General features: G+C 41.5%; 3 protein-coding genes and 1 pseudogene across 3 annotated transcripts in view; 3 read left to right on the forward strand and 1 right to left on the reverse strand.

Moving 5' to 3' along the window:
• Window positions 1-16,693: 16,693 nt before the first annotated feature.
• GFUS (GDP-L-fucose synthase) lies at window positions 16,694-74,222 on the forward strand. The gene is made up of 11 exons (XM_053715439.1): window positions 16,694-16,820; window positions 20,255-20,418; window positions 23,895-24,009; window positions 40,297-40,425; window positions 44,510-44,583; window positions 45,123-45,256; window positions 52,496-52,560; window positions 59,398-59,464; window positions 59,567-59,646; window positions 72,794-72,893; window positions 73,949-74,222. The coding sequence occupies exons 2-11, from the start codon at window positions 20,273-20,275 to the stop codon at window positions 74,002-74,004; spliced, it is 966 nt and encodes a 321-aa protein (XP_053571414.1). The 5' UTR covers window positions 16,694-16,820; window positions 20,255-20,272; the 3' UTR covers window positions 74,005-74,222.
• LOC128661854 (uncharacterized) lies at window positions 70,024-70,230 on the forward strand (annotated as a pseudogene).
• Window positions 74,223-138,584: 64,362 nt separating the features above from the next.
• Window positions 138,585-243,573, reverse strand: LOC128661749 (protein brambleberry-like). Its single transcript, XM_053715968.1, has 12 exons — window positions 243,325-243,573; window positions 242,034-242,162; window positions 231,220-231,405; window positions 225,159-225,381; window positions 223,809-223,925; window positions 208,131-208,310; window positions 207,605-207,811; window positions 199,327-199,471; window positions 179,720-179,784; window positions 177,708-177,877; window positions 176,943-177,043; window positions 138,585-138,723 (listed from the first exon to the last, which is right to left on the reverse strand). The coding sequence occupies exons 1-12, from the start codon at window positions 243,571-243,573 to the stop codon at window positions 138,585-138,587; spliced, it is 1,911 nt and encodes a 636-aa protein (XP_053571943.1).
• A 25,596-nt stretch (window positions 243,574-269,169) lies between these two features.
• The window catches only part of PYCR3 (pyrroline-5-carboxylate reductase 3), an 88,075-nt gene continuing 78,398 nt past the window's right edge, over window positions 269,170-278,846 (forward strand). The window contains exon 1 of the mRNA XM_053715440.1: window positions 269,170-269,528. Coding sequence (XP_053571415.1) covers window positions 269,438-269,528 — 91 coding nt within the window. The 5' untranslated portion in view covers window positions 269,170-269,437. The remainder of the gene's footprint in view (window positions 269,529-278,846) is intronic.

Raw genomic sequence — 278,846 nt, forward strand, 5'->3', positions numbered from 1 at the left:
CAAAATGGAAACCATTCGAACAATTCTTCCTTCCATCCAGGAAGGTCAATTCATGACCACGGTGGATTTAAAGGATGCGTATCTACATATTCCTATCCACAAGGAACATCATCGGTTCCTAAGGTTCGCATTCCTGGACAAGCATTACCAGTTCGTGGCGCTTCCTTTCGGATTAGCCACTGCTCCAAGGATTTTCACAAAGGTACTAGGGTCCCTTCTAGCGGTACTAAGACCAAGGGGCATTGCAGTAGTTCCTTACTTGGACGACATTCTGATTCAAGCGTCGTCCCTTCCTCAAGCAAAGGCTCACACGGACATAGTCCTGGCCTTTCTCAGATCTCACGGATGGAAAGTGAACGTGGAAAAGAGTTCTCTATCTCCGTCGACAAGGGTTCCCTTCTTGGGAACAATAATAGACTCCTTAGAAATGAGGATTTTTCTGACAGAGGCCAGAAAAACAAAACTTCTAAACTCTTGTCAAACACTTCATTCCGTTCCTCTTCCTTCCATAGCGCAGTGCATGGAAGTAATAGGTTTGATGGTAGCGGCAATGGACATAGTTCCTTTTGCGCGCATTCATCTAAGACCATTACAACTGTGCATGCTCAGTCAGTGGAATGGGGACTATACAGACTTGTCTCCGAAGATACAAGTAAATCAGAGGACCAGAGACTCACTCCGTTGGTGGCTGTCCCTGGACAACCTGTCACAAGGGATGACCTTCCGCAGACCAGAGTGGGTCATTGTCACGACCGACGCCAGTCTGATGGGCTGGGGCGCGGTCTGGGGACCCCTGAAAGCTCAGGGTCTTTGGTCTCGGGAAGAATCTCTTCTACCGATAAATATTCTGGAACTGAGAGCGATATTCAATGCTCTCAAGGCTTGGCCTCAGCTAGCAAAGGCCAAGTTCATACGGTTTCAATCAGACAACATGACGACTGTTGCGTACATCAACCATCAGGGGGGAACAAGGAGTTTCCTGGCGATGGAAGAAGTGACCAAAATCATTCAATGGGCGGAGACTCACTCCTGCCACCTATCTGCAATCCACATCCCAGGAGTGGAAAATTGGGAAGCGGATTTTCTGAGTCGTCAGACATTACATCCGGGGGAGTGGGAACTCCATCCGGAAATCTTTGCCCAAATTACTCAACTGTGGGGCATTCCAGACATGGATCTGATGGCCTCTCGTCAGAACTTCAAGGTTCCTTGCTACGGGTCCAGATCCAGGGATCCCAAGGCGACTCTAGTAGATGCACTAGTAGCACCTTGGACCTTCAAACTAGCTTATGTATTCCCGCCGTTTCCTCTCATCCCCAGGCTGGTAGCCAGGATCAATCAAGAGAGGGCGTCGGTGATCTTGATAGCTCCTGCGTGGCCACGCAGGACTTGGTATGCAGATCTGGTGAATATGTCATCGGCTCCACCATGGAAGCTACCTTTGAGACGAGACCTTCTTGTTCAAGGTCCGTTCGAACATCCGAATCTGATCTCACTCCAGCTGACTGCTTGGAGATTGAACGCTTGATCTTATCAAAACGAGGGTTCTCAGATTCTGTTATTGATACTCTTGTTCAGGCCAGAAAGCCTGTAACTAGAAAAATTTACCACAAAATATGGAAAAAATATATCTGTTGGTGTGAATCTAAAGGATTCCCTTGGGACAAGGTAAAGATTCCTAAGATTCTATCCTTTCTTCAAGAAGGATTGGAGAAAGGATTATCTGCAAGTTCCTTGAAGGGACAGATTTCTGCCTTGTCTGTGTTACTTCACAAAAAGCTGGCAGCTGTGCCAGATGTTCAAGCCTTTGTTCAGGCTCTGGTTAGAATCAAGCCTGTTTACAAACCTTTGACTCCTCCTTGGAGTCTCAACTTAGTTCTTTCAGTTCTTCAGGGGGTTCCGTTTGAACCCTTACATTCCGTTGATATTAAGTTATTATCTTGGAAAGTTTTGTTTTTGGTTGCAATTTCTTCTGCTAGAAGAGTTTCAGAATTATCTGCTCTGCAGTGTTCTCCTCCTTATCTGGTGTTCCATGCAGATAAGGTGGTTTTACGTACTAAACCTGGTTTTCTTCCAAAAGTTGTTTCTAACAAAAACATTAACCAGGAGATAGTCGTACCTTCTTTGTGTCCGAAACCAGTTTCGAAGAAGGAACGTTTGTTGCACAATTTGGATGTTGTTCGCGCTCTAAAATTCTATTTAGATGCTACAAAGGATTTTAGACAAACTTCTTCCTTGTTTGTTGTTTATTCTGGTAAAAGGAGAGGTCAAAAAGCAACTTCTACCTCTCTCTCTTTTTGGATTAAAAGCATCATCAGATTGGCTTATGTGACTGCCGGACGGCAGCCTCCTGAAAGAATCACAGCTCATTCCACTAGGGCTGTGGCTTCCACATGGGCCTTCAAGAACGAGGCTTCTGTTGATCAGATATGTAGGGCAGCGACTTGGTCTTCACTGCACACTTTTACCAAATTTTACAAGTTTGATACTTTTGCTTCTTCTGAGGCTATTTTTGGGAGAAAGGTTTTGCAAGCCGTGGTGCCTTCCATTTAGGTGACCTGATTTGCTCCCTCCCTTCATCCGTGTCCTAAAGCTTTGGTATTGGTTCCCACAAGTAAGGATGACGCCGTGGACCGGACACACCTATGTTGGAGAAAACAGAATTTATGTTTACCTGATAAATTACTTTCTCCAACGGTGTGTCCGGTCCACGGCCCGCCCTGGTTTTTTAATCAGGTCTGATAATTTATTTTCTTTAACTACAGTCACCACGGTATCATATGGTTTCTCCTATGCAAATATTCCTCCTTAACGTCGGTCGAATGACTGGGGTAGGCGGAGCCTAGGAGGGATCATGTGACCAGCTTTGCTGGGCTCTTTGCCATTTCCTGTTGGGGAAGAGAATATCCCACAAGTAAGGATGACGCCGTGGACCGGACACACCGTTGGAGAAAGTAATTTATCAGGTAAACATAAATTCTGTTTTTTAATAAAATTTAAGTTTGTTCAGGTTTTTGGAAAATGTATTATTTTATTTAAAATATAAATAATGCTAGATATCTTTATTTTGCAAATTGTAATCAGTTGCAGAATAAGAAGCTGACTTTACCTTATAAATGACAGTCACAGTGGTTACCTTATAAATGACAGTCACAGTGGTTACCTTATAAATGACAGTCACAGTGGTTACCTTATAAATGACAATCACAGTGGTTACTTTATAAATGACAGTCACAGTGGTTACCTTATAAATGACAGTCACAGTGGTTACTTTAGAAATGACAGTCACAGTGGTTACCTTATAAATGACACTCACAGGGGTTACCTCATAAGTGACAGTCACAGTGATTACCTTATAAATGACAGTCACAGTGGTTACTTTATAAATGTCAGTCACAGTGGTTACCATATAAATGACACTCACAGGGGTTACCTTATAAATGACACTCACAGTGGTTACCTTATAAGTGACAGTCACAGTGATTACCTTATAAATGACAGTCACAGTGGTTACTTTATAAATGTCAGTCACAGTGGTTACCATATAAATGACACTCACAGGGGTTACCTTATAAATGACACTCACAGTGGTTACCTTATAAGTGACAGTCACAGTGATTACCTTATAAGTGACAGTCACAGTGGTTACTTTATAAATGTCAGTCACAGTGGTTACCTTATAAGTGACAGTCACAGTGGTTACCTTATAAATGACAGTCACAGTGATTACCTTATAAATGACAGTCACAGTGATTACCTTATATGTGACAGTCACAGTGGTTACTTTATAAATGTCAGTCACAGTGGTTACCTTATAAGTGACAGTCACAGTGGTTACCTTATAAATGACAGTCACAGTGATTACCTTATAAATGACAGTCACAGTGATTACCTTATATGTGACAATCACAGTGGTTACTTTATAAATGACAGTCACACAGTGGTTACCTTACAAATGAAAGTCACAGTGATTACCTTATAAATGACAGTCACAGTGGTTACCTTATAAATGACAATCACAGTGATTACCTTATAAATGACAGTCACAGTGATTACCTTATAAATGACAGTCACAGTGCTTACCTTATAAGTGACAGTCACAGTATTTACCTTATAAATGACAGTCACAGTGGTTACCTTATAAATGACAGTCACAGTGATTACCTTATAAGTGACAGTCATAGTATTTACCTTATAAATGACAGTCACAGTGGTTACCTTATAAATGACAGTCACAGTGATTACCTTATAAGTGACAATCACAGTGGTTACTTTATAAATGACAGTCACAGTGGTTACCTTATAAATTACATTCACAGTGGTTACCTTATAAATGACAGTCACGGTGATTACCTTATAAATGATAGTCACAGTGGTTACCTTATAAATGACAATCACAGTGGTTACTTTATAAATGACAGTCACAGTGGTTACTTTATAAATGACAGTCACAGTGGTTACCTTATAAATGACACTTACAGTGGTTACCTTATAAATGACACTCACAGGGGTTACCTTATAAGTGACAGTCACAGTGATTACCTTATAAATGACAGTCACAGTGGTTACTTTATAAATGTCAGTCACAGTGGGTACCTTATAAATGACAGTCACAGTGGTTACCTTATAAATGACACTCACAGGGGTTACCTTATAAATGACACTCACAGTGGTTACTTTATAAATGACAGTCACAGTGGTAACCTTATAAATGACAGTCACAGTGGTTACTTTATAAATTACAGTCACAGTGATTACCTTATAAGTGGCAGTCTAAGTGAATACCTTATAAGTGACAATCACAGTGGTTACTTTATAAATGACAGTCACAGTGGTTACCTTATAAGTGACAATCACAGTGGTTACCTTATAAATGACAGTCACAGTGATTACCTTATAAATGACAGTCACAGTGGTTACCTTGTAAATGACACTCACAGGGGTTACCTTATAAGTGACAGTCACAGTGGTTACTTTATAAATGTCAGTCACAGTGGGTACCTTATAAATGACACTCACAGGGGTTACCTTATAAATGACACTCACAGTGGTTACTTTATAAATGACAGTCACAGTGGTAACCTTATAAATGACAGTCACAGTGGTTACTTTATAAATGACAGTCACAGTGATTACCTTATAAGTGACAGTCTAAGTGAATACCTTATAAGTGACAATCACAGTGGTTACTTTATAAATGACAGTCACAGTGGTTACCTTATAAATGACAGTCACAGTGATTACCTTATAAATGACAGCCACAGTGCTTACCTTATAAGTGACAGTCACAGTATTTACCTTATAAATGACAGTCACAGTGGTTACCTTATAAATGACAGTCACAGTGATTACCTTATAAGTGACAGTCATAGTATTTACCTTATAAATGACAGTCACAGTGATTACCTTATAAGTGACAATCACAGTGGTTACTTTATAAATGACAGTCACAGTGGTTACCTTATAAATTACATTCACAGTGGTTACCTTATAAATGACAGTCACAGTGATTACCTTATAAATGACAGTCACAGTGGTTACCTTATAAATGACAATCACAGTGGTTACTTTATAAATGACAGTTACAGTGGTTACCTTATAAATCACTCTTACAGTGGTTACCTTATAAATGACACTCACAGGGGTTACCTTATAAGTGACAGTCACAGTGATTACCTTATAAATGACAGTCACAGTGGTTACTTTATAAATGTCAGTCACAGTGGGTACCTTATAAATGACAGTCACAGTGGTTACCTTATAAATGACACTCACAGGGGTTACTTTATAAATGACAGTCACAGTGGTAACCTTATAAATGACAGTCACAGTGGTTACTTTATAAATGACAGTCACAGTGATTACCGTATAAGTGACAGTCTAAGTGAATACCTTATAAGTGACAATCACAGTGGTTACTTTATAAATGACAGTCACAGTGGTTACCTTATAAATGACAGTCACAGTGATTACCTTATAAATGACAGTCACAGTGGTTACCTTATAAATGACAGTCAAAGTGATTACCTTATAAGTGACAATCACAGTGGTTACCTTATAAATGACAATCAAAGTGATTACCTTATAAATGACAGTCACAGCGATTACCTTATAAATGACAGTCACAGTGCTTACCTTATAAGTGACAGTCACAGTATTTACCTTATAAATGACAGTCACAGTGATTACCTTATAAGTGACAGTCATAGTATTTACCTTATAAATGACAGTCACAGTGATTACCTTATAAGTGACAATCACAGTGGTTACTTTATAAATGACAGTCACAGTGGTTACCTTATAAATTACATTCACAGTGGTTACCTTATAAATGACAGTCACAGTGGTTACCTTATAAATGACAATCACAGTGGTTACTTTATAAATGACAGTCACAGTGGTTACCTTATAAAATGACAGTCACAGTGAATACCTTATAAATGACAATCACAGTGGTTACCTTATAAATGACAGTCACAGTGGATACTTTATAAATGACAGTCACAGTGATTACCTTATAAGTGACAGTTATAGTATTTACCTTATAAATGACAGTCACAGTGATTACCTTATAAGTGACAGTCACAGTGATTACTTTATAAGTGACAATCACAGTGATTACCATATAAGTGACAGTCACAGTGATTACCTTATAATTGACAGTCATAGTATTTACCTTATAAATGACAGTCACAGTGGTTACCTTATAAATGACAGTCACAGTGATTACCTTATAAGTGACAGTCACAGTGATTATCTTATAAGTGACAATCACAGTGGTTACCTTATAAGTGACAGTCACAGTGATTACCTTATAAATGACAGTCACAGTGATTATCTTATAAGTGACAATCACAGTGGTTACCTTATAAATGACAGTCACAGTGGTTACCTTATAAATGACAGTCACAGTGATTACCTTAAAAATGACAATCACAGTGGTTACCTTATAAATGACAGTCACAGTGGTTACTTTATAAATGACCGTCACAGTGGTTACCTTATAAATGCTCAGTCACAGTGGTTACCTTATAAATGACAGTCACAGTGGTTACCTTATAAATGACAATCACAGTGGTTACCTTATAAATGACAGTCACAGAGATTACCTTATAAGTGACAGTCACAGTGGTTACCTTATAAATGCTCAGTCACAGTGGTTACCTTATAATTGACAGTCACAGTGGATACTTTATAATTGACAGTCACAGTGGTTACTTTATAAATGACGGTCACAGTGGTTACTTTATAATTGACAGTCACAGTGGTTACTTTATAAATGACAGTCACAGTGGTTACTTTATAAATGACAGTCACAGTGGTTACCTTATAATTGACAGTCACAGTGGTTACTTTATAAATGACAGTCACAGTGGTTACTTTATAAATGACAGTCACAGTGGTTACTTTATAAATGACAGTCACAGTGGTTACCTTATAAATGACAGTCACAGTAGTTACCTTATAAATGACAGTCACAGTGGTTACCTTATAATTGACAGTCACAGTGGTTACTTTATAAATGACGGTCACAGTGGTTACTTTATAAATGACAGTCACAGTGGTTACTTTATAAATGACAGTCACAGTGGTTACTTTATAATTGACAGTCACAGTGGTTACTTTATAAATGACAGTCACAGTGGTTACCTTATAATTGACAGTCACAGTGGTTACTTTATAAATGACAGTCACAGTGGTTACTTTATAATTGACAGTCACAGTGGTTACTTTATAAATGACAGTCACAGTGGTTACCTTATAAATGACAGTCACAGTGGTTACTTTATAAATGACAGTCACAGTAGTTACCTTATAAGTGACAGTCACAGTGGTTACTTTATAAATGACAGTCACAGTGGTTACCTTATAAATGACAGTCACAGTGGTTACTTTATAAATGACAGTCACAGTAGTTACCTTATAAGTGACAGTCACAGTGGTTACCTTATAAATGACAGTCACAGTGGTTACTTTATAAATGACAGTCACAGTAGTTACCTTATAAATGACAGTCACAGTGGTTACCTTATAAATGACAGTCACAGTAGTTACCTTATAAATGACAATCAGCATAAACCACTGCAAATGAACATTAAGAACAAGAAAGCTGCAAAATGTTTCGTTTTCAGAATGATTGTCTATAGGTTGTTATATTAAAGTTGATTAAAAAAAAAAAAGCTTTGAGTGTAGGTCACATGTTTCCTGTCTAGAGAGGAGGTCACATGTTTCCTGTCTAGAGTCAGTGTGGAGGTCACATGATTCCTGTTTAGAGTCAGTGGAGGTCACATGATTCCTGTTTAGAGTCAGTGGAGGTCACATGATTCCTGTCTAGAGTCAGTCGAGGTCACAGATCTTAAACAAGTTTCTCAAGGTTCCATCGTTCAAAATGGAAACCATTCGAACAATTCTTCCTTCCATCCAGGAAGGTCAATTCATGACCACGGTGGATTTAAAGGATGCGTATCTACATATTCCTATCCACAAGGAACATCATCGGTTCCTAAGGTTCGCATTCCTGGACAAGCATTACCAGTTTGTGGCGCTTCCTTTCGGATTAGCCACTGCTCCAAGGATTTTCACAAAGGTACTAGGGTCCCTTCTAGCGGTACTAAGACCAAGGGGCATTGCAGTAGTTCCTTACTTGGACGACATTCTGATTCAAGCGTCGTCCCTTCCTCAAGCAAAGGCTCACACGGACATAGTCCTGGCCTTTCTCAGATCTCACGGATGGAAAGTGAACGTGGAAAAGAGTTCTCTATCTCCGTCGACAAGGGTTCCCTTCTTGGGAACAATAATAGACTCCTTAGAAATGAGGATTTTTCTGACAGAGGCCAGAAAAACAAAACTTCTAAACTCTTGTCAAACACTTCATTCCGTTCCTCTTCCTTCCATAGCGCAGTGCATGGAAGTAATAGGTTTGATGGTAGCGGCAATGGACATAGTTCCTTTTGCGCGCATTCATCTAAGACCATTACAACTGTGCATGCTCAGTCAGTGGAATGGGGACTATACAGACTTGTCTCCGAAGATACAAGTAAATCAGAGGACCAGAGACTCACTCCGTTGGTGGCTGTCCCTGGACAACCTGTCACAAGGGATGACCTTCCGCAGACCAGAGTGGGTCATTGTCACGACCGACGCCAGTCTGATGGGCTGGGGCGCGGTCTGGGGACCCCTGAAAGCTCAGGGTCTTTGGTCTCGGGAAGAATCTCTTCTACCGATAAATATTCTGGAACTGAGAGCGATATTCAATGCTCTCAAGGCTTGGCCTCAGCTAGCAAAGGCCAAGTTCATACGGTTTCAATCAGACAACATGACGACTGTTGCGTACATCAACCATCAGGGGGGAACAAGGAGTTTCCTGGCGATGGAAGAAGTGACCAAAATCATTCAATGGGCGGAGACTCACTCCTGCCACCTATCTGCAATCCACATCCCAGGAGTGGAAAATTGGGAAGCGGATTTTCTGAGTCGTCAGACATTACATCCGGGGGAGTGGGAACTCCATCCGGAAATCTTTGCCCAAATTACTCAACTGTGGGGCATTCCAGACATGGATCTGATGGCCTCTCGTCAGAACTTCAAGGTTCCTTGCTACGGGTCCAGATCCAGGGATCCCAAGGCGACTCTAGTAGATGCACTAGTAGCACCTTGGACCTTCAAACTAGCTTATGTATTCCCGCCGTTTCCTCTCATCCCCAGGCTGGTAGCCAGGATCAATCAAGAGAGGGCGTCGGTGATCTTGATAGCTCCTGCGTGGCCACGCAGGACTTGGTATGCAGATCTGGTGAATATGTCATCGGCTCCACCATGGAAGCTACCTTTGAGACGAGACCTTCTTGTTCAAGGTCCGTTCGAACATCCGAATCTGATCTCACTCCAGCTGACTGCTTGGAGATTGAACGCTTGATCTTATCAAAACGAGGGTTCTCAGATTCTGTTATTGATACTCTTGTTCAGGCCAGAAAGCCTGTAACTAGAAAAATTTACCACAAAATATGGAAAAAATATATCTGTTGGTGTGAATCTAAAGGATTCCCTTGGGACAAGGTAAAGATTCCTAAGATTCTATCCTTTCTTCAAGAAGGATTGGAGAAAGGATTATCTGCAAGTTCCTTGAAGGGACAGATTTCTGCCTTGTCTGTGTTACTTCACAAAAAGCTGGCAGCTGTGCCAGATGTTCAAGCCTTTGTTCAGGCTCTGGTTAGAATCAAGCCTGTTTACAAACCTTTGACTCCTCCTTGGAGTCTCAACTTAGTTCTTTCAGTTCTTCAGGGGGTTCCGTTTGAACCCTTACATTCCGTTGATATTAAGTTATTATCTTGGAAAGTTTTGTTTTTGGTTGCAATTTCTTCTGCTAGAAGAGTTTCAGAATTATCTGCTCTGCAGTGTTCTCCTCCTTATCTGGTGTTCCATGCAGATAAGGTGGTTTTACGTACTAAACCTGGTTTTCTTCCAAAAGTTGTTTCTAACAAAAACATTAACCAGGAGATAGTCGTACCTTCTTTGTGTCCGAAACCAGTTTCGAAGAAGGAACGTTTGTTGCACAATTTGGATGTTGTTCGCGCTCTAAAATTCTATTTAGATGCTACAAAGGATTTTAGACAAACATCTTCCTTGTTTGTTGTTTATTCTGGTAAAAGGAGAGGTCAAAAAGCAACTTCTACCTCTCTCTCTTTTTGGATTAAAAGCATCATCAGATTGGCTTATGTGACTGCCGGACGGCAGCCTCCTGAAAGAATCACAGCTCATTCCACTAGGGCTGTGGCTTCCACATGGGCCTTCAAGAACGAGGCTTCTGTTGATCAGATATGTAGGGCAGCGACTTGGTCTTCACTGCACACTTTTACCAAATTTTACAAGTTTGATACTTTTGCTTCTTCTGAGGCTATTTTTGGGAGAAAGGTTTTGCAAGCCGTGGTGCCTTCCATTTAGGTGACCTGATTTGCTCCCTCCCTTCATCCGTGTCCTAAAGCTTTGGTATTGGTTCCCACAAGTAAGGATGACGCCGTGGACCGGACACACCTATGTTGGAGAAAACAGAATTTATGTTTACCTGATAAATTACTTTCTCCAACGGTGTGTCCGGTCCACGGCCCGCCCTGGTTTTTTAATCAGGTCTGATAATTTATTTTCTTTAACTACAGTCACCACGGTATCATATGGTTTCTCCTATGCAAATATTCCTCCTTAACGTCGGTCGAATGACTGGGGTAGGCGGAGCCTAGGAGGGATCATGTGACCAGCTTTGCTGGGCTCTTTGCCATTTCCTGTTGGGGAAGAGAATATCCCACAAGTAAGGATGACGCCGTGGACCGGACACACCGTTGGAGAAAGTAATTTATCAGGTAAACATAAATTCTGTTTTTTAATAAAATTTAAGTTTGTTCAGGTTTTTGGAAAATGTATTATTTTATTTAAAATATAAATAATGCTAGATATCTTTATTTTGCAAATTGTAATCAGTTGCAGAATAAGAAGCTGACTTTACCTTATAAATGACAGTCACAGTGGTTACCTTATAAATGACAGTCACAGTGGTTACCTTATAAATGACAGTCACAGTGGTTACCTTATAAATGACAATCACAGTGGTTACTTTATAAATGACAGTCACAGTGGTTACCTTATAAATGACAGTCACAGTGGTTACTTTAGAAATGACAGTCACAGTGGTTACCTTATAAATGACACTCACAGGGGTTACCTCATAAGTGACAGTCACAGTGATTACCTTATAAATGACAGTCACAGTGGTTACTTTATAAATGTCAGTCACAGTGGTTACCATATAAATGACACTCACAGGGGTTACCTTATAAATGACACTCACAGTGGTTACCTTATAAGTGACAGTCACAGTGATTACCTTATAAATGACAGTCACAGTGGTTACTTTATAAATGTCAGTCACAGTGGTTACCATATAAATGACACTCACAGGGGTTACCTTATAAATGACACTCACAGTGGTTACCTTATAAGTGACAGTCACAGTGATTACCTTATAAGTGACAGTCACAGTGGTTACTTTATAAATGTCAGTCACAGTGGTTACCTTATAAGTGACAGTCACAGTGGTTACCTTATAAATGACAGTCACAGTGATTACCTTATAAATGACAGTCACAGTGATTACCTTATATGTGACAGTCACAGTGGTTACTTTATAAATGTCAGTCACAGTGGTTACCTTATAAGTGACAGTCACAGTGGTTACCTTATAAATGACAGTCACAGTGATTACCTTATAAATGACAGTCACAGTGATTACCTTATATGTGACAATCACAGTGGTTACTTTATAAATGACAGTCACACAGTGGTTACCTTACAAATGAAAGTCACAGTGATTACCTTATAAATGACAGTCACAGTGGTTACCTTATAAATGACAATCACAGTGATTACCTTATAAATGACAGTCACAGTGATTACCTTATAAATGACAGTCACAGTGCTTACCTTATAAGTGACAGTCACAGTATTTACCTTATAAATGACAGTCACAGTGGTTACCTTATAAATGACAGTCACAGTGATTACCTTATAAGTGACAGTCATAGTATTTACCTTATAAATGACAGTCACAGTGGTTACCTTATAAATGACAGTCACAGTGATTACCTTATAAGTGACAATCACAGTGGTTACTTTATAAATGACAGTCACAGTGGTTACCTTATAAATTACATTCACAGTGGTTACCTTATAAATGACAGTCACGGTGATTACCTTATAAATGATAGTCACAGTGGTTACCTTATAAATGACAATCACAGTGGTTACTTTATAAATGACAGTCACAGTGGTTACCTTATAAATGACACTTACAGTGGTTACCTTATAAATGACACTCACAGGGGTTACCTTATAAGTGACAGTCACAGTGATTACCTTATAAATGACAGTCACAGTGGTTACTTTATAAATGTCAGTCACAGTGGGTACCTTATAAATGACAGTCACAGTGGTTACCTTATAAATGACACTCACAGGGGTTACCTTATAAATGACACTCACAGTGGTTACTTTATAAATGACAGTCACAGTGGTAACCTTATAAATGACAGTCACAGTGGTTACTTTATAAATTACAGTCACAGTGATTACCTTATAAGTGGCAGTCTAAGTGAATACCTTATAAGTGACAATCACAGTGGTTACTTTATAAATGACAGTCACAGTGGTTACCTTATAAGTGACAATCACAGTGGTTACCTTATAAATGACAGTCACAGTGATTACCTTATAAATGACAGTCACAGTGGTTACCTTGTAAATGACACTCACAGGGGTTACCTTATAAGTGACAGTCACAGTGGTTACTTTATAAATGTCAGTCACAGTGGGTACCTTATAAATGACACTCACAGGGGTTACCTTATAAATGACACTCACAGTGGTTACTTTATAAATGACAGTCACAGTGGTAACCTTATAAATGACAGTCACAGTGGTTACTTTATAAATGACAGTCACAGTGATTACCTTATAAGTGACAGTCTAAGTGAATACCTTATAAGTGACAATCACAGTGGTTACTTTATAAATGACAGTCACAGTGGTTACCTTATAAATGACAGTCACAGTGATTACCTTATAAATGACAGCCACAGTGCTTACCTTATAAGTGACAGTCACAGTATTTACCTTATAAATGACAGTCACAGTGGTTACCTTATAAATGACAGTCACAGTGATTACCTTATAAGTGACAGTCATAGTATTTACCTTATAAATGACAGTCACAGTGATTACCTTATAAGTGACAATCACAGTGGTTACTTTATAAATGACAGTCACAGTGGTTACCTTATAAATTACATTCACAGTGGTTACCTTATAAATGACAGTCACAGTGATTACCTTATAAATGACAGTCACAGTGGTTACCTTATAAATGACAATCACAGTGGTTACTTTATAAATGACAGTTACAGTGGTTACCTTATAAATCACTCTTACAGTGGTTACCTTATAAATGACACTCACAGGGGTTACCTTATAAGTGACAGTCACAGTGATTACCTTATAAATGACAGTCACAGTGGTTACTTTATAAATGTCAGTCACAGTGGGTACCTTATAAATGACAGTCACAGTGGTTACCTTATAAATGACACTCACAGGGGTTACTTTATAAATGACAGTCACAGTGGTAACCTTATAAATGACAGTCACAGTGGTTACTTTATAAATGACAGTCACAGTGATTACCGTATAAGTGACAGTCTAAGTGAATACCTTATAAGTGACAATCACAGTGGTTACTTTATAAATGACAGTCACAGTGGTTACCTTATAAATGACAGTCACAGTGATTACCTTATAAATGACAGTCACAGTGGTTACCTTATAAATGACAGTCAAAGTGATTACCTTATAAGTGACAATCACAGTGGTTACCTTATAAATGACAATCAAAGTGATTACCTTATAAATGACAGTCACAGCGATTACCTTATAAATGACAGTCACAGTGCTTACCTTATAAGTGACAGTCACAGTATTTACCTTATAAATGACAGTCACAGTGATTACCTTATAAGTGACAGTCATAGTATTTACCTTATAAATGACAGTCACAGTGATTACCTTATAAGTGACAATCACAGTGGTTACTTTATAAATGACAGTCACAGTGGTTACCTTATAAATTACATTCACAGTGGTTACCTTATAAATGACAGTCACAGTGGTTACCTTATAAATGACAATCACAGTGGTTACTTTATAAATGACAGTCACAGTGGTTACCTTATAAAATGACAGTCACAGTGAATACCTTATAAATGACAATCACAGTGGTTACCTTATAAATGACAGTCACAGTGGATACTTTATAAATGACAGTCACAGTGATTACCTTATAAGTGACAGTTATAGTATTTACCTTATAAATGACAGTCACAGTGATTACCTTATAAGTGACAGTCACAGTGATTACTTTATAAGTGACAATCACAGTGATTACCATATAAGTGACAGTCACAGTGATTACCTTATAATTGACAGTCATAGTATTTACCTTATAAATGACAGTCACAGTGGTTACCTTATAAATGACAGTCACAGTGATTACCTTATAAGTGACAGTCACAGTGATTATCTTATAAGTGACAATCACAGTGGTTACCTTATAAGTGACAGTCACAGTGATTACCTTATAAATGACAGTCACAGTGATTATCTTATAAGTGACAATCACAGTGGTTACCTTATAAATGACAGTCACAGTGGTTACCTTATAAATGACAGTCACAGTGATTACCTTAAAAATGACAATCACAGTGGTTACCTTATAAATGACAGTCACAGTGGTTACTTTATAAATGACCGTCACAGTGGTTACCTTATAAATGCTCAGTCACAGTGGTTACCTTATAAATGACAGTCACAGTGGTTACCTTATAAATGACAATCACAGTGGTTACCTTATAAATGACAGTCACAGAGATTACCTTATAAGTGACAGTCACAGTGGTTACCTTATAAATGTTCAGTCACAGTGGTTACCTTATAATTGACAGTCACAGTGGATACTTTATAATTGACAGTCACAGTGGTTACTTTATAAATGACGGTCACAGTGGTTACTTTATAATTGACAGTCACAGTGGTTACTTTATAAATGACAGTCACAGTGGTTACTTTATAAATGACAGTCACAGTGGTTACCTTATAATTGACAGTCACAGTGGTTACTTTATAAATGACAGTCACAGGGGTTACTTTATAAATGACAGTCACAGTGGTTACTTTATAAATGACAGTCACAGTGGTTACCTTATAAATGACAGTCACAGTAGTTACCTTATAAATGACAGTCACAGTGGTTACCTTATAATTGACAGTCACAGTGGTTACTTTATAAATGACAGTCACAGTGGTTACTTTATAAATGACAGTCACAGTGGTTACTTTATAAATGACAGTCACAGTGGTTACTTTATAATTGACAGTCACAGTGGTTACTTTATAAATGACAGTCACAGTGGTTACCTTATAATTGACAGTCACAGTGGTTACTTTATAAATGACAGTCACAGTGGTTACTTTATAATTGACAGTCACAGTGGTTACTTTATAAATGACAGTCACAGTGGTTACCTTATAAATGACAGTCACAGTGGTTACTTTATAAATGACAGTCACAGTGGTTACCTTATAAGTGACAGTCACAGTGGTTACTTTATAAATGACAGTCACAGTGGTTACCTTATAAATGACAGTCACAGTGGTTACTTTATAAATGACAGTCACAGTAGTTACCTTATAAGTGACAGTCACAGTGGTTACCTTATAAATGACAGTCACAGTGGTTACTTTATAAATGACAGTCACAGTAGTTACCTTATAAATGACAGTCACAGTGGTTACCTTATAAATGACAGTCACAGTAGTTACCTTATAAATGACAATCAGCATAAACCACTGCAAATGAACATTAAGAACAAGAAAGCTGCAAAATGTTTCGTTTTCAGAATGATTGTCTATAGGTTGTTATATTAAAGTTGATTAAAAAAAAAAAAGCTTTGAGTGTAGGTCACATGTTTCCTGTCTAGAGAGGAGGTCACATGTTTCCTGTCTAGAGTCAGTGTGGAGGTCACATGATTCCTGTTTAGAGTCAGTGGAGGTCACATGATTCCTGTTTAGAGTCAGTGGAGGTCACATGATTCCTGTCTAGAGTCAGTCGAGGTCACATGTTTCCTGTCTAGAGTGGAGCTCCAGTCTGCAGCTAGACTACTTTGAAAGAACACGTTGCACCCGGAAGTTGTCTTACAGACAGTGACACCGGTTGAGCAGTGATAGAGGTAAGAAGTGTGTGTGAGTGACTGTTCACCTGAGTGTGCGCTCCCAGCCTCACTCACTTATGCTGACAGATACTGTTGTGCTTGCTAAGTGTCCAGGCTCTCCAGTGGTCACCTAAATGTACTGTGTTTGTTTAAAGCCCCTGAGTGACCTGTGGCTCTGTCTGTAACCAGGGGTCAGACCCTGTGTGTGTGCCAGGTATTACTGAAAGCCAAGGAGAGCTAACTAGTGAACTTCTTTTGTTACTGACTCTCAAAGAGAGGGAAAACCACTGCTCTGTGTCTGGTAAAGGGCTGAAGATAAATCTCTTTCTTGGTGTATTTCTAGCAACTTGAAAGAGTGATATCACATGTTAGTTTGTAACTGGCAACTGAAGGGATACAACCACTGTCCAGTTGTGAAAAACATGGCAGGAGGAGGGGTGTGATTCCAATATCTCAGGTTACCTGCAGGTCATGTGCTTGTTAAAGGGATATGAAACCCAAAACTTTACTTTCATGATTCAGATAGAGAAAACAATTTTAAACAACTTTCCAATTTACTTCTATTATTAAATTTGCTTCCTTCTTTTCTTATCCTTTTGATGAAATATTTATCTAGGTAAGCTTAGGAGCGGCAAAGAACCTAGGTTCTAGCTGCTAATTAGTGGCTGCACATATACTGTGTGTGTGTGTATGTGTGTATATATATACTGATTGTCATTGGCTCACTTGTGTGTTCAGTTAGAAACCATTAGTGCATTGCTGCTCCTTCAACACATGATACCAAGAGAATTAAACACATTAGATAATAGAAGTAAATTAGAAAGTTGTTTAGAATTGTATTCCCTATCTGAATCATGAAAGAGATTTTTTTTGGGGGGTTTAATGTCCCTTTAAGGTCTGCTGACATGCTTATACATACTGCTGATACCGCTGACATGCTTATACATACTGCTGATACCGCTGACATGCTTATACATACTGCTGATACCGCTGACATGCTTATATATACCGCTGACATGCTTATACATACTGCTGATACCGCTGACATGCTTATACATACTGCTGATACCGCTGACATGCTTATACATACTGCTGATACCGCTGACATGCTTATATATACCGCTGACATGCTTATACATACTGCTGATACCGCTGACATGCTTATATATACTGCTGATACCGCTGACATGCTTATATATACCGCTGATACCGCTGACATGCTTATACATACTACTGATACCGCGGACATGCTTATATATACCGCTGATACCGCTGACATGCTTATACATACTACTGATACCGCTGACATGCTTATACATACTGCTGATACCGCTGACAAGCTTATACATACTGCTGATACCGCTGACATGCTTATATATACCGCTGACATGCTTATACATACTGCTGATACCGCTGACATGCTTATACATACTGCTGATACCGCTGACATGCTTATACATACTGCTGATACCGCTGACATGCTTATATATACCGCTGACATGCTTATACATACTGCTGATACCGCTGACATGCTTATATATACCGCTGACATGCTTATACATATTGCTGATACCGCTGACATGCTTATATATACCGCTGACATGCTTATACATACTGCTGATACCGCTGACATGCTTATATATACCGCTGACATGCTTATACATATTGCTGATACCGCTGACAAGCTTATATATACCGCTGACATGCTTATACATACTGCTGATACCGCTGACATGCTTATATATACCGCTGACATGCTTATACATACTGCTGATACCGCTGACAAGCTTATACATATTGCTGATACCGCTGACAAGCTTATATATACCGCTGACAAGCTTATACATACTGCTGATACCGCTGACATGCTTATATATACCGCTGACATGCTTATACATACTGCTGATACCGCTGACATGCTTATATATACCGCTGACATGCTTATACATACTGCTGATACCGCTGACATGCTTATATATACCGCTGACATGCTTATACATACTGCTGATACCGCTGACAAGCTTATACATATTGCTGATACCGCGGACATGCTTATATATACCGCTGACAAGCTTATACATACTGCTGATACCGCTGTCATGCTTATATATACCGCTGACAAGCTTATACATACTGCTGATACCGCTGACAAGCTTATATATACCGCTGACAAGCTTATACATACTGCTGATACCGCTGACATGCTTATATATACCGCTGACAAGCTTATACATACTGCTGATACCGCTGGCATGCTTATATATACCGCTGACAAGCTTATACATACTGCTGATACCGCTGACATGCTTATATATACCGCTGACAAGCTTATACATACTGCTGATACCGCTGGCATGCTTATATATATCGCTGACAAGCTTATACATGCTGCTGATACCGCTGGCATGGTTATATATACCGCTGACAAGCTTATACATACTGCTGATACCGCTGACAAGCTTATACATACCGCTGACAAGCTTATACATACTGCTGATACCGCTGACAAGCTTATACATACTGCTGATACCGCTGACATGCTTATATATACCGCTGATACCGCTGACATGCTTATACATACTACTGATACCGCTGACATGCTTATACATACTGCTGATACCGCTGACATGCTTATACATACTGCTGATACCGCTGACATGCTTATACATACTGCTGATACCGCTGACAAGCTTATATATACCGCTGACAAGCTTATACATACTGCTGATACCGCTGACATGCTTATATATACCGCTGACAAGCTTATACATACTGCTGATACCGCTGGCATGCTTATATATACCGCTTGCAAGCTTATACATACTGCTGATACCGCTGGCATGCTTATATATACCGCTGACAAGCTTATATATACCACTGGCATGCTTATACATACTGCTGATACCGCTGACAAGCTTATATATACCACTGGCATGCTTATACATACTGCTGATACCGCTGACATGCTTATATATACCACTGGCATGCTTATACATACTGCTGATACCGCTGGCATGCTTATATATACCGCTGACAAGCTTATATATACCACTGGCATGCTTATACATACTGCTGATACCGCTGACAAGCTTATATATACCACTGGCATGCTTATACATACTGCTGATACCGCTGACATGCTTATATATACCGCTGACAAGCTTATATATACCACTGGCATGCTTATACATACTGCTGATACCGCTGGCATGCTTATATATACCGCTGGCAAGTGTGTGTATGTATGTATATATATCTCGCTGGCATGCTTATATCTACCGGTGACAAACTTATATACAGCTGGCATGCTTATAAATACCGGTGACATTGTATAGTGCAGGGTTATTGTATTAGCAAAGTCCATGATGGTGTCCCTGATTGGCATATGCAAGTAACTATTAATTTACCCATCTGTTGTATAAACATGTAATGAAATAATCTGTGTGCGTCAGTAATCAGGTCTGGTCGCCATGTTGCCGGAAAAGAAACCAAAACGAATCCTTGTAACGGGAGGCTCTGGACTTGTTGGCAAAGCCATTGAGATGGTGGTGGCAGATGGAGAGGGGCACCAGGATGAGCAATGGATCTTTGTGGCCTCAAAAGATGCTGACCTGACGTGAGTACAAATTTGACATATCGGAATGGAAGCCTTTGTCTGGGCAAAGGACTCAAGTGACTCAGTGTCTAGTGTCAATATCAATGTATTTTGTTTTAATGTGTGACATTTACTCCCCATGTCCTACTTGTCACTGTGCACCTATGAAGAACAGCCCTTTCTGACTGACTCTGGAGTCATTGTACTTAGTGGTGCGAGTGTCGTGTGCAGCCAACACCCCTTACATCCTGATCTGTATCCTTGTATAATCCCAGCAGCCGTGTGTAGTTTCTCTTGCTCGATTACTGTTATTCATGGTAATTAGCATCTGGTTCTTATAATTATCTCACTAAGGCCTAGTTTCCATTTCTGTTGTACACTGACTGCAAATATAGCTATAAATGTAGATAGCCATGATTTATTTTACCACCAGTTTACAAGAGCAATGCAAAGTACTAATAATGAGACAGATCACGTTAGTTCCCTGTATGTCTGTGTATTAGGTGCTGTATACTGTGTCACACTGACAGGTATTATTACTAATAATGAGACAGATCACGTTAGTTCCCTGTATGTCTGTGTATTAGGTGCTGTATATTGTGTCACACTGACAGGTATTATTACTAATAATGAGACAGATCCGTTAGTTCCCTGTATGTCTGTGTATTAGGTGCTGTATACTGTGTCACACTGACAGGTATTATTACTAATAATGAGACAGATCCGTTAGTTCCCTGTATGTCTGTGTATTAGGTGCTGTATACTGTGTCACACTGACAGGTATTATTACTAATAATGAGACAGATCACGTTAGTTCCCTGTATATCTGTGTATTAGGTGCTGTATACTGTGTCACACTGACAGGTATTATTACTAATAATGAGACAGATCACGTTAGTTCCCTGTATGTCTGTGTATTAGGTGCTGTATACTGTGTCACACTGACAGGTATTATTACTAATAATGAGACAGATCACGTTAGTTCCCTGTATGTCTGTGTATTAGGTGCTGTATACTGTGTCACACTGACAGGTATTATTACTAATAATGAGACAGATCACGTTAGTTCCCTGTATGTCTGTGTATTAGGTGCTGTATACTGTGTCACACTGACAGGTATTATTACTAATAATGAGACAGATCACGTTAGTTCCCTGTATGTCTGTGTATTAGGTGCTGTATACTGTGTCACACTGACAGGTATTATTACTAATAATGAGACAGATCCGTTAGTTCCCTGTATGTCTGTGTATTAGGTGCTGTATACTGTGTCACACTGACAGGTATTATTACTAATAATGAGACAGATCCGTTAGTTCCCTGTATGTCTGTGTATTAGGTGCTGTATACTGTGTCACACTGACAGGTATTATTACTAATAATGAGACAGATCCGTTAGTTCCCTGTATGTCTGTGTATTAGGTGCTGTATACTGTGTCACACTGACAGGTATTATTACTAATAATGAGACAGATCACGTTAGTTCCCTGTATGTCTGTGTATTAGGTGCTGTATATTGTGTCACACTGACAGGTATTATTACTAATAATGAGACAGATCCGTTAGTTCCCTGTATGTCTGTGTATTAGGTGCTGTATACTGTGTCACACTGACAGGTATTATTACTAATAATATGAGACAGATCACGTTAGTTCCCTGTATGTCTGTGTATTAGGTGCTGTATACTGTCACACTGACAGGTATTATTACTAATAATGAGACAGATCACGTTAGTTCCCTGTATGTCTGTGTATTAGGTGCTGTATACTGTGTCACACTGACAGGTATTATTACTAATAATGAGACAGATCACGTTAGTTCCCTGTATGTCTGTGTATTAGGTGCTGTATACTGTGTCACACTGACAGGTATTATTACTAATAATGAGACAGATCACGTTAGTTCCCTGTATGTCTGTGTATTAGGTGCTGTATACTGTGTCACACTGACAGGTATTATTACTAATAATGAGACAGATCACGTTAGTTCCCTGTATGTCTGTGTATTAGGTGCTGTATACTGTGTCACACTGACAGGTATTATTACTAATAATGAGACAGATCACGTTAGTTCCCTGTATGTCTGTGTATTAGGTGCTGTATACTGTGTCACACTGACAGGTATTATTACTAATAATGAGACAGATCACGTTAGTTCCCTGTATGTCTGTGTATTAGGTGCTGTATACTGTGTCACACTGACAGGTATTATTACTAATAATGAGACAGATCACGTTAGTTCCCTGTATGTCTGTGTATTAGGTGCTGTATACTGTGTCACACTGACAGGTATTATTACTAATAATGAGACAGATCCGTTAGTTCCCTGTATGTCTGTGTATTAGGTGCTGTATACTGTGTCACACTGACAGCTATTATGAATCTGTTGGCGCATACTGTGTGTGTGTGAATCTGTTGGCGCATACTGTGTGTGTGTGAATCTGTTGGCGAATACTGTGTGTGTGTGTGAATCTGTTGGCGCATACTGTGTGTGTGTGTGAATCTGTTGGCGCATACTGTGTGTGTGTGTGAATCTGTTGGCGCATACTGTGTGTGTGTCTGAATCTGTTGGCGCATACTGTGTGTGTGTGTGTGTGTGAATCTGTTGGCGCATACTGTGTGTGTGAATCTGTTGGCGCCTACTGTGTGTGTGTGTGTGAATCTGTTGGCGCATACTGTGTGTGTGTGTGAATCTGTTGGCGCATACTGTGTGTGTGTGTGAATCTGTTGGCGCATACTGTGTGTGTGTGTGTGTGTGAATCTGTTGGCGCATACTGTGTGTGTGTGAATCTGTTGGCGCATACTGTGTGTGTGTGTGAATCTGTTGGCGCATACTGTGTGTGTGTGTGAATCTGTTGGCGCATACTGTGTGTGTGAGTCTGTTGGCGCATACTGTGTGTGTGAATCTGTTGGCGCATACTGTGTGTGTGAATCTGTTGGCGCATACTGTGTGTGTGTGAATCTGTTGGCGCATACTGTGTGTGTGTGAATCTGTTGGCGCATATGCTGTGTGTGTGAATCTGTTGGCGCATATGCTGTGTGTGTGAATCTGTTGGCGCATATGCTGTGTGTGTGAATCTGTTGGCGCATATGCTGTGTGTGTGAATCTGTTGGCGCATATGCTGTGTGTGTGAATCTGTTGGCACATATGCTATGTGTGAATCTGTTGGCACATATGCTGTGTGTGTGAATCTGTTGGCACATATGCTGTGTGTGTGAATCTGTTGGCACATACTGTGTGTGTGTGTGTGTGAATCTGTTGGCACATACTGTGTGTGTGTGTGTGTGAATCTGTTGGCACATATGCTGTGTGTGAATCTGTTGGCACATATGCTGTGTGTGAATCTGTTGGCACATATGCTGTGTGTGAATCTGTTGGCGCATATGCTGTGTGTGTGAACCTGTTGGCGTATATGCTGTGTAAATTTATTCTTACGTTTTCATGAAGGCAAAGCCTTGTTTCTGTTTGGTTAACCCATTAATTCTTGTCTCCCACAGGAGTGCGGCTGATACTAAAGCGCTGTTTGAGAAGCACAAGCCCACCCATGTCATTCACCTGGCAGCTATGGTGGGCGGACTTTTTCGGAACATGAAATATAATCTGGATTTTCTGGCAAGTTATGGTAGTTTTTTATTTGATTATTTTTTTCAGGCTACAAACCTCTGTAACCCTGAGCCTTTTCTCACCCGTGTAATTGGATCATATCTTTAGGTTTACATATTAATTTCAGTACTACATGTGTGATTTACCCACACAAATCAAGCACTTAAAAACACACAAAACTTTAGTTTGTACAAATACCGAAAAATGACAAAAATCACCACACAAAATTCTATAGTAAATATGGTAAACTGCATTTCCTAAATGTTACAAACACACACTTAAAGGGGCATTAAACTGCTTAGAAGAACTACTGTAACTTGGTTACTTCACACAGATATTTATTTTTCTCTTGAACCTGCAACTCTCTTCAAAGCCATTCTCACAAGTACTGGTTAGTGACGTTCTGCATGTTCACACTGGGTGCCACCATCTTGGAATTTAAGTGTTTTCCCGCCATGCTGTATAATGCGTTTTAGTTTAGCTGCACAATACAGAGGAGTCTCTGTTTCACATAAGGAACACTACATAGCAACATAAACATCTGTGCTTTTAAAGGGCCTCACCGTTCTGACGAGACTGAGTGGGGAGGTTTTGAATAACAGGCCCTTAGAGCAGTAATCTTTGCACATGGGTTTGTGTAGATCTGATCTCTTGTAATGTGTTTTTTTTCTTTCTACGTTCTGTGAATACAACTGCTCTTCATGTATTGTACAGTGAGAGCTTTATAAGAATGTCCGTTTGCTGTGACTCAATATTAAAAAACTGTTTCTATATGGTGTCCAGTCAAATTGTATGCGATCTAAAGAGTTAAAATAAAAACCTAAAGCTATCTCACCACCACTGTCTATATAGCGAATAAACGCATCAGGCTCCGCAGCAGCATACTGCAGTTGTAAGGAAGTGATAGCATTAGTCCTGGAAAGTCTGCTGTGTTTTTGCACCTCGTATCCTATATATGTGTATGTAATGGGCTCTGATCTATTGAAGCGATAAGTTATTACACAAAGCTCAAGTTACTTTAATGAGATGTCAGGCTGCATAGAGTGTTATTAGTTTTAACTTCTGATTTTCCAGCAAAAGTATCTGGGTGTTTAATAACTGCTATTGTATAGAGGTCTGTTACTGGATGTGCATTCTTGATTGTAAGAAGAGAGAAACTCACGCTCACTTAAGAATATTATGAGTTATTAAGAGACAACCAGAGAATTCGATAAGTAGAAAATCGAACAATTAGATAAACGGACAATAGTTATCTTTAGAGACTGTGGATTGTCTTAGGACAGCCAGGAGACCTCAAAGAACATTCCGAACTTAAAGGGACAGTGTATTGTAAAATTTTCCACTTTTGTAATGTAGCCCGATATATTTCCATAGACTTGAGTATAAAATGTATAAGAAAATGCTCCTTTTCTTTCTAATGACACGGTGAGTCCGCAGATCATCTAATTACTATTGGGATATTCACCTCCTGGCCAGCAGGAGGCGGCAAAGAGCACCACAGCAAAGCTGTTACATATCACCTCCCTTCCCTCCAACCCCAGTCATTCTCTTTGCCTACGTTAGAGTAAGGAAGTGGTAAAGTTAGGTGCTGGAAAGATTATTCAATCAGGATTATTTTATTTGCAGTACAAGTATGTGCTGTTTTTACTCCAGGGTGTAGCTGTAGTCCATTTCAGTCTCTTCAGTGGAGCATTGGTGGCTTTTAAGCAAAGGGAACTTGTGGGACATAATTCTCACTGCGCCTCCCTCATATTTAAATAAAAGTTGCTGCCCTTATTATTTTCCACAGGTCAATGTGAGGGAAAGGACCTCTCAAACCTAGTGAGCTGCCTTGCTGCCAGGCAGATTTATTGAGGTAAGTGCTAATTTATTTTCTTAAGCAGCTTTAAGGAAAAAACATGGCACTTTACTATTTCCCTAACAGGGATATTTAATACATTTCTCTTAGTGTTGTAAGGGGATTATGTATGGCAGTTTTGCAGGCACTGGGGACTTGAGAAGAATTTGGCTCATTTTGGTGGTTTTATTAGGGCTTGTGTGAGGTAAAACTTCATCTGTTGCGCACTAATTTTTCTCTCACTTCCTGTATATGGAGGAGAGATATCTGCATCTTAACGTTTTTCAAATCAAACAGTTATTTGCTAGCCTGACATTTCTGAAACGGCTCCATTTTGAATTTAAGAATCAGTTATTTTGTTATCCTGCTAGGATAGGCACCTCAGCAAAGCTATAGCTTAGGTGTAGAGGCTGTTTGAGGTGTTAAGACGTTTTTATTTCACATATCTTGAAAAATAAAGCAGTAACGTTTTTATTAAAAAAATAAAGCAGTTTGAAATTTAAAGAGACAGTAACATTTTTTTCTTTATTAAATTTGTTCATAATTTAATTATTTATATTTATTCTGTTAAGATGGACAATGACTCTGTTGTAGATTACAGATGTCCTTTATGTTTTAAAGCTAATATTGAACTACCAATTCCTTTTTGTTCCTTGTGTTGAGAGAACTTAAAATTTAAAGGATAGACTTTTTGAGCCAATATTGTCTAAGACGGATGCTGTCCTGGAGTCTTCTGACAATGTTCAAAATATGTCGCATTTTTCTCCTCAGGTTTCCCAAATTTTAGTACCCATTAATTCAGTGCCCTGCGCTTCCTCTCAAGCTCCGGCTGGGGTCTCCTTGCAAGACATTGCTTCTCTCATGTCTTCTGCAGTTTCTGATACGTTGTCTGCTTTTCCCATGCTACAGGGAAAGCGCAAGAGGAAGTCTAAAGAATCAGTGCGTAAGGTGTCTGACTCGGTCGTGGCTATTCCGGATATTCCCTCTCATAGATCTGATGGGGAGGATTCTTCAGTAGCATCTGATGGTGAGATCTCGGATTCTGATAGTGTAATTCCTTCCTTCCTCTGATGCTAACGTTGTATCCTTCAGGTTTAAGCTAGAGCACCTCTGTTTACTACTCAAGGAGGTTTTGGCTACTCTGACACTACTGTCGTCGTCAACCATAAAAAATCTAACAAACTTAACAAGTACTATGATGTACCTTTAATGCTGGAATGTTTTCCGTACCAGATCGGGCTACAGAAATTATTGTTAAGGAAGGGAGAAAGGGTTTTTTCTCCTTCTCCTATTTTTAAGAAGATGTTTCTCATTGATGACTCTATTAAGGAGTCTTAGCAAACGGTCCCCAAGGTGGAAGGGGCAATTTCCACTTTAGCTAAGAGAACTACTATTCCCATAAGGATCCTATGGGTAAGAAACTGGAGGGTTTTCTTAAGAAAATGTATGTTCACCAGGGGTTACAATGGCAACCTGCAGTGTGTATTGCTACCGTTTGTAGGGCGGCGGCATACTGGTTTGATGCGTTGTCTGATTCCATTCAAACATACACTCCCCTTGAAGAGATCCAGGACAGGATCAAGGCTCTTAAATTGGCTAATTCTTTTATTTCTGATGCTTCCTTTCAGGTTATCAAATTGGGAGCAAAGATTTCTAGTTTTGCCAATTTGGCTCGCAGAGCTTTATGGTTGAAATCTTGGTTTGCAGATGTGTTGTCTAAGTCTAGGCTTTTGGCTATTCCTTACAAGGGTAAGACCTTGTTTGGCCCAGCCTTGGCTGAGATTATTTCTGACATTACAGGAGGAAAATTACTTTTCTCCAACATAGGTGTGTCCGGTCCACGGCGTCATCCTTACTTGTGGGATATTCTCTTCCCCAACAGGAAATGGCAAAGAGCCCAGCAAAGCTGGTCACATGATCCCTCCTAGGCTCCGCCTACCCCAGTCATTCTCTTTGCCGTTGTACAGGCAACATCTCCACGGAGATGGCTTAGAGTTTTTTAGTGTTTAACTGTAGTTTTTATTATTCAATCAAGAGTTTGTTATTTTAAAATAGTGCTGGTATGTACTATTTACTCTGAAACAGAAAAGAGATGAAGATTTCTGTTTGTAAGAGGAAAATGATTTTAGCAACCGTTACTAAAATCCATGGCTGTTCCACACAGGACTGTTGAGAGGAATTAACTTCAGTTGGGGGAACAGTGAGCAGTCTTTTGCTGCTTGAGGTATGACACATTCTAACAAGACGATGTAATGCTGGAAGCTGTCATTTTCCCTATGGGATCCGGTAAGCCATTTTTATTCAGACAGTAAATAAGGGCTTCACAAGGGCTTATTAAGACTGTAGACATTTTCTGGGCTAAATCGATTCATATATTACACATATTTAGCCTTGAGGAATCATTTAATCTGGGTATTTTGGTAAAATAATATCGGCAGGCACTGTTTTAGACACCTTATTCTTTAGGGGCTTTCCCTAATCATAGACAGAGCCTCATTTTCGCGCCGGTATTGCGCACTTGTTTTTGAGAGGCATGACATGCAGTCGCATGTGTGAGGAGCTCTGATACATAGAAAAGACTTTCTGAAGGCGTCATTTGGTATCGTATTCCCCTTTGGGCTTGGTTGGGTCTCAGCAAAGCAGATACCAGGGACTGTAAAGGGGTTAAAAGTTAAAAACGGCTCCGGTTCCGTTATTTTAAGGGTTAAAGCTTCCAAATTTGGTGTGCAATACTTTTAAGGCTTTAAGACACTGTGGTGAAATTTTGGTGAATTCCTTCATACTTTTTCGCAATTGCAGTAATAAAGTGTGTTCAGTTTAAAATTTAAAGTGACAGTATTTTAAAACGTTTTTTGTACTTTGTTATCAAGTTTATGCCTGTTTAACATGTCTGAACTACCAGATAGACTGTGTTCTGAATGTGGGGAAGCCAGGGTTCCTTCTCATTTAAATAAATGTGATTTATGTGACACTGAAAATGATGCCCAAGATGATTCCTCAAGTGAGGGGAGTAAGCATGGTACTGCATCATTCCCTCCTTCGTCTACACGAGTCTTGCCCACTCAGGAGGCCCCTAGTACATCTAGCGCGCCAATACTCCTTACTATGCAACAATTAACGGCTGTAATGGATAATTCTATCAAAAACATTTTAGCCAAAATGCCAACTTATCAGCGTAAGCGCGACTGCTCTGTTTTAGATACTGAAGAGCATGAGGACGCTGAGGATAATGGTTCTGATATGCCCCTACACCAGTCTGAGGGGGCCAGGGAGGTTTTGTCTGAGGGAGAAATTTCAGATTCAGGGAAAATTTCTCAACAAGCTGAACCCGATGTGATTACATTTAAATTTAAGTTGGAACATCTCCGCGCTCTGCTTAAGGAGGTATTATCCACTCTGGATGATTGTGAGAATTTGATCATCCCAGAGAAACTATGTAAAATGGACAAGTTCCTAGAGGTCCCGGGGCTCCCAGAAGCTTTTCCTATACCCAAGCGGGTGGCGGACATTGTAAATAAAGAATGGGAAAGGCCCGGTATACCTTTCGTCCCTCCCCCCATATTTAAAAAATTGTTTCCTATGGTCGACCCCAGAAAGGACTTATGGCAGACAGTCCCCAAGGTCGAGGGAGCGGTTTCTACTTTAAACAAACGCACCACTATACCCATAGAAGATAGTTGTGCTTTCAAAGATCCTATGGATAAAAAATTAGAAGGTTTGCTTAAAAAGATGTTTGTTCAGCAGGGTTACCTTCTACAACCAATTTCATGCATTGTCCCTGTCACTACAGCCGCGTGTTTCTGGTTCGATGAGCTAGTAAAGGCGATCGATAGTGATTCTCCTCCTTATGAGGAGATTATGGACAGAATCCGTGCTCTCAAATTGGCTAATTCTTTCACCCTAGACGCCACTTTGCAATTGGCTAGGTTAGCGGCAAAGAATTCTGGGTTTGCTATTGTGGCGCGCAGAGCGCTTTGGTTGAAATCTTGGTCAGCTGATGCGTCTTCCAAGAACAAACTCCTTAACATTCCTTTCAAGGGGAAAACGCTGTTTGGCCCTGACTTGAAAGAGATTATCTCTGATATCACTGGGGGTAAGGGCCACGCCCTTCCTCAGGATAGGTCTTTCAAGGCCAAAAATAAACCTAATTTTCGTCCCTTTCGTAGAAACGGACCAGCCCCAAGTGCTACGTCCTCTAAGCAAGAGGGTAATACTTCTCAAGCCAAGCCAGCCTGGAGACCAATGCAAGGCTGGAACAAGGGAAAGCAGGCCAAGAAACCTGCCACTGCTACCAAGACAGCATGAAATGTTGGCCCCCGATCCGGGACCGGATCTGGTGGGGGGCAGACTCTCTCTCTTCGCTCAGGCTTGGGCAAGAGATGTTCTGGATCCTTGGGCACTAGAAATAGTCTCCCAAGGTTATCTTCTGGAATTCAAGGGGCTTCCCCCAAGGGGGAGGTTCCACAGGTCTCAATTGTCCTCAGACCACATAAAAAGACAGGCATTCTTACATTGTGTAGAAGACCTGTTAAAAATGGGAGTGATTCATCCTGTTCCATTAGGAGAACGAGGGATGGGGTTCTACTCCAATCTGTTCATAGTTCCCAAAAAAGAGGGAACGTTCAGACCAATCTTAGATCTCAAGATCTTAAACAAGTTTCTCAAGGTTCCATCGTTCAAGATGGAAACCATTCGAACAATTCTTCCTTCCATCCAGGAAGGTCAATTCATGACCACGGTGGATTTAAAGGATGCGTATCTACATATTCCTATCCACAAGGAACATCATCGGTTCCTAAGGTTCGCATTCCTGGACAAGCATTACCAGTTCGTGGCGCTTCCTTTCGGATTAGCCACTGCTCCAAGGATTTTCACAAAGGTACTAGGGTCCCTTCTAGCGGTGCTAAGACCAAGGGGCATTGCAGTAGTACCTTACTTGGACGACATTCTGATTCAAGCGTCGTCCCTTCCTCAAGCAAAGGCTCACACGGACATAGTCCTGGCCTTTCTCAGATCTCACGGATGGAAAGTGAACGTGGAAAAGAGTTCTCTATCTCCGTCGACAAGGGTTCCCTTCTTGGGAACAATAATAGACTCCTTAGAAATGAGGATTTTTCTGACAGAGGCCAGAAAAACAAAACTTCTAAACTCTTGTCGGACACTTCATTCCGTTCCTCTTCCTTCCATAGCGCAGTGCATGGAAGTAATAGGTTTGATGGTAGCGGCAATGGACATAGTTCCTTTTGCGCGCATTCATCTAAGACCATTACAACTGTGCATGCTCAGTCAGTGGAATGGGGACTATACAGACTTGTCTCCGAAGATACAAGTAAATCAGAGGACCAGAGACTCACTCCGTTGGTGGCTGTCCCTGGACAACCTGTCACAAGGGATGACCTTCCGCAGACCAGAGTGGGTCATTGTCACGACCGACGCCAGTCTGATGGGCTGGGGCGCGGTCTGGGGATCCCTGAAAGCTCAGGGTCTTTGGTCTCGGGAAGAATCTCTTCTACCGATAAATATTCTGGAACTGAGAGCGATATTCAATGCTCTCAAGGCTTGGCCTCAGCTAGCAAAGGCCAAGTTCATACGGTTTCAATCAGACAACATGACGACTGTTGCGTACATCAACCATCAGGGGGGAACAAGGAGTTCCCTGGCGATGGAAGAAGTGACCAAAATCATTCAATGGGCGGAGACTCACTCCTGCCACCTGTCTGCAATCCACATCCCAGGAGTGGAAAATTGGGAAGCGGATTTTCTGAGTCGTCAGACATTACATCCGGGGGAGTGGGAACTCCATCCGGAAATCTTTGCCCAAATTACTCAACTGTGGGGCATTCCAGACATGGATCTGATGGCCTCTCGTCAGAACTTCAAGGTTCCTTGCTACGGGTCCAGATCCAGGGATCCCAAGGCGACTCTAGTAGATGCACTAGTAGCACCTTGGACCTTCAAACTAGCTTATGTATTCCCGCCGTTTCCTCTCATCCCCAGGCTGGTAGCCAGGATCCATCAGGAGAGGGCGTCGGTGATCTTGATAGCTACTGCGTGGCCACGCAGGACTTGGTATGCAGATCTGGTGAATATGTCATCGGCTGCACCATGGAAGCTACCTTTGAGACGAGACCTTCTTGTTCAAGGTCCGTTCGAACATCCGAATCTGGTCTCACTCCAGCTGACTGCTTGGAGATTGAACGCTTGATCTTATCAAAACGAGGGTTCTCAGATTCTGTTATTGATACTCTTGTTCAGGCCAGAAAGCCTGTAACTAGAAAAATTTACCACAAAATATGGAAAAAATATATCTGTTGGTGTGAATCTAAAGGATTCCCTTGGGACAAGGTAAAGATTCCTAAGATTCTATCCTTTCTTCAAGAAGGATTGGAGAAAGGATTATCTGCAAGTTCCTTGAAGGGACAGATTTCTGCCTTGTCTGTGTTACTCCACAAAAAGCTGGCAGCTGTGCCAGATGTTCAAGCCTTTGTTCAGGCTCTGGTTAGAATTAAGCCTGTTTACAAACCTTTGACTACCCCTTGGAGTCTCAACTTAGTTCTTTCAGTTCTTCAGGGGGTTCCGTTTGAACCCTTACATTCCGTTGATATTAAGTTATTATCTTGGAAAGTTTTGTTTTTGGTTGCAATTTCTTCTGCCAGAAGAGTTTCAGAATTATCTGCTCTGCAGTGTTCTCCTCCTTATCTGGTGTTCCATGCAGATAAGGTGGTTTTACGTACTAAACCTGGTTTTCTTCCAAAAGTTGTTTCTAACAAAAACATTAACCAGGAGATAGTCGTGCCTTCTTTGTGTCCGAAACCAGTTTCGAAGAAGGAACGTTTGTTGCACAATTTGGATGTTGTTCGCGCTCTAAAATTCTATTTAGATGCTACAAAGGATTTTAGACAAACATCTTCCTTGTTTGTTGTTTATTCTGGTAAAAGGAGAGGTCAAAAAGCAACTTCTACCTCTCTCTCTTTTTGGATTAAAAGCATCATCAGATTGGCTTACGAGACTGCCGGACGGCAGCCTCCTGAAAGAATCACAGCTCATTCCACTAGGGCTGTGGCTTCCACATGGGCCTTCAAGAACGAGGCTTCTGTTGATCAGATATGTAGGGCAGCGACTTGGTCTTCACTGCACACTTTTACCAAATTTTACAAGTTTGATACTTTTGCTTCTTCTGAGGCTGTTTTTGGGAGAAAGGTTTTGCAAGCCGTGGTGCCTTCCATTTAGGTGACCTGATTTGCTCCCTCCCTTCATCCGTGTCCTAAAGCTTTGGTATTGGTTCCCACAAGTAAGGATGACGCCGTGGACCGGACACACCTATGTTGGAGAAAACAGAATTTATGTTTACCTGATAAATTACTTTCTCCAACGGTGTGTCCGGTCCACGGCCCGCCCTGGTTTTTTAATCAGGTCTGATAATTTATTTTCTTTAACTACAGTCACCACGGTATCATATGGTTTCTCCTATGCAAATATTCCTCCTTAACGTCGGTCGAATGACTGGGGTAGGCGGAGCCTAGGAGGGATCATGTGACCAGCTTTGCTGGGCTCTTTGCCATTTCCTGTTGGGGAAGAGAATATCCCACAAGTAAGGATGACGCCGTGGACCGGACACACCGTTGGAGAAAGTAATTTATCAGGTAAACATAAATTCTGTTTTTCCTTCCTCAGGATAAGAGAGAAATAAGCAGAAGGGACTTCAGAGTAATTTTTGTTCCTTCCGAAACTTCAAGGGTAAACCTTCTTCTCCCTCTACAAAACGGGAACAGTCCAAACCTGCCTGGAGACCCAACCAATCTTGGAATAAGATAAAGCAATCCAAGAAGCCCGCTAATGAATCAAAGACAGCATGAAGGGTCTGCCCCCGATCCAGGACCGGATCTTGTGGGGGGCAGACTTTTTCCTTTTTCGCTCAGGCTTGGGTTCGGGATGTTCAGGATCCTTGGGCGATAGACGTCACATCGTGTCCCAAAGATACAAACTAGAATTCAAGACCTTTCCCCCCAGGGGCAGATTTCTTATCTCAAGATTATCTGTCAACCAGATAAAGAGGCGTTCTTACGTTGTGTTCGGGATCTATCCGTACCTTCATGTTCCCATCCACAGGGATCATCACAAGTTTCTGAGATTTACCTTTCTCCACAAACACTTTCAGTTTGTGGCTCTTCCCTTTGGACTTGCTACAGCTCCCAGAATTTTTTCAAAGGACCTGGGATCTCTGTTGGCAGTGCTCCGGTTACAGGGTATTGCAGTGGCGCCTTATCTGAACGACATTCTGGTTTAGGCCCAGTCCTTTCAACTAGCAATCTCCCACACGGAGATGCTTTTATCCTTCCTGCGTTCTCACGGTTGGAAGGTGAATCTGGAAAAGAGTTCCTTAATTCCATCTACAAGGGTAGTCTTCTATAGATTCAGTTCTAATGAAGATATTTCTGACAGAGGTCAGAAAATCCAAGATTTTTTATTCTTGTCTCTCTTCAGTCCCTCCTCAGCCATCAGTGACTCAATGTATGGAGGTAATAGGTCTGATGGTAGCCTCCATGGATACTATTCTTTTTGCTTGTTTCCATCTCAGAACTCTGCAATTATGCATGCTCAGGCAGTGGAACGGGGATTATGCGCATCTGTCTCTGCGAATTCATATGGATCAGATGACGAGATTCTCTTCCTTGGTGGATGTCTCAGGATCATCTCTCCCAGGGAACCTGTTTTTGCAGACCTACCTGGGTGATAGTGACAACGGACGCCAGCCTGATAGGTTGGGGAGCAGTGCTCATGGGGACATGGACTCAGGAAGAATCTGTTCTCCCCATAAACATTCTAGAGCTAAGAGCAATCTTCAATGCTCTTCTGGCCTGGCCTCAGCTTCTGCCCGGTTTATCAGATTTCAGTCGGACATTTTAACCTCAGTGGCTTACATCAACTTCAGTCTTGCATACCTATTTCCTCTGTTCGCTCTCCTTCCTCGAATCATTGTTCGGATCAAGCAAGAGAGAGCATCAGTGATTCTCATTGCTCCGGCGTGGCCTCGCAGGATTTGGTATGCAGACCTAGTGGAGATGTCATCTCTCCCCCCTTGGAAGCTTCCTCTAAGGAAGCACCTTCTACTTCAAGGGCCCTTCCTTCATCCAAATCTAGTTTCTCTGAAGCTGACTGCTTGGAGATTGAACGCTTAATTTTATCTAAGCGCAGTTTTTCGGATTCGGTCATTGAGACCATGATTCAGGCTCGCAAGCCTGTTGCCAGGAAAATTTACCATAAGATATGGCGAAAATATCTGTATTGGTGTGAATCCAAAGGCTACTCTTGGAGTAGAGTTTGGATTCCTATGATTTTATCTTTTCTCCAAGAAGGTTTGGAGAAGGTTTTTATCGGCAAGTTCCTTTAAGGGTCAGATTTCTGCCTTGTCTATTTTGTTACATAAACATCTGGCAGAGGTTCCAGATGTTCAATTGTTCTGTCAGGCCTTGGTCAGAATCAGGCCTGTGTTCAAACCTGTTACTTCTCCCTGGAGTCTTAATCTTGTGCTTAAGGTTCTTCAGCAGACTCCGTTTGAGCCTATGCATTCCTTCGATATTAGGTTGTTATCTTGGATGGTTTTGTTTCTTGTTGCTATTTCTTCTGCTCATAGAGTCTCTGAGCTCTCCGCTTTACAGTATGAGTCTCCGTACCTTATTTTTCATTTGGATAAAGTTGTTTTACGTACTAAATTAGGTTTTTTTCCTAAAGTAGTTTCAGATCGGAACATTAATCAGGAGATTGTTCCTTCTTTATATCCTAATCCTTCTTCTCATAAGGAACGTCTTCTGCACAACCTAGACGTGGTTCGTGCTCTGAAATTCTATTTACAGGCGACTAAGGATTTTCGGCAGTCTTCTGCTCTGTTTGTAGTTTTCTCTGGGAAATTTAAGGAGCAGAAAGCTATGGCTACTTCTCTTTCTTTGTGGCTGAAGAGTATAATTTGCTTCGCCTATGAAACTGCTGGACAGCAGCCTCCTGAGAAGGTTACTGCTCATTCTACGAGGGCTTTTTCCTCTTCCTGGGCATTCAAAAATGAAGCTTCTGTGGAACAGATTTGCAAGGCTGCAACTTGGTCCTCTCTACACACTTTTTCAAAATTCTATGTTTGATACTTTTGACTCGGCTGAGGCTTCCTTTGGGAGAAAGGTTCTTCAAGCCGTGGTGCCTTCTGTTTAGGTTCCCTGTCTTGTCCCTCCCTTATCATCTGTGTCCTCTAGCTTGTGTATCGATTCCCAATAGTAATTAGATCTGTGGACTCACCGTGTCAAGAAAGAAATACATTTATCAGGTAAGCATAAATTTAATTTTTGTTTGTTTTTGTAGATTAAAGGGACAGTCAACACCAGAATTGTTGTTTTAAAAGATAGATAATCCCTTTATTACCCATTCCCCAGTTTTGCACAATCAACGGTTATATTAATATACTTTTTACGTCTGTGATTGCCTTGTATCTAAGCCTCTGCAGACTGCCCCCTTATTTCAGTTCTTTTGACAGACTTGCATTTTAGCCAATCAGTGCTCATTCCTCGGTAAATTCACAAGGATGAGATCAATGTTATCTATATGGCACACAACCTTTAGTGGTGAAAAATTGTCAAATGCAGAGGCGGCCTTCAAGGTCTAAGAAATTTAGCATATGAACCTCCTAGGTTAAGCTTTCAACTAAGAATACAAAGAGAACAAAGCACAATTGGTGATAAAAGTACATTTAAGTTGTTTAAAATTGCATGCCCTATTTGAATCATTAAAGTTTTTTTTTTGGACTTGACTGTCCCTTTAAATTGCTGGAATTTCTCTTTGAAACAGCAACCCATAAAAATAGGCTAAGCTTGCAGAGAGATCAAATATCCTTTTCTTATTATTTAAATGCTTCCCTTTCTTATCTCTGTCTATACAATACTTAGACTTCTCTTCCCCGTTTTGCTGGCTGTGTTTACATTGCCTGCCAATAGCCTATACTTGAGTATAGACACTTTCAGTATAGATTAGGATTCCACAGGCAAAATCAGCTAATTCAAATGCCAAAATAAGGGTAAAGCAGCTACTTGTTTTGAAATATAGGTGTTAGGGGCATACATACAGACTAAAGTTACCATCTTTCCATATAGTTTGCCTGTGACTGCTAAAAATCTCCCCTTTGTCGTTGTGGGTTGCAATCTCCTGAAAGGGAACATTATTTTTTTTATCAGTATCACTACCCCGTTTGTTTTGGTCAGGTTAGAAGAGTAAAAGCTTTGGCCAAATTTAAGTTATAAAGGGCCGAATATCTCTTCAAGGGGGAATTTAGACCTTTAGCATTAATAGAGATTATCTTGACTTGGTTGATTTGTTTATCTGTCATGAGATAGGGTGGGTATTTGGGGGTATAATATTTTTGTATGCAAAGATGATGTCACTACTTGACATTGCGGTCTGTCAAGTAGTGACAATCATAGAAAAGAGGTTGAGAGAAGAAAAGATTTAACAAGGTGTAAGAAAAAAACCATAAGTAAATTGTAGAGAAAGGGGTTGGGTACCAGAGACTCCCGTTTAAGAAGTCCTTGGGAAACCTTGTATAGGTTTGGGGTGTTGTTAAGATAAGGTCACTTATTGTGGGAATCGAAAACAAAAGTTAAACTATAACAATGATTGAACTGTATAAACCAAATGTCTATGCCTTGATATCTAATGTCCATATCTAATCCATTTTCATGTTAAATTTTAGGCATTCAGTGCATAAGTTACATCTTCAAAATCATAATTATTTTGTCTCAAATTATGTAAAAGGACCTCAGATTTAAGATCTTCCTACACCGCCAACAGCTTTAGGTTATATACAACATCAACCTGAAAGGAAATAACATTTGTGACAAGGTACAACATGAAATATATAAAGTTTACAACTCAACTGGATAAAGGATACAGACTGCCCTGTTGGGAGCAGTAGAACTGTGAACGCCATATTTAGTCTTTCTAAAGCTTCATGTGACGGTTTAGTGGTAGAATCTGTTTGATTCAGGTGTTTGGGGTTTCTTCTCCGGTGTTGCCCTGTGACCCATTCGGGTGTGTCTCTTTTGGCTGAGAAGTTTCCTCTTGTGTAGCCAAAGTGTTGTTTTGGTCAGATGGGATAGGAAAGGTTAGGTTAAGCCCTTTAGAAAAAGAGTCCAAGTCACTCGAGGTTCTGTACATCCAAGTAAGCTCATAAACGGCAAATAACCTAGGTTATATCTGCTGATTGGTGGCTGCATATTATTATATACTGATTGTCATTGGCTTACCCATGTTTTTAGTTAGAAACCAGTAGTGCATTGTTGCTCCTTCAACAAATGATGTCAAGAGAATGATACAAATTAAATATAAGTCAATTAGAAAGTTGTTTTAAAATGTTATTTTCTATCTGAATCATGAAAGAAAAATGTTGGGTTTCATGTTCTTTAAGATTGGGATTGTCCCTGAAATGTTGCCATATATGGTCTTTATCCTTAAAGGGACATAAAACCCATTTTTTTCTTTCTTTCATGATTCAGATAGAACATAACATTTTAAACAACTTTCTAATTTACTTCTATTATCATATTTTCTTCGTTTTGTTGTTATCCTTATTTGAAAAACAGAAATGTAAGCTCATGAGTGTGAACGTGTCTGCAGCACTATTTCCTGTCATGTAGTGCTTCAGCCATGTGCACGCTACCTACCTAGGTATCTCTTTAACAAAGAATAACATGAGAATGAAACATTTTTGATAATAGAAGTAAATTGGAAACTTTTTAAAAATTGTATCCTTTATCTGAATCATGAAAGACATTTTTTGGGTTTAATGTCCCTTTTAAAGTTGAAGAACTTTATGGTAACATCACGAGGAGGGGCTTGACTCAAAGGCTTCGCTCTAAGAGCTCTCTCTAGTGGCAAAGAGTCTGTAGATTCCGATGATCCTGAGAGATGTTGGACGGGTGATTGTAGATAGTTTTCAAGATCTGTGGGGTCGATAGTTTCAGGTATCCCTCTAATTTCTTAAATTATTTCTGCGGCCTCTATTGTCTAGATCTTCTTCAATTTTGTTGTTTAAGTCCTGTATCAGAAGGGATCTTTTATTGTTTATCTTGTGCAGTTTCTAGGCTACAAAAAATTATATTGGTTTATTTATTAAAAAATAAATATAAATAACTGGGTACTGGGAGACGGTTGCCAGTACCTAAGATGGCGGCTAATAGGTAGAGGGGGAGGTTTAGAGAGCTGTTTGGGGTAAGGGGGGGGGATCCTACGCTGCAGAAAATGGAAAAGAATTTTTTTTTTTTTTTTTTTTTAAAAAGCCTTAATTTCATACTGGCAGACATCTTGCCAGTATTTAAGATGGGGGGTGACGATTGGGTCGTGGGGGAGGGAAGAGAGCTGTTTGAAAGGGACAAGGGGGTGGGAAGGGTCAGGTGGGAGGGTAATCTATACACTAAAGCTAAAATTAACCTTACAAGCTACCAAATTAACCCCTTCACTGCTGGGAATAATAAGTGTTGTGCGCAACTGCAATTAGCTGTCTTCTAATTACCAAAGCCATGTGTGCCTGCTATTTCTGAACAAAGGGGATCCCAGAGAAGCTTTTACAACCATTTGTGCTATGATTGCACAAGCTGTTTGTCAATAATTTCAGTGAGAAACCTAAAGTTTGTGAAATTATTTGGTGGCATGAAATATACCAAATTGGGCCTAGATCAATACTTTGGGTTGTCTACTAAAAAGAAAAATATAGTTTTGATAGGTAAATATAAAAAAGGCTCTATTTCTGTTTAAATTGAGTGACAGCAAAAATGCTAAAAATACTCTGACCTTTTGGGGAAGTTTTAGTCTGAAAGTCCCGGTCCCTTTTAAGGGGTTAAGGGAGTAAACATTGGGTATTTCTAAACTCAGGACAAAATTTAGAAACTATTTAGCCTTGGTGTTTTTTGGTGGTTGTAGATGTGTAACAGATTTTGGGGGTCAAGGTTAGAAAAAAAGGTTTTGTGTTTTTTTTTGTTTTTTAAATTTGTTTTTCCATCATATTTAAATTATGAAAATAATGGTATCTTTTGAAAGTCCATTTAACGGCGAGAAAAAAACGTGTATAGTATGTGTGGGTGCAGTAAATGAGTAAGGGGAAAATTATAGCCAAACACAGCAGAAATGTAAAAACAGCCCTGGTCCTTTAAAAATGGTCTGGTCACTAAGGGGTTAAGGAACACAAGAAGTTATTGAGAGTAGAGGAACGTCTGCGAGACAAATGATAGGAATAGAGCGACCCTGATACAAAATCACAAGAGAACTTGCAACCTGTTTTGTGATTATTCATCTCTATTTCTAACCTTTAGAAATATATTCATAACAAATCTTAGACTCTTACAGTAATCTCTTCCTGATGTCCTTGTTGTAACATAAATATGAATTGGTTTAGATCTGAGTGACCTCTCTGTCTTGCCATCTTCTAGAGGAACAACCTTCACATTAATGACAATATCCTGCATTGTGCATATGAAGCCGGGGTGCAGAAGGTTGTGTCATGTCTCTCCACCTGCATCTTCCCAGACAAGACCACCTACCCCATTGATGAGACCATGGTAAGTGCCTATTGACTCCTACAACTTGTCTCCTGGCTACTTACAGCAACGACTTCCTTTCACAGCTGCTAAATATGTATATATAGCTTTTGTTTGTTTGTGTGTGTATGTATTCTATATATAGCTTTTGTTTGTTTGTGTGTGTATGTATATATAGCTTTTGTTTGTGTGTATGTATGTATATATAGCTTTTGTTTGTGTGTATATATATATAGCTTTTGTTTGTGTGTATGTATGTATATATAGCTTTTGTTTGTGTGTATGTATATATAGCTTTTGTTTGTGTGTATGTATGTATATATAGCTTTTGTTTGTGTGTATGTATGTATATATAGCTTTTGTTTGTGTGTATGTATGTATATATAGCTTTTGTTTGTGTGTATGTATTCTATATATAGCTTTTGTTTGTGTGTATGTATGTATATATAGCTTTTGTTTGTGTGTATGTATTCTATATATAGCTTTTGTTTGTGTGTATGTATGTATATATAGCTTTTGTTTGTGTGTATGTATATATAGCTTTTGTTTGTGTGTATGTATGTATATATAGCTTTTGTTTGTGTGTGTGTGTGTGTATGTATGTATATATAGCTTTTGTTTGTGTGTATGTATGTATATATATATAGCTTTTGTGTGTGTGTATGTATGTATATATAGCTTTTGTGTGTGTGTATGTATGTATATATAGCTTTTGTTTGTGTGTATGTATGTATGTATATATAGCTTTTGTTTGTGTGTGTGTGTATGTATATATAGCTTTTGTTTGTGTGTATGTATGTATGTATATATAGCTTTTGTGTGTGTGTATGTATGTATATATAGCTTTTGTGTGTGTGTATGTATGTATATATAGCTTTTGTGTGTATGTATGTATATATAGCTTTTGTTTGTATGTATGTATGTATATATAGCTTTTGTTTGTGTGTGTATGTATGTGTGTGTATGTATGTTTGTGTGTATGTGTATATAGCTTTTGTTTGTGTGTGTATGTATTATATATATATATAGCTTTTGTTTGTGTGTATGTATGTATATATAGCTTTTGTTTGTGTGTATGTATGTATATATAGCTTTTGTTTGTGTGTATGTATGTATATATAGCTTTTGTTTGTGTGTATGTATGTATATATAGCTTTTGTTTGTGTGTATGTATGTATATATAGCTTTTGTTTGTGTGTATGTATGTATATATAGATTTTGTTTGTGTGTATGTATGTATATATAGCTTTTGTTTGTGTGTATGTATGTATATATAGCTTTTGTTTGTGTGTGTATGTATGTGTGTGTGTATGTATGTTTGTGTGTATGTGTATATAGCTTTTGTTTGTGTGTGTATGTATTATATATATATATATATAGCTTTTGTTTGTGTGTATGTATGTATATATAGCTTTTGTTTGTGTGTATGTATGTATATATAGCTTTTGTTTGTGTGTATGTATTGTGTGTATATATAGCTTTTGTTTGTGTGTGTGTATGTATGTATATATAGCTTTTGTTTGTGTGTGTGTATGTATATATAGCTTTTGTTTGTGTGTGTGTGTGTATGTATGTGTGTATGTATGTATGTGTGTGTATATATATATATATATATATATATATATATATATATATATATATATATATTATTGTATAGAAAAATAGCAAATCTAGGCAAGTATTCCGCTTGCCTTTCCCCAGAAGTACTCTGTATAAAAAAAATATCAATGCACCAGGGAACTATGGGTAAGATATGGAAATTAGACCTAATTTATCTCACACATTTTGCTTCCAAGTACTGTTTTAAACACAGCCATTCCCTTTATGGGTTAGATGCAGTAAATAAAAACACAGTCAGAAATAGAATCCAGCTCACACAATTAATGCATTACCTTTGGAGGGCCACTGCAAGTACCCAGGGAAACAATGCGTAATAACTCTATAAAAGGTAAAAACAAACGTGTGACTTTTGTATCTGAATACAATATGTAAAGTAAAGCTATACTGAAAATTGTTAAAAAAAACATTGGGGAGTACTTGCATCTTGTAACCCTAACATTAGTAAATTTCAGTCCCTACCCATGCCAGCGTACAAAAGAGGCCCTAATATAAGGGATCATTTAGTAAAAGCAGATAAACAGGGCTATATCACTACTGAAAACAAAGGTAGTTTTCCTTGCCTAGGATGCTCTTTTTGCAGTAATATGGTTAAAGGGGCGTTTGTTTTTATCACCCAGGTGATACATTAAAGGCTATTATACGTGTCATACTACTTTTGTTATATATATGATTAAATGCCCGTGTGGGCAGGCCTACATCGGAGAAATGACACAGTATCTGTGATAGGATAACCGAGCACAAAAGTAACATCAGAGTGAATAAGGAATCGGCCCCACTAGCTAACCATTTTTGCAATGCTCCTCATAATATTAGTTATGTTTTCATATCATAGACCATGTAATAAAGCCACGTAGAGGAGGTAACAGAGAATTATTACTTAAAGTGATGGTAAATTCACTTCCATAACTTCACATAGTATGAAAACTCTTCTAACTAGCATATTGATATGCTTATTTTGTTCCCATGTCAAATCTACTTTTAATACTGAGCGTTTTTGTCAGGCTCTGTTACCTGATTCAATGCAGCCTCTCTGAATGATTTTCCCTTAGGCTTCTTTGACTGGCAACTCTTTTAGCCAATCAGAGCCTCACCAACGCGCCCCATGTAAGTTAATAACAGCACGCTCCCGTGCTTGGAACTCGGGCTAGAGGTTGAACTGTGCACACGCAACTGCTATGCTATTTGCGCAACATAAACAGTGAGGCTACTTACAGTATGTTATGTTGCGCAAATAGCGTAGCAGTTGCTCAGTATTAAAAGTATATTTGACATTGGAACAAAATAAGCATATCGATATGCTAGTTAGGAGAAGAGTTTTCATACTATGTGAAGTTATGGAAGTGAATTTACCATCACTTTAAACAACTTGAATGCTTTTGGATTTATGAGCTCAATACTTTAGAACCTATTGGTCTCAACAAAGATTGGGATCTATCAGTTTTTTTTTTATAAATGTTATATTCTGGCTTTCCTTCCTCTGTAGAGTATGATGATTTTATTTTTTAATGTACCAGATCTTAGTTTAGAATTTGAAGATTGCCCTGTTAACTATGTATATATTACAATGTATTTAAATGTGACATTTTTAGAAAGTATCATTAGTATTTTCTAATGTAATGGCGCCCTCCTAGTAGAACCAGTGTATATAAGGTGAATTGCATCACTTGTTTCTATGGCATGATTAAGGTAACACTACGGAAACGTTGCTATGTCTTTTGACACATTTATACTGGAATAAAGATTCTGCTGATCCATGCTACCTTCTTTGGACTTTTTACTTTGCAGAATTGTATTGGTAACAGTGTATACAGAGTACTTCTGGGGAAAGTCAAGCGCGGATACTTGCCTAGATTCCCTCATTTTCTATACAATAATTCTGTCTCATAATGTGTGTGTGTGTATAGAGATAGATATAGAGAGAGAGAGAGTAAATCTTATGGAATTCCGCATCCTGCGTTTTTTGGCTTCCTTTTATAAAATTGTCAAATTAACATAACATATTATGCAAACCAAAAAGACAACTGAACATATTTGTGTTCACAGAACATATTGTATACAAAATTAAAAGAAACAATTTAACCTTTAAAAATGTCCCAATAGATCATTTATAATTCAGAAACAGTATGTGACAGTAATATTAGCAAAACCTAACAGAAAAATAAATATGGTCTGAAAAAGCAATGTTTATTATGATTGGACAACTCTTCCGCCTCATAGGTTCAGGGCTGACGGTGGCCTACGTTTGACATACAAGTCCTGTGTTTTTTTATTTATTTAATACTGTTATTTCTTTTTTTGGTGATGTGTTTTATCTGTGCATTTTACAAATCTGTAGGGTTCCTCTTTATATTTCCTGTGTCCTGTTTAATATGTGCCACAGACCCAGACTATTTGCTTTCTGTATAGTAAAGCTTCTGAACCAGTCCTGTTCCTGCATACCTCTTGTATTGTGATGTTCTCAGACCCGGCTTGTTCTTCTTTTCAGATTCACAATGGACCCCCACATACCTCAAATTTTGGGTATTCCTATGCAAAGAGAATGATAGATGTGCAGAACAGGTACTAACCTCTATGGTTAATTTGCTACATATGTAAGTGTTGTCCATATGAGAATAAACAGCTTAGCCCCTTGCCCCGTTTCTCTATTTAGTCACCTGCTCGCTGTGGGCTTCATGTATGTGGCACTTGTAGTAATGTACGGTAACAGCAAACACTGTGTGGTATGCACGTTAACCGCTGCAGTACTATAGGTGCCCTCCTTATTGCTCCTAGGTAAAAGCAAAGTGTTTTTACTTTCTGGGCATCCTTGCTTAGTAGAGGCACTAACTAGGGCCACAACCAATCCTAGGACTTACAACCCAACTGAGACTAGTGCAGAGCACAATACTGCTGCTGTGTATTAGAGGATTACACCAGACAGGTCCGTAACCAGAAGTGCCAGCGCTCCCTCATTGAGGTTTGGTGCTCTAGCGTAGTTAAGAGTTTGTGCAATTTGCATTGACTTGTGCGTAGTTACCGTTTATGCAGGACAAGTCCTAACGTAGCTACTCTTGAGATACCCAACCTTTGTCAGCACTTTACACTTTTCCTTATTCCAGGGCATATTATGAGCAGCACGGCTGTAAATTCACCTCTGTTATACCAACAAATGTCTTTGGCCCACATGACAATTTCAACATAGAAGATGGGCATGTACTGCCAGGGCTGATCCACAAGGTGTTCCTAGCTAAACGTGAGTATTTCCAGTCCTCATAGGCACAGATGGTAACATACGTTTTATTATTACATCATTAAATCTAATACCCATAACTTGATGTTTATATATCATTTTATGGGAATGATCCCGTATCATAGGCAGTCTCTTCCAATGATGTTTGTTTGTTGATTGTAGCATCTTAAGTGTATACTATCAATCACGTAATAGTCGCTAACGGTCACAAATCGTCATAAATTAATCTTTATCCTTGCAGCAGGGTCATGATGTAAATAAGACGATGCATTTGGCTTCTGTCCTTGTAATGTAAGAGATCTAGAATTATTGTATAGAAAATTAGCAAATCTAGGCACGTATCCCTTTTGCTTTCCGCCAGAAGTACTCTGTATAAATTGTTATCAATGCACCAGGGAATTCTGGGTAAGATAAGCAAATTAGATATACGATATCACACGGTTTATGAGTTAGGATGCAGCAAGAGAAACCACTCCAAAAAAACTCAAAACGGCTGTCCAGAAATGGTTTCTCTTGCTGCATCCCAGCCCGTAAAGGGGATTTGTTTGTTTAAAAAAATATTAAAGAGATAAGAAAGTCAAAATGAAACTTGCTCGATTCAAAAAGAGCCGGTCATTTTAAGGCACTTTTAAATGTAATTTTAATTCTATTTCTTTTGCAAGATGTACCGAGTCCACGGTTTCATCCTTACTTGTGGGATATTATCCTTCCTAACAGGAAGTGGAAAAGAGAGCACCACAGTGAGCAGAGCTGTCTATATAGCTCCCCCCTTAACTCCACCCCCCAGTCATTCTCTTTGCCGGCTCTAAGCAGGAAGGGTTAAAGTGAAAGAGGTGATAAACTGTTAGTTTTTATTTTATCTTCAAGCAAGAGTTTTTTATTTTTAAATCGTACCGGTGTGTACCATTTACTCTCAGGCAGGAGATAGATGAAGATTTCTGCCTAGAGGATGATGATCTTAGCATTTGTAACTAAGGTCCACTGCTGTTCCCACAGAAGCTGAGGAGTACAGGAAAACTTCAGTGTGAGGAGCGGTTTCTTGCTATACAGCAATGAGGTATGTTCAGTCATTTTTTCTGCAGAAACTGTGATAACTCAGAAAGGCTGACAGTATCCCCATGAGGGGAAGGGTAAGCAGTAATCCTAGTCTTAGAAGGGGCTTTACTAGCTTGCATAAAGGGCTTAATTTATGGGCACTCAGTTTGAATAATATATAAGGCAAACGTTTGTGTGTTCTGGGAGTACTGTTTATATTTCTTATGGGACAACTGTATTGAGGGATACACTTGGCTTTTTTGGGGTTTTTATAACCCACATGGCTGTAAAAACGCTTGGTAGTTTGTTCTGATGGCCCTAGTAACATCGTGGGCGGGGCCTAATTTTGCGCCTCAGTTGCACAGTTATTTTATATAGACAAGCAGCAAGCTACAATAACTGTCCCATTAACTGATCTGTTTAATCAGTCACTATTAACAGGAGCTGTCCCAGATGATTGGAGAATAGCAAATGTAATACCTCTTCATAAAAAGGGCAGTAGAGAAGAATCTGGCAACTACAGGCCAGTTAGTTTAACTTCAGTAGTAGGGAAATTAATGGAAAGCCTCTTAAAGGAAAGAATTATGACTTACATAAAGACAAACAATTTAGAGGACCAAAATCAGCATGGTTTTACTTCAGGGAGATCATGTCAGACTAATCTAATTGACTTCTTTGATTATGTAACAAAAGTATTAGACAAGGGAGGAGCAGTTGATGTAGCATATCTAGATTTCAGCAAAGCATTTGACACCGTCCCACACAATAAACTTATTCACAAACTATATCTCCTTGGTCTAGATTCAAAAATTGTGAACTGGGTGGAATGCTGGCTTAAGGACAGAAAACAAAGTGTCTTAGTAAATGGAGTTCATTCAGCAGAGGGGGCTGTTACTAGTGGTGTTCCTCAGGGGTCAGTTCTGGGGCCTGTTTTGTTTAACATATTTATCTGCGATATCAGCAAAGGGCTACAGGGGAAAGTATGTCTCTTTGCAGATGATACAAAAATTTGCAACAGAGTGGATGTTCCAGGGGGGGTAGACAAAATGAGAAGTGATATACAACAATTGGAGGATTGGACAAACGACTGGGATCTAAAGTTTAACACAGCAAAGTGTAAAATAATGCATTTAGGGAAGAAAAATCCAAATGTTAATTACAGACTCAATGACACTTTACTGACTGTTACAGACGAGGAACAGGACTTGGGAATTATTATTTCAGATGATTTAAAACTTAGTAAACAATGTAGTAAGGCAGCGAGTAAGGCTAGCAGAATGCTTGGATGTATTGGTAGAGGTATTTGCAGCAGAAATAGTAAGGTTCTTATGCCACTTTATAGATCATTAGTTAGGCCTCATCTTGAGTATTGTGTGCAGTTCTGGAGGCCATATCTTCAGAAGGATATTAACAAACTTGAATCTGTGCAAAGGAGGGCTACCAAAATGGTACATGGTCTAAAAAATAAAACTTACCAGGATAGGCTCAATGACCTAAATATGTATAGCTTAGAGGAGAGAAGGGAAAGAGGTGATATGATAGCAACTTTCAAGTACATTAAAGGGTTTAGTAAAACTGAGGCTGTGGGTATTTTACATAAAATGGAAAATTCAAGAACAAGGGGTCATGAGCTCAAGCTAAAGGGTAGTAGATTCAGGAGTAATTTGAGGAAGCACTTCTTTACAGAAAGAGTGATTGATTTATGGAATAAACTTCCTCAAGAGGTAGTAGCAACAAACACTGTGGGGGACTTTAAAAATGCATGGGACAAGCATAGGGCTATCCTACGAACTAGATAAGTTTATACTGTTAGGTAAGGTGGGGCAGACTTGCTGGGCCTATGGCTCTTATCTGCCGTCAATATCTATGTTTCTATGTTTCTATGTCCTGGTGAACTTCAGGGGCCTAATCGAAGCTTTATCCCCACATTATTGGTCACTAAGGGCAGGTAGGAGCCACAGCAGAGCTGTGGCAAGGTGCTGACAGGGGTTTTTACCGGTTTTTGACACTTTGTCAATCCGGTTTGCATATTTGGGGGTTAATTGCTTGAATACTTGTGGTGCAATCTTAACAAAGTTTAGTGAGGCTACTACAAAAATTTCGGAAAATTTGAGTGAATTTTAAGCAGTTTTTCAGTTTGTGTATGTCTTTTTCTCTTAAAGGCACAGTACCGTTTTTGAAAATTGTTGTTTTTTTCATTAAATAAAGAGTTTTCCAAGCTTGCTTGTCTCATTACTAGCCTGTTCAACAAGTCTGACATTGAGGAAACTCATTGTTCAATTTGTTTAGAAGCCATTGTGGAACCCCCTCTTAGAATGTGTCCCACTTGTACTGATATGTCTATAAATTGCAAACAGCATATTTTGACTTATAAGAGTTTGGCACTGGATGATTCTCAGACAGAAGTAAATCAGGTTTTGCCATCTAGTTCTCCCCAAGTGTCACAACCAGTAACGCCCGCACAAGCGATGCCAAGTACCTCTAGTGAGTCTAATTCTTTCACCTTGCAAGATATGGCCTCAGTTATGAATACTACCCTCACAGAGGTTTTATCTAAACTGCCTGGGTTGCAAGGGAAGCACAGTAGCTCTGGGTTAAGATTGAATGCTGAGCCTTCTGAAGCTTTAGTAGCCATATCCGATATACCCTCACAATGTTCAGCGGTAGGGATGAGGGATTTGCTATCTGAGGGAGAGATTTCAGATTCAGGAAAGATGTTCCCTCAGACAGATTCAGATATGACAGCATTTAAATTTAAGCTAGAACACCTCCGTTTATTGCTCAGGGAGGTTTTAGTGACTCTGGATGATTGTGACCCTATTGTAGTGCCAGAGAAATTGTGTAAAATGGACAAATATTTAGAGGTTCCTGTTTACACTGATGTTTTTCCGGTCCCTAAGAGGATTTCGGACATTGTTACTAAGGAGTGGGATAGACCAGGTATTCCGTTCGCTCTCCCTCCTGTTTTTAAGAAATTGGAGGGTCTCCTAAAGAAAATTTTTGTTCATCAGGGTTTTCTTCTCCAGCCTATAGCGTGCATTGTTCCTGTAACCACTGCAGCTTCCTTTTGGTTTGAGGCTCTGGAAGAGGTTCTTCATGTGGAGACCCCACTAGATGATATTTTGGACAGAATTAGGGCTCTTAAGCTAGCTAATTCTTTCATTACAGACGCCGCTTTCCATCTAGCTAAGTTAGTGGCAAAGAATTCAGGTTTTGCCATTTTAGCGCGTAGAGCGTTATTGCTTAAGTCCTGGTCGGCTGATGTGTCATCAAAATCTAAGCTTTTGACCATCCCTTTCAAAGGTAAGACCCTATTAGGGCCTGAACTGAAGGAGATCATTTCAGACTTCACTGGAGGGAAGGGTCATGCCCTCCCTCAGGATAAGTCAAATAAGATGAGGACCAAACAAAATAATTTTCGTTCCTTTCGAAACTTCAAGGGTGGTCCCGCTTCCTCTTCCCCTGCTGCAAAGCAAGAGGGGAACTTTGCTCAATCCAAGCCAGTCTGGAGACCTAACCAGGCTTGGAACAAGGGTAAACAGGCCAAGAAGCCTGCTGCTGCCACTAAGACAGCATGAAGGGGTAGCCCCCGATCCGGGACCGGATCTAGTAGGGGGCAGACTCTCTCTCTTTGCTGAGGCCTGGGCGAGAGACGTTCAGGACTCCTGGGCCGTAGAAATTGTAACCCAGGGGTATCTTTTCTAGATTTCAAGGATTCTCCTCCAAGAAGACCTTTTTACCATGGGAGTGATCTGCCCAGTTCCAAAAGCAGAACAGGGACAAGGGTTCTACTCCAATCTGTTTGTGGTTCCCAAAAAAGAGGGAACCTTCAGACCAATTCTAGATCTCAAGATCCTAAACCAATTCCTAAAAGTTCCATCCTTCAAGATGGAGACCATTCGGACTATTGTACCAATGATCCAGGAGGGTCAATATATGACCACCGTGGACTTAAAGGATGCGTATCTACACATTCCTATCCACAAAGATCATCACCGGTTCCTCAGGTTTGCTTTTCTGGACAAGCATTACCAGTTTGTGGCTCTTCCCTTCGGATTGGCCACGGCGCCAAGAGTCTTTACAAAGGTGCTAGGGTCCCTTCTGGCGGTCCTAAGGCAGCGGGGCATAGCAGTGCGCCTTATCTAGACGACATCCTAATTCAAGCGTCTACTTTCCAACTAGCCAAGTCTCACACGGACTTAGTGTTGGCCTTTCTAAGATCTCATGGGTGGAAGGTGAACGTAAAAAAAGAGTTCTCTTTTCCCTATCACAAGAGTTTCATTTCTAGGGACTCTGATAGACTCGGTGGATATGAAAATATTTCTGACGGAGGTCAGGAAATCAAAGATTTTGACCACCTGCCAAGCTCTTCATTCCATTCCTCGGCCGTCAGTGGCTCAGTGTATGGAGGTAATCAGTTTAATGGTAGCAGCGATGGACGTAGTTCCATATGCTTGCTTACATCTCAGACCACTGCAACTATGCATGCTCAATCAGTGGAATGGGGATTATGCAAATTTATCTCCTCAGATAAATCTGGATCAAGAGACCAGAGACTCTCTTCTTTGGTGGTCACAGGATCATCTGCCCAAGGGAATGTGTTTCCGCAGGCCAGCGTGGGTCATACTGATGAAGGACGCCAGCCCATTAGGCTGGGGTGCAGTCTGGAATTCCCTGAAAGCACAGGGTTTGTGGACTCGGGAGGAGGCCCTCCTACCGATAAATATTCTGGAATTAAGAGCGATATTCAATGCTCTTCCGGTGTGGCCTCAGCTGGCTTTGGCCGGATTCATCAGATTTCAGTCGGACAACATCACGACTGTAGCTTATATAAATCATCAGGGGGGAACAAGGAGTTCCTTAGCGATGATAGAAGTTTCCAGGATAATCCCATGGGCAGAGACTCACTCTTGCCATCTATCAGCGATCTATATCCCAGGGGTAGAGAACTGGGGGGCAGATTTTCTAAGTTGTCAAACTTTTCATCCGGGGGAGTGGGAGCTCCATCCGGAGGCGTTTGCTCAACTGGTTCAGCTATGGGGCACACCAGAATTGGATCTGATGTCGTCTCGTCAGAACGCCAAACTTCCTCATTACGGATCCAGGTCAAGGGATCCTCAGTCAGTACTGATAGATGCTCTAGCAGTACCCTGGTCGTTCAACCTGGCTTATGTGTTTCCACCTTTCCCTCTCCTTCCACGTCTGATTGCCAGAATCAAACAGGAGAGAGCTTCTGTGATTTTGATAGCACCTGCGTGGCCACGGAGGACTTGGTATGCAGACCTGGTGGACATGTCATCTCTGCCACCATGGACTCTGCCACTAAGACAGGACCTTCTGATTCAAGGTCCGTTCAAGCATCCAAATCTAATTTCTCTGCAACTGACTGCTTGGAGATTGAACGCTTGATTTTATCAAAGCAGGGTTTCTCTGAGTCCGGTCATAGATACCTTGATTCAGGCTCGAAAGCCTGTCACCAGGAAAATCTATCATAAGATATGGCGTAAATATCTTTTTTGGTGCAAATCCAAAGGCTTCTCCTGGAGTAAAATCAGGATTCCTAGGATTTTGTCCTTTCTTCAAGAAGGATTGGAGAAAGGATTGTCATCTAGTTCCTTAAAAGGACAGATATATGCTTTGTCTATTCTATTGCACAAGCGTCTGGCAGATGTCCCAGCTATATAGACAGCTCTGCTGTGGTGCTCTCTTTGCCTCTTCCTGTTAGGAAGGATAATATCCCACAAGTAAGGATGAAACCGTGGACTCGGTACATCGCAAAAGAAAGAAATTTATAAGGTAAGCATAAATTTTGTTTTTCAAATGTGCTTCGCTCTCTTGTTATCCCTTGCTGAAAAATAATACGCACATATGCTACACTAGTGGGAGCTGCTGCTGATTGGTGCCTGCACATATTTGTCTCTTGTGATTGGCTAACTAGATGTGTTCAGCTAACTATGTATGTATATGTATGTGAGTGTGTGTATGTATGTATGTGAGTGTGTGTGTGTGTATGTATGGTGCAAAGCCAAATGACATTGCTTATACAGTGATCACATACTGTTTAGAAATAGAGATAACGTGTCCTTATTTAGGGTCAGGCTGTGTTGTCCGTTATAACGTCTTGGTGCCAAAATGTTTGTTAAATGTTCGCTCAGTGAATGTTTCAAATAAGGATTTATTTGCCATAATATGAATTTGTGTTTGCAGAAAATGGCACACCTCTCACAATCTGGGGCACAGGGAAACCACGGAGACAGTTCATCTATTCTCTGGTAAGTTACCCCAAAACCGCATTTTGTTTCAGAAAACCCCCCAGGGAAAATATCTTGTTTACGGGTCAATATACAATAGTTATTTCCCACTTGGTCCAAATTCAGGGAGGAATTGGTAAAAGCCATAAACCACTAGAATACTGAGGAGTTTTGTTGGATGATAATTGTTCCATACTCTCTGCACTGTCCGACCCTTTCACCAATTCATCTCGGCTAGAACAGTTTAGCTATGAAATGGAGTAGACGGTAAATGATTATCCCTGTCACAGTGACTGCACCTGTATCATTAAGCTGAGTGACACGTACTCTGTGTTCTTTATCTCTCTCCTGCACACGTATTTGATGGTTCTCGTATGTAGGCTATTTAAATGGTTTGAAACTAACAGCATATAAAACGTTATTATCACCATTGTCACACCTATCACTTAATATCATTAATGATAACTGCTATCACCCAACGTCTAAGCTGGAACTGTCCCCTTAGCTTAGACTAAAATAGAGGTTGTTTCTTGTGTATGTGAACATCCTTAATAGGGTTTTTATTTTGTGTCTTTGTCTTTTTAATAAAGCTGTTGTTACAGGGAGATAATTAGTTGCCAGAGCGTATTACGCTGTCTGTCCCATTGTAGTATACGTGATGATATCAGAAAAACACAAAAGGCACATTGTATATCTTTTCCTATCTTTAGTGAATGGACTAGTCATTTTTTCCCCTTGCTAGTAAATTATAGTGATATTTTCTCCAACATAGGTGTGTCCGGTCCACGGCGTCATCCTTACTTGTGGGATATTCTCTTCCCCAACAGGAAATGGCAAAGAGCCCAGCAAAGCTGGTCACATGATCCCTCCTAGGCTCCGCCTACCCCAGTCATTCTCTTTGCCGTTGTACAGGCAACATCTCCACGGAGATGGCTTAGAGTTTTTTAGTGTTTAACTGTAGTTTTTATTATTCAATCAAGAGTTTGTTATTTTAAAATAGTGCTGGTATGTACTATTTACTCAGAAACAGAAAAGAGATGAAGATTTCTGTTTGTATGAGGAAAATGATTTTAGCACCGTAACTAAAATCCATGGCTGTTCCACACAGGACTGTTGAGAGCAATTAACTTCAGTTGGGGGAACAGTGTGCAGTCTCTTGCTGCTTGAGGTATGACACATTCTAACAAGACGATGTAATGCTGGAAGCTGTCATTTTTCCCTATGGGATCCGGTAAGCCATGTTTATTACGATGGTAAATAAGGGCTTCACAAGGGCTTATTAAGATTGTAGACTTTTCTGGGCTAAATCGATTCAGTTTTAAAACATATTTAGCTTTGAGGAATCATTTTATCTGGGTTTATTGATATTATAATATCGGCAGGCACTGTATTAGACACCTTATTTCTCTGGGGCTTTCCCAAAGCATAAGCAGAGTCTCATTTTCGCGCCGGTGTGGCGCACTTGTTTTTGAGAGGCATGGCATGCAGTCGCATGTGAGAGGAGCTCTGATACTTAGAAAAGACTTTCTGAAGGCGTCATTTGGTATCGTATTCCCCTTTGGGCTTGGTTGGGTCTCAGCAAAGCAGATACCAGGGACTGTAAAGGGGTTAAAGTGTTAAAACGGCTCCGGTTCCGTTATTTTAAGGGTTAAAGCTTCCAAATTTGGTGTGCAATACTTTTAAGGCTTTAAGACACTGTGGTGAAAATTTGGTGAATTTTGTACAATTCCTTCATGTTTTTTCGCAATTGCAGTAATAAAGTGTGTTCAGTTTAAAATTTAAAGTGTCAGTAACGGTTTTATTTTAAAACGTTTTTTGTACTTTATTATCAAGTTTATGCCTGTTTAACATGTCTGAACTACCAGATAGACTGTGTTCTGAATGTGGGGAAGCCAGAATTTCTGTTCATTTAAATAAATGTGATTTATGTGATAATGACAATGATGCCCAAGATGATTCCTCAAGTGAGGGGAGTAAGCATGGTACTGCATCATTCCCTCCTTCGTCTACACGAGTCTTGCCCACTCAGGAGGCCCCTAGTACATCTAGCGCGCCAATACTGCTTACTATGCAACAATTAACGGCTGTAATGGATAATTCTGTCAAAAACATTTTAGCCAAAATGAACCCTTGTCAGCGTAAGCGTGGCTGCTCTGTTTTAGTTACTGAAGAGCATGACGACGCTGATATTAATATCTCTGAAGGGCCCCTAACCCAATCTGAGGGGGCCAGGGAGGTTTTGTCTGAGGGAGAAATTACTGATTCAGGGAACATTTCTCAACAGGCTGAACCTGATGTAATTGCATTTAAATTTAAGTTGGAACATCTCCGCATTCTGCTTAAGGAGGTATTATCCACTCTGGATGATTGTGAAAAGTTGGTCATCCCAGAGAAACTATGTAAAATGGACAAGTTCCTAGAGGTGCCGGAGCTCCCAGAAGCTTTTCCTATACCCAAGCGGGTGGCGGACATTGTTAATAAAGAATGGGAAAGGCCCGGTATTCCTTTCGTCCCTCCCCCCATATTTAAAAAATTGTTTCCTATGGTCGACCCCAGAAAGGACTTATGGCAGACAGTCCCCAAGGTCGAGGGAGCGGTTTCTACTTTAAACAAACGCACCACTATACCCATAGAGGATAGTTGTGCTTTCAAAGATCCTATGGATAAAAAATTAGAAGGTTTGCTTAAAAAGATGTTTGTTCAGCAGGGTTACCTTCTACAACCAATTTCATGCATTGTCCCTGTCACTACAGCCGCATGTTTCTGGTTTGATGAACTGATAAAGGCGCTCGATAGTGATTCTCCTCCTTATGAGGAGATTATGGACAGAATCAATGCTCTCAAATTGGCTAATTCTTTCACCCTAGACGCCACTTTGCAATTGGCTAGGTTAGCGGCTAAGAATTCTGGGTTTGCTATTGTGGCGCGCAGAGCGCTTTGGTTGAAATCTTGGTCGGCTGACGCATCTTCCAAGAACAAGCTACTAAACATTCCTTTCAAGGGGAAAACGCTGTTTGGCCCTGACTTGAAAGAGATTATCTCGGATATCACTGGGGGTAAGGGCCACGCCCTTCCTCAGGATCGGCCTTTCAAGGCGAAAAATAGACCCAATTTTCGTCCCTTTCGTAAAAACGGACCAGCCCAAAGTGCTACGTCCTCTAAGCAAGAGGGTAATACTTCTCAAGCCAAGCCAGCTTGGAGACCAATGCAAGGCTGGAACAAGGGAAAGCAGGCCAAGAAGCCTGCCACTGCTACCAAGACAGCATGAAATATTGGCCCCCGATCCGGGACCGGATCTGGTGGGGGGCAGACTCTCTCTCTTCGCTCAGGCTTGGGCAAGAGATGTTCTGGATCCTTGGGCGCTAGAAATAGTCTCCCAGGGTTATCTTCTGGAATTCAAGGGACTTCCCCCAAGGGGGAGGTTCCACAGGTCTCAGTTGTCTTCAGACCACATAAAAAGACAGGCTTTCTTACATTGTGTAGAAGACCTGTTAAAAATGGGAGTGATTCATCCTGTTCCACTAAGAGAACAAGGGATGGGGTTCTACTCCAATCTGTTCATAGTTCCCAAAAAAGAGGGAACGTTCAGACCAATCTTAGATCTCAAGATCTTAAACAAGTTTCTCAAGGTTCCATCTTTCAAGATGGAAACCATTCGAACTATTCTTCCTTCCATCCAGGAGGGTCAATTCATGACCACGGTGGATTTAAAGGATGCGTATCTACATATTCCTATCCACAAGGAACATCATCGGTTCCTAAGGTTTGCATTCCTGGACAAACATTACCAGTTCGTGGCGCTTCCTTTCGGATTAGCCACTGCTCCAAGGATTTTCACAAAGGTACTAGGCTCCCTTCTAGCGGTGCTAAGACCAAGGGGCATTGCAGTAGTACCTTACCTGGACGACATTCTGATTCAAGCGTCGTCCCTTCCTCAAGCAAAGGCTCACACGGACATTGTCCTGGCCTTTCTCAGATCTCACGGCTGGAAAGTGAACGTGGAAAAGAGTTCTCTATCCCCGTCAACAAGGGTTCCCTTCTTGGGAACAATTATAGACTCTTTAGAAATGAGGATCTTTCTAACAGAGGCCAGAAAAACAAAACTTCTAGACTCTTGTCGGATACTTCATTCCGTTCCTCTTCCTTCCATAGCTCAGTGCATGGAAGTGATCGGGTTGATGGTAGCGGCGATGGACATAGTTCCTTTTGCGCGCATTCATCTAAGACCATTACAACTGTGCATGCTCAGTCAGTGGAATGGGGACTATACAGACTTGTCTCCGAAGATACAAGTAAATCAGAGGACCAGAGACTCACTCCGTTGGTGGCTGTCCCTGGACAATCTGTCTCAAGGGATGACGTTCCGCAGACCAGAGTGGGTCATTGTCACGACCGACGCCAGTCTGATGGGCTGGGGCGCGGTCTGGGGATCCCTGAAAGCTCAGGGTCTTTGGTCTCGGGAAGAATCTCTTCTACCGATAAATATTCTGGAACTGAGAGCGATATTCAATGCTCTCAAGGCCTGGCCTCGGCTAGCGAGGACCAAGTTCATACGGTTTCAATCAGACAACATGACAACTGTTGCGTACATCAACCATCAGGGGGGAACAAGGAGTTCCCTAGCGATGGAAGAAGTGACCAAAATCATTCAATGGGCGGAGTCTCACTCCTGCCACCTGTCTGCTATCCACATCCCAGGAGTGGAAAATTGGGAAGCGGATTTTCTGAGTCGTCAGACATTGCATCCGGGGGAGTGGGAACTCCATCCGGAAATCTTTGCCCAAGTCACTCACCTGTGGGGCATTCCAGACATGGATCTGATGGCCTCTCGTCAGAACTTCAAAGTTCCTTGCTACGGGGCCAGATCCAGGGATCCCAAGGCGGCTCTAGTGGATGCACTAGTAGCACCTTGGACCTTCAAACTAGCTTATGTGTTCCCGCCATTTCCTCTCATCCCCAGGCTGGTAGCCAGGATCAATCAGGAGAGGGCGTCGGTGATCTTGATAGCTCCTGCGTGGCCACGCAGGACTTGGTATGCAGATCTGGTGAATATGTCATCGGCTCCACCTTGGAAGCTACCTTTGAGACGAGACCTTCTTGTTCAGGGTCCGTTCGAACATCCGAATCTGGTTTCACTCCAGCTGACTGCTTGGAGATTGAACGCTTGATTTTATCGAAGCGAGGATTCTCAGATTCTGTTATCGATACTCTTGTTCAGGCCAGAAAGCCTGTAACTAGAAAGATTTACCACAAAATTTGGAAAAAATATATCTGTTGGTGTGAATCTAAAGGATTCCCTTGGGACAAGGTTAAGATTCCTAGGATTCTATCCTTCCTTCAAGAAGGATTGGAAAAAGGATTATCTGCTAGTTCCCTGAAGGGACAGATTTCTGCCTTGTCGGTATTACTTCACAAAAAGCTGGCAGCTGTGCCAGATGTTCAAGCCTTTGTTCAGGCTCTGGTTAGAATCAAGCCTGTTTACAAACCTTTGACTCCTCCTTGGAGTCTCAATTTAGTTCTTTCAGTTCTTCAGGGGGTTCCGTTTGAACCCTTACATTCCGTTGATATTAAGTTATTATCTTGGAAAGTTTTGTTTTTAGTTGCGATTTCTTCTGCTAGAAGAGTCTCAGAATTATCTGCTCTGCAGTGTTCTCCTCCTTATCTGGTGTTCCATGCAGATAAGGTGGTTTTACGTACTAAACCTGGTTTTCTTCCAAAAGTTGTTTCTAACAAAAACATTAACCAGGAGATTATCGTACCTTCTCTGTGTCCAAAACCAGTTTCAAAGAAGGAACGTTTGTTGCACAATTTGGATGTTGTTCGCGCTCTAAAATTCTATTTAGATGCTACAAAGGATTTTAGACAAACATCTTCCTTGTTTGTTGTTTATTCAGGTAAAAGGAGAGGTCAAAAAGCAACTTCTACCTCTCTCTCTTTTTGGATTAAAAGCATCATCAGATTGGCTTACGAGACTGCCGGACGGCAGCCTCCCGAAAGAATCACAGCTCATTCCACTAGGGCTGTGGCTTCCACATGGGCCTTCAAGAACGAGGCTTCTGTTGATCAGATATGTAGGGCAGCGACTTGGTCTTCACTGCACACTTTTACCAAATTTTACAAGTTTGATACTTTTGCTTCTTCTGAGGCTATTTTTGGGAGAAAGGTTTTGCAAGCCGTGGTGCCTTCCATTTAGGTGACCTGATTTGCTCCCTCCCTTCATCCGTGTCCTAAAGCTTTGGTATTGGTTCCCACAAGTAAGGATGACGCCGTGGACCGGACACACCTATGTTGGAGAAAGCAGAATTTATGTTTACCTGATAAATTTCTTTCTCCAACGGTGTGTCCGGTCCACGGCCCGCCCTGGTTTTTTAATCAGGTCTGATAATTTATTTTCTTTAACCACAGTCACCACGGTACCATATGGTTTCTCCTATGCAAATATTCCTCCTTAACGTCGGTCGAATGACTGGGGTAGGCGGAGCCTAGGAGGGATCATGTGACCAGCTTTGCTGGGCTCTTTGCCATTTCCTGTTGGGGAAGAGAATATCCCACAAGTAAGGATGACGCCGTGGACCGGACACACCGTTGGAGAAAGAAATTTATCAGGTAAACATAAATTCTGTTTTTCACCCCCAAATTAAATATTAGAATGTTGTTTGTCATTGGTTAATCCAGGATATTCAGACCTCTGCAGATGCTAAGTTTTTCTTCTATAGTAGACATTCGTTAACACCATAGATGCTGCCTTTTATATATAGCGCTGCGGAATCTGTTGGCGCTCTACAAATAACTAATTATAATAATAATATGACATATTTGCACCTGCAGACAGTCATTTAGATGTCGCGTCTCTTGTAGGACTTGGCGAGGCTGTTTATCTGGGTGCTGAGGGAATACAATGAGGTGGATCCCATCATCCTCTCCGGTAAGGACTGATCTCTGCTCAGCTGGTATCTTGCCAGGATGCCCGTGGTTAGAAGCTCTTGTCTACGTATTGCACATGGTCATCTCTGTGTTCACTTTACAGTCGGAGAGGAAGATGAGGTCTCCATTAAAGAAGCAGCTGAATCTGTTGTCGCCGCCATGGATTTTAAAGGAGAAGTTATTGTATCCTTCACTTGATAACTGTTTAACTAATTGTTTGCCAACAAATGATTTCAGCCCTGTGTGGCAGACAGAGTGTTAAATGCTTTAGATCTGCAGTAGCACAGCCAATGAGCACAGTTTTGTCAGAAATGAGTTAGGGGCAGTAAAGTCAAACTCTCAGGATTCAGATAGAGCCGCAAACTTAAACAACTTTCCAATTTACTTCTGTTATCAAATTTGCTTTGTTCTCTTGGTATCTTTTATTGAAAAGTAAAACTAGGTAGGCTCATACGCGCTCAGGAGTGTGCACGTGTATTTAGTACTCTATGAAAGCTGCGTTTTGCAACATTGTATAACAAAGCTACAAATAATGTTGCAAAACGCAGCTTTCATAGAGTACTAAAGACACGTGCCCACTCCTGAGCTCTTATGAGCCTACCTAGTTTTACTTTTCAATAAATGATACCAAGAGAACAAAGCAAATTTGATAACAGAAGTAAATTTGAAAGTTGTTTAAAATTGCTTCTCTATCCGAATCATGAGTTTAATTTTGACTTTACTGTCCCTTTTTTAAATGTGCTTTTCACAACAGGAAACTGCTAGTTCATGTGAGCCATATAAATAACATTGTGCTTACAACTGTGGCTTGTGGCAGACACTGCACTAATTGGCTAAAATGCAAGTCAATAGATAATGAATAAAAAGTCATGTGATCAGGGGGCTGTAAGAAGAGGCTTGGATACAAGGTAATCACAGAGGCAAAACGTATATTAATATAACTGAGATAAGGGGGCAGTCTGCAGAGGCTTAGATACAAGGTAATCACAGAGGTAAAATGTACATTAATATAACTGAGATAAGGAACAGTCTGCAGAGGACAAGGTAATCACAGAGGTAAAAAGTATATTAATGTAACTGAGATAAGGGGCAGTCTGCAGAGGCTTAGATACAAGGTAATCACAGAGGTAAAATGTATATTAATATAACTGAGATAAGGAGCAGTCTGCAGAGGACAAGGTAATCACAGAGGTAAAAAGTATATTAATATAACTGAGATAAGGGGCAGTCTGCAGAGGCTTAGATACAAGGTAATCACAGAGGTAAAAAGTATATTAATATAACTGAGATAAGGAGCAGTCTGCAGAGGACAAGGTAATCACAGAGGTAAAAAGTATATTAATATAACTGAGATAAGGAGCAGTCTGCAGAGGCTGAAATGCAAGGTAATCAGAGGTAAAAAGTATATTAATATAACTGAGATAAGGGGCAGTCTGCAGAGGGTTAGATACAGGGTAATCACAGAGGTAAAAAGTATATTAATATAACTGAGATAAGGAGCAGTCTGCAGAGGCTTAGATACAGGGTAATCACAGAGGTAAAAAGTATATTAATATAGCTGAGATAAGGAGCAGTCTGCAGAGGCTTAGATACAGGGTAAATCTTTTTGAGTTGACTGTCCCTTTAAGTTTAGAATAATATTGGTGCCCTCTAGTGGTGTGGATGTCTATCACGTGAATATGTAACAGTTGGTTTGAAACATTGCATGGTTAAAGAGAAACTGAACTCAAATGTTTTCTTCCATGATTCAGATTAGAACAGGAATTTTAAGCAACTTTCTAATTTACTCCTATTATCCATTTTCTTCATTCTCTTGCTATCTTTATTTATTTGAAAAGCAAGAATGTAAGTTTAGAAGCCGGCCCATTTTTGGTTTCACAACCTGGGTTGTGCTTGCTGATTGGTGGCTAAATGCACCCACCAATAAAATAAAGTGTTGTCCAGGGTTCTAAACCAAAAAGTGTCTGGCTCCTTAGCTTAGATGCCTTTTTCAAAAAAAGATAGCAAGAGAACGAAGAAATTGATAATAGGAGTAAATTAGAAAGTTGCTCAACTTTGCTGCTCTATCTGAAAGAAAAGGAAAATGTGGTTTTAGTGTCCCTTTAAGGGAGCAATCCCAAAACGTTGCAACACTTGGCTAAATAAAATGATGTAGATGCTGCTACAGCTTGGGGGTTAGGACTGTAATGCATTCAACCTGTGGGGTGCCAGACTTTCTTTAAATATTGCATATTCAGACAATTTAATATAAAACCAAATCAATCCTTGCTAAACAGAATAGAGCCGTCCTGACTACTAACTGCAGAATTACAAAGCAATATCAAACGTACAGGACTAGAACCTCTAGACAACACTATTTAAAGGGACAGTCTACAATATCATTTTTATTGTTTTAAATAACTCCTCGGGCGTGAACACAATGTTATCTATATGGCCCACATATTTTCCTGTAGTGAAAAGCAAATAAAAATGCATGTGATAAGAGGCTTAGAAATGGGCAGAAATTTAGAGGTTTAAATGTTATAAAGAATATTAATATAACAATGATGGTTGTGCAAAGCTGGGGAATGGCTAGTAAAGGGGTTATCTATCTTTTTAAACAATAATAATTTTAGTGTAGACTGTCCCTTTAACAAGAGCCAATTGACATTAATTAGCCGCAGGAGAGAAAAACCTCAGCTTGTATGGAAAATCTGAACTGGATTCCTCACCCTCACAAATATATATCAAAAAAGACTTGCACTTGCTGGAATTTTAGTGAACAATTTTACTTGTGACGTTTCGAGGACAATGTATCCCCTTCCTCAGACAACAAGTGCATCAAAAAAACAGTGCATATATACACATTAAGCAAACAAACCCCTCCCCCTAATTAGGACAAAAAAAGCCAAAATAGTTGCTATGGTGACGAATGAGTCACAATGTAAACACCAAAGTGCTAATTCTAATACTCAATATTTAAATGAGCCAACACTACTCTTATAGTGCATATGTGATGATACATGTGATAACGTAAGTGGACTGCGAATACAAAGAATACCGAAGTGGAGCGCATACACACCACTCTGATGAGGAATATTAGCACAATCATATGTATCAAAAGTAAAAGTAGTAACTTACAGAAGGAGCAAGCAATGTATTACGTGATAACCGGTCATCCAGGCACCTACAAAGTAACGCCGCGACTCAGCAACCCGGAAGAATCCAGGCGTGTCACGTGGGAGGCAGTCAGCCTATCACCAGCACTTGTTTACAGTTGCCATGGTGATCGGGCACCGCAATACAAACGAGGAGCACATATCATAGCTATCACCACACGGAGGTAGCCTAGTAACAAACCACCTGTTTTTTCTCAGATATACTGCAATATAAAGCAATTCAGGACGGACCCCATAGAATCAAATACAGTTATGGGACAAGACGCCTAACCCGGAAGTGCGTCACATAGGAGCAAAACTGTATATGGTAGCCATGGGAACCGCTCGATACGTTTTGAAATAGCTCAGGCTCAGATCAAGGCATTAATCCAAAGAACGGCTGTCAAACATAAACCACATCCACATTCATACCAATAAGGGTAACATAGTAATTCAATAAATCCAAGCTGCTATACGTTATACAAACTATGCGCAGTATCACAACAGACATGCATACAAGTCTATCAAACGCCAGTCTAAAGTAGGCGACCATACTATCTGTCTACTGTCTGACAACTACCATGCAGACTAATAAACCCATCCTGATGGTGGCACTAAGCAATCATACCCATTCATCCCCAGACACTCACAGGCACGTCCCGTCAAACAGTACAGGATGGAAATGAACCTGCAAGGAACCACCAGATGGAAGCTAAAAAACATCCCATGTACAGAACACATCACAGCCAACATAGGTACCACATGGTATAGCATAGTACTACAGAAATAGTATAACCACCAATCACAAACCGCTATGTACTATGTAGTCTGTATATACTCAAAATAACCATCTCATTAGTCAAAAAAAATTAAAAACAAGCCACGAAACATACTATCTGCCTGGCGGATGCCATGGTGTTGGAATGGTGGCACAAACACAATCATACACATTCATCACCACACTGGCACATGCACATCCAATCATACGACCCAGTCAACCCAATCATCCAATCAAGCACATTCATCGCCACACTTTCACACGCACATCCAATCATACAGCCCAGTCAACCCAATCAACCTAGGCAACCTAGGGTGCCCACTCAAGTCAAACTGATGGCAAAGATAGAAATTAACAAATAGGAGCAAAAGCATCCCATATATAAACAGCCACACGAGAATAAAAGCAAAGACACCATGCTCACCACCAAATGGGTGAATACCAAGCATCAGAGAAAATACAGGAGTGTATCATAGACTCTCAGATAGAAACATGGACTCTCAGTAAGAAAAATTCAAATACGTCACTGCCAAAAATGTGGCAATGGTTACAAAAAACAATGCCAGTCAAACATGGTATTCAGTCCATGGGGTTGTAGAGTGTTCAGTCGGAAAATCCACTTTGCCTCAATCCGTAGGAGAAGCTTATCCCTGTCCCCTCCTCGTCTAAGAGGGGGAACATGGTCGATCAATGTAAATATCAGATCGTGGACCCCGTGTCTTTTTTCCACAAAATGCCGGGCTACAGGCTGGTCGCTGGATCCTTTTTTGAGGGATATCCTGATGGATGATCTGTGATTGGCTAGACGGGTTCTAGCATCATTGGTGGTCTTGCCTACGTAGAATCGACCACAGCTGCAATTCAATAAATACACCACATGTGTGGTAGTGCAGGTAAGGACATGCCGAATCTTGTAGCGTTGTTTATGGTGGGGGTGTCCGAATGTAGCCCCTGGAATCATAGAGTTGCAAGTGGTGCACCCTAAACACCTGTAACACCCTGGTTTCTTTCTTTGTGAGAGCCACGTATCAGGTGTGTAGCAGTGAATGGGATCGGTCAGCATAAGGAGATCCTTCAAACTTTTGTCACGTTAAAATCCCACTCTTGGATTCTGCAAGGAACTAAAAGGAAGTGTAGGGTCACCTTGTATTATGTGCCAATGTTGTCTTAATGTCTTTCCCAGTGACCGCGTTAATGGACTATACGTAGTTGTAAAGGTCAGTCTTGCTCCACCATCCATTCCAGGGGTACTAGGCACATCAATAGTACTCTCTGCCACAGACCTGCTTTGGTGTATCAGACGAGGATTATAACCTCTCTGTATAAAACGTTGTTGCATTTCACTCAGCTGTTGATCCCTTAGTGCCATATCACTATTATTCCTAATAGCTTGGCATAATTGTGCTGTGGGAATCACCTTCAGTAGTGCTGTAGGGCGATTACTAGTGGCGTGCAGAATCGAGTTTCTATCGGTGGGTTTTCTAAACAGTGATGTTCCAAGTCGGCCATTCCCCATCTTAAAGATGTTAAGATCCAAAAACTCAATGGTAGATGGATCGTGTTTAAGCTTGAATCTGACTGGATTTTCCAAAGAATTGAGGTGAGTGAACCATGTTTCTAATTCTGCTCCTGTGCCTCTCCAGATGATCAAGAGGTCATCTATATATCGTCTATAGAAAAGGATGTATCTGCATCACGGACAGTTCGTAATTTTCCATGTAGATGTTAGCCAGCGAGGGGGCCACATTCGATCCCATGGCGGTACCAGAGATCTGTTGGTAGTACCTACCCTCGAACCTGAAGTAGTTCAGCCGTAAACTCAAGTCCAGAAGTTTTATGAGGAAATCCCTGGGTGGACCCATGTAAGGGTATTTGTCAAGGGCTTCAGATACATGGCATTTCCCTGCTTCATGCGGGATGATAGTCTACAAACTATTAACGTCTGCAGTAGCCAAAATGTAAGGTTCTTCAATCGTAATGGTTTTCAGTTCCTCGATAAGTTGTGTAGAATCCCTCAGATAGGATTGCATGTTCCTGACAAGGGGTTGTAAATAATGGTCAACAATTATTGCTAGCCTTGATGTGATGGAATTCCGAGCGGAGACAATCGGTCTACCGCGAGGTCTCTCCCGATTTTTATGAATTTTGGGAAGCGTATACAGGATTGGACAGACTGGATACTCAATCTTCAGAAACTTGGCTGTTTCGCTGTCAATCCAAGATTCATTTAGTCCCACAGCCAAGTTTCTGAAGATTGAGTATCCAGTCTGTCCAATCCTGTATACGCTTCCCAAAATTCATAAAAATCTGGAGAGACCTCCCGGTAGACCGATTTGTCTCCGCTCGGAATTCCATCACATCAAGGCTAGCAATATTTGTCGACCATTATTTACAACCCCTTGTCAGGAACATGCAATCCTATCAGGGATTCTACACAACTTATCGAGGAACTGAAAACCATTACGATTGAAGAACCTTACATTTTGGCTACTGCAGACGTTAATAGTTTGTACACCATCATCCCGCATGAAGCAGGGAAATGCCATGTATCTGAAGCTCTTGACAAATACCCTTATGTGGGTCCACCCAGGGATTTCCTCATAAAACTTCTGGACTTGCGTTTACGGCTGAACTACTTCAGGTTCGAGGGTAGGTACTACCAAAAGATCTCTGGTACAGCCATGGGATCGAATGTGGCCCCCTCGCTGGCTAACTTCTACATGGAAAATTACGAACTGTCCGTGATGCAGATACATCAAAAACCTGAGGTCCTTTTCTATAGACGATATATAGATGACCTCTTGATCATCTGGAGAGGCACAGGAGCAGAATTAGAAACATGGTTCACTCACCTCAATTCTTTGGAAAATCCAGTCAGATTCAAGCTTAAACACGATCCATCTACCATTGAGTTTTTGGATCTTAACATCTTTAAGATGGGGAATGGCCGACTTGGAACATCACTGTTTAGAAAACCCACCGATAAAAAATCGATTCTGCACGCCACTAGTAATCACCCTACAGCACTACTGAAGGCGATTCCCAAAGCACAATTATGCAGAGCTATTAGGAATAATAGTGATATGGCACTAAGGGATCAACAGCTGAGTGAAATGCAACAACGTTTTATACAGAGAGGTTATAATCCTCGTCTGATACACCAAAGCAGGTCTGCGGCAGAGAGTACTATTGATGTGCCTAGTACCCCTGGAATGGATGGTGGAGCAAGACTGACCTTTACAACTACGTATAGTCCTTTAACGTGGTCACTGGGAAAGACATTAAGACAACATTGGCACATAATACAAGGTGACCCTACACTTCCTTTTAGTTCCTTGCAGAATCCAAGAGTGGGATTTAAACGTGACAAAAGTTTGAAGGATCTCCTTATGCTGACCGATCCTATTCACTGCTACACACCTGATACGTGGCTCTCACAAAGAAAGAAACCAGGGTGTTACAGGTGTTTAGGGTGCACCACTTGCAACTCTATGATTCCAGGGGCCACATTCGGACACCCCCACCGTAAACAACGCTACAAGATTCGGCATGTCACATTTTTGGCAGTGACGTACTTGAATTTTTCTTACTGAGAGTCCATGTTTCTATTTGAGAGTCTATGATGCACTCCTGTATTTTCTCTGATGCTTGGTATCCACCCATTTGGTGGTGAGCATGGTGTGTTTGCTTTTATTCCCGTGTGGATGTTTATATATGGGATGCTTTTGCTCCTATTTGTTAATTTCTATCTTTGCCATCAGTTTGACTTGAGTGGGCGCCCTAGGTTGCCTAGGTTGATTGGGTTGACTGGGCTGTATGATTGGATGTGCGTGTGAAAGTGTGGCGATGAATGTGCTTGATTGGCTGATTGGGTTGACTGGGTCGTATGATTGGATGTGCATGTGCCAGTGTGGTGATGAATCTGTATGATTGTGTTTGTGTCACCATTCCCACACCATGCCATCCGCCAGGCAGATAGTATGTTTGGTGGCTTGTTTTTAATTTTTTCGACTAATGAGATGGTTATTTTGAGAATATACAGACTACATAGTACATAGCGGTTTGTGATTGGTGGTTATACTATTTCTGTAGTACTATGCTCAACCATGTGGTACCTATGTTGGCTGTGATGTGTTCTGTACATGGGATGTTTTTTAGCTTCCATCTGGTGGTTCCTTGCAGGTTCATTTCCATACTGTACCGTTTGACGGGACGTGCCTGTGAGTGTCTGGGGATGAATGGGTATGATTGCTTAGTGCCACCATCAGGATGGGTTTATTAGTCTGCATGGTAGTTGTCAGACAGTAGACAGATAGTATGGTCGCCTACTTTAGACTGGCGTTTGATAGACTTGTATGCATGTCTGTTGTGATACTGCGCATAGTTTGTATAACGTATAGCAGCTTGGATTTATTGAATTATTATGTTACCCTTATTGGTATGAATGTGGATGTGGTTTATGTTTGACAGCCGTTCTTTGGATTAATGCCTTTGTTGATCTGAGCCTGAGCTATTTCAAAACGTATCGAGCGGTTCCCATGGCTACCATATACAGTTTTGGGTGATTGGCTATTGCTCCTATGTGACGCACTAAAGTGTAAAGGGCTAGAAAGGAGCGCCAAATGAGGCAAGATCTATTATGTGTGGAAGTGGTAGTGAAAATATGTGTGGTACTTAGCTTGAGTCTAGTATTGACCCTATGTATTTGCAGTAATCAAAAACCAAAAATAAGCCTAGAATGCTTTAAAACTAACATCAATTATATAAGTTGAATATCACAACAAGATTTAATACAGGTTACATAAATAGACATGGATCCATGATACATAAAAACATAAATAAATTAGATAAAAACAAATGATGAGTATACAAGTGTCAGATACAGTAAATAAGACAAATAAAATATGTATATGATCCTTCCAAGGAAGCGACCCAAAAATAATAACTAATGGATGCTGATAGATAAAAAAATTCAGTTTTTTAAGCATTCCCTCTATTTTTTCATCACTCATATATTTTTTCACTTTTTGTGCCACATTATTTTGTAACGTGATCACAAACATTATGTTTTGGATTTGCACTAGCTTGTGTACACACTAGTTGTTTTCAACCCGATTTTTTATTTGTCACTTTTGGATTGTTTTTATCGCTCCACTTTTGGTTCACACCCACACTAGGGTTTAAAGATTAGGAGGACTGTAAATACACCGGACCACTGATGTAAACGGGATTTAACGTTTACTGAATCACATCAATCCTATTTCACTAATTGACTGCTTTTCATAATTATTATCTATCAGCATCCATTAGTTATTATTTTTGGGTCGCTTCCTTGGAAGGATCATATACATATTTTATTTGTCTTATTTACTGTATCTGACACTTGTATACTCATCATTTGTTTTTATCTAATTTATTTATGTTTTTATGTATCATGGATCCATGTCTATTTATGTAACCTGTATTAAATCTTGTTGGGATATTCAACTTATATAATTGATGTTGGTTTTAAAGCATTCTAGGCTTATTTTTGGTTTTTGATTACTGCAAATACATAGGGTCAATACTAGACTCAAGCTAAGTACCACACATATTTTCACTACCACTTCCACACATAATAAATCTTGCCTCATTTGGCGCTCCTTTCTAGCCCTTTACACTTTAGATTTTTATCCTGTGGGTAGTTGGGGACACACTTTAGATAGGAGCTATAGGTCGCTAATCCTAAGCGCTGTGAGATTTATATATCCCTATGTGACGCACTTCCGGGTTAGGCGTCTTGTCCCATAACTGTATTTGATTCTATGGGGTCCGTCCTGAATTGCTTTATATTGCAGTATATCTGAGAAAAAACAGGTGGTTTGTTACTAGGCTACCTCCGTGTGGTGATAGCTATGATATGTGCTCCTCATTTGTATTACGGTGCCTGATCACCATGGCAACTGTAAACAAGTGCTGGTGATAGGCTGACTGCCTCCCACGTGACACGCCTGGATTCTTCCGGGTTGCTGAGTCGCGGCGTTACTTTGTAGGTGCCTGGATGACCGGGTATCGCGTAATACATTGCTTGCTCCTTCTGTAAGTTACTACTTTTACTTTTGATACATATGATTGTGCTAATATTCCTCATCAGAGTGGTGTGTATGCGCTCCACTTCGGTATTCTTTGTATTCGCAGTCCACTTACGTTATCACATGTATCATCACATATGCACTATAAGAGTAGTGTTGGCTCATTTAAATATTGAGTATTAGAATTAGCACTTTGGTGTTTACATTGTGACTCATTCGTCACCATAGCAACTATTTTGGCATTTTTTTTGTCCTAATTAGGGGGAGGGGTTTGTTTGCTTAATGTGTATATATGCACTGTTTTTTTGATGCACTTGTTATCTGAGGAAGGGGATACATTGTCCTCGAAACGTCACATGTTTCACAAGTAAAATTGTTCACTAAAATTCCAGCGAGTGCAAGTCTTTTTTGATATATGCTTATTGTTCTCTACTAGCACCCTGGCAGCCGTTTATATATATATATATATATATATATATATATATATATATATATATATATATATAATACACAACATACAGAAATTCTGCCACTCTCTTGCAAGCGCACAACTAGATTAAAAGCAAAATGGAAGATCGCTTCTTTGCCTTTTGGCTAAGATGAAGTGTGGCAACTGTTCTGGGGGGACAGAGAAACCTTGTATAAGTGCCTTGAAGGGACAATGAACCCAAATGTTTTCTTTCGTGATTCAGATAGAGCAGCAATTTTAGGCAACTTTCTAATTTACTCCTATTTTTTTTTTTCATTCTCTTGCTATCTTTATTTGAAAAAAAGAAGCATTTATTTATTTATTGGTGGGTGAATTTATCCACCAATCACCATGAACAAACCCAGGTTGTTCACCAAAAATGGCATCTAAACTCACATTCTTGCTTTTCAAATAAAGATACTAAGAGAATGAAGAAAATTTGATAATAGGAGTAAATTAGAAAGTTGCTTAAAATTGCTGCTCTATCTGAATCGTGAAAGAAAAAATGTGGGTTTAGTGTCCCTTTAAGGCCGGGGATAAAGCCCGGGGTCAGAAGTGGGGCTCTTTGTGTCATCAGTGGAGAGTCCCCCTATATGCACTCTACTTCACTCACTCCCTGAAGCACCCGGAACCAGAATGCCCGAACCCCTAAATTGTTATTTTTTCCCTGGCTCCAGGTGGGCCGGAGATCACTTTATGTGCACAAGCACTTAGCACCAAAGAACTGGTGACAGCTGTTCCCTGGTGCCTACCGAACCTCCAGGACTAGTGGCAGTGCTCCTGGTGGGGATAACTCCCTTACACCCTCACTATTCATTTTGGACTAGCACTTATTCATTTTGTCTTTTTAAAAAAAAAAAAAAATTTGGAAAATGTTTTTTGACACTGTGCATGCAACACGATTTGCACTGTATGCACCTCCCACCTGGTGTGAGTCGGGGATGATTTCTGGCCTTCCCAATGGAAAAACGGCCTTGCTGCTTTCAAGGGGCTGGTGGCAGCGGCCCCTAGAAGAGATCAAAGCCCTGGAGGATGGTGGCAGCGTCTCCAGGGGGTAGATTCTAGTTCTGCATCGGGTGCCTTGACCGAAGATGGAGATAAGAAGTTTGTGCCTGCAGGACCTTTTGGCCAAGGCACCAAAAAGAGTGAAGGTGTCCTCAAGCTGTCAAGGCGGGGGGACCCAAAGACTGACAAGGCCCTTGCTCTCCCCAGAGCACCGGCACTCGAAAGCACGACCCAGAGCTTTAAAAAAAAAAAAAAAAAGCAAAATGGAAGAGTTAGTTACAGCATATTTGGTCAAACAATGATAGGTCTAGGACCACGTCAAGGTCTCTTCCTCCCTGGGTCCCTAACCTACAGTCACACAATGCAGCCTTCAACCAAACACTCGGAGGGTGGCACAGGCCCTTTATTATTTTTCCTAGACCCATACAAAACATAAAATGGACTGCAATTTTTAACCAGACTGGGTACACATCCCATGACCCTCCACCCAGGGATATGAGTTTTGCAGGGTCATGGAATGTGTGCCCAATCTGGTTTGAGAGTGTAGGCCATTTCTGTGTTATGTATGTGGAGAAATGAAATTATATATATGTGTGTGTGTGTGTGTATTCTGTGCGAATCAAATTAATTCAATTAGTTCAAAGTGGAAACATCTGTATTGGTCCAAACCAACTTTAAATTATATATACTTCTAAGGTTTGACCTATATTAGCACTTAAAGGGCCACTGTAAGTAAATATTTTCTATGCTTGCTACTAACTAACAACCCCAAATACGCTTTTTATCAATAGCATTTCATTAACATATCTCTACTGTATATCAGAAATCTTGTCTGCAAATTTAATTGTTTTCCAAACCCACTCCGTGGGTATCCTTTGCTCTGTACCAATCCGTTTACAATACCTAGGTTTCAAAATGGCGCTTTAAACACAAAGTTATTGGTTTAAGTATTTTGAACACTCAGTGCTGAAAATAGTGGGCAGGATAACGTGACATCATCGGCGAATAAAAGATATAACTTTTAGAACGTTATGAAACTTCGTTTTGGAGAAAATATAGGTCAGTAGGTTTTAATTAGTGTTTATTAACTTTAATATGTTAGTTGTTTAGCTTAAAAATTATAACAGAAAGTAATCCTTTAATGTAATCCCGATCATCTGGGGAGGATACACATCTCTGGTTAGCTCCAGCTTACTACTGGTTTCCATTTAATCTACTGCTCAAAACTCCTGTGGCTCCTTTACCTTCTCTTTCGGTAAAAAAAGAGATTAGAGTCCAACCCAAAGAAAAGCGCTACATAAGTTGCTATTATTATTATTTGTGCCATCTTCCGACGTTGGCCCACTCTATTGTCACACTCCCAAACATCCTGTGATTGGTTCAGCCATGCCCAGTTGTGAGCCGGTCTTACCGTAGGCGCCTCCCCTGTATAGCCAATGTGCTTACTTGCTCTGGCAACAACAGACTTATAGTATATGAAGAAGTACATCTGACTGGGGATATTATTATTATTATTGATAAAATGATAAACCTTATTGAAGTGTTTCCATGTTAAAAGCATAGACACTGCCCAGTGTAGCTGTTAGCTTCACATCACCTAACCGCAATGTGCACGGTCTATGCTTTTAATGGGGAAATACGCAAATGAAATTTGCGGGATATTTAAATAGAATTGAGAATTTATAACAGAGAAAGGAAAACATTCTCTAGGATGAAATATTCTCACAAACTGTTATTTTTTTGTAGCTTTGATGCGACTTCAGATTTCTGCTAATATGTAAACTTGTTTGATGATGGGTAGAATTACTCTTTGTTAAACTAATTGTCTGCCAGTTTGTCTTTGTTTTCTCTTAACTCCCCAAAACTCCAGTTCGACAGCACAAAGTCTGACGGGCAGTTCAAAAAGACAGCGAGTAACAGCAAACTCCGAAAGTACCTCCCTGATTTTCAGTTCACTCCTTTTAGTCAAGGTAATTTATACATAGCTAAAGCCAAGGACAATCTCGGTGTATCTAGCAGCGTAATGCGCAGAATCTTATTTAGACCTTTTACTGTAATAGAGGACAGAAGCGGAGATTTTGTAAAATGCTTTGAGGGACCTCACCGTACTGACAAGAGAGCTTTAGATCACCGGGCCCAGACATGGGTGTGCGCTCACTTAATGGAATCAGAAGTACTTGGGTAGAGTTATTAAACCTTAATTGTAAAGCCTGGCGCTAATGAGAGATGGTGGAATTCTTCAGTTAAACGACCATTATAGTTAAAAAATGACCTTATCTTCCTCAGGGACAAATTATACAGTTTTTTTGTAACCTGTGTCAGCTGTGAACAAGAAAACATCTGAGCTACAATATGTAATAGAAGGGCTTTGGTTTGCTGCAGCCTATTAAATCCCCCTCTGTCTTGTGTAGAACTATGCACAATGATTATATTGTTAAAGGAGCAGCACATACAGTAGATTTGCATAAACAACTGCAGGATGAAAAGACAATGCAATAGCACTTAGTCTGAACTGAGAAATGAGTAGTATATGTTTTTTTGTGACAAATTTCAGTTATGTCTATTTCTACTCCTTTTGTATCATGTGACATCCATCAGCCAATCACAAATGCATACACGTACCATGTGACAGCCATCAGCCAATCACAAATGCATACACGTACCATGTGACAGCCATCAGCCAATCACAAATGCATATACGTATAGTCTGTGAATTCTTGCACATGCTCAGTAGGAGCTGGTGACTCAAAAAGTGTAATTATAAAAAGACTGTGCACATTTTTGTTAATGGAAGTAAATTAGAAAGTTCTATAAAGTTGCTGCTCTGTATGAGTCATGAAAGTTTTATTTTGACTTGAGTGTGCATTTAAAGGTCTAAAACCTGTATCTAGATTTCCTGTGTGAGATTTGATAGGGAAGAAAAAAACCCATATATTCGGTTTTGTGCATTAAAGTGTTTGTTTGCTCCAGCAAAACCTTTTTGTTAAACTTTGTAATTATTGTGTTTTTTCTTGTGTTCTTTCAGCTGTCCAGGAAACATGCGCTTGGTTTAATGCTAACTACGAGCAGGCGAGAAAATGAGGAGAGTTCTATAGACGTTCTTCATGGTTCTGCCCCGTTAGAGGCTGCTACAAATCGGTGCTTTTAGGATTCTAAATGAGGTGGCGGTAGTGGGATAAACTATTTGCTTCTATGAATGCAAGATTAAGGGCACTAGTTGAGCCTCTTTCCTTCTACAGATCTTGTGACTGAACTGTGACTTTTTTCTGAAATCATTATAAAGAATTTAAGTCAAACTATATGCAATGTTGTCTGTGTTATGTAAAATCAATAAGGACATTGTTAGCTGTAGAGCAATACAGAGTGTCCAGTTATGGCGAATCTTAAGATGTTTTCTTTCCTAAGATATGGTGAGTCCACGATTTGAGTAATTACTGTTATATAATATCACTCCTGGCCAGCAGGAGGAGGCAAAGAGCACCATAGTTAAACTGCTGAGTATTATAGTGCTTTTAGGTGCGTGCAACTCTATGCAGAGAATAAAAGTGAAATGGTCCTCCTGAACACCCCCAACATTAAAGGGACACTGAACCCATATTTTTTATTTTGTGATTCAGATAGAGCATGTAATTTTAAGTAACTTTCAAATTTACTCCTATTATCAATTTTTCTTCATTCTCTTGCTATCTTTATTTGAAAAAGGAGGCATCTAAGCTTTTTTTTCGTTCAGAACTCTGGACAGCACTTTTTTTATTGGTGGATGAATTTATCCACCAATCAGCAATGACAACCCAGGTTTTTCACCAAAAATGGGCCGGCATCTAAACTTACATTCTTGCATTTCAAATAAAGATATCAAGAGAATGAAGAAAATTACATAATAGGAGTAAATTAGAAAGTTGCTTAAAATTTCATGCTGTATCTGAATCACAAAAGAAAAAATTTGGGTTCAGTGTCCCTTTAATTCTAACTCTGCGCAATGCTCTTTAACCTTGATGTAACCTCCCCAGACCAATTAACCCTATCCGCAACTGTCTGAGCTGACACACAGCTTCCAACTGCACTGTAACGCTAACCCAACTACTAATACTATTCTCAGCCCAATTAATCATAACTGCAAATAGTAACGTTCTGTTTAATGCTGCAAGACCATATCTGTTACATAGTTGTGTCTGTAGTAATCTGCTTTTATATTCCGGTAACTTTGAGTAGATTTTCTATTTAAAATAATTTTCTCCAACATTGGTGTGTCCGGTCCACGGCGTCATCCTTACTTGTGGGATATCTCTTCCCCAACAGGAAATGGCAAAGAGTCCCAGCAAAGCTGGCCATATAGTCCCTCCTAGGCTCCGCCCACCCCAGTCATTCTCTTTGCCGTTGCACAGGCAACATCTCCACGGAGATGGTTAAGAGTTTTTTGGTGTTTAAATGTAGTTTTTATTCTTCTATCAAGTGTTTGTTATTTTAAAATAGTGCTGGTATGTACTATTTAATCTGAAACAGAAAAGGATGAAGATTTCTGTTTGTGAGAGGAAGATGATTTTAGCAGACAGTAACTAAAATCGATTGCTGTTTCCACATAGGACTGTTGAGATGAAGTAACTTCAGTTGGGGGAAACAGTTAGCAGACTTCTCTGCTTAAGGTATGACTGGCCATATTTCTAACAAGACCATGTAATGCTGGAAGGCTGTCATTTCCCCTCATGGGGACCGGTAAGCCATTTTCTTAGTCAAACAAACAGAATAAAGGGCTTAATATGGGCTAAAAAACTGGTAGACATTTTTATGGGCTAAATCGATTGCTTTATTTGGGCATTTTATTCATATTTATGCTGACAATTCGCATTTATAAACTTGGGGAACGTTTATTAAACGGCAGGCACTATGTTAGACACCTTTTCCAGTCAGGGGGCCTTCCTAGTTGTAGACTGAGCCTCATTTTCGCGCCATTACTGCGCAGTTGTTTTTTGAGAGCAGGGCATGCAGATGCATGTGTGAGGATCTGAAATTTGCTGGAAAAGCTTCTAGAAGGCGTCAATTGGTATCGTATTCCCCTCTGGGCTTGGTTGGGTCTCAGCAAAGGCTATAGCTGGGACTGTATAGGGGTTAAATTTGTAAACGGCTCCGGTTCCGTTATTTTAAGGGTTAAAGCTCTGAAATTTGGTGTGCAATACTCTTAATGCTTTAAGACACTGTGGTGAACAATTCCTTCATACTTTTTCACATATTCAGTAATAAAGTGTTTTCTGTTTAAAATTTAAAGAGACAGTAACGGTTTTGTTTTAAAACGTTTTTTGTGCTTTATTGACAAGTTTAAGCCTGTTTAACATGTGTGTGCCTTCGGATAAGCTATGTTCTATATGTATGAAAGCCAATGTGTCTCCCCATTTAAATTTATGTGATAATTGTGCCATAGCGTCCAAACAAAGTAAGGACAGTACTGCCACAGATAATGAAATTGCCCAAGATGATTCCTCAGATGAGGGGAGTAAACATGATACTACATCATCTCCTACTGTGTCTACACCAGTTTTGCCCACACAGGAGGCCCCTAGTACATCTAGTGCGCCAATGCTTATTACCATGCAACAATTAACGGCTGTAATGGATAACTCCATAGCAAATATTTTATCCAAAATGCCTACTTATCAGAGAGAGCGCGATTGCTCTGTTTTAAACACTGAAGAGCAGGAGGGCGCTGATGATAATTGTTCTGTCATACCCTCACACCAATCTGAAGGGGCCATGAGGGAGGTTTTGTCAGATGGGGAAATTTCAGATTCAGGAAAAATTTCTCAACAAGCTGAACCTGATATTGTGACATTTAAATTTAAATTAGAACATCTCCGCGCACTGCTTAAGGAGGTGTTATCTACTCTGGATGATTGTGACAACTTGGTCATTCCAGAGAAATTATGCAAGATGGACAAGTTCCTAGAGGTTCCGGTGCACCCCGACGCTTTTCCTATACCCAAGCGGGTGGCGGATATAGTAAATAAGGAGTGGGAAAAGCCCGGCATACCTTTTGTTCCCCCCCCTATATTTAAGAAATTATTTCCTATGGTCGACCCCAGAAAGGACTTATGGCAGACAGTCCCTAAGGTCGAGGGGGCAGTTTCTACTCTAAACAAACGCACTACTATTCCTATCGAAGATAGTTGTGCTTTCAAAGATCCTATGGATAAAAAATTGGAGGGTTTGCTTAAAAAGATTTTTGTACAGCAAGGTTACCTTCTACAACCCATTTCGTGCATTGTTCCTGTCACTACAGCAGCGTGGTTCTGGTTCAAGGAACTAGAAAACTCGCTTAGTAGAGAGACTCCATATGAGGAGGTTATGGACAGAGTTCACGCACTTAAGTTGGCTAACTCTTTTATTTTAGATGCCGCTTTGCAATTAGCTAGATTAGCAGCGAAAAATTCAGGGTTTGCTATTGTGGCGCGCAGAGCGCTTTGGCTAAAGTCTTGGTCAGCGGATGTGTCATCCAAGACAAAATTGCTTAACATCCCTTTCAAAGGTAAAACTCTATTTGGACCAGAATTGAAAGAGATTATTTCAGACATCACTGGGGGAAAGGGCCACGCCCTTCCACAAGATAGGCCTTTCAAGGCCAAAAATAAGTCTAATTTTCGTTCCTTTCGCAATTTCAGGAACGGACCGGCCTCTAATTCTGCATCCTCTAAGCAAGAGGGTAATGCCTCACAACCCAAACCAGCCTGGAAACTGATGCAAGGCTGGAACAAGGGTAAGCAGGCCAAGAAGTCTGCCGCTGCTAACAAAACAGCATGAAGGAGTAGCCCCCGATCCGGGACCGGATCTAGTGGGGGGCAGACTCTCTCTCTTTGCTCAGGCTTGGGCAAGAGATGTTCAGGATCCCTGGGCGCTAGAAATAGTTTCTCAGGGTTGTCTCCTGGAATTCAGGGAACTACCCCCAAGGGGAAGGTTCCACATGTCTCACTTATCCTCAAACCAAATAAAGAGACAGGCGTTCTTACATTGTGTAGAAGACCTGTTAAAGATGGGAGTGATACACCCAGTTCCAATAAAGGAACAAGGAATGGGATTTTATTCCAATCTGTTCGTAGTTCCCAAAAAGAGGGAACTTTCAGACCAATTTTGGATTTGAAGATCCTAAACAAATTTCTCAGGGTACCATCGTTCAAGATGGAAACCATTCGAACGATTCTACCCACTATCCAGGAAAGTCAATTTATGACTACCGTGGATCTAAAGGATGCGTACCTACATATTCCTATCCACAAAGAAAATCATCATTTCCTAAGGTTCGCTTTTCTGGACAAGCATTACCAGTTTGTGGCCCTCCCATTCGGGTTAGCCACTGCTCCAAGGATTTTCACAAAGGTACTAGGGTCCCTTCTAGCGGTTCTAAGACCGAGGGGCATTGCAGTAGTACCTTACTTGGACGACATTCTAATACAAGCGTCGTCCCTGTCAAAAGCAAAGGCTCATACAGACATCGTTCTGGCCTTTCTCAGATCACACGGATGGAAGGTGAACATAGAAAAAAGTTCTCTGTCTCCGTCGACAAGAGTTCCCTTCTTGGGAACAATAATAGATTCCTTAGAAATGAGGATTTTTCTGACAAAGGTCAGAAAGTCAAAACTTCTAAGCACTTGTCAAGTTCTTCATTCTGTTCCTCGTCCTTCCATAGCGCAGTGCATGGAAATAGTAGGGTTGATGGTTGAAGCAATGGACATAGTTCCTTTTGCACGAATTCATCTAAGACCATTACAACTGTGCATGCTCAAACAGTGGAATGGGGACTATACAGACCTGTCTCCAATGATTCAAGTAGATCAGAAGACCAGAGATTCACTCTGTTGGTGGCTGACCCTGGACCATCTGTCCCAGGGAATGAGCTTCCGCAGACCAGAGTGGGTCATTGTCACGACCGACGCCAGTCTAGTGGGCTGGGGCGCGGTCTGGGAATCCCTGAAAGCTCAGGGTCTATGGTCTCGGGAAGAGTCTCTTCTCCCGATAAACATTCTGGAACTGAGAGCGATATTCAATGCTCTCAGGGCTTGGCCTCAACTAGCAAAGGCCAGATTCATAAGGTTCCAATCAGACAACATGACGACTGTTGCGTATATCAATCATCAGGGGGGAACAAGGAGTTCCCTGGCGATGAAAGAAGTGACCAAAATAATTCAATGGGCGGAGGATCACTCCTGCCACCTGTCTGCGATCCACATCCCAGGTGTGGAAAACTGGGAGGCGGATTTTCTGAGTCGTCAGACATTCCATCCGGGAGAGTGGGAACTCCATCCGGAGATCTTTGCCCAAATAACTCAATTATGGGGCATTCCAGACATGGATCTGATGGCGTCTCGTCAGAACTTCAAGGTTCCTTGCTACAGGTCCAGATCCAGGGATCCCAAGGCGACTCTAGTAGATGCACTAGTAGCACCTTGGACCTTCAACCTAGCTTATGTATTTCCACCGTTTCCTCTCATTCCCAGGCTGGTAGCCAGGATCAATCAGGAGAGGGCCTCGGTGATCTTGATAGCTCCTGCGTGGCCACGCAGGACTTGGTATGCAGACCTGGTGAATATGTCATCGGTTCCACCATGGAAGCTACCTTTGAGACAGGACCTTCTTGTTCAGGGTCCATTCGAACATCCAAATCTGGTCTCCCTCCAGCTGACGGCTTGGAGATTGAACGCTTGATTCTATCGAAGCGTGGGTTTTCAGATTCTGTGATAGATACTCTGGGCCAGAAAACCGGTAACTAGAAAGATTTACCATAAAATATGGAAAAGATATATCTGTTGGTGTGAATCCAAAGGATTCCCATGGAATAAGATAAAAATTCCTAAGATTCTCTCCTTTCTACAAGAAGGTTTGGAGAAAGGATTATCTGCAAGTTCTCTAAAGGGACAGATCTCTGCTTTATCTGTCTTACTACACAAAAGACTGGCAGCTGTGCCAGATGTTCAAGCATTTGTTCAGGCTCTGGTTAGGATCAAGCCTGTTTACAGACCTTTGACTCCTCCCTGGAGTCTAAATCTAGTTCTTTCAGTTCTTCAAGGGGTTCCGTTTGAACCTTTACATTCCATAGATATTAAGTTACTATCTTGGAAAGCTTTGTTTTTGGTTGCAATTTCTTCTGCTAGAAGAGTTTCAGAGTTATCTGCTCTGCAGTGTTCTCCGCCCTATCTGTTGTTCCATGCAGATAAGGTGGTTTTGCGTACTAAGCCTGGTTTTCTTCCTAAGGTTGTTTCTAACAAAAATATTAACCAGGAGATAGTTGTACCTTCTTTATGTCCGAATCCAGTTTCAAAGAAGGAACGTTTGTTACACAATTTGGACGTAGTCCGTGCTCTAAAATTCTATTTAGAGGCTACAAAAGATTTCAGACAAACATCTTCCTTGTTTGTTGTTTATTCTGGTAAAAGGAGAGGTCAAAAAGCGACTTCTACCTCTCTTTCCTTTTGGCTTAAAAGCATCATCCGATTGGCTTATGAGACTGCCGGACGGCAGCCTCCTGAAAGAATCACAGCTCACTCCACTAGGGCTGTGGCTTCCACATGGGCCTTCAAGAACGAGGCTTCTGTTGACCAGATATGTAAGGCAGCGACTTGGTCTTCACTGCACACTTTTGCCAAATTTTACAAATTTGATACTTTTGCTTCTTCGGAGGCTATTTTTGGGAGATAGGTTTTGCAAGCTGTGGTGCCTTCCGTTTAGGTAACCTGATTTGCTCCCTCCCTTCATCCGTGTCCTAAAGCTTTGGTATTGGTTCCCACAAGTAAGGATGACGCCGTGGACCGGACACACCAATGTTGGAGAAAACAGAATTTATGCTTACCTGATAAATTACTTTCTCCAACGGTGTGTCCGGTCCACGGCCCGCCCTGGTTTTTTAATCAGGTCTGATGAATTATTTTCTCTAACTACAGTCACCACGGTACCATATGGTTTCTCCTATATATATTTCCTCCTGTCAGTCGGTCGAATGACTGGGGTGGGCGGAGCGTAGGAGGGACTATATGGCCAGCTTTGCTGGGACTCTTTGCCATTTCCTGTTGGGGAAGAGATATCCCACAAGTAAGGATGACGCCGTGGACCGGACACACCGTTGGAGAAAGTAATTTATCAGGTAAGCATAAATTCTGTTTCTCCCACACTTAAGGGAACAGAATACAATGCGGAGCTACTAACTGTTCTGTATTCTGTAGGATTGTCACTGATTTAAAGGGACATGAAACACAAATTCTTTCTTTTATGTTTTAGAAAGAGCAGCCTTTTTTTTATTATTCTTTTATTTATATCCAGTAGAAAATACAAAAAAATAAACACAAAGAAAAACGGAACATATAATTTTTCCGCCACACAGGGCGTACTGTCTACAATCAATATAAGCGAAGAATCACAATGTTTCTCGTCTCACAGACCGTGAAGCAGCATAAATAAAATACAGGCAGCCTAATCCTAAATTAGTCACCACTTAGTATGTCTGCATAGAAAAACACAAAAAAGGAGAGAAAAAAAAAAGAAAAAACAGACATAGATCCTATCATAATTCATATCTATTGGATAGCTTATCAATTTTAAACAAAAGAAAGAGGGAAAAAAAAGGGGAAGGGTTTAAAAGATGGGTAAGGTGGGGGGCGTGTCCGGACCATGGATGAAGATGGCTGCTATTTTGTGCGCTCTCCTCTATGGATACACAACTTACGAAGCATTGAGTACGTTACAAAGCCTTCCAAAATCAAAGCACTAATGTGAGGGGGATACCCTAAAGATCACTTTTATGACAGCATTTGTAGTGTCAAAGACCATTAACCCGGACAAACTGGACTCTACCCTACTCCCTTGGGAGCAACAGCTAACATTCCCCCCCCCACCTGGGAGACTGGGTATTTTGCAGATAGTAGCAGCCCCTATTCCAGCTCTACATCCTCAGCATGGGCAATCTATATTATGCAGTGAAAACAGCTTTAACGAGGCTTAAGGGGCAGATCGACAGCAGTTATAACAGCCTATCTCAGCTTATGAAGCACACAGCCACGTGTGCTGATTCGACGGAGTCGGCAGGGGCAGAGGAAGTTGAGGCACACAGGGAACTCACTAGGCTCCTCAACTGTACCGACCAGCGGCAGAGAAGGGAGGTACAACCACTATACAACTGCCGTGCTTGGATTGTTATCCACGTCCTCTTTTGACCTCCCCGCTGGGAGATGAGGCTGAACCCCTGGAGTTACTGTTTACACGCAAGAGGTATCTAGAAGATACCAGGATATCGACCATGCCGGTTCTTAAGCCTACGCTTAGAGGAGCGTTTACCGAGGTGACTCACCAGCAACTTGCTACCCCAAGTCCGCTAGCAGTCCCTATCTGATTACTTCGGGGGGAAAACTCTGCCGAGGTCAGTGGAGTATGTAAGCGGTGACCTGAGAGCTGGAGATATTTTACGGACTGCTTCTACCCCGCATCCATGTATCAGAAGCCATGTGGCAGAGTGGTAAATGGGAACATCCCCACTGTCCTAAGATCAGGTGTGGGGTAAATAGTACAGATGTCCAGCGGAGGACTGCCACTAAGAAACAACCTTCTATACGAATCCCATACAGAGAGTTCAACAGACATATCATACCCAATAGGAGTCACTTTTAATACTGCTTGATAAAGGTTGCAGGCTTCTACTTAGTAGATAAGGATTTCTTAACATGTTGTATGCTTTGTTTGTGTACGGTACACTCCCATTAAGTTCTGCACAGCCTCACGACTAACATCGCTTGGGGCATAAATATGTGAGATTATGGACAACAAATGCCGTTCTTTCTACACTATCATTACATCTTCACCCCGAGCCAGCATAAACTCTTCTTATATTTGATATTGAATGTATATATTCTCCTTTGTCCTATATGTAAAGTGTAGAAAAATATTATAGATCTTTGGCAGTTCCTCTCTAGAGGTACCAATTCCTTATCTTATTGCACAAAGTTCTATTATTAATCCTGGCATGTCTGATAAAATAAGTCGTCAGTCTTTATTTTGAGGGTAGCCTCTCGCTATTATGTCATTTTATCTACATATATGGGTTTACAGTAACTGTCTTGCTCTCACACCCACATCTCTCTTGTAATGTACATTATTAGACGCTGTTATTTCATTGCTTATCAACTATGTGGTTGTAATACTGACACTCCTTTAAAACTCCGACACGTCCCCCCTCTCCTCCTCCTATGTTAAAATACCCGCTGTTTACTTCTCTTAGGTTGTTATTATTTTCATACATCCCTAAATACCTGTTTAATAAGTGTCAGGGTTTTTTCCTGTTGTGTTTGCCATGTGCTGCTGGCAGCCATTTTACTCACCTCTCTTCCTGACTATGGTGCATTATGGGGGATGCTGCTCATTTTCTACACTTCCTTTTATGGCCAGACTGATGTGCATCATCCGTGTGAGACAGGATGCAGTCTCAGAATTGTGATGTCATCACTTATTATTTAAAGGGCCTCTGTTCAGTATGCTTTGCCTTTGCGTTGTCTCAGACCTGTTTGTGAGAGTTCCTGTGTATTACCTGGCTGCCTGACGTCCTTCCTGGTTCCTGATCCCTGGCTTGTTCCTGACTCTGCTGTTTTCCTTGTTCCTGATTCCGGCTCGTCTGACTATACGCTTTGGCTCCTGACTTGGCTCGTCTGACTACCAGCTCTGGTTTTGACTCCTGGCTTGTTATTTGACTTGTGGACTTTTTATTATTTTTTTGCTATTAATAAAGGTGTGATTATTTTTGTACTTCTCGTCTGTCTGATTCCTGGCACCCTGACAATAAGTGGCTTTAGACCCAATGGGGTCTTCAACTTGACTAACATTCCTAACAAGTGTTACTAATATCAAGAGGCCCTTTAGTGGCCGGCTCATTAGTCACTCATAACAGTATTTATAACTTTAAAATGGAGGTTTCAGACGTTTATGACCCAGAATTCATCTTATTTTTATATTTATATTGTTGTAAAATATTTAATGAAAATGTTGTCATTTATGCTAATGCATTGTTTGTATATCTTTTCTTGCGCAAAACCTCAATAAAAGAATTTATAAATAATACAAAAAAAAAAGATGGGTAAGGTAGGTTACCACAACCCCAGTAGCACTAGCTCTGAGTTCCTGAATGGAAAAATCAGGTAATCTATCTCATTAGAGGAGAGAATTTTAATGAATACTGACCATTTTTTTTAAAAACGTCCAATATCAAGTTCATCATTCATATTGGTATCTATCTGTTCTAATATGCATTGTTTCTTCAGACAGTTTTTAATATCTGTTATATTAGGGCTCGTGCTTTCTTTCCATTTTTTAAAGATTAAGTATCTTGCTGCTAAAATAGTCATATTGATAATTTTATTATATACCTGGAGATCTTTTGTATCTCCCCCCCCCAAAAAAAAACTATATGAACCAAAGTTAGTACCAGAGGGGAGACCTGCAATACCTTATTGATCCAGTATACTAGCTTCCGCCAGAAGTGTCTTATCTTCAGCTGAGTGAACATTTTGGACATTTATTAAAAGTCCTGCACCTGAAGCCTTTTTCAGGTGTGAAGTAAGTCTTAAATAATAGCTTGGCATGAGATTCCCTCCATGTTGTAGATAAAGTAGCTTGCATAACTTTCGAAATGGAGACTTGAATAAGCCTGGTGTCAATGTTATTTTGAGGTATCAGTAGGTTACAGCCAGAAGAGATTTTTTTTCTAGAGTCAAAATACCCTTGATAGAACTTAAAAGTTGATTACATACGGGAATCAACATACACCCATTTTTAGCCAGCACAAGCCAATTCTCCAGGTTCCCTAAAGACCAATTCCAACCAAATTCGTTTACTAGTTTAAGAATGAAATGTCTTACTTGTAAATATGCAAAGATTGAATTCTCCCTTCAGAGCATCAAAGGTTTTAACACACTGTCTATCTCTGTCTATCAATTGGGAAACAGTGTTAAGACCCAAATTATGCCATCTTTAAAAGGATGTTGATTGCATGCCCGCTTGAAATTTAGTATTCCCTAAAAGTGGCTAGCAACCTACCCATCCTCCACCAAGCCTGTAGAGGACAAAAGATTGTTTTAAACCTTTTCACTTCCTGAGGTACTTATTTAGGATTACAGTGTATTAAAGAATCAGGAAGAAATGGGTAAATTACATTTCTTTTTAATGACACGATGAGTCCACGGATCATCTTAATTACTATTGGGAATACCTCTCCTGCCCTGCAGGAGGCGGCAAAGAGCACCACAGCAAAGTTGTTAAATATCACCTTCCTTCCCTCCCAACCCAGTCATTCTCTTTGCCTACGTTAAGTGCAAGGAGGTGGTAAATTAGGTGTTAGAAAAAGATTCTTCAATCAAGAGTTTATTATTTTTAAAGTAGTACAGGATTGTACTGCTTTGTCCTGGGGTGTAGCCGTAGTCTATATCAGTCTCTTCAGTAGAGCAGTGTTACTCAGTCTTTTACTTTTGTCACACGTCCATAGGAGGGAGAGGACCTCTTAAACCAGGGAGCTGCCTTACTGTCAGGCAGAAGAGGAGGTAAGTGCTGACTTATTATCTGGGGGACAGAACCATAAAGAGGCTCATGGGAATATGGGCACTTTATTTTTGACAGTATCAGCGCAGGCACTGGGGCTGGACACACAGGCTTATGGTGGTTCTCATCTCCCGGCGTTTTAATGATATATAACGACCAGGAGATGGCTGAATTTGGCACGCCCACGATGGGTGGTTCTAGGGGATAGCATTGCGCGCCCTTTTCTAACTTCCTCTTCCTGTCAGTACGGAAGAAGAAGCCTGTTAACTGTTTTTACTGCGCTCTGGTTAAAGAAGTAGCGCTTGTTAGTATTTCAGCTGCGCATTTTAATTTGGATGCGTGCCATCTAGTCTGCAGAGTTCCGGTTTCTGTGAGAGAACTGCTCCTGTCTATGCAGTGAGGGTCGCTTTCTTCAGACAGGTAAGCACCTCAGCAAAGTACTGCTGAGGTGTAGAGGTGTTCTGCAGTGCTGTCGTTCTTTTTTTGTATTACATACGCTAATAAAGGAAAAATGTTACCGTTTTAACATTTAAAGAGACGGTAACGTTTTTTTGTTCAACTCTAAATTTGATTAAATAATTGTCTTTTTTTTTTTGTGACCAATTGTGAGTTAAGATGGACCAAGAGTTACTTGCAAGCTGTCACTTGTTCTTTATGCTTTGATGCCAATGTGGAACCACTAATCCCTTTCTGTTCCTCATGTATTGAGAGGACTTTAAGTTATAGGTATAGACTTTTTGCTGAACCATCATTTTCTAAGGAGGATGCTGTTCAAGAGTCTATTGCCAATGCTTAATTTATGCCGCAGCTTTCTCCTCAAGAGTCCCAAATTTTACTGCCTCACATGCAGTGCCCTGCGCTTCCTCTATAACTCCTGCTGGGGTTACTTTAAGAGACATTGCTTCCCTTATGTCTTCTGCAGTTTCAGGTGGGTTGTCTGCTTTTCCTATGTTGCAGTGAAAGCGTAAGAGGAAAACCAGACATTCAGTAGGTGAGGTTTCTGATACAGTTCTTGCTATTGCGGATGCTCCCTCCCAGAAGCCTGAGGAGGAGGATATCGTGGTAGCATCTGAAGGTGAAATTTCAGATTCTGACAGTGTAATTCCTCTTACTGATACTGAAGTGGTATCTTTCAGGTTTAAGCTAGAACACCTCCATCTACTACTCAAGGAGGTTTTAGCTACGTTGGATGACAATGACTCCATGGAAATCCAGTAAGCTTAACAAATATTTTGAGGTTCCTTCCTCGGTAGATGGTTTTTCCGGTGCCAGACCAAGCTTCTGAGATCATTGCTAAGGAATGGGAGAGACCGGGTATCCCTTTTTCTACATCTATATTTAAAAAGAGGTTTCCCATAGCCGACTCTGTCAAGGAGGCTTGGCAAACAGTCCCTAAAGTGGAAGGAGCAGTTTCCACTCTGGCTAAGAGAACTACTTTTCCCATAGAGGATAGTTGTGCGTTTAAAGATCCTATGGACATAAAGCTAGAGGGCTTACTTAAAAAGATGTATGTACACCAGGGTTTACAATGGCAACCAGCTGTGTGCATTGCTACCGTCACCAGTGCGGCAGCATATTGGTTTGATCCATTGTCTGATGCTATTAGGACAGAAACTCCCCTGGATTACCATCTCTCCCAGGGAACCTGCTTTTGCAGACCATCTTGGGTGATTGTGACAACAGACGCCAGCCTTCTAGGATGGGGAGCAGTCTGGGGCTCCCTAAAGGCTCAGGGAGTTTGGACTCGGTCAGAGTCTGTTCTACCTATAAATATTCTGGAGCTGAGAGCGATCTTCAATGCTCTTTTGGCCTGGCCCCAGTTAGCCTCGGTCCAGTTTATCAGGTTCCAATCGGACAACATAACTTCAGTGGCTTACATCAATCATCAGGGAGGAATGAGGAGTTCCTTAGCGATGACAGAGGTAACCAAAATAATTCAGTGGGCGGAGACCCACTCTTGCTGTCTGTTGGCGATCCACATCCCAGGAGTGGACAACTGGGAGGCGGACTTTCCAAGCAGGCAGACCTTCCATCTGGAAGTGTTTTCCTTCCTGATCTAATTCCAGCTGACCCCATTTGAGGATCTCATGGCATCTCGGCAGAATTCCAAGCTTCCGAGGTATGGGTCGATGTCCATGGACCCTCAGGCGGTACTGATAGATGCTTTGTTGTCACCTTGGACCTTCAGTCTAGCATACCTATTTCCTCCGTTTGCGCTTCTTCCTTGGGTCATTGCTCGAATCAAGCAGGAGAGGGCCTCGGTGATCCACATTGCACCGACTTGGCCTCGCAGGATTTGGTATGCGGATCTGGTGGACATATCGTCTCTGCCACCTTGGAGACTTCCGTTGAGGAAGGACCTTCTACTTCAAGGGCCCTTCCTTCACCCAAATCTAGTTTCTCTGAAGCTGACTGCTTGAAGATTGAACGCTTAATTTTATCCAAGCGGGGCTTTTCAGATTCGGTCATAGAGACCATGATTCAGGCTCGTAAACCTGTAACTAGAGAGATTTACCATAAGATATGGCATAAATATCTTTATTTGGTGTGAGTCCAAGGGCTACTCCTGGAGTAGAATTAGAATTCCTATAATTTTGTCCTTTCTCCAAGAGGGTTTGGAGAAAGGATTATCGACAAGTTCCCTCAAGGGTCAGATTTCTGCCTTGTCTATTTTGCTACACAAACGTCTGGCAGATGTTCCAGATGTACAATTTTTTTGTCAGGCCTTGGTTAGGATCAGGCCTGTGTTCAAACCAGTTACTACTCCATGGAGTCTTAATTTGGTTCTTAGAGTTCTTCAAGGGGCTCCGTTTGAGCCTATGTGTTCCTTAGATATTAAGTTGTTATCTTGGAAAGTTTTATTTCTTGTTGCTATTTCTTCTGCTCGCAGAGTGTCTTTGCCTCGGCTGAGGCAGCTTTTGGGAGAAAGGTTCTTCAAGCAGTGGTGCCCTCCGTTTTAGGTTCCCTGTCTTGTCCCTCCCATATCATCTGTGTACTCTAGCTTGGGTATTGATTCCTAATAGTAATTAAGATGATCCGTGTACTCCTTGTGTCATTAAAAAGAAAAGAAAATGTATGCTTACCTGATAAATGTATTTCTGCACCCTGTTACACCCTGTTACTTCCTTTCTCTCCTTGACTTCGGTCGAATGACTGGGTTGGGAGGGAAGGGAGGTGATATTTAACAGCTTAGCTGTGGTGCTCTTTGCCGCCTCCTGCAGGGCAGGAGAGGTATTCCCAATAGTAATTAAGATGATCCATGAACTCATCGTTTTTTGTTTTTTTTATAAGATAATTTTTATTGAGGTTGTATATACAATAACAACAGTAAAGAACATAGTAGGTAATACATTAGACACATTTTAGATTGGTTTACAGTCAGGATATATCAATTCAATGGGTAATTACCAAACTGGACAAATGAAACCTCGTATTTTATAGTTAACAATCTATACACTTGCGTTACTCCTCTAAACCATAGTATATCCAAAGTGAGATGGTATCCTTAAATCTCAGATTAGGCCCCTCACAGCCCTCTAATATAGTATTATATATTAAGTGGGAGTCGGGAGGAGAACATGAGTATCCGCATACGTTTCCTAGGGGATACATTTTCCCATGCTTACCAAGTAAGCCAAAGGTGGGGGGACGGGGGGAGGGGGGAAAGGACCTGAGAAATAATACTGGTAGATGAGAAAACAACCGTGTAGGCTAAGGACCAAAATTAAATAGTAAATTCTACTCTATGGGTCTACATTAATGAAAAAAAAAAAAATATCAAACATCAGATCCTATACAAAGTTAGACCCTTCCCTAGTTGTAATATATCAGAGACCGCTGATCCTATACACATGGTTAGGCCCTTCCCCAGTTGTAATATAGCAAAATGATACATTTAGTAGTAGGTACAAACATTAAAAAATAGAACAAATAAAATAGAAGCCAGGACAGTATACCGCGTCAATTTCATGTGAACAATGGTAGTGGCGTTCTGAATATTGCTTCATGAAGCTAAAGACACATATTTATGTGAAGAGAGAGTTATCATCTATGGATTGACCTATAGAAAAATCCTATTCATGCCTGGAGTCACACTTTTCATACAGAAGGGTTAGAGGTACTGATAATGATCTATATTTAAATATAGCTGTTGGGGAAAATACAAATTGGAAAACTATATGGATTCCTATTGAAAATTATAGCTATGATCCAAACTGCGCCATCTCGGCCGCTTACGGCGCAGAAAGATAACCTCATCTATAGGAATCTCATTATAATTATGATAGCCCTTTCTAACCCGTCAACTGTGTGTAAATAGATTACCGGTAATGACCCGTAAATAAATGTGTTATTTTAACTTGCAGGATATATGAGCTAGTGTAGTCTGAATATCAACTTGTAAAGCTGAATTGCCGGATATAGTTAAAACTCAATAATATATGTTAGGTAGCCGGGGTTACAAGTACCTCCACAATCTCCTATATTGTAATAAGTATAAAAAAAAACAAGTGAAAGGCAGACTCATCATTTAGACACAACCAGCAATAACAGAGCCAGAATTAGTATAATTGTATATAACCTCATGTCAGTAGTAGCACACCTCCTCCTTTAACTTGACATATAATAAACATATAGAAATTGTTTAGCATACCTGTATACAAAAACATATCAAAGAATAAGGTCTAAACAGGGCTGGGTGCAAACGGAGGACCGTCATAAGGGCATAAATCAGCATCGCATTACTCTAAGTATATACTAACCCCATCATAACGGAATAGGTACATTTATCAAATATTCCATAGCTTACAATATTTCAATATAAATAACTGTATTAAGTGTTAGATACTAAGGGAGCGGGAGAATTAGTAGGCTTGTTTTTTATCTCGGTAAACGTTAAAATAAACCCCAACTAATTTAATGGGTGGAGGTAAGCATATACACATATCTCTAAAGAAAAAGGTCAGGCAAGTGACTATCACACACATCAAGGTCAATAATACTTAATACCGAATTCACACACTTCTAACTAAATAAACGCATAAATAACATGCATAATCCTGCAACTGTTGTATAGTTAAAAATAAACAAATATTAGCGTTATAGTACTCCTAAGCAGAATTACAATGGAGTAAAAGTTGGAGTTAGGCTAGTGAGTTCAGCATGAGGTTACTTCTCAGATTTATCCGACCCCCAAGCGTTTTTGCTGGGGGCTGTAAAACCCTAGACAGTTCAGTAGTTGAATATACTGAGGCCAGACAACATCTAGTGAGCGATCTGTAATCCTTTTGTTGTCCTCTCTCAAGGGTCTCCACTGCGCTGTCACATACTGACGATCTCCTGCGTCTAATTGCAGCGTATTAGTATGGGAAAGCGCTGGAGGCTCATTAGTGCCACACAGGTTCTGCAGTAACTCCGCTGTAGGGCCCAGGTCTAACCTTTCTCCAAGGTCTATGTATCTCACCACCGGCGTGACAGCAGGACACATAGTAGACGCTATCTCAGTCTCATGGTAATAGCTGCAACGCATCACTCTTGATGTTTCCCATGGGCCAAGTGAATCACTCCAAGCTGAAGATATCCAACTGCAGGCACCGACTCCAGTGTAAGTAGGTAATTCAGCTGCTTGTGGAGTTGCTTCTGTAGACCGGGTTGGTTGTATCTCAGAGGCAGTTAGAGCAGCACTACGTTGTTGGAGCTCTGAAGTAAACAGTATTGGGTTAGTATCCCTGCAGCTTGCCATTGCAAAAAGAGAGGTGATCTCTGTTGTTAAGGTCTGTTCGATATTCTGTAGACAAAGTTCGAGTGCATGTCGCACTCTCATTCCCCATGCACTCGTCACCACAATCTTAGTAACGTTATCCGCTATGTCTGGACTCTGTAATGAGTTTGTACCAAATCTTGGGCAGGTTGCTTTCAATTTATCTACTCCTCCATTCAAAGGATAAATAGTCTCATATAATGCGGTATTATATCACCATAGTGTCAGGATTTTAGGGAAAATAACTTAAGAAAACTGTCCTGGAGAGAGGAGCTTCATGTAGACACGTCCTGTCTTTTCAAAGGCTAACTCTGCCCCCCCCCCCCATTTTTTTTTAATTCATTGTCAGTAACGTAGTCAATAGAAAGAATTCAATCAACCACTATTCGTGCAAGAAATGCGAGATTATATAGACGCAAATCTTGTAGTGCAAACCCCCCAAATTTTCTAGGCAAGGAAAGTTTTAGATAAGGAAATCCTAGTTTTTTTTTATTCTGCCAGATGAAGCTTCTCAATGTACTATTAAACATTGCAATATGGGGGGTGGAGCCAAGGCAGGCATAATGGAGGACGTGTGATATGTGAGCTCCAGGTGCAGTGAATAAGAAAAGTGGAGAAAAGGTTATCATAAGCTCCCAGAGGGTCACTAAAACACCACCGGAGTGTTTATACATCAATCCTCTGTGTTTTATGACCACTCAGTTTGCTCAGTGTAAAAGCCAACATGCAGTCTTTGACGTCTTGCAAGCTGAGGAGTACAAGAACCAAAATGCCGGTCTCCTAAGAATCAGATAAGCTGGAGAGAAAACAGAGGATAAAACTGCAAGGAAGCTGCCACATCACAGGGTAAGGAGTTCAGAGGGGAATATGGCAAGCAATTAATCTACAGGGTGATTGAGGAAGAAAGACAATTTTAAGACGCCATAGCAGGGAATCAGCCACGTGGGAGGCAGCATGTTAATAAAGTGATTATAAACAGCCAGAGAGACTTGAACAGCAACATGCCTACTATTTAATAAAGACTTTTAACCCTACATGATGTTAATGAATCGGGCTGCAGAGGAAGCATAAGTAAATAAAGCATTAAAATGTGAAAGCTGGATCACAAAATAACACATAAAAAGAAATAGCATTGTATGGTGATATAGCACAGATTGTACCTATCTATAGTACACAGCATATCACCAAAACTACTCAGAAACTTTGGATGGAAGGAAAATAACTTTGACACAGAACATTCACCCTATATAAATCACTCCCCGCAATTTATTTTTCTCCTGTAAACCACTCCGGCTTTGCATGTGACTCCAAAGTGCTATTAAAACACTAGTGCTGCAGCAGACTTTCTCCCACTTCAGGACATAAACAGGGGTCTTGCTATCCTTTGTTCAACAGCTAGATCATTTCAAGTGTTCCTCCATTTTATTATATGAGCTATATCATGTCAGTCAGAAGACAAAGTAAACTAAATGCTACAAATAAACCTGCAGCAGCCAATATATTTTTTAAACCCCAGAAAGGAGAAAAGGCTCATGATAAAGAAATTGTTGTAACTGAGGAAGAAATGGAAGAAGTTCTAGAACCAACTTCGCCAGCAGGTAATAATATACCCATTACCAGAAGTGACATAAGGAACCTTGTCTCCAAACAAGACATATCCACAATATTTGACAAAATGTGGGAAAAGCTGGACACCCTCCAGAACACTGTTACAAACAGTCTCACTGAAATCAAACAGGATATTTCGGAACTGGGATCCAGGTTAGAATCCTTGGAAGAAAAAGAAGAAACACTGGAAGAAGACATTACAACCATAACTCAACAAATGGCTGATCAACAACAGGAATTGGCAGACATTAATGACAAGCTGGAAGACCTGGAAAATAGGAGCAGGAGGTGTAATATACGTCTAAAGGGTATCCCTGAAACTATAGTTACAACAGAATTAAGCAATTATCTTCTACAACTATTCCAGGCTATCACAAGCTCTGCTGAGGATGGAAAATTCCAAATGGAAAGGGCACATAGAGCTCTAAGAGCAAAACCAAAGGACACAGAACCACCAAGGGACGTCATAATTAAACTATTACGCTTCCAAGAAAAAGAAGAAATCATGACTGCAGCTAGAAAAAATCCAACCTTTAAATTTCAGGGCTCAGTCATACAATTTTACCAGGACCTTTGTATCAAAACACTGCAGAAGCGTTCTGCTCTCCGTCCGCTGACACAACTACTGCGAAAAAATCAGATATTATACAGATGGGGATTCCCTTTCGCACTTCACATACACCATGAGGGCAGAACAATCACTATCAAGGAGAAACAAGACATACCAGGTCTCTGCCAACTGCTTAAGCTGGATTGTCCAGAGATTCCAGATAACTCTCAAGACAATACCAAAAGACCCACACAGCCATTAAGAGGAACAGCTCAAAGTGAACGTTGGACAAAGGTCTCTAAAAGGAAACAAAGGCCCTGAAGGATTAAAGAGACTGAGAGAACTGACTGATGTTCTTTAACAAGTATAATCTTTCTTTGCCTTACTCCATGTGGAGGAGTTATTGTCACGGCTCATGTTGTGGTAAAAGACTTGAATATCAATCTCCTAGTAGTAAATAATGGCACGAGCATAAAGTATATTTATTTATGTCAGTAAAAAGAACATTAAGTAAATTATAAAGAACTGGAGATTGATAAGATATGACTAAATTACACTATCCATGACATTAGTTATTATTATATGTTCCCTCTAGGAATAAAAGATCCACTTTTTCAATTCATTATTATATAAGATACACTATGTAATATTTAGCTGCACACCCACTTAGATAGATTTGATGTTGCAGACAAACAAGAATAACTTGAAGGATTACAGATTGTTTAATAGTTTGTTGTTGTTTAATGTTGAGCTATGTTTTTTATGTTTTTGTTGTTTTTTTGTTTCAAGTACCGTCGAGCAGTGGTCAGGAAAGTTTCTCCATAACAGGATGGACACTAAGAGAGCAGTTGTTAGTCAGAAAATAGAGGCATTGATGTTCAGGTATGAGGAGGGGAGAGGTAAAATGCTCAATTATGGATTCTAGATGGAAGATAATCTCCCATAATGTAAGAGGTTTGAATACCAATATTAAAAGGAAAACTGCACTTACCCAATATAACAATATGAAGGCTAAAATCATTTTCCTACAGGAGACACATTTTACACACCATCAAATCCCTAAATATTGGGACAAACAATACACGCAACACTTTCACTCCACAACCGATAAAAAGAAAAGAGGAGTATCAATACTTATTCATAATTCCATTCAATTTATAAAAGAAGAGGTGATAAGGGATAAGGAAGGCAGATATCTTATAGTGAGGGGGACTGTGCAAGACAAACAAGTCACACTCTGCAACATATATGCACCTAATGAGCAACAACACAATTTTTTTGATAATCTTTCGCATTTACTGACCCAATGGTCTCAAACCTTGATAATATTGGCTGGGGATTTTAATGTAAACTTAAAGATTTTAAGGGATACTAATACATCTAAACTTACAAATAAACAATTAAGACTTAACTCTATTACCAAATCCATTAGGGGATCTTTAGAGAATCATAATATATATGACACTTGGACGACATTATATGGACAAACAAATGACCACACATACTACTCACCTGCACATAAAACATATACCAAACTCGACTATATATTTATTAGCCAAATTCTATTACCAAACCTAATCTCTTCATCCATTCACGCCTCAGTATGGTCAGACCATTCCATAATACAGATACAACTAAAAGGTCTTATTAATGTAGAAAGACAAAGATCCTGGACATACGACCCTACAATACTAAAGCAACCAGGTATACAAACTAAAATATTAAAGAGTCTGGAAGAGTACTGGAAATTAAACGTAGACCCTGCAATCAACCCAGTAATCATATGGGCTGCACATAAGCCATATATTAGAGGGTTACTTATAAAGGAAAAAGCTTTATATATAAAACAGAGTAGGTTTGCGGTAGCTACCTTGCAACAAGAGATTGAACTCTTGGAAAAGGCACATCAAAATACACTATCCCAACTATCACTAGACACATTGACAAATAAAAGAAAAGAACTGGCTAAAATTTTATCTGATAATTCAGTGAGGTCCATTAATAAATTAAAAACATACTATTTCCTATATGCAAACAAGCCAGATAGATATCTGGCCCATAAGCTAAGAGAAAGAACAAAATCTTTCACAATAGCACAAATTCAAAAACCAGATGGTACTATGACATCTCATCCGCAAGAAATTACAGAATGTTTTGCCAAATATTATGAATCTCTGTATGATGGGAAGAAGGTGGGTCAATCCCCCCAGATAGAGACCCTAAGAAATAAACTACTAATGTTAGCGAATCTGCCAAAATTAGACAAAGCGGACGCAGAGGCACTGGATGCAGAGATCTCTGCTACTGAGGTGTCTGCAGCTATTAAAGATCTTAAAATAGGAAAGGCAGCAGGTCCCGATGGATTTTCAGGAGATTACTACAAGCTATTTAGAACCAATTTGACTTCCCACCTACATAAATTTTGTAAAGATGTCATGTCAGGCACGCCGGTTCCCTCTGAACTTTTACAGGCCAAGATAGTAGTAATCCCTAAGCCAGGGAAAAACCCCAAAATAGTACAAAATTATAGGCCAATTTCCTTAATTAACCAAGATCTCAAGATTCTCACCAAAATCCTAGCAAACAGGCTTAAACAATACTTACCTTCATTGATCCATCCTGATCAGGTAGGGTTTATTAAAGATAGGGAGGCCCCTGATAATGTAAGACGCATAGTGACGCTGATAGAATATCTGAAGGGAACAGAAACGCCTTCTCTGCTCCTTTCTCTGGATGCGGAGAAGGCGTTTGACAGAGTAGATTGGCAATATATGATGGCAGTTCTCGAATATATGGGATTCGGTAGTAAATTTAGGGGGGCAATCAAAAATATATACACAAATCCAGTAGCAACAATTGGGGCAGCGGGATATCAGTCTCGACCTATCAATATATTGAATGGAACTCGTCAGGGATGTCCGTTGTCTCCACTTTTATTTGCGTTGTGCATAGAACCTTTGGCGTCTTGTATTCGCAACTCTAAGGATATCCATGGGGTTAAATTAAATAAAGGGGAACAAACACTAACTTTATTTGCAGACGATATCTTGCTTACAATTACAAAACCAATGCTTTCCCTCCCTAGGTTGTACCAATTATTAGAAGATTTTTCCAATGTTTCGGGTTTCAAAATAAATTCGGATAAATGCGAAGCACTCCCTCTATCATTACCAACACACACACAAAAGTTGATAGAAGCGAACTTTGATTTTAAATGGGTTAATCATTCCCTAAAATATCTAGGCATACAAATCACAGACACCATAGAAACATTGTATAAAGCAAACTACATCCCAATTTACAAAACTATAAGAAGAGATATATTGAAATGGAAGAAAGGGAACTTTTCTTGGTATGGCAGATTATCGGCCATTAAAATGAATGTCCTACCAAGACTGTTATATCTATTTAGAGCTTTACCTATTAAAATCCCAATAAAAGAGCTTGAAGAACTACAATCTGAAATTATTAAATTTATAAGAGGACATAAAACAGCTAGAATAGCTGCTCATATTTTAAAACAACACAAGCTATTGGGAGGTGTAGGAGTCCCTAATCTTAGAGATTATTATCATGCTGCCAGACTGGCACAAAATGCTCTTTTATGTAAAGATTGCCAGGGGATGACATGGCCAGGTATTGAAGCAGATATTGGAAGACTAAGCACTCCGGGAGATATATTATGGAAACCCTCAGATCCAAAAGACCAGAGGATAATTAAACTAAAAACTACAGAAGATTCTAAGCTTATGTGGAGGTCACTAACACATACAATGAAATTACTCTCGCCACACACTATTATAATACCTCTAAGTACACTACTCCCAAAAGAATTTCAAAAACAAATAGATAAGTGGGGAAATAAAGGCCTCTATAGGGTAGCTGATTTCCTAGACAATGGGAAGTTGTTGACATTTACACAATTAAGAGATAAAATACACCCAAATACATTGCACTGGTTTTTATATCTCCAAATTTCCCATGCTATAAATACATATAGACTAGGCAGCATCCCAGCCTGCCCAAAAACTGCTCTGGAACAAATGATAATGACACCCGGTAGAAATAAAAAAATGATTACACGCTTATACTTAGCCATTCAAGAAGCAAATAGTTCAGCAAAATTGGTAATTTATGACAAATGGGAACAAGATTTAGCTATAACCTATGATAGAGAAGATTGGAGCCAGATTTTCTCCTCAATGAGGAGAAGCTTAATAGGGGCAGACCTTATCGAAAACTCAATAAAAACCTCATATAGATGGTACCTTACACCACTGAAATCCTCACATTACACCACACAGGGTAGTAGATTATGTTATCGGGGATGTAATGGGATAGGGACCTATTTTCACATGTGGTGGGAGTGTCCAAAGATACAACCTACATGGGACAAGCTTTCTCAACTATTTAAGGTGATTCTAGACGACTCCTTTACATTATCAGCCTCACAGGCCTTACTACATATCCCCCAGGAGTCAATGAACTCAATTACTAATAGATGGGTTAATATTATATGTACAGCAACCAGAATATGTATAGCTAGAAAATGGAAAGTGGGGGCTCCAGAATGGGGTGAGGTAATGATCAAAATTGAAGATGTTTATAATATGCTAGAATCAGCTGCATGGATACAGGGGACATCTGAGAGATTCCAAAACATGTGGATACACTGGATTTTAAATAAACAGAAATATGTAGGTACATACAGATCAACACTAAGTAACCAATAAGGCTTTTTTAGGGCAATTAAATTGGAGAGAATAGGAACTTTCTTAAATATAGATATAGCATTCTAAAGAAATCTACAACATTGTCACTGCTCGACGGGAAAAGTTTAAAGTTAAAGGTTTTTCTTTGTATACAGTTATGAAGTTTAGGTTTAGGGAAATGGGATAAGAGGGGGGAGGGGGTGGAGAGGGAGTTAGGGAAGGGGGGAGAAAAATTGATGAAAATGATATAAACAGGGTGCTGAAAACTTTAATTGTTTTAAGAATACTAGGACATTGTAACCCAGCACACTGTTTTATTATGTTGTATTTGATGTGATCCATGACAATAAAAATTATTTCAACTAAACATTGCAATATCCTTCCCTTTAAGGATTATTGGGGTATTCTGTAAAACGTATAATTATTTTGGGAGAAGAATCCTTTTAAACAAGGCAATACGACCTGAAATAGAGAGTGGAAGATTTTGCCAGTTTTTCAAGTTTTCTTTAATTTTTGTCAAGACTGCGAGAATATTAAGATTATAGCAGTTATTAGCATTGGAAGAGATAATAAGGTCAATATATCTTTATGATTCTGAAACTCTAAAGGGTATATTTAATGGGGAATCTTTGTTTTTTCTAATCCAAATGAGTTCAGATTTTGAAGCATTAATCTTATATTCCGAGAAGGATCCAAATTGATCTATATTTGAATTAAATTTTGGTATATTAATTCTAGTATTTGCTAAATGAAGGAGGATATCATCAGCATATAGAGCTATTTTAAGTTCCTTCTTACCCAGTTTTATACCTTCCATTTGTTGTCTGATCATAATTGCCAAGGGTTCGATGGAGATGTCGAAAAGGAGAGGAGAAAGAGGGCACCCTTGCCGTGTTCCTCTTTTTTAGCAATATCTCCGAAGATATTATATTTTTAACTATTATCCTTGTGAGGTTTATTATATAGAAAATCTACAAATTAAGATAGTGAAAATAGCAAATGATCGTAGTAGACAGAATCAAACGCTTTTTCAGCGTCTATTGAAATAATTGCAAGGTCAAGGGTGCCACCCTTCCTCCCCATCTCCGACCACTCCAAGGTTTTAAAATAGTCGATAGTAACCAAAACTTCCCTTATCTTAGCTGAAGAGTTCCGCTTCTGCAAGAACCCAGCTTGATCTTTGTAAATAACTTTAGGAAAGGGGAGATTGTAACCTCTTGGCTAGAATGGAGGTAAGAATCTTATAGTCTTAGTTCAGAAGAGCTATAAGTCTATATGACTCCTTTTTAGTAGGATCCTTCCCCTGTTTGAGAATTAGAGTAGTATAAGAAGCAGTAAAATAAGGGGAGGCTGGATTACCATCAATATACATGTCGTTAAATAACTTACTTAAGTGTGGAACAATAAGTGGTGAAAGAATTTTATAAAATTCATTAGGTAACGAGTCTGGTCCTGGTGCTTTGTTTGATGAGAGGTCTTGAATGGCTTTTGCAATTTCTATCTCAGAAATAGGGGAATTCACAGCTACAGATAGTTCAGATTCAAGGGAAGGGTAAGTAATTTTGCTCCAAAAATTATCAAATTGAAGCTTATCTGAGTTTTTGAAGGAATAAAGCTCTTGATAGTAATCTGAAAAGAACTTTTAAATGTTTTATGGATTTATAAGGATTTTTCCTTCATGGTGTAGTGTATAAACCAATGGAGACCTTTTCTCTTTTTTTTTTTTTACCAGATTTGCCAAACGTTTCCCGGCCTTATTGCCGTATCTGTATAGTTTAGCTTGGAATTTTAAATCTTTCTGCGTCTCTTGATATACTAAAAAAGTATCCCTCTCATTTTTCGATCTAGAATATTTTGCCCAGTTTTCTGGTGAACTTTCAAGGAGATAGAGATTATATGAGTTAGTTGCCGACTTCAACACTTGTACTTCTCTTATTCTGAGCTTCTTGAACCTATTAGTGCTGTAGGCTATAATTTCTCCCCTTAGAACCGCTTTTGCAGCTTCCCAGAAAATAGCCGGACGATTGGTGTATGCTTGATTGTAGTGCACATATTCTTCGTATTTAGATTTAAGCCATTTTTTAAATTTCAAGTCAGCGAGAATATGCGAGAAATTTTAGGTTTAAAATCATTAAACTGAAATTCAAGGGAAATAGGGCAATGGTCTGATATACATATAGGAAAAATTCCTGATTTAACTCGCAGTTTGCAAAGCCTTTCATCTATAAGGAATAAGTCAATCCTGGAAAGTGTTTTGTGTAAAATATCTTACATCAGGATTTTGTACTCTCCATATATCCCTGATCGAAAGATTCTGGGAAATACTTTTAAACATATTGGTCTCTAAATTATCTTGTTTATTCTTACACAGCCTAGGATTCTGCCTTAGCCTGTCTAGGGGGTATTGTGGTGCCATGTTAAAGTCTCCCCCTAAGATCAAATATCCCTCAGAATTTACCAGAATTTTTGATTTGAGTGTATCCATGAATACTGGATCAAATACATTTGGAGCATAAATATTACATAACGTGTATAGAGTTTTTGCAACTTTAATTTTCAGCATTAAGTATCTCCCCTCTGGATCCACATTGGTATGCAGAACTTCGTAATCAATTCTTTTTACCTATCAGAATTGCAACTCCTCTTTTCCTCTCCATACTTGAGGAGGCAAAAACTTCCCTGACCCATGAGGATTTTAGCTTTAAGGCCTCTTCTAATTTCAAGTGGGTTTCCTGAAGAAAGGCTATGTCCGTATTTATTTTTCTTAAATGGGAGATGATTGTCTTCCATTTAATATGGGAGGTGATACCCCCAATATTCCAGGAGACTATCTTAAACTTGTCTACCTTACCCATCCTTTAAAGGGAAAGAAAAGAGAGAGAGAAAAAATAGGAAGACACAGAGAGAAAAAAAAATTAACATACACCTCAGAAAAACAAAAACCCCATGGACCCCCTCAACACCCATAGGTTCCCCAGGACCATGAGTAGGAACCCTAGTGAAGGATCTGGAAAATAAGAGAGCTTGGAGTTGCATCGTCTTAATTCAGCTATTACTCTGTTCACTCAATTCAGCTAAGAACTTTTCTGCCTCTTTGGCGGAGTCAAAACAATATACTTTGTCATTAATAGAGACCTTCAACCAGGCAGGGTAAATTAGAGTGGCATGGAGGCCCTGATTGATAAGTTTCGTACAGAATGGGGACAACTCTTTTTTTTTCCCTGCAGTTTCGGCAGAGAAATCCTGAAATAAGAGTATTTTAGATGTCCCCAAAAAAAATAGGTTGATTCTTACAAAAATATTAAAATAGATGGGCTTTATCCTGAAAGTTTAACAGTTTGGCAATAATTGGTCTTGCTCTCGTGTTTCCCTTAGCATCAGTTAGTGGCCTGCCGAGACTATACGCTCTTTCTCTAACAATTTGTGGGTGTGAATGAGGGATTTTTAAAAGTTAAACTAGAGTCCCAGAAATAAATTTATTCAAGTCTTCATACTGTTTTCCCTCTGGAACCCCAATTATTCAAAGAATATTTCTCCTAGAAGGATTTTCTAGGTCCTCAATTTTAAGCTGAATTTTTGAAAGTGTTAAGTTAGTAGCCTAAAGTTTAGAACTGTGAATTGCACTGGTATCTTCTAAGTCCGACACTCTTTGTTTTGCCTCTTGCAGTCTGTTGGAGAATTGTCTAATTTCATTTGTTAGCGACAAAATATCTTGCTTAATCTCAAGTTTAAAAGTGTCGCATTTAGGAGCTAGAGCTTCGGAAATACTAGCTACCAGTGCATGAGTGTCAAGTGTCTCACTTATATGTGAAAGATTGGTAGAGGCTGGATGAATATCTGCCAAGGTCTCTAAGGTGTTCTTAGTTTTCCTATCTCTATGTTTAGCCGTCATAGCTGGGGAAGGGGTTTTAGCGTGTGTGCTGAGGAATTATCCATGTGATAAAAATAAGTGAAGAAGATGGCGAAAATGGATCCCCAAACAAAGAAAAAAAGTGACAGAAGGAAAAGGGGGAGGAGCCTTCCCTAGTGGTATTAGAATAATTACAGAAGATGAAACTGGTGCAGAGAGGAGAGAGAAAGAAAAGGGAGGGGGGTGAGGGACTGCGTGTCTTGAGTGAGGGGTGACGTGTCAAAAAAATAAAATAAAAAGTGCAAATTTCAAAATAATTTTGGATCAGCTATGAGGGGTAGTAAATTGATTGTCAAATTCAGGTAGGAATCGATATAGACTCTTACAAATCCGATATGGAAAAATAAAAAAAATAACTATAGGGCCCAGTATTAAAGCCAAGGCAACACAGTAAGACCCGTCTTAGCCTTTTTACTACAAAAGTAGTAATCAGAGGTAGTAATACTCAAGGGAATGTTAAGCTATTATAGCATTAAGATATCATTGGTTAAACAGTTCTATAGATAATACTGCAAAAAACAACAGTTCCTACTTAAGGCCGACAGATTCTGAAATATGCCGCACCAGTTCTGGCCTAGGTTCTGTGGTCAAGATGAATACTAGCTTATAGCAATGCTTTAGATAACGATCTCCCACCAGTCACAAGCTAATTATTTTTTAGCTTAGCTCCGGTCTCATGCAGAAGGGAGGAAAGGCACGACACAGTGATACAGATTAAACAAAAGAGAGAGGGAGGGTTTAGACAAACAGCAGATTAGAACAACAATTTCAGCCTTTAACACGGAATGCAGGAAACCCAGAAGAGCGAGAGCAAAAGCAAGCACTTTATAGATCCTTATGAGCCAAAATGTGCAAAGAATAAATATAGAGTCCAGCACTTAGACCAAGGCAAAGCCAGAATATAAGGCCCTGCCTAACTTTTACAACAAAGATAGTGAAGCGAAGTAATAATGCTCCAGGAATGTTTAAACTATTTGTAGCATTAATTAAACATTTCTATGAATAGGGCCACAGTAAAAAAGAGTTCCGACCAACAAGTTATATAATAAGTCTCACAGATTCTAACCTAAGCTCTGTGAAACATACAAGCTTATAGTGAGGTTTTCTAGCAGTAACAGATGAGTTCTTTTTAGCTTAGCTCTGGTTCTATACAGTTACCCAGATTTAATCTTGTCTAGGGAAGGGAAAAAAGATTAGGTAAGTTTGTAGTCAGCAGGCTAAGGCTAAGGCTCTGGTTCTATACAGTTACCCAGATTTAATCTTGTCTAGGGAAGGGAATAAAGATTAGGTAAATTTGCAGTCAGCAGGCTAAGGCTCTGGTTCTATACAGTTACCCAGATTTAATCTTGTCTAGGGAAGGGAAAAAGATTAGGTAAGTTTGCAGTCAGCAGGCTAAGGCTCTGGTTCTATACAGTTACCCAGATTTAATCTTGTCTAGGGAAGGGAAAAGATTAGGTAAGTTTGTAGTCAGCAGGCTAAGGCTAAGGCTCTGGTTCTATACAGTTACCCAGATTTAATCTTGTCTAGGGAAGGGAAAAAGATTAGGTAAGTTTGCAGTCAGCAGGCTAAGGCTCTGGTTCTATACAGTTACCTAGATTTAATCTTGTCTAGGGAAGGGAAAAAGATTAGGTAAGTTTGCAGTCAGCAGGCTAAGGCTCTGGTTCTATACAGTTACCCAGATTTAATCTTGTCTAGGGAAGGGAAAAAGATTAGGTAAGTTTGCAGTCAGCAGGCTAAGGCTCTGGTTCTATACAGTTACCTAGATTTAATCTTGTCTAGGGAAGGGAAAAAGATTAGGTAAGTTTGCAGTCAGCAGGCTAAGGCTCTGGTTCTATACAGTTACCCAGATTTAATCTTGTCTAGGGAAGGGAAAAAGATTAGGTAAATTTGCAGTCAGCAGGCTAAGGCTCTGGTTCTATACAGTTACCCAGATTTAATCTTGTCTAGGGAAGGGAAAAGGATTAGGTAAGTTTACAGTCAGCAGGCTAAGGCTCTGGTTCTATACAGTTACCCAGATTTAATCTTGTCTAGGGAAGGGAAAAGGATTAGGTAAGTTTGCAGTCAGCAGGCAAAGGCTAAGGCTCTGGTTCTATACAGTTACCTAGATTTAATCTTGTCTAGGGAAGGGAAAAAGATTAGGTAAGTTTGCAGTCAGCAGGCTAAGGCTCTGGTTCTATACAGTTACCTAGATTTAATCTTGTCTAGGGAAGGGAAAAAGATTAGGTAAGTTTGTAGTCAGCAGGCTAAGGTTAAGGCTCTGGTTCTATACAGTTACCTAGATTTAATCTTGTCTAGGGAAGGGAAAAAGATTAGGTAAGTTTGCAGTCAGCAGGCTAAGGCTCTGGTTCTATACAGTTACCTAGATTTAATCTTGTCTAGGGAAGGGAAAAAGATTAGGTAAATTTACAGTCAGCAGGCTAAGGCTCTGGTTCTATACAGTTACCTAGATTTAATCTTGTCTAGGGAAGGGAAAAAGATTAGGTAAATTTGTAGTCAGCAGGCTAAGGCTCTGGTTCTATACAGTTACCCAGATTTAATCTTGTCTAGGGAAGGGAAAAAGATTAGGTAAATTTGCAGTCAGCAGGCTAAGGCTCTGGTTCTATACAGTTACCCAGATTTAATCTTGTCTAGGGAAGGGAAAAGATTAGGTAAGTTTGTAGTCAGCAGGCTAAGGCTCTGGTTCTATACAGTTACCCAGATTTAATCTTGTCTAGGGAAGGGAAAAGATTAGGTAAGTTTGCAGTCAGCAGGCTAAGGCTCTGGTTCTATACAGTTACCCAGATTTAACCTTGTCTAGGGAAGGGAAAAGATTAGGTAAGTTTGCAGTCAGCAGGCTAAGGCTAAGGCTCTGGTTCTATACAGTTACCCAGATTTAATCTTGTATAGGGAAGGGAAAAAGATTAGGTAAATTTGCAGTCAGCAGGCTAAGGCTCTGGTTCTATACAGTTACCCAGATTTAATCTTGTCTAGGGAAGGGAAAAAGATTAGGTAAGTTTGTAGTCAGCAGGCTAAGGCTCTGGTTCTATACAGTTACCCAGATTTAATCTTGTCTAGGGAAGGGAAAAAGATTAGGTAAGTTTGTAGTCAGCAGGCTAAGGCTCTATACAGTTACCCAGATTTAATCTTGTCTAGGGAAGGGGAAAAGATTAGGTAAATTTGCAGTCAGCAGGCTAAGGCTCTGGTTCTATACAGTTACCTAGATTTAATCTTGTCTAGGGAAGGGAAAAAGATTAGGTAAATTTGCAGTCAGCAGGCTAAGACTCTGGTTCTATACAGTTACCTAGATTTAATCTTGTCTAGGGAAGGGAAAAAGATTAGGTAAATTTGCAGTCAGCAGGCTAAGGTTAAGGCTCTGGTTCTATACAGTTACCTAGATTTAATCTTGTATAGGGAAGGGAAAAAGATTAGGTAAGTTTACAGTCAGCAGGCTAAGGCTCTGGTTCTATACAGTTACCTAGATTTAATCTTGTCTAGGGAAGGGGAAAAGATTAGGTAAATTTGCAGTCAGCAGGCTAAGGCTCTGGTTCTATACAGTTACCCAGATTTAATCTTGTCTAGGGAAGGGAAAAAGATTAGGTAAGTTTGTAGTCAGCAGGCTAAGGCTCTGGTTCTATACAGTTACCCAGATTTAATCTTGTCTAGGGAAGGGAAAAAGATTAGGTAAGTTTGCAGTCAGCAGGCTAAGGCTCTGGTTCTATACAGTTACCCAGATTTAATCTTGTCTAGGGAAGGGAAAAAGATTAGGTAAGTTTGCAGTCAGCAGGCTAAGGCTCTGGTTCTATACAGTTACCCAGATTTAATCTTGTCTAGGGAAGGGAAAAAGATTAGGTAAGTTTGCAGTCAGCAGGCTAAGGCTCTGGTTCTATACAGTTACCCAGATTTAATCTTGTCTAGGGAAGGGAAAAAGATTAGGTAAGTTTGTAGTCAGCAGGCTAAGGCTCTGGTTCTATACAGTTACCCAGATTTAATCTTGTCTAGGGAAGGGAAAAAGATTAGGTAAGTTTGCAGTCAGCAGGCTAAGGCTCTGGTTCTATACAGTTACCCAGATTTAATCTTGTCTAGGGGGGGCGGAGCCAGCAGCCAAAGCAGAAAGACGTGCCATTTTAGAGCTCCCAGCTTTTGATCGTTAAATTCTCACTTAAGGGCATATTGGCATTCTATATATCTTTATTTTTGGATCTTAATATGTCCCAGACCATGGATTGTATGATTTGAGACAAAGGGACAAAATAATTGAAGCCTTATCTGCATACAGAGCTCCCATCTCTTTGTCACCAGGCCACGGAGTAAATCACCATACTCGCAGATACCTACACTCCTAAGCATGATCATGGAGAAGCATATCCTATCTGCTCTACAGGACCTCACGCGCTCTTTGGGCTCTCATCGGCAAGCCCTTATAGCGGAGCTGAGAACTGCTATGGCCCCTTTGCAGGCTGCCACGTTAATAAGGGCGACTGTGGAGGAAGCTGGTCGATATAAACTAGACTCGCCACTACGGGCAGCAGATCCGCCCCAAGACCCAGAAGATCTATACATCACTGACACAAGGGGCTCCGATCTCCAGACGACAACACAGACAGTTATATCTGATCGGAACAGTGTCCTACAGCTCTCCTCCATTCATACAGGGCCTCTGCAGTATAAGACAGCGCAGTCAAAGGTCTTCCGGGTACAGCAGTTCAGTTTGACCCGAGCTTGCAGTCTGCTAACGACAGCCCACACTCCCTTAGTGGTTGCAGAGACGGACCTGTTCGGGAGTCATTCCACAGCTACAGAGGTAGTGTTACATGGGTCACCTAAGCCAGGGAAAGAACTGAGCGTCATAGATTTAGGGTGTTCTGCCTTGCAAAGGAGACTGACAAGTGTGATCGCTAATGGCGGATCAGCAGCGCGACCCCCCTCCTACTATAGCAAGAACTGGTGCGACACTCATCAGAAGCCCGCCGGGACTATCACCTGGTGTATAAGCCTTCCTCGGCCATGCAGTTTCTGTTCCTGTTCCCAAATCCTGCTGGTGGACTCTCCCATTAAGTCGACGAGAGGAGATGTCTCCCGATCAACCACAAATCTAAGTAAGAGAGACAGACCGTTTCATAACAGAGATGACAGTCGACCTCAAAGCACCAGGACCTATATACCCTGGACCCTTCTGACCTGGGTTTGTATCGATGTACTGTTATCATCCCATAACAGAATTGGTGTCGGCTAAGGGATCAGATGCATGGGAATGATGATACTCCTCAGGAAGGAACTTTCTCGCCCAGTTTTTGACCTATGCTGTATCTCAGTGAAGAGTTTGCAGCATGGGTTGAGCTATATGTTGGACTCTGTCCTTAACCTAAGTACCCAATTGTAATTTGTAAATCCTTCCTGATGACTCCTTTACTCTCCCCCCTTCTGATAAAGTTTGCTATGTTGGTATCTCACTGACAATTACGACGTTTACTTATACCCAGTTTCCAATTATTTTTAAGACACATTCCATATCTGCAGTTTCTATTATCTAATTTTGTTTTTTGTTATTTGTACCGGGACAGGCATTTTCATATATTTTTGTTATATACTATTTTTATTAATTCATATGCTAAAGGTTTATTTTACCACAGGTTCCAGATTGCAGGGCTCATAGTTATGTTTATTACATAGCACCATTCTTACTCTTGCTGGCATTGTGACTCCCTCCACATCCCTCTTGTTTTATCACATTGCATTTTAAGGGAGGCCTAATAATTCAATAGGTTGCATATGTACTCTCTGAACTAATTATAATGTTGTCACACCTACACCACTCCCATATGCTAATATTGTTATTGGCCATCAATATATGTATGGTGCATAAGTTAATATAACCTTCTTTGCCACGAGATACACTACAGGTTTATTATATATGTCTAGAGCCGATCTATACTATACTCAGCATTCCATGTACTCTCCTGATTAATATCTGCTCTACAATGTTGTATAATGAGAAATTCCTAGATTTACCTAGAGGAGCTCTACCTGCAGCGGCCTTAACCCTCCCTACTTTAGCATTTCTGTAAATGTTCAGGCCAACTATATACTGCATAGACTGGTATAACTACCCCTTGTCATGATCATAGCTAAATACTCCTCTAATATGTAGATATGACATATATGTGGTGGCTAGGCTTAAATAATGCCCTTTGAGCTGCAAGCACGGACTGTACATTGCAATAAGCCTAAAGCAGTGCCTCTAGTATATTAGCACAGTCTGCATATCGTAATAAGCTTAACACAGTATCTCTAGTATATAAGTACAGCTTATACATGGCAATAAATGTAGTGTAGTCCCTTTAGCACATGGGAATACTGTGAGTTCAGTACCAAGTTGAAATTCAGGCAGGTATGTAGACCATGCTGTTTGTCGATAATCACTAGCTCCTGCTATATATATATATATATATACTGTGAAGAGGGATCAGCTGCAATGATACGATTGTTTATGGTTATAATGAGTGTCCTCAGTATTCCTCCTTCTACATGGTCGTATAGAGACAGTCCGTATTATCCCCTGATGGCCATGTTATATGCATCTATCGTCCCCATCCGACCCCTCTCCTCCCTTTCCCGCCGGCTATTATTACCGGCGGGTCATATCCCTACTCCTTTTACCCACATCGCCTATAGTTGGCATTTCCCCAGGAGAGGGGCTCATGTAATAGACCTTTACTCCCCGTATATATAAACCTCTTCCCCTATTCGTATCCAATATGGGAAACTACCCTTACTCTTACACACCCCACCTTAAGGTTATTTATAGGGAACATAGTAAATATCCCCACTTTAGGATATTTGGAAACCCCGAGATCCAACTATATTTATAAATTCGACCTACTAGCTGGCTCCGCCCTCCAATCCCCCCCCCCACTCCCCCCCACTCTACTTTGAGCGGCTCTCGCCCGCTGCATCCCCCTTCCCTATAAAAACATAGATCTCACTCCTCACTGTCCCCAATCTTATTTGACTGGATACCCCAACTTATTTATACGGCACTGAGAGGACCATTTTTGTTTTTACTATATATATGTTATTCTATTATAAAACCGAAGTCTCGCTAGAGATAGCCCTAATTTTGTATTGGCATTTTGGGATTTATAGATATATAATGTTTTCTTTACATGGTTTCATCTGCCATACTCTTCTAATTATATTATGTATACGCTTTTCTGCGAATGTTTAGGGGCATACCCTATTTGTTGTATCTGTCTATGACTTCAATAAAAATAAATATTAAAATAAAAAATAATCTTGTCTAGGGAAGGGAATAAAGATTAGGTAAATTTGCAGTCAGCAGGCTAAGGCTCTGGTTCTATACAGTTACCCAGATTTAATCTTGTCTAGGGAAGGGAAAAGATTAGGTAAGTTTGCAGTCAGCAGGCTAAGGCTCTTGTTCTATACAGTTACCCAGATTTAATCTTGTCTAGGGAAGGGAAAAGATTAGGTAAGTTTGTAGTCAGCAGGCTAAGGTTAAGGCTCTGGTTCTATACAGTTACCCAGATTTAATCTTGTCTAGGGAAGGGAAAAAGATTAGGTAAGTTTGTAGTCAGCAGGCTAAGGCTCTGGTTCTATACAGTTACCCAGATTTAATCTTGTCTAGGGAAGGAAAAAAGATTAGGTAAGTTTGTAGTCAGCAGGCTAAGGTTAAGGCTCTGGTTCTATACAGTTACCCAGATTTAATCTTGTCTAGGGAAGGAAAAAAGATTAGGTAAGTTTGTAGTCAGCAGGCTAAGGTTAAGGCTCTGGTTCTATACAGTTACCCAGATTTAATCTTGTCTAGGGAAGGAAAAAAGATTAGGTAAGTTTGCAGTCAGCAGGCTAAGGCTAAGGCTCTGGTTCTATACAGTTACCTAGATTTAATCTTGTCTAGGGAAGGGAAAAAGATTAGGTAAGTTTGCAGTCAGCAGGCTAAGGCTCTGGTTCTATACAGTTACCCAGATTTAATCTTGTCTAGGGAAGGAAAAAAGATTAGGTAAGTTTGTAGTCAGCAGGCTAAGGTTAAGGCTCTGGTTCTATACAGTTACCCAGATTTAATCTTGTCTAGGGAAGGGAAAAAGATTAGGTAAGTTTGCAGTCAGCAGGCTAAGGCTCTGGTTCTATACAGTTACCTAGATTTAATCTTGTATAGGGAAGGGAAAAAGATTAGGTAAATTTACAGTCAGCAGGCTAAGGCTCTGGTTCTATACAGTTACCTAGATTTAATCTTGTCTAGGGAAGGAAAAAAGATTAGGTAAATTTGCAGTCAGCAGGCTAAGACTCTGGTTCTATACAGTTACCCAGATTAATCTTGTCTAGGGAAGGGAAAAGATTAGGTAAATTTGCAGTCAGCAGGCTAAGGCTCTGGTTCTATACAGTTACCTAGATTTAATCTTGTCTAGGGAAGGGAAAAAGATTAGGTAAGTTTACAGTCAGCAGGCTAAGGCTCTGGTTCTATACAGTTACCTAGATTTAATCTTGTCTAGGGAAGGGAAAAAGATTAGGTAAATTTGCAGTCAGCAGGCTAAGGCTCTGGTTCTATACAGTTACCTAGATTTAATCTTGTATAGGGAAGGGAAAAAGATTAGGTAAATTTACAGTCAGCAGGCTAAGGCTCTGGTTCTATACAGTTACCCAGATTTAATCTTGTCTAGGGAAGGGAAAAAGATTAGGTAAGTTTGCAGTCAGCAGGCTAAGGCTCTGGTTCTATACAGTTACCCAGATTTAATCTTGTCTAGGGAAGGGAAAAAGATTAGGTAAATTTGCAGTCAGCAGGCTAAGGCTCTGGTTCTATACAGTTACCCAGATTTAACCTTGTCTAGGGAAGGGAAAAAGATTAGGTAAGTTTGTAGTCAGCAGGCTAAGGCTCTGGTTCTATACAGTTACCCAGATTTAATCTTGTCTAGGGAAGGGAAAAGATTAGGTAAGTTTGTAGTCAGCAGGCTAAGGCTCTGGTTCTATACAGTTACCCAGATTTAATCTTGTCTAGGGAAGGGGAAAAGATTAGGTAAGTTTGCAGTCAGCAGGCTAAGGCTAAGGCTCTGGTTCTATACAGTTACCCAGATTTAATCTTGTCTAGGGAAGGGGAAAAGATTAGGTAAGTTTGCAGTCAGCAGGCTAAGGCAGCAGTTTTTTAGCACAGGATGCAGGAAAGCCAGAGAGGCTAAAACAAAAGCAAGCACTTTGTAGCTCCAAAGGATTAATTAGCAGCAGTGCATGCAGTTAGTGAAGCAGTGGTGCCTTCCCCTGTTTGTAATGAGAGTTCCGGCTTTCACTAATAGACGACACATGAGGCTTTAATACGCCGCAGTTCTTATGCAACAACATGCTGCCAGCCTTTATCAAATGAGAATAGGACCAAATAAGACATTTCAGTTCTCCTTCAAGGAACTCTTCACACCTTAGCCTTCATTTCTCCTTCCCTTAAAGGGACATGAAACCCAATTTTTTTTTTCTTTCATGATTTAGAAAGAGCATGTCATTTTAAACAACTTTCTAATTTACTTCTATTATCTAATTTGCTTCATTCTCTTGATAGCACTTGCTGAAAAGCATATCTAGATATGCTCAGTAGCTGCTGATTGGTTGCTGCACATAGAGGCCTTGTGTGATTGGCTCACACATGTGCATTGCTATTTCTTCAACAAAGGATATCTAAAGAATTGAGCAAATTAGATAATAGAAGTAAATTGGAAAGTTGTTTAAAATTGCATGCCCTATCTGAATCATGAAAGTTTAATTTTGACTAGACTGTCTCTTTAACTGATGAGGCAAAGGTATTTTCCACCCGTTTTATAACATTTAGATGCACATATTAACAGGCAGTGTGAGACCCTCCCAGAGACTGGGATATAAGCAGCACAGGAAAGACAGTACCTTATACAGCGCAACTAAGTACGCCAAGTTGCCAGGACTTCAGGTTGCACACGCCCCCCAAGTATACCAACGATTGAGTAAGATCCAGCATATCATACACCCACAAGCGCAGGGTATACAGAGGTCTCTGACCAGGCAGGTAGTCAGCACCTCCACACGCAGCACCAGTGGGAGGAGGGCTGAAGATGAACACTTGCTCTCTCCGTATTGCGATCAGCAGGGAACACCACCACACAGGGCCAGCATTGCAGAGTGTCAACCAACCTGCCCCCTCACGCAGCACCGGTGGGAGGGGGGGACCAGCCAGGCGCTCACTCCACCGCTCTTGCCTCAGGTAAGAAGCCTAGTCAGACCTTCAGTTACTGAAGAGGGTCAGCTCCGTTTAGTGCAATGGATTTGCACAGCAGGGGGGCTGGTGTCAATGTTGCCTTCCAATAATCGGCCACCTAGGACACAGGGCTTTGGAGCAGGAATCCTCCGCCAACGGCTTGAATGGGAGTTTCACAGAGCAAGCGCTCACTGTGTGTCCTTCGCCCAGGCTCCTCCCCCGGAACCTCAAAGAGCAGCAATTTTAAACAACTTTCCAATTTACTTCTATTATCTAATTTGCTTCATTCTCTTAATATCCTTTGTTGAAAAGCAGATCTAGATAGGCTCAGTAGCTGCTGATTGGGTGCTGCACATCGGTGCCTCATGTGATTGGCTCACCCATGTGTATTGCTATGTCTTAAACAAAGAATATCTGAAGAATTAAGCAAATTAAATAATAGAAGTAAATTGATATGTTGTTTAAAATTGTATTCTCTATCTGAAAATTAAAATCATTTTTTGGGGTTGAATGTTCCTTTAAACTATATATGTTCAGGTTTAATGGCAGCATTTTTCATCTGCCCTATCAGGAACCTTGTCTGCCTAGCCTCGCAGTGAAGGCGGCCCCATTTAGCATTGCACAAGCTGTGCAAGCAGGGAGCTGTCAGTCATCCCTATCAGATCGGGGTGAGTGAGATCCGCCACGCTTTAGGTGGCAGAGAGGTTAAGTAGCAGCAGTCTTCAGATTGCAGATACTTAGCTAGCATTTTGGGCTTCCACAAGCCTGAACCCCTGGGGCTCTGAATTTGCCTTCACAGCTTAATAAATGGAGCCTATTTATTGTTCAAATCCAGTGTTCAGAAGTATACAATTGTTGTCATATAGTGTTCTAGACACGTGAATGCTCCTGAGCCTGACTACCAGTCTTTCAACAAAGAATTCTAAGAGAAGAAATAGATAATAGAAGTAAATTGGGGGTTTCATGTACCTTTAACTGATTTGCCCCTTCTTGACTATATCTAGCCTTCCAGGCTTGAGCACAGTATGATCCTGCCCCTCCTAAGCACCATCTTGGCTCCGTATATGACCTGGCATGCATAGCCATACTTCTGGATCATAAATACTCTTCCCAGGATTTAAATAAGAAAAGGTTGGAGGAAAGGAAGTCTTACTTTATGCCTCAGTGAAAATAACTCCTAAATGACTCCTATATGGAGATGTGAAGGGATAACATGTAACATTAATGAGATACATATTTAGTGAATCATGATTTTGCCATTTGCGGCATTCGATAATTAACCTGTCATGGTCTGTTTGGTGTCTGAAGACACATGACCCCTGCAGCTCCCTTTATTCTATCTGTAAAATTATACTGTTCACCTCAGATGCAAAGGTCCTGCAGTCCTCTTTATGTTAAAATGAGAGTACTCGTTATACTACCTGTGTGCCAAATGACCCACTTTGTTTTAGATGCATAGCTACTGCAGCCCCCCTTATGCCAGTTATATGCCAGATGATACCCTTTATATCAGATGAATAATTTCTGCAGCCCCTGTATTCCAGTGATACCCTTTATATCAGATGCATAGCCTCTGCAGCCCACTGTAAACCAGATGATATCTTTTATATCAGATGCGTAGCCTCTGCAGCCCCCTGTAAACCAGATGATACCCTTTATATCCGATGCGTAGCCACTGCAGCCCCCTGTAAACCAGATGATACCCTTTATATCAAATGCATAGCCTCTGCAGACCCCTGTTAACCAGATGATACCCTTTATATCAGATGCATAGCCTCTGCAACCCACTGTAAACCAGATGATATCCTTTATATCAGATGCGTAGCCTCTGCAGCCCATTGTAAACCAGATGATATCCTTTATATCAGATGCGTAGCCTCTGCAGCCCCCTGTAAACCAGATGATACCCTTTATATCAGATGCATAGCCTCTGCAGACCCCTGTTAACCAGATGATACCCTTTATATCAGATTCATAGCTTCTGTAGCCCCCTGTAAACCAGATGATACCCTTTATATCAGATTCATAGCTTCTGTAGCCCCCTGTTAACCAAATGATACCCTTTATATCAGATTCATAGCCTCTGCAGTCCCCTGTAAACCAGATGATACCCTTTATATCAGATGCATAGCCTCTGCAGACCCCTGTTAACCAGATGATACCCTTTATATCTGCCCCCCTGTAAGCCAGAAGATGCCCTTTATATCCTATACATAGCTTCTGCAGCGCCTCTGTAAACCAGATCTTGCCCTTTTTATCCGATGCATAGCTTTTGCAGCCCCTCTGTAAGTCAGATGATGCCCTTTATAACAGATACATAGCCTCTGCAGCCCCCATTAGCCAGATGATGCCCTTTATATCTGATGCATAGCCTCTGCAGCCCCCTGTAAGCCAGATGATGCCCTTTATATCAGATGCATAGCCTCTGCAGCTCCCTGTAAGCCATATGATGCCCTTTATATCAGATGCATAGCCTCTGCAGCCCCCTGTAAGCCATATTATGCCCTTTATATCAGATGCATAGCTTCTGCAGCCCCCATAAGCCAGATGATGCCCTATATATCAGATGCATAGCTTCTGCAGCCCCCATAAGCCAGATAATGCCCTATATATCAGATGCATAGCCTCTGCAGTCCCCTGTAAGCCATATGATGCCCTTTATATCAGATACATAGCCTCTGCAGTCCCCTGTAAGCCATATTATGCCCTATATATCAGATGCATAGCTTCTGCAGCCCCCATAAGCCAGATGATGCCCTTTATATCAGATGCATAGCTTCTGCATCCCCCATAAGCCAGATGATGCCCTATATATCAGATACATAGCTTCTGCAGCCCCCATAAGCCAGACAATGCCCTATATATCAGATGCATAGCTTCTGCAGCACTGTTTATGACAAAAAATAAAAAATGATGCGCAGGCAAAATATTTGTTTTTGTCGATTCATGGTCACAATTTTTTTTTTTTTTTTTTACTTTTATCTTGCACAATATTCATTTATGGAGTTGTTCGGAATTCTTTTGTTAAAAATCTATTTGTTTATTTCCTATGGAGAACTCTTCAGGGCAGCAGAAGAGCAGCTGAACAGCAGCATAAACTATAAAGTTAAAGTAGCAGCTAGTGTTACTTCTACAAGCCAGCAGCACACAAAAAAAATGTTTTATATTTTAATGGGGTCAGGAACAAAGTGAAGCTTACACACATTTTAGATGACACTAGAATCAATTACTGAATAGCATTAAATTAAAAACTTAATGAAAAAAATATTTTCATTCATTATTTAAGTTAATATAAATGGTTTGAAATGCTACAACCAAAACCTAGTCTACCAATTCATCCTTTTCGTTTGAGTATGTTGTGTGTCGTCAATCAAGTGACTATTTCTTTCCTCAGATCTAGTCCCCCAACGGCAGCCCCCCCCATCACAAGTGCCAGCTGCCCTGACTGTATGAGCTTTATTTACATGCCCTGTGCACTGCCCAGAACAAGTAGCCGCAAAGGAGCGAGAACAAAAGGGTTAAAAACAGAATACACCACTACGAAGAGGTTGATACATGATAGAGTTGTTTAAATGAATTGCAAAACTAGCAGGAAATATATTTGTGCACCGCTAATCCCTAAGGACCAATCAGCCAGTGGCTGATATGACCAACTCCCAAATCTTCATTACCAGTCAGGAACATGCCTCAGTGAAAACAAAACATAGTTTTCTCTATAATAAATAAAGCTAATATACTCCATGAGTTTAATGTCCCTTTCACGTCGCTTTTTGTTGTGTTTCCTAAAATTTTTTTTTACCAATTACATGTTGATTAACACGGTCGTTCTGTTAGCACAATTTACAGGGTTTTGCAAATCAAGAGAAGTTCAGAGATATACCTCTTGAAAAGAATGGTAGGAGTCAAGTTCCTGGTTTATTTTGCTGTTGCCAATTAGGTACAGATGTAAATGAGCGTGTGCTCTGAACTAGCCAATCACTGAGCAGAATGTTACAGGCTTATGTTAATAAATGTTAACACTTAAAGGGCAGTCTACAATATAATTTTATTGTTTTAAATGATCGCTAATCCCTTTATTACCCATTCCGCAGTTTGCACAACCAAAACAGTTATATTAATATACTTTTTACCCCAGTAATTTCCTTGTATCTAAGCATCTTCGGCCCCTGATCACATGACTTATCTATTGACTTGCTTTTTTAGCCAATTAGTGCTGTGTTCTGCTGACTCTTAAATAACTCCACAGAGAGAACACAATGTTATCTATATGGCCCACATGAACTAGCAGTCTCCTCTTGTGAAAAGCTAATAAAAACATGTGATAAGAGGCGGTCTGTAGGGGCTTAGAAACAGGAAGAAATGTAGAGGTTTAAATGTTATAAAGAATATTAATCTAACAATGTTGGTTATGCAAAGCTGGGGAATGGCTAGTAAAGGCTTTATCTATCTTTTTAAGCAATAACAATTTTAGTGTAGACCGTCCCTTTAATACCTTTTAAAAGCATAATAAAGAGGTTATTCCCTATCTCCCTCTAGTCATGGGGGCTGAAATCTAGCTTTCATTGCATTCTAGTGCTGATGTATTAAATACGCGCAGCAACTCTCCTATAGATACCTGCAGAGAAACTTAGGTTCCAAAATGGCGGCACCCATAATTAGAGGGAGGTGCATAAAATGTATTTATTTAGTGGTCTTTTAAAGTGACAGAGTAGAATTACATAATCAACCATCACAATAAAAAGAGTAGATTATTTTCATGTTCCCTTCCCCTGTTACATGTGACAGCCATCAGCCAATCACACAATGCATATACTGTGACCTGTTGCACATGCTCAGTAGGAACTGGTGCCTTAGAAAGTGTGCATATAAAAAGATTAACTGATAACAGCTGCCAGACAATGCTAACAATATGACAGTGGCTAGCCTTGTTGTCCACAGACTAAAGGCTCCATTGGCTCCTACAAACAAGGCAAGTAGTAAATGGAGCTTGGCTACTGAAAACAATTGCAGTAAACAGGATGTTAATTTGTTTTATACTTGGCAAATATGTTATTCTATAAAACAACAGACATGACTTGTAATTGCAAGGTGTTTACTGTCCCTTTAATCTTGTTAACGACCACTGACATACCCTGTACCTCTGTCTTTCAAATAGCCCCAATACATGCGTGGGAAATAGCAGAGGTCTTGCTGATGTCAGGAAGGCCGCACTATATCTGCATGCGCGGGAAATAGAGGTCTTGCTGATGTCAGGAAGACCGCACTATATAAGCATGCATGGGAAATAGCAGAGGTCTTGCTGATGTCAGGAAGGCTGCACTATATCTGCACGCGCGGGAAATAGCAGAGGTCTTGCTGATGTCAAGAAGGCCGCACTATATCTGCACGCGCGCGCGAAATAGCAGAGGTCTTACTGATGTCAGGAAGGCCGCACTATATCTGCATGTGCGGGAAATAGAGGTCTTGCTGATGTCAGGAAGACCGCACTATATAAGCATGCGCGGGAAATAGCAGAGGTCTTGCTGATGTCAAGAAGGCCGCACTATATCTGCACGCGCGGGAAATAGCAGAGGTCTTGCTGATGTCAAGAAGGCCGCACTATATCTGCACGCGCGCGAAATAGCAGAGGTCTTACTGATGTCAGGAAGGCCGCACTATATCTGCATGCGCAGGAAATAGCAGAGGTCTTGCTGATGTCAGGAAGGCCGCACTATATCTGCATGCGCGGGAAATAGCAGAGGTCTTGCTGATGTCAGGAAGGCCGCACTATATCTGCATGCGCGGGAAATAGCACAGGTCTTGCGGATGTCAGGAAGGCCGCACTATATCTGCATGCGCGGGAAATAGCACAGGTCTTGCGGATGTCAGGAAGGCCGCACTATATCTGCATGTGCGGGAAATAGAACAGGTCTTGCTAATGTCAGGAAGATGGCACTATATCTGCATGCGCGGGAAATAGCACAGGTCTTGCTAATGTCAGGAAGATGGCACTATATCTGCATGCGCGGGAAATAGCACAGGTCTTGCTGATGTTGGGAAAACTGCACTATATCTGCATGTGCCGGAAGTAGCTATTCAGTATTACCTCTGAGCCTTCCTAGATAAAAAGCCTCCTCCTTAATAGTTATCACATAATTTATTTTACTTATGAGCCCATAGTGATGCTGTTTCACTAGCATTCACTTTAATTTGCACGCTGATTGTCCTCCGTTTCGTAGTTTTAATTGTATGTGGTTTGTGTGTTTTTAAATTATCTTAATAAAAGTTATATTTTATTACTAGACTATCTGACCCCTTGACATATTAATATTGTGACATTGTCCTTTATTAATTCCACACGATTGTACCTCTAGATATTTGTCCATTTTACACAATTTCTCTGGTGGTATTACAATAGGGTCACAATCATCCAGAGTCACTAAAACCTCCCGAAGTAACAGGCAGAGGTGTTCAAGCTTAAATTTAAAGGACATAACATCCAAATCTGTCTGAGGTAACACATTCCCTGAGTCTGAAAGCTCTCCCTCAGACAGCAATTCCCTGACCCAACTCAGAGCACTGTGAGGGTACATTGGAAATAGCCAATAAAGCATCAGAGGATTCAGTATTTACATTAATACCTGACCTACTGCGTTTACCCTGCAACACTGGTAATTTAGACAATACCTCTGTAAGGGTAGTTGACATAACTGCAGCCATCTCCTGCAGAGTAAAGGAATTAGACGCACTAGAGGTACTTGGCGTCGCTTGTGTGGGCGTTAAAAGTTGTGGCACTTGGGGAGAATTGGATGGCATATCCTGATTCTCTTCAGACTGAGAATCATCCTTAGGCACACTTTCTTGACCTAAAATATGCTTTTTACAATGTAAGGCCCTTTCAGTACAAGAGTTACACAATGTAAGAGGGGGTTCCACAATAACTTCTAAACACATAGAACAATGGGATTCCTCAATGTCAGACATGTTGAACAGACAAGTAATAACCACAGAAGTCGTTAAACACTTTATTGCTTTAAACAAATTTAAAAAAAAACGAGTACTGCGCCTTTAAGGAATAAAAAGCGCACAATTTTTCCAAAACTGCTTCAAAAAAGTTAATTTGCTCTGAAAATTAACTGTAGCTCATTAATGGCTCCAAAAATTATTGCACCCCAAGAGTAAGGGGAGAATTAACCTCTAAAAGTAACTTAAATTACAAAATTTTCAATTTTTACAAAAATACACCCTGCACCTCACCACAGATCTGCTGTGGCGCCTACCTGCCCCCAGGGTACTGTAAAATGACTCGCCAACTATCCGGATCCGTTAATGCTTGTTGCTTCTCAGCCAGAAGGAAGTGCGCATCTGAGTGCGCGAAAACAAGCCCCTCCCCTTATGGCCGATGCCGGAGTAGGCCTCAAACAACCGCATGGTGAAGCGGTTTTGCAAAAAACTAAGTGGAACATATAAAACCCCAAACACATGCCAGCATAGCCATAACGGTTATTTAATGCAACAAAAAAACGATCAACAGTTTCTGCCTCTCCCAGTGTCTCATATAATGCCATCATCATGATTGAGACTATGTCAACAGCAAAATAAAATATAGGTCTCCAGTAACACCCCTCTGTTTAACAGGTCTACTGCTTACCCCATTCCCTTACAGGGAAATAAATGTCAGCCCGTTCTGATATATCAAGTCTCCTCAGAAATAAAGGGCTGCACATACCTCAATGCTGCTTGTAGCATGCAACCGTTCTCCACACTGAAGATGTCTCTTGTGTTACCTTCAGAAGTCTTGTGGGAACTAACATGGATCTTAGTTACAGCTGCTAAGATCATCAACCTCAGGGCAGAAATCTTCTTCCATATCCCCCTGAGGAAAAACATAATTTATGTAAGAACTTACCTGATAAATTCATTTCTTTCATATTAGCAAGAGTCCATGAGCTAGTGATGTATGGGATATACATTCCTACCAGGAGGGGCAAAGTTTCCCAAACCTCAAAATGCCTATAAATACACCCCTCACCACACCCACAAATCAGTTTAACGCATAGCCAAGAAGTGGGGTGATAAGAAAAAAGTGCGAAAGCATAAAAAATAAGGAATTGGAATAATTGTGCTTTATACAAAAAAATCATAACCACCACAAAAAAGGGTGGGCCTCATGGACTCTTGCTAATATGAAAGAAATGAATTTATCAGGTAAGTTCTTACATAAATTATGTTTTCTTTCATGTAATTAGCAAGAGTCCATGAGCTAGTGACGTATGGGATAATGACTACCCAAGATGTGGATCTTCCACGCAAGAGTCACTAGAGAGGGAGGGATAAAATAAAGACAGCCAATTCCGCTGAAAATAATCCACACCAAAAATAAAGTTTAAATCTTATAATGAAAAAAACTGAAATTATAAGCAGAAGAATCAAACTGAAACAGCTGCCTGAAGTACTTTTCTACCAAAAACTGCTTCAGAAGAAGAAAACACATCAAAATGGTAGAATTTAGTAAAAGTATGCAAAGAAGACCAAGTTGCTGCTTTGCAAATCTGATCAACCGAAGCTTCATTCCTAAACGCCCAGGAAGTAGAAACTGACCTAGTAGAATGAGCTGTAATCCTTTGAGGCGGAGTTCTACCCGACTCGACATAAGCATGATGAATTAAAGATTTCAGCCAAGATGCCAAAGAAATGGCAGAGGCCTTCTGACCTTTCCTAGAACCAGAAAAGATAACAAATAGACTAGAAGTCTTTCGGAAATTCTTAGTAGCTTCAACATAATATTTCAAAGCTCTAACTACATCCAAAGAATGCAATGATCTCTCCTTAGAATTCTTAGGATTAGGACATAATGAAGGAACCACAATTTCTCTACTAATGTTGTTAGAATTCACAACCTTAGGTAAAAATTTAAAAGAAGTTCGCAACACCGCCTTATCCTGATGAAAAATCAGAAAAGGAGACTCACAAGAAAGAGCAGATAATTCAGAAACTCTTCTAGCAGAAGAGATGGCCAAAAGAAACAAAACTTTCCAAGAAAGTAATTTAATGTCCAATGAATGCATAGGTTCAAACGGAGGAGCTTGAAGAGCCCCCAGAACCAAATTCAAACTCCAAGGAGGAGAAATTGACTTAATGACAGGTTTTATATGAACCAAAGCTTGTACAAAACAATGAATATCAGGAAGATTAGCAATCTTTCTGTGAAAAAGAACAGAAAGAGCAGAGATTTGTCCTTTCAAGGAACTTGCAGACAAACCTTTATCCAAACCATCCTGAAGAAACTGTAAAATTCTCGGAATTCTAAAAGAATGCCAGGAAAAATGATGAGAAAGACACCAAGAAATGTAAGTCTTCCAGACTCTATAATATATCTTCCTAGATACAGATTTACGAGCCTGTAACATAGTATTAATCACAGAGTCAGAGAAACCTCTTTGACTAAGAATCAAGCGTTCAATCTCCATACCTTTAAATTTAAGGATTTGAGATCCTGATGGAAAAAAGGACCTTGCGACAGAAGGTCTGGTCTTAACGGAAGAGTCCACGGTTGGCAAGAGGCCATCCGGACAAGATCCGCATACCAAAACCTGTGAGGCCATGCTGGAGCCACCAGCAGAACAAACGAGCATTCCTTCAGAATCTTGGAGATTACTCTTGGAAGAAGAACTAGAGGCGGAAAGATATAGGCAGGATGATACTTCCAAGGAAGTGACAATGCATCCACTGCTTCCGCTTGAGGATCCCTGGATCTGGACAGATACCTGGGAAGTTTCTTGTTTAGATGAGAAGCCATCAGATCTATTTCTGGAAGTCCCCACATTTGAACAATCTGAAGAAATACCTCTGGGTGAAGAGACCATTCGCCCGGATGTAACGTTTGGCGACTGAGATAATCCGCTTCCCAATTGTCTATACCTGGGATATGAACCGCAGAAACTAGACAGGAGCTGGATTCCGCCCATACCAGTATTCGAGATACTTCTTCCATAGCCAGAGGACTGTGAGTCCCTCCTTGATGATTGATGTATGCCACAGTTGTGACATTGTCTGTCTGAAAACAAATGAACGATTCTCTCTTTAGAAGAGGCCATGACTGAAGAGCTCTGAAAATTGCACGGAGTTCCAAAATATTGATTGGTAATCTCACCTCCTGAGATTCCCAAACCCCTTGTGCTGTCAGAGACCCCCATACAGCTCCCCAACCTGTCAGACTTGCATCTGTTGAAATTACAGTCCAGGTCGGAAGAACAAAAGAAGCCCCCTGAACTAAACGATGGTGATCTGTCCACCACGTCAGAGAGTGTCGTACAATCGGTTTTAAAGATATTAATTGAGATATCTTTGTGTAATCCCTGCACCATTGGTTCAGCATACAGAGCTGAAGAGGTCGCATGTGAAAACGAGCAAAGGGGATCGCGTCCGATGCAGCAGTCATAAAACCTAGAATTTCCATGCATAAGGCTACCGAAGGGAATGATTGTGATTGAAGGTTTCGACAAGCTGAGATCAATTTTAGTCGTCTCTTGTCTGTCAGAGACAGAGTCATGGATGCTGAATCTATCTGGAAACCTAAAAAGGTTACCCTTGTCTGAGGAATCAATGAACTTTTCGGTAAATTGATCCTCCAACCATGATCTTGAAGAAACAACACAAGTCGATTCGTATAAGATTCTGCTAAATGTGAAGACTGAGCAAGTACCAAGATATCGTCCAAATAAGGAAATACCACAATACCCTGTTCTCTGATTACAGACAGAAGGGCACCGAGAACCTTTGTAAAAATTCCTGGAGCTGTTGCTAGGCCAAACGGCAGAGCCACAAACTGGTAATGCTTGTCTAGGAAAGAGAATCTCAGAAACTGATAGTGATCTGGATGAATCGGAATATGCAGATATGCATCCTGTAAATCTATTGTGGACATATAATGCCCTTGCTGAACAAAAGGCAGGATAGTCCTTAAAGTTACCATTTTGAATGTTGGTATCCTTACATAACGATTCAATATTTTTAGATCCAGAACTGGTCTGAAGGAATTCTCCTTCTTTGGTACAATGAAGAGATTTGAATAAAACCCCAGCCCCTGTTCCAGAACTGGAACTGGCATAATTACTCCAGCCAACTCTAGATCTGAAACACATTTCAGAAATGCTTGAGCCTTCGCTGGATTTACTGGGACACGGGAAAGAAAAAATCTCTTTGCAGGAGGCCTTATCTTGAAGCCAATTCTGTACCCTTCTGAAACAATGTTTTGAATCCAAAGATTGTGAATTGAATTGATCCAAATTTCTTTGAAAAATCGTAATCTGCCCCCTACCAGCTGGGCTGGAATGAGGGCCGCACCTTCATGTGGACTTGGGAGCTGGCTTTGGTTTTCTAAAAGGCTTGGATTTATTCCAGACTGGAGATGGTTTCCAAACTGATACCGCTCCTGTGGGTGAAGGATCAGGCTTTTGTTCCTTATTGTGACGAAAGGAACGAAAACGATTATTAGACCTAAATTTACCTTTAGATTTTTTATCCTGTGGTAAAAAAGTTCCTTTCCCTCCAGTAACAGTTGAGATAATAGAATCCAACTGAGAACCAAATAATTTATTACCCTGGAAAGAAAGGGAAAGCAAAGTTGACTTAGAAGACATATCAGCATTCCAAGTTTTAAGCCATAAAGCTCTTCTAGCTAAAATAGCTAGAGACATATACCTGACATCAACTCTAATGATATCAAAGATGGCATCACAAATAAAGTTATTAGCATGTTGAAGAAGATTAACAATGCTATGAGAATTATGATCTGATACTTGTTGCGCTAAAGCTTCTAACCAAAAAGTTGAAGCTGCAGCAACATTCGCTAAAGATATAGCAGGTCTAAGAAGATTACCTGAACATAAGTAAGCTTTTCTTAGAAAGGATTCAATCTTCCTATCTAAAGGATCCTTAAAAGAAGTACTATCTGCCGTAGGAATAGTAGTACGTTTAGCAAGAGTAGAGACAGCCCCATCAACTTTAGGGATTTTGTCCCAAAATTCTAATCTGTCAGATGGCACAGGATATAATTGCTTAAAACGTTTAGAAGGAGTAAATGAATTACCCAAATTATTCCATTCCCTGGATATTACTTCAGAAATAGCATCAGGGACAGGAAAAACTTCTGGAATAACTACAGGAGATTTAAAAACCTTATTTAAACGTTTAGATTTAGTATCAAGAAGACCAGAATCCTCTATTTCTAATGCAATTAAAACTTCTTTAAGTAAAGAACGAATAAATTCCATTTTGAATAAATATGAAGATTTATCAGCATCAACCTCTGAGACAGAATCCTCTGAACCAGAGGAACCATTATCAGAATCAGAATGATGATGTTCATTTAAAAATTCATCTGAAAAATGAGAAGTTTTAAAAGACCTTTTACGTTTACTAGAAGGAGGAATAACAGACATAGCCTTCTTAATGGATTTAGAAACAAAATCTCTTATGTTAACAGGAACACTCTGAGTATTAGATGTTGACGGAACAGCAACAGGTAATGTAACATTACTAAAGGAAATATTATCTGCATTAACAAGTTTGTCATGACATTCATTACAAACAACAGCTGGAGGAGCAGATACCACAAGTTTACAGCAGATACACTTAACTTTGGTAGATCCAGCACCAGGCAGCGTTTTTCCAGAAGTATCTTCTGACTCAGTGTCAATCTGGGACATCTTGCAATATGTAATAGAAAAAACAACATATAAAGCAAAATTGATCAAATTCCTTAAATGACAGTTTCAGGAATGGGAAAAAATGCCAGTGAACAAGCTTCTAGCAACCAGAAGCAATAAATAACATTTTTTAGCGCCAAAAAAGACGCCCACATTATTTGGCGCCTAAATGCTTTTGGCGCCAAAAATGACGCCACATCCGGAACGCCGACACTCTTGGCGCAAAAAAAACGTCAAAAATGACGCAATTTCCGGCGACACGTATGACGCCGGAAACAGAAAAAAAAATTTTGCGCCAAAAAAGTCAGCGCCAAGAATGACGCAATAAAATGAAGCATTTTCAGCCCCCGCGAGCCTAACAGCCCACAGGGAAAAAAGTCAAATTTTAAGGTAAGAAAAAAATTGATTCATTCATATGCATTATCCCAAATATGAAACTGACTGTCTGAAATAAGGAACGTTGAACATCCTGAGTCAAGGCAAATAAATGTTTGAATACATATATTTAGAACTTTATATAAAAGTGCCCAACCATAGCTTAGAGTGTCACAGAAAATAAGACTTACTTACCCCAGGACACTCATCTACATGTAGTAGAAAGCCAAACCAGTACTGAAACGAAAATCAGTAGAGGTAATGGTATATATAAGAGTATATCGTCGATCTGAAAAGGGAGGTAAGAGATGAATCTCTACGACCGATAACAGAGAACCTATGAAATAGACCCCATAGAAGGAGATCATTGAATTCAAATAGGCAATACTCTTCTCACATCCCTCTGACATTCACTGCACGCTTAGAGGAAAACCGGGCCCCAACCTGCTGCAGAGCGCATATCAACGTAGAATCTAGCACAAACTTACTTCACCACCTCCATAGGAGGCAAAGTTTGTAAAAACTGATTTGTGGGTGTGGTGAGGGGTGTATTTATAGGCATTTTGAGGTTTGGGAAACTTTGTCCCTCCTGGTAGGAATGTATATCCCATACGTCACTAGCTCATGGACTCTTGCTAATTACATGAAAGAAATAGTACTCACCGGTACCATTTAAAATAAAAAACTTCTTGATTGAAGAAACTAAAACCTCACTTTACCTCTTCCTAGTATAACACAGGCAAAGAGAATGACTGGGGGTGGAGGGGAAAAGCTATATATATACAGCTCTGCTGTGGTGCTCTTTGCCACTTCCTGTTAGCAGGAGGATAATATCCCACAAGTAAGGATGAAATCCGTGGACTCATCGTATCTTGTAGAAGAAAGGTCTTGCTGATGTCGGGAACACCGCAATATATCTGCATGTGCGGGAAATAGCACAGGTCTTGCTGATGTTGGGAAAACTGCACTAAATCTGCATGCGCCGGAAATAGCACAGGTCTGGCTGATGTCATGAAGACCGCACTATATCTGCATGTGCGGGAAATAGCACAGGTCTGGCTGATGTTGGGAAGACCGCATTATATAGCGCAGGTCTTGCTGATGTCAGGAAGACGGCACTATATCTGCATGCGCTGGAAATAATGCAGGTCTTGCTATGTTGGGAAGACCGCACTATATCTGCATGTGCTGGAAATAGCACAGGTCTTGCTGATGTTGGGAAGACCGCACTATATCTGCACACAGGTCTTGCTGATGTTGGGAAGACCGCACTATATCTGCATGTGCTGGAAATAGCACAGGTCTTGCTGATGTTGGGAAGACCGCACTATATCTGCACACAGGTCTTGCTGATGTTGGGAAGACCGCACTATATCTGCATGCGCAGGAAATAGCACAGGTCTTGCTGATGTCGGGTAGACCGCATTATATCTGCATGCGCAAGAAATAGCACAAGTCTTGCTGATGTTGGGAAGACGGCACTATATCTGCATGCGCGGGAAGTAGCACAGGTCTTGCTGATGTTGGGAAGACGGCACTATATCTGCATGCACGGGAAATAGCACAGGTCTTGCTGATGTTGGGAAGACCACACTATATCTGCATGCATGGGAAATAGCACAGGTCTTGCTGATGTTGGGAACACGGCACTATATCTGCATGCGCGGGAAATAGCACAGGTCTTGCTGATGTTGGGAAGACCACACTATATCTGCATGCGCGGGAAATAGCACAGGTCTTGCTGATGTTGGGAAGACGGCACTATATCTGCATGTGCGGGAAATAGCACAGGCCCTGCTGATGTTGGGAAGACGGCACTATATCTGCATGTGTGGGAAATAGCACAGGTCTTGCTGATGTTGGGAAGACGGCACTATATCTGCATGCGCGGGAAATAGCACAGGCCCTGCTGATGTTGGGAAGACGGCACTATATCTGCATGTGTGGGAAATAGCACAGGTCTTGCTGATGTTGGGAAGACGGCACTATATCTGCATGCGCGGGAAATAGCACAGGTCTTGCTGATGTTGGGAAGACTGCACTATACCTGCATGCGCGGGAAATAGCACAGGTCTTGCTGATGTTGGGAAGACGGCACTATATCTGCATGTGTGGGAAATAGCACAGGTCCTGCTGATGTTGGGAAGACCACACTATATCTGCATGTGTGGGAAATAGCACAGGTCTTGCTGATGTCAGGAAGACCACACTATATCTGCATGAGCGGGAAATAGCACAGGTCTTGCTGATGTTGGGAAGACGGCACTATATCTGCATGCGCGGGAAATAGCACAAGTCTTGCTGATGTTGGGAAGACTGCACTATATCTGCATGAGCGGGAAATAGCACAGGTCTTGCTGATGTTGGGAAGACCGCACTATATCTGCATGAGCGGGAAATAGCACAGGTCTTGCTGATGTTGGGAAGACGGCACTATATCTGCATGTGTGGGAAATAGCACAGGTCTTGCTGATGTCAGGAAGACCACACTATATCTGCATGAGCGGGAAATAGCACAGGTCTTGCTGATGTTGGGAAGACGGCACTATATCTGCATGAGCGGGAAATAGCACAGGTCTTGCTGATGTTGGGAAGACTGCACTATATCTGCATGAGCGGGAAATAGCACAGGTCTTGCTGATGTTGGGAAGACTGCACTATATCTGCATGAGCGGGAAATAGCACAGGTCTTGCTGATGTTGGGAAGACTGCACTATATCTGCATGCGCGGGAAATAGCACAGGTCCTGCTGATGTTGGGAAGACGGCACTATATCTGCATGCGCGGGAAATAGCACAGGTCTTGCTGATGTTGGGAAGACCACACTATATCTGCTGCCTCTGTAAGTGCGTCACACAGTACTAGCAAAGCTTTAGCCACTGTAGGCGAAGCTGCGCTAGTAAAAACCCTTAACGTCTGCAGACATACAGGGTACCTTAGTCGTTAAGGTGTTTACTCGGCTTTCACAGGCAAAGCTTGAAGCCTGGTTATATTGACAGCCTCCTAGCTAGTTCTCCTCTTAGAGCATTTGGTTTTCTGATTCTTTTATAGAGATCCAAACTTCCAATAGCGTTTTAACTTTTTAACCCTCCGTTAAAGGGACATGAAACCCAATTTGCTCTTTCAGGGTTCAGGTAGAGCAGCAATTTTAAGGAACTTTCTAGTTTACTCCAATTACCAAGAGAACAAAGAAAATTTGATATCTTTTTTTTAAAAAGCTGGCGTGCAAGCTTAGGAGCCGACCCATTTTAATTCAGCACCAGGGTAGCGCTGGCTGATTGGTGGTTAAATGTAGTTACTCCCTCCGGATAATGCTATATTAGTAGCCAGGCAGATGCCAATACCTGCAAAGCTACAATTTAAAGGGATGATTAATGGAATTGGGCTGTAGGGTGCCTCTGTTTCATCAACCTGGCATTTTAATTTAATGCAAAGTAATATCATTTAATTCTGGAAACAATATTGGGGAAGTAGTATCCCAGTAATGCCCTGAGAAAAATGGGGCGCTAAACCCATATTTCTCTTTATCTGAATCATTAAACAACTTTCTAATTTACTCCTATTATAATTTCTTTGTTCTCTTGCTATCTTTATTTAAAAAGCAGGAATGTGATGCATAGGAGCTGGCCCATTTTTGGTGCAGAACCTGGGTTATGCTTTCTTATTGGTGTCTAAATGTAGGCACCAATAAGCAAACACTATCCAGAGTGCTGAACCTAAAATGGGTTGGCTGCTAAGATTTAAATTCCTGCTTTTTAAATAAAGATACCAAGAGAACGAAGAAAATTTGATAGGAGTAAATTAGAAAGTTGCTTAAAATTGCTGCTCTGTCTGAACCATGAAAGAAATAATTTGGGTTTAGTGTCCCTTTAACGGAAAACATAATTTATGCTTACCTGATAAATTCCTTTCTTCTGTAGTGTGATCAGTCCACGGGTCATCATTACTTCTGGGATATTACTCCTCCCCAACAGGAAGTGCAAGAGGATTCACCCAGCAGAGCTGCATATAGCTCCTCCCCTCTACGTCACTCCCAGTCATTCGACCAAGGACCAACGAGAAAGGAAAAGCCAAGGGTGAAGTGGTGACTGGAGTATAAATTAAAAAATATTTACCTGCCTTAAAAACAGGGCGGGCCGTGGACTGATCACACTACAGAAGAAAGGAATTTATCAGGTAAGCATAAATTATGTTTTCTTCTGTTAAGTGTGATCAGTCCACGGGTCATCATTACTTCTGGGATACCAATACCAAAGCAAAAGTACACGGATGACGGGAGGGATAGGCAGGCTCTTTATACAGAAGGAACCACTGCCTGAAGAACCTTTCTCCCAAAAATAGCCTCCGATGAAGCAAAAGTGTCAAATTTGTAAAATTTGGAAAAAGTATGAAGCGAAGACCAAGTTGCAGCCTTGCAAATCTGTTCAACAGAGGCCTCATTCTTGAAGGCCCAAGTGGAAGCCACAGCTCTAGTAGAATGAGCTGTAATTCTTTCAGGAGGCTGCTGTCCAGCAGTCTCATAAGCTAAACGAATTATGCTACGAAGCCAAAAAGAAAGAGAGGTAGCGGAAGCTTTTTGACCTCTCCTCTGCCCAGAGTAAATGACAAACAGAGAAGACGTTTGTCGAAATTCCTTAGTTGCCTGTAAGTAAAATTTTAGAGCACGGACTACATCCAGGTTGTGCAGTAGACGTTCCTTCTTTGAAGAAGGATTTGGGCATAAAGAAGGAACAACAATCTCTTGATTGATATTCCTGTTAGTAACTACCTTAGGTAAGAACCCAGGTTTAGTACGCAGGACTACCTTATCCGAATGAAAAATCAAATAAGGAGAATCACAATGTAAGGCTGATAATTCAGAGACTCTTCGAGCCGAGGAAATAGCCATTAAAAATAGAACTTTCCAAGATAACAACTTTATATCAATGGAATGAAGGGGTTCAAACGGAACGCCCTGTAAAACATTAAGAACAAGGTTTAAACTCCATGGTGGAGCAACAGTTTTAAACACAGGCTTAATTCTGGCCAAAGCCTGACAAAAAGCCTGGACGTCAGGAACTTCTGACAGACGTTTGTGTAACAGAATGGACAGAGCTGAGATCTGTCCCTTTAATGAACTAGCAGATAAACCCTTTTCTAAACCTTCTTGTAGAAAAGACAATATCCTAGGAATCCTAACCTTACTCCAAGAGTAACCTTTGGATTCACACCAATATAGGTATTTACGCCATATCTTATGGTAAATCTTTCTGGTAACAGGTTTCCTAGCCTGTATTAAGGTATCAATAACTGACTCAGAAAATCCACGTCTTGATAAAATCAAGCGTTCAATTTCCAAGCAGTCAGCTTCAGAGAAGTTAGATTTTGATGTTTGAAGGGACCCTGTATCAGAAGGTCCTGTTTCAGAGGTAGAGACCAAGGTGGACAGGATGACATGTCCACCAGGTCTGCATACCAAGTCCTGCGTGGCCACGCAGGTGCTATTAGAATCACTGATGCTCTCTCTTGTTTGATTCTGGCAATCAATCGAGGAAGCAACGGGAAGGGTGGAAACACGTAAGCCATCCTGAAGTCCCAAGGTGCTGTCAGAGCATCTATCAGGACTGCTCCTGGATCCCTGGATCTGGACCCGTAACGAGGAAGCTTGGCGTTCTGTCGAGACGCCATGAGATCTATCTCTGGTTTGCCCCAACGTCGAAGTATTTGGGCAAAGACCTCCGGATGAAGTTCCCACTCCCCCGGATGAAAAGTCTGACGACTTAAGAAATCCGCCTCCCAGTTCTCCACTCCCGGGATGTGGATTGCTGACAGGTGGCAAGAGTGAGACTCTGCCCAGCAAATTATCTTTGATACTTCCATCATAGCTAGGGAGCTTCTTGTCCCTCCCTGATGGTTGATGTAAGCTACAGTCGTGATGTTGTCCGACTGAAACCTGATGAACCCCCGAGTTGTCAACTGGGGCCAAGCCAGGAGGGCATTGAGAACTGCTCTCAATTCCAGAATGTTTATTGGCAGGAGACTCTCCTCCTGACTCCATTGTCCCTGAGCCTTCAGAGAATTCCAGACGGCACCCCAACCTAGAAGGCTGGCGTCTGTTGTTACAATTGTCCAGTCTGGTCTGCTGAATGGCATCCCCCTGGACAGATGTGGCCGAGAAAGCCACCATAGAAGAGAATTTCTGGTGTCTTGATCCAGATTCAGAGAAGGGGATAAGTCTGAGTAATCCCCATTCCACTGACTTAGCATGCACAGTTGCAGTGGTCTGAGGTGTAAGCGTGCAAAGGGTACTATGTCCATTGCCGCTACCATTAAGCCGATTATCTCCATGCATTGAGCCACTGACGGGTGTTGAATGGAATGAAGGGTGCGGCAAGCACTTTGAAGTCTTGTTAGCCTGTCCTCTGTCAGGTAAATCTTCATTTCTACAGAATCTATAAGAGTCCCCAGGAAGGGAACTCTTGTGAGTGGAACGAGTGAACTTTTCTTTTCGTTCACCTTCCATCCATGTGACCTTAGAAATGCCAGCACTAACTCTGTATGAGACTTGGCAGTTTGAAAGCTTGAAGCTTGTATCAGAATGTCGTCTAGGTATGGAGCTACCGAGATTCCCCGCGGTCTTAGTACCGCCAGAAGAGCACCCAGAACCTTTGTGAAGATTCTTGGAGCTGTAGCCAATCCGAATGGAAGAGCCACAAACTGGTAATGCCTGTCTAGGAAGGCAAACCTTAGGTACCGATAATGATCTTTGTGAATCGGTATGTGAAGGTAAGCATCTTTTAAATCTACAGTGGTCATGTATTGACCCTCTTGGATCATAGGTAAAATTGTCCGAATAGTCTCCATCTTGAACGATGGAACTCTTAGGAATTTGTTTAGGATCTTTAAGTCCAGGATTGGTCTGAAAGTTCCCTCTTTTTTGGGAACCACAAACAGATTTGAGTAAAACCCCTGTCCCTGTTCCGATCGTGGAACTGGATGGATTACTCCCATTAACAAGAGCTCTTGTACGCAGCGTAGAAACGCCTCTTTCTTTGTCTGGATTGTTGACAATCTTGACAGATGAAATCTCTCTCTTGGAGGAGAGTATTTGAAGTCCAGAAGGTATCCCTGAGATATTATCTCTAGCGCCCAGGGATCCTGAACATCTCTTGCCCAAGCCTGGGCGAAGAGAGAAAGTCTGCCCCCCACTAGATCCGATCCCGGATCGGGGGCCCTCAATTCATGCTGTTTTAGGGGCAGCAGCAGGTTTCCTAGTCTGCTTGCCCTTGTTCCAGGACTGGTTAGGTTTCCAGCCTTGTCTGTAGCGAGCAACAGCTCCTTCCTGTTTTGGTGCAGAGGAAGTTGATGCTGCTCCTGCTTTGAAATTACGAAAGGAACGAAAATTAGACTGTCTAGTCTTGGCTTTGGCTTTGTCCTGAGGCAGGGCATGGCCTTTACCTCCTGTAATGTCAGCGATAATCTCTTTCAAACCGTGCCCGAATAAGGTCTGCCCTTTGAAAGGTATATTAAGCAATTTAGACTTAGAAGTAACATCAGCTGACCAGGATTTTAGCCACAGCGCCCTGCGTGCCTGAATGGCGAATCCTGAATTCTTCGCCGTAAGTTTAGTAAGATGTACTACGGCCTCCGAAATGAATGAATTAGCTAGTTTAAGGACTCTAAGCCTGTCCGTAATGTCGTCCAGAGTAGCTGAACCAATGTTCTCTTCCAGAGACTCAATCCAGAATGCCGCTGCAGCCGTGATCGGCGCAATGCATGCAAGGGGTTGCAATATAAAACCTTGTTGAACAAACATTTTCTTAAGGTAACCCTCTAACTTTTTATCCATTGGATCTGAAAAAGCACAGCTATCCTCCACCGGGATAGTGGTACGCTTAGCTAAGGTAGAAACTGCTCCCTCCACCTTAGGGACCGTTTGCCATAAGTCCCTTGTGGTGGCGTCTATTGGAAACATTTTTCTAAATATCGGAGGGGGTGAGAACGGCACACCGGGTCTATCCCACTCCTTAGTAACAATTTCAGTAAGTCTCTTAGGTATAGGAAAAACCTCAGTACTCGTCGGTACCGCAAAATATTTATCCAACCTACACATTTTCTCTGGTATTGCAACTGTGTTACAATCATTCAGAGCCGCTAACACCTCCCCTAGTAATACACGGAGGTTTTCCAGTTTAAATTTAAAATTTGAAATATCTGAATCCAGTCTGTTTGGATCAGAACCGTCACCCACAGAATGAAGTTCTCCGTCCTCATGTTCTGCCACCTGTGACGCAGTGTCTGACATGGCCCTAATATTATCAGCGCACTCTGTTCTCACCCCAGAGTGATCACGCTTACCTCTTAGTTCTGGTAATTTAGCCAAAACCTCAGTCATAACAGTAGCCATATCCTGTAATGTGATTTGTAATGGCCGCCCAGATGTACTCGGCGCTACAATATCACGCACCTCCCTCTGAGCGGGAGATGTAGGTACTGACACGTGAGGCGAGTTAGTCGGCATAACTCTCCCCTCGTTGTTTGGTGAAATTTGTTCAATTTGTACAGATTGACTTTTATTTAAAGTAGCATCAATACAGTTAGTACATAAATTTCTATTGGGCTCCACTTTGGCATTGCAACAAATGACACAGGTATCATCCTCTGAATCAGACATGTTTAACACACTAGCAAATAAACTTGCAACTTGGAAATACAATTCAATTAGAATAATATTAAAACGTACTGTGCCTTTAAGAAGCACAGAAGATCTATGACAGTTGAAAATTAATAAATTGAAACAGTTATAGCCTCAATCCTTGTAAACAACACAACTTTAGCAAAGGTTTAATCCCATTAGCAAAGATAACAAATTCTGAAAGCAGGAAACAAATTACAGAATAAACGTTTTTTATCTCAGTCAAACTATAATTCTCACAGCTCTGCTGAGAGAAATTACCTCCCTCAAAATAAGTTTTGAAGACCCCTGAGCTCTGTAGAGATGAACCGGATCATGCAGGGAATACAATGAGTTGCTGACTGAAATATTTGATGCATAGAAAAAGCGCCAAAAAACGGCCCCTCCCCCTCACACACAGCAGTGAGGGAGAACAGAAACTGTCAGAAAAACAGATTAAGCAACTGCCAAGTGGAAAAATAGTGCCCAAACATTTATTCACACAGTACCTCAGCAAATGAAAACGATTTTACATTCCAGCAAAAACGTTAAACATAATCTCTAGTTATTAAACAGCTTTATGTATTTCTTACAGTGTAAATCTAGTGAAGTACCATTCCCCAGAATACTGAAGTGTAAAGTATACATACATGACATATCGGTATGGCAGGATTTTCTCATCAATTCCATTGTCAGAAAATAAAAACTGCTACATACCTCTATGCAGATTCATCTGCCCGCTGTCCCCTGATCTGAAGTTTACCTCACTCCTCAGATGGCCGAGAACAGCAACATGATCTTAACTACTCCGGCTAAAATCATAGCAAAACTCTGGTAGATTCTTCTTCAAACTCTGCCAGAGAGGTAATAACACACTCCGGTGCTATTTTAAAATAACAAACTTTTGATTGAAGATATAAAACTAAGTATAATCACCATAGTCCTCTCACACATCCTATCTAGTCGTTGGGTGCAAGAGAATGACTGGGAGTGACGTAGAGGGGAGGAGCTATATGCAGCTCTGCTGGGTGAATCCTCTTGCACTTCCTGTTGGGGAGGAGTAATATCCCAGAAGTAATGATGACCCGTGGACTGATCACACTTAACAGAAGAAAATAGGGTTGGTCTTCATATTTTCCCAGGGCTGCTTTTTATTCCCAGTCCGACTCTGAATAGATCTTTCCAATTAAACCCTTGGGTTAGATATCTATATAAATATCTTTATGGATTTAGAGCCAATTGCAGTTTCTAAACAAATCTGGCATTTAGCAGCCAATATAGTAGATTTTATATACACAGTTGTATCCTGCAGTCAAGGCCACTACAGGGAAAAAACAAACAAAACTATAACAGGAGGGGCTGGGTGTGACTAGCGCTGCCGTTTTGCTGCATTATTTACCCCCAGAGATGCCGCCTTAGGGCACTGGTCAGGTAACGCAGTATAATGAGGCTATGTATATTGATTTCTTCTCTACCGAGTTTGCTCATTGGCCTTTGCAGTGTTCTCAGAATTTCTAGCCAATCCATTGGACAGCGTTTTTCAGAATTCTTTATCTGCATAGCTTCTGGAACACACCCTCCATAGTTACTTTTAAAGTGTGTACTTAAAGGGACAGTCTAGTCAAAATGAATCATTCATATTGTGCACACAATTTTAAACAACTTTCCAATTTGCTTTTATCATCAAATTAGCTTTGTTCTCTTGGTATAATTGGTTGAAAACTAAACCTAGGTAGGCTCTTATGTTAATTTATAAGTCCTTGAAGGCCACCTCTTATCTCAATGCATTGTATAAGCTTTTCACAGCTAGACAGCACTAGTTCTGGTGTGCCATATAGATAACATTGTGCTCACTCCTGTGGAGTAACTTATGAGTCAGCACTGATTGGCTAAAATGCAAGTCTGTCAAACGAACTGAAATAAGGGGGCAGTCTGCAGAGGCTTAGCTACAAGGTAAGCAGAGGTAAAAGTCTATTAATATAACAGTGTTGCTAGCCCAGAACCCCTATAATTGCATACTCATATAGTCTCCTGGGTCACTTATAAGCAAGTTCATGCTTCTTAAAATGAATAGGCTTTGTGATTGCTTGATTTACTATATATTGAGAGACATTTCAGTATCTTTACGTCTGGCACATTACACAACTTCTATAAGGAGGCGCCAACAGTGATCTATTATTTTAATCTTTATTACCTTATTTCTAGAGTTGGGTCCAAACGTGACCCTGTTATTTTACCCCTGTAATCCCCCCTTATTTTATTAAAGTGGCCCATTTTTATTTGTGTATACCTTATGGGGCTATCAGTATAATTATTTAGAAAAATGAGGCAACTTGCTGATATTGATGTGTACAACTATATCTATTGCACTAAATGTAATGTATTCATTCTATCCAAAATATTTTATTTTAAATGATACATTGTCATGCTTTGTGCTTTACCCCAGAATGGAATTTTTATTTATTTATTTTTAATTATTTTTTTGGAGGTAGATTGTCCCTTTAAGCCTGCTTTACTGTAGCATTTAAACATAACTAAGCAGAGACCAATATATTTGTGTCATTCCAGCTCGTTGTCACTCAGTACTTGTAATTCCGCACCCTCTGCCCTATACTCCATCCCATAAACTTCCTATGAGTTTGATCCCCAGATCTGGTCACACTTCATACAATCCTCTCCACTAAACCTCAGGTCCCCCCTACAAGCTATAAAATGCAGCCGCCATTTATCTTCCTCCCTTACTACACATACAACATGTCAGACCTGTCTCAGGGGCTACTTTTGCTCTGCTCAGTACCTTATAGTTATAGAACAACCTCAGTTTGAGAGTTATTGCCCCACAAAATGTAATTTCCAGTTCACTTGCTATTAAAATACATAGCTCCTTTTCATGAGTGCATACTAAAATATGCTCCTGCATGTGACTATGTACAGCAGTGTTAGAAACTGTTTGAGGGCTATATGGAATTGGCTCGTGCAGTCTTCCGTTTCTCCTCTTTTTGGGACAGTTGGATGGTGAATGAAGCAGCAATGCACTACTGAGAGCTAGCTGAGCACATCTGGTGAGTTACTGAGACAATGTGTAGCCACCAATAAGCAGCTAGCTCTCGGGTGCTTCTCAGCCTACCTAGGTTTGCTTTTCAACAAAAAAGTACAGAGAGAACAAAGTCAATTTGATAAACTGAAAAATCTCCTAAAATGATATGCTCTTAACCGTATGTTTAATTTGTCTTTCAAGTCCCTTAAAGAGGAATGGAAGGTTTGTGTAGGATTTCAGCAAAAATAATCTACACCCTACTTGTTACTTGTGTGTATTTTAGTACAATGTGCCTAGCTTACTCATGTGTAGTACCCATCTAATATCTTGTACAATGTGCCTAGCTTACTCATGTGTAGTACCCATCTAATATCTTGTACAATGTGCCTAGGTTACTCATGTGTAGTACCCATCTAATATCTTGTACAATGTGCCTAGGTTACTCATGTGTAGTACCCATCTAATATCTTGTACAATGTGCCTAGGTTACTCATGTGTAGTACCCATCTAATATCTTGTACAATGTGCCTAGGTTACTCATGTGTAGTACCCATCTAATATCTTGTACAATGTGCCTAGCTTACTCATGTGTAGTACCCATCTAATATCTTGTACAATGTGCCTAGATTACTCATGTGTAGTACCCATCTAATATCTTGTACAATGTGCCTAGATTACTCATGTGTAGTACCCATCTAATATCTTGTACAATGTGCCTAGGTTACTCATGTGTAGTACCCATCTAATATCTTGTACAATGTGCCTAGATTACTCATGTGTAGTACCCATCTAATATCTTGTACAATGTGCCTAGATTACTCATGTGTAGTACCCATCCAATATCTTGTGCAATGTGCCTAGGTTACTCATGTGTAGTACCCATCCAATATCTTGTACAATGTGCCTAGATTACTCATGTGTAGTACCCATCTAATATCTTGTACAATGTGCCTAGGTTACTCATGTGTAGTACCCATCTAATATCTTGTACAATGTGCCTAGGTTACTCATGTGTAGTACCCATCTAATATCTTGATCTTATAGCAAGCGTGAACTTCCATAGAAGAAAAAAAAAGTGCAAAAGTTCCTTAAAATGTTTTATTCCAAAAATAAATAGCTTTATCACAAGTATAAAAATAGTTTTGCTGAATTTAAATAAACATCACACATTAAAATATTTAAAAGTGTAGAGTAACAAAGGCAAGATGTGAAAACCCTAGAAAAACCAAACAAGACATCTGTTGGGTTTCTGTAGAGTAAAGGTTACAAGAAATTAGCAGCACAGTTTCACAGCTTCCTGCTTCTCCACAATTATACTTAAACAATCATGTGGTGGGTCATTTTCATGACCCTGTTAGAATTTAATGTTCTTCCACTACACATGGGTGAAATTAGTCAATGCCCATCCCTAGATTCTGGCCGTCAGCTAAGCACATGGTCTTCTGTCACAGTATAAACATATGGCCTGGACATTAAGGATATGTTCAGCAGTTACTTATTACAATATACAAATGGTGGAAATGGCCTTTTGATTCTACACTACAGGAGATCTATGCAGACATTTGCAAACCATACAACCTAAATACCCATACAAAGAACAATGCAGCTATAAAACATATCAAGCTGCTGTGTAGGACACCTGTCCCGAGGCGTGTACTCTGCAGAACTCCTCCCCTCTGCAGGCTTTGTTCCGGCACGGCTGACCTGCTTTCGTGATTGCTTGGCAGAACTGTCGAGGAGAACTTGAGTCAAGAGACCTATAAAAACGGAACATAAAAAAACGCAATAAAGACTCCTGTTATAAAGCGTTTCAACATCAGGGATATATAGATAAGTGTCTGAAAAAAGGGAAATTTTTAACTAAACAAAGCTGGAGAAAATTAGCTTTTTTATAGTAGAGCCCATCCAGTGCTGTGTACTTCACAGCAGAGGACCACTGTAAGGAATAACTGACCCAACAGGCGGCTAAGGAACGGGTCCCCACAACACCTGTGGCAGGCTTGTGACTTTCACTGGGAGTAATTGTGTCACTACCCAATACACCAATCACCCTTGTCTTTCAGTAGCAACTCAGAGGGGGAAATGGTACTCAAATCAGTATGAGGACGCCTCTCCACAAATAATCTAGTACACCTCAATTCTCCACCGCCAAGAGTTGAATCCCAGAAGTAAGACTTGTGGACTCGCCTTCTTACGAAAGAAAGTGTTTAGTTCCCAATATACTAGTGCAGTGATGGCAAACCTTGGCACTCCAGATGTTAAAGAATAACATTTCCCATGATGCTTGACTAGACTAGATTGCTTAAGCATCATGGGAAATGTAGTCCTGAAACATCTGGAGTGCCAAGATTCACCATCACTGTACTAGTGCCTTAGGTAAAATTTAAATACGAAAACACCAAATTTTAATGTATAAACGTTTCCAACTTCATTTCCAATTATCTGGTTAATACAGGACACATATGAGTGAACTACAAGACATATGTAGAAAAGTTGCAGTTCTGAAGTGCAAAGTGATGCTTTAACTCAGGGAGTGTTGCTTGGTTCAGTTCTTGTACAAGATTATCTTAAGTCTTGTCAATACTATGAGGTCCCCAGAAAAGCAAATTTTATGGTTACCTGATAAATTCTCTTTCCTGACATGGAGAGTCCATGAAACCATTCAATTACTAGTGGGAATTCAACTCCTGGCCACCAGGAGGCGGCAAATAACACCCCATCAAAGCTGTTAAGTATCACTCCTACTTCCCATAAACCCCCAGTCATTTAGCCGAAAGATAATGGAAAGAAGATGACACAAGGGTTTAGAGGTGCCTGAGGTCTTTAAAATAAAATGAGAAATGCCGTCTTAAAAATAAATCAAGGGCGGGTCGTGGACTCTCCATGCCAGGAAAGAGAATTTATCAGGTAAGCCAAATGGAGAGTCCACAAATCCATTCAATTACTAGTGGGAACCAATACCCAAGCTAGAGGACACGGAATGGGAGGGAGAACAAGACAGGCGGAACTAAACAGAAGGCACCACCGCTTGTAGAACTTTCCTCCCAAAAGAAGCCTCAGCTGAGGCAAAAACACCTGAATTTGGAAAATTTGGAAAAAAGTATTCAACAAGGACCAAGTGTCTGCCTGCAGATCTGTTCCACAGAGGCCTCATTTTTAAAGGCACAGGAAGGGGCGACAGCCCTAGTGGAATGAGCTGTGATTCTCTCAGGAGGCTTTTGTCCAGCTGTCTCATAAGCCAAACAAACAACACTTCTCAGCCAAAAAGAAAAATAGAAGAACCCTCCTGTTTACCAGAAAATACAACAAAAAGGGCAGTAGATTGACGAACATCTCTAGTTGCCTGAAAATGGAACTACAGGGCACGCACAACATCCAGGTTGTGTAACAAACATTCCCTCTGAAAAGGATTAGGACAGAACAAGGGAACGACAATTTCCTTAGTATATTGCGGTCTGATACCACCTAAGGAGGAAATCCCAATTTGGTATTAAGGACTGCCTTATCCGCATGAAAAATAAGGCAAGGCGGATCACACTGCCAAGCCGAAAGCTCTGAAACTCTACGAGATTAAGACTCCATGAAGGAGCAGCTAGTTTAAACACAGGCCTGATTCTGCCAAAGCCTTTATGTAAAAGAAACGAAAAGGCAGAGATCTGATCTTTCAGAGTACTGACTGAAAAGCCCTTCTCAAGGCACTCCTGAAGAAATAAGACAGAATGTGGGGAACCCTCACCTGACTCCACCTTAAAAAAAAAAAAAAAAAAAAAAAAAAATGTATTTACGCCACACCTTATGGTAAATCTTACGAGCCTGAAGTATGTATCAACCTTTTCCAAAAAACCTCTTCTGGACAAGACTAGGCATTCAATCTCCAAGCAGTCAGCTTCAGAGAATCCAGGTTTGGATGGAGGAACAGATACTGAAGTAGAAGGTCCTTCATCTGAGGCAACTTCCAAGGGGGAAGGAATGACATCCTTACCAGGTTTGCAAACCAGATTCTGTGAGGCAAAGCTGGGACGATTAGGATCACCGAAGCCCACTCCTGTATGATACGAGCTATCACCCAAGGAAGAAGGGCAAACGGAGGGAACATGCAAATAAAACCAAAGTGCCAAGAGACCGCCAGATCGTCAACCAGAGCTGCTTGCGGATCTCTTTATCTTGACCCGCATTATAGAAGATTGGCGTTTAGCCGAGACGCTATCAGATCAACTCCGGAATACCCCATCGGAGGGTCATCAAGAATACTTCAAAGAGGGGTCCACTTCCCAAGATGAAAGGACTGTCTGCTCTGATATCTGCTTCCCAATTTAAAACTTCACTTTTATTGTTTTGACACTACTAAAAGTATGCGGGAAAGAAAGTTAATTAAAAACACACAATAATCAGGCTTCTTATTGAAGTGATATACTGGGTTATGGAGTAAAAAGTTGTTCAGAGAGTGAATTTAATTGATTATGGGCTTAAGTTAATGGAAAAGTTTACCAAATACCAGTATAATATTATTAGATCTATGTTAGATACTGTTGTCCATATCCAATTAGGTTTCATACAGATATCTTAGTGACTATGGTATTGGTGAATAGTGGGTTTTAGATGTAAAATATACAACATCCGACACTGTACGTAAGTGACGCGTGACACACCCGTATGGCTTGTGGTGCCGCTTAGGTGCATGGGACATTAGTCTCTGAAAGAAGCAATATAATGTATAAGTCTCAGTTATTGTCAGGTTTGTGTTCCTGCTATTGCTAACCATGGGGGGAGTTGTAGGATCATTAGTGCTTTAGCAAATTAGAGCATTGTTGCACTACAATTATTTTGCTAAGAAGGAAGGAAAGGGGGGCGGAGCCTACAGTTGTAGAGGCAAGTCGTCTTGTGGGAGCTCCTGGTTCTACTACAGAGTTTTATGCAATATTTTATTGTTTTCCTTTACAAAATTTCTCATCCTGTAGATGGGGGCCAGGGGATTGCTACAAGATTCAAGAAATTGACAGTTCTGGGGGAAACTCTCTGGATTGACCGTTCTGTCTCAGTTCTGCAGCTAGGCCTCAAGGCTGCCGCATTCATAAAGTGTCTGGCAGTTTCTGGAGACTGGGGTTACGAGTAGTACTATTTACTACACATCATTAATCAGAAATGGATACCGATACACGAGCATCAGAAGACACTATTTATGAGATGCTTAATGAGCACTTTGCTGGCCTGAGAAATGTGATTGCGCAGTGTTTTGCAGGCTGCCCTCCTCCACATGACCCCTGTGATGGAGAATGGGAATCAGGTTTCTGCCGAACAGTACGTGGAGCCCATAAAGGAAACTCACAGCTCCTGGAACTCATCGAGTGCACAAAAACAACCAATTCAGAAGGAGAGAGAGTGTGAAGACCCGGCCTGCCATACTTACGCTGAATGCTGTGTGTTATCTGGCGCTGAGCCGCCGTTTGGGGCTATAGGAGTTCTAGAAATGGCAGATTTACCATGGCCCTGCACAGGAACAGAGACTAAATCTACTCAGATCGTTAAGAGAGACAAGCTTGAGAAGCAGAAGTCAAGTCTTGCAGGTCCTTACTATCCCCAGTCTGCGAGTAGAGGTGATGACCGGCTTTTGCACGCTGTATGTGCAGCTCCATGCGATACCTTAAGGCACCTACGAACCAGGACATGGCTGGTCCCTCTAATAGATCCAGGCAGCTCGTCGGCGACTGGAGTGGGTTGATGAGTCTGGAGCGCTGAAGCGGGGTAGTATAACAATCCACACTTCGCAGAGCTGACATTAACTGTTTCTAACAGAACTTTTCTTTAACTTTTAGACACACACTCATTAATCCTTTGGAACTATACATGACGACCTAGGGGTCTGAAACCTTAAGTATCCGTTTATATGTCAGATTTGTGGTTTGGGTCTCTGGGCTGGTGTCTTAGGATTGATCGTATTCTATAGCAGTGATTCATGCCGCCAATTGCATGTGTGAAGTTTCTCTTATTACCCCTGACAATTTTTGGAGTGTGCATGAACGCCTTACCTGCATAGTATATTAACTTATTTTTTAGTGTGTCAGTGTACACTGAGGCAGATGTTAATTATTCCAGATTTAGTCAGGTAGATGCTTACATATTAGTTTTTATTTGTTTTTTGCTCGTCTTCTACGTGAATATAAATATGTACTATGGTTGCTATATATTTTAGAGTTTACTCTGGGTTTATATTGCAGACCTGTGTGACATTGTGATGTTTAACACTTAAACCTGTATGTGCATTGTTTCTGCAAATTGCATGAAAAATATATTATACGACTATATACAGATACCAGGCTTCTCCACTAGAGGGGAGTAAAGTTTTACTTATAACTATAAAAGTGTACCAATACCCTTTCAGCATTATCCACTCTAGAGCAGCACTTAGACTGCAACATTACTGGAAGACATGGAGTAACCTTAACCAACATTCTATATATACCCCCTGGTCTCCCAGTATTAATTCTGTAATATACTAGCCCTTTATACCACACTATTATTGTCCCTAACACAATTTGTTTTACATCATTCTCTAAAATATCTTGGGTCCAAGAGTGGCCTGATTTCTTATTTTATTTTCTCCCCAAAGTCCCCCATTATACTATCAATCTAGTTCAGGAGGTCCATAAGTGGCCCCCTTTGTTTTTAGGGGAAACTACTGCTCCATTTTACATCTTACTATATCTTAAGGGGATATTTCTTAATAGAAAATATGAGGTTCACTTTATTTGCTTTCTTAGGCAATATGAGTTCTCAGTTTGACAAGTCTTGTATGTTAGTGACTGATATAAATTGCCTGCTGTACTTATTTCACAACCTCAATAAAAATATTTAAAAAAAAAAAAAATTACACAACATCCTCCTGGCCGTCCAATTATTTACGGAATAAACAGTCTCACAGAAAAGCACAGCCATTACGTCGATTTTAGACTTAGAGAATACCTCCCACAACTGAGCTCTTATATACAAGACACCCGTGATGTCCTAAATTAGTTATTATATATTCATGTAACATCTTCCACTTGGTTAGTAACAGCTGACATAGAGTCATTATATACTAGTATCCAACATCATTTAGGCCTAAAAGCAACTAAATACTTCCTAAAAAATGGAATCAGAAGAGAACACAGAACATGATTTCATTCTTCTCTTGCTAAAGTTTCTTGTAACTCACAATTTTTTCACATTTAACCATCAATTCTATTTACAAATACGCGGAACGGAAATGGGTACCGCTTGTGCTCCCAAATATGCCAATCTATTTTTAGGCTGGTGGGAGCAAAACAAGGTTTTTTCAGATTCCAATGACAAGTACCTGCACATAACGCTATGGCTGCAGTACATTGACAACATGTTTTTGTGGGAAGGATTAAAAGATGAATTGGAGATGTTTTTCAAACAACTCAACAACAACAATGTAAATATAAAACTTACTTATGAGGCAGATTTAAAATCAATAGCCTTTCTAGACCTTTTAATTGCCAAAGATGAAAATGGTAATTTAATGACAGACGTTCATCGGAAAAAAACTGCAACTAATAGTCAGTTACAAAGTTCAAGCGCTCATGCTCCAAACACAAGAGCATTACCAATTGAGAATTTCTAGGAATGCGAAGAAACTGTTCAAACAAACAAAACTATAAACAAAGAGCCAAAGAACTAAAAGAAAGGCTATTGACACGAGGACATAGCAAAAGGTTGATAAAAAAAGCTGAATTCAGAGCAAGAACTACAGTGAGAGCATAATTACTTGAAACAAAAGTTAACAAAAATCTGTAAACCAAGTAAGAATCATAACTACTTACAATCCAAATTCCAAATTTTTTTTAGGGATCATCAATGAACATTGGCATATCCTCAAATCTGATCCAATACTATCAAAAATTCTAGGTGAAAAAGTCCAAGTAGGCTACAAAAGAGCCAAAAACCTAAAAGATATGGTAAGCCCAAGCCACTATCAAGGACCAAAAACCAAGAAAGGCTCTAAAACCAGAATCATTCAAATGTGCAACATGCAATACTTGCAGCTTTATGCTTAAAACCAACACCAACATTGACAGATTCAACAAAAACCACAAAATCAAAAAGGTACATTGATTACCATATTGAAGGGGTAATGTATGCCCTAAAATGTAAATGTGATAAATTATACATTGGAATGACATCAAGAAAAATCAGGACTAGACTTAAAGAACATTTAAGAAATATTAAATGCAGAGAAGGGTCTTAAAGATGGTAAAAAAAAAAATCACATCATTTGCTAGGCACTTCCTACATAACCACCAGTCTAGACAATAAATTAAAATGCTTTGGATTACAAAAAAAGGGAAATTTATTCTTACCTGATAAATTTGTTTCTTTTACGATACGATGAGTTCACGGATTTCATCCTTGCTTGTGGTATATCGCCTCCTGGTCAGCAGGAGGAGGCAAAGAGCTCCACAGCAGAGCTGCATAAATAGCTCCTCCCTTCCCTCCCAACTCAGTCATTCGACCAAAGTTAGGAAGAGAAAAGGAAAAGCCAAGGAGCAGAGGTGACAAGTTTAACAAAAATAAAGACCCGTCTCATAAAAAAACAGGGAGGGCAGTGGACTCATCGTATTGTAAAAGAAACAAATTTATCAGGAAAGAATAACATTTCCCTTTTCTTTTACAAGATACGATGAGTCCATGGATTTCATCTTTACTTGTGGGATATAATACCAAAGCTATAGTACACGGATGAAATGGGAGGGACAAGACAGGGAACCTAAACGGAAGGCACCACTGCTTGAAGAACCTTTCTCCCAAAAACAGCCTCAGCTGAGGCAAAAGTATCAAATATGTAAAAAGTGTGAAGAGACTACCAAGTCGCAGCTTTGCAAATCTGTTCCACAGAAGCATTGTGTTTAAATGCCCAAGAGGAAGCCACAGCACTAGTGGAATGAGCCGTAATTCGTTCAGGAGACTGCTGTCCAGTAGTCTCATATGCAAAATGAATGATACCCTTCAGCCAAAAAGAAAGAGGTAGCCGTAGCTTTCTGACCCCTATGTTTCCCAGAAAAAACAACAAACAGGGAAGAAGATTGAGAAAACTCCTTAGTTGCCTGTAAGTAAAACTTCAAGGCACGGACCACGTCCAAATGATGCAACAGTCGCTCCTTCTTAGAAGGGTTAGGACACAAGGAAGGAACAACAATTTCCTGATTAATATTTTTATTTGAAACCACCTTAGGTTTGGTACGCAACACTACCTTATCTGCATGGAAAATAAGATAAGGAGAATCACATTGTAATGCCGAAAGCTCCGAAACTCTGCGAGCAGAAGAAATAGAAACCAAAAATAAAAAACTTTCCAAGATAACAACTTAATATCTATGGAATGCATAGGTACAAACGGAACCCCTTGAAGAACATTAACTAAATTCAAACTCCAATTGGTCTAAACACAGGCCTGATTCTAGTCAGAGCCTGACAAAAGGATTGTACATTTGGAACATCTGCCAGATGCTTGTGTAGCAAAATAGACAAAGCAGAAATCTGTCCCTTTAAGGAACTTGCTGACAACCCTTTCTCCAATCCTTCCTGGAGAAAGAATAAAATCCTGGGAATCCTAACCTTACTCCATGAGTAGCACTTGGATTCACACCAATAAAGACATTTACACCATACTTTCGGTAAATTTTTCTAGTAACAGGTTTACGTGCCTGAATCAAGGTATCAATGACCGAATCAGAGAACCCTCGCTTAGATAAAATCAAGCGTTCAATCTCCAAGCAGTCAGCTGCAGAGAAATTAGATTTGGATGATGGAAGGGTCCCTGAAAGAGAAGGTCCTGCCTCAATGGAATCTTCCACGGTGGCAGAGATGACATGTCCACCAGATCGGCATACCAAGTCCTGCGAGGCCACGCAGGAGCGATAAGAATCACCGAAGCCCTCTCCTGTTTGACTCTAGCAATCACCTGGGGAAGGAGAGCAAACTGAGGGCACACATAAGCTAGGTTGAATGACCAAGGCATCTATCAGTTCGGCCTGAGGATCCCTGGACCTGGATCCGTATCTTGGGAGCTTGGCATTCTGACGAGACGCCATAAGATCCAGCTCCGGCCTGCCCCATCTGAGAATCAGGTTGGCAAATACCTCCGGGTGGAGTTCCCATTCTCCTGGATGAAACGCCTGTCTGCTCAATAGATATATATACAGGTAGCCCTCAGTTTACGCCGGGGTTAGGTTCCAGAAGGAATGGTTTTAAATCGAAACCGTTGTAAATTGAAACCCAGTTTATAATGTAAGTCAATGGGAAGTGAGGGAGATGGGTTCCAGGCCCCTCTCAAAATTGTCATAAGTAACACCTAATACATTATTTTTAAAGCTAAACAGCATTATAAACCTAATAAAATAACACACAACACAGAATATATAATTAAACCAAGTTAAATGAACAAAAACATTTGCTAAACAGCATTATAAACCTAATAAAATAATCACACAACACAGACTTCACTTGCATTTTTCTGCAAACAGTTCTTTCTATGCATTCCAATCTGGACTGATTTATAGACAGGAAGATCTTGTTCCTTTGAAATCTGCTCGATAGCTCAGGTCTGGTTAAACTGATTAATTTCAGCTTTCTTGGCTTTGCTGCAACACAAGCGGACAGCTCCACCTACTGGCTATTTTAATAAATGCACTGCTTCTCAAGGCTTTTCGATAGTCACATGACTGGAAAAAAAGGTTGTTATTCTGAAACTGTAAATTAAACAGTTGCAAAACGAGGGCCACCTGTACTCTGGTGTTTTAGAGTTATATAGGATAAATTGTAGGCCGAGTAGTTTAGTTGTACGGTCTGAAAGTTAGTGGCCCATACTTTGGTATTTCATTGTGGTGATGTAAAGCAATTCATTTGTGAATAAGGTTATTTCTAAAGGCACATTTGGTTTGCTTTGTAAAGAATATTGTAACATCATTAGTGTATATCATTTGATTCATATCTGGTTTTCTATAAATATAATTCAATGTATTTATAAATTTAACTAATATAAAGAATTTAGGAATTTATATTAATTTTAATTGTTTCGTATATGCATTTTATTGAGGGTTAGTTTTAAAGAATAATTATTAAATAAATTGTATTATAACCCGGCCATATACTGACAGGAGGGAGCAGTATTTCGCCTGTTTTTTGTGTTGACATTTAACATATGCTTTGCAAGATTCTTGGTGTGCTAATTTCATAGTAAGCCACAGTGTGATTGTTTATAGCATTAGTCACTCCTGGCACCCCTGTACATTGGGCTGAGTCTGCAACAGTTTACAAATGAAGGGTAGTTCCAGGACAAAAAGGGAGACCAACTCATTTTCCAGAGCCCCCAAAAACATGGAAGCAGCATGAGGAAGAAAATAGGCCAAAAATGCTTGCACTCCCAGAACAGATGACCCCACAACCATCCCCAGAAAGGGAAAAAGGAAGCCTAAGTTACCTTGACCCCTTAGGGAAAGGTACTGAGGTCAAAAACCTAAAAAAAAAAAAGAGCAGGCCAAAAAATACCATAGGGGATATAAAAATCCACCCCAACCTGGTACTTTAGATGTTCAACGAGTCATCTAAACCTCCAGTCCAATTGGGAATGAAGGATTCTAGCTCTGGAGGTCAAAGAACCTTCAGAAACCCTTTGTAGCAGAATCCACTTCTGGAACCCCACCAACAATCAGGAACAGGGCAAGAGAGGACTGATTACAAACCCCTTGATGCCCCACCCAAAAAGAATCAATGAGAACCAGCCTGATGTCAATGCACTTAAAGGCCTCCTCTTAGCCCCGTCAAGGGCAGCATTAAACTCATGGTTTTCCTCTCCATGGAAATCCCTATCCCAAGGGGAAGATTTATCAGTTCTGAAGTAGGAATCTTAGCATAACGAACTTCTCATGCGAGAGCAACTCACCACCCTACCAGGTCAGCCAGATACACCAGCACCATGTGGATGGTATAGACATTAAGGAACAGAAACCAGCTCCTGACCAGGACCAGCCTTCTATAGAGGGCACTCCTGAACTGAACCAGGTCAGAAAAATCAAAACCCCAGTAGGGATCGACAAAGGATCTATAGAACTATGTAACTATAACCTTAAGATGTAACTTCTGCAGAAGTGTCCAAGCAACCACAAAATCGCTAGTATCAAATTCCAGAGAAGAGATGTTTCCCAACCGGATAGAGAGGGGGAAAAAAAAAAAAAAAAAAAAAAAAAAGGCAGCACTCACAGGTGAACCCCCAAGAAAAAACAGAATTTATGTTGACCTGATAAATTTTTCTCCTACAGTGTATCCGGTCCCTACAGGAAGTGGCAAAGAGCACACAGCAGAGCTGTCCATATAGCTCCCCTCAGGCTCCGCCCCCCAGTCATTCGACCGACGGTTAGGAGAAAAAGGAGAACCATAGGGTGCAGTGGTGACTGTAGTTTACAAAAAATAAATTTAAACCTGACCAAAATGCCAGGGCGGGCCGTGGACCGGATACACCGTAGGAGAAAGAAATTTATCAGGTAAACATAAATTCTGTTTTCTCCTACATTGGTGTATCCGGTCCACGGCTTGATCCTTACTTGTGGGAACCAATACCAAAGCTTTAGGACACGGATGAAGGGAGGGAACAAGTCAGGTAACCTAAACGGAAGGCACCACTGCTTGCAAAACCAGTCTCCCAAAAATAGCCTCCGAAGAAGCAAAAGTATCGAATTTGTAAAACTTGGCAAACGTATGCAGTGAAGACCAAGTCGCTGCCTTACAAATCTGTTCAACAGAAGCCTCATTCTTGAAAGCCCATGTGGAAGCCACAGCTCTAGTAGAGTGAGCTGTAATTCGTTCAGGAGGCTGCCTTCCAGCAGTCTCATAAGCCAACCGGATGATGCTTTTCAGCCACATCAAGATTGTGTAACAGACGTTCCTTGTTAGAAACTGGATTAGGACACAGAGAAGGAACAACTATTTCCTGGTTGATATTCAAATTGGAAACCACTTTTGGAAGAAAACCAGGTTTGGTACGTAAAACGACCTTATCTGTATGAAACACCAGATAGGGTGAATTACACTGCAAAGCAGACAATTCAGAAACTCTTCTAGCAGAAGAAATAGCTACTAAAAACAAAACTTTCCAAGATAGTAACTTAATATCTATGGAATATAGAGGTTCAAACGGAACCCCTTGAAGAACTGAAAGAACTACAGGGAGTGCAGAATTATTAGGCAAGTTGTATTTTTGAGGATTAATTTTATTATTGAACAACCATGTTCTCAATGAACCCAAAAAACTCAATATCAAAGCTGAATAGTTTTGGAAGTAGTTTTTAGTTTGTTTTTAGTTATAGCTATTTTAGGGGGATATCTGTGTGTGCAGATGACTATTACTGTGCATAATTATTAGGCAACTTAACAAAAAACAAATATATACCCATTTCAATTATTTATTTTTACCAGTGAAACCAATATAACATCTCAACATTCACAAATATACATTTCTGACATTCAAAAACAAAACAAAAACAAATCAGTGACCAATATAGCCACCTTTCTTTGCAAGGACACTCAAAAGCCTGCCATCCATGGATTTTGTCAGTGTTTTGATCTGTTCACCATCAACATTGCGTGCAGCAGCAACCACAGCCTCCCAGACACTGTTCAGAGAGGTGTACTGTTTTCCCTCCTTGTAAATCTCACATTTGATGATGGACCACAGGTTCTCAATGGGGTTCAGATCAGGTGAACAAGGAGGCCATGTCATTAGATTTTCTTCTTTTATACCCTTTCTTGCCAGCCACGCTGTGGAGTACTTGGATGCGTGTGATGGAGCATTGTCCTGCATGAAAATCATGTTTTTCTTGAATGATGCAGACTTCTTCCTGTACCACTGCTTGAAGAAGGTGTCTTCCAGAAACTGGCAGTAGGACTGGGAGTTGAACTTGACTCCATCCTCAACCTGAAAAGGCCCCACAAGCTCATCTTTGATGATACCAGCCCAAACCAGTACTCCACCTCCACCTTGCTGGCGTCTGAGTCGGATTGGAGCTCTCTGCCCTTTACCAATCCAGCCACGGGCCCATCCATCTGGCCCATCAAGACTCACTCTCATTTCATCAGTCCATAAAACCTTAGAAAAATCAGTCTTGAGATATTTCTTGGCCCAGTCTTGAAGTTTCAGCTTGTGTGTCTTGTTCAGTGGTGGTCGTCTTTCAGCCTTTCTTACCTTGGCCATGTCTCTGAGTATTGCACACCTTGTGCTTTTGGGCACTCCAGTGATGTTGCAGCTCTGAAATATGGCCAAACTGGTGGCAAGTGGCATCTTGGCAGCTGCACGCTTGACTTTTCTCAGTTCATGGGCAGTTATTTTGCGCCTTTGTTTTTCCACACGCTTCTTGCGACCCTGTTGACTATTTTGAATGAAACTCTTGATTGTTCGATGATCACGCTTCAGAAGCTTTGCAATTTTAAGAGTGCTGCATCCCTCTGCAAGATATCTCACTATTTTTGACTTTTCTGAGCCTGTCAAGTCCTTTTGACCCATTTTGCCAAAGGAAAGGAAGTTGCCTAATAATTATGCACACCTGATATAGGGTGTTGATGTCATTAGACCACACCCCTTCTCATTACAGAGATGCACATCATCTAATATGCTTAATTGGTAGTAGGCTTTCGAGCCTATACAGCTTGGAGTAAGACAACATGCATAAAGAGGATTATGTGGTCAAAATACTCATTTGCCTAATAATTCTGCACTCCCTGTAAATTTAGACTCCATGGAGGAGCCACAGGTCTGTAGACAGGCTTGTTTCTGACTAAAGCCTGTACAAACGCCTGAATATCTGGCATGGCTGCCAGACGCTTGTGTAACAAAACAGACAGAGCAGATATCTGTCCCTTTAAAGAACTAGCTGACAGACCTTTCTCCAATCCTTCTTTGAGAAAAGATAGTATCCTTGGAATCCTAATCTTACTCCATGAGTAACCCTTGGATTCGCACCAGCAAAGATATTTCTGCCATATCTTATGGTAAATTTTCCTGGTGACAGGCTTTCTAGCCTGGATCAGAGTATCTATAACAGATTCCGAAAACCCACGCTTAGCTAGAATCAAGCGTTCAATCTCCAAGCAGTCAGTTGCAGAGAAACTAGGTTTGGATGTTCGAATGGACCTTAAATTAGAAGGTCCTGCCTCAAAGGCAGCTTCCATGGTGGAACCGATGACATATTCACCAGGTCTGCATACCAAGTCCTGCGTGGCCACGCAGGAGCTATCAGAATTACCGAAGCCTTCTCCTGTTTGATCCTGGCTACTAGCTGGGGGAGAAGGGGAAACGGTGGAAAGACATAAGCTAGATTGAATGACCAAGGCGCTACTAAGGCATCTACCAATGTCGCCTTGGGATCCCTGGACCTGGACCCGTAACGTGTAACTTTGGAGTTCTGATGTGACGCCATCAGATCCAGATCTGGAATGCCCCATAGCTGGGTCAGCTGAGCAAAAACCTCCGGGTGGAGTTACCACTCCCCCGGATGGAAAGTCTGAAGACTCAGATAATCTGCTTCCCAGTTGTCCACTCCTGGGATGTGAATTGCTGATAGATGGCAGGAGTGATCCTCTGCCCATTTGATCTTGGATACCTCCCTCATCACCAGGGAACTCTGTTCCCCCCTGATGATTGATGTACGCTACAGTCATGTTGTCCGACTGAAATCTGATGAATTTGGCCTCCGCTAGTTGAGGCCATGCCTGGAGCGCATTGAATATCGCTCTCAATTCCAAAATGTTTATCGGGAGAAGAGATTCTTCCCGAGAACATAGACCCTGAGCCTTCAGGGAATTCCAGACCTCGCCGTAGACTAAGAGGCTGGCGTCGGTCGAGACAATGATCCACTCCGGTCTTCGGAAACTCATTCCCTGAGACAGCCACCAGAGGAGTGAGTCTCTGGTTTGCTGGTCCATCTGAATCTGGGGAGACAAATCTGCATAATCCCCATTCTATTGTTTGAGCATGCACAGTTGCAATGGTCTTAAATGAATTTGAGCAAAAGGAACCACGTCCATTGCCGCAACCATTAGTCCTATTACCTCCATGCACTGAGCTATGGAGGGTTGAGGAATGGATTGAAGAACTCGTCAAGTGTTCAAAAGTTTTAATTTCCTGACCTCTCGGTAGAAATGAAAATCTTTGACAGTCTATTATTGTTCCCAGGAAGGGAACCCTTGTGAACGGGGACAGAACTTTTTTTTTTTTATGTTAACCTTCCACCCATGAGACCTTAGAAAGGCTAGAACAATGTCCATATGAGCCCTTGCTTTGTGAAAGGACGACGCCTGTATTAAAATGTCGTCTAGGTAAGGTGCTACTGCAATGCCCCTTGGCCTTAGCACCACTAGAAGGGTCCCTTGCACCTTTGTGAAAATTCTGGGAGCAGTGGCCAATCCAAAGGGAAGAGCCACGAACTGGTAATGCTTGTCCAGAAAGGCGAACCTCAGAAACTAATGGTGATCTTTGTGGATAGGAATATGCAGGTACGCATCCTTTAAGTCCACGGTAGTAATATATTGACCCTCCTGGATCATTGGTAAAATTGTACGAATGGTTTCCATTTTGAATGATGGAACTCTGAGGAATTTGTTTAGGATCTTTAAATCCAGAATTGGCCTGAAAGTTCCTTCCTTTTTGGGAACTACAAACAGGTTTGAGTAAAATCCCAGTCCTTGTTCTGCTGTTGGAACTGGGTTTATCACTCCCATTTTTAAAAGGTCTTCTACGCAATTTAAGAATGCCTGTCTCTTTATCTGGTCTAAAGATAATCGAGACATGTGGAACCTTCCCCTTGGAGGAAGGTCCTTGAATTCTAGAAGATACCCCTGAGACACAATTTCTAGTGTCCAGGGGTCCGGAACATCTCTTGCCCAGGCCTGAGCAAAGAGAGAAAGTCTGCCCCCTACTAGATCCGGTCCCGGATCGGGGGCTACCCCTTCATGCTGTCTTGGTAGCAGCAGCAGGCTTTTTGGCCTGTTTACCCTTGTTCCAGCCTTGCAATGGTTTCCATGCTGGTTTGGGCTGGGCTGCGTTACCCTCTTGCCTAGTGGCTGTAGAGGTAGAAGCCGGTCCGTTCCTGAAATTGCGAAAGGAACGAAAATTAGACTTATTTTTAGCTTTGAAAGGTCTATCCTGTGGAAGGGCATGGCCCTTTCCCCCAGTGATATCTGAAATAATTTCTTTCAACTCTGGCCTGAATAGGGTCTTTCCCTTGAAAGGAATATTAAGCAATTTTGTTTTGGACGACACATCCGCTGACCACGATTTTAGCCAAAGCGCCCTACGCGCCACTTTTGCGAAACCAGAATTTTTTGCCGCTAATTTAGCTAACTGAAAAGCGGCATCTGTAATGAAAGAATTAGCCAACTTCAGGGCGTGAATTCTATCCATGACTTCATCATAAGAAGTCTCCTTCTGGAGCGAGTTTTCTAATTCCTCAAACAAAAAAGTAGCTGCAGTGGTTACAGGAATAATGCAAGAAATAGGTTGAAGAAGAAAACCTTGTTGAACAAAAATTTTCTTAAGTAAACCTAATTTTTTATCCATAGGATCTTTGAAAGCGCAACTGTCTTCTATTGGTATAGTTGTGCGCTTAGCTAGCGTTGAAACTGCCCCCTCTACCTTAGGGACCGACTGCCACGCGTCCCTTCTGGGGTCAACAATGGGGAACATTTTCTTAAATATAGGAGGGGGAACCAAAAGGTACACACCTGGCTTCTCCCACTCCTTATTCACTATATCCGCCACCCTCTTAGGTATCGGAAACGCATCAGTGTGTACTGGGACCTCTAAGAATTTATCCATTTTACAAAATTTTTCTGGGACCACCAAAGGGTCACAATCATCAAGAGTAGCTAGGACCTCCTTAAGTAGAGCGCGGAGGTGTTCAAGCTTAAATTTAAATGCTATGGTATCAGGCTCTGCCTGCTGAGAAACTTTTCCTGTGTCAGAAATTTCTCCCTCAGACAGGCCCTCCCTCACTGCCAAGTCAGATTGATGTGAGGGCACTACAGATAAATTATCCTCTGCGTCTGCTTGCTCATTTTCTCCTGTTAAGTGTAGTCAGTTCACGGGTCATCCATTACTTATGGGATATTAACTCCTCCCTAACAGGAAGTGCAAGAGGATCACCCAAGCAGAGCTGCTATATAGCTCCTCCCCTCTACGTCACACCCAGTCATTCTCTTGCACCTAACTAATAGATAGGATGTGTGAGAGGAGTGTGGTTATTAAATTTAGTCTTTTTTTTATTACTTCAATCAAAAGTTTGTTATTTTAAACAGCACCGGAGTGTGTTGTTTCTTCTCAGGCAGTATTAGAAGAAGAATCTACCTGAGTTTGTGTATGATCTTAGCGGACGTAACTAAGATCCATTTGCTGTTCTCGGCCATTCTGAGGAGCGAGGTAACTTCAGAACAGGGGACAGCGGGCAGGTTCACCTGCAAAGAGGTATGTTGCAGTATATTATTTTCTAAGGAATGGAATTGACTGAGAAAATACTGCTAATACCGATATAATGTAAGTACAGCCTTAAATGCAGTAGTAGTAACTGGTATCAGGCTGTTATGTATGTTGGCACCAAAGTATTTCTGGGGAATGGCACTTCACTAAGAAAATACTGTTTACATATAACTCTAGCCTCTCTGCAGTGATAGCGACTAGCAACAGGCTTTTATTCTTAATCATATATTTAAAACGTTTACTGTCAGGTTAATCGTTTTTTTCTCTGAGGTACTTGGTGAAAATTTATGGGCATTATTTTCCACTTGGCTGTCGTTTATTTTGCATAAAATCAGTTACTGAGCTTCCCCACTGCTGTATTAAGAGTGGGAGGGGCCTATTTTTGGCGCTTTTACTACGCATTAAAAATTCAGTCACAGTCTTCCTTATTCTCCCTGCATGATCCAGGACGTCTCTACAGAGCTCAGGGGTCTCCATAACTAGTTTGAGGGAGGTAATCACTCACAGCAGACCTGTGAGACTGTGCTTTGACTGTGATAAAAAACGTTTTTATTTGTCAATCGTTTTTGGTATTAAGGGGTTAATAATCCATTTGCTGATGGGTGCTATCCTTTGCTAAACTAATGCATTTCATATGAAAAATTGATTGCTATAACTAAACCGGTTCATTGTTATATCAAAGTGACAGTTTTTTTGTGTGCTTCTTAAAGGCACAGTAACGTTTTGCATATTGCTTGTAAATTCAGTTGAAAAGTATTTCCAAGCTTGCTAGTCTAATTGCTAGTTTGTTTAAACATGTCTGACACAGAGGAATCTCTTTGTGCAATATGTTCAAAAGCCAAGGTGGAGCCCAATAGAAATTTATGTACTAATTGCATTGATGCTACTTTAAATAAAAGCCAATCTGTACATGTTAAGCAACATTCACCAGACAACGAGGGGGAAGTTATGCCGACTAACTTGCCTCACGTGTCAGTACCTGCATCTCCCGCTCAGGAGGTGCATGATATTGTAACGCCAAGTACATCAGGGCGGCCATTACAAATCACTTTACAAGACATGGCTAATGTTATGACTGAAGTTTTGTCTAAATTGCCAGAACTTAGGGGTAAACGAGACCACTCTGGGGTGAGAACAGAGTGCGCTGATAATGCTAGGGCCATGTCTGACACTGCGTCACAATTTGCAGAACATGAGGACGGAGAGCTTCATTCTGCGGGTGACGGATCTGATCCAAATAAACTGGATTCAGACATTTCAAATTTTAAGTTTAAGCTGGAAAACCTCCGTGTATTACTAGGGGAGGTGTTAGCGGCTCTGAATGATTGTAACACAGTTGCAATCCCAGAGAAAATGTGTAGGTTGGATAAATATTTTGCGGTACCGACGAGTACTGACGTTTTTCCTATACCTAAGAGACTTACTGAAATGGTTACTAAGGAGTGGGATAGACCTGGTGTGCCTTTCTCACCCCCTCCTATATTCAGAAAAATGTTTCCAATAGACGCCACCACACAGGACTTATGGCAAACGGTCCCTAAGGTGGAGGGAGCAGTTTCTACTTTAGCTAAGTGTACCACTATCCCAGTGGAGGATAGCTGTGCCTTTTCAGATCCAATGGATAAAAAGTTAGAGGGTTACCTTAAGAAAATGTTTGTTCAACAAGGTCTTATATTGCAACCCCTTGCATGCATTGCGCCTGTCACGGCTGCGGCAGCATTTTGGTTTGAGTCTCTGGAAGAGACCCTTGACTCAGCTCCATTAGATGAGATTACACACAAGCTTAAAACCCTTAAGCTAGCTAATTCATTTATTTCTGATGCCGTAGTACATTTAACTAAACTTACGGCTAAGAATTCCGGATTCGCCATTCAGGCGCGCAGAGCGCTGTGACTAAAATCCTGGTCAGCTGATGTAACTTCTAAATCTAAATTGCTTAACATACCTTTCAAGGGGCAGACATTATTCGGGCCCGGTTTGAAAGAAATTATCGCTGATATTACGGGAGGTAAAGGCCATGCCCTGCCTCAAGACAGAGCCAAGCCAAGGGCTAGACAGTCTAATTTTCGTGCCTTTCGTAACTTCAAGGCAGGAGCAGCATCAACTTCCTCTGCTCCAAAACAGGAAGGAGCTGTTGCTCGCTACAGACAAGGCTGGAAACCTAACCAGACCTGGAACAAGGGCAAGAAGGCCAGAAAACCTGCTGCTGCCCCTAAGACAGCATGAAGTGAGGGCCCCCGATCCGGAAACTGATCTAGCGGGGGGCAGACTCTCTCTCTTCGCCCAGGCTTGGGCAAGAGATGTCCAGGATCCCTGGGCGTTGGAGATCATATCTCAGTGATATCTTCTGGACTTCAAAGCTTCTCCTCCACAAGGGAGATTTCATCTTTCAAGGTTGTCAACAAACCAGATAAAGAAAGAGGCGTTTCTACGCTGTGTACAAGACCTCTTACTAATGGGAGTGATCCACCCAGTTCCGTGGTCGGAACACGGACAAGGGTTTTACTCAAATCTGTTTGTGGTTCCCAAAAAAGAGGGAACCTTCAGACCAATATTGGATTTAAAGATCCTAAACAAATTCCTAAGAGTTCCATCGTTCAAAATGGAAACTATTCGGACAATCTTACCCATGATCCAAAGAGGTCAGTACATGACCACAGTGGATTGAAAGGATGCCTACCTTCACATACCGATTCACAAGGAACATTACCGGTATCTAAGGTTTGCCTTCCTAGACAGGCATTACCAGTTTGTAGCTCTTCCCTTCGGGTTGGCTACGGCTCCAAGAATCTTTACAAAGGTTCTGGGCTCTTTTCTGGCGGTACTAAGACCGCGAGGAATAGCGGTAGCTCCGTACCTAGACGACATTCTGATACAAGCGTCAAATTTCCAAACTGCCAAGTCTCATACAGAGTTAATTCTGGCATTTCTAAGGTCGCATGGGTGGAAGGTGAACGTAGAAAAGAGTTCTCTATTGCCACTCACAAGAGTTCCCTTCTTGGGGACTCTTAGATTCTGTAGAAATGAAAATTTACCTGACAGAGGACAGGTTAACAAAACTTCTAAATGCTTGCCGTGTCCTTCATTCCATTCAACACCCGTCAGTGGCTCAATGCATGGAGGTAATCGGCTTAATGGTAGCGGCAATGGACATAGTACCTTTTGCACGCCTACATCTCAGACCGCTGCAATTGTGCATGCTAAGTCAGTGGAATGGGGATTACTCAGATTTGTCCCCTATGCTGAATCTGGATAAAGAGACCAGAGATTCTCTTCTATGGTGGCTTTCTCGGCCACATCTGTCCAGGGGGATGCCCTTCAGCAGGCCAGACTGGACAATTGTAACAACAGACGCCAGCCTACTAGGTTGGGGCGCTGTCTGGAATTCCCTGAAGGCTCAGGGATCATGGACTCAGGAGGAGAGTCTCCTTCCAATAAACAGTCTGGAATTGAGAGCAGTTCTCAATGCCCTTCTGGCCTGGCCTCAGTTAGCAACTCTGAGGTTCATCAGGTTTCAGTCAGACAACATCACGACTGTGGCTTACATCAACCATCAGGGAGGGAGAAGGAGTTCCCTAGCGATGATGGAAGTATCAAAGATAATTCGCTGGGCAGAGTCTCACTCTTGCCACCTGTCAGCGATCCACATCCCAGGCGTGGAGAACTGGGAGGCGGATTTCCTAAGTCGCCAGACTTTTCATCCAGGGGAGTGGGAACTTCATCCGGAGGTCTTTGCCCAAATACTTCGACGTTGGGGCAAACCAGATATGGATCTCATGGCGTCTCGACAGAACGCCAAGCTTCCTTGTTACGGGTCCAGGTCCAGGGACCCGGGAGCGGTCCTGATAGATGCTTTGACAGCACCTTGGACCTTCAGGATGGCTTATGTGTTTCCACCCTTCCCGATGCTTCCTCGTTTGATTGCCAGGATCAAACAGGAGAAAGCATCGGTGATTCTAATAGCACCTGCGTGGCCACGCAGGACCTGGTATGCAGATCTAGTGGACATGTCATCCTGTCCACCTTGGTCTCTGCCTCTGAGACAGGACCTTCTAATTCAGGGTCCTTTCAAACATCAAAATCTAATTTCTCTGAAGCTGACTGCATGGAAATTGAACGCTTGATTTTATCAAAGCGTGGATTTTCGGAGTCAGTAATTGATACCTTAATACAGGCTAGGAAACCTGTTACCAGGAAAATTTACCATAAGATATGGCGTAAATACTTACACTGGTGCGAATCCAAGAGTTACTCATGGAGTAAGGTTAGGATTCCTAGGATATTGTCTTTTCTACAAGAAGGTTTAGAAAAGGGTTTATCTGCAAGTTCTTTAAAGGGACAGATCTCAGCTCTGTCCATCCTTTTACACAAACGTCTGTCAGAAGTTCCAGACGTTCAGGCTTTTTGTCAGGCTTTGGATAGGATTAAGCCTGTGTTTAAGACTGTAGCTCCACCGTGGAGCTTAAACTTAGTTCTTAACGTTTTACAGGGTGTTCCGTTTGAACCCCTTCATTCCATTGATATCAAGCTGTTATCTTGGAAAGTTCTGTTTTTAATGGCTATTTCCTCGGCTCGTAGAGTCTCTGAATTATCAGCCTTACATTGTGATTCTCCTTATCTGATTTTTCATTCAGATAAGGTAGTTCTGCGTACTAAACCTGGGTTCTTACCCAAGGTAGTCACTAACAAGAATATCAATCAAGAGATTGTTGTTCCATCATTGTGCCCTAACCCTTCTTCAAAGAAGGAACGACTTCTGCACAATCTAGACGTAGTCCGTGCCCTGAAATTTTATTTACAGGCAACTAAAGATTTTCGCCAAACTTCTTCCCTGTTTGTCGTTTATTCTGGACAGAGGAGAGGTCAAAAAGCATCTGCTACCTCTCTCTCTTTTTGGCTTCGTAGCATAATACGTTTAGCCAATGAGACTGCTGGACAGCAACCTCCTGAAAGGATTACAGCTCATTCTACTAGAGCTGTGGCTTCCACTTGGGCCTTTAAGAATGAGGCCTCTGTTGAACAGATTTGCAAGGCTGCAACTTGGTCTTCTCTTCATACTTTTTCCAAATTTTACAAATTTGACACTTTTGCTTCTTCGGAGGCTGTTTTTGGGAGAAAGGTTCTTCAGGCAGTGGTTCCTTCTGTATAAAGATCCTGCCTGTCCCTCCCGTCATCCGTGTACTTTAGCTTTGGTATTGGTATCCCATAAGTAATGGATGACCCGTGGACTGACTACACTTAACAGGAGAAAACATAATTTATGCTTACCTGATAAATTCCTTTCTCCTGTAGTGTAGTCAGTCCACGGCCCGCCCTGTTTTTTATGGCAGGTCTAAATTTTAAATTATACTCCAGTCACCACTGCACCCTATAGTTTCTCCTTTCTCGTTTGGTTTTCGGTCGAATGACTGGGTGTGACGTAGAGGGGAGGAGCTATATAGCAGCTCTGCTTGGGTGATCCTCTTGCACTTCCTGTTAGGGAGGAGTTAATATCCCATAAGTAATGGATGACCCGTGGACTGACTACACTACAGGAGAAAGGAATTTATCCGGTAAGCATAAATTATGTTTTCTGTATTTAAAACTGAGCAATCACGCTTCCTAGGAAAAGCTGGCAGTTTGGATAAAAATGCTGCGAGAGAATTATCCATTACTGCTGCTAACTGTTGCATAGTAATAGCAATTGGTGCGCTAGATGTACTGGGCATCCTCACTACATTCAGCTAAAGAATCATCTTGGGCTATATCTTTAAGCGTGATTGTACGGTCCTTAAGCTGTTTGGACGCTATGGCACACTTCACACAAATTTAATGGGGGAACCACCTTGGCCTTTGAACATACAGAACATAGGTTATCTGAAGGGTCAGACATGTTTGACAGACTTAAACAGATCTTCAATGCAATAAAAATTATTTTTGACAAAAACGTTACTGTGTCTTTAAATAATAAAAGTGCACACTTTATTACTAAAACATAAAAAAACCATCAAATAAACATCTGATTTTAATGAAATTTTCACCAGTGTCTTAATGCTTTGAAAGGATTGCACACAAATTTTCAGACCAATTAATGCCCAAACCGGAGCCAACAGCAATTAACCTGTTAAAAACACTACAGTACTATGCCACAGCTTCTACTGTGGCCTTTACCTTCCTTAGGGATTATTTTAGTAGGAAATAAGCCTCTCTGGAGTCTTTTCGGATGCCTCTGGACTCCCCACGTGAAGCTGCATGAACTGCCTAAGGATAACAACTGTGCAATTGAGGCCTGAAAATGAGGCCTCCTCCCTCTTCATTCCAGAGTGGAGGGGCCTTTCTGACTAGAATAGGTGTCCAAATAAGTGCCAGGCGCAAAATAAAACCCCAAAAGTGTTTTAAAGTCTGAAAAACACCTTATTTATAGTGAAAACATGCTAAAAAGCAATCGATTTAGCCCACAATAGTGTCAACCAGCATAGAGCCCTTAATATAAGCCATAATTTTATACAGAGTCTAAAGAAAAATGGCTTACCTATCCCAGAGGGGATTGCTGACAGTCTTCTAGCATTACTAGGTCTTGTTAGAAAAATGACTGATCATACCTGAAGCAGTTAAGCCTGCAAACTGTTCCCCCCAACTGATGTTCTCTGGTTTCAACAGTCCTGCGTGGGAACAGCAATGGATTTTAGTTACTGGTGCTAAAATCATATTCCTCTCGGCAGCAATCTTCATCACTTTCTGCTGCAGAGTAAATAGTACAAGCCGGCACTATTTTAAAATAAACTCTTGTTAGAAGAATAAAAAAAAAATACTACAACTAAACACCACATACTCTTAACCACCCCCGTGGAGATGCTACTAGTTAGAGCGGCAAAGAGAATGACTGGGGGGGCGGAGCCTGAGGGGAGCTATATGGACAGCTCTGCTGTGTGCTCTCTTTGCCACTTCCTGTAGGGACTGAGAATATCCCACAAGTAAGGATGAAGCTGTGGACCGGATACACCAATGTAGGAGAAATGGGTACACTAACAGGACCAGTCAGAGACCCCATTATCCCAAAGCTCAGAATTGGAATAATATACCCCAAAGAAGAGGATAAAGGAGACAAGGAGATTATCCCCCCACGTCTAACCCAGCTTGCCGTCCAGCATGGAAGATCAAGGACCCCTCAAATAATCAGGACTGGGATCCTCCAGCACTGCCAAAACATACCACAGTAGGACACAAAGGCGAGCCAATCTATAGCGAAAAGCAAGACTTACCTCCGCCGGGGGAACTGACGACCCCGACGATTGGACCCCTGAAGCCTAAGAGGAAACCGCTTCCCCAGAAGGCTGATCCGACCAAGACAATCCCTCGTCTGACGAGCCCTGGTTGACGGAACACTGACAGTATCTCATCAGCATTTCCTTTCCTGGAAGATGTAAATGCGCCAAAGTCATAGATATGGCCAAGCGGAACCGTGCCGTAACCTCTGGAGCCGCTTTCTGGAGAAGGGGTAACGGCATTAGGGACACCTGCTTGCGAAGCCAAAGGAGGATTTAGGGCACTCGCCCTCCCTGGATATGGGGTCCCCAGGGGCAGATGGCTAAGCAGACTCTAAGTTCCTTATTTCGGGAGAAAAGAGCACTCTAAAGTGGAATGCGCAACATAACTGATGGGCATGGATTGAGATGTTAAGAGAACTAATTTAGTAGATATTAAAAAGATAATTAACTATGTATTTCACAATAAATGTGAATTTTAAAATATATACAGACACTGTTGTCCATACATATTATTCCAAAAATTAAATTTTAACACAATATTGATACAATAATATCTGACAGTGTTAAGATCCTCCCTTTTATACCCTTATTGATTGACATTTCATTTTGATGTTGAAACAGTTTCATTTCCTTCCTATAATTTCTGGACTATCCTGCTGTTACACTAAAGTTTAGCAGTGTGAGGTCAGTTTGCCACCCAACTGTAGACCCTGGATACAGTCTATTTGCTAGCAAGTGCCATTACACCCCTTCAAATCACTGAATTTGCAGGATAGTCCAGAAATTAAACAGTTTCAACAGCAAAATGAAATGTCAATCAATAAGGGTATAAAAAGGGAGGATCTTAACACCGTCAGGTATCTTGAGAAAGGCAAACCGCCGAAACGCGTAGATCACCTGACTGGACCCACCTGGATTGAATGTGAGCACACACTATCAGCCATCTGTAAAGGAACAGACCGGTGAAAAGGCTATAACGCTCAAAGCTGCAACGTACTTGATTGGAAGTCACAATCTTTGCAAGTCTTTCAAACGAAAGGGAAAACCAAGAAAGCTGGGACCTATGAGGAGCGGAACAGAACCCTAGGAATCAACGCCAGAGGGGTTGGCTGTTAGGGAACTCATAATTGCAGGTACGATCCATAACCTGAAGGTGAGCGATATTTTGCTAGAATTAAAAAAGGACAGAACTAAAGAATTGACATACATACACATATAGACACTTTTTTATTATCTATACATTGGGATAGGAGGGAGGAGCAAATACTTATTACAAATGTATTAAGGTGCAGCCCTTTAAGATAATACACATTCTAAGTAACATAGAAAAAAAAAGTGACCTAAAATACTGTCACTTTAAAGAAAAATAAATATGAAGGTTTTCTCTTTAATATTTAGCGTTCATTATTCCTTAACTGCAAACTGGTGTCATAACTGGATGCCATTCACATGAATTATAAAGATAAATGCCACATACAAAAACAGCAAATGAAAAGAACAATTACAAAAAAATAATAGTGTATATACAAATTTAACAAAGGGATAGACCCTATTATAAGCAGTAGCCTTCAAAAGCAGTCATCCACCAAACTTATAGTAGCCGTTGGCGGCTTTATCCAAGACAGGAAAAAAGATATACTCAGATATGCTGGCCAGCAAAACAACAGTGAGCGGTATAACATGGAGGTACCTCCCAGGCAGTCTGCCTTTGCACTCCTCAAGCCAGAGCTTCCAACTTCTAAAAAGTTATATCACTAATGGATAGGTAGGTGTCCTTACCCACAGCTTCGTACACACAAACCGCCTTCACGTTCCTCAACTCGGAGCTTCCAATTTCGCAGTAGTGACGTCACAAAGGGGTGTGTTGGTGTCCTCACACACCTTCCATCCGATTGGTTGAATCTCGATGTCTGAGACAAATCAGTCGTAGAGCCTGTCCTGACCCATATAGTATGAACACAGGCAGCTGCAATATAGACAGGCCACAGACAGGATGGCACACCAAAGTTGGAAAAAATATAGCGGAGAAGTAGACTGTAAACAGTTCTATGCAGCAATGCCCAGCAGGGTATGTCCGATCCCACCTATTAGGTGTCTATTGGATATCCGGAAAATTCCTTCCCACTGGCACTACTCCACAAAGCACAGAGTCAACCGTCCAAAAATTCAACAACACACTTAGTACCTATGTCATGAGCGTTTCATCCCCACAATTTCCATGTGTGTCAGGGGCTTCATCAGGGCATGATTGATATCCCAGAACCACCTCCTTTATAGCACCCGTCTGTGCTCAGGTGATCCACCTACCAATTTCTTAAAGGGAACTTGCATAATATAGTTCATCTTATGTGTATATATAATGAATAAATATCTACCCCAACTTAGAATATATACACAGCCTAAATTGTAGTAACATAATTTCTAGTACAAAACAATGAGGCTGTATAATCAAAGAAGCATTTATCAATTTAGCATGGCACTCACTCTCCTTAAACCTCATTAACTGCATATTCGCCAAATAGGAAAAGCAAATTCAGAAAACATTTAATTAATCATTTATTATTTTCATATATGCCAACATTGTTAAACCCACTGACATAATATGCAACGCTTTAAAAAAAAGCACGCAAACTCAAGTGTCATTTAGACCAGAAGGCAATCTAGTCCCTAACCTAAAGATCCACTTGGTTTCTTTTTGAAGCAGAACTTTGTTATCACCTCCTCTTCCAGAGGAAATGCCATTGTCAATTATTACAAAAAACATAATTTATGTAAGAACTTACCTGATAAATTCATTTCTTTCATATTAGCAAGAGTCCATGAGCTAGTGACGTATGGGATATACATTCCTACCAGGAGGGGCAAAGTTTCCCAAACCTCAAAATGCCTATAAATACACCCCTCACCACACCCACAATTCAGTTTAACGAATAGCCAAGAAGTGGGGTGATAAAAAAGTGCGAAAGCATATAACATAAGGAATTGGAATAATTGTGCTTTATACAAAATCATAACCACCACAAAAAAAGGGCGGGCCTCATGGACTCTTGCTAATATGAAAGAAATTAATTTATCAGGTAAGTTCTTACATAAATTATGTTTTCTTTCATGTAATTAGCAAGAGTCCATGAGCTAGTGACGTATGGGATAATGATTACCCAAGATGTGGATCTTTCCACACAAGAGTCACTAGAGAGGGAGGGATAAAATAAAGACAGCCAATTCCTGCTGAAAATAATCCACACCCAAAATAAAGTTTAATGAAAAACATAAGCAGAAGATTCAAAATGAAACCACTGCCTGAAGTACTTTTCTACCAAAAACTGCTTCAGAAGAAGAAAATACATCAAAATGGTAGAATTTAGTAAAAGTATGCAAAGAGGACCAAGTTGCTGCTTTGCAAATCTGATCAACCGAAGCTTCATTCCTAAACGCCCAGGAAGTAGAAACTGACCTAGTAGAATGAGCTGTAATCCTCTGAGGCGGAGTTTTACCCGACTCAACATAGGCAAGATGAATTAAAGATTTCAACCAAGATGCCAAAGAAATGGCAGAAGCTTTCTGGCCTTTTCTAGAACCGGAAAAGATAACAAATAGACTAGAAGTCTTTCAGAAAGATTTAGTAGCTTCAACATAATATTTCAAAGCTCTAACATCCAAAGAATGCAACGATTTCTCCTTAGAATTCTTAGGATTAGGACATAATGAAGGAACCACAATTTCTCTACTAATGTTGTTGGAATTCACAACTTTAGGTAAAAATTCAAAAGAAGTTCGCAACACCGCCTTATCCTGATGAAAAATCAGAAAAGGAGACTCACAAGAAAGAGCAGATAATTCAGAAACTCTTCTGGCAGAAGAGATGGCCAAAAGGAACAAAACTTTCCAAGAAAGTAATTTAATGTCCAATGAATGCATAGGTTCAAATGGGGGAGCTTGAAGAGCCCCCAGAACCAAATTCAAACTCCAAGGAGGAGAAATTGACTTAATGACAGGCTTTATACGAACCAAAGCTTGTACAAAACAATGAATATCAGGAAGAATAGCAATCTTTCTGTGAAAAAGAACAGAAAGAGCAGAGATTTGTCCTTTCAAGGAACTTGCAGACAAACCCTTATCTAAACCATCCTGAAGAAACTAATATTCTCGGTATTCTAAAAGAATGCCAAAAAAAATGATGAGAAAGACACCAAGAAATATAAGTCTTCCAGACTCTATAATATATCTCTCTAGATACAGATTTACGAGCCTGTAACATAGTATTAATCACAGAGTCAGAAAAACCTCTGTGACCAAGAATCAAGCGTTCAATCTCCATACCTTTAAATTTAAGGATTTCAGATCCTGATGGAAAAAAGGACCTTGAGACAGAAGGTCTGGTCTTAACGGAAGAGTCCACGGTTGGCAAGAGGCCATCCGGACAAGATCCGCATACCAAAACCTGTGAGGCCATGCCGGAGCTACCAGCAGAACAAACGAGCATTCCTTCAGAATCTTGGAGATTACTCTTGGAAGAAGAACTAGAGGCGGAAAGATATAGGCAGGATGATACTTCCAAGGAAGTGATAATGCATCCACTGCCTCCGCCTGAGGATCCCGGGATCTGGACAGATACCTGGGAAGTTTCTTGTTTAGATGAGACGCCATCAGATCTATTTCTGGAAGTTCCCACATTTGAACAATCTGAAGAAATACCTCTGGGTGAAGAGACCATTCGCCCGGATGCAACGTTTGGCGTCAGATAATCCGCTTCCCAATTGTCTATACCTGGGATATGAACCGCAGAGATTAGACAGGAGCTGGATTCCGCCCAAACCAGAATTCGAGATACTTCTTTCATAGCCAGAGGACTGTGAGTCCCTCCTTGATGATTGATGTATGCCACAGTTGTGACATTGTCTGTCTGAAAACAAATGAACGATTCTCTCTTCAGAAGAGGCCAAAACTGAAGAGCTCTGAAAATTGCACGGAGTTCCAAAAAAATGATCGGTAATCTCACCTCCTGAGATTCCCAAACTCCTTGTGCCGTCAGAGATCCCCACAAGGCTCCCCAACCTGTGAGACTTGCATCTGTTGAAATTACAGTCCAGGTCGGAAGCACAAAAGAAGCCCCCTGAATTAAACGATGGTGATCTGTCCACCACGTTAGAGAGTGTCGAACAATCGGTTTTAAAGATATTAATTGAAATATCTTTGTGTAATCCTTGCACCATTGATTCAGCATACAGAGCTGAAGAGGTCGCATGTGAAAACGAGCAAAGGGGATCGCGTCCGATGCAGCAGTCATAAGACCTAGAATTTCCATGCATAAGGCTACCGAAGGGAATGATTGTGACTGAAGGTTTCAACAAGCTGTAATTAATTTTAGACGTCTCTTGTCTGTTAAAGACAGAGTCATGGACACTGAATCCATCTGGAAACCCAGAAAGGTTACCCTTGTCTGAGGAATCAAAGAACTTTTTGGTAAATTGATCCTCCAACCATGATCTTGAAGAAACAATACAAGTCGATTCGTATGAGATTCTGCTAAATGTAATGACTGAGCAAGTACCAAGATATCGTCCAAATAAGGAAATACCACAATACCCTGTTCTCTGATTACAGACAGAAGGGCACCGAGAACCTTTGAAAAAATTCTTGGAGCTGTAGCTAGGCCAAACGGTAGAGCCACAAACTGGTAATGCTTGTCCAGAAAAGAGAATCTCAGGAACGGATAATGATCTGGATGAATCGGAATATGCAGATATGCATCCTGTAAATCTATTGTGGACATATAATTCCCTTGCTGAACAAAAGGCAAGATAGTCCTTACAGTTACCATCTTGAACGTTGGTATCCTTACATAACGATTCAATATTTTTAGATCCAGAACTGGTCTGAAGGAATTCTCCTTCTTTGGTACAATGAAGAGATTTGAATAAAACCCCAGCCCCTGTTCCAGAACTGGAACTGGCATAATTACTCCAGCCAACTCTAGATCTGAAACACAATTCAGAAATGCTTGAGCTTTCACTGGATTTACTGGGACACGGGAAAGAAAAAATCTTTGCAGGAGGTCTCATCTTGAAACCAATTCTGTACCCTTCTGAAACAATGTTCTGAATCCAAAGATTGTGAACAGAATTGATCCAAATTTCTTTGAAAAAACGTAACCTGCCCCCTACCAGCTGAGCTGGAATGAGGGCCGCACCTTCATGTGGACTTAGAAGCAGGCTTTGCCTTTCTAGCAGGCTTGGATTTATTCCAGACTGGAGATGGTTTCCAAACTGAAACTGCTCCTGAGGATGAAGGATCAGGCTTTTGTTCCTTGTTGAAACGAAAGGAACGAAAACGATTATTAGCCCTGTTTTTACCTTTAGATTTTTTATCCTGTGGTAAAAAAGTTCCTTTCCCACCAGTAACAGTTGAGATAATAGAATCCAACTGAGAACCAAATAATTTGTTACCCTGGAAAGAAATGGAAAGTAGAGTTGATTTAGAAGCCATATCAGCATTCCAAGTCTTAAGCCATAAAGCTCTTCTAGCTAAAATAGCTAGAGACATAAACCTGACATCAACTCTGATAATATCAAAAATGGCATCACAGATAAAATTATTAGCATGCTGAAGAAGAATAATAATATCATGAGAATCACGATCTGTTACTTGTTGCGCTAAAGTTTCCAACCAAAAAGTTGAAGCTGCAGCAACATCAGCCAATGATATAGCAGGTCTAAAAAGAAGATTACCTGAACACAGATAAGCTTTTATTAGAAAGGATTCAATTTTCCTATCTAAAGGATCTTTAAATGAAGTACCATCTAACGTAGGAATGGTAGTACGTTTAGCAAGGGTAGAAATAGCCCCATCAACTTTAGGGATTTTGTCCCAAAATTCTAACCTGTCAGACGGAACAGGATATAATTGCTTAAAACGTTTAGAAGGAGTAAATGAATTACCCAATTTATCCCATTCTTTGGAAATTACTGCAGAAATAGCATTAGGAACAGGAAAAACTTCTGGAATAACCACAGGAGATTTAAATACCTTATCTAAACGTTTAGAATTAGTATCAAGAGGACCAGAATCCTCTATTTCTAAAGCAATTAGAACTTCTTTAAGTAAAGAATGAATAAATTCCATTTTAAATAAATATGAAGATTTATCAGCATCAATCTCTGAAACAGAATCCTCTGAACCAGAAGAGTCATCAGAATCAGAATGATGATGTTCATTTAAAAATTCATCTGTAGGGAGAGAAGTTTTAAAAGATTTTTTACGTTTACTAGAAGGAGAAATAACAGACATAGCCTTCTTGATGGATTGAGAAACAAAATCTCTTATGTTATCAGGAACATTGTGCACCTTAGATGTTGAAGGAACTGCAACAGACAATGGTACTTTACTAAAGGAAATATTATCTGCATTAACAAGTTTGTCATGACAATTAATACAAACAGCCGGAGGAATAGCTACCAAAAGTTTACAGCAGATACACTTAGCTTTGGTAGATCCAGCACTAGACAGCGATTTTCCTGTAGTATCTTCTGACTCAGATGCAACGTGAGACATCTTGCAATATGTAAGAGAAAAAAACAACATATAAAGCAAAATTGATCAAATTCCTTAAATGACAGTTTCAGGAATGGGAAAAAATGCCAAAGAACAAGCTTCTAGCAACGAGAAGCAATGAAAAATGAGACTTAAATAATGTGGAGACAAAAGCGACGCCCATATTTTTTAGCGCCAAATAAAACGCCGACATTTTTGGCGCAAAATAACGCAACTTCCGGCGACACGTACGACGCCGGAAACTGAAAAGAATTTTTGCGCCAAAAAAGTCCGCGCCAAGAATGACGCAATAAAATGAAGCATTTTCAGCCCCCGCGAGCCTAACAGCCCACAGGGAAAAAAAGAGTCAAATTTGGTAAGGTAAGAAAAAATGAATAATTGAAATGCATAATCCCAAATATGAAACTGACTGTCTGAAAAATAAGGAAAGTTGAACATTCTGAGTCAAGGCAAATAAATGTTTGAATACATATATTTAGAACTTTATAAACAAAGTGCCCAACCATAGCTTAGAGTGTCACAGAAAATAAGATTTACTTACCCCAGGACACTCATCTACATGTTTGTAGAAAGCCAAACCAGTACTGAAACGAGAATCAGTAGAGGTAATGGTATATATAAGAGTATATCGTCGATCTGAAAAGGGAGGTAAGAGATGAATCTCTACGACCGATAACAGAACCTATGAAATAGACCCCCTAGAAGGAGATCACTGCATTCAAATAGGCAATACTCTCCTCACATCCCTCTGACATTCACTGCACGCTGAGAGGAAAACCGGGCTCCAACTTGCTGCGGAGCGCATATCAACGTAGAATCTAGCACAAACTTACTTCACCACCTCCATCGGAGGCAAAGTTTGTAAAACTGAATTGTGGGTGTGGTGAGGGGTGTATTTATAGGCATTTTGAGGTTTGGGAAACTTTGCCCCTCCTGGTAGGAATGTATATCCCATACGTCACTAGCTCATGGACTCTTGCTAATTACATGAAAGAAATAAGGGATTGTGCATAACTATTGTGTGCACAGGCAAAATGTCTAGCCACATTAGTATCCCTTAGTTTTGTGATGTCATCTCTATGTTCCTGTAACCGGTCGTTCATGGCTCTGTTTTACCTACATAAACAGACAACGTAAGAGATAAATGACCCCTTGTGGAGTTGCAGTTAAAAAAGAACCTAATGTCATACCGTGTGAGAAACTTTTGGTACTATCCATATGAGTGCAGTACACACAATGACCGCACGGGAAGCTTCCCTTAATGCCTTTATTCTTGCGGAGCCAATCGGAACTTGAGGGCCCTTTAATAAATTTATCTTTTAAGCTGAATGCTTTTCTTGCAGCCATAGCCGGTTCCTTACCTACCACTTCACCCACCTTTTCATCCATTGAGGAGGTGCCAGTTTTTTTTTTAATAAGCCTAATCTCCTCCCATTGTTTATTAAACCTGGTATCAACCTTATCTTATTGGGATTAGTTTTCTCTTTTTTGTACAGGGCTTCATCCCTTGACAAATTTCTGCCTTTCCGAAAAGCTCTTTTCACACAACTCTGAGTAACCTCTCTTTAAGAAACGTTGTCTCAAAGAGGCGTGATGGTCAAAGCTTGTGAGAGAAGAGCAATTCCTTTTAAGGCGCAGAAATTGGCCATACGGAACCCCTCTTTTGAGGTGGTCCATATGGCCACTATCTGCATGCAGCACACTATTTGTGGCACTATGCTTCCTAAAATTTTCAGTGAGAATCTCTTGTCCCTCCCTAATGATAGAAACATCCAGGAAGGACAAAGATTTGTCACTAGTCTCAAAGGTCAAAAAGATGTTTTTGGTTTTTATTCAACAGAAACAAAATCTCTGAACTCGTCAGTAGTGCTATCCCATATGATGAACACATCATCCACATACGTACATGTTAGTCTACAATATCGCCATCATTTTCAAAAACATCCAGGAGCTCCCAGGCCCCTAGATGCAAACAGGCATAAGTGGGGGCACAAACTGCCCCCATTGCCGTTCCTCTCAACGGACGATATATCTTGCCGTCAAACATAAAAACATTGTTTTCTAATACAAACTTCAACAGAGATACCACAAAACCCGTGTGTGCTTTGAACTCAGGACCTCTAGTATTTAGAAAAACATTCAGCAGCTTTAAGACCAACATTGTGAGGGATAGAGGAGTACAAACCTTCCACATCCAGTGATGCCAAAATGCATGTCCCTCCAACTACAATACCATCCAGTCTCCTTAGGAGATCCTAAGTATCCTTAACATAGGAAGGAAGTGTCACCAAAAATGGGCGTAGATGTTGATCTACATAGTCACCAATCTTTTCGGTGACACTTCCAATCCTGGAGACTATTGGTCTTCCAGGAGGGCACTTCATATTTTGTGTAGTTTTGGAAGAACATAAAAAACCGGCATCACTGGATGTTCAGGATACAAGAGAAATTCTTTAGAAGTTATAAGTCCTCTGCTTTTAGCATCATTTAATAACTTAAATAAAGAATTTTGTATTTTATACAATGGATTCATATCTAGTCTTTCATATTGAGACCTGTCATTTAATTGACGCTTTACCTCATTCATGTATAGACCTTTATCCATTAAAACCAAGTTTCCGCCCTTATCGGCCGGCTTTATCACCAGATTTCTGGCAGTACTAAGATCTTTTAAAGCTTTTCTCTCATTTGGTTTCAAATTATCATAGCCACAATTCTCAAAGAAAGTATCTCTCAACTTGTTTACAGAAGGGACCAAAGCAAGTGAAGGCATATATGATGATTTAGGTTTAAACTTTACCCCTGTCTTCAGGAAGGAGTCTCTAGCTATTTTTTTGTAATTGTTCTTTTCAGTTGCTGCTTTTGTATGTGGCATTTATCTTTATAGTTCATTCATGCATCCAGTTATGACACCTGCAGTTTGCAGTTAATATGAGAAGGTTTTCTCTTTAATATTTAGCGTGAATTATTCCCTTTCTTTAAAGTGACAGTATTTTATGTCACTTTTTTTCTCTGTTAGAATATATATATCTATATCTATATCTATATCTATATCTATCTATCTATCTCAAATATATCATACACAGCTTGTATTAAACAAGGCACTCTACGATATACCCGGGGATAGGTTTACAATTACCCTATATATGGAATAGGACAACATAAGATTTAAATAATCTATTTGAACACAATATATTGAAGGATATACTTTTCAGAAACGGTTTTCATTATTTCCAAACAACGAATCTGCTGTCAGAAACTGTGGATACATATTTTTAAAAACGAATCAGTTGTCAGAAACTTTGTTCTTTTCTCCTACTTAAGAATTCGTACACTGAACACCAATTCAATCTAGATGTCAATGTACAGGGAGTGCAGAATTATTAGGCAAGTTGTATTTTTGAGGATTAATTTTATTATTGAACAACCATGTTCTCAATGAACCCAAAAAACTCATTAATATCAAAGCTGAATAGTTTTGGAAGTCGTTTTTAGTTTGTTTTTAGTTATAGCTATTTTAGGGGGATATCTGTGTGTGCAGGTGACTATTACTGTGCATAATTATTAGGCAACTTAACAAAAAACAAATATATACCCATTTCAATTATTTATTTTTACCAGTGAAACCAATATAACATCTCAACATTCACAAATATACATTTCTGACATTCAAAAACAAAACAAAAACAAATCAGTGACCAATATAGCCACCTTTCTTTGCAAGGACACTCAAAAGCCTGCCATCCATGGATTCTGTCAGTGTTTTGATCTGTTCACCATCAACATTGCGTGCAGCAGCAACCACAGCCTCCCAGACACTGTTCAGAGAGGTGTACTGTTTTCCCTCCTTGTAAATCTCACATTTGATGATGGACCACAGGTTCTCAATGGGGTTCAGATCAGGTGAACAAGGCCATGTCATTAAATTTTCTTCTTTTATACCCTTTCTTGCCAGCCACGCTGTGGAGTACTTAGACGCGTGTGATGGAGCATTGTCCTGCATGAAAATCATGTTTTTCTTGAAGGATGCAGACTTCTTCCTGTACCACTGCTTGAAGGTGTCTTCCAGAAACTGGCAGTAGGACTGGGAGTTGAGCTTGACTCCATCCTCAACCCGAAAAGGCCCCACAAGCTCATCTTTGATGATACCAGCCCAAACCAGTACTCCACCTCCACCTTGCTGGCGTCTGAGTCGGATTGGAGCTCTCTGCCCTTTACCAATCCAGCCACGGGCCCATCCATCTGGCCCATCAAGACTCACTCTCATTTCATCAGTCCATAAAACCTTAGAAAAACCAGTCTTGAGATATTTCTTGGCCCAGTCTTGACGTTTCAGCTTGTGTGTCTTGTTGAGTGGTGGTCGTCTTTCAGCCTTTCTTACCTTGGCCATGTCTCTGAGTATTGCACACCTTGTGCTTTTGGGCACTCCAGTGATGTTGCAGCTCTGAAATATGGCCAAATTGGTGGCAAGTGGCACCTGCAAGCTTGACTTTTCTCAGTTCATGGGCAGTTATTTTGCGCCTTGGTTTTTCCACACGCTTCTTGCGACCCTGTTGACTATTTTGAATGAAACGCTTGATTGTTCGATGATCACGCTTCAAAAGCTTTGCAATTTTAAGAGTGCTGCATCCCTCTGCAAGATATCTCACTATTTTTGACTTTTCTGAGCCTGTCAAGTCCTTTTGACCCATTTTGCCAAAGGAAAGGAAGTTGCCTAATAATTATGCACACCTGATATAGGGTGTTGATGTCATTAGACCACACCCCTTCTCATTACAGAGATGCACATCACCTAATATGCTTAATTGGTAGTAGGCTTTCGAGCCTATACAGCTTGGAGTAAGACAACATGCATAAAGAGGATGATGTGGTCAAAATACTCATTTGCCTAATAATTCTGCACTCCCTGTATATCAGTGTAATAATCACATATAGGTTTTTAAAAGTATGTTTCTTTAGTGGACTTTTTAATTATACATAGTAATTAGTAAGATATAATTGTATCAATATTGTGTTAAAATTGAATTTTTGGAATATTAGTATGTATGGACATCGGTGTCTAACTATGTATTACACAATAAATGAATTTTAAATGTATACAATTATCTTTTTAATATCACCTAAATTAGTTCTCTTAACATCTCAGTCCTATAGGGCCACCCTCCTTTTACCCCATTCTTTTTGATTACACTATTGTTTGAGTATAGTGTCTCTTGGGTGCAGCAGCCGATTATCAGTTTGCAGACTATTATATCCGTTGTTTTTATATTGATGGGCATGGATTACCCCTGCTCTTTGCAAGAAGTAGAATCCCATAACTAGGATAGAATAAAAACGGCACCTTAAGACACTACAGGGGGCGCTGCACAAGGCAGGATGACCATATGCAGCGGTAACACTGGGAACTATCTGTATCTTCCCTCTGAGACGAATGGCGTCAAAATATATTCTCATATGCGTAACAATCTGCCGCCATGCAGAAAAAAAAAAAAGTTACATACCCTTAGAAAAAGAACGCCAAGTCTTAAAATATCACTCAAGGTATAAAAAAAAAAAGAGCCTCAGCTACTTAGACTCACACCGAATAAAGGCTCTACAAGTAAGGGATATTTTAAAAAGTTCAACCCCACACAAGGAGTACAGCTCAACGTACCCTAAAGTCCCTTTTCCAGGGATACACAGACTCCATTATCCTCAATAAGTAATGGAAGAGGCAGCATAAAAACTCCTTACCTGAGAAGGATCTGAACTGCCAGCCTAAGGATAGATGAAAAACCGCCACCCCAGGGAGGGAGAATCTAAGCCCAGTGTGATAAAAACTTCACTAGAAGTCATATTCTGTGGCTATTCTATCACTCTCCCTCATTGCCCACCCTCACTGGAGGGAACCCAGCAAATATAATAAAAGTCCCTCACCCCTATTATTCCATCTATTAGACCACAAGCCATGGGGCAGGGATACAGGGACTCAGTCTTCATTCTTCTCACCAACTCCAGGTCCGACAGATTCAGCCGACCTCTGTCAGGGACCTGTAGAAAAAGAGAAGCAGAGTAACCAACCCTGGTTTTCTATATAGGGGTAGCATAAATGTTGCAAGGGAAGCAAGGACTACCTCACCATCTTCCAACTGCTAAAAGCCACCATTACTCTTACTGAAGAGGATTACACGGACACAGCATAGCCCCAATCCTTGCTTGCAGGGAAAAGTACCCATTAAAAGATTAATATCTTCGGACACCTTCGCACATCCTCCTGATGTACAAGGCAATGAATGACTGGGGGTTTATGGGAAGTGGGAGTGATACTTAGCTTTTCTGGGGTGTTTCCCCCTCCTCCTGGTGGCCAGGAGTTGAATTCCCACTAGTAATTGAATGGATTTGTGGACTCTCCATGCAACTGGAAAGAAAACAACATTTTAGCTTATGATCTGTTCCCTCTGGTTATACAGGACACTGGATATGAATGAGACCCATTACAAAAAAACTCAAAAAGATTGACCATGCAAATAAATTTGTGCTTCCTTTATGTATCAAATATATTAGCCTGTTCTTAATATGGTGTGTAAAAACGGTTTGTCTCATTTGGATAATAGACAGCAGTAGAAGCATTTTAAAGATATGCAGATTAGCCCCATCCCGCTCATGTGTTTATACTCACACATTGCTGGAGAAGGAGGAGTTAGGACTATAGCTCTTTAAATCATTCAGAGCATCAAATGCTGCCCCCAAATGACGCTTTGGAACTTCATCTAGGTCCACCTGCCAAATGAAGACGCTTATAATTAGAGAGCTCTGGACAAGCGGCTGCTTCAGAAGTTTAAATAAAATCTGCACAAGAGGTTGGACATTTTAGAAAATAAAACCAAAAGCTGTCAACTTCCCTTCTGCCAAACAATCAGCCCGGCATGGTCATTATGCACTTGAGGGACACCGTAATAGTCCTCTACTTGAATATGTAAACTTAGACTTTCTCCAAAAATACCTTTGATTTGCTGTTAAGCTAAGAATTATATAGAGAGAAAGAACAGGGATGTATAATGCTGCCCTTGTATAGAACCTTGGAAAGACCTCATCTTGAGTAAGAGGACTACACTTTAGTTGATCAACAAGGACATTGCAGAACTAAAAATGGCTTAAAAAAGAGCTACAAACAAGATAATTCCAACCTATGAGAAGAGGCTAGCAAAACCTTGTCTGTTTGCTCTATTGCTCATGCTTTTCATTCATAGTTTTATATATTTCTATAAATCAAGTCACTTTAGCTCATTTCTTGTTACCCTGCCCAGTACACTTGTTGAACTAAATTGCATTAGAGGATTGTGCCACTAAATAAAGTAAAACCATTGAATCAGTTGTTGGTTCTCTTACCTTTAGAAACATAATATTCAGACGTACCTCATATTTAACATGCCCTAAAACCTACCTGCTTTATCGGAGTCTCGTGACCTCGCAGAGAGTTGGTTATACTTAATCGCCGCAGCTTCATTGCAGGGGTTGAGTGGCTGGGAGTCTTCAGCAAACTTCTCCTGATATGATGAATAGGAGCTACAATTGAATCCTCTTTAAAAGACAGATTCTGTAGACCAGAATCATCTGATACAAAAAAAAAAAAAACCCATTAATGTATTAACCACTAGTGTTAATTCACACAACAGAAATATTGACCTGTAGTTTCCAAACTAACAGTTTTCAGGGAAAGTAACAGGCTCCAGAAATCCCCTACTTTTAAATAAATATGCAAGTTAATCTAATTAGAAGCTTTATTGGAAAATTGGACATTGTACACTGAAAATGTAAACCATTCAATCGTATGTTATTGACTTGTAAATGTGCTTGCACCGTCTCAAATCTCTTCCAGCAGCTTGTATAATTTTACTTGGCGTGCATTTAATACTGCCGCTCATAACACTAAGCTGGTTCCCTTTATAATTACATTAAAAAGAAACTGTACAATCAAAAGCTAGTGCAGCCATGTAAACACTGGTACATGCGTTTTTATTATTGGCACATGCGTTTTTATTATTGGAGCCGTGTTTTACAAATTTGCATACACAAAACTGGATATAAGGCATGACAAGGGAGTGGTTTGCGCTCATGAAGGTGTCAAGCACACACTAAAAACAAGGTAAAGTTTGAAAATTGTATATAAATGTTAATACTGATACCATGACTATGATCTATTTTTATATTTATTGCCAATGTTGGCATAGCAAAAAATAGAAAAAAGCATTTAAGGACCAGTGTGCACAGATTTTATTTTTTTATTTATTTTTTTAAAGTGAAATTTATATGAAAGAAAAAAAACTGAACTCCCACGCATAATAAAGGCCAACAAATATTAAGGTTAACTTAAACTAACCAAAAGTTTAGGTTTAAGGAATCTCTTCCTACGTACAGATTGCTTACTAAAGTTATAGGACTTAGAGGCATGAAACCCAAAATTTCTATGTTATGATTCAGATAGAACATACAATTTTAAACAATGTTCCAGTTTACTTCTATTCTCTAATATGCTTCATTCTCTTGTTATCCTTTGTTGAAGCAGCAACACATTACTAGGAGCTAGTTTACACATTGGGGGAACCAATAAAATGAGGCATATATGTGCAGCCACCAATCAGCAGCCTACCTAAGGTGAAGAGGAATTGCAGTAAATAGTGTGAAGAACTTAGCATGTATGACCAGAGGGTCTCTAAGGGACCTCTATCCATTGCTAAGTCAGTCTGTGTGCAGGATGTGTGATCACTTCTCTTTAGCAAGGTTTAAATGTAGGTGTGTATTTTGCTAATGGTATCAGATACGTACTTCTAGAAGTACAAGGAGAAATGGGAAGTATATTGGCTTGTGGGCCCTGCATTAAAGGGCCACTGTAAGTAAATATTTTCTATGCCTGTTACTAACTAACTACCCCAAATACGCTTTTTATCAATAGCATTTCATTAACATATCTCTACCGTTTATCAGAAATCTTGTCTGCAAATTTAATTGTTTTCCAAACCCACTCCGTGGGTATCCTTTGCTCTGTACCAATCCGTTTACAATACCTAGGTTTCAAAATGGCGCTTTAAACACAAAGTTATTGGTTTAAGTATTTTGAACACTCAGTGCTGAAAATAGTGGGCAGGATTACGTGACATCATCGGCGAATAAAAGATATAACTTTTAGAACGTTATGAAACTTTGTTTTGGAGAAAATATAGGTCAGTAGGTTTTAATTAATGTTTATTAACTTTAATATGTTAGTTGTTTAGCTTAAAAATTATAACAGAAAGTAATCCTTTAATGTTTACCGGTTTTTCACATTTGATTGTAGAAGATAAAAGTCTGTGGCATATTTTACATAAGACTTGGACATTCAATCTATATATAAAAAAACAAACAGTGTGGGTCCAGCTATTTGTAAAATGTACTTCCTCCATAAGGAAGATTACCTACCTTGTAAGTAACTGCTCTCCTCCAGCTTTTTCAGCTCTTCCTCCAGCAGCAACATCTCACTGGCCCTGGGAAACAGAGGTAAATTAGGTGCAGATAGCTGCCCAAGTGTTCTCACAATGTCCTGCCAGAGAAAAGCTTCCAGCACCAAACTCACATTAAGTAACTTCTTCATACAAGTAGTTGTGAGAAATTAGGTTATCCCAGTAAATGAGGGACGGTCCCAAAGACAACCAGGACTCAGCACCTGTAGTTTACTAAATAGTCATTGGTGTAACAGCCGTCCTATATGCAGGAACTATAGCCATCCACAGACATTTGTCACCTCAAGGGTAGGGTCCTATTATGGGCTAGATGTAAAGGACTTTCTGACCACAGCGGTCAGTGACAGGTACTCAACTAAATAAAATGTAAAGGGACAGTGTACTCAGATTTTTTTTTCCCCATCCTTTAAGTTTAAAAGGGATAGTTGGTCAAAATTAAACACGATTCGGATAGAGCAGCTATTGTAAGCAACTTTCTAATTTACTCATCAATTTTTCTTCATTATCTTGATATCTTTATTTGATAAAGGAATGTAAGCTTAGGAGCTGGCCCATTTTTAGTCCAGAACCTGGTTAGCGCTTGCTGATTGGTGGCTACATTTAGACACCATTCAGAAAGCTACCCAGGTGCTAAACCAAAAATGGGCCGGCTCCTAAGCTTACATTCTTGCTTTTCCAAAGATATCAAGCTTAGGAGCCTGCCCATTTTTGGTTCAGCACCTGAGTAGCTCTTTCTGATTGGTGGCTAAATGTAGCCACCAATCAGCAAGCTCTACCCAGGTGCTAAACTAAAAATGGGCCAGCTCCTAACCTTACATTCTTGCTTTTTCAAATAAGGATACCAAGAGAACGAAGAAATAGGAGTAAAATAAAAAATTGCGATGGTGCCTATCGTTGGTGGCGTGGGAGTGTTACGAGGGAGGCGGTTGGACGGCACATCGCTGGATCAGAACTCTTACTGTGATCTCATGAGATTTCATAGTAAACTTCCTTAAACTGAATAAGGAAATAAGATGTGTGTACGAAAGCTCACTCCCTTAGTTGTCCCGGGGCAGACATACTGATTTGCTGCCTAGAAGCCCTTTACAGTGGGATGTGGCTACTGAGAAATTTGATGTAAAATCTTTTTTACATAGAGATGTTCATTTGATATTTTCTAGTCAGCTTTTTACAGCTATATTGCATCACTTAAGTGTTTAAACATTTGGGTATCATGACCCTTTAATTCCAATGTATGGGAATGAAGGAGGGGGGAATAAATGTTGGGAAAGGGATCTGGGAGGGGGCAGCTATGCTACAGAAAAAAAAAATTGTTTAGAAATAAAAGCCTTTTTTAGCAAACTGGGTACTGGCAGGCAGCTGCCAGTACCCAAGATGGTTGCAAATAGGTAGAGGGATCAAATTTCATACTGGCAGACTTTCTGCCAGTACTTAACATGGCATTGAGAATTGTGAGGTGTGGGAGGGAAGAGAGCTGTTTGAGAGGGGTCAGGGAGTGGGATGCGTCAAGTGGGAGGCTGATTTCTACACTAAAGCTAAAATTAACCCCTTAACTGCTGGGCATAAGACAAGTGTGGTGCACAGCGGCATTTAGTGGCCTAATTACCAAAAAGGACAGCCAAAGCCATATATGTCTGCTATTTCTGAACAAAGGGGATCCCAGAGAAGCATTTACAACCATTTGTGCCATGATTGCACAAGCTGTTTGTAAATAATTTCAGTGAGAAACCTAAAGTTTGTGAAAATGAACTTTTTTTTTTATTTGATCGCATTTGGCAGTGAAATGAAATGCCAAAATGGGCATAGATCAATACTTTGCTTCTCTACTAAAAATATTACACACGTGAAGGGATATTCAGGGATTCCTGACAGATAGTGTTACAATGTAACTATCTCTTATTTTGAAGAAAAAAATTTTTTTTTGGAAATAGCAAAGTGCTACTTGTACTTATTGCCCTATAACTTGCAAAAAAAGCAAACATGTAAACATTGGGTATTTCTAAACTCAGGACAAAATGTAGAAAATATTTAGTATGGGTGTTTTTTGGTGGTTGTAGATGTGTAACAAATTTTGGGGGTCAAAGTTAGAAAGTGTTTTTTTCAACTTTTACATTATATTTTATAATTTTTTTATAGTAAATTTTGATATGATGAAAATAATGGTATCTTTAGAAATGACGAGAAAAACTGTATATAATGTGTGGGTACAGTAAATGAGTAAGAGGAAAATTACAGCTAAACACAAACACTGCAGAAATGTAAAAAAACTAAATGTTTGCTTAGCTGATAAATTATTTTCTTTTCCTGGCATGGAGAGTCCACAAATCCATTCAATTACTAGTGGAAATTAAACTCCTGGCCACCAGGTGGAGGCAAAAAACACCCCAGCAAAGCCTTAAAAGCCTTCCTCATCCCACAATCCCCAGTCATTCAGCCAAGAGGTGCCTAAAGTTTAGAAAATGGTAAGCCGTTGAAAGAAAAAAATAAAGGGCGGGTTGTGGACTCTCCATGCCAGAAAAGAAAATGATCAGGTAAGAATACATTTTGGTTTCTTTCTAATGGCATGGAGTACACAAATCTGTTCAATTAGTAGTTGGAACCAATAGCCAAGCTAGAGGACACAGAATGGAAGGGAGAAACAAGACAGGCGTACCTAAACAGAAGGCACCACCGCTTGAAGAACTTTCCCTCCCAAAGGAAACCTCTGCTGAGGCAAAAACTTTGAATCTGTAAAATTTGGATCAAGCATGGAACGAGGACCAAGTGGCCGCCTTGCAGATCTGTTCCACAGAACCATCCTTTTTAAAGGCCCAAGAAGAAAAGACAGCCCTAGTGGACAGAGCCGTAATTCTCTCAGGAGGCTGATGTCCAGCTGACTCATAAGCAAACCGAATAACACTTCTCAGCCAAAAGGAAAGAGTAGAAGTGGCCTTCTGGCCCTTCCGTTTACCAGAGAAAACAAAAAGGGCAGTAGATTGACTAAAATCCATAGTTGCCTGCAGATAGAACTACAGAGCACGCACAACATCCAGGTTGTGCAACAAACGTTCCTTCTGAGAAGGATTAGAACAGAACGAAGGAACAACAATTTGAGTAATACTGCAGTCCGAAAACACCTTAGGAAGGAAACCCAATTTAGTATGAAGGACCGCCTTATCGGCATGAAATAAGGTAAGGAGGGTCACACTGTAGAGCCAAAAGCTCTGAGACTCTGCGAGTAGAGGAAATAGCAAGAACAAAACCTTCCAAGATAATTTAATATCAGAGTGCATACGCTCAAACTGAGTCTGCTGCAGAACCCCAAAAACAAGGTTAAAGGGACAGTCAACACCAGAATGTTTGTTGTTTTAAAAAGATAGATAATCCCTTAATTACCCATTCCCCAGTTGTATAACCAATAGTTATAATACAGGTTTTACCCTCTAATTACCTTGCATCTAAGCCTCTCCAGACTGCCCCCTTATTTCAGTTCTTTTGACAGACTTGCATTTTAGCCAATCAATGCTCACTCCTTGGTAAATTCACGTGCATGAGCTCAATGTCATCTATATGAAACACATGAACTAACGCCCTCTAGTGGTGAAAAACTGTCAAATGCAGAGGCAGCCTTCAAGGTCTAAGAAATTAGCATATGAACCTCCTAGGTTTAGCTTTTAACTAACAATATTAAGAGAACAAAGCAAAATTGGTGATAAAAGTAAATTGGAAAGTTGTTTAAAATGACATGCCCTATTTGAATTATGAATTTTTTTTTTGGACTTGACTGTCCCTTTAAGGCCCCATGGAGGAGCAATTGTCTTAAACACAGGCCTGATTCTGACCAAGGCCTAAACAAAGGATTGAACATCTTGCAAGACTGCTAGAAATGCAAAAGCATCGACAGGGACAAGATCTGACCCTTCAGAGTACTGGCTGACAAACCCTTCTCCAGGCCCTCCTGAAGAAAAGAAAAAACGCGGGGAAGGCTCACCTGACTCCAAGAGAAACCCCTAGATTTGCATAAAAAAAAAAAAAAAGTAGACCATACCTTATGGAAAGCTTGCGAGTTGGAATCACAGCATCAATAACCTTACTAAAAAGCCTTGTCTACACAAGACTAGGCGATCAATCTCCAAGCAGTCAGCTTCAGAGAAACTAGGTTTGGATGTAGGAAAGGACCCTGAAGTAGAAGGTCCTTCCTCAGAGGAAACTTCCAAGGGGAAAGGACGATATCCTCACCAGATCCGCAAACCAAATTCTCTGGAGGCCAAGCTAGAGCCTGAACCCCGCTCCTGCATGAAAACTGGCTATCACCCAAGGAAAAGAGTGAACAGAGGAAACCAGTAGAGAAGACCGAAGTCCCATGAACCACCTGAGCGACGACCAGAGCTGCTTACAGATTCCTGATCGGAATCGTGGAAGATTGGCGTTTAAAGAAACGCCATCATATCCAACTCCAGAACTCCCCACCTGAGGGTTATTCTTGATAATACTACCAGATGAAGAGCCCTGGAAGAAAAATCTGCCTGCTCAGATATTCTGCTTCCTAGCATCTACCCCAGGGATGAGGATGGCAGAAATGTGACAATAGTGAGACTCCGCCCACTGAAGAAAGTCACCTCCTGCATAGCTTAAGGAACTCAGTGTTCCTCCCTGGTGGTTGATATATGCCACCGAAGAAAAGTGGTCCAATTAAAATAAGATAAACCGGACCCAACTCAGTGAGAACAAGTTATCAGGACGTTGAAGATGGCTCAACTCCAGGATATTTATAGGGAGAGCAGACCGAGTCCAAGATCCCTGGGCTCTAGAGGAACCCCAAACTGCTACCCAGCCCAAAAGGCTGGCATCCATAGACCCAATATCCCAAAAAGGTCTCAGGAAACATGTGCCCTGAGACAGATTGGCATCAAAAGATAGACCCTCAACCCTAGTGCCTCTCAGGACAAAGACTATCCTCTGATAGAGATCCGATAGGTCTCTGCTCCATTGTCTGAGCGTGCATAACTAGATGACTCAGATGGAAAAGAGGAAAAGGAATAATGTCCATGGAAGCCACCATTAGAGCATTACTTCCATATACAATATCACTGATGGACAGACAGAGGACTGAAGAAGACAGGCTGCAAGAAGATTGGATCTTCTGACCTCAGTCAAAAAACGGACATGGAGATCTTGTCCCTAAACACCCCCCCCCCCCCGCCAAAAACAAACAAACCACAAACAAACAAAAAATTACCCTGGAATCTGAAACCAAGGAACTATTCTAGAGATTTGAGGCCCTTCGGCTCTAAAATTTTCCCTTCTTGTCCAGGGTTAAAAAAAAAAAAAAAAAAAAAAAAAAAAAAAAGACTACTTGCAGAAATAAAGCTACTGAATAATAGGAAGGAAAAATAGGACAGGATGCAACAGTCCTATGCTTACTTTCTCGTATAGGGAAATCCTGGAATCATATTTAACATAGATCAGAAGAAAAAATGTGAACACACATTCAAAAAGCAATTAGCTGTAGCAGGATTACTGTTAACTACCCGCTTGCTAGGCAGCTAAATTAACCATCAGACTACCGTCCAAATAAGATCCGAAAATCATTAATAAAAATTTATGACCTAGGACCATACTTTTCCTCAACCAGAGAAGATTTTAAAAAAAAAAAAACCCCCATCTTAGAACCCTAAGCTCAATAAAGACCAAAAAGGAAAAAATGTAGAAAAAGTGACCATTCGTCAAGATAGGTCAACTATAAATAAACCTATTAGAGTCATAACACAAAAGAATGTGTCATAATGAAAGGCACAAACCTAAGCAAAGATCACCCCAATAAGATTAAAATATTGCATTCATATATTTAAAACATAGAAATATATAAGTGTCCTTAAAAAACACTAAGAAATTAGTATGAGTATGATAGACTTCCGGCAGAGGCGGGGCAAGTTACACGCTTGCAAACTGGCCACCTTGGCAACTAGCTACGGCTAGCACCATCCACAAGCGCAGTAGTCCTTGGTCGCTGTGAGATCCACAGGACCGGATAGAAGGGAAACCTCACAACAGGTACAGAAGAAGATCTAAACTGAGGCTCCAAAGCGGGAGTCTATCCAAATTCAAACGGATTGCAGCTGACTATGGAGGAACAATCAGACACGGTGTGCTTGTCTATCCTCTCCCCCTGACGATATTGGCAGCGGTACTAAAAACATAATTTATGTAAGAACTTACCTGATAAATTCATTTCTTTCATATTAGCAAGAGTCCATGAGCTAGTGATGTATGGGATATACATTCCTACCCGGAGGGGCAAAGTTTCCCAAACCTTAAAATGCCTATAAATACACCCCTCACCACACCCACAAATCAGTTTAACGAATAGCCAAGAAGTGGGGTGATAAGAAAAAAGCGCGAAAGCATAAAAAATAAGGAATTGGAATAATTGTGCTTTATACAAAAAAATCATAACCACCACAAAAAAGGGTGGGCCTCATGGACTCTTGCTAATATGAAAAATGAATTTATCAGGTAAGTTCTTACATAAATTATGTTTTCTTTCATGTAATTAGCAAGAGTCCATGAGCTAGTGACGTATGGGATAATGACTACCCAAGATGTGGATCTTTCCACGCAAGAGTCACTAGAGAGGGAGGGATAAAATAAAGACAGCCAATTCCTGCTGAAAATAATCCACACCTAAAATAAAGTTTAATGAAAACATAAGCAGAAGATTCAAACTGAAACCACTGCCTGAAGTACTTTTCTACCAAAAACTGCTTCAGAAGAAGAAAACACATCAAAAATGGTAGAATTTTAGTAAAAGTATGCAAAGAGGACCAAGTTGCTGCTTTGCAAATCTGATCAACCGAAGCTTCATTCCTAAACGCCCAGGAAGTAGAAACTGACCTAGTAGAATGAGCTGTAATCCTTTGAGGCGGAGTTTTACCCGACTCGACATAGGCATGATGAAATAAATATTTCAACCAAGATGCCAAAGAAATGGCAGAAGCTTTCTGGCCTTTTCTAGAACCGGAAAAGATGACAAATAGACTAGAAGTCTTTCGGAAAGACTTAGTAGTTTCAACATAATAATACAAAGCTCTAACAGCATCCAAAGAATGCAATGATTTCTCCTTAGAATTCATAGGATTAGGACATAATGAAGGAACCACAATTTCTCTACTAATGTTGTTAGAATTCACAACCTTAGGTAAAAAATTCAAAAGAAGTTTGCAGCACCGCCTTATCCTGATGAAAAATCAGAAAAGGAGACTCACAAGAAAGAGCAGATAATTCAGAGACTCTTCTGGCAGAAGAGATGGCCAAAAGAAACAAAACTTTCCAAGAAAGTAATTTAATGACCAAAGAATACATGGGTTCAAAAGGAGGAGCTTGAAGAGCCCCCAGAACCAAATTCAAACTCCAAGGAGGAGAAATTGACTGAATGACAGGTTTTATACGAACCAAAGCTTGTACAAAACAATGAATATCAGGAAGATTAGCATTCTTTCTGTGAAAAAGAACAGAAAGAGCAGAGATTTGTCCATTCAAGGAACTTGCGGACAAACCTTTATCTAAACCATCCTGAAGAAACTAAAATTCTCGTTATTCAAAAAGAATGCCAAGAAAAATGATGAGAAAGACACTAAGAAATATAAGTCTTCCAGACTCTATAATATATATATCTCTCTAGATACAGATTTACAAGCCTGTCACATAGTATCAATCACAGAGTCAGAGAAACCTCTTTGACCAAGAATCAAGCGTTCAAACTCCATACCTTAAAATTTAAGGATTTGAGATCCTGAAGAAAGGACATTGCGACAGAAAGTCTGGTCTTAACGGAAGAGTCCACAGCTGGCAAGAGGCCATCCGGACAAGATCCGCATACCAAAACCTGTGAGGCCATGCTGGAGCTACCAGCAGGACAAACGAGCATTCCTTTAGAATCTTGGAGAATACTCTTGGAAGAAGAACTAGAGGCAGAAAGATATAGGCAGGATGATACTTCCAAGGAAGTGATAATGCATCCACTGCCTCCGCCCGAGGATCCCGGGATCTGGACAGATACCAGGGAAGTTTCTTGTTTAGATGAGAAGCCATCAGATCTATTTCTGGGAGTTCCCACATTTGAACAATCTGAAGAAATACCTCTGGGTGAAGAGACCATTCGCCCGGATGCAACGTTTGGCGACTGAGATAATCCGCTTCCCAATTGTCTATACCTGGGATATGAACCGCAGAGATTAGACAGGAGCTGGATTCCGCCCAAACCAAAATTCGAGATACTTCTTTCATAGCCAGGACTGTGAGTCCCTCCTTGATGATTGATGTATGCCACAGTTGTGACATTGTCTATCTGAAAACAAATGAACTCTCTCTTCAGAAGAGGCCAAGACTGAAGAGCTCTGAAAATTGCACGGAGTTCCAAAATATTGATCGGTAATCTCACCTCCTGAGATTCCCAAACCCCTTGTGCCATCAGAGACCCCCACACAGCTCCCCAACCTGTAAGACTTGCATCTGTTGAGATTATAGTCCAGGTCGGAAGAACAAAGAAGCCCCCTGAACTAAACGATGGTGATCTGTCCACCACGTCAGAGTGTCGTATAATCGGTTTAAAGATATTAATTGAGATATCTTTGTGTAATCCCTACACCATTGGTTCAGCATACAGAGCTGAAGAGGTCGCATGTGAAAACGAGCAAAGGAGATCGCATCCGATGCGGCAGTCCTAAGACCTAAAATTTCCATGCATAAGGCTACCAAAGGGAATGATTGTGACTGAAGGTTTTGACAAGCTGATATCAATGTTAAACTTCTCTTGTCTGACAAGGACAGAGTCATAGACACTGAATCTATCTGGAAACCTAAAAAGGTTACCCTTGTCTGAGGAATCAATGAACTTTTTGGTAAATTGATCCTCCAACCATGATCTTGAAGAAACAACACAAGTCGATTCGTATGAGATTCTGCGAAAATGTGAAGACTGAGCAAGTACCAAGATATCGTCCAAATAAGGAAATACCAAAACCCTGTTCTCTGATTACAGACAGAAGTGCACCGAGAACCTTTGAAAAAATTCTTGGAGCTGATGCTAGGCCAAACGGTAGAGCCACAAAACTGGTAATGCTTGTCTAAAAAGAGAATCTCAGAAACTAAAAGTGATCTGGATGAATCGGAATATGCAGATATGCATCCTGTAAATCTATTGTAGACATATAATGCCCTTGCTAAACAAAAGGCAGGATAGTCCTACAGTTACCATCTTGAATGTTGGTATCCTTACATAACGATTCAATATTGATAGATCCGGAACTGGTCTGAAGGAATTGACCTTCTTTGGTACAATGAAGAGATAGAATAAAACCACAGCTCCTGTTCCAGAACTGGAACTAGCATAATTACTCCAGCCAACTCTAGATCTGAAACACATTTCAGAAATGCTGAGCCTTTGCTGTGTTTACTGGGACACGGGAAAGAAATAAATCTCTTTGCAGGAGGCCTTAACTTGAAGCCAATTCTGTACCTTTCTGAAACAATGTTCTGAAACCAGAGATTGTGAACGGAATTGATCCAAATTTCTTTGAAGAAAACGTAATCTGCCCCATACCAGCTGAGCTGGAATGAGGGCCGCACCTTCATGGGTACTTAGGAGCTGGCTTTAGGTTTCTATAAGGCTTGGATATATTCCAAACTAGAAATGGTTTCCAAACTGATACCGCTCCTGACTATGAAGGATCAGGCTTTTGTTCCTTGTTGTGAGGAAAGGAACGAAAACGATTATTAGACCTAAATTTACCTTAGATTTTTTATCCTTTGGTAAAAAAGTTCCCTTCCCTCCAGTAACAGTTGAGATAATAGAATCCAACTGAGAACCGAATAATTTATTACCCTGGAAAGAAAGGGAACGCAAAGTTGACTTAGAAGACATATCAGCATTCCAAGTTTTAAGCCATAAAGCTTTTCTAGCTAAAATAGCTAGAGACATATACCTGACATCAACTCTAATGATATCAAAAGATGGTATCACAAATGAAATTATTAGCATGTTATAGAATAATAATAATAATGCTATAAAATTATGATCTGTTACTTGTTGCGCTAAAGCTTCTAACCAAAAAGTTGAAGCTGCAGCAACATCCGCTAAAAATATAGCAGGTCTAAGAAGATTACCTGAACATAAGTAAGCTTTTCTTAGAAAGGATTCAATTTTCCTATCTAAAGGATCCTTAAATGAAGTACTATCTGCCGTAGGAATAGTAGTACGTTTAGCAGGAGTTAGAGACAGCCCCATTAACCTTAGGGATTTTGTCCCAAAAAACTCTAATCTGTCAGATGGCACAGGATATAATTGCTTAAAACGTTTTAGAAGGAGTAAATGTATTACCCAAATTATTCCATTCCCTGGAAATTACTTCAGAAATAGCATCAGGGAGAGAAAACACTTCTGGAATAACTACAGGAGATTTAAAAACCTTATTTAAACGTTTAGATTTAGTATCAAGAGGACCAGAATCCTCTATTTCTAATGCAATTAATACTTCTTTAAGTAAACGAATAAATTCCATCTTGAACAAATACAAAGATTTATCAGCATCAACCTCTGAGACAGAAACCTCTGAACCAGAAGAACCATTATCAGTATCAGAATGATGATGTTCATTTAAAAATTCATCTGAAAAAAAGAGAAGTTTTAAAAGACTTTTATGTATACTAGAAGGAGAAATAACAGACAGCCTTCTTAATGGATTTAAAAATAAAATCTCTTATGTTATCAGGAACACTCTGAAAATTAGATGTTGACGGAACAGCAACAGGTAATGTAACAGTACTAAAGGAAATTTTATCTGCATTAATAAGTTTGTCATGACATGCAATACAAACAGCTGGAGAAACAGATACCAAAAGTTTATAGCAGATACACTTAGCTTGGTAGCTCCAGCACCGGGCAGCGATTTTCCTGTAGTATCTTCTGACTCAGTTGCAACGTGGAACATCTTGCAATATGTAATAGAAAAAACAACATATAAAGCAAAATTGATCAAATTCCTTAAATGACAGTTTCAGGAATGGGAAAAAAATGCCAGTGAACAAGCTTCTAGCAACCAGAAGCAATAAATAATGAGACTTAAATAATGTGGACACAAAAATGACGCCCATATTTTTTAGCGCCAAATAAGACGCCCACATTATTTGGCGCCTAAATGCTTTTGGCGCCAAAATGACGCCACATCCGGAACGCCGACACTTTTGACGCAAAAAAGTCAAAAAATGACGCAACTTCCGGCGACACGTATGACGCCGGAAACAGAAAAAAAATTTGCGCCAAAAAAGTCTGCGCCAAGAATGACGCAATAAAATGAAGCATTTTCAGCCCCCGCGAGCCTAACAGCCCACAGGGAAAAAGTCAAATTTTTTAAGGTAAGAAAAAATGATTGATTCAAATGCATTATCCCAAGTATGAAACGGACTGTCTGAAAAATAAGGAATGTTGAACATCCTGAGTCAAGGCAAATAAATGTTTGAATACATATATTTAGAACTTTATAAAAAAGTGCCCAACCATAGCTTAGAGTGTCACAGAAAATAAGCTTACTTACTTACCCCAGGACACTCATCTACATGTTGTAGAAAGCCAAACCAGTACTGAAACGAAAATCAGCAGAGGTAATGGTATATATATATATATATATATATATATATAAAAGAGTATATCGTCGATCTGAAAAGGGAGGTAAGAGATGAATCTCTACGACCGATAACAGAGAACCTATGAAATAGACCCCGTAGAAGGAGATCATTGCATTCAAATAGGCAATACTCTCCTCACATCCCTCTGACATTCACTGCACGCTGAGAGGAAAACCGGGCTCCAACCTGCTGCGGAGCGCATATCAACGTAGAATCTAGCACAAACTTACTTCACCACCTCCATAGGAGGCAAAGTTTGTAAAACTGATTTGTGGGTGTGGTGAGGGGTGTATTTATAGGCATTTTAAGGTTTGGGAAACTTTGCCCCTCCTGGTAGGAATGTATATCCCATACGTCACTAGCTCATGGACTCTTGCTAATTACATGAAAGAAAAGGTGTTCCTACTCTGATGGAAAGAAGAACGATCCTTTCAGCGGGTAAACTGAAGCAGAAGGGACTTGTTGCTGAGGAAGTAACCGCAGGCATATGAACACCGGAGTGTCTGAGAGCAGGGTAAAGAGCTGCAGGTATTGTTGTACATTTTGAATATCACAAGCCACAAGAAGTGACTATTGATATATTTGTTTAACGGGACTGCAGGCTATAAAACTGAACACTGACTGGGGACATTACATATAATAGCTCCACTGCAGATTCCCACTCTACCAAATTAAAGGGGCAACTGTATAAAAACCAGGAGTGTATATGGCTGATTTACACGAAACCAATTAAATTGAAGGAAAAGTTTGCAGTATAACTTTACTCCCATAATCCAACTGGTAGGAGTTAAGATCCCAGAGAGCTCCCATAACTCCGCAGGGTAGGAGCTGGAAATTACACAGAGTACAAAGCGAGGAAATATACTCACACAGAGTGACCTAAGGATACTGGCTTTCTTTTTCTTCTCTTTCTCTATTATTCCTGGTGTATAAAACAGACTAAATTAAGACCTGGGAAGATGCTGCAAAATTAAGACATTCGCAGAACTGCGTCGATACCATAAAGTTTCTGTTGGTCATATAGGGTGACTTTCTTGATGGCCAACGGAGAAGGACTCGTAGCTTATTTAACAACAGACTATGTAAAAGAAAGGCCACATTCTTATTTTTTTCTTTTGTGGTGATCTATTGTAAACACGCTGTCCTAATATCACCGATATAGCTGTGACAAATATATTCAGAGTAGACAATATCATAGGATTTTAGATTCTATAGTAATTGCTATGAGTGAGTGTATAGGGGTGTAGACAGAACACCACGATTTCTGGCGATAGAATCCTACTGTTATGGCCATCATTTTCGTAACTATGAGGATAATTTACGATATATATCAAGTTTTTTTTTCCTCTGTCTCCTGGGGTCTCTGGCAATTTATATGCACCTCACAATATTTGTTTAGTTGCTGGGTAAAGCCAGCATATAGGCACACTTTATGCACAGGTATTTTTGATGTTATGTTTTGAGTGACTATCCACTTTTTTGTTTTTCTATTTTAACTTGTGTTGTTTTTTTTTGTGTATTATGATATTGGCCAAGTGGCCATATTGTACACATTTTCACATATTACGTAAGATAGTTGCAGTTATACATTCACATATCACTGATACCTATGACAAAATATACTGAAGAATAAAACGAAGGAGACTATTTATAGGTACTTTTTAGCACTTATCACATTATTAACACACTTATTAATCTTAATTTCTCACTGATGGGAAAATATATGGCATCTACTAAAGGGAGTTCACCCGCCATGGCCCCAAGACAGAGAAAACCCCCCCCCAGAAAAGCATAGAAACTAATCCAGAAGTAACACCAGACACAAATCTCCCTCATACAGATATCCCGGAATTGGTTTTACAAATATCTAAAATGATCGCCCCCCAACTGGAGGCTCTTAAAATGGAAATTAGACAAGATATTAGTGCACTTTCAGGCGAAGTTAGAGAATTTGCATCACGTTTAACTGAAATAGAATCTAGAGTATCAGATTTAGAAGATAGATGATCTTCTGATATACCTGATATAAGTAAAGTTGAGGAAACATTACCAGATTTTTTTGAAGATTATTCAGATGTTCAAGGATATATCAGGTTACACCATTAACCTAGGTAAATCAGAGCTATTATGGCTAAATAAACCAGCAAAACCACCCAGAAATTTCCTGTTTAAAGAAACCACCCAAATAAGCTATCTAGGAATTGTACTGTCGAGAAATCCAGCAGATTGGTATGAACTAAATCTTGTAAGAGTATTTGCAGGATATAGAAAGAATCTTTTAGATTGGTCAAACCTGCCAATTTCATTGGATGCTCGAATAATGTTGATAAAAACAATTCTTTCCAAAAATTCTATATCTTTTACAAAATATACCACTCATGTTGAACAAGGTGGAGATTGCTAGTCTTCAGAAAAGCTGTTCTAATTTTATCTGGAAAGGCAAGAAATCAAGAATAGCTATAGATAGATTACAACGGGAAAAGCAGCAGCGGGACTAGCTCTTCCAGATATTAAAAATTATAACATTGCAGCTTTAGCTAAATTCGCTCTAGATTGGCTAACATTACAAGAACGTGTTACTTTCCCACTTTGTGAGGCTGGTATAGTTGATCCATTCAAATTACAAGCATTATTGCACTGCCCACTAAATAGAAATCCAAAGAAAATAGCCAAAATTAGTATTTTTAAAAATCTCGGCCTGGCAGAAACTCTGTTTAGGACTTAAAGTTAATCCATATTGCACGGATCTGTTACCTATTTGTGGTAATCCAGAGTTTATGCCTGGACAATCAAAGAGTATTTAAACAATGGAAGAGGAAAGGTTAGATACATATTGTTCAACTTTTAAGGGATGACTTCTCCATTGAATCATTTACCAATATATAGCCAGGAAATTTGATTTGCCTAAAAGGGATTTCTTCGCTTTCCTCCAGCTGAGACATTATACAGCCGACCTTCAAACACGATATAGCACTGATTGGTCTTTTGGGCCATTAAAGGATATTATTCGAATATATAAAAGGGGGTAGATGTTCCATTGCAATAATCTATAAAAGGATTAATTCATTCCAGAACTTAAAATATTTAACTGATATTAAAATTAAATGGCAAAAAGAATTTCCAAACTTGGAAATAGAGGATATACAAAGGGCTCTTAATTTAGGTAATAGAGGATGGGTTGTAACTAGTTGGAGAGAATCACATTTAAAATTATTACATAAGACAACACTAACATGCCCGAAATGTGGTTTTATTGAGGCAGATATTGTGCATTATTTCTGGTCATGCTCAAAGATTAGGCAATTATGGTTTAAAATTAATTATTGGCTGAAGAGAAAATTGTTCATAAACTATGATATTCAAATATTTCATGTGTTTTTTCTTATGAAATTTTCCGAGGTGCATAAACAAAATGAATTGGTCAATACAATGATACTAGTTACGAGATCCCTTATTCTTAAGAACTGGAAAGATTCTAAAGCGCCTGAATTTGCACAGTGTAAAAAGGCCATTATCGCACAATGTATGACAACTATATTCAATGCAGAGTTCCTCCAGAATACAACTGGAAAGGTTTTTTTTTTACAAGTGGAAGATGGTTATTCTCTCTCTACCTAATAATGTACAAACAACTAAATATCCCCATCTCCAACTCAGAATATGTATTAGTGAATATTATTGCAGGCTATTTCCCAATTGGTTGGTCAGCTATGGTTTAATTTACGGAGTGGATGGAGAGGGGAGAGTGAGGAGGGACGAGGAAAATTCTCCCCCCCCCTTTTTCCCTCCTTTCTCCCCTACCCCTAACATACCAATTTATTTATTGGTCCTATGCATTTGAACTTGTGAATAAGATCTGACGAAAATAGATATAATTTAGTTGGAATTACAGAAATATAGTATTGAAGAGATTATATGGATAAGTTAAATGTGAAGTTGTTTTGCTCACTAATGCATCGAACCTGCGAGTTCTGACAGTCTAAATATGTATAATTTACTATTAAGTACAGCATATATACTATTGAATGTCCAGTGAGATATTTGTACACCTTTTAATCATGTCTGTGTATTTCTTTATTTTTTGAAAAAAAAAAAAAAATAAAAAAAAAAAAAAAAAAAAAGAAATTAGTATGAGACATGAAACAATGCATGAGACGTTAACAATATCACCCTAATGAGGGAGATTAGAATCTTTTATTCCTATAATAAGAATATAGAAATATATTAGTGTCCTAAAAACACTAAGAAATTAAGTATGAGACATTAAAACAGAACAGAAAATCAAGCCCCTATACATAAAATAGAACACACACACGTCATGGTAGGAAACATAGAAAAACATAACCTGTTGTATTAGGTTTCCTCTAACAAAAAAGGTCAATAAAAAAAAAAAAAATATGACCTTCCACAGGGAGCCCCAATAAAATACTACATATTATAGTAATAGATCTGGTACCATCCAGAAAGGAAGTTAAGAAAACCTCAGAAGGTTTATTACTTAAAGTAAATGTAAACTGATGAATGTGTGCCCGGTTTTTAAAAATCCTATTAAACACAGGGGCACTTTCATACATCAAAGTTTACATTTTAGCAGTTTTGTTGAAATACTTACGTCGTCTTCTTGCAAAGCCGGAGCAGCGCTTACCCCACCTGTCTCATGTCAGCAATGACGAATCAGGCATCCTCCAATCACTGCCCCCCCCTGCCAGAGCAAACATTGCCTTAAGCCCCGCTGTGATTGGAGGAAGCCAGAGTCTTCATTTCTGACCTATCAAGAGATGAGCAATGGGCGGGGGGGGGGGGTAGCGCTGTTCCGGCTTTGCAAGAATAAAAGACAAGTATTAACAAAATGACAAATTTAAACTTTGATGAATGAAAGTGCCCCTGTTTAATAGGATTTTTTAAAAACCGGGTACACATTCCTCAAAGTTCACATTCACTTTAAGTATAAAATATTCTTGACGAGAGTAATTCTAAAAAAAGTAATGATAAATACCATTAATCTCCACTAAATGGTAGTAAACAGAGATCCCAGTCAAATTTAAGAATGTAGAAAAGTTCCTTCCCTATTACAGCTCCACACATGAACAACCACTCTTAAAAAAAAACTGTCCTAGAGAAAAACTGTTGTTCGAGTGAGAACAAAAAAAGGAAGCCCCAAACTATGATCTTTACATAATATACAGTTTACTATGGGCTACTCTGACCCTAGAGACAGATCAAATAAAAGTATATGACCCAGCAAGATATAGTTTGAGAGCACAAACAATATAAATACATATAGGGCTCAGAAGAACGGAGAAGCCGAGTTAAAGTAATGCACCGGAGAGCAGAGATCCTCTCCGAAGTGCAGAGCAGCAGCGCGCCAAAACTGCGGGCAGACCCCATAGCTTATTCCGTTAGAGAAATGGAACTGTGAGACAGCATTTCAGCTCAGGACATATCCTGAACCAGGCTGAATTGGCTAGTACAGGAACCTTATTTATAAAGCAAGGGAAGTGACTGAACCTGGGCTTAGGTCCATTAAACAAAGGGAATAAAGATCCCTGTCACCCCTTGAGGACTAAGTTCATGATAATTTGTGCCCACACAATTATCCTCACACAGAGCCCTGTATCTGCTGCCCTTCAAATAAATCTCAACCTTAGAGATTTTGACTGTTCCCAGACTCCATTGATAAAAGGAGGGAATTGACCCCTTAAGTGCTTGGGCCTTCTCATCTAGAAGGAATAAAAGCACTTCCCTTTGGAGCTTCTGAAGTATGAGACTCAGACAACCTCTGACAGGGACCTGTAGAAAAAGAAACAGTGTAACCAACCCTGGTTTTCCATAAAGGGGTAGCATATGTTGGAAGACGACGAGGTAGTCCTTTACTTTTCAACTGCTAAAAGCCACCATTACTCTTACTAAAGAGAATTACATGGACACAGCATAACCGCAATCCTTGCTTGCAGGGAAAATAACACATTAAAGGATTAATAACTTTATTACTTGGACACCTTCGCACATCACCTACAATGTTACACAGGCAAAGAATGACTAGGGATTGTGGGAAGTGGGAGGATACTTTATGCTTTGCTGGGGTGTTCTTTGCCTCCATCTGGTGGCCAAGAGTTGAATTCCAACTAGTAATTTGATGGATTTGTGGACTCTCCATGCCATTGGAAAGAAATAGTCCTGGTCCTTAATGGTAAGAAAATTGAAAAATGGTCAGGTCACCAAGGGGTTAATATGTTCGAGTGCGCTTCCATAGGCTCCAATGGGATTTTTTATGTACACAAACTTTAACAAGGCAATTTTCCTTCACTTTAAACTCTGCAGTTGGTATAACAAGTCCACTGTAAAAATGTTACATTACACTGTCCCTTTAAGGACCAGATACACTAAAGCAGTGTTTATTAAGGATACGCAATTTGCATAAACTCCAGTACAAAAGCCAACATCAGGCCTGAGTTTAATAAAAAGGACTAAGCAGTGGGTTATTGCAATATGTAGGTTTGTATCTTTTTAAAGAAAGGTTTCTTTATTTGTGCAGGGTCCATTACTTCTTGTCACAGCCCTAACAAGGGGACCTGGGTCTATCGTTTGCTAAGCAGCTTCCTGTAGAGAACAGGAAGTCAGTTTCTTGACCATGCTCAAAAAAAAAAAAAAAAAAAAGAAAGTAACAAAAGTTCTCAGAGTGTCAGCTTAAAGGGATATGAAACCCAAAATTTCTCTTTCATGATTCAGACAGAGCAAGTGATTTTAAACAGAGTTCTAATTTTGTATCTTTTGTTGAAAAGCTCAGGAGCGGGCACATGTCTGCAGCACTATACGGCAGCAGTTTTGCAAGAGCACTAAAAGGCAGCGCTATTTCCGGTCCTATATTGCTACAGACCTCTAAGGTATCTCTTCAACATCATGGGAACAAAGAAAATTGTATAATAGAGCAAACAAAATTCTAATTGACTTCTGAATCCTAAAACATTTGTGGGTTTCATGTCCCTTTAAGTCACTATAGGCAGTGACTACACTGAATTTGTAAGAAAAGTTAGATTATGTATTAAACTACTGTTTCTTTTTACATGTAACTTTACTAAAGGATCAGTTTCATATCCCTTTAAACCAGGGACATGAAACCTGTTTCTTTTATGATTCAGGAACAGTATGCCATTTTTACTTCCATTATCTATTTTGCTTCATTCTCTTGCTTTCCTTTGTTGAAAAATCATATCTAAATAGGCTCAGAAGCTGCTGATTGGTGGCTGTACAAATGCCTCGTGTTATTGGCTCACCCATGTGCATTGCTAATTATTTAATAAAATATACATAAAGAATGAAGCACATTGGATAAAAGTAAAAGTTGTTTAAAAATGTATTCTCCATCTGAATCATGAAAAAACAAATTGGGTTTCACATTTCTTTAACAAGGGACACAAAACCCAAAATTATTTTCTTTAAGGACTCAGAGCAGCAATTTTAAGCAACAATCTAATTTACTCCGATTATCAAATTAGTTGTTCTCTTGCTATCTTTATTTGAAAAGAGCCTAAGCTTAGGAGCCGTCCCAATTTTTGGTTCAGCAGACCTGGGTAGCGCTTGACGATGTGGCTAAATGTAGCCACCAATTAGCAAGCGCTATCCAAAGTGCTAAACCGAAAATGGGAAGGCACCTAAGCTTAGAATCCTGCTTTTTCAAATAAAGATACCAAGGGAATGGAGAAAATGTTATAGTAAATTAGAGCAGCACCTTTATGCAACTTTCTATCTGAATCCTGAAAGTAAAAAAAAAAAATTGGGCTTAGTATCCCTTTAAGGTTTCTGGTACCAATGTAAAGAATTGGTGTCTAATATTTCCTCACTGAGCAGTCTGTTTGGCTCCCAAGGGCCGGCATTTCGCAGATGCACACAGAACTGCAGCCTTACCTCTCAGGGGTGCAGACGCTGTAGTCATCACTCGCTTTATCGCACACGGGGGCTGGCGCAGGACGAGCGGGGGGCAGAGCTGTGAGGCTTTTCTTGTTTCGGATCTTCACTAGGCACCGGATAAAATTCAGCAGCATCCAGTTAGCTGAACAAATAAACCCAATCAGCACCAGTGACACTTGTGAGACAGAGTTAGAGAAATATCACCTAGGGGAAACACTAGACTGAAACGTATTGACTGTCCCTGTGAGGTCACTAAACATTCACACAGACCCCTTTTAAATAACTTTCTAATTTAAGTCTAACAACATTTGCTTTGTTTTTTTAATATCCTTTGTTAAAAGCATACCTAGGTAAGCTCAGGGGCAGCAATGCACTACTGGGAGCTAGCTGCACATGTCTCTTGTCGGTTGCTCACCTTCAGCACTCAGTAATGCATTGCCGCTACTGAGCCAACCTAGATTTAATCTTCAGCGAAGGATGCCAAGAGAAGAAAAGTGAACATTAGTAAACTGGAAAAGTGTTTAAAGTTGCACGAGCTATCTGAATGATGCCTTCACTGTCGCTTTAAGACATAATCCACAATTTAAAAATGCAGTGAGACCTCTTTATAGAACAATTGTTTTTTGCTTTTTTATTAAGTTATTTCTGTACCGGATCCAAAAACAGTCAGACCTCAAAGCTTCCGTGTGAAAAGGATTAATAGAAGCACCTAATTCTGCATGTTTATAGGTTAGTTTCATGGGGTTTGCATATGAAAAGTGGTGAATCGCACACTAAGCAGTATGTCCTGCACGTTACACGAATAAACCAGAGATGTGCTACTGCACGCTAAGTAACTATACCTGACCTCACTAATACACCAGAGATGTTCTACTGCACGCTAAGTAACTATACCTGACCTCACTAATACACCAGAGATGTGCTACTGCACGCTAAGTAACTATACCTGACCTCACTAATACACCAGAGATGTGCTACTGCACGCTAAGTAACTATACCTGACCTCACTAATAAACCAGAGATGTGCTACTGCACGCTAAGTAACTATACGTGACCTCACTAATACACCAGATATGTGCTACTGCACGCTAAGTAACTATACCTGACCTCACTAATAAACCAGAGATGTGCTACTGCACGCTAAGTAACTATACCTGACCTCACTAATACACCAGAGATGTGCTACTGCAAGCTAAGTAACTATACCTGACCTCACTAATACACCAGAGATGTGCTACTGCATGCTAAGTAACTATACCTGACCTCACTAATACACCAGAGATGTGCTACTGCATGCTAAGTAACTATACCTGACCTCACTAATACACCAGAGATGTGCTACTGCACGCTAAGTAACTATACCTGACCTCACTAATAAACCAGAGATGTGCTACTGCACGCTAAGTAACTATACCAGACCTCACTAATAAACCAGAGATGTGCTACTGCACACTAAGTAACTATACCTGACCTCACTAATAAACCAAAGATGTGCTACTGCACACTAAGTAACTATACCTGACCTCACTAATACACCAGAGATGTGCTACTGCACGCTAAGTAACTATACCTGACCTCACTAATAAACCAGAGATGTGCTACTGCACGCTAAGTAACTATACCTGACCTCACTAATAAACCAGAGATGTGCTACTGCACGCTAAGTAACTATACCTGACCTCACTAATAAACCAGAGATGTGCTACTGCACACTAAGTAACTATACCTGACCTCACTAATACACCAGAGATGTGCTACTGCACGCTAAGTAACTATACCTGACCTCACTAATAAACCAGAGATGTGCTACTGCACACTAAGGCCTAGATTTGGAGTTCGGCGGTAGCCGTCAAAACCAGCGTTAGAGGCTCCTAACGCTGGTTTTAGGCTACCGCCGGTATTTGGAGTCAGTGATTAAAGGGTCTAACGCTCACTTTACAGCCGCGACTTTTCCATACCGCAGATCCCCCTACGCCATTTGCGTAGCCTATCTTTTCAATGGGATCTTTCTAACGCTGGTATTTAGAATCGTTTCTGAAGTGAGCGTTAGAGCTCTAACGACAAAATTCCAGCCGCCTGAAAATAGCAGGAGTTAAGAGCTTTCTGGCTAACGCCGGTTTATAAAGCTCTTAACTACTGTACCCTAAAGTACACTAACACCCATAAACTACCTATGTACCCCTAAACCGAGGTCCCCCCACATCGCCGCCACTCTATTTAAATTTTTAACCCCTAATCTGCCGACCGCCACCTACGTTATACTTATGTACCCCTAATCTGCTGCCCCTAACCCCGCCGACCCCTATATTATATTTCTTAACCCCTAACTTGCCCCCCACAACGTCGCCGCAAGCTACTTAAAATAATTAACCCTTAATCTTCCGACCGCAAATCGCCGCCACCTACGTTATCCCTATGTACCCCTAATCTGCTACCCCTAACACCGCCGACCCCTATATTATATTTATTAACCCCTAATCTGCCGCTCCGTAAACCGCTGCAACCTACGTTATCCCTATGTACCCCTAATCTGCTGCCCCTAACACCGCCGACCCCTATATTATATTTATTAACCCCTAATCTGCCCCCCTCAACGTCGCCGACACCTGCCTACACTTATTAACCCCTAATCTGCCGAGCGGACCTGAGCGCTACTATAATAAAGTTATTAACCCCTAACCCGCCTCACTAACCCTATCATAAATAGTATTAACCCCTAATCTGCCCTCCCTAACATCGCCGACACCCAACTTCAATTATTAACCCCTAATCTGCCGACCGGAGCTCACCGCTATTCTAATAAATGTATTAACCCCTAAAGCTAAGTCTAACCCTAACACCAACACCCCCCTAAGTTAAATATAATTTAAATCTAACGAAATAAATTAACTCTTATTAAATAACTTATTCCTATTTAAAGCTAAATACTTACCTGTAAAATACATCCTAATATAGCTACAATATAAATTATAATTATATTATAGCTATTTTAGGATTAATATTTATTTTACAGGTAACTTTGTATTTATTTTAACCAGGTACAATAGCTATTAAATAGTTAAGAACTATTTAATAGTTACCTAGTTAAAATAATAACAAATTTACCTGTAAAATAAATCCTAACCTAAGTTATAATTAAAACTAACACTACCCTATCAATAAAATAATTAAATAAACTACCTACAATTACCTACAATTAACCTAACAATACACTATCAATAAATTAATTAAACACAATTCCTACAAATAAATACAATTAAATAAACTATCTAAAGTACAAAAAATAAAAAAGAACTAAGTTACAGAAAATAAAAAAATATTTACAAACATAAGAAAAATATTACAACAATTTTAAACTAATTACACCTACTCTAAGCCCCCTAATAAAATAACAAAGCCCCCCAAAATAAAAAATTCCCTACCCTATTCTAAATTAAAAAAGTTACAAGCTCTTTTACCTTACCAGCCCTGAACAGGGCCCTTTGCGGGGCATGCCCCAAGAATTTCAGCTCTTTTGCCTGTAAAAGAATAAATACAATACCCCCCCCCCCAACATTACAACCCACCACCCACATACCCCTAATCTAACCCAAACCCCCTTAAAGAAACCTAACACTAAGCCCCTGAAGATCTTCCTACCTTGTCTTCACCATACCAGGTTCACCGATCCGTCCTGGCTCCAAGATCTTCATCCAACCCAAGCGGGGGTTGGCGATCCATAATCCGGTCCAGAAGAGGCTCCAAAGTCTTCCTCCTATCCGGCAAGAAGAGGACATCCGGACCGGCAAACATCTTCTCCAAGCGGCATCTTCGATCTTCTTCCATCCGGAGCGAAGCGGCAGGATCCTGAAGACATCCAGCGCGGAACATCCATCCGGACCGACGACTGAACGACGAATGACTGTTCCTTTAAGGGACGTCATCCAAGATGGCATCCCTCGAATTCCGATTGGCTGATAGGATTCTATCAGCCAATCGGAATTAAGGTAGGAATTTTCTATCAGCCAATCGGAATTCGAGGGATGCCATCTTGGATGACGTCCCTTAAAGGAACAGTCATTCGTCGTTCAGTCGTCGGTCCGGATGGATGTTCCGCGCTGGATGTCTTCAGGATCCTGCCGCTTCGCTCCGGATGGAAGAAGATCGAAGATGCCGCTTGGAGAAGATGTTTGCCGGTCCGGATGTCCTCTTCTTGCCGGATAGGAGGAAGACTTTGGAGCCTCTTCTGGACCGGATTATGGATCGCCAACCCCCGCTTGGGTTGGATGAAGATCTTGGAGCCAGGACGGATCGGTGAACCTGGTATGGTGAAGACAAGGTAGGAAGATCTTCAGGGGCTTAGTGTTAGGTTTCTTTAAGGGGGTTTGGGTTAGATTAGGGGTATGTGGGTGGTGGGTTGTAATGTTGGGGGGGGGGGTATTGTATGTTTTTTTTTACAGGCAAAAGAGCTGAAATTCTTGGGGCATGCCCCGCAAAGGGCCCTGTTCAGGGCTGGTAAGGTAAAAGAGCTTGTAACTTTTTTTAATTTAGAATAGGGTAGGGAATTTTTTATTTTGGGGGGCTTTGTTCTTTTATTAGGGGGCTTAGAGTAGGTGTAATTAGTTTAAAATTGTTGTAATATTTTTCTTATGTTTGTAAATATTTTTTTATTTTCTGTAACTTAGTTCTTTTTTATTTTTTGTACTTTAGTTTATTTAATTGTATTTATTTGTAGGAATTGTGTTTAATTAATTTATTGATAGTGTAGTGTTAGGTTAATTGTAGGTAATTGTAGGTAGTTTATTTAATTATTTTATTGATAGGGTAGTGTTAGTTTTAATTATAACTTAGGTTAGGATTTATTTTACAGGTAAATTTGTTATTATTTTAACTAGGTAACTATTAAATAGTTCTCAACTATTTAATAGCTATTGTACCTGGTTAAAATAATTACAAAGTTGCCTGTAAAATAAATATTAATCCTAAAATAGCTATAATATAATTATAATTTATATTGTAGCTATATTAGGATTTATTTTACAGGTAAGTATTTAGCTTTAAATAGGAATAATTTATTTAATAAGAGTTAATTTATTTCGTTAGATTTAAATTATATTTAACTTAGGGGGGTGTTAGTGTTAGGGTTAGACTTAGCTTTAGGGGTTAATACATTTATTAGAATAGCGGTGAGCTCCGGTCGGCAGATTAGGGGTTAATAATTGAAGTTAGGTGTCGGCGATGTTAGGGAGGGCAGATTAGGGGTTAATACTATTTATGATAGTGTTAGTGAGGCGGATTAGGGGTTAATAACTTTATTATAGTAGCGCTCAGGTCCGCTCGGCAGATTAGGGGTTAATAAGTGTAGGCAGGTGTCGGCGACGTTGTGGGGGGCAGGTTAGGGGTTAATAAATATAATATAGGGGTCGGCGGTGTTAGGGGTAGCAGATTTGGGGTACATAGGGATAACGTAGGTGGCGGCGGTTTACGGAGCGGCAGATTAGGGGTTTAAAAAAATATGCAGGGGTCAGCGATAGCGGGAGGGGCAGATTAGGGGTTAATAAGTGTAAGGTTAGGGGTGTTTAGACTCGGGGTACATGTAAGAGTGTTAGGTGTAGACGTAGGAAGTGTTTCCCCATAGGAAACAATGGGGCTGCGTTAGGAGCTGAACGCTGCTTTTTTGCAGGTGTTAGGTTTTTTTTCAGCTCAAACAGCCCCATTGTTTCCTATGGGGGAATCGTGCACGAGCACGTTTTTGAGGCCGGCCGCGTCCGTAAGCAACTCTGGTATCGAGAGTTGCATTTGCGGTAAAAATGCTCTACGCTCCTTTTTTGGAGCCTAACGCAGCATTTGATTAAACTCTCGATACCAGAGTTAAATTTATGGTGCGGCCAGAAAAAAGCCCGTGGAGCGTTAGCCTAAGTAACTATACCTGACCTCACTAATAAACCAAAGATGTGCTACTGCACGCTAAGTAACTATACCAGACCTCACTAATACACCATAGATGTGCTACTGCACGCTAAGTAACTATACCTGACCTCACTAATAAACCAGAGATGTGCTACTGCACGCCAAGTAACTATACGTGACCTCACTAATAAACCAGAGATGTGCTACTGCACGCTAAGTAACTATACCTGACCTCACTAATTAACCAGAGATGTGCTACTGCACGCTAAGTAACTATACCTGACCTCACTAATAAACCAGAGATGTGCTACTGCACGCTAAGTAACTATACCTGACCTCACTAATAAACCAGAGATGTGCTACTGCACGCTAAGTAACTATACCTGACCTCACTAATAAACCAGAGATGTGCTACTGCACGCTAAGTAACTATACCTGACCTCACTAATAAACCAGAGATGTGCTACTGCACACTAAGTAACTATACCTGACCTCACTAATAAACCAGAGATGTGCTACTGCACGCCAAGTAACTATACCTGACCTCACTAATAAACCAGAGATGTGCTACTGCACGCTAAGTAACCATACCTGACCTCACTAATAAACCAGAGATGTGCTACTGCACACTAAGTAACTATACCTGACCTCACTAATAAACCAGAGATGTGCTACTGCACGCTAAGTAACTATACGTGACCTCACTAATACACCAGAGATGTGCTACTGCACGCTAAGTAACTATACCTGACCTCACTAATACACCAGAGATGTGCTACTGCACGCTAAGTAACCATACCTGACCTCACTAATAAACCAGAGATGTGCTACTGCACACTAAGTAACTATACCTGACCTCACTAATAAACCAGAGATGTGCTACTGCACGCTAAGTAACTATACGTGACCTCACTAATACACCAGAGATGTGCTACTGCACGCTAAGTAACTATACGTGACCTCACTAATACACCAGAGATGTGCTACTGCACGTTAAGTAACTATACCTGACCTCACTAATACACCAGAGATGTGCTACTGCACGCTAAGTAACTATACCTGACCTCACGAATACACCAGAGATGTGCTACTGCATGCTAAGTAACTATACCTGACCTCACTAATACACCAGAGATGTGCTACTGCACACTAAGTAACTATACCTGACCTCACTAATACACCAGAGATGTGCTACTGCACACTAAGTAACTATACCTGACCTCACTAATACACCAGAGATGTGCTACTGCATGCTAAGTAACTATACCTGACCTCACTAATACACCAGAGATGTGCTACTGCACACTAAGTAACTATACCTGACCTCACTAATACACCAGAGATGTGCTACTGCATGCTAAGTAACTATACCTGACCTCACTAATACACCAGAGATGTGCTACTGCACACTAAGTAACTATACCTGACCTCACTAATACACCAGAGATGTGCTACTGCACGCTAAGTAACTATACCTGACCTCACTAATACACCAGAGATGTGCTACTGCACACTAACTATACCTGACCTCACTAATAAACCAGAGATGTGCTACTGCACGCCAAGTAACTATACCTGACCTCACTAATAAACCAGAGATGTGCTACTGCACGCTAAGTAACCATACCTGACCTCACTAATAAACCAGAGATGTGCTACTGCACGCTAAGTAACTATACGTGACCTCACTAATACACCAGAGATGTGCTACTGCACGCTAAGTAACTGTACGTGACCTCACTAATACACCAGAGATGTGCTACTGCATGCTAAGTAACTATACCTGACCTCACTAATAAACCAGAGATGTGCTACTGCACGCTAAGTAACTATACCTGACCTCACTAATAAACCAGAGATGTGCTACTGCACGCTAAGTAACTATACGTGACCTCACTAATACACCAGAGATGTGCTACTGCACGCTAAGTAACTGTACGTGACCTCACTAATACACCAGAGATGTGCTACTGCATGCTAAGTAACTATACCTGACCTCACTAATAAACCAGAGATGTGCTACTGCACGCCAAGTAACTATACCTGACCTCACTAATAAACCAGAGATGTGCTACTGCACGCTAAGTAACTATACCTGACCTCACTAATACACCAGAGATGTGCTACTGCACACTAAGTAACTATACCTGACCTCACTAATAAACCAGAGATGTGCTACTGCACGCTAAGTAACTATACCTGACCTCACTAATAAACCAGAGATGTGCTACTGCACGCTAAGTAACTATACCTGACCTCACTAATACACCAGATGTGCTACTGCACGCCAAGTAACTATACGTGACCACTCTAAGCATCATACAAATAGCTTTATTTAAATTCAGACTGAGTGAACATGAAACCTCAGCGGTTCTCATTTACTTACCAATGATCGTACACACCAGGAACACAGTGAGGGCCCTAAACCCCAGGGATATGTGGTGGTTGAGCTCAGAGGCACCATTAACCAAGACCAAAATGAGGAGCACAGCACGAGACAAGCCAGGGGTCTGTAGAAAGGTCATAAGCAGTGCGAGAAGCAGGAAATAGCTGCCGTGCAGAACACACGTGTGAATGGCATTTATGTTCACACCTGAAAAACAAAAAAATCCGTTGTACACACCCTTTACTTTACTGTGTAAGGTCTATTCCAAGAGTGGCCAACTCCAGGTTAAATCAGTTAAACGGTAGCTCAGGAAATTAACTAATCTGTGCTCTAGTCGAGAAGGCCTGTGATTGTACACATCTGATCTAATCACCTAATGAGCAAGCATACTGTAATATCAGATATATACAAACATGCACTTCTTTGCTTACTTTTCATCTCTTAAGAAGAATATGCTTTTATAGGGCCCACTAAATTTATTTATGAGCGTCTGAAGATACCGCCCCAACAGGTGGTCACCAATTACCTGCCCAGTCTATGAACCCCTGGATATAACCCAGCCGCTGCTCCACACTGCGGTGCATATGGTCCATGGCGTACAGCACCATACCCAGACTGTGGTTCATCCTCTGAAGCTTCACCATCAGCTCATCGTAGTACTGAGCAGTTTGGTTCTGGTACGATAGGAAGAAAGCCATGTTGGATTCTGCAGATACAACACAGACTAAGATCAGCATCACAATAGGCCGATGTTGGCAATTCAAAACATCTGAATATGACAACTTACCCTGAAATATAAAAACACTGAACATAATATTGACCCCCTCAGACAACTAAGTCCATGGAAATTAAACAACTCAAGGGGATATGAAATAAAAACTGCAGAATTGAGAAGATACATATCTAATTATATTACACACACGGGGTAGGATACAGCCAAGCAGGAGTCAGAAACCAAAAGACCCAACAAAAAATAAAACAAACAAAATTATTTAAACCTTCAAGGTATAGACAAGGTCAATGTTGAAATGCGTATGGGTGCATTTCAATAGAAGCATTTTGCAATAAACTTGGCAAAAAAAGCTAATAAAGTTAATCTTTTCAGCGGCATACGCCCATATGCTGAGGGCTGTGCCCCAGTATTCAAGTTCAGAGAGCTGTCAGTGGCGAGTATTATGCCTGTGAAGACTTAAAGGACACTAAACCCAAATTTTTTCTCTTTCGTGATTCAGATAGAGCATGCCATTTTAAGCAACTTTCTAATTTACTCCTATTAACAATTTGTCTTCGTTCTCTTGCTATATTTATTTTTTGGTTTAGAACTCTGGACAGCACTTTATTGGTGGATGAATTTATCCACCAATCATGGTGAACACCACAAGTTCACCAAAATGGGCCGGCATCTAAACTTATATTCTTGCATTTCAAATAAAGATACCAAGAGAATGAAGACAATTTGATAATAGGAGTAAATGGGAAAGTTGCTTTAAATTTCATGCTCTGAATCACGAAAGAAAAAAAATTTGGGTTCAGTGTCCCTTTAATTTGCTGCCTACAAGTCCCTGCCGACTGAGAAATTTTCCAATAAGCCAGTGGGAAAATGGATTCCTCTTACTCCAAAGACAGACAAAAAACACACAATAGTACCCAAGATACTAAAAAAAAAAAAAAAAAATGGTGCTGAAAATACAGCTTAAATTGGTCTAAAAATATAAATATAAATAAATATTCGAGTATATGAAACCTCTATATTAAATGGCAGATATCAGAGGCTGAAATAACACATAAATTAGCCCCAGAGAGAACGAAAATCCAAAATTGATGTATGTGTGAATTAATGTAATAAACTACTACATATTAAAGACAATGTTTAGCCTAAAAAGCGCTGATCAGGCGTTTACAAGTGCAGTATCGTTAATCTAAAAACAGCAAGTCTACTTGTACAGACAAACAAATAAAAACACGCAAGAATGATATATTTGAAGCGAAGATCCCAGTACAGATCTTATGAAAGTCCACATCAACTGGAAGTTTGTTAGTGACGTCAGGAGCTGCAACGAGATTGAGATCCAAATGAACAGACAGGAAGAGAGCCAGACTAAACCGCTCTGAGTCCTGCACAGACGCCGGAAATCGGTCTGGCTCTCTTCCTGTCTGTTCATTTGGATCTCAATCTCGTTGCAGCTCCTGACGTCAAACTTCCAGTTGATGTGGACTTTCATATAATCTGTACTGGGATCTTCGCTTCAAATATACCATTCTTGCGTGTTATTTGTTTGTCTGTACAAGTAGACTTGCTGTTTTTAGATTAACGATACTGCACTTGTAGTAAATGCCTGATCAGCGCTTTTTAGGCTAAACATTGTCTTTGATGTATGTGTGAATTAATGTAATAAACTACTACATATTCATTTTGGATTTTCGTTCTCTCTGGGGCTAATTTATGTGTTATTTCAGCCTCTGATATCTGCCATTTAATATAGAGGTTTCATATACTCATTTATATTTTTAGACCAATTTAAGCTGTATTTTCAGCACCGTTTTTTTTTTTTAGTATCTTGGGTACTATTGTGTGTTTTAATCGCCTAACCTTTCCAATGGTATAAGTCTTGGGGATCTGGGCGGAAAAAAAAAATAAAAAAAAATTGAAAATAGTATAAAACAGAATATTAAATTCAGCTTAGCACTCAGGGTTTTAAAGGGACACTGAACTTCAGTTGCGATTCAGACAGAGCAGCAATTTTAAACAACTTTCTAATTTACTCCTATAATCAAATTTTCTTCATTCTCTTGGTATCTATTTGAAATGAAAGAATGTAAGTTTAGATGCCGGCCCATTTTTGGTTTACAACCTGGGTTGTTCTTGCCGATTGGTGGATACATTAATTTGCCAATAAAAAGTGTCCTGAACCAAAAAAAAAAAAAGACCCTTAGATGCCTTATTTTTAAAATAAAGATAACAAGAAAACAAAAAAAACTTAATAGGAGTAAATTAGAAAGTTGTTTAAAATTGCATGCTCTGACATGCCCGAGTTCCGGGGGAGGAGCGTAAGGTCACTTAACGCTTGCTCTGTGTCTCCCAGCAAGAGCCGTTGGCAGAGAAGTCTTGTGCCAAAAACCTTGAGCGGCTCGCATAGCATTTCTCAAACTGCTACCGCAACTCCAGCAGTGCTATACTAACGCACTGAGCTGCATATGGCAGCAATCTTGAAGGACTGAGCGTCTGTCTCCCTTATCCACCATCAGCTTTATATCTTCTCGGCAGAGGTAAATCTGTGGCCCGCATAGCTGACACCCTCCCACGAGTTCTGCGCGAAGGAGGTTGAATTTAACCTTTTATTCTACAGATTGCTCTCCACGCCGGATCTACATCTAAGCCTGGACTGCTTCCTGTGCCTCAGCCCTCCCCCAAGTGCTGCAAGAGGGGGGTTGAATCTAACCTTTTTTGCTACAGACTGTCCTTCACGTCGGCTCTACATCTAAGTCTGGACTGGTTCCCGCACTTGTGTGGCTGCTCACCTGCAGTCTCCTTTATCTGATTCCAGTTCCGAGTTGCTCCGACTGCAGCTTCCCCTGGTCCTGAGGTCCTGTCCGTGAGATCCTCCTCCCCTCCTACAGGTGCTGTGAGAGGGGAGGCTTGCCCTGATCCTCTCCGGGCTCCTAGCGAGGCATTGCATTAAGAGCCCCTATACTGCTTGTGTGTTCCAGCAGCCATATTTATTTATTTGCACAAGCTTATCACAACGTACACCCAAGTACAAAATCTGCTTTGCCTCACTTTATCAAGGTGGACATTGTGGCAGACCTCTCTAGCAAAATCCTTTCAGAAGTACCAGTTATATCACTAACCACTAATCTTGTTTTCAGATTCTTATTTAACTACTTTTCCTTTAAGGGTTAAGTTGTTAAATACAGTTTAACAGTAATTAGATAGTTAGCTGTTGAATCTCCCCCACGTTAGGGGGGTTCACAAACATTTGCAGGAGGGATAATAAGCATTTCTGTTTAAATATTTTAGAAGCCTGCAAAGTTGGGGGGCTCAACTCCTAGGACAGATTCCTGATCTATAACCCTAGTCTTAGACGAGAAGAATTGATTATCCCAGCAAGCACAACTGGGGCATACATAAATACAGGTCAGAATAGAGACTTTGCCTCCAAGTACAGATGTAAGCCGTAAACCTTATTCAACAATCCCTTCAGTAAAAAGAATCGTAGCGAAATTACAGGTAGATCAGGGAGGTAGGAGAGGACAGAGAGGGCTCTCTAATCAGCCGAACTGCCCCTGATTTAGCGAGTGGGTGCGACATTTATCCGCAAAGGGTTTTTTGCATAGATGTCTGCCTTGGTTATACCGAGATAGATTGAACTGCCAATCTCCTTAACTGACTTGAAATTTTTATCACAGCACTTTGTTTTTTGTTTTTTCCTTCTTTGCTTGGCACAATTCACAAGCACTCACCTAGTACTCAGTGTTTCACACCTTTTTCTCCATCCCTCACTCCCCCTCTTTTTTTGTTTTCTTTTGCCTCTTCTCTTTTATCTTGCTAGGGGATTTTTCCCCTGCCTTATTCTCTTGTTTTCCACCAAATGGGTACTCTATACCCCCCTTTCTTTCATCGGCACAAGGACAAATTTTTATCCACACATTCCAACACTTCACCTCACCCTCAGTTATGGCGGCTAGGCAAAGACAAGAAAAACACAACCACTTTGGAAACCTCGGCAGAGATGCACCCTATTGCTACTAACCCTTTGCACTTACATGAGCCATTAGACGTACAATCATTAGTCTGAAAGCTCTGACCCCCAAATTCGATGTTCTCAACAATGAAATTAAGAAAGATATTTCGGCAGTTCAACAGATTATCTGAGGCAGAACAAAGAATCTTGTATCTGGAGGTCATATCACCAAGCTAGCAGTTAAGAATTCTAATCTCCTGAAAACCCAGAACAAGTTAAAAGACCTAGAGAATAACTCCAGGAGAAATAATTTTAGAGGTACTAGAAGAAAAGCAGTACAAAGACCTTAACAAGCTATTAACTGTTACTCTACCGCAACTTAGATTCCGCAGTCTCAACCAAAAATAGTTCTAGAGAGGGCCCACAGGCTAGGGTGGCTCACAACTGACAAAGGGAACCCTAGACCCAGGCCAATCATTGCCTAAGTGCTAAATTACCAAGATAAGGTCACACTATATCAAATTTAAAAAAAAAACAAAAAAACCCATATTCCATGCTGACGCGAAAATGTTATTCCAAAATTTCTCTGCTGAGACAGCAACACGGAGGGGGAATTGGCCCCAGTTTGCACAAAGCTAATTAATCAGGGTCTTCAAGCCACCTTAATTTACCCAGCCAGATTGAAGAGAACGGTCAATAACCAAATAAATTTTTTTTTTACTCTACTAGAGAAGCACAAAAATGTGTTGCTCAGATGTTTCCCCTGCTTAAATTGGGGAATGAGATAGGTTATCATTTACATTATTTCTAATTTTCTTTTTAATGACAGTCCTTCTGGGGGTTTCCCCCCCCCCCCATGGCCATATGAGAAAGGTGGGCCAATGGGGGTTGGTTGGGTTTGTTCGGTTCCTCTTCCCTTTTCTTCCTTTCCCCTCCTTAAATGTTGGGAACAGTGAGGGGATGCAAGTTGGTCTCCTGGAATATTGGAGGCATCACATCGCCTATCAAACTGAAGACAATATCTTACTTGAAAATAAATACTGATATTGCCTTTCTTCAGGAAACTCACTTAAAGTCAGAGGAAGTATCCAAACTTATTTGTTCCTGGGTTAAGGAAGTTTTCTCCCCCTAGTGCAGAAAGGAAAGGGGGTGTTGCAATATTGATTGGGAAAAAAAGATAACTTACGAAGTCTTACATATTAATACGGAGTGGAGATTTCTAACGTTGAAAGTTAAAAATTGCCAAAACCCTATATACATTCTGTAATGTCGATGCGCTGAATGTTTTTAATCCTACTTTCTGGGAAACACTACAAGGTAAAATATTATCCTATGCTGAGGGTTATCTGATAATGGGGAGATATCAATATGGCACCACAATATCCTTTAGATAGGCTGAGGCAAAATCCTCTTCCCAAGAACTAAAAGATAACAGAATTAAAAACCTTCACTAGGATATTCCGGAACCTCAGGGTCAGGGATATATGGAGATCCCAAAACCTGGACACTAGAGCATTTACTTGCCTTTCAAAGGCTCATAAAACCCTTTCCAGAATTGATTATTTCTCCTTGATGAAAGGCTGTGTAAATTGGGAGCTCTACCGGGTATTCTCCCTATGTGTGTCTGACCACGCTCCTATATTCCTTGAGCTACAGCCGGTTGATCTTCCTTCCAAGAAAAGTCTTATTTTCCCAATTATCTATCTTCAGATTTTGATTTTAAAAGCTGGCTTAAACGTAAATTTGAGGAATATGCTCATTTCAATCAGGATTATGTAAACCGCCCCGCTGTTTTCTGGGAAGCTGCAAAAGTGGTCATCAGAGGGGAGATACTAGCCTATAGTATTAACAGAACAAGGAAACTTAAGCTGAGGGGAAAAAAAAATTCTGAAGTCTCTATCGAATTCATATAATCGTTATTTGTTAGAGAAAACACAGGAAGCCTGGGTAAGGTATACACAAGCTAAAAAGGAAAGTGATACCTTCCTTATTCACAGGTCCACCCAGAAAGATCTAAAATTCCAAGCTAAGCTACTTAGATATGAAAGCAAAGCAGGGAAACTCCTTGCTAACCTAGTTAACAGAGAAGGGTCCAGCTTTTATTGAATCCTTTCAAAACTAAGGTAAAACCTCCACTACGTCAGAGAAGGCCCTAAAGATTCTCAGATTACCAAGATTTGTATTCATTTAAGTTGTCAAATAACCATGGAGCGTGATGATTTCTGGAGTAAGATCTCCTTCCCGACTAACATCCAACTTAACTGAAACCCTGAACTCCTCTCTCTGAAGTAGAAGTGTCTAAAGCTATCCAGGAATTACCCATAAAGCCTCAGGACCTGATGCTCTCCCTAACGAATTTTACAAAATACTCTCTCCATTAATTGCCCCATATCTTGTCATGCTCTTTAAGTATATGTACATTGAAGGCAACCCGGCATCATCTAGTTTTGCTGCTTCTTTTACAACCCTTATCCAAAAGCAAGGGAAGGATCCGGCTAAGAAAGAGTCTTATATAGACCTATAGCCCCTCCTGAACATGGAATACAAATTGCTTACCTCTATTTTGGCCCGAAGATTACAAACCCTTCTTCCTAGTATCCATAAAAACCAGGCGGGATTCTTGACTAAAACTCATCGGCAAAAATACAGGAACTCTGTTACTATTGATTATTTTAAAACTTTAGAGAAGCTGACCCGGGGGGGGGGGGGGGGCGATGAAACACGGACACCCCTGACTTGGCAATTATCTAAATAAGGCATTTGATTCAGTTCATTATGACCACCTTTTTTTACCCTCTCTCGATTTGGTTTCCGAGGCAAGTTCCTTAAATTCATTGATACATTTGTATAACAAGGCTTGTACAAAACTGGTAGTTAACGGTAGGACATCCACAGACATAAGGCAAAGAAGAGGTACCAGGCAGGGGTGCAATTGAACCTCTTGCCATTCTGATCAGACAACAAATGGAAGGTATCAAGATAGGTAAGGAGCTCAAAATAGCTCTACGCCAACAATATTCTCATTTATACTATGAACACTCGAACCAATATACCAAGGCTCTTATCAATCATTGACCAATTTGGTTTGTTCTCAGGATATAGGGTAAACACTACAAAGTCTGAGCTATTATGGATTAATCAAACTAAAGATTCACCTGCAAATTTACCTTCTGATTCATTCAAATATCTGGGCATTGTAATCTCCTCCAATCCGGACAGCTGGTATAGCCTCAATATCCTCCTGGCATTGAACAAAACTAGAGAAGCTATGAAAAATTGGCAAAATCTCCCTCTTTCCATCTCAGGTCATATAGCCCTGTATAAGATGATCATTCCTAAATTTCTGTATGTACTACCTTAGGGTAATCGCAGAGGAAGTAAAAAAAAAAATTCAGGTCTATCATTAACCCTTTTTGGGCATGGAGGATGATTTGTAACCTCTTGGAACTGGATGGAAGGGTCTCTAAATATGCCGTTGAAAGGGAATCCCCAATTCCAAGTGGGGCTGCAATCGGCACTCTTTCAGAGGTGGTATAATCTGGGTCTGGATAAGGTTGCCTACCTATTAGACAGTGAGAGAAGGCGTGTTAAAACATTTGCCTTCCTTAGGAGGAGAATTTAAACTTCCCCAAAAAGATTTTTGCCTACCTACAAGCAAGACATTTTGTCCTGAAACTAATAGATGAGAGAGGCTTGAATTGGTCTTGGGGAGTCTGGAAAATTGGCTCGCGTTAGTCAAGAATGGTCACGTCAATTTCTTCATGTTACTAATTTCTCAATTCCCTTAAAAGGTCCTATTACCCTGGAAAAAATCTCTTCCAAATGGGTATTAGTGGCACCTTTAAGTCAAGTAGATGCTAGACACATACAATCCTCTATCTCTGAAGTTCAGCGAGTTACTCTTCTTCATGGAGAGAATCTCATATTAAATTGCTTTATATGACATACGCCCAACAAAGGGCTCAAATGTGGGAATCCTAACTTTAATAAGTGCTCTCATGGATACCCCGGCTACACTGACTGGGTAGCTCCACCAAACTGGTTCTGCTTCCTCCCTGCCAACTGCAGCTATGTAGCTGGCAAGTGACCACAGCCTGTAGCCACTCCTGATGCTACAAAGCACCAGTATTCAGGGTACCACCATGTGGCAGACTCCAGCTACCCAGACTAGGTAACTCTGCCAGAGGGCCTTTCCTTTGCCTGGAACAGGCTGCTATGTAGCCCAGAAAAGTGATTTTAGCAGGAGCCCACCAAATAGACATACCAGCATTCTGGTGAAATAGGAACTGATTTTATTGTAAAACACTCCTTTTATACAAAAAGCTCATCTTGATAAAGCACTGGGCAATCCCACAATTTTCCCGCCCCTCCAGACATACCAGCGCCTCCATAACAGCCATAGTCCCACAGAAACCCAGGAACCAGGGGTGACGGTACTTCCAGTGTCATTTGAAACCTCTCGGTCCCCAGATGCCACAGTCAAAAGAGCGGCGTGATTCATTACTGGGAACTGGAGATACAGTGCATTGAAGTTATGGGAGTAGCGGTGTCCAAAACTCCTGGTTCTCAAAGGAGCTCCCCTCCGGTAATTCCCCCATCTCTTGTCCTCAGGGGCTACTAATCCCCAAACGAGCGGAGCTCTGGAGCAAAGGGCAGCTGGAGCGACCAGGGGTAAAGTTAGCAGGTGTTCTGTTCCTGTGACCGGGAGTTCCAGGAGCCTGGCCTGCCTTAGAGGGGTTAGGTGGGTGTCCGTTGTGAGGCGACCGACCAGAAGTTCCAGGAGCCTGGCCAGCCTAGGAGGGTTTTTCCGGGCAGGCCAGCTCTTCTCTGACAAAGTACTTGTGACAAAGCCAAGCAAACCAAAAGCTTCCAGAGATCGCAGTTGCTCTGAGGAGCCCAAAACCGATGAGAAACAGGGGTGAGGTAATAAGGGGGTGGGAGTTAGCCTTGGGGGTCTGGTATCCATGACATCCCCCCCCTCCAGTTCGGCAGACCCGGCTAAACGCTCAACAAGTAGGCCTGGGGCTGTCCGACAGAGGCCCTCCACTTCTTGGTTGCTGGGGAAGGTTATCCCATCTCTCCTGGGCTTGGGGCCTCCTGATGGCGTTTATCCCCTGCGCCCTAGTCACATGATGCAACATCCCAAAAAAGTTTGCCAATGCCGGCTCCCAAACAGTTCTCCCACAACTTCCAGTGTCCTTAAGTTCCATGGCCACACTGCCTCCCTGTGACTGTTGAGTACTGGCTGACCCACCAACAAACAAAGCCAGTGCAGGATTCCCAGCTGTATCCCCACCCCAGACTGTAGGTTGAGGTTGCTCCTTGGTGGGGCAGGCAAGACTCTGGTGCCCAAACTGGTGGCACCAAATGCAGTGGCGGGTATCCAACAAAGCCACTGCCAGTTTCCCAGCTGTAGGTGGAAGTTGCTCCTTAGTGGGGCAGGCAAAACTCTGGTGCTCAAACTTGTGGCACCAACTGCATGAGCGGGTAACCCCCCTGGGCTTGCCCAATGTGAGAAATACTCCAGGACAAGAAAAGGGTAGAGACCCTGCCAAGCTACTGAGGGGAGAGACTGTCTTCTCCAGAGAAGGAGATCTACCGCTGGGGAGGGAGGTTGGCTACCTCCGCTCCATGAGAAACTGCTCTGCCGCTGGGGAGAGAGAGAACGATAGTCTCCTCTCCCAAGAAGGGGCTCTGCTTACGGGGAGGGAGGACAACTATCTCCTCTCCCAGGGGATGGCTCTGCCGCTGGGGAGAGAGACCAACTGTCTCCTCTCCCAGGAAGAGGTTCTGTGTAAGGGGAGAGAGGACGACTACCTCTCCCTGGTTTCCCGGAGCTGCTGCAGGGGCTGGGCAGAAGCCGGTGGCTCTCTGCCCTGTTGCCAGCACTTCTGCTGGGTTGGCTCCCTTGTCCAAGGTCCATAAGCTCAGGGCCAGGCTGCTGATCTGTATCTAGCAGCTCCTTGTTGCTTTTGCTCTGTTGCCACTCCCAGACTGCTGTAGTATGCTGTTTAATGCAGTCTAGCAGTCTTTTGTATCTCTGTTCCATCTCCAATTCCTGGCCACATATATAATAAAAATTGTCTTGCAGCCAGGGTACCCCTGAGAGACTCAGCAGGCTCCCTCAGTACTCACAAATGTCCTTAAGTCTCCACTCCCCCTGACTCCCAAAATCTGGGTCCGCTGCCATTAGTTCAAATAGTAATCCAGGGCCACCGTAGCCAAAGCCCTCTGTGGGGATGCCATAAACCAGCCATGGCCACACTTGCATAGCATACCATCAGAGGGCCCTGTAGCTGTCATCCAGCACCATCTCATCCTGGATAGGTCCATCCAATTTAGACAGCCATTCCTCCCTGGGCTGTCCTCCCAGGCAAGGTCCTCATAACTTCCACTGGAGACAGTAATCATCCGGGGGGGAGGGTGGTTACTCGATAGGCCTACTCTTGTTGAAGTGCCTCCCTCCAGAGTCGCCGGCGGACAAGGTCCCTTTGTGCCAGCAGGTCCCAATACGAACTAGGACCGCCCAGCTGGGCCAGAGACTCCTGTACTCTCCTTAGGAGCTCAGTTCACATAGTTACCGGCTACTGTGGCACGTCTGTTAGCAGAAAGTGTGAAAGAAGCAGATCCCACCACTGCCACCAATGTGACGGCTACCCCGACTGGGTAGCTCTGCCAAACAGGTCCTGCTTCCTCCCTGCCAACTGCAGCTATGTAGCTGGCAAGTGACCACAGCCTGTAGCCACCCCTGATGACCAAAAGCACCAGTACTCAGGGCCCTACCCTGTGGCAGACTCCAGCTACCCAGGCTAAGTAGCTCTGCCAGAGGGTCCTTCCTCTGCCTGGAACAGGCTGCTATGTAGCCCCAGAAAGTGATTTTAGCAGGAGCCCACCCAAATAACTAGACATACTAGCATTCAGGTGAAACGGGGACTGATTTTATTGAAAAACACACCTTTTATACACAAAGCTCATCTTGATAAGACACTTGACAATCGCACAATTTTCCCGCCATTCCCACCCCTCTAGACAGACCGGCACCTACATAGTCCCACAGAATCCCAGGGGTGACTGTTTTGGGGTGATCCCGGGAGAGCGACAGCACTTCCAGCGTGATTCGTTACTGGGGACTGGAGATCCATTCCGTTTAAGTTATGGGGGTAGGGTTGTCCAAAAACCCCGGTTCCCAAAGGAGCTCCCCTCTGGTTATTCCCCCGCCTCTTGTCCTGCTTAGGTGCTACCAATCCTTAAAAGAGCAGAGCTCTGGAGCAAAGGGCTGCTGGAGCAACCAGGGGTAAAGTTAGCAGCCGACCGGGAGTTCCAGGAGCCCAGCCAGCCTTAGAGGGGTTAGGCAGGTGTTCGCTGGGAGGCGGCCGACCGGGAGTTCCAGGATCCTGGCCAGCCTAGGAGGGTTTTTCCAGTCAGAGGCCAGTTCTTTTCTGACAAAGTACCTGTGACAAAAACCAAGCAACCTAAAGCTTCCAGAGATCGCGGTTGCTATGAGGAGCCCAAAACAGATGAGAAACAGGGGTAAGGTAATAAGGGGGTGGGGGTTAGCCTTGGGGGTCTGGTATCCATGACAAGTGCCCAAAATGTTCATATTAGAGTATTGGATTAACAACACGTTGGGGGATCTCTCCTCTGGTCCTTTCATTGGCTTATTAGTGTTTATTTGGACAGATGAGAATCATTTTCATGCTAAGAACTGCTAGATACTTTTTTTTTTTTTTTAAATGGCAAGAGAGCTCGATTCCCAGTATATCTGAGATCAGGAACTGTTTAAAGAAGCAGTGTATTCTAGAGCAGATTGACACAAATATAAATGATGTACATGACTTAAGTTCTTTTTGAAATGGTCACTTTATTTAAAAAACTTTCCCGAGTAACGAAATTGATCTAATATACCCATTTAGAAACCAAGAATTGGTTCTGCTGGTGTACGGTAATTTTCTGCCCCCATACATCCCTCCCCTTCCTCTTTTTTGAGTTGCTTTATCTTCTGTTATTGGTTTTTTAAAATGGGGGGGGGGGGGGGGGAAAAAAACCTCCAGACTCTGGCTGTTATAGAATTAACACAACAAATGTATATCCATTCCTGTAAACTATAATATACATGAGTGCTTGGAACTGCTAGAGCAATGTTTGTTAATTGTTAGGGTGGGTGTATACACACCAAATTCACTTTGTTTTAGCCCGTTGTGACGGGAAAATCCTTTGTTATTCTCCTTATCCGTTCCTGATAATTTAATGTTAATTTTTTTCTGTTGGATATAAATAGTTATAAAAATAATTTCATGCTCTGAATCACAAAAGAAAAAAGTTGTGTTCAGTGTCCCTTTAAGCGTAACATCTATGGAAACATGTGAAGCTGGTCATACACATGACCTGCACATTTTAAACATGGCAGCTTTTATAAAAGGCAGGGCGTGAAAAAGATTTGAAAATCTAGAAGTCAGCTCAAGAAGATCTGCACGCACACAGCTAGATTGAAAGCAATATGGAAGACAGTTACAGCATTTGGCAAAATAGTGATAGGCCCAGGACCAAATGAAGGTTTCTTGCTCCCCGGGTCCCCAACCTACAGCCAGACAAGTGCCAGCTCCCCGGGTCCCTAACCTACAGCCGCACAATGCCTGCTCCCTGCGTTCACTTCTGCGTTATAAACTTATTTCCACACTGTTAAAATGGAGATATCCTCACGGTGGATAACAATCTTTTGTGTTAATATATCTTATATACAATTATATATATATTTTTTTCCCTATATTATTTTTTTCACTATTTTTAATATATATATTTTTACTCTCTGCTGAAGCCCTTTGCTTTAAGCACCCTCCACACTTCTATATTTTTCCCTTTGTATTTATCCTGGCAACCTGGTGGAAGGTTGCTAAGGAGCGGCACTGAGTGACGTAGCGCAACACACTTTTTCTCTAGTTTGTTCATAACTAAACATGTTGTATACAAATCTCAAGGTGTTTACTGTCCCTTTCAAATGAGGACAAAACTGAAAAGCCTATTGGTGAGTTTCAATCTTTAATAGAAGCATTTTAGCAATATTTCCATTAACAGAAATGCTTCGGTTACCGTTTTACAGCAGCATATGCACATATACTGAGTATCTGTGCACATGGGTGTTCAAAGGGGGCCTGGTACTTTGCTCCATTTAAACCACCAAGCACACAGCTAGATTAAACCTTCCTCTAGTCTGCTTATGATCTAGCTGTGTGCTGGCAAGAGAGGGCCAGACCTTCTATTAATTGTTTTGTAAATTTCCCTATTTGTTTTGCTCCCAGGCAGATCTGGGGGCAACGGGCTGAGTTGCTGAATACATACATACCCTATATTATTTTTTCACTATATATTTCACACACACTCTGCTGAAGCCCTTTGCTTTAAGCGCCCTCCACACTTCTATATTTTTCACTTTGTAGTTATGAACAAACCACTTTGCAATATATTTTTATTTGCCCCTTTTCATGTAATGTAGCTCTGAAAATTGAGCAAATTCTAATTCTCATAACATGAAATGCACCTGCTGACTTCATGGTTAACTGTGCTACATACCTGTCCCTAAATGACATTAGATAACTGCAAAACAAAGTATTATACTATTATGATCATGCCTAGACTTGCTGTCTGCTGACTAAAGCCCAAATCGTCTCCTCCAAATAAGGCAAAATTTCAGTGGCGTTTGGCTATTGAAAAATATTTTTAAAAAAAGGTTTACTTTGCTGATCTGTTATTCTAGAGCAACATAATATAAATGTCTTCTAATGACAGTGTTTAATGCCTCTAACCTTTTAAAGACGGACATTCCATGCCAGACGAACGGCGCTTACTGCATGGGATCAGGTCATGGTGGGTGTGCCTAGCGTTGTAGGCTCGCCCCCCTGACCCGATCCCATCAATCTCACGATCGCATGCACAATTGCAAGATTTCAATTTGTTTACATTGGAACTTTGTTCCGATATAGACTAATTTAAACCGGCACGAAAAAGAGTTAAGTTTATTGAACAAAAGCAAATGCAACTTCTAAAGCATCACACAGTGAAGCCATGTATGCTCAGAGGCAAATAAGTAAAAAACAAAACAAAGGGGGAAACATAAAAGCAAAAACAATCTGTTCAGAAAAATGGATAAAACGCGCTAGTAAGCACATTCCAGTTTCTATAGCATAGCAAGCTGGTTAGTCTCACTTGCTGATTATAGCACAAATGTCTGAGCTATTAAAAGCCTGGATACATCACACAAAACTGGCGATGAGTTGATGTATTGTCACTTTCTGCAAGATAAGTCATTAGTAGCAATTGAAAGCTAGACTCAATCCTGTACTGAAAACAGATTTGTTTGAGAATATGCATATTTATTTATATAAGTTTAAATACCAAACAAATTTGTAAAGTATTGTATAAAGTAATGGGCGAGGCCATGTTGTAACCTAGGTCTCTCTTAACTGCTCTGTGAGGCCAAAGTCTGATATACTGTATATTTACCAGACTAAGCTTTAATGCTGCAATGTGCACTTTTTTTTACAGTAGTTGGAGCCTAGATATTAGCATGCCCCAGTAGCCGATCACTGGATGCCTCAGGAGTGGGGTAGCCCACAGCAATGCACAAAAAAAAAAAAGCGGCCCATAGTCATGTGATCACTTTAACAATGGCTTCTCTTGGCCCTGCCCTTGTGCCCCAGTGAACACGTAAAGTGATTAAGTAACATTTATTTTAATAAAGTATTTTTGTAATTTGATTTTATGTGTTAGTGTTTTTACCCCTAAATCAAATGTTCTGCCCTTGGCGATAAAAGGGTTAAACAATGTGTCAAAATTCCTCTAGATAAATACCCTAGGGTGTCTAAATTCTACAAATATGTAACTGGCTTAATTTAGTTTACAGTCCAAGCACAGCGAATTTTAGTGTCAATTTAATAATTCCATATTTGTAGTATTTAGCCTATAAATTACTTGGAAACTGAAGACATATGAGAATCGGAGCAAATAGTCTTTTTGGAGGTATTTTTCTTTAGATACACTAGTTTTGTAGAAATGGTTACAAAGAAAACTGCAAAAATGCTCCCCCCCTAAATTCCTATTTATTATTCTAAATACCCATATAGGTCATCACTAGAGAGGCCTGTTTGTGTGTATAATTTGTATGGGTGAACTTGAGTGGACAATGAGCAAACATGCCAAAATTGCCTGCGTCATTCAGTTGTAGTTTACTCTGTGTAGAGATGTTAGTATGTCATGGTAAAGATTCACCGTGTTGTTTACAGACATTGCAGCAGTGTAAACCAGTGAATAGGAGTAGATACTATCTGTAAATCTGCTGCAGGTGTGATAGTACAAATATACTGAATGGGTTATAAATGTTCAGTTGGTTGTGAAAATATTTTATCATAGCTTCATGTACAGATCCCCTAAACCTTTACACCTTTGTGTGAGCATCTCAGACACCCAACACTGAGCTTTTTTTACAGTAAAATAACCAAGTATATTAGCGAGGAAGTCTGTGAACTCACCTATTTTAGAGTAGACTTCATGAGATCTGCTCCGGACCTCAGAAAGGTCAGCCAGTATGGCCTTATGCCCCTTTTGTAGTTCAGTGTCCTGCTCCACCAGCTGACTGCTCACATTCTCTATGGCAGAAGAACAGGTGTTCAACACGTTTATACGTAGCAAACATGAATAGCACTCTACAGCCCAGTTTCATTTAGCTAAACATCCAATAAATAAGCTAAGCAATAACTAGTGCCCAACTTCAAAGCAGGTTTCACCCAGTGCAGGTAAAATCATGCCATGTGCATGAAGATATCCAATTACTTTTGTATACAGATAAATGGAAGCAATGTAATGGTACCCAATTATATAGGCTGTCCTATGTACCAAAACAAATATTTATAAAATAACTGGATAGGTGAACAAGTAAAGCAAAAAAAAAAAAAAAACACACAGCAAACCGGACATACGACAGATGTGCTCAGTCTAATGTAAGGTGTCAAAAAGTCTATAAAAGCAGCTCCCAATTGTATTTAATCTAATGTGCTAAAAAAATAAAAAGCTCTTAAAGCAATCACTATACAGACTCAGATAAAATACAATTTGTGCACTTAACTAATTTTAGTTTGTCCACCGTTTTAAGATTAGTATAAAAATCTAAAAACCAGGACAGACTTATTTCACGATATGCCAAGTTACCCATTAACAGGTAGCTGAATGTCACATGACACCACATCAAGGTCAGGGTGGGCCAGTAGGGAAACCTGGCTAAAAACATAACCCCTTGTGAAAAGTGAGATAAAACCAAATGCTTTATTAGAGCACATTGATGACAAACATACAAACCGATGGAGGTATCAGGGATGGCAAAACTATGGCTCTAATGCCCAAGATACACAAACTCCTTTAGGCTACCACCATTCTGCTTGGCTTCTTTGGCTGCAATCGTGTTTAGTTTTTGGAGGAATCCTGCTATATATCTTGAGTGAGCTTTAAATTGATTACACACACATGAATGTATAAGTAAATGCCTTTAATGTGAATATCCCTTTAAATATCAAAAAGTGTACCATGGATACGCAAGACTTGGATCCCCTGGTTTATGCCTTTTACTACATTGCCTCTTATCTTGATTATGAAGAGTATGTCCTTAGGTGGCTGCTGCTATAAATAACTCAGGGACTAGCCCTCACAAGGGTCCCTTTGGCTTCATCTAGATCACCCGTCCTATAGAGGTCCTTTATGCTAAATGCAACATGACAGTGCGCACACAAGCATCAACCACCATCTGTTTCTTGTAGAACACTGAAATGGTGAGAAGATGCAACCTTGGAAGTAAAAGGTGACATTAAGATCATAAAATACATTTTTACCCATCTTCTGTGTGATTCCTTCAATGAGCTGGGCCACTAGCTGATGACCGCTGGCAATCAGGGCCTTTTCCTCTGCCAGCTTCTCTAAGTTGCCACTGATTGAGGTCTCCATCTTCTCCTGGTTGTTCTGTAGTTGCTCCTGCTGGTTTAGGAGCTCATTTTGGCTGCTCACGACCTTCTGCAGGGACTCTGAGGTCAGCTCCTTAAGCTCCTCTTGTCCATCCTGGAACAATAAACATAATTTATGTAAGAACTTACCTGATAAATTCATTTCTTTCATATTAGCAAGAGTCCATGAGCTAGTGACGTATGGGATATACATTCCTACCAGGAGGGGCAAAGTTTCCCAAACCTTAAAATGCCTATAAATACACCCCTCACCACACCCACAATTCAGTTTAACGAATAGCCAAGAAGTGGGGTGATAAGAAAAAAGTGCAAAAGCATATAAAATAAGGAATTGGAATAATTGTGCTTTATACAAAAAAATCATAACCACCACAAAAAAAGGGCGGGCCTCATGGACTCTTGCTAATATGAAAGAAATGGATTTATCAGGTAAGTTCTTACATAAATTATGTTTTCTTTCATGTAATTAGCAAGAGTCCATGAGCTAGTGACGTATGGGATAATGACTACCCAAGATGTGGATCTTTCCACACAAGAGTCACTAGAGAGGGAGGGATAAAATAAAGACAGCCAGTTCCTGCTGAAAATAATCCACACCCAAAATAAAGTTTAATGAAAAACATAAGCAGAAGATTCAAACTGAAACCGCTGCCTGAAGTACTTTTCTACCAAAAACTGCTTCAGAAGAAGAAAATACAACAAAATGGTAGAATTTGGTAAAAGTATGCAAAGAGGACCAAGTTGCCGCTTTGCAAATCTGATCAACCGAAGCTTCATTCCTAAACGCCCAGGAAGTAGAAACTGACCTAGTAGAATGAGCTGTAATCCTATGAGGCGGAGTCTTACCCGACTCAACATAGGCAAGATGAATTAAAGAAGTCAACCAAGATGCCAAAGAAATGGCAGAAGTTTTCTGGCCTTTCTAAAACCGGAAAAGATAACAAATAAACTGGAAGTCTTTCGGAAAGACTTAGTAGCTTCAACATAATATTTCAAAGCTCTAATAACATCCAAAGAATGCAACGATTTCTCCTTAGAATTCTTAGGATTAGGACATAATGAAGGAACCACAATGTCTCTACTAATGTTGTTGGAATTCACAACTTAGGTAAAAATTCAAAAGAAGTTCGCAACACCGCCTTATCCTGATGAAAAATCAGAAAAGGAGACTCACAAGAAAGCAGATAATTCAGAAACTCTTCTGGCAGAAGAGATGGCCAAAAGGAACAAAACTTTCCAAGAAAGTAATTTAATATCCAATGAATGCATAGGTTCAAATGGAGGAGCTTGAAGAGCCCCCAGAACCAAATTCAAACTCCAAGGAGGAGAAATTGACTTAATGACAGGCTTTATACGAACCAAAGTTTGTACAAAACAATGAATATCAGGAAGAATAGCAATCTTTCTGTGAAAAAGAACAGAAAGAGCAGAGATTTGACCTTTCAAGGAACTTGCGGACAAACCTTTATCCAAACCATCCTGAAGAAACTGTAATATTCTCGGTATTCTAAAAGAATGCCAAGAAAAATGATGAGAAAGACACCAAGAAATACAAGTCTTCCAGACTCTATAATATATCTCTCTGGATACAGATTTACGAGCCTATAACATAGTATTAATCACAGAGTCAGAGAAACCTCTTTGACCAAGAATCAAACGTTCAATCTCCATACCTTTAAATTTGAGGATTTCAGATCCTGATGGAAAAAAGGACCTTGAGACAAAAGGTCTGGTCTTAACGGAAGAGTCCACGGTTGGCAAGAGGCCATCCGGACAAGATCCGCATACCAAAACCTGTGAGGCCATGCCGGAGCTACCAGCAGAACAAACGAGCATTCCTTCAGAATCTTGGAGATTACTCTTGGAAGAAGAACTAGAGGCGGAAAGATATAGGCAGGATGATACTTCCAAGGAAGAGATAATGCATCCACTGCCTCCGCCTGAGGATCCCGGGATCTGGACAGATACCTGGGAAGTTTCTTGTTTAGATGAGAAGCCATCAGATCTATTTCTGGAAGTTCCCACATTTGAACAATCTGAAGAAATACCTCTGGGTGAAGAGACCATTCGCCCGGATGCAACGTTTGGCGACTGAGATAATCCGCTTTCCAATTGTCCATACCTGGGATATGAACCGCAGAGATTAGACAGGAGCTGGATTCCGCCCAAACCAAAATTCGAGATACTTCTTTCATAGCCAGAGGACTGTGAGTCCCTCCTTGATGATTGATGTATGCCACAGTTGTGACATTGTCTATCTGAAAACAAATGAACAACTCTCTCTTCAGAAGAGGCCAAGACTGAAGAGCTCTGAAAATTGCACGGAGTTCCAAAATATTGATCGGAAATCTCACCTCCTGAGATTCCCAAACCCCTTGTGCCGTCAGATACCCCCACACAGCTCCCCAACCTGTAAGACTTGCATCTGTTGAGATTATAGTCCAGGTCGGAAGAACAAAGAAGCCCCCTGAACTAAACGATGGTGATCTGTCCACCATGTCAGAGAGAGGGTCGTAAAATCGGTTTAAAGATATTAATTGAGATATCTTTGAGTAATCCCTGCACCATTGGTTCAGCATACAGAGCTGAAGAGGTCGCATGTGAAAACGAGCAAAGGAGATCGCATCTGATGCGGCAGTCCTAAGACCCAACATTTCCATGCATAAGGCTACCAAAGGGAATGATTGTGACTGAAGGTTTTGACAAGCTGATATCAATGTTAAACTTCTCCTGTCTGACAAGGACAGAGTCATAGACACTGAATTTATCTAGAAACCTAAAAAGGTTACCCTTGTCTGAGGAATCAATGAACTGATTGGTAAATTGATCCTCCAACCATGAACTTGAAGAACAACACAAGTCTATTCGTATGAGATTCTTCGAAAATGAGAAGACTGGGCAAGTACCAAGATATCGTCCAAATAAGGAAATACCAAAACCCTATTCTCTGATTACAGAAAGAAGGGCACCGAGAACCTTTGAAAAAAATTCTTGGAACTGAGGCTAGGCCAAACGGTAGAGCCACAAAACTGGTAATGCTTGTCTAAAAAGAGAATCTCAGACACTAAAAGTGATCTGGATGAATCGGAATATGCAGATACACATCCTGTAAATCTATTGTAGACATATAATGCCCTTGCTAAACAAAAGGCAGGATAGTCCTACAGTAACCATCTTGAATGTTGGTATCCTAACATAACGATTCAATAATGATAGATCCGGAACTGGTCTGAAGGAATTGACCTTCTTTGGTACAATGAAGAGATAAAATAAAACCCCAGCCCCTATTCCAGAACTGGAACAGGCATAAATACTCCAGCCAACTCTAGATCTGAAACACATTTCAGAAATGCTGAGCCTTTGCTGTGTTAACTGGGACACGGGAAAAAAAAGAATCTCTTAGCAGGAGGCCTTAACTTGAAGCCAATTCTGTACCTTTCTGAAACAATGTTTCTGAAACCAGAGATTAAGAACGGAATTGATCCAAATTTCTTTGAAGAAAACGTAATCTGCCCCATACCAGCTGAGCTGGAATAAGGGCCGCACCTTCATAGGTACTTAGGAGCTGGCTATAGGTTTCTATAAGGCTTGGATATATTCCAAACTGGAAATAGTTTCCAAACTGATACCGCTCCTGAGGATGAAGGATCAGGCTTTTGTTCCTTGTTGTGAGGAAAGGAACGAAAATGATTATTTACCCTGGAAAGAAAGGGAAAGCAAAGTTGACTTAGAAGACATGTCAGCATTCCAAGTTTAATCCATAAAGCTTTTCTAGCTAAAATAGCTAGAGGCATATACCTGACATCAACTCTAATGATATCAAAAGATGGTATCACCAATAAAATTATTAGCATGTTATAGAATAAGAATAATGCTATAAAATTATGATCTGTTACTTGTTGCGCTAAAGCTTCTAACCAAAAAGTTGAAGCTGCAGCAACATCCGCTAAAAATATAGCAGGTCTAAGAAGATTACCTGAACATAAGGAAGCTTTTCTTAGAAAGGATTCAATTTTCCTATCTAAAGGATCCTTAAATTAAGTACTATCTGCCGTAGGAATAGTAGTACATTAGCAGGAGTAGAGACAACCCCATAACCTTAGGGATTTTTGTCCCAAAAAACTCTAATCTGTCAGATGGCACAGGATATAATTTGCTTAAACGTCTAGAAGGAGTAAATAAATTACCCAAATTATTCCATTCCCTGGAAATTACTTCAGAAATAGCATCAGGGAGATAAAACACTTCTGGAATAACTACAGGAGATTTAAAAACCTTATTTAAACGTTTACATTTAGTATCAAGAGGACCAGAATCCTCTATTTCTAATGCAAATAACACTTCTTTAAGTAAAGAACGAATAAATTCCATCTTGAACAAATACAAAGATTTATCAGCATCAACCTCTGAGACAGAAACCTCTGAACCAGAAGAACCATTATCAGTATCAGAATGATGATGTTCATTTAAAAATTCATCTGAAAAAAAGAGAAGTTTTAAAAGACTTTTATGTATACTAGAAGGAGAAATAACAGACATAGCCTTCTTAATGGATTTAAAAAAAAAATCTCTTCTGTTATCAGGAACACTCTGAAAATTAGATGTTGACGGAACAGCAACAGGTAATGTAACAGTACTAAAGGAAATTTTATCTGCATTAATAAGATTGACATGACATGCAATACAAATAACAGCTGGAGAAACAGATACCAAAAGTTTATAGCAGATACACTTAGCTTGGTAGCTCCAGCACTGTGCAGTGATTTTCCTGAAGTATCTTCTGACTCAGTTGCAACGTGGAACATCTTGCAATATGTAAAAGAAAAAAACAACATATAAAGCAAAATTGATCAAATTCCTTAAATGACAGTTTCAGGAATGGGAAAAAAATGCCAGTGAACAAGCTTCTAGCAACCAGAAGCAATAAATAATGAGACTTAATTAATGTGGAGACAAAAATGACGCCCATATTTTTTAGCGCCAAAAAAGACGCCCACATTATTTGGCGCCTAAATGCTTTTGGCGCCAAAAATGACGCCACATCCGGAACGCCGACATTTTTGACGCAAAAAAACGTCAAAAAATGACGCAACTTCCGGCGACACGTATGACGCCGGAAACAGAAAAAAAATTTTGAGCCAAAAAAGTCCGCGCCAAGAATGACGCAATAAAATGAAGCATTTTCTGCCCCCGCGAGCCTAACAGCCCACAGGGAAAAAGTCAAATTTTTTAAGGTAAGAAAAAATGATTGAAACAAATGCATTTATCCCAAATATGAAACTGACTGTCTGAAAAATAAGGAAAGTTTAACATTCTGAGTCAAGGCAAATAAATGTTTGAATACATATATTTAGAACTTTATAAACAAAGTGCCAAACCATAGCTTAGAGTGTCACAGAAAATAAGATTTACTTACCCCAGGACACTCATCTACATGTAGTAGAAAGCCAAACCAGTACTGAAACGAGAATCAGCAGAGGTAATGGTATATATAAGAGTATATCGTCGATCTGAAAAGGGAGGTAAGAGATGAATCTCTACGACCGATAACAGAGAACCTATGAAATAGACCCCGTAGAAGGAGATCACTGCATTCAAATAGGCAATACTCTCCTCACATCCCTCTGACATTCACTGCACGCTGAGAGGAAAACCGGGCTCCAACTTGCTGCAGAGCGCATATCAACGTAGAATCTAGCACAAACTTACTTCACCACCTCCATCGGAGGCAAAGTTTGTAAAACTGAATTGTGGGTGTGGTGAGGGGTGTATTTATAGGCATTTTAAGGTTTGGGAAACTTTGCCCCTCCTGGTAGGAATGTATATCCCATACGTCACTAGCTCATGGACTCTTGCTAATTACATGAAAGAAACAATCTCATGTATGATTCTCACAAACATGACCACCCTCCTACCTCAGGTAATTTGGTACCTTAAGCAGCTGCATGGCTTCCAGTTGACTCATGGCAGTTGAAACCAGTGTGTTGACCGTGAGTTCAGTGCTCCGCCTGAAGTGAAGCTGGCGTGTTGCGTAGCACACTGAGCGTGCTCGGTTACTGACTATATGATAAGCGTTCCAGGTATCTGGGTCCATGGAGCTTGTACATTCTGCTAGCGTCTATAGAAAAAGAAAACAAAAAAATTATGTAAACAGACCGGGAAAGATAAACTGTTTAAAATCTTTTGAAAACTACAAAACTGAAACACTTCAGAACGCAAAAACCTTTTTAATTTCCACTTTAAAACACATTTGGTCTGTCCAAGACAGAACCAGTGGGTCCGTTCAGGGCCCTAAGAAGGTTCAACTTAAAGGGCCATGATACCCAAATGTTTAAACACTTGAAAGTGATGCAGCATAGCTGTAAAAAGCTGATTAGAAAATATCACCTGAACATCTATGTAAAAAAGAAAGATATTTTACCTCAAAATGTCCAAAGTATTCGCACACCATTGTAAAGGACTTTAAGCAGAAAATCAGTATGCCTGTCCCAGGATTGACAAGGGAGTGACTCATGTTATTTCCCTATTCAGTTTAAAGGGACAGTATACACTCATTTTCATATAACTGCATGTAATAGACACTACTATAAAGAATAAGATGCAGATACGGATATAAAAATCCAGTATAAAACTGTTTAAAAAAAACTTACTTAGAAGCTTTCAGTTTAGCTCTGTTGAAAAGCCCACTGCAAGTGGGAAATAAGACACTCCCCCCCTCCCCCTTCTTTTACATATGAAAAGACCCTTTACACAAACAGGAGCAAGCTGGAGTAGGTAGCTGACTGTATTCAAATAAAACTTTGGGGCTTGGTTATGAGTCTGAAAATCAGAGCAATGTTCTTTAAAAATAAGGAAAATTATACATTTATAAAAAACACAAAACTTTATGGGCTTTATAAATAGATCTACAAAACATGTATGCAAAGAACAAATGAGTGTATAATGGCCCTTTAAGGAGGTTTACTATGAAATCTCATGAGAGTTAAGTGCAATCTCATGAGATCACAGTAAAACAGTTCATGACCTCAGCACTGTTGATGCCAATTGGCTGCTGTTCATTTCTTCCTTTTTTACCTGTAGCTGAACAGCAGCTGAAGTATAACTTTACACAGCACTTACTCTGGTGAGCTAAGGAAATTGAGGTAAAATATCTTCCTTTTTTACATAGAGATGTTCAGGTGATATTTTCCTGTCTGCTTTTTACAGTTATGCTGCATCAGTTTCAAGTGATTTAGCATATGAGTATTATGTCCCTTTAAGTGTCCTTGCAGGAAACTGGCATGGGTGCCACCTGCTGGAGCTGGTAGGTATCACAAATGCAAATTGGAAAATACGAAATGCTCTGCTTCTTTTACAGCGGCAAATATTTCATTGATTCTAAAAAAGGGCAAGGATCCCGAGCTGCCAAGCTCTTTCAGGCCTATCTCGGTTTTAAATACCGACTATAAACTGCTCGCAGCTATAGTAGCGGCACGACTGAAACCCCATATGGACAATTTAGTTCATGAGAATCAATCTGGTTTTATGCCTGGGCGCAATCCCGTAAGGAATATGAGGAAATTATTAATTTTGATTGAATTTTTTTGGAACAGGCATAAGGCTATGGAATTCCGTGAGAGCATAGACAAGGCCATCTTAACGGTTGATGCAGAGAAGGCCTTTGATAGGGTAAGCTGGGATCATCTATTTTCTACGCTGGATCAATTTGGTTTCTCGGGATCTTTTAACAACTATATACGCTTAATTTATAGCGTACCTTCTTCTGCGGTGATTATTAATAATATATCTACTCAATGTTTTGGCCTATTTAGAGGGACTAGACAGGGCTGTCCACTCTCACCCTTTCTGTTCAACCTTAGTGTTGAACCATTGGCTATCAGATTACGGCAAGAAATGGATGGGATTTCCCTGGCGGGGGAGAAGCTGGTACTTTTACTCTATGCAGATGACCTCCTGGTTTTTCTGTCTAACCTTGAGGTTTCCCTGCCTACTTTTCAGAGTATTGTTCTAGAGTTTGGAGAAATTTCTGGATTTAAGATTAACATGTCTAAATCAGAATTATTGTGGCTATGCAAGAATCCCGCACTGGACATTATTCATCCTTTTCAAGAAGTCTCTCAGATTACATATCTTGGCTTACGATTATCCAGCAATTCGGAGGAGTGGTACAGGCTAAATCATAGGATCGTGATGGAGTCCTGTAAGAAAAAGCTGGAGGACTGGTCCATGCTTCCGATATCTCTATCTGCTAAGGTGACCCTAATTAAATCAGTCATCTTTCCAAAACTTCTTTATATTCTGCAAAATATTCCATGGTTTCTGCATAAGAAAGATATCACTATATATAATAAGGCCTGCTCCAAGTTTTTGTGGAACGGCAAGAGACCGCGGATCGCCTCCTATAGGCTAATGAATTCCAAGGTATCAGCCGGTTTAGCGCTTCCAAATGTCCAAACATACAATTTGGTTATTTTGGCTAGATTTGCATTGGACTGGTTAACGGGGAAAGAACAAATCTCCTCGTTTATCTGGGAATCTAAGATTGTGGCTCCCTTTCAGTTGAAGGCCCTGCTACACTGTCCTCTCACTTCAATTCCCTCTAATATATTTTATCTAGGTACTTTTAAGAATGTCATTGGGGCCTGGCAAAAATTGTGCTCTGAAGTGGGTAACTCGCCTTATGTCTCGCAATATCTTCCTATAGTTGGTAACCCTGAATTCGGTCCCGGTCTCTCTAATCAGATATTCAAGGATTGGGAGTCTAAGGGTCTCCAAACAGTGGGGCAAATACAAGATATAAGGGGTTACCCATTACTATTCCAAGAGATTGCCACTAGATTTGATCTAGGAGCGCGTGAGTTTTACGCCTATCTCCAAGTTAGACACTTTTTACAGGAGCTCTGCATGAAATATGGGAATAACTGGTCCATGGGTGAACTGCAGACTTTGATCTCCGCTTATGCGGCAGGTAGATACGCAGTTTCCCCCTTGTACCTATTTTTAAACCAGAAAGTGTCTAATCTACAAGTAAGTGAGATGGTTGTTAGGTGGAGTAGTCAATTCCCGGATATAAACGAGCAGATTATTGTGGGAAGTTTTAAAATAATACAACAGAGCTGGGTCCCGACATCATGGAGGGAATCACAGATAAAAATTGGGTTGCAGAGATACCTTACTCCTGAGGTTCTATCTAAATGGTACAAAACAAGAGTAATCTGCTCTAGATGCTCTTCTACAGGGGCGGATATATTCCATTGTTTATGGAGCTGCCCTAAAGTAAGCCAATACTGGGGAAAAATCATATTTTGGATGACGGTGGTTCTGAAACTAGATCATAAAATAATTCCAATAGAGGTCTTCTTTCTGGTTAAATTTCAGGGCAGAATTAAGAACTATAGCTTGATAAATACTATTATATTAACAGCACGTAATCTAATTTTTAAATCATGGAAAGCATCTGTTGCACCTACAATGGCTCAATTCAAAATGGCCCTGCGTAGCCAATTTATAACAGAGCAGTTTAATGTACCATACCCACAAGAGAAATACCTAGCGGGTTTTTTTAAAAAAATGGGAGATTTTTGTAAGATCTCTGCCCGTTTCACAGCAAAAAAAGCTGATTAAGCCATTTAGAAACTCCGAATTTGTGCAGATGCACATCTTGGCAGGTCATTTCCCTGGAGAATGGGCGGACGATAGCGACTGAGTTGGCGGAGGAGGGGGGGAGAGGGGTTGAGAGGAGAGATAAGGGCCTTTTTCCCTATTTTTTTTTTTTTTTTTTTTTTGTGTTTGTCTTGTTCTGTTTCGTCTTGGTTTTGTTTGGTCTGTCTTGCTACCAGAGTGTTCCAGTTGTTCGGGGGGGGGGGGGGGGCTGGGAGTAAAAGAATAAAACAACAAAGACGTAAGAACTAGTCCACGGATAGGAGTTACGGATTTACCCTATGCACTTTTTATATTCACGTATGTGCCCAACCTTAGGTTTTTGTAGGATGTGTATTGATATACGGGCATATTAATTACTTATTTACTCATTTATTCTTCCATATACAGTATTTGCACATATTGTCATTTATCCAATTATGCATGTACACCTTTCCCTTATTTATTGTGTCACTTGTCTGTTATATTGTGCAATTAATACCGATGTAAATTTCTTTGTCTTTGATATAAATAAACTTTAAAAAACAAAAAAAAAAACAAATGCAAATTGGAAGCACCACTTAGGAGTTACATACTTTCTTCAAAAAGAAACCGGTACAAAGGGACTACGTTTTAGGGAGCAAGGCCTTATTCATGTCCTATAAGTTGCAGATTTGAAATCACCTTAAAATACCTTACACAGGTGCATTTATCCACGCATTTTAACCCATAAACACCACAGAAGAACTTCAGTGGAAGACGCTCCCCATAGTGTTCACAAGAATAATTAAACAGAATACAACATTGTATAGATATAGGGCAAAAAGTTTTTTTTTATGGAAAAATTCCATTCCTAATCCCTTTGGCATAATTGTTAAATTCAGTAAAAGCTTCTCATTCAAAAGAAACTCCCTCTTACAACCTGGAGCATCTTGATCTTTCCAATATTGGATTTGTTTTAAACTATTCTTTCACAGATCCTTTGTTTCTCCAATATATATCATGCCACACTTTCCAGTTCTAGGACAGTAAAAGGTGCCACCATTTATCAGACTACTACTCAAACAGCCTAAACAAGGGAAAGAGCCATTGTTCATAGAGGTACTATACCCAATCTTTTTGCTTCAAACTACCCACATCTGCCCTCACTAGCTCACCTCTAACTGGGGGGAAGAAAACTGGCATGGGGGAGGGGGGGGGGGAAATTAGAAAATATCTACCCCAGGATTACTATCCCTGAATATATGCCAGTGTTTAATTATACATAACTTCTAGGGCTTAATGCATTGAACAACTCTGAAATAAATATCATTACCAAATTTCCTGGATTTGAAAAGATTTCTGCATAGCCTGACATGTTACACATCTCTAATACTGTTCTCAATTACTGGGGTAGGATAACCTTTACTAAAAAGGTCGTCCTGGTTCCATCTACTAGTGCCAACCACCTCATCCTTCACTATCCTAACTAACAATAATGGACTTCTTGGTAAAGACCATATTAGGGATAGTGGGTGAGCAGAATAAAGCAGTCAGTTTCCTTCCAAAACTGATCTGCCACATGGATACCATTTTGTTTATACACCTTAGTGTCACAGAACCGGATACTCTTCTCACTCCAAACAAGAGTGAATCTAATGAACCAGAACTAGTGTTAAGTACATCTATAAATTATTCAAGGGACCCAACTTCACCCCACCAAATGCCATTAGAATATATTGTCTATATAGCAAGAGAAAATAGGATGATGGCACCACTTAATATAAATAAAAAGTCTCTTTACCATACAGATAAGGTCACATTGGCCTCAAAATATAGATTATAATCTGTGGTATAGGTGCTAAGCATAAAATACAATTAACTAATGATCAATACAAGAGATTGAACAGAAGGATACTATATAAGCACTCATTTGAGACTTTAGAGTGAAAAAAAAAAATGAGGTGGGGAAAAGAATTCACACAAATTTAAATTATAAATCTTTATTAGAACAAGATTAAAAATGGGTGATATTTAAAACTAAAATGCTAGCAGCTAATAAATCCATTTAAATAACTGGTATAATACAGGTAAGTACTGGTGGCCTGATAGAGTTAACCAAATATTGACTCAGGGCAGCATAGTGTGTCATATACAGTGTTTAAAATAATTCTGTTATAATTACCATTAGGATATCTAGATATATCAACAGTACCACTATATGTCATAAAAAGTGTTCACATGTTTGTGATAGACATGTGCACTTAAATACTTATATAGATATCACCTTCAGTTACCAGTTATAGTTCTCGTTATATCCTTATATTAGAGTGGGTATTATATTCTGTAGTTAAATATAGTTGCACCAGTATAAGGCCAAATACTCTCTCTCTATATCAGATTGCACTATTGATGCTTAAAATATTACATTTGTGAGAGGTTCAAGTATATTGTCCTTACGGTGTCCATTTTAGGACATCCTTACTCCTCCCTCTAAAACTATGCTACCTCCATGAAAACTCCATATGGTGTCAGACGTCAAACGTCAAGTTGAAAAAATGTGTACATAATGTATTTGCATTTTTTTCATCAGGCAACCATATAATCCTTCAACTATCCATGCCATCCTATAATATTTTTTCTAAAATATTAGCTATCCACAGTCAGAAGCTTATATAGCGAAATCATAACTTTTTTTATATGTTATATTTGTTATTGTAAAGATTTACGAAAAAATAATATATTTGTTATATTTAAAAAAAATACATTTTAGCTTGAAGTATATAAACTCCTGAACAGATATACATCACAACATTTAAAAAATGTACAAGGATGGCTTTGATATTGTGCTATGCCTGATGCATGAGAACTAACAAAGTTTCTTAGGAGAGATTAGTGAGCGTCCATTCTCCTCTGCATCTCTGTCAATCAACAACCCATATTCCCTCCTAAAAAAAACAAATAAAAAACGGTACTGCCTCCTAACAAACTGCCTCCTAACAAACTGCCTCCTAACAAACTGCCTCCGTTCTCATGCATCAAACATCATAGCTCAGGCATAGCACAATATCACAACACAATCCATGAAATATCAAAGCCATCCATGTACATTTTTTAAATGTTGTGATATATATCTGTTCAGGAGTTTATATACTACAAGCTAAAATGTATATTTTTGAAATATAACAAATATATATTTATTTTTTCATAAATCTTTACAATAACAAATAACATAAAAAAAAAAAGTTATGATTGCGCTATATAAGCCGACTGTGGATAGCTAATATTTTAGAAAAAATAGAATAGGACGGCATTGATAGTTGAAGGATTATATGATTGCCTGATGGAAAAAATGCAAATACTTTATGAACAGATATTTTTTCAACCCGATGTCTGACACCCAAGTCCTGATGTCCGATACCTGACATCTGATAACTGAGGTACAATGATGTTTTCAGGGAGGTAGCATAGAGTTTGAGGATGGAGGAGGGAGATTTACAGGAGGGGGGAGAAAGTGAGTTTTTCAAGAGGGAGCATGGAGTTTTAAAGGAGGGAGGAGGGAGTTTTGCAGGAGTGAGCAAGGATGTCCTAAAATGGACACGTAGTCACTATTGATGCTTAAAATATTACATTTGTATGAGGTTCAAGTATATTGTCCTGTTAGAGTAGCGGCTCAATAGGACCTGAATATAACCGTGCCACAAAAGGTTCTAGCCGTTTGTTACATTTATTGCTGAAATTATTTCCTTTGTTACATTGCATTACCACTATTCGATTCTCTCGATTAAAGAGCAGAGTTCTCATATATGCTGAAAATTTATCATTTATCACATGATTATAAAACAGTATATTTAGTCTTGTGATTGTACAACAACATTTTAAGTGGTTAACTGATACTTAGTTGATGGCGCTTATGCCGTACTTTGTTATACGGCAGTTTACTTTAAATATGCAGGAGAGTTTAACTCAAAATTACATTATAGTGCGGTTGCGGATGTTTCACGCTGGTATGACATTTTAGCTGTAGTATTGTATTATAACTTTAGCATCAAACTATCAGCAGGCATTGAGTACTACAAGGGCTAACACCTAATGTTGTACAATCACAAGACCAAATATACTGTTGATTTATAAACAAGTAATAAATGCAAAATTTTCAACATATGAGAACTCTGCTCTTTAATCAAGAGAATCTAATAGTCCTTGAATAGTGGTAATACAATGTAACAAAGGAAATCATTTCAGCAATAAATGTAACAAACGGCTTTGTGGCCGGGTCAGGTCCCATTGAGTCGCTACTCTAACAGGACAATATACTTGAACCTCTCACAAATGTAATATTTTAAGCATCAATAGTGCAATCTGATATAGAGAGAAGGTATTTGGCCTTATACTGGTGCTGCTATATTTAAAGAAATTTTAAGCAACTTTCTAATTTACGCCTATTATCAAATCGTCTTCATTCTCTTGGTATGTTTATTTGAAAAGCAAGAATGTAAGTTTAGATGCCAGCCCATTTTTGGTGAACAACCTGGGTTGTCCTTGCTGATTGGACAGCACCAATAAACAAGTGCTGTCCATGGTTCTCAACAAAAAATTTGCTGGCTTTAGCTTAGATGCCTTCTTTTTCAAATAAAGATAGCAAGAGAACTAAGAAAAATTGATAAAGGAAGTAAATTAGAAAGTTGCTTAAAATTGCATGCTCTATCTGAATCATGAAAGAAAATTTGGGTTCAGTATCCCTTTAACTAAAGAAAATAATACCCACACTCTAATATAAGGATATAACGATAACTATCACTGGCAACTGAAGGTGATATCTATATAAGTATTTAAGTGCACATGTCTATCACAAACATGTGAACACTTTTTATGACATAGTGGTACTGTTGATATATCTAGATATCCTAATGGTAATTATAACAGAATTATTTTAAACACTGTATATGACACACTATGCTGCCCTGAGTCAATATTTGGTTAACTCTATCAGGCCACCAGTACTTACCTGTATTATACCAGTTATTTAACTGGATTTATTAGCTGCTAGCATTTTAGTTTTAAATATCACCCATTTTTAATCGTGTTCTAATAAAGATGTATATTTTAAATGTGTGTGACTTCTTTACCCAACCTCATTTTTTCACTGTCTCAAATGAGTGCTTATATAGTTTCCCTTTCTGTTCAATCTCTTGTATTAATCATTAGTTAATTGTCTATATAGCGTCACCAAGTGGTGCCATATAGAAGAAATAGTTCAGTCGCAAAAACGAATCTTTCCTCACACCAGTACATAAAAATATTGTCAAAGGTAGGGGTGATGGACACCATTGCTATACTCTGAATCCTGAAATAAAATATCTAAAAGTTCTATCATAAATTGTTGTTTTTGAACGAACATTACTTTATCTGAATACATTTTATGACATCTATCCCACTAGTAGTTTATAGAGGTGCATAAGCTCAATGTCCAATTGTGGCTGAGTCTATATTCACCAATATTTCCATTTACCTAGTTAAGTAGTTGACGTTTTGTGGGACAATCAATGTCACATACTAGTGGGATAGATGCTATTAGAAATGTATCGAGTAAAAAATAATTGTTTTTGGTTCAGCCAATCAGCAGCTAGCTACCAGTACAGCATTGCTGCCCCTGAGCCTACCTAGGTATGACAAAGTAGCCCAAAAGAACAAAGCAAATTAGATAACAAAAGTAAACTATAAAGTTGATAAAATGACATGCTCTATCTGAATAGTGAAAGTAATTTTGACCTTACTGCTCTTATGAATCGTCGGCAAACAATATTTATCTCAGAGAGACCGTAAATATTTGTAACTAAACCATTGTAGTTGACATTTTTATCAAATAAAAGGTTTTTGGAAAACAAAAGCACCCCCCATCCTTAGATGTTGTTACGGGACAGCACGTTAGAGCCTGTATTAACATATCTCTCCATCTGTCCCTTTAAAGGGACATAAAAGCCAAATTTTTTCCTTCATGATGCAAATTAAGGTTTTAAACAACCTAGATCTCTTCAACAAAATGAGAGCAAAGCAAATTTATAACAGAAGTAAATTGTTAACTTGTAAAAATTGTATTCTGAATCATGAAAGAAACATTTGGGGTTTCATATCCCTTTAAGCAGTGTTGGCTAGCTAGCTTCCTGTCAATCACTAGCACAAAACAGTGTTTACAACATGAGGAACTGAGCAGACACTCAGGACAAGCACACATTGCTAACAGCCATCCGTACGAGTTCCCCTCCAGCGGTATTAAGCAGACTTGTGTACATAGTGTAACATAAGGAACTGAGCAGACACTCAGGACAAGCACACAATGCTAACAGCCATCCGTACGAGTTCCCCTCCAGCGGTATCTAGCAGACGTGTGTACATAGTGTGACATGAGGAGGAACTGAGCAGACACTCAGGACAAGCACACAATGCTAACAGCCATCCGTACGAGTTTCCCTCCAGCGGTATCTAGCAGACGTGTGTACATAGTGTAACATGAGGAACTGAGCAGACACTCAGGACAAGCACACAATGCTAACAGCCATCCGTACGAGTTCCCCTCCAGCGGTATCTAGCAGACGTGTGTACATAGTGTGACATGAGGAGGAACTGAGCAGACACTCAGGACAAGCACACAATGCTAACAGCCATCCGTATGAGTTCCCCTCCAGCGGTATCTAGCAGACGTGTGTACATAGTGTGACATGAGGAACTGAGCAGACACTCAGGACACGCACACTATGCTAACAGCCATCCGTACGAGTTCCCCTCCAGCGGTATCTAGCAGACGTGTGTACATAGTGTGACATGAGGATAGATTATAGCTAGATCCCACTGTAAGAAAGGTTTCATGTTAGAGCTGGTAACAGCTGGGATTAGAAAGGGCTGAAAGGGGTTAATAGGAGCTTGGGCCCTTCCCTGGCAAAGCTGCCTGCAATACTAATGACCACATTATTGTTGCCTGGACATGAGTCTTCAGTAATGTCACCTGTGCAAGGCAAAAACAGCAGCAGTATTGTGGCAGCTTAGATAGCCTGCAGCTGCTCTTGCATCTGACACGCCCCTGAGGAACAAAGTTGTGCATTGACTCTTCGGCTTCTGAAGAGTACTTACCATGTCTTCAGTACAAGGAAAGGTCTTGCGCTTCTCCACCTCTGCCTGGCAGTTGAACAGGGAAACCCCAAGCTTTGCTATCTCCTCCTCGGACATCTCTGTACAAGAAGCTCTAAGCTGGTTCACAACCTAACAGACAGGAAAGTCATTTAAAATTGCATGTCCTATTTGAATCATGAAATGGTCATTTTGACTAAATGGTCCCTTTAAGGAGCAATTGCACCCTTGCATGATGTGTCACAGCAATTTAACCCCTTAATTGCCCTGTATCATTTCAGGTCCTTCAGCTGTACCCAGCACAAGGAATTTAAAGTGATGGTAAACCTTAGTGTTTTAAAAATAGTATTTACCAGCACTAAAAATTAACGTGACCCCAAGTCAGTCAAAACTACTTTTTTCCTTTTTTGACGCCGTCTTCTTGCTAAACTACTAACCCACAAGAAACGCTAATTTTTCCACTTAGCTAACAGCCATGTACGCATACAGGACAGCTCTTTACGGCTAGCGCTGTTATTGGCCAAGAAGTGGAATTGTCACATTATTGAAAAAAATGTGTTTGTTTAGCAAGAATATAAGCAGCAAAGAAAAAAAGGTAGTTTTAACAAAAAAAAAATTAAACTGATTAGTTAAAAGGATAGGAATAGTTTTTATTTCATGATTCAGATAGAGCATTTGATTTTAAGCAACTTTCTAATTTACTCCGATTATCAATTTTTCTTTGTTCTCTTGCTATCTATTTAAAAGCAGGAATGTAAGCATTTTGCCTCAGCACCTGAGTAGCGCTCACTTATTGGTGGCTACATTTAGTCACCAATCAGCGCTACCCAGAGCACTGGACAAAAAAAAAAATGGGCCGTCTCCTAAGCTTACATTCCTGCTTTTTTAAATAAAGATACTAAGAGAACAAAGAAAATTAATAGGAGTAAATTAGAAAGTTGCTTAAAATTGCTGCTCTACCTGAATCATGAAAGAAAAAAAAATTGGGATCATATCCCTTTAAGATCGCATTTATTTTTAGCGCTGGTAAATCCTAGCGTTTTTTAAATGCTAGGATTCACCATCACTAAGTATTGGCAGAAGGAAGGTTGATGCACGTGCCCACTGCAGTCTGGCAGAAGCATAGTCTGTGAGGCACCTGCACAGATGCGCAAGGGGTATAATGCCCGTTCACTACCAGGAGCCAGTTCCTAGGCGCCAGGATGACTAGTATTTGTCAAGGTCTGATTCTATGGCATAAGTTTTGTGTAAGATTAGTACTTGCTTCCCCATAGGATGGGAGCATCATTCGCACCTTATAATGGCAGCTGTCTAGCGGGGAAAGCTCAAACTGCTTTGCTTCTGCCAGGAACTTCTCATCAGTTGTCGTCATCTCAAACTGGGCACTGGGAAGGGACTTGGGATCCAGAGCTTGGGTGGGCTCAGTATTGACGCTAGATGAACGACTTGACAACTTGCGACTAAACCAGCCAAAAAATGCAGAGGAAGGTCCAGGAAGGAAAATAAGCGCTGGGAGCAGAACAGTCCATCTCAGGAACACCATCTTCAGCCTCTTGTATCAGAATGATGCTGAAGGGGAGAAGCAGAAATGGTGATTTTTCAAAGGAAAGTCACAACCTAATGCCAAAAACTGAACGTAAGGTGAGAAAGACTTATCAAGTGTCTAATAGAGTAAGAGACATGAAATGGTACAAACTAACATAAGTTAGTAAATAAATAATGCAGCCAAAGCTTACCTGCAAATCTTTATGTTTTAACCCCCCCCCCATTAACCCCTTTAATTCAGCCATAGTTTTTTTGCAGCAAGCTCCCCCAATGGCCATTTCCATATATGGAAGATGCTATGTAGGACAAAGTCTCAGCAGAATGCACTTGTGCACGGTAGGGGGCAGAGTCACATGACTTCTGAAGCAGTGCACAGTATAATGCAAAAGCTTTTACAAAGCATTTGAAGCCATCCCCATGGAAACAAGCAAACTTCAGGGCAACATAATAGCAGTACTTACCCTGTGAAAGGATTTTAAACATGGAATAATATGTTTATCATATTAATCTGCAATATAATACTCTTGAACAGAGCATGCCTAAGGCAATAACTGAAAACTTTTGTTACATGACACCACAAGGTATGGAGTAGGACACTAATAAGTGGGGTGGAGCAGGCTACATTGGGCATCACTAAAGTGTAAGTAATTTTGCAGATTTTTGGAAATATTAAAACACAAGCTTTTTTTTCAGGTTTTTTTCCCCCACACTTACCTCAGGTGACTTCTACAATATGAGCATAACTCAAAATGTTTTATGGCACTTTAAAGGGACACAAAGCTATTTTGTATGCCCAGTATATAAATCGGCAATTACTGCAGAAACTGCATTCAAAATAAATGTTTTAAAGTAATATGTAATTATGCAAAAATTGCTTTTTGTAGTCCAGGGACTCCCACAAATGTCTCAGTAACGTGGACTTGTCTTAAGCGCTATATGTATAACACCAACCCCTGCAGAGGAGCCAATCAGTGTCTTCCTTTAAGTGATGGTAAACTCTCCCCTTTTAAAAACAGATCCAAAATGTTAGTGATATTTTAGATGGAGTTTAATTAGTTGTAACGAGGATGTGCTAAAAGTTACTTTTTAGCGTGATGGTAAATCAGAGCGTTTAACACTGGGATTTACCAGTGGAGTGGCGTTCACTTTTTTAAAAAAATATCTGATGACTTAAAAGCACCCCGACTGTGCTCTACCACCAATGAGGTGACGTTTGCACCTCTAAACTAAATGCTAGCATACAGAACACTGTCAGCTGACAGACACTGCTATTGGTTTAGAGGTGCAAATGTCACCTCATTGAAGGAGAGCGCTGTTCCGTGGGCTGCTGAGCTGCAGTGGCACAGAAAAGGTGAGTTTGCCACCTTTTTTTTATTATAACTGATGGCATTAACTCAACTTTATAGTGATGTAAATTCTAGCATTTGTTAAATGCTCGGATTTACTATCACTAATATAGATATGAAATTCATATAGCTTGTGCGCCGCCACTAACTTCAAAAGCAACAACAAGAGTGCCATATGGGGAGAGCACTGATTAGACAACATTTCAAACAGTTAACTCTCAAAAAACTTGATTTTTGAAGTGAGCGGGTGTGACTAACCAAGGTTATCCAACCCTGCGCCAGTCACTTATTTGGCACAGAAAGGGTTTTCAGCCCCTTTTACTGTCACCAATAGGTCACAATCTAGCCACACCAGGCAAGCTTGTGATTCAGTTTAGTGGGTGCAAGGGTTAACCACACTCCCTAGTCTGTACTAGACGTAAGAGAAATGCCCAAAACTCCCTTTTAATGCCACCAACAATAAACTATCAATCCTATAGCTCCAATACTGCCACCACTTAAAATTTATTAAAGGGAAAATCCTAAGAAAAAAACCCAGACTTTACACATTAACTCTCTAAATACAATTTAGCAGAAAATAACCTAAATTACACAGTTCTAATATTCCAGTCTCTTTCAGTAACGTGGTTCAATTATTAGACAAAGGCCAAACTTAATAAAGGAATTATTTATTATGCCAAAAATATTATGCACAAAGCATTATTATTAAAAAGTTGTTACAAATAAAATTACACACGCAAACAGTGTTTTAAAATAAAAAGGAGAAAAACAGAATTGAATACTTTCCTAGCTTCAAGCTCTGTGCCAGGGGCTGGCATAAAAATGATGGCTCCTTACTTCTGTAAAGCAGCTCCCCTTGAAAGAATGAACACCTTATTGTTAAAAACATAAGATTCTTATACCATTTTCCAGAGATCAGGTTGCCTGACCACACCCTCCTGGGCGGGCTAAGAAACCCCCCTGTCTTTATGCCCTTCAATAGACTAAGTTCTTGCCTGAAATTATACAATCCATTATAATTTCTGCTAGGTAACTATTTCTATATTTACATATCGGGAACCTCTTAGTTTCATTGGGAGAATAGGTTTGATATCAAATATGCCATAGGTTGTCATAATTACCTTCATTTAAGGTTATATCAGTTTTAACACACATATGTACATAATATACCAATGTCCTTTCAGTGACCTGGTCAGTTTTTGTGATGGAGGCCCTGTTTTGCATCATGCATTCTATTGACAACCTAAGCCATAAACCCTTTCCTGTGTATTTTCTGAAACTAAGAGCTTGAGTGGCTTTATGACTCAATGCATACACAATAACACTTTGTCGGGCTATTTAGGAGGCTCCTGGCACTTCAAAGAAAACACAAGTCACAATTCTTCTTGAAAAACAAATAACTGTTTTGAGTTCAAGCTACACAGAATTAACCCCTTCTTAGCTAAATCCTGAGGTTTTCGTGACACCTCCCCAATAAGAGACGCAAACGGGGGTGGCTACAAGCCACTCCCGATGTGTATCAAAGAGGACACTCCTCCTGGCGTGACAGACCATCAGCGCTACCATGCATACTGCCCTTTTTATGTTGTATGGTTAACTCATGTTGTTGTAGAGCTAGGCTCCACCTGAGGAGTTTACCATTTGAGCCAGCTACCCTATGTAACCAGTGTAATGGGTTGTGGTCAGTTATCACGGTAAACTGGCGTCCATACAGATAAGGCTGTAGCTTTTGCAAGGCCCAAACTATAGCAAGGCACTTTTTCCACAGTGGCATATGCCACTTCTCGTGGAAGTCATTTACTGCTGAGGTACACAATGGGGTGCTCCTCACCTTTCTTATCCACCTGACTCAGCACAGCCCCTAGCCCATATTTAGACGCATCCGTTTGCACTACGAATCTCCTGTGGAAATCAGGGGCCTGTAGTACAGGGGAGTCCGTAAGGGCAATTTTCAATAAATTAAAAGCCCTGTCACACTCAGGGGTCCATTTGGCTGTTAGAAGTAGGCTTTTTTGTAAGGTCTGTTAGGGGTTTGGCTATGGTACTATAGTGTGGCACAAACTTTCTATAGTACCCTGCGGTACCCAGGAAGGACATAACCTGTTACTTTGTCTTAGGGGTGGGCCAGGCCATTATGGCTTCAGTTTTACTTGGCTTGGGGCGCAGTACCCCTCATCCCACCAGGTGACCCAAGTACTGGACCTCCCCCATGCCCAGCTGACACTTATCTGGTTTTATGGTTAGCCCAGCAGAGGCTATTCGGTCCAATACACTGGCTAAATGTGTAAGGTGTTCCTCCCAGGTATCACTGAACACTGCAATATCATCCAGGTATGCAACAGCTTGCCCCTCTAGCCCCTCCAATAAGTAGTTAACTAGCCGTTGGAATGTGGCAGGGGCATTTTTCATCCCAAAGGGCATCACTTGGAATTCATATAACTCAAAAGGAGTGATAAAGGCAGACCTCTCTTGTGCTTCTGGGGTCATAGGGATCTGCCAGTATCCCCTGCTGAGATCCATGATACTCAGAAACTTGGCCCCTGCTAGCCTGTCCAGTAGCTCATCTATGCGAGGCATAGGATAGGCATCAAATCCAGTCACTAAGTTTAGCTTTCTGTAATCTACACAGAACTTAGTGGTTTTGTCCTTTTTGGGGACTAGTACCACTGGGGAGGCCCAGGGGCTGTGGGACTTACACATCACTCCCAGCTCTAGCATCTCCTCTCCCTTTTTATGTCAGCACTGACCTGCAAGGATACCCTGTAAGCTGTTTGTCTGAGGGGATGGTGATTCCCAGTATCTACATGTGTGACTAGGTGTGTCCTGCCAGGCTTCCCTGTGAACACGCTGTAGTAAGGCCTAAGCACCTCAGACAGCTGATGCCGCTGATCCCCAGTTAAGTGGGCACTAATCTGGGCAGCCTCTAGGGTGTTTTTTCTGGTGGGGGCCAGTCTCATGCTCTTCTCCAGGCAAACTACATACAGTTAACACGGTGGGTTCTCTGTCATAATAGGCTTTTATCATATTTACATGATAGATTTTCTGCATTTTACCCTCCTCATCCAGACACCACATAGTTCATTCATTCTCTTTAGGATAATGAACAGACCCTCCCAGGCAGCCTGTAGTTTTTTCTGTCTCATGGGTATTAAAACCAACACGTTCTGTCCCACATCATACACTCTCTGGCATTCCGGTCATACCACTGCTTCTGCTTAGACTGGGCAGCCTTTAGGTTTTCCTGTACCTCCCCCACTAGGCTATGCATTCTGTCCCTGAACCTTATTACTTAGTCTACTACCGAAGTCTCTTGAACACCCAATTTTCCTTCCCACTCCTCCCTGATCAGATCAAGGGGGCCACGCACTCTGCGTCCATATAGGAGTTCAAAGGGGGAGAAGCCAGTGGATTCCTGGGGCACCTCTCTATAAGCAAATAGGAGGTGTGGCAGGTAACACTCCCAGTCCTTCCCCTGTGACTCGACAAAGGTTTTGAGCATCTGCTTCAGGGTCCCATTAAACCTTTCACACAAGCCATTGGTCTGGGGGTGGTATGGGCTAGTCACTAGGTGTTCTACCTGCACTTTTTTACATCGACTCTGCATCAGGCCAGACAAATTGTGTGCCCTGATCAGTTAGCATTTCCTTAGGGAAACCTACCCTTGCAAAGATACCCAATAAAGCATCAGCCACTTTATCAGCCCTGATAGTGACAGGGCCACCGCCTCTGGGTAGCGGGTCGCATAATCCACTACCGTCAGAATGAATCTTTTCCCTGAACTGCTTGGGATAGCTAGGGGCCCTACTATATCCACAGCCACCCTCTCAAAGGGCTCAGTCACTATGGGGAGGGGAATTAAAGGGGTACGTCCCACCTCCCCAGGTTTCCCCACTTTCTGACATGCAGGACAGGAGCGACAATTAGCATCAGTACCCATCCCCGGCCAATAAAAGTGATGGGACAACCGGGCTTTGGTTCTCTGTACCCCTAGATGTCCTGCCATAGGAATTTCATGGGCCACTCCCAACAGTTGCGCTCTAAACCGTTAAGGTACCACTAACTGGCTCTCAGCTAGCCAGGGATCCTGTCCCTCCACTGGAATGGACTGCTGGTACAACCTCCCTTTATCCCAGTACACTCTCTCTTTATCAGAGTTAGCAGGCAGCTGCCTAGCTAGGTCCCAATAAAGCATCAGCCACTTTATCAGCCCTGATAGTGACAGGGCCACCGCCTCTGGGTAGCGGGTCGCATAATCCACTACCGTCAGAATGAATCTTTTCCCTGAACTGCTTGGGATAGCTAGGGGCCCTACTATATCCACAGCCACCCTCTCAAAGGGCTCAGTCACTATGGGGAGGGGAATTAAAGGGGTACGTCCCACCTCCCCAGGTTTCCCCACTTTCTGACATGCAGGACAGGAGCGACAATTAGCATCAGTACCCATCCCCGGCCAATAAAAGTGATGGGACAACCGGGCTTTGGTTCTCTGTACCCCTAGATGTCCTGCCATAGGAATTTCATGGGCCACTCCCAACAGTTGCGCTCTAAACCGTTTAGGTACCACTAACTGGCTCTCAGCTAGCCAGGGATCCTGTCCCTCCACTGGAATGGACTGCTGGTACAACCTCCCTTTATCCCAGTACACTCTCTCTTTATCAGAGTTAGCAGGCAGCTGCCTAGCTAGGTCCCTGATCTTCTCTAGTGTGGGATCAGTCCCCTGGGCCTGCTGAAAGTCCTGACTCTGACCAATTATTAGTGACTGTGCTGTTTGAGGCCCCCCACCTTCCATATCAGTGTTCTCCCCTGGGTCCTCGGGATGAAGCACCCCCTGCTCCCTAATCTGGGCAGACTGCCGTCGGGTCACCACTGAGAGGGGCCCTCCCCCTCTGGCACTACTTCCACACACTTCAGGTACTGAGGGACAATTGGTTCACACACCAACAGACTGTCATTCTCATTCAGCTCTCTGTCAGTGCATCCTTCCACATGTTCACAGGGCACTACAGACATGTCTGGTTCAGGTAAAGGCTGCGACACACACACTGCCCCCCCTCCCCTACAGCACATATCTGGGCATAGTTACACATGGTCTTTTGTACATTTGGGCCCCTCTTGTTTACCTAGGTCACAGGCATCATGATCAGGTATATACTGTGACAATAATCTACCCAAATCAGTACCAAACAATAGATTTGTAGGATTATTATCTGACACTCCCACATCTCTTAACCCTCTTCCGGCTCCCCAATCTAGATATACTCGTGCCATAGGCACTGCAGGATGTACTCCCCCAATCCCTTTTACTGCTAGAGTCTTTCCAGGGATAATGTCCTCCGAGCTAACTAGCTCTGGACGTACAATAGTCACTTCTGCACCCGTGTCCCGTAGCCCCAATGTTACCTTATCTCCAACAGTCACAGGTTGTAAGTTCTCATTGGTACTTTCCTCTGGCCGGGTTACAAACAAAACAGAAGATGATAATCCTGAGGAGCGGCCTCCTCCTGCTGATGCTGAAGGTTTCTTCCTCTCTGGGCAGTTAGTGCTGATGTGACCCATTTTTTGACAAGCAAAACACTTGCGAGTATCTCCCTGCCCAGGTGCAGCACCCTCCCCTCCTTTCCCAGAGGGAGCAGACACACTAGATAAAGGCACAGCAGGTTTTGTGAAGGGGGGTCGTGCCGCAGCTTCTTTCCAGGTAGATCCCCTCTTAGAAAAGGTTTTCCTCCCATTCCCTGATGACCTGTTGGCTGTGTAAAAATCAGCCAGCTCACCAGCTTCCAATGATGTTATGGGTTTACGGTCCAAAACACATTCTTGAACGTCTGCTGGGCACAGTTGCATAAATTGCTCCTTCACGATCAAATCTTCCAGCTCCTCCATAGTGGCAACTTTTAATCCTCTGACCCACTGTTTAAAGGCTGTCATCAAGTTCCCAACAGCTGCAGTATAGCTCTCTGACAAACCTTCCTACAGAGAACGGAATTTCTTTCTGTACACCTAAGTAGTAAGATTATACCTCCTCTGTAGTGCAGCTTTAATGGAATCATAGTCCTGATCAAACTCTGGGGGTAGTTCAGCAAAAGCCTCCAGTGCAGGACCTTTCAGGCCAGGGGTAAGGTACTTGGCCCACTGCTCCCTTGGAAGCTGGAACCGTCTGCAAACTTTCTCAAAGCTACGCAGGAATACATCCACATCTCCATCTTTCTCCAGAGTGGGAAAATTCTCTGCACGCACTCTGGGAGCAGGGTGGTCTCTAGGTTCACTAACAGGTGAGACCATCCCTCTCTCCAACCATGCAAGCTGTAGCTGATACTCTCTCAGCTGCTTCCACAGCAGCCCGTCTCTCAGCTGCTTCCACAGCAGCCCGTCTCTCAGCTGCTTCCACAGCAGCCCGTCTCTCAGCTGCTTCCACAGCAGCCCGTCTCTCAGCTGCTTCCACAGCAGCCCGTCTCATAAAATTTTGTAATCAGTTCCATGCGCAAACTTGCATCCACTGAGCCCATATGTTTAAGAACAGTTTGCAAATAACAGTCCAATGGATCCCCAGATCCTGATGAATCGCTGCCCCCAGCTGCAGACATCTCTCCTGAGACCTCAACTGGCATGATTTGGCTGTTATCATATTCCACAAGAGCTTGTATTAGTAAATCTTTGTTCTTTGAACGTGTTGGAATATCACGCTCCTGGCAGAAGAGTCTCAGTGTCTCTAGATTGCATCTCGTATGATTGCATAGCAATAATAAAATAGAAAAGAAAAACAGAGAATAGGGAAGGGGACTGTTTGCAATGTGTGACTATATAATGCACTGAGTTTTAGCCTTTGGAAATTGTAAGAAACAATTTCTTTTAGTACCGGGATTTTCACACTAGCAAATCCACACGCACTAAAATCTAATAAAAATAAAAATTATCTACACCGCTGCCCACCAATTTGTGACGAACCAAGGTTATCCAACCCTGCGCCAGTCACTTACTTGGCACAGAAAGTGTTTTCAGTCCTGTTACAGTACCAACAGGATACCAAGGGCTAATACCAGATGGATGATGCCCTGAATGTGAGATCAACAACTCACAACCCAGCTAATTCCCCTCCTCAAACATGAGACCAGGCTCCACATTTTAAGGTTTAAAACAGAATGCCATTTATTAAAGGCTATATGCCTAGTATTTATGCAGGTCTGACCCCAGCTGGGGGGGTTGAAAGAATATTGTACATTAGATAGAGAGCAAACGCCCTTTGACATGCCACAATAGAATTACATTACTTAAGCAGATAACAATTTAAACACAACAAAACAATGCAGTCCATCTTATCAACTAGCAGTCTGACTCTGGAGGTGATTAGACAATGGGAATGTTTATCACTAGACTTGATTACAGTACACAATAGCTGAGGCCAGTGAACCTGTCTTTAGAAAATAGCTTCTTAAAGCTGAACAAAGTTAACTCTTTCAGTTCTGACCGAAGGGTCTGTCACATAGATCCCCCCTTGTGGAACACTCCGGCAGACCCGGCTTGACCCTTTGGCGGGTCAACCTGGAGATGACCGGACTAGGAGGTGGTAGGCATGTCAGTTTGCCGGGACAATCCATCTGTATTCCCGTTATGAGAGAGAATTCCTGCCCGTATAAATAAGTGTTCAACTTCTTCAGTGCCCAGACCAGGGCTAAACAGTCCTTCCAAATCTCATCAGCTTCTTTACGAGTTTTTTGTACCTGCTCTTTATAGGTATCCACAAGCCCTTCATGCTGACATAGGGTGCCCTTGAGTTGCTGCACCTCACTATGAGCCAGCGTCAGCTTCTCCTCCAGTGTCGCTAAGTTTGTCTTTAATGTTTCATGTTCCACTCTCAAGCTGGTGTTTTCTGCAGTCTGTCGGTGCAGTTTGTCTAGCAGAGATTCCCGTTCTAAACGTGCTTTTTCCTCTGCGCTCCTCTTCTCTTTCATCAGCGCATTGTAACGGGACTTCCACGTATCAATAGCGGATAGAGATTTACTGAGCTCAGCGTCCTGGGGCTTAGCAGCAGGTGGGTCAGTCTCTGCGGCATGGATCTGGGCACGGGTAGTCACATGGTTAACATCGGTGGGACCCATGGGAGCATAGGCAGAAACAAGGGGGGCCAAGTTATTTCCAAGGAGAACATCAGCAGGTAAGTCCTTCTTGACCCCCACATTCACAGGTCTAGCGCCCCCTCCCCAATCCAAATGTACCTGGGCAACAAGTAGGCGGAACACAGCGCCCCCTGCTACCCTCACAGCCACAGTGTCTCCAGTGTGCTGTTTCTCAGACACCAAGTTCTTTTGAAGCAAGGTCATGGTAGCACCAGTATCCCGTAGACCACTGACCTCCTTCCCATTCACTTTAACCAGTTGCCGGTTATTCTGGTGGGCAGCTTGCACAAGGTCTGCCTCATGTAGGATGCCCCAGCATTCTTCCTGCTCTACGTAGCGGGCCGCAGGCTGAGGATTACGTGGGATTCCGCCGGCGGGTCTTCTCCAGGACTGTGCTTGGTTCGCTGCGTTTAGGGGACACTCTGTTCTTTTGTGCCCTAGTTGCTTACATCCAAAGCACCGAATAGGTTGTGAGTAGCCCTGCGAATTGAACTCTGAGGGTAGTTTGTGGCCGGAGGCAGTGTGGTATAGCGGTGCGCCGGGGGTTGGTAACTGGCAGCTGCTGGGGTGACTGGGGGTCTGTACCCCACTCTAGCAGGGGGCTTAGTGGTAGCAGTGTCCAGTTTGCTGGCATCCGTATACTCATCTGCCAGGCGAGAAGCTTCATGCAGGGTGGAGGGTTTACGGTCCCGAACCCACTCTCTAACTCCTGCTGATAACTTGTCAAAGCAATGTTCCAACAGGAATAGCTGCAGCACCTCTTCCCCAGATTACGGCTTGGCACCCCGCTATCCAGTGAGCTGCTGTGCACCTTACATGCCCACTCAACGTAGGAATCACCAGCTAATTTAACAGTGTCTCTGAACCGCCTCCGGTGTAACCGCATACCTGGAGAGCAAAGCCTCTTTTACAGTATTATAATCCCTGACTTCCTCATCTGGAATAGCCCGAAAAGCCTCTGGCCCGGCCGGATAATATCATGACCCAGTCCTCTGCGGGTACCTTGTGTAGTGCACATTGCCTCAAAATCCGCAAGGTACCCATCAATCTCTCCTTCTGTTTCCAGGAAGTTTTTAAAAGCTGCAAAATTTACTTTTCCCTTTTCCACTGGGGTTGCTCTGACTTGGACTGCTGCAGCGCCGCTTTGGCGAAGTAGGTTGGCCTCCACAGCTGCTATGACCTGGTCGATAAGTTCGGCAGATGTGTTGGGTCCATAATATGCCAGTCCCAATCAAAGCTTGCTTCTTCAGGGGTTCTGTCTGATATGCTGGACCCATTGGTTCCTTCTGTCCCTGGTACTCTTTCCATCTTAGTCAGTATTGTAATAATCCCCCTCTTCCTGAGGTTACTGGCTTGTGTAGTTGCTCTACTGGGCGATAAGGATCTTCCCGTCGCTTGCCACCAATTGTTACGGTACCAACAGGATACCAATGGTTAATACCAGATTGATGATGCCCTGAATGCGAGATCAACAACTCACAACTCGGCTAATTCCCCTCCTCAAACATGAGACCAGGCTCCACATTTTAAGGTTTAAAACAGAATGCCATTTATTAAAAGCTATATGCCTAGTATTTATGCAGGTCTGACCCCAGCTGGGGGGTTGAAAAAATATTGTACATTAGATAGAGAGCAAACACCCTTTGACATGCCACAATAGAATTACATTACTTAAGCAGATAACAATTTAAACACAAGTAAACAATGCAGTCCATCTTATCAACTAGCAGTCTGACTCTGGAGGTGATTAGACAATGGGAATGTTTATCACTAGACTTGATTACAGTACACAATAGCTGAGGCCAGTGAACCTGTCTAGAAAATAGCTTCTTAAAGCTGAACAAAGTTAACTCTTTCAGTTCTGACCGAAGGGTCTGTCACAAGTCCCCTTTTACTGTCACCAATAGGTCACAATCTAGCCACACCAGGCAAGCTTGTGATTCAGTTTAGTGGGTGCAAGGGTTAACCACACTCCCTAGTCTGTACTAGACGTAAGAGAAATGCCCAAAACTCCCTTTTAATGCCACCCACAATAAACTATCAATCCTATAGCTCCAATACTGTCACCACTTAAAATTTATTAAAGGGAAAATCCTAAGAAAAAACCCAGACTTTACACATTAACTCTCTAAATACAATTTAGCAGAAAATAGCCTAAATTACACAGTTCTAATATTCCAGTCTCTTTCAGTAACGTGGTTCAATTATTAGACAAAGGCCAAACTTAATAAAAGAATTATTTATTATGCCAAAAATATTATGCACAATGCATTATTAATAAAAAGTTGTTACAAATAAAATTACACACGCAAACAGTGTTTTAAAATAAAGGAGAAAAACAGAATTGAATACTTTCCTAGCTTCAAGCTCTGTGCCAGGGGCTGGCATAAAAATGATGGCTCCTTACTTCTGTAAAGCAGCTCCCCTTGTAAGAATGAACACCTTATTGTTAAAAACATAAGATTCTTATACCATTTTCCAGAGATCAGGTTGCCTGACCACACCCTCCTGGGCAAGTTAAGAAACCCCCCTGTCTTTATGCCCTTCAATAGACTAAGTTCTTGCCTGAAATTATACAATCCATTATAATTTCTGCTAGGTAACTATTTCTATATTTACATATCGGGAACCTCTTAGTTTCATTGGGAGAATAGGTTTGATATCAAATATGCCATAGGTTGTCATAATTACCTTCATTTAAGGTTATATCAGTTTTAACACACATATGTACATAATATACCAATGTCCTTTCAGTGACCTGGTCAGTTTTTGTGATGGAGGCCCTGTTTTGCATCATGCATTCTATTGACAACCTAAGCCATAAACCCTTTCCTGTGTATTTTCTGAAACTAAGAGCTTGAGTGGCTTTATGACTCAATGCATACACAATAACACTTGGTGGGGCTATTTTGGAGGCTCCTGGCACTTCAAAGAAAACACAAGTCACAATTCTTCGTGAAAAACAAATAACTGTTTTGAGTTCAAGCTACACAGAATTAACCCCTTCTTAGCTAAATCCTGAGGTTTTCGTGACAGCGGGTATTTGAATGTCATATAAAAGTAACTTATATCGCTCATCTGAAGAGAAAACAATCACAGCACCTTGCTCCTGAAAAACCACACCCACCTCCGGGAGGTACTAATCAGAGGCCTTCCCCAGCAAACAACCTCACCCTCAGGAGGTACCAATCACAGCACCCTGCACCTAGTGTTTGCCACCCTGAGGAGAAAATCACAGCAGCCTGTCCTAGCAAACTACCCCCACCTCCAGGAGGTACCAATTACAGCAGCCCCAGCTGAATAAAAATCCATAACAGGATTGTCATACAGAAATGTTGTGTACCAAATAGCAATCACCCTCAACAAGCCTTTAAAGCTATAGCTAAAGGACCATTTAATAAGGATTAAAAAACTGATCTGATGGGGGTTGCTATTTGCAGGAAGCAGCGATTTTGGAAAACCACCTAAGAGAGGTTTTCTAAAAAGTGTAATAAAAATGCAAAAACACTGGTATCTCACATGAAAAGAGGAACTAATTCAGGATAGAAATAGTGGAAAACTAATAGAAAAATAAACGAATTGACAAAATTGATAGTTCACCACACAATATTCAAGCGAGTATAGACAGATTTGTAACAAACAGAAACATTCCAATGCTCACTGCTAATGATAAACATACAATAAAAAATGGCTGTACATTTGCTTATCGAAAAGGTAGGGCGATAAGGAATATCCTTTCACCCACTGTACCAAAAAAGGGAGTACCGAGATCCTCTTGGCTGGATGTCAAGGGTACCTAGAAATGCAGTTACTGACACTGCAAGGCAGGCAAACACGTAAGAACAGGCAGTTAATTTTGCACTAATGCTACAGGCGAAATTATTGTAATAAAAACTTGTGTTCACTGGAGAACAAATCTAATCAAGTAAATTACATTATGACTCTTCACATGTAGAGTACGTGGGTAAAACTACCCAAGAGGCTAGGGTCAGGATCAGAGAGCCTATTAATAACATCACTTCTGTACATGAGGCCAATCCGAATTCCAGAGAAAAATGTGAGGAAAGAACCTCACTGTTAGCTAAACATTTCACTGATTTTCACAATAGGAGCACACATTGTCTTGGAATATCATTGAACATGTGATTAAAAATTCTAGGGGAGGAAACAGAGGAGAATGTCCCAGAATGTCCAGTGTATCTCCCCTCCCAGTACATATTAGTATGATTTTGTTTTTAACACCATTTACGGTTTGATAATATCAGTTGTGTCTTTTTGTAAGGGACTTATTGGAACCTTGACTTTAGTCCTTTCAAGCAAATGTTTATGAATGAATGAAAGTCACACAAAGCCAATATTAATGTTGTAACACATTTTATTATTTTTACCAGTTGGTGGTGTACAATACACATTGTCTATGTGATAGGTAACTATGAATCGAGCATACTGTATAATATGAAATGTTATATTATGTGCTAGCCAACACTAGTGAGTGCTACACTTTCTGTACCAAATTAATTAACATAAGTGGATGACATTATTTCAGGTGCACTTAAAGTGCCCGGTTTTTAAAAATTCGAATAAAAACAGGGGCACTTTAATTCATCAAAATTTACAGTTCACTCCTGTTATGAAAACAAAAAACAAAAACAAAAAAAACAAAAACAAACTTACCTTTTAATCTTCACAGCAGCTCCAGCTTCCTTCCTGTCTAAAATGAGGAATCCGGCTTCCTCCAATCACGGCGTTGAATCAGACACTGATTCCCCCAGGGGGGAAGCCGTGATTGGAGGATAACCTATCCATTTCTGACATCAGAAAAGGCTTGCGATGACCGGAGGAAGCTGGAGCTGCTGTCAAGTTTAAAAGGTAAGTTTGTTTTCACAGCAGGAGTGAAATGTAAATTTTGATGAATTTAATTGAACTTTTAAAAACCGGGCACTTTAGCATCAAAATTTACATTCACTTTAATTGCTTTTAATTAGACCGGGGGATTTAAGTTTGAAGAGAAGAGGAGAATTAGGTCTATGATTACGGCTCAAGTAGCTGAAACGCATTAAACTAGTATCCAGTGGCACCCGTCTGTTTTACCAGTATGCTGCTGTTTTTAATGTGATGGAAATAAAGTTTGTTACAGAAGCATTAGTTATTTTGTTGTGCAGAGCTTATTTCCCAGCAGCAATGCCTGAACCAGCAAGCCAGCGCCTAAGAAGGGCTCCAAGAAAACCGTAACAAGTATCATTTCATAAAGAGTTAACTCTTTTTTTTCAGCTTTTAGAAACTATTGTCTAATTACACGTTTGCTGGCCTCAGCTCTAAGTTTAGTGATAACAAATCCCATTGTCTAATCACCTCTGGAGCCAGACTGCTAATTGATAAGATGAACTTGTAAACTTGTTATCTTAAGTACTGTAATCCTATTGTGGCCTGTCAAAGGACAGTGCTCTCTATCTAAATGTGTGATGGGGGATTTTGTGCTTCCCCCCCTCTCCCCCTGGGAGTGCCCTGTGTGCATGTAACCTTAATAAAAAGCAGGCTGGGCATCCCAGTCCTGAGTTCTTGTTTGACCCTCAATCGCAGCGTTGACTCGTTTTTGTGGGCAGAAGGGTATCCTAGCTGTACTGCAGCTAAGGGAGATTATTCTATATTTGCGAGACTCATATAGAATACTATGGAAAGCAGCTTCTCCCCTCTTTAGCAATAGGGATCCAGGCTACTAAGCGAGACTAAGGGTAACCGTAACAAAGTTGAACCGATTTTACTGCTTCGTTCTTAGACTTTTTTGAACTTTCCGTTTTTTTGGACAAAACACGTTGCGCGCCAAACAAAACACGTAGTGAACCCACTTATTAGGGAAAATATGGATAAAGGTTTTGGCTGCTAATTACCATTCATAAACCCTCTTTATTAGCACAAATGAAATGTAATTGTGTTTATGTAACTTAAGGAAAAACAATTTTAAACAACTTTACAGCTTCCTTATTTTATCAAATGTGCTTCATTCTCTTGGTATCATTTGTTGAAGGAGCAGCAATGCACTGCCGTTTGCTAACTGAACACATGGGTGAGCCAATGAACGACCACACACACACGCTTTGCTGCTCCTGAGCTTACCTAGATAAACCCTTCAACAAAGGAAAGAAGGAAGCAAATTAAAATAGAAGTAAAATGGAGAGTTTAAAATTGAATGCTCTGTCTGACTCATGACAGAATAATTATGACTTAACTGTCCCTCTGAATGTTGAATTAGTGTAAGACGAATTACTTTATGTGCAGGTGACCTTTAAAGAGTAAGCCCCATGTGCCTGTAGCTGTATTAGTTCTGTTTACTTCTGGCCTATGCGTCAGACAGCTCCGCACGGGCAGAACTAGAGGTTCCAGGGCTGTGAGAGAAAGGAGGAGCGAACCTCTGCAGGCAGAGTAGGGGGCACACACACACCAGAGAGCTATCTGCAGGCAGAGTAGGGGGCACACACACACACACACCAGAGAGCTATCTGCAGGCAGAGTAGGGGGCACACACACACACACACCAGAGAGCTATCTGCAGGCAGAGTAGGGGGCACACACACACACACACCAGAGAGCTATCTGCAGGCAGAGTAGGGGGCACACACACCAGAGAGCTATCTGCAGGCAGAGTAGGGGGCACACACACACCAGAGAGCTATCTGCAGGCAGAGTAGGGGGCACACACACACACCAGAGAGCTATCTGCAGGCAGAGTAGGGGGCACACACACACACACACCAGAGAGCTATCTGCAGGCAGAGTAGGGGGCACACACACACACACACCAGAGAGCTATCTGCAGGCAGAGTAGGGGGCACACACACACCAGAGAGCTATCTGCAGGCAGAGTAGGGGGCACACACACACCAGAGAGCTATCTGCAGGCAGAGTAGGGGGGCACACACACACACCAGAGAGCTATCTGCAGGCAGAGTAGGGGGCACACACACACACCAGAGAGCTATCTGCAGGCAGAGTAGGGGGCACACACACACACCAGAGAGCTATCTGCAGGCAGAGTAGGGGGCACACACACACACCAGAGAGCTATCTGCAGGCAGAGTAGGGGGCACACACACACCAGAGAGCTATCTGCAGGCAGAGTAGGGGGCACACACACACAGAGAGCTATCTGCAGGCAGAGTAGGGGGCACACACACCAGAGAGCTATCTGCAGGCAGAGTAGGGGGCACACACACCAGAGAGCTATCTGCAGGCAGAGTAGGGGGCACACACACCAGAGAGCTATCTGCAGGCAGAGTAGGGGGCACACACACCAGAGAGCTATCTGCAGGCAGAGTAGGGGGCACACACACCAGAGAGCTATCTGCAGGCAGAGTAGGGGGCACACACACCAGAGAGCTATCTGCAGGCAGAGTAGGGGGCACACACACCAGAGAGCTATCTGCAGGCAGAGTAGGGGGCACACACACCAGAGAGCTATCTGCAGGCAGAGTAGGGGGCACACACACCAGAGAGCTATCTGCAGGCAGAGTAGGGGGCACACACACACCAGAGAGCTATCTGCAGGCAGAGTAGGGGGCACCACACACCAGAGAGCTATCTGCAGGCAGAGTAGGGGGCACACACACCAGAGAGCTATCTGCAGGCAGAGTAGGGGCACACACACCAGAGAGCTATCTGCAGGCAGAGTAGGGGGCACACACACCACAGAGAGCTATCTGCAGGCAGAGTAGGGGGCACACACCACCAGAGAGCTATCTGCAGGCAGAGTAGGGGGCACCACACACACCAGAGAGCTATCTGCAGGCAGAGTAGGGGGCACACACACACACCACGAGAGGCTATCTGCAGGCAGAGTAGGGGGCACACACACACACCCAGAGAGCTATCTGCAGGCAGAGTAGGGGGCACACACACACACACACCAGAGAGCTATCTGCAGGCAGAGTAGGGGGCACACACACACACACCAGAGAGCTATCTGCAGGCAGAGTAGGGGGCACACACACACACACACCAGAGAGCTATCTGCAGGCAGAGTAGGGGGCACACACACACACACACCAGAGAGCTATCTGCAGGCAGAGTAGGGGGCACACACACACACACCAGAGAGCTATCTGCAGGCAGAGTAGGGGCACACATCTGCAGGCAGAGTAGGGGGCACACACACACACACACCAGAGAGCTATCTGCAGGCAGAGTAGGGGGCACACACACACACACACCAGAGAGCTATCTGCAGGCAGAGTAGGGGGCACACACACACACACACCAGAGAGCTATCTGCAGGCAGAGTAGGGGGCACACACACACACACACCAGAGAGCTATCTGCAGGCAGAGTAGGGGGCACACACACACACACACCAGAGAGCTATCTGCAGGCAGAGTAGGGGGCACACACACACACACACCAGAGAGCTATCTGCAGGCAGAGTAGGGGGCACACACACACACACACCAGAGAGCTATCTGCAGGCAGAGTAGGGGGCACACACACACACACACCAGAGAGCTATCTGCAGGCAGAGTAGGGGGCACACACACACACACACCAGAGAGCTATCTGCAGGCAGAGTAGGGGGCACACACACACACACACCAGAGAGCTATCTGCAGGCAGAGTAGGGGGAACACACACACACACACCAGAGAGCTATCTGCAGGCAGAGTAGGGGGCACACACACACACACACCAGAGAGCTATCTGCAGGCAGAGTAGGGGGCACACACACACACACACCAGAGAGCTATCTGCAGCAGAGTAGGGGGCACACACACACACACACCAGAGAGCTATCTGCAGGCAGAGTAGGGGGCACACACACACACACTAACCAGAGAGCTATCTGCAGGCAGAGTAGGGGGCACACACACACACACACCAGAGAGCTATCTGCAGGCAGAGTAGGGGGCACACACACACACACACCAGAGAGCTATCTGCAGGCAGAGTAGGGGGCACACACACAACACACCAGAGAGCTATCTGCAGGCAGAGTAGGGGGCACACACACACACACACAGAGAGCTAATCTGCAGGCAGAGTAGGGGGCACACACACACACACACCAGAGAGCTATCTGCAGGCAGAGTAGGGGGCACACACACACACACACCAGAGAGCTATCTGCAGGCAGAGTAGGGGCACACACACACACACACCAGAGAGCTATCTGCAGGCAGAGTAGGGGGCACACACACACACACACCAGAGAGCTATCTGCAGGCAGAGTAGGGGGCACACACACACACACACCAGAGAGCTATCTGCAGGCAGAGTAGGGGGGCACACACACACACACACCAGAGAGCTATCTGCAGGCAGAGTAGGGGGCACACACACACACACACCAGAGAGCTATCTGCAGGCAGAGTAGGGGGCACACACACACACACACCAGAGAGCTATCTGCAGGCAGAGTAGGGGGCACACACACACACACACCAGAGAGCTATCTGCAGGCAGAGTAGGGGGGCACACACACACACACACCAGAGAGCTATCTGCAGGCAGAGTAGGGGGCACACACACACACACCAGAGAGCTATCTGCAGGCAGAGTAGGGGGCACACACACACACACACCCAGAGAGCTATCTGCAGGCAGAGTAGGGGGCACACACCCAGAGAGCTATCTTGCAGGCAGGGGGCAGAGAGCTATCTGCAGGCAGAGTAGGGGGCAACACACACACACACACCAGAGAGCTATCTGCAGGCAGAGTAGGGGGCACACCCACACACACACCCAGAGAGCTATCTGCAGGCAGAGTTAGGGGGCACACACACACACACACCAGAGAGCTATCTGCAGGCAGAGTAAAGAGTAGGGGGCACACACACACACACACCAGAGAGCTATCTGCCAGGCAGAGTAGGGGGCACACACACACACACCACCAGAGAGCTATCTGCAGGCAGAGTAGGGGCACACACACACACACACCAGAGAGCTATCTGCAGGCAGAGTAGGGGGGCACACCACACACACACCAGAGAGCTATCTGCAGGCAGAGTAGGGGGCACACACACCACACACACCAGAGAGCTATCTGCAGGCAGAGTAGGGGGGCACCACACACACACACACCAGAGAGCTATCTGCAGGGCAGAGTAGGGGGCACACACACACACACACCAGAGAGCTATCTGCAGGCAGAGTACGGGCACACACACACACACACCAGAGAGCTATCTGCAGGCAGAGTAGGGGGCACACACACACACACACCAGAGAGCTATCTGCAGGCAGAGTAGGGGGCACACACACACACACACCAGAGAGCTATCTGCAGGCAGAGTAGGGGGCACACACACACACACACCAGAGAGCTATCTGCAGGCAGAGTAGGGGGCACACACACACCCCACACCAGAGAGCTATCTGCAGGCAGAGGAGGGGGCACACACACACACACACCAGAGAGCTATCTGCAGGCAGAGTAGGGGGGCACACACACACACACACCAGAGAGCTATCTGCAGGCAGAGTAGGGGGCACACACACACACACACCAGAGAGCTATCTGCAGGCAGAAGTGAGGGCGGCACACACACACACACACCAGAGAGCTATCTGCAAGGCAGAGTAGGGGGCACAACACACACACACACCAGAGAGCTATCTGCAGGCAGAGCTAGGGGGCACACACACCACACACCACCAGAGAGCTATCTGCAGGCAGAGTAGGGGGCAACCACACACAACACGACCAGAGAGCTATCTGCAGGCAGAGTAGGGGGCACACACACACACACACCAGAGAGCTATCTGCAGGCAGAGGTAGGGGGCACACACACACACACACCAGAGAGCTATCTGCAGGCAGAGTAGGGGGCACGACAACACACCACACCAGAGAGCTATCTGCAGGCAGAGTAGGGGGCACACACACACACACACCAGAGGCTATCTGCAGGCAGAGTAGGGGGCACACGACACACACACACACCAGAGAGCTATCTGCAGGCAGAGTAAGGGGGCACACACACACAACACACCAGAGAGCTATCTGCAGGCAGAGTAGGGGGCACACACACACACACACCAGAGAGCTATCTGCAGGCAGAGTAGGGGGACACACCACACACACACAGAGAGCTATCTGCAGGCAGAAGTAGGGGGCACACACACACACACACCAGAGAGCTATCTGAAGGCAGAGTAGGGGGCACACCACACACCACCAGAGAGCTATCTGCAGGCAGAGTAGGAGGGCAACACACACACCACACCAGAGAGCTATCTGCAGCGCAGAGTAGGGGGGCACACACACAACACACACCAGAGAGCTATCTGCAGGCAGAGTAGGGGGCACACACACCACACACCCAGAGAGCTATCTGCAGGCAGAGTAGGGGGGGCAACACACACACCAGAGAGCTATCTGCAGGCAGAGAGGGGGCACACACACACACACACGAGAGCTAATCTGCAGGCAGGAGTAGGGGGCACACACACACACACAGAGAGCTATCTTGCAGCAGAGTAGGGGGCAACACACACACACCAGAGAGCTATCTGCAGGCAGGAGTAGGGTGCACACACACACACACACCAGAGAGCTATCTGCAGGCAGAGTAGGGGGCACACACACACACACACCAGAGAGCTATCTGCAGGCAGAGTAGGGGGCACACACACACACACACCAGAGAGCTATCTGCAGGCAGAGTAGGGGGCACACACACACACACACCAGAGAGCTATCTGCAGGCAGAGTAGGGGGCACACACACACACACACCAGAGAGCTATCTGCAGGCAGAGTAGGGGGCACACACACACACACACCAGAGAGCTATCTGCAGGCAGAGTAGGGGGCACACACACACACACACCAGAGAGCTATCTGCAGGCAGAGTAGGGGGCACACACACACACACACCAGAGAGCTATCTGCAGGCAGAGTAGGGGGCACACACACACACACACCAGAGAGCTATCTGCAGGCAGAGTAGGGGGCACACACACACACACACCAGAGAGCTATCTGCAGGCAGAGTAGGGGGCACACACACACACACACCAGAGAGCTATCTGCAGGCAGAGTAGGGGGCACACACACACACACACCAGAGAGCTATCTGCAGGCAGAGTAGGGGGCACACACACACACACACCAGAGAGCTATCTGCAGGCAGAGTAGGGGGCACACACACACACACACCAGAGAGCTATCTGCAGGCAGAGTAGGGGGCACACACACACACACACCAGAGAGCTATCTGCAGGCAGAGTAGGGGGCACACACACACACACACCAGAGAGCTATCTGCAGGCAGAGTAGGGGGCACACACACACACACACCAGAGAGCTATCTGCAGGCAGAGTAGGGGGCACACACACACACACACCAGAGAGCTATCTGCAGGCAGAGTAGGGGGCACACACACACACACACCAGAGAGCTATCTGCAGGCAGAGTAGGGGGCACACACACACACACACCAGAGAGCTATCTGCAGGCAGAGTAGGGGGCACACACACACACACACCAGAGAGCTATCTGCAGGCAGAGTAGGGGGCACACACACACACACACCAGAGAGCTATCTGCAGGCAGAGTAGGGGGCACACACACACACACACACCAGAGAGCTATCTGCAGGCAGAGTAGGGGGCACACACACACACACACCAGAGAGCTATCTGCAGGCAGAGTAGGGGGCACACACACACACACACCAGAGAGCTATCTGCAGGCAGAGTAGGGGGCACACACACACACACACCAGAGAGCTATCTGCAGGCAGAGTAGGGGGGCACACACACACACACACCAGAGAGCTATCTGCAGGCAGAGTAGGGGGCACACACACACACACACCAGAGAGCTATCTGCAGGCAGAGTAGGGGGCACACACACACACACACCAGAGAGCTATCTGCAGGCAGAGTAGGGGGCACACACACACACACACCAGAGAGCTATCTGCAGGCAGAGTAGGGGGCACACACACACACACACCAGAGAGCTATCTGCAGGCAGAGTAGGGGGCACACACACACACACACACCAGAGAGCTATCTGCAGGCAGAGTAGGGGGCACACACACACACACACACCAGAGAGCTATCTGCAGGCAGAGTAGGGGGCACACACACACACACACCAGAGAGCTATCTGCAGGCAGAGTAGGGGGCACACACACACACACACCAGAGAGCTATCTGCAGGCAGAGTAGGGGGCACACACACACACACACCAGAGAGCTATCTGCAGGCAGAGTAGGGGGCACACACACACACACACCAGAGAGCTATCTGCAGGCAGAGTAGGGGGCACCACACACACACACACCAGAGAGCTATCTGCAGGCAGAGTAGGGGGCACACACACACACCACACCAGAGAGCTATCTGCAGGCAGAGTAGGGGGCACACACACACACACACCAGAGAGCTATCTGCAGGCAGAGTAGGGGGCACACACACACACACACCAGAGAGCTATCTGCAGGCAGAGTAGGGGGCACACACACACACACACCAGAGAGCTATCTGCAGGCAGAGTAGGGGGCACACACACACACACACCAGAGAGCTATCTGCAGGCAGAGTAGGGGGCACACACACACACACACCAGAGAGCTATCTGCAGGCAGAGTAGGGGGCACACACACACACACACCAGAGAGCTATCTGCAGGCAGAGTAGGGGGCACACACACACACACACCAGAGAGCTATCTGCAGGCAGAGTAGGGGGCACACACACACCAGAGAGCTATCTGCAGGCAGAGTAGGGGGCACACACACACCAGAGAGCTATCTGCAGGCAGAGTAGGGGGCACACACACACCAGAGAGCTATCTGCAGGCAGAGTAGGGGGCACACACACACACACCAGAGAGCTATCTGCAGGCAGAGTAGGGGGCACACACACACACACCAGAGAGCTATCTGCAGGCAGAGTAGGGGGCACACACACACACACCAGAGAGCTATCTGCAGGCAGAGTAGGGGGCACACACACACACACCAGAGAGCTATCTGCAGGCAGAGTAGGGGGCACACACACACACACACCAGAGAGCTATCTGCAGGCAGAGTAGGGGGCACACACACACACACCAGAGAGCTATCTGCAGGCAGAGTAGGGGGCACACACACACACACCAGAGAGCTATCTGCAGGCAGAGTAGGGGGCACACACACACACACCAGAGAGCTATCTGCAGGCAGAGTAGGGGGCACACACACCAGAGAGCTATCTGCAGGCAGAGTAGGTGGCACACACACCAGAGAGCTATCTGCAGGCAGAGTAGGGGGCACACACACCAGAGAGCTATCTGCAGGCAGAGTAGGGGGCACACACACCAGAGAGCTATCTGCAGGCAGAGTAGGGGGCACACACACCAGAGAGCTATCTGCAGGCAGAGTAGGGGGCACACACACCAGAGAGCTATCTGCAGGCAGAGTAGGGGGCACACACACCAGAGAGCTATCTGCAGGCAGAGTAGGGGGCACACACACCAGAGAGCTATCTGCAGGCAGGAGTAGGGGGCACACACACCAGAGAGCTATCTGCAGGCAGAGTAGGGGGCACACACACCAGAGAGCTATCTGCAGGCAGAGTAGGGGGCACACACACCAGAGAGCTATCTGCAGGCAGAGTAGGGGGCACACACACCAGAGAGCTATCTGCAGGCAGAGTAGGGGGCACACACACCAGAGAGCTATCTGCAGGCAGAGTAGGGGGCACACACACCAGAGAGCTATCTGCAGGCAGAGTAGGGGGCACACACACCAGAGAGCTATCTGCAGGCAGAGTAGGGGGCACACACACAAGAGAGCTATCTGCAGGCAGAGTAGGGGGCACACACACCAGAGAGCTATCTGCAGCAGAGTAGGGGGCACACACCAGAGAGCTATCTGCAGGCAGAGTAGGGGGCACACACCAGAGAGCTATCTGCAGGCAGAGTAGGGGGGCACACACACACACCAGAGAGCTATCTGCAGGCAGAGTAGGGGGCACACACCAGAGAGCTATCTGCAGGCAGAGTAGGGGGCACACACCAGAGAGCTATCTGCAGGCAGAGTAGGGGGCACACACACACACCAGAGAGCTATCTGCAGGCAGAGTAGGGGGGCACACACCAGAGAGCTATCTGCAGGCAGAGTAGGGGGCACACACCAGAGAGCTATCTGCAGGCAGAGTAGGGGGCACACACCAGAGAGCTATCTGCAGGCAGAGTAGGGGGCACACACACACCAGAGAGCTATCTGCAGGCAGAGTAGGGGGCACACACACACCAGAGAGCTATCTGCAGGCAGAGTAGGGGGCACACACCAGAGAGCTATCTGCAGGCAGAGTAGGGGGCACACACCAGAGAGCTATCTGCAGGCAGAGTAGGGGGCACACACCAGAGAGCTATCTGCAGGCAGAGTAGGGGGCACACACACACACCAGAGAGCTATCTGCAGGCAGAGTAGGGGGCACACACCAGAGAGCTATCTGCAGGCAGAGTAGGGGGCACACACCAGAGAGGCTATCTGCAGGCAGAGTAGGGGGCACACACCAGAGAGCTATCTGCAGGCAGAGTAGGGGGCACACACACACCAGAGAGCTATCTGCAGGGCAGAGTAGGGGGCCACACACACACCAGAGAGCTATCTGCAGGCAGAGTAGGGGGCACACACCAGAGAGCTATCTGCAGGCAGAGTAGGGGGCACACACCAGAGAGCTATCTGCAGGCAGAGTAGGGGCACACACACACACCAGAGAGCTATCTGCAATGCAGAGTAGGGGGCACACACCAGAGAGCTATCTGCAGGCAGAGTAGGGGGCACACACCAGAGAGCTATCTGCAGGCAGAGTAGGGGGCACACACCAGAGAGCTATCTGCAGGCAGAGTAGGGGGCACACACCAGAGAGCTATCTTAGCTGCACTACTAGTGTGACACTAATAAGGCAGCTAAGATAGCTCTCTGGCTCTTTCCCCACAGGACCTGAAGCAGTAAACCGGCGCAGGGGAGGAGCACACGTGATCAGGGGGACTGGGGGGGAGAATCACCAGGCGAGCGAGATATATCAGGGGGCGTGTTCTGAGCTCCGCAGCCATCAGACAGCAGAGGTGACAGGGTGGGAAGTGCGCATAGATCACTGCTAAACTATGCTAAAATAGATTAGAAAACCTATGGAGAGCTGTCAGACTAGGTGCGAGCTCGCGCTCTACTTACTGGGAGCTATCGCCCTGCTCGTATGCACGCGCACTGGGGTGATTAGCGCGTGCCCATCACATACTCACCTCTCCGCCTCCCTGAACGCTACAGACTTGACTTCATATTTCCCGGGAAAGACTTATAAAATATCGCAAGCGTGACGTCACAGGGAAATAACCACTAGTTCAGCACACAGAGCCTGTTGGCCCCTCCCACACACCAAACACGTGTCAGTTGTTGCTTTTCCTAACCGGGTGTCATGGCGGCTGCCGGGGAGGCTGAGTTCACTGTGGGCTCCATAGGGGCGGGCAGGATGGCGCAGGGTGTGCTAGAGGGCATCATGCTGGCAGGTAACGTGACCCAAGCTCTGTCACACTGGTGCCAACATCACCCTACTGATGTCACCTCTCACACTCTCACTGCTGTTACCTCTCACACTCACTGCTGTCACCTTATGTTTGTTACCTCTCACATTCACTGCTGTCACCTCTCACATCACTGCTGTTACCTTATGTTGTTACCCTCTCACAATCACTGCTGTTACCTCTCACATCACTGCTGTTACCTCTCTCACACTCACTGCTGCACCTCTCACAATCACTGCTGTCACCTCTCACAATCACTTGCTGTCACCTCTCACACTCACTGTGTTACTCTCTCACACTCACTGCTGTTACCTCTCTCACACTCACTGCTGTCACCTCTCACACTCACTGCTTGTTACCTCTCTCACAATCACTGCTGTTACCTCTCTCACACTCACTGCTGTCACCTCTCACAATCACTGCTGTTTACCCTCTCTCACACTCACTGCTGTTACCTCTCTCACACTCACTGCTGTTACCTCTCTCACACTCACTCGCTGTCACCTCTCACACCTCACTGCTGTTACCTCTCTCACACTCACTGCTGTCACCTCTCACACTCACTGCTGTTACCTCTCTCACACTCACTGCTGTTACCTCTCTCACAATCACTGCTGTCACCTCTCACACTCACTGTTGTTACCTCTCTCACACTCACTGCTGTTACCTCTCACACTCACTGCTGTCACCTCTCACACTCACTGCTGTTACCTCTCTCACAATCACTGCTGTCACCTCTCACACTCACTGCTGTTACCTCTCTCACACTCACTGCTGTTACCTCTCTCACAATCACTGCTGTCACCTCTCACACTCACTGTTGTTACCTCTCACAATCACTGCTGTCACCTCTCACACTCACTGTTTGTTACCTCTCTCACACTCACTGCTGTTACCTCTCTCACACTCACTGCTGTCACCTCTCTCACAATCACTGCTGTCACCTCTCACAATCACTGCTGTCCCCTCTCACACTCACTGCTGTTACCTCTCTCACACTCACTGCTGTCACCTCTCACACTCACTGCTGTCACCTCTCACACTTCACTGTTGTCACCTCTCACACTCACTGTTGTTACCTCTCTCACAATCCCTGCTGTCACCTCTCCACACTCACTGTTGTTACCCTCTCACAATCACTGTTGTTACCTCTCACAATCACTGCTGTCCACCTCTCACACTCACTGTTGTTACCTCCTCTCACAATCACTGCTGTCACCTCTCACACTCACTGTTTTTACCTCTCACAATCACTGCTGTCACCTCTCACAATCACTGCTGTCACCTCTCACAATCACTGCTGTCACCCTCTCACAATCACTGGCTGTCACCTCTCACAATCACTGCTGTCACCTCTCTCACAATCACTGCTGTTACCCTCTCTCACAATCACTGCTGTCACCTCTCACACTCACTGTTGTTACCCTCTCTCCACAATCACTGCTGTCACCTCTCACACTCACTGCTGTTACCTCTCACACTCACTGTTGTTTCCTCTCTCACAATCACTGCTGTCACCTCTCACACTCACTGTTGTTACCTCTCTCACACTCACTGCTGTCACCTCTCACACTCACTGTTGTTACCTCTCTCACAATCACTGCTGTCACCTCTCACACTCACTGTTGTTACCTCTCTCACAATCACTGCTGTCACCTCTCACACTCACTGCTGTTACCTCTCTCACAATCACTGCTGTCACCTCTCACAATCACTGTTGTTTACCTCTCTTCACAATCACTGCTGTCACCTCTCACACTCACTGCTGTTACCTCTCACACTCACTGCTGTTACCTCTCACACTCACTGCTGTTACCTCTCACACTCACTGCTGTTACCTCTCACACTCACTGCTGTTACCTCTCACACTCACTGCTGTTACCTCTCACACTCACTGCTGTTACCTCTCACAATCACTGCTGTCACCTCTCACACTCACTGCTGTTACCTCTCACACTCACTGCTGTTACCTCTCACACTCACTGCTGTTACCTCTCTCACAATCACTGTTGTTACCTCTCTCACACTCACTGCTGTTACCTCTCTCACACTCACTGCTGTTACCTCTCACACTCACTGCTGTAACCTCTCACACTCACTGCTGTTACCTCTCACACTCACTGCTGTTACCTCTCACCACTCACTGCTGTCACCTCTCACACTCACTGCTGTTACCATCTCTCACACTCACTGCTGTTACCCTTATGTTGTTACCCTCTCACAATCACTGCTGTTACCCTCTCACACTCACTGCTGTCACCTCTCACAATCACTGCTGTCACCTCTCACACTCACTGCTGTTACCTCTCTCACAATCACTGTTGTTACCTCTCTCACACTCACTGTTGTTACCTCTCTCACACTCACTGCTGTTACCTCTCTCACACTCACTGCTGTCACCTCTCACACTCACTGCTGTCACCTCTCACACTCACTGTTGTTACCTCTCTCACAATCACTGCTGTCACCTCTCACACTCACTGCTGTCACCTCTCACACAATCACTGCTGTCACCTCTCACAATCACTGTTTGTTACCTCTCTCACACTCACTGCTGTTACCTCTCACCTCACTGCGTTACCTCTCACACTCACTGCTGTTACCTCTCACACTCACTGCTGTTACCTCTCACACTCACTGCTGTTACCTCTCACACTCACTGCTGTTACCTCTCACACTCACTGCTGTTACCTCTCTCACAATCACTGTTGTTACCACTCTCACACTCACTGCTGTTACCTCTCACACTCACTGCTGTTACTCTCTCACAATCACTGCTGTCACCTCTCACACTCACTGCTGTCACCTCTCACAATCACTGCTGTTACCTCTCTCACACTCACTGCTGTTACCTCTCACACTCACGCTGTTACCTCTCTCACAATCACTGCTGTCACCTCTCACACTCACTGCTGTCCACCTCTCACAATCACTGCTGTCACCTCTCACACTCACTGTTTGTTACCTCTCTCACAATCACTGCTGTCACCTTCTCACACTCACTGCTGTCACCTCTCACACTCACTGCTGTTACCTCTCTCACACTCACTGCTGTTACCTTATGTTGTTACCTCTCACAATCACTGCTGTTACCTCTCTCACACTCACTGCTGTCACCTCTCACAATCACTGCTGTCACCTCTCACACTCACTGCTGTTACCTCTCTCACAATCACTGTTGTTACCTCTCTCACACTCACTGTTGTTACCTCTCTCACACTCACTGCTGTTACCTCTCTCACACTCACTGCTGTCACCTCTCACAATCACTGCTGTCACCTCTCACACTCCACTGTTGTTACCTCTCACAATCACTGCTGTCACCTCTCACACTCACTGCTGTCACCTCTCACAATCACTGCTGTTACCTCTCTCACACTCACTGCTGTTATCCTTATGTTGTTACCTCTCACAATCACTGCTGTTACCTCTCTCACACTCACTGCTGTCACCTCTCACAATCACTGCTGTCACCTCTCACACTCACTGCTGTTACCTCTCTCACACTCACTGCTGTTACCTCTCTCACAATCACTGCTGTCACCTCTCACACTCACTGCTGTTACCTCTCTCACAATCACTGCTGTCACCTCTCACACCTCACTGTTGTTACCGTCTCTCACAATCACTGCTGTCAACCTCTCACACTCACTGTTGTTACACGTCTCTCACAATCACTGCTCTGTCACCTCTCTCACAATCACTGCTGTCACCGTCTCTCTACAATCACTGCTGTCACCTCTCACACTCACTGCGTCACCTCTCACACTCACAGCTGTTACCTCTCTCACAATCTCTGCTGTCACCCTCTCAACACTCATGTTGTTACCGTCTCTCCACAATCACTCTGCACTGCTCACCTTCCTCAACCACTGCTACTGTTTGTTACCTCTCTCACAATCACTGCTGTCACCTCTACACACTCACTGCTGTTACCTCTCACACTCACAGTTGTGTACACTTCTCACAATCACTGCTGGTCACCTCGTACACTCACTGCTGTCACCTCTCACACTCACAGTTTGTTCCTCTCTCACAATCACTTCTGTCACCTCTTCACACTCACTGTTGGTACCTCTCTCACAATCAACTGCTGTCAACCCTCTCACACTCACTGTTGTTACCTCTCTCACACTCACTGCTGTCACCTCTCACACTCACTGCTGTCGCCTCTCACACTCACTGTTGTTACCTCTCTCACAATCACTGCTGTCACCTCTCACAATCACTGCTGTCACCTCTCACAATCACTGTTGTTACCTCCTCACACTCACTGATGTTACCTCTCTCACAATCACTGCTGTCACCTCTCACACTCACTGCTGTGGCCTCTCACACTCACTGTTGTTACCATCTCTCACAATCACTGCTGTCACCTCTCACAATCACTGCTGTCACCTCTCACAATCACTGCTTGTCACCATCTCACAATCACTGTTGTCACCTCTCACAATCACTGCTGTCACCTCTCACAATCACTGCTGTCACCTCTCACAATCACTGCTGTCACCTCTCACAATCACTGCTGTCACCTCTCACAATCACTGCTGTCACCTCTCACAATCACTGCTGTCACCTCTCACACTCACTGTTGTTACCTCTCTCACACTCACTGCTGTCACTTTATGTTACCTCTCACACTCACTGTTGTTACCTCTCTCACACTCACTGCTGTCACCTCTCACACTCACTGCTGTCACCTCTCACAATCACTGTTGTTACCTCTCTCACAATCACTGCTGTCACCTCTCACACTCACTGCTGTCCCTCTCACAATCACTGTTGTTACCATCTCTCACACTCACCATGCTGTCACCTCTCACACTCACTGCTGTCACCTCTCACACTCACTGTTGTTACCTCTCTCACACTCACTGCTGTCACCTCTCACACTCACTGCTTGTCACCCTCTCACAATCACTGTTGTCACCTCTCACAATCACTGTTGTTACCTCTCTCACAATCACTGCTGTCACCTCTCACAATCACTGCTGTCACCTCTCACACTCACTGTTGTTACCTCTCTCACAATCACTGCTGTCACCTCTCACACTCACTGACTGCTTACCCTCTCACACTCACTGCTGTACCTCTTCACAATCACTGCTGTTACCTCTCACACTCACTGCTGTTACCTCTCACACTCACTGCTTGTTACCTCTCACACTCACTGCTGTTACCTCTCTCACATCACTTGCTGTACCTCTCACACACTCACTGCTGTTACCTCTCACACTCACTGCTGTCACCTCTCACACTCACTGCTGTTACCTCTCACACTCACTGCTGTTACCTCTCTCACAATCACTGTTGTTACCTCTCTCACACTCACTGCTGTTACCTCTCACACTCACTGCTGTTACCTCTCTCACAATCACTGTTGTTACCTCTCTCACACTCACTGCTGTTACCTCTCTCACAATCACTGTTGTTACCTCTCTCACACTCACTGCTGTCACCTCTCACACTCACTGCTGTCACCTCTCACACTCACTGTTGTTACCTCTCTCACAATCACTGCTGTCACCTCTCACACTCACTGCTGTACCTCTCACACTCACTGCTGTCACTCTCACACTCACTGCTGTCACCTCTCACACTCACTGCTGTTACCTCTCTCACAATCACTGCTGTCGCCTCTCACAATCACTGTTGTACCTCTCTCACAATCACTGCTGTCACCTCTCACACTCACTGCTGTTACCTCTCTCACATCACTGCTGTCACCTCTCACACTCACTGTTGTTACCTCTCTCACAATCACTGCTGTCACCTCTCACACTCACTGTTGTTACCTCTCTCACAATCACTGCTGTCACCTCTCACACTCACTGCTGTTACCTCTCTCACACTCACTGTTGTTACCTCTCTCACAATCACTGCTGTCACCTCTCACAATCACTGCTGTCACCTCTCACAATCACTGTTGTTACCTCTCACACTCACTGTTGTTACCTTATGTTACCTCTCACACTCACTGCTGTCACCTCTCACACTCACTGCTGTCGCCTCTCACACTCACTGTTGTTACCTCTCTCACAATCACTGCTGTCACCTCTCACAATCACTGCTGTCAACCTCTCACACTCACTGTTGGTTACCTCTCTCACAATCACTGCTGTCACCTCTCACAATCACTGTTGTTACCACTCACAATCACTGCTGTCACCTTCTCACAATCACTGCTGTCACCTCTCCACAATCACTGCTGTCACCCTCTCACACTCACTCTTGTTACCTCTCTCACACTCACTGCTGTCACCTCTCACACTCACTGTTGTTACCTCTCTCACACTCACTGCTGTCACCCTCCTCTCACACTCACTGCTGTCACCCCTCTCACAATCACTGTTGTTCTACCTCTCTCACAAATCACTTGCTGTCACCCCTCTACACAATCACTGTTGTTACCTCTCTCACAATCACCATGCTGTCACCTCTCACAATCACTGTTGTTACCTCTCTCACACTCACTGCTGTCACCCTCTCACACACACTGCTGTCCACCTCTCACACTCACTGTTGTTACCTCTCTCACAATCACTGTTGTCACCTCTCACACTCACTGTTGTTACCTCTCTCACAATCACTGCTGTCACCTCTCACACTCACTGCTGGTACCTCTCTCACAATCACTGCTTGTCGACCTCTCATCAATCCATGGCTTGTCACCTCTCACACTCACTGGCTTGTTACCTCTTCTCACACTCACTGCTGTCACCTCTCACACTCACTGATTGTTACCTCCTCCAAATCAGCTGCTTGTCTCCACTCCTCACAATCACTGCTGTACCTCTCTCACAATCACTTGCTGTCACCTCTCACACTCACTGTTGTTACCTCTCTCAACAATCACTGCTGTCACCTCTCACACTCACTGCTTGTTACCTCTCTCACACTCACTGGCGTCACCTCCTCACAATCACTGCTTGTCCCTCACTCTCACCAATCACTGTAGTTACCTCTCTCAACAATCCACTGCTTGTTCCCTCTCACAATCACTGTTGTTACCCTCCCTATCAATCACTGCTTGTCTCCTCTCACAATCAACTGTTGTTACCCTCTCACTCTCACAGTCCTGCTTCACCTCTCACACTCACTGTTGTTACCTCTCACAATCACTGCTGTCACCTCTCACACTCACTGTTGTTACCTCTCTCACACTCACTGTTGTTACCTCTCTCACAATCAACTGTTGTTACCACTCTCACAATCACTGCTGTCACCTCTCACACTCACTGTTGTTACTCTCACACTCACTGTTGTTACCTCTCTCACACTCACTGCTGTAACCTCTCACTACTCACTGTTTGTTACCTCTCCACACTCACTGCTGTTACCTCTCACACTCACTGTTGTTACCTCTCACACTCACTGTTGTTACCTCTCACATTCACTGCTGTCACCTCTCACAACTCACTGCTGTTACCTCTCACCACTCACTGTTGTTACCTCTCTCACAATCACTGCTGTTACCTCTCACATTACTACTGTCGACTTTTGTCACCTCTCACACTCACTGCTGTCACCTCTCACACTCACATGTTGTTACCCTCTCACATTCACTGCTGTCACCTCTCACAACCTCACTGCTGTTACCTCTCACAATCACTGCTGTTACCTCTCACGATCACTGGTTGTTACCTTCCACTCACTGTTGTTACTCTCACACTCACTGTTGGTACCCTCTCACACTCACTGGCTGTCACCTGTTACCTCTCACACTCCACTAGTTGTTACCACTAACACTCACTGCTGTCACCTGTTACCTCTCACACTACTTTAGTCAACCTCTCACACTCACTGTTGTTCCCTCTCACAATCACTGCTGTCACCTTATGTTACTCTCCACTCAATGCTGTCACTTATGTAACCTCTCTCACAATCATGCTGTACCTTATGGTCACCTCTCACACTCATGCTGTCACTTATGTCACCTTCACACTCATGCTGTCACCTTTTTGTTACCTCTCACAGTCACTGCTGTCCACCTTCATGTTACCTCGTCACACTCACTGCTGTCACCTTATGTTACCTCTCACACACACTACTTGTCACCTATGTTACCTCTCTCACACTCACTGCTGTCACCTTATGTTACCTCTCTCACACTCACTGCTGTCACCTTAGGTTACTCTCTCACACTCACTGCTGTCACCTTATGTTTACCCTCTCACACTCACTGCTGTCACCTTAATTTTACCTCTCACACTCACTGCTGTCACCTTATGTTACCTCTCACACTCACTGCTGTCGCCTTATGTTACCTCTCACACTCACTGCTGTCACCTTTATGTTACCTTCTCTCACACTCACTGCTGTCACCTTATGTTACCTCTCTCACACTCACTGATGTCACCTTATGTTACCTCTCACACTCACTGCTGTCACCTTATGTTACCTCTCACACTCACTGCTGTCACCTTATTAAAACTCTCACACACACTGCTGTCACCTTTATGTTACCTCTCACACTCACTGCTGTCACCTTATGTTACCTCTCACACTCACTGCTGTCACCTTATGTTACCTCTCTCACACTCACTGCTGTCACTTTATGTTACCTCTCACACTCACTGATGTCACCTTATGTTACCTCTCTCACACTCACTGCTGTCACCTTATGTTACCTCTCACACTCACTGCTGTCACCTTATGTTACCTCTCTCACACTCACTGCTGTCACTTTATGTTACCTCTCACACTCACTGATGTCACCTTATGTTACCTCTCACACTCACTGCTGTCACCTTATGTTACCTCTCTCACACTCACTCCTGTCACCTTATGTTACCTCTCACACCCACTGATGTCACCTTTATGTTACCTCTCACACTCACTGCTGTCACCTTATGTTACCTCTCACAATCACTTGCTGTCACCCTTATGTTACCTCTCTCACAATCACTGCTGTCACCTCTCACACTCACTGCTGTCACCTTATGTTACCTCTCACACTCACTGCTGTCACTTTATGTTACCTCTCACACTCACTGCTGTCACCTTATGTTACCTCTCACACTCACTGATGTCACCTTATGTTACATCTCACACTCACTGCTGTCACCTTATGTTACCTCTCACACTCACTGCTGTCACCTTATGTTACCTCTCTCACACTCACTGCTGTCACCTTATGTTACCTCTCTCACACTCACTGCTGTCACCTTATGTTACCTCTCTCACACTCAATGCTGTCACCTTATGTTACCTCTCACACTCACTGCTGTCACCTTATGTTACCTCTCACACTCACTGCTGTCACCTTATGTTACCTCTCACACTCACTGCTGTCACCTTACT

This window comes from Bombina bombina, chromosome 5 (assembly GCF_027579735.1).
Source record: "Bombina bombina isolate aBomBom1 chromosome 5, aBomBom1.pri, whole genome shotgun sequence".
Lineage (NCBI taxonomy): Eukaryota > Metazoa > Chordata > Amphibia > Anura > Bombinatoridae > Bombina > Bombina bombina.

What these genes read in the sequence shown, in the direction of transcription:
- GFUS (XM_053715439.1), top strand. Translation starts at nt 20,273, where the DNA reads ATGTTGCCGGAAAAGAAACCAAAACGAATCCTTGTAACGGGAGGCTCT. An exon ending in ACCCCATTGATGAGACCATG is followed by an intron (nt 40,426 to 44,509) that starts GTAAGTGCCTAT and finishes TCTTCTTTTCAG; the next exon opens with ATTCACAATGGACCCCCACA. An exon ending in GACAGTTCATCTATTCTCTG is followed by an intron (nt 52,561 to 59,397) that starts GTAAGTTACCCC and finishes CGTCTCTTGTAG; the next exon opens with GACTTGGCGAGGCTGTTTAT.
- LOC128661749 (XM_053715968.1), bottom strand. Translation starts at nt 243,573, where the DNA reads ATGGTGTTCCTGAGATGGACTGTTCTGCTCCCAGCGCTTATTTTCCTT. An exon ending in CCTGGTGTGTACGATCATTG is followed by an intron (nt 199,472 to 207,604) that starts GTAAGTAAATGA and finishes TTATTTGTTCAG; the next exon opens with CTAACTGGATGCTGCTGAAT. An exon ending in AGCGTCTGCACCCCTGAGAG is followed by an intron (nt 179,785 to 199,326) that starts GTAAGGCTGCAG and finishes TCTGTTTCCCAG; the next exon opens with GGCCAGTGAGATGTTGCTGC.